The sequence below is a fragment of the Bufo bufo genome, chromosome 2 (assembly GCF_905171765.1).
Source record: "Bufo bufo chromosome 2, aBufBuf1.1, whole genome shotgun sequence".
Classification (NCBI taxonomy): domain Eukaryota; kingdom Metazoa; phylum Chordata; class Amphibia; order Anura; family Bufonidae; genus Bufo; species Bufo bufo.
Genome location: NC_053390.1, coordinates 517,287,528 through 517,571,164, shown reverse-complemented (window position 1 = coordinate 517,571,164; position 283,637 = coordinate 517,287,528). Strand labels below are relative to the sequence as shown.

Sequence of the window (283,637 nt, the reverse complement as noted above, 5' to 3'; positions counted from 1 at the left end):
AGGTAGTGTAAGGGTTACGCCCGCTTCACAGTGACAGACCAAACTCTGACAGACCAAACTCCCCGTTTAACGCACCGCAAACAACCGTAAAGGGTTGTCAATAGTTGACACACTCATGACATAAATTTTATTCCTCTATGCGTCAATCTTGGTGTAGTGATGCTCGTGCACACGTTCGGGAGTTTGCAGGCGATGGCGGTTTTTCAAAGCCTATAGTCGTGCTGAGGTAGTTCAGTGACAGTTAAGTGACCCAGAAAACAATGATTCTGCAGTGTGGGCCCATTGTTGGCCTAGTAGGCTTTTATGATCAACTTAGATGATCACAAAGAAAATGAATGTTTTTTGTATGAAAAATTATCCAGCCGATCGCTTTTGGTCTGTTCACAATGAAGCAACGACCTTATCATCTGGGGTGTGCCAATATTGCCAACACACTCATAGAGGTGATTGCTTCATTGTGATACGCAAGCCCCTTCACCACAACAAGGTAACGATCACAAAGGGGAATGGACACATGTATGTGCCTTTTTTTTGTTTTGTTTTTGCCACAGTGCAGCACCAGAGGCCAGAAAAATTAGGCATGTACACATGCCTGAAAAATTAGGTACTGTTGCAGCCGCTGCTGTAGCAGCAGACAGAAAAATTGATGTTTTCCAGGCAGAAAGTGTACTAAAACATTGCGGCTTGAACCCTAGTTGGTGGCGGAGAAGTCACGCAAGTCATCCGGCATGCAGAGATTAAATACAGCAGCGTGAGGACCCTTTTTAGCCCAAGGTATCTCATCAGGCCTTTTTTTAGTCAAATGCATCCCCCACTGTCAGTCCCTTCGGGATCCATGCCTCATTCATCTTAATAAAGGTGAGGTAATCTAGACTTTTTTGACCTAGGCGACTTCTCTTCTCAGTGACAATACCTCCTGCTGAACTGAAGGTCCTTTCTGACAGGACACTTGAAGCGGGGCAGGCCAGAAGTTCTATCGCAAATTGGGATAGCTCAGGCCACAGGTCAAGCCCGCACACCCAGTAGTTAAGGGATTCATCGCTCCTCAGAGTGTCGATATCTGCAGTTAAGGCGAGGTAGTCTGCTACCTGTCGGTCGAGTCGTTCTCTGAGGGTGGACCCCGAAGGGCTGTGGCGATGCGTAGGACTTAAAAAGCTCTGCATGTCCTCCATCAACAACAACGTCCTGTCCTTGCCGGCGTGGTCATGGTAGGAGAAGGATTACTTTCACCTCTACCCCTGTTAGATTCCCGTTGTGCTGTGACATCACCCTTATACGCTGTGTAAAGCATACTTTTTAACTTGTTTTGGAACTGCTGCATCCTTTCCGACTTCCAGTAATTCGGTAACATTTCAGCCACTTTCTGCTTATACTGGGGGTCTAGTAGCGTGGCCACCCAGTACAGGTCGGTCTCCTTCAACCTTTTTATACGAGGGTCCCTCAACAGGCATGACAGCATGAAAGACCCCATTTGCACAAAGTTGGATGCTGAGCTACTCATGTCCCGTTCCTCGTCCTCACTGATCTCATTGAAGGTCTGTTCTTGCCCCCAGCCACGTACAACACCACGGGTCCCAGATAGGTGACAACGAGCACCCTGGGATGCCTGCTGTGGTTGGTCTTCCTCCTCCTCAAAGCCACATTCCTCCTCTGACTCCTCTTCCTCAGACTTCTCTTCCAGCGTTGCCGCAGGTCCAGCAAGCGATGATGATAAGGCTGTTTCTGGTGTTGATGGTGACTACAACTCTTCCTCTTCACGCTCATCTGCGGCCTGATCCAGCACTCTTCGCAGGGCACGCTCCAGGAAGAAAACAAATGGGATGAGGTCGCTGATGGTGCCTTCGGTGCGACTGGCTAGGTTTGTCACCTCCTCAAAAGGACGCATGAGCCTACAGGCATTGCGCATTAGCGTCCAGTAACGTGGCAAAAAAATACCCAGCTCCGCAGAGGCTGTCCTAGCACCCCGGTCATACAAATACTCGTTGATGGCTTTTTCTTGTTGGAGCAGGTGGTCGAACATTAGGAGTGTTGTATTCCAACGTGTCGGGCTGTCGCAAATCAAGCACCTCACTGGCATGTTGTTTCGTCCCTGAATATCGGAAAAGTGCGCCATGGCCGTGTAGGAACGCCTGAAATGGCCACACACCTTCCTGGCCTGCTTGAGGACGTCATGTGAGCCTGGGTACTTATACACAAAGCGTTGTACGATCAGATTCAACACATGTGCCACGCACGGCACATGTGGCAACTTGCCCAAATTCAATGCCGCCAACAGATTGCTTCCGTTGTCACACACCACTTTGCCGATCTCCAGTTGGTGCGGGGTCTGCCACTGATCCACCTGTGCATTCAGGGCAGACAGGAGTACTGGTCCGGTGTGACTCTCTGCTTTCAGGCAAGTCAACCCCAAGACGGCGTGACACTGTCGTACCTGGGATGTGGAATAGCCCCTGGGGAGCTGGGGGGGTGCAGTTGATGTGGAGCAAGACGCAGCAGCAGAAGAGGACTCAGCTGAAGAGGTTAGCGAAGAGGATGGAGTAGGAGGAGTAGAAGAGGTGGCAGCAGGCCTGCCTGCAAGTCGTGGCGGTGTCACCAACTCTGCTGCAGAGCCACGCATTCCATGCTTGGCAGCCGTCAGCAGGTTTACCCAATGCGCAGTGTACGTGATATACCTGCCCTGACCGTGCTTTGCAGACCAGGTATCAGTGGTCAGATGGACCCTTGCCCCAACACTGTGTGCCAGACATGCCATGACTTCCTTTTCCACAATAGAGTACAGGTTGGGGATTGCCTTTTGTGAAAAAAAAATTCGGCCGGGTACCTTCCACTGCGGTGTCCCAATAGCTACAAATTTTTTGAAGGTCTCAGACTCCAGCAGCTTGTATGGTAAAAGCTGGTGGGCTAAGAGTTCCGACAAGCCAGCTGTCAGCCGCCGGGCAAGGGGGTGACTCTGTGACATTGGCTTCTTACACTCAAACATTTCCTTGACAGACACCTGACTGTGGGCAGATGAGCAGGAACTGCTGAAGGTGAGAGGCGGAGTGGCGGGTGGTTGAGAGGGGGCAAGGAGGACAGCAGTGGTTGACGTGGCTGAAGATGCTTGACCAGGAGGAGGATGGTGGCTTTGAGTTTGTGTGCTGCTTGTACTTGTGTTGATGCCATAGGCGTTTGTGATGTGAGATCATGTGCCTTCGCAAAGCAGTTGTACCTAAGTGGGTGTTGGACTTCCCACGACTCAGTTTTTATTTTGGCACAGGTTGCAAATGGCATCGCTGTTATCAGAGGCAGACACACAAAAAAAATGCCACACTGCTGAGCTTTGCAATGACGGCATTCTGGTGGTGGCAACAGCATGCGTTGATTGGCGTGCTGTCTGGCTGACCCCGGGTGCCGATACATGCTGTCTGACTGTGCCACTAGCTCCTTGCGACGACCTCTCCCTGCTTCCAACTCGTCTCCTCCTCCTCTCTGTCTCCCCATCTGAACTTTCCCCCTGTTCTTCTTCTCTTCGAGCGGGCACCCACGTGACATCCACGGATACATCGTCATCATCAACCGCTTCACTTGTATCTGACAACTCAGCAAAGGAAGCAGCAGCGGGTACAACATCATCATCATCATCACACCGTACGTTCATGTGTGTAATGCTGCCTGACTGAGACATATCCCTGTTATCTACATACTCTGGCACTAATAGTTGCGCATCACTCATTTCTTCCAACTGATGTGTAAATAACTCCTCTGACAGATCAAGTGAAGCGGCTGTGGTGCTAGTGTTGGTGGTGGCGGCGGGTGGGCGAGTAGTAACTTGAGAGGTGCCCGAAGCTGAGCTGGAGGAGGATGGTGCGTCAAGGTTCCCAGCGGAAGCTGTAGAAGATTGGGTGTCCTGTGTAAGCCAGTCAACTATGTCCTCAGAATTTTTCGAGTTCAGGGTACGTGGCCTCTGAACACTGGGCATTATTCTAGGGCCAAAGGAAATCACAGCACCACGACCACGACGGCCCCTGAGGGGTGGCCTGCCTCTGCCTGTCTTTTTTTTTTAGATTAGTGGTACTATGCGTGCAAGGTACTGTGCCACCCTATATGAGTGGTGGGCAGTGGCCACAGTACAGTCTGTGGGCCTGACACACACTGGCAGGCAACTGCAATTATATTACAAAGAAAAAATTTAATGACTTTTTTATCTGCAAGGTACTGTGCCACCCTATATGAGTGGTGGGCAGTGGGCACAGTACAGTCCGTGGGCCTGACACTCACTGGCAGGCAACTGCAATTATATTACAGAGGAAAAATTAAATGAATTTTTTAACAGCAAGGTACTGTGCCACCCTATATGAGTGGTGGGCAGTGGGCACAGTACAGTCTGTGGGCCTGACACTCACTGGCAGGCAACTGAAATTATATTACAGAGGAAAAATTTAATGACTTTGTTATCTGCAAGATACTGTGCCACCCTATATGAGTGGTGGGCAGTGGGCACAGTACAGTCTGAGGGCCTGATACTCACTGGCAGGCAACTGCAATTATATTACAGAGGAAAAATTTTATGAATTTTTTAACAGCAAGATGCTGTACCACCCTTTATGAGTGGTGGACAGTGGGCACAGTACAGTCTGTGGGCCTGACACTCACTGGCAGGCAACTGCAATTATATTACAGAGGAAAAATTAAATGACTTTTTTATCTGCAAGGTGCTGTGCCACCCTATATGAGTGTTGGGCAGTGGGCACAGTACAGTCTGTGGGCCTGACACTCACTGGCAGGCAACTGAAATTATATTACAGAGGGAAAATTAAATGAATTTTTTAACAGCAAGATGCTGTGCCACCCTATATGAGTGGTGGGCAGTGGGCACAGTACAGTCTATGGGCCTTACACTCACTGGCAGGCAACTGCAATTATATTACAGAGGAAAAATTTAATGACTTTGTTATCTGCAAGATACTGTGCCACCCTATATGAGTGGTGGGCAGTGGGCACAGTACAGTCTGAGGGCCTGATACTCACTGGCAGGCAACTGCAATTATATTACAGAGGAAAAATTTTATGAATTTTTTAACAGCAAGATGCTGTACCACCCTTTATGAGTGGTGGACAGTGGGCACAGTACATTCTGTGGGCCTGACACTCACTGGCAGGCAACTGCAATTATATTACAGAGGAAAAATTAAATGACTTTTTTATCTGCAAGGTGCTGTGCCACCCTATATGAGTGTTGGGCAGTGGGCACAGTACAGTCTGTGGGCCTGACGCTCATTGGCAGGCAACTGCAATTATATTACAGAGGAAACATTAAATGAATTTTTTAACAGCAAGGTGCTGTGCCACCCTATATGAGTGGTGGGCAGTGGGCACAGTACAGTCTGTGGGCCTGACACTCACTGGCAGGCAACTGCAATTATATTACATAGGAAAAATTTTATGAATTTTTTAACAGCAAGGTGCTGTGCCACCCTATATGAGTGGTGGGCAGTGGGCACAGTACAGTCTGTGGGCCTGACACTCACTGGCAGGCAACTGCAATTATATTACAGAGGAAAAATTAAACAACTTTTTTATCTGCAAGGTACTGTGCCACCCTATATGAGTGTTGGGCAGTGGGCACAGTACAGTCTGTGGGCCTGACACACACTGGCAGGCAACTGCAATTATATTACAGAGAAAAAATGTAATTACTTTTTTTATCTGCAAGGTACTGTGCCACCCTATATGAGTGGTGGGCAGTGGGCACAGTACAGTCTGTGGGCCTGACACTCACTGGCAGGAAACTGCAATTATATTACAGAGGAAAAATGTAATGACTTTTTTTGTCTGCCACCCTATATTAATTTAGCAGCAGCAGCACTCTCCCTGCTCTAACTAACACTGTAGCTTCAGAATGAATCTAAGAGGGCTGCCGTCCTTGCTTTTTTAGAGGAGGTGGGAGGGTCTGGGAGGGAGGGTATGCTGATTGGCTGGAATGTGTCTGCTAGGGTGACCACATTTCCAAACTGCCATTCAGGGACACCCGCCCCGGCCCCCCCGCACCCATGTCCACTCCCCAAAAAATATGATTTTTGATACTTTTTTAAAAAAATTAAGTCACTTAGTGACAGCGGCGTACTTTGTACTTACGCTGGCAAGTTCATTGCATCGAAGTTATGCTTGAGATTGCTATAAACATAACTGCCTGTGCATTGTTCAGTAATTTGTGATTGTGCCCTGCACACAATCACTGGCTACCTAAAACAGGTCATATTTTTAATGTGTTAGACATCTCTTAATCCCCTTTTATAGAGAGGGGGATCTGTGGATGACACTGCTATGGGGGGGATCTGTGGATGCCACATACCGTATATAGCATCTTATGCTATATGTGTCATCCCCAGATCCACCCCATGACAGTGTCATCCCCATTTCCCCCTCCATAACAGTGTCATCCACAGATCTCCCTCCCTATAACAGTGTCATCCACAGATCTCCCTCCCTATAACAGTGTCATCCACAGATCTCCCTCCCTATAACAGTGTCATCCACAGATCTCCCTCCCCGCCTCTCACAGGAGTGTACATATATAAAAAAAAGCATATTTCACATGAACACTTACAGTTACTTGGCTTGGCCCTTGGGGATCTCGGACGCCACTTCAACACTTTGGCCGGGGGCTCGGCGGAGCTGATGTTGTGTTTTATCCTAATGAGAAAGATTTCATAATAAGGATTTGGAGAAGGGGCAGAGGGATAGCAGAGCAGGGAGAGGCTGGTGCTGCTACTAGGGGGTCATACCATGGGGGAGTAATAAAACCCACCATAATGCCCCCCAGTAGAAAGAATTCTCTTTATAATGTGCAAAACATACCCCCTTGTAATGCCCCCAGTTGAGCTAATGTCCCCCATAATGTGCCAGTATAAAATACCCCTATATAGTGCCCCAGTAAATGGCTCCATAGTGCTCCTCTCCCCCCTTCCTGCTAGTGCCCCCCATAATGTACCAGTATAAAATGCCCCATATATCGTGCCCCAGTAGATGCCCTCAGTGTCCCCCATAATTTGCAAGTATAAAATACCCCTTCTTAGTGCCCCCCGTAGATGACTCCATAGTACTCCTGTCTCCCCTTCTCCATAGTACCCACCATAATGTGTCCCAGTATAAAATGCTACTGTACAGAGCCCCCCATATAAAACACCCCTTCTTTGTGGCCTCAGTAGATGCCCCTATAGTGCCCACCAATAATGTGCCAGTAATAAGTGCCCTCAATAACGTGCCACTGCCAGTAACAAGAGCCCCCCAATGTGCCAGTAACAAGAGCCCCATCACGTGCCAGTAATAAGCCCCCCATCACGTGCCAGTAATAAGCCCCCCATCACGTGCCAGTAATAAGCCCCCCATCACGTGCCAGTAATAAGCCCCTCATCACGTGCCAGTAATAAGCCCCCCATCACGTGCCAGTAATAAGCCCCCCATCACGTGCCAGTAATAAGCCCCCCATCACGTGCCAGTAATAGGCCCCCCCATTACGTGCCAGTAATAAGCCCCCCCATTACGTGCCAGTAATAAGCCCCCCATTACGTGCCAGTAATAAGCCCCCCATTACGTGTCAGTAATAAGCCCCCCCATTACGTGCCAGCAATAAGCCCCCCATTACGTGCTTGTAATAAGCCCCCCATTACGTGCCAGTATTAAGCCCCCCCATCACTTGCCAGTATTAAGCCCCCCATGATGTGCCAGTATTAAGTCCCCCCATCATCATGTGCCAGTATTAAGCCCCCCCATCATCATGTGCCAGTATTAAGCCCCCCCATCATGTGCCAGTATTAAGCCCCCCCATTGTAATAAGCCCCCCCATTGTAATAAGTCCCCCCATTGTAATAAGCCCCCCCAATGCCAGTAACACTATTGTAAAAAAAAAAAACAACAAAAAAAAAACACTTATACTTACCTCAGTGTCAGCGATGCGATGCAGACTCTTCCTGTGTCCCGCGCTGTAAGGCTCGGGCGGTGCGATGACGTCATCGCCCCGCCTTCGCCGGCCTCTGATAGGCTGCCGGCCTAGCGCCTGCAGCCTATCAGAGGAAGGGGAAGGGACACGCCTCTCCCTCCCCTGCACCTCCGCTGGCACAGGCAGATTACTAAGGAGATGAGCGCAATGGAAGCGCTCATCTCCCTGTGCCCGGCGGCGGCGGCTCACTTGGGGGGGCATTTTAGTTGGGGGGGCACATGGGGGGGCACAGCATGATGTAGGGGGGGCCGTGGCCCCCCCCTGGCGACGCCACTCAAATCCAGTCTGGCAGGCAGTTGATTCCGGGACTCTCTATTGTCCCGGTTTGAAGGCTCCCGGGACACGGGACAAAAACGTAAATTACGGGACGATCCCGGGCAAACCGGGACACGTGGTCACCCTAGTGTCTGCTGACTGTGAGGTACAGGGTCAAAGTTTGCTCAATGATGACGTATAGGGGGCGGACGCGAACAAGCGATGTTCGCTGGGAACTGTTCGCCGACGAATAGTTCGGTACATCTCTATTGAGGGCCTGCTGCTGAGCTGACCATCGAAAAAATTATGATTGAGGGCCTGCTGCTGAGCTGAGAAGGACGAGAAAAGGAATATTGAACCATATACCCTTTTTTGTGGTGGAAGGGGAGCATGGGAATACAGTGTATTCAATACACCATAAAAGCCACATTTAGAGTGCCTTTATGTTCAGCCGCATTCCTCAGGTGGAGTAGAGAAGTCAGGGGCAATCCAGGCCTTGTTGACAGCATTTTCAGTTGACAGTTGGATGCGCTTATCAGTTATGCCTGTCCCCAGCAGCACTAAATACCCGCTCTGACAAAACGCTGGCGGCAGGGCAGGCCAGAACCTCCAAGGCGTAGAGCACCAGTTCGTGCCATGTGTCCAGTTTGGACACCCAATAGTTGTAAGGCACAGAGGGATCATTGAGGATGCTGACACAGTCTGCTACGTACTCCTTCACCATCTTCTAAAACTTTTCTCTCCTTGTGACACTAGGCCGCGCATCAGGTTAAGTTTGCTGGCGGGGTGTCATGAAACTATCCCAGGCCTTGGAGAGTGTTGCCTTACCTCTGTTGGAACTGCTGTGTGTTCCCCTTCTTCTCCCCTCCTCGGTTGCCCAAGGAACTACATACTCTGCTGCCAGCGTTGTCAGCTGAAAATTTTTGGAGCAATTTTTCCACAAGGACCTTCTGATATTGCACCATTTTGCTATTCCTCTCCACCACAGGAATGAGAGATGAGAAGTTCTCTTTGAAGCGGGGGTCGACAAGGGTGAACAATCAGTAATCGGTGTTGGCCAAAATGCGTATAACGCGAGGGTCACGGGAAAGGCAGCATAACATAAGGTCAGCCATGTGTGCCAGAGTCCCAACAAACAAGACTTCGCTGTCCTCATCAGGAGGATGACTCTCAATCTCCTCATCCTCTTCCTCCTCTTCGGCCCATCCACGCTGAACATATGGAATAAACCTGCTATGGATACTACCCTCTGTAGCAGAGGCAACCGCATCCTGCTCCTCATCATCATCATCCAATTTACGCTGAGAAGACGAACGGAGGGTGGTCTGCAGGGCCGGCGCCACCAGTAAGGCGAACTAGGCAGTCGCCTAGGGCGCCATTTAGCAGGGGGCTGAGCCTGAGCGGCTGAGGCTGAGCGCTTTGCCGCTCTAAGAATCTCCGGCCGCCGGCGCCGCTCAGTGCTGACTGCTCTGCTGTCGTCTGACTGAGTGACTAACTGCGTCTGCTGCTGTGCTAGCTTACGTGGCTGGCTGTGGCTGCTGGGCTGCTGAGGGTGGAGCGGAGGCGGAGCTCTGCCGCCCTCCCTGAATGATCTTGATCTGGACTGAACCCCCTGACCCCTCCCACCCTTGAGCACGTCACGTGACGCAGAGAGAGGGGTGGAGCGATTCAGGCTGCACACTGAGCAGCAGCCGAGCAGCCAGCCAGCCACAGCCACGGTCCAGCAGTCCCACCACCAGCAGTTTGCCTCCCCCGACCCCCAGTGCGGCAGCAGCGGCGGCAGTGCCTAAATTGCCTTCTCCTAGTTCTGGGACAGAACAGAAGTGGGCTCCAGACCATCCTACCTGGATTGGAGTGCAGGACAGGTGCAGCTGCTTTCTTCTTCCCCAGGACGGACCCCAGGGCGACATTGGTCACGGTGAATGGTGTACTTACTACCGTGTGTTTATCTCCAGGACCAGTCCCCAGAGCCAGACTGCAGCCAGAGATGAGAGACCAGCTCATCTCATTGTCCTGGACTGGTAAGTAGTCAGTAGACAATGCAATATGTTTATTATTTACTGTATTTTTTGCCTTATAAGACGCACTTTTCCCCCCCTAAAAGTGGGGGGGAAATGGCCGTGCGTCTTATAAAGCGGATTGCGGATACTTCGCTGGCCAGCGAAGTATCAGTGTGGAGGGAGGAGGCGGGGACACTCATGGCGGGGCCCGGTGCAGTGACTCTACTCTAATACACCGGGCCCCGCAGCTGCTAAGTACATTCAATCCGAATGGGTCTGCAATTACTGTACTGTATTTACTGTAGTACCTTATGTATAGCATTAAGATGGCACTGACCGTCAGCTCCCTCGGTCATGCGCCGCCTGCCGCAGTTCCCTCCTCATGCGCCGCCTGCCCGTCTGCCTGTTCATTCATAAAGTGAGATAAGCAGGCAGGCGGCGCATAAGGAGGGAGCTGCCGGTCTGCTCCGTCTTAATGCTATACATAAGGTACTACAGTAAGTACAGTACAGTAATTGCCGACCCATTCGGATTGAATGTACTTAACAGCTGCGGATGGGGCCTGGTGTATTAGAGTAGAATCACTGCAACGGGCCCCACCATGAGTGTCTCCGCCTCCTCCCTTCACACTGATGCATCTGATGGGGGATCTGTAGATGACACTTATGGGGATCTGTGGATGACATAAGTGTCATCCACAGATCCTCCCATAACAGTGCGTCATCCACAGATCCTCCCATAACAGTGCGTCATCCACAGATCTCAGTGAAGCCGGGGGGGCGCGGCAATTTTTATCTTGCCTAGGGCGGCAAAAATCCTTGCACCGGCCCTGGTGGTCTGGCTATCACCCTGTGTACTGTCCCCCATTTCCACCTCATCCTCCGTTGTGAGCAGCGAGCGTTTCAGTAGACACAGAAGTGGGATGGTTACGCTGATAATAGTGGCATCGCCGCTCAGCATCTGTGTTGATTCCTCAAAGTTGCGTAAAACCTCACAGAGGTCAGACATCCATGCCCACTCGTCACTTGTGAAGAGCGGAAGCTGAATGGAAAGGCGGCGACCCTGTTGCAGCTGGTATTCCACTACTGCACTCTGCTGCTCACAAAGCCTGGCCAACATGTGTAACGTGGAGTTCCAGCGTGTGCTCACATCGCACAACAGTCGGTGACCTGGCAATTGCAAGCGTTGCTGCAGCATTGCCAGACCGGCGGCAGCTGTAGATGACTTTCGGAAATGGGCACACGCGGCGCACCTTTATCAGTAGCTCAAGCAAATTGGGTTAGGTTTTGACAAACCGCTGAACCACTAAGTTGAACACGTGGGCTAGTCATGGTATGTGTGTGAGCTTGCCGAGCTCCAAAGCTGCCACCAAGTTACGGCCATTATCAGACACAACCATGCCTGGTTGTAGGTTGAGTGGCGAGAGACACAGCTCAGTATGGCCTCTTACACTGCCACAGCTCTGCGGTGGTGTGCTGTTTGTCACCTAAACATATTAGTTTAAGCACGGCCTGTTGCCGCTTCCCTACTGCAGTGCTACACTGCTTCCAGCTACTGACTGATGGCTGACTGGTGCTGCAAGATGATATGTCAGAGGTGGAAGTGGAGGAGGAGGTGGAGGAGGAGAAGGGGGGGTTGCAGCCACTAATGTAGGTGTTGACGGAAATCCTGATGGAAGTAGGGCCACAATCCTTGGCGTCGGTAACACCTGTGCCATCCCAGGGTATGACTCGCTCACAGCCGCCACAACATTCACCCAGTGTGCCGTCATGGAAATGTAGCATCCCTGGCCACGAACACTTGTCCATGTGTCAGTCGTTAAGTGGACCTTCCCAATAACTGCGTTGGTCAGGGCACGGGTGATGTTACGGGACACATGCTGGTGTAAGGCGGGGACGGCACACCTGGAAAAATAGTGGCGGCTGGGGACTGAGTATCTAGCTACCGCCGCCGCCATCAGGCTGCAGAAAGCCTCAGTGTCTACAAGCCTAAATGGCAACATTTCCAGGGCCAGCAATTTGGAAAAGTGTGCATTTAGTGCTATGGCCTATGAGTGCGTGGCTGTGTATTTGCGCTTTCATTCAAAAGCCTGGGGTATGGACATCTGTACGCTGCGCTGGGACACATAAGTGGATGTGCTAGCTGATGGTGCTTGCAAAGGTCCAGTTGCAAGGCGGGAGGCATCCGGGCCTGCGTCTTGGACAGGGGATTGGCCAGCATGTAACACAGTGGAAGAGGAGGCAGTGGTGTGACCCACAGACACTGATTGTGGACCCAGGCATTCGGCCCACCTATTAGGGTGCTTTGATGCCATGTGGCGGATCATGCTGGTGGTGGTGAGGTTGCTAGTGTTCACGCCCCTGCTCATTTTGGTATGGCACAGGTTGCAAATGACAATTCTTTTATCGTGCAAGGGAGATTGCTGTAAGCGGGTGCTCTGGGGAACAGTTGCAGGCCTGTTTGGTGTGGCCCGCCTTCTCCCTTTTGCCACCCCACTGCCTCTTCCAGCCTGTTGCGGTGCTGCGGATCCCTCCCCATCTGTACTGCTGTCCTCGCTCGGCTTTCCAGGTTGGGTCAGTGATTTCATCGTCCACCACCTCCTCTTCCACTTCCTCACTCTTATCATCCTCCTGACTTGTTGACCTAACAACAACCTCACTTATTGACAACTGTCTCATCCTCATCATCAACGTCTTGAGACACTAATTGCCGTTGACTTATTGGCAACTGTGTCTCATCATCATCATCCACCTCGTGAAACACAGATTGTCGTTTCCCATCGTCATCTTGTGACGTGACTGTGTATGCTCAAGAGTTTGGGCATCAGTGCACACAATCTCCTCATGTTCCTCTTCAAGCGGGATTGGCGAGAGGCCCAAATCAAGGAATGGCGATGAAAAGAGCTCCTCGGAATATCCAAGTGTGGGATCACTTGTTTGGCAAGACTCTCCATGGTGGGAGGAAGGAGGATCAGGGTGAGGATTCTGCTGACCAGACTCTTGGCTACTGAGACTGGCCTTTGTGAAAGACAGGGTAGTGCTTAACCGACTGGGAGCATTATCTGCTGCAATCCAACCGACCACCTGGTCGCACTGGTGTGACTTCGAGAGTGGTGTCCTGCGCCACCCTGCAAACTGGGACATGAAGCTAGGTATCGTGGATGAGTGTGTTTTTTGTGCTCTGGCAGCAGGCACAGTTTCACCGCGCCCAGGGTCACGGCCTCTGCGTGCACCATCAGCAGCACGGCCACTTCCCAGTCCCTTACTGCTCGCCTTCTGCATATTATATGGTATATATGCTTGCAAGTATGTCACACGTACAGTAGCGCAGGTAATGTCGCTGCCACCAGCAGCAATAAAATTAGACTGAATGTCACTGATATTTTTGATGCGCAAACGTCATACAGGAGATGTAGCGCAGGTAATGTCGCTGTCACCAGCGGTGAAAAAATTGAACTGAATGTCACTGATATTTATGATGCGCAACCGTTATACAGGAGATGTAGCTCCGGTAATGTCGCTGCCACCAGCAGAGAAAAAATTTGACTGAATGTCACTGATATTTATGATGCGCAAACATTATACAGGAAATGTAGCGCAGGTAATGTCGCTGTCACCAGCGGCTAATAAAAAATTACAGGGAATATCACTGATATTTATGATGCGCAAATGTTATACAGGAGATGTAGCGCAAGTAATGTCGCTGTCACCAGTGGCGAAAAAAATGAAACTGAATGTCACTGATATTTATGATGCGCAAACGTTATACAGGAGATGTAGTGCAGGTAATGTCGCTGCCACGAGCAGTGAAAATTTTTTACTGAATGTCACTGATATTTATGATGCGCAAACGTTATACAGGAGATGTAGCGCAGGTAGTGTCGCTGTCACCAGCGGCGAAAAAGTTTAACTGAATGTCACTGATATTTATAATGTGCAAACGTTATTCAGGAGATGTAGCGCAGGTAATGTAACTGTCCGCAGTGGACACCTTCTACGGAAATAGTACACTGGATGTCACAGATATTTTTAGAATGCGCACACGTTAAACAGGAGATGCAGCGCAGATAATGTCGCTGTCCGCAGCGTCTACGGAAAAAGTACACTTAATGTCACAGATATTTTTTATATGCGCACACGTTAAACAGGAGATATAGCTCAGGTAATGTCACTGTCCGCAGCGTCTACGGAAAAAGTACACTGGATGTCACAGATATTTTTAGGATGCGCAAACGTTATACAGGAGATGTAGTGCAGGTAATGTAACTGTCCGCAGCGGACACCGTCTACGGAAAAAGTACACTGGATGTCACAGATATTTTTAGGCTGAACACACGTTACACAGAAGATGTAGCGCAGATAATGTCGCTGTCTGCAGCGGCCAAACAATTGCAAGGTTGCGCTAAAAATATATATTGTTGCCAGATACAATAGTCCTTAAAAGGACTTTTGGTTTCTAATCGCACGCAATTTAGTGCAGGTTGCACTTAAAGTATATATGGCTGACAGACACAACTGATGACTTTTGGGTCTCTAACACCAACCCTGCCTAACCAAAATATAAAATTCAATTCCCTACACTATCTGTCCCTTCTATAGCACAGCGCTCCCTGACTAAGAGTGGCCGAACAACGTGTCATCGGGTGCTTTATAGCACCCGATGATGCGTTCCAGCCAGCCAATCACCGTAATGCCAGTAACCAATATGGCTATGGCATTACAGTCATTGGCAGTACTTACCTGCACGTTTATTGGCTGTGTAGCAGCCAACAAACGCGCAGAGAGGAGACTCGAGCACGCGCGGTGTTCGGCCAAGCATGCTCGATCATCACTTAGTTAGAAGGTGACCTGCTCCATTTATTCCTTTTTCCAGGCCTAGTGGCATATCCCACCAACCTACATTGTACGGTGTGGAGTTTTCCCCCACTCCTCATCGTAACAGTATGTCCAACATGGCCTCTCTATTTCTGCGTGCGGACGTGGGTGCAGCTTGTATCACCTTACGTTTCTGGCATACTTGCTTGTCCGCCGGAGGGAGGGTGAAAGGGGAGTTACCGGTAACGGCGCGGTTCTTAGTAACAGGTGTTGCCATAGTTGTGAACCGTGGCTTGTGTTGGTACTTCCCCTCATCCTTTCTCAGTTGTTCCTATCTCTTGTGCTTGTTGCTGGCAGCATTTCTTTGGTGTACTGGCTGTGTGCTGGTTGGGGAATGTTTACTGGCATCAGTCTGGAGTGGCAACGGTGTCTGAGATGGATGCGGTGTTCGGTGAAGTTTCTCCTGACTGCTTGTTGGCTGGCTGCCAGGGGCCTAGTTGGTGGTAGTTTTTTCTCCCCTTTGTGGTGGGTCCTCCATCTTTTTTCCCGTTATGTTTTGGGGAGGGCTTTGAGGGGAGGGAGTGTCACGGCTGTCTTATAGTCTGGTGGTACTGGACCGTGACACTTTAGCCGTGCATTCTTGTTGTTACACACTTCCCTTTTAGGTTGTTGTCCCTTCCAATTCTGGTGGGTATGGGGTTAAAGTGTGAGCAAGGTCGAGCTGGGTGTGGGCTCTTATAGTACTTGGGCTTGGAGCCTGAGTTTATTGGGACTTCAGCTTCTTGTAGAGCTGGAGTTATGCTGCCATCCTGGACCTTACCATCTGTCTAGTTTAAAGGGCCACCTTGTTGGACATAGATTGTCATCCCTTATGTGTCCTCCATTTTCCCTACCTTACCTGTGTTAATGTTTGGTGTGGGTTTATGTTCAGGGTGTGGTGTATGTTTTGTTGTTGTTTCATGTCTGGTCTTTTGGTGTTGTTCGACCAGCATTTATGCAAGACGTTTCCCTGTGTGTTGTGCCTCTGGTGACGGGGCTCCTGGGTTCCTCGGAGGGGGAACTGCATTGACCACGTGCCTGAGGAAGTGGGCTCCAGAGTTTTCCAGAGGGGGAACCACTAGTCAGTAGCACTTGTTGTTTCATCCAGTTGTGGCAGGTAAGTGCTGTTGTTTGCGCTGGGTGCTTACCTACCAATCTGGATTATGCTACTGTCTGTCCCTTTCCTTGTTGCTAGGCCTGCTGAGACTCCGGTTCTTCCGTGTCATGGATGAACAGGTCGTCTCCTAGCCCTGACATTATTACCAGGGATCATCTAAGTTTAGTAGGGCCAGATGTTCCGGGTATGAGCCCTCCCACCATTAGGGTTCGCTCATACAGTTAGGAGGTCAGGGCTAGGATTTAGGGATGTGTTAGAAGGTGACCTGCTCCCTTTATACCTGTTTCCAGGCCTAGTGGCATATCCCGCCAACCTACATTGTACAGTGTGGAGTTCCCCCCCCCCACTCCCCACCGTGACACCTCTACTGCACCCGCCCTTTTAACAGTGACTTCCACGGTACCCTGCTCCCTTAACAGTGACCTCCACAGTACCCTGCTGCCTTAACAGTGGCCTCCACAGCAGCTACCCTTTTAATAGTGAACTCCACAGTCCCCTGCACCCTTAATAGTAACCTCCATAGTACCCTGCCCCCTTAAGAGTCATGTGACCGTGTGTATGGGATAAGAGTGAATATCTCAGGAACGGTACACCCTAGAGGGCTGAGACCCAGTCTAAAACCTTCCTGGACACCTGATGTACCTATGTGCCAAATGTGGTCAAAATCATATTAAATCACACATAAGCTGTCTTATACTAAGAATGTCTTGCATTGTCTATAGCAACCAATCAGCGCTTATATTAATTACCTGTAGCAAAATAGAAGCTGAGCTGTGATTGGTTGCTATATGCAACCTGATAAATATCCAGGTTAACTGCCAAAACAGCCAACAGACAATGGCTCCTGTATTTTTTGTCAAATAGTCTATGACATTCCCCGAGTCACAGGAGGTGGCTGTCCAAAATTTTGTGATTGTAAATGTGACAGTGCGGATTCCTTTAGCGGACATACATAGGTCAATACATACATTCAGCTTTATATATTAGATTATTATTATGAATTTCCTTTAAAAAGTTGTAAAAAATTCTTCACAAATCGATCAAAATGGCATCTACCATTTAACAAATCAGAATAGAAGGAAGATGAAAAAGAAGGTTCGCATGACCTCATCCCAGTCAGCTTTGCCCATAATGCCTTGCAGTCACGCTCAGCCAATCAGTGGACATGTCATAGGTAGAGTTGAGCGGACACCTGGATGTTCGGGTTCGGCAGGTTCGGCCGAACTTGAAAAAAAAAATCGGGTTCGGGACCCGAACTTGACCCCGAACCCCATTGAAGGAACTTTTGAGCACTAAAATGGCTGTAAAAATGTCATGGAAAGAGCTAGTGGGCTGCAAAAGGCAGCAAAATGTGCTTAAGAGCATGGCAAATGCTCTGCAAACAAATGTGGATAGGGAAATGAATTAAAAAAACATAAAAGACTTTAAAAAAATAAAAATTTGGAATGATGTAGGAGGAAGAGGTTGAGGAGGCGGTGAATGGGTGGATGTGGCCGTGCAGGCTCACTTGGCGGTCTAGGTGGAAGGCGGCGAAGGAGGAATAGGTAGCCAACACAGATGTGTGTTATTTAGCATTTTTACATAGGGGTATCCCCCAAAATATTGGGACATATAAAAAAAAAAAAGGAATAAGTGCACTTGAGTACAAGGATGAATGGCTGAGGCTGTTAGAACTGTCTATTCTGCACAAGGTATAGACAAGTCGTGAGGGATCCAAGCCTGGTTCATTTTAATGAACTTGAGCTTGTCCACGTTGGCTGTGGACAGGCGGCTGCGTCTGTCTGTAATGACGCCTCCTGCCGTGCTAAATACACGTTCAGAGAGTACACTGGCTGCAGGGCAGGCCAGCACCTCCAAGGCATACAGGGCAAGCTCTGGCCATGTGGACAATTTGGAGACCCAGAAGTTGAATGGGGCAGAACCATCAGTCAGTATGTGTAGGCGTGTGCACAGGTACTGTTTCACCATGTTGTTCAAATGCTGCCTCCTGCTAACACGCTCCATATCAGCAGTTGGGGCCGGTTGTTGCGGCGAGGTGACAAAGCTTTTCCACATGTCAGCCATGCTAACCCTGCCTTCTGAGGTGCTGGCGCTGATACAGCTGCGTTGGCGACCTCTTCCTCCTCCCCTGCCTTCGCCTTGTGCTTCCACTTGTCCCCCGGCGTCAGTCGGGAATGCTCTCAGAAGCGCGTCTACCAGCGTGCGCCTGTAATCGCGCATCTTCCGATCACGCTCCAGTGAGGGAATTAAGGACGGTACATTGTCTTTGTAACGGGGATCCAGCAGGGTGACCACCCAGTAGTCAGCACACGTTAAAATGTGGGCAACTCTGCTGTCGTTGCGCAGGCACTGCAGCATGTAGTCGCTCATGTGTGCCAGGATGCCCAGAGGTAAGGACAAGCTGTCCTCTGTGGGAGGCGTATTGTCTGCGTCCTCCGTATCCCCCCAGCCACGCACCAGTGATGGGCCCGAGCTGCGTTGGATGCCACCCCGCTGTGAACATGCTTCATCCCCATCCTCCTCCTCCTCCTCCAGTAGTGGGCCCTGGCTGGCCAAATTTGTACCTGGCCTCTGCTGTTGCAAAAATCCTCTTTCTGAGCCACTTCTAAAAGACTGGCCTGAAAGTGTTAGAGTTGACCCCTCTTCCTCCTCCTCGTCTTGGGCCACATCCTCTTCCATGATCGCCCTAAGTGTTTTCTCAATGAGACATAGAAGTGGTATTGTAACGCTGATAACGGCATCATCGCCACTGGCCATGTTGGTGGAGTACTCGAAACAGTGCAACAGGGCACACAGGTCTCGCATGGAGGCCCCGTCATTGGTGGTGAAGTGGTGCTGTTCTGCAGTGCGACTCACCCGTGCGTGCTGCAGTTGAAACTCCACTATGGGCTGCTGCTGCTCGCACAGTCTCTCCAGCATGTGCAAGGTGGAGTACCACCTGGTGGGCACATCGCATATGAGGCGGTGAGCGGGAAGGCTGAAGTTACGCTGTAGAGCAGACAGCCGAGCGGCGGCAGGATGAGAATGCCGGAAGCGCGCACAGACGGCCCGCACTTTATGCAGCAGCTCTGACATGTCGGGGTAGTTGTGAATGAATTTCTGCACCACCAAATTCAGCACATGCGCCAGGCAAGGGATGTGCGTCAAACCGGCTAGTCCCAGAGCTGCAACAAGATTTCGCCCATTATCGCACACCACCAGGCCGGGCTTGAGGCTCACTGGCAGCAACCACTCCTCAGTCTGTTGTTCTATACCCCGCCACAACTCCTGCGCGGTGTGGGGCCTGTCCCCCAAACACATCAGTTTCAGAACGGCCTGCTGACGTTTACCCCTGGCTGTGCTGAAGTTGGTGGTGAAGGTCTGTCACTGACCGGATGAGGAGGTGGTAGAAGATGAGGAGGAAGCCGAGGAGGGAACAGGAGGCAAAGAATGATGCCCTGCGATCCTTGGCGGCGGAAGGACGTGCGCCAAACAGCTCTCCGCCTGGGGCCCAGCCGCCACTACATTTACCCAGTGTGCAGTTAGGGAGATATAGCGTCCCTGGCCGTGCTTACTGGTCTACGTATCTGTGGTTAGGTGGACCTTGCCACAGATGGCGTTGCGCAGTGCACACTTTATTTTATCTGATACTTGGTTGTGCAGGGAGGGCACGGCTCTCCTGGAGAAGTAGTGGCGGCTGGGAAAAGACGAACTGTGGGACAGCAAGGGACATGAGCTGTTTGAAGCTGTCCGTCTCCACCAGCCTGAATGACAGCATTTCAAAGGCCAGTAGTTTAGAAATGCTGGCATTCAGGGCCAGGGATCGACGGTGGCTAGGTGGGAATTTACGCTTTCTCTCCAAGGTTTGTGAGATGGAGGGCTGAACGCTTCCGTGTGACATGGTGGAGATGCTTGGTGACGGAGGTGGTGGTGTTGGTGGCACATCCTCTGTATGCTGGGCGGCAGGTGCCAACGTTCCTCCAGAGGCAGAGGAAGAGGCCGAGGCAGCAGCAAAAGAGGGAGTTTCTTGGTTTTGAAGGTGCTTACTCCACTGCAGCCCGTGTCTCGCATGTAGATGCCTGGTCATGCAGGTTGTGCTAAGGTTCAGAACGTTAATGCCTCGCTTCAGGCTCTGATGGCACAGCGTGCACACCACTCGGGTCTTGTCGTCAGCACATTGTGTGAAGAAGTGCCATGCCAGGGAACTCCTTGAAGCTGCCTTTGGTGTCCTCGGTCCCTGGTGACGGTGGCGAGTAGCAGGCGAACTGTTTTGGCGATGGCTGCTCTGCTTTTGCACCCTGCTCCTACTTTTGCTACGCTGTTGGCTCAGTCTCACCACTGCCTCTTCCTACGAACTCTGAAAGTCAGTGGCACGACCTTCATTCCATGTGGGGTCTAGGACCTCATCGTCCCCTGCATCGTCTTCCACCCAGTCTTCCTCCCTGACCTCCTTTTTGATCTGCACACTGCAGAAAGACGCAGCAGTTACCACCTGTGTTTCGTCATCATCAGAGACATGCTGAGGTGGTATTCCCATGTCCTCATCAGGAAACATAAGTGGTTGTGCATTCTATGTCTTCCACCCCTGGGGAAGGGCTAGGTGGATGCCCTTGGGAAACCCTGCCAGCAGAGTCTTAAAACAGCATAAGAGACTGCTGCATGACTTGAGGCTCAGACAGGTTCCCCGATATGCACGGGGGTGATGTGACAGACTGATGGGCATGGGTTTCAGGTGCCACCTGTGCGCTTTCTGCAGAAGACTGGGTGGGAGATAATGTGAACGTGCTGGATCCACTGTCGGCCACCCAATTGACTAGCGCCTGTACTTGCTCAGGCCTTACCATCCTTAGAACGGCATTAGGCCCGACCAAATATCGCTGTCGATTCTGGCGGCTACTGGGACCTGAGGTAGTAGGTTCAGTAGGACGTGTAGCTGTGGCAGAACGGCCACGTCCTCTCCCTGCACCAGAGGCTCCACCATCACCACCACCACCACGACCATGACCGCGTCCCTTATTAGATGTTTGCCTCATAGTTAGCGTTCACAAAGCAAAGTAAAAAGTGGTTAAGTCTGTTAAAAATAATTAACTGCCAATAAAAATCCTGATGTAGGGTATTGCACTCAAATTTTTATTTTTTAACTCTATATGACAGCGGTATTTGTGGCCTAAATTTCACAGTAACTTATGCACGTCTAATCCCAGATGTGCAGTATATCAGAGGTTTTTTTCACCCCAGTAAGCACAAAGCCGTATTTATGGCCTAAATGTGACAGTCACTCATGCACGTCTAATCCCAGATGTGCAGTATATCAGAGGGTTTTTCCACCCCAGTAAGCACAAAGCCGTATTTCTGGCCTAAATTTGACACTCACTTATGCACGTCTAATCACAGATGTGCAGTATATGAAACAGATTTTTTTTTTCACCCCAGTAAGCGCAAAGCCGTATTTGTGGCCTAAATGTGACAGTCACTTATGCACGTCTAATCCCAGATGTGCAGTATATCAGAGGGTTTTTTCACCCCAGTAACCAAAAAGCCGTATTTCTGGCCTAAATGTGACACTTACACTTTATACATTTATATCTCTGCTTTTTGTGCAAAGAGCATCAACCACTTTAACCCCTTAAGGACTCAGCCCTATTTCACCTTAAGGACTTGGCCATTTTTTGCAAATCTGACCCAGTAACCAAAAAGCCATATTTCTGGCCTAAATGTGACACTCACTTATGCACGTCTAATCCCAGATGTGCAGTATATCAGAGGGTTTTTTCACCCCAGTAAGCACAAAGCCGTATTTATGGCCTAAATGTGACAGTCACTTATGCACGTCTAATCCCAGATGTGCAGTATATTAGAGGGTTTTTTCACCCCAGTAAGCACAAAGCCGTATTTCTGGCCTAAATGTGACACTCACTTATGCACGTCTAATCCCAGATGTGCAGTATATGAAACAGATGTTTTTTTTTCACTCCAGTATACCCCAGTATGAGAAAGCCGTATTTGTGGCCTAAATTTCACAGTCACTTATGCACGTCTAATCCCAGATGTGCAGTATATCAGAGGGTTTTTTCACCCCAGTAAGCAAAAAGCTGTATTTCTGGCCTAAATGTGACACTCACTTATGCACGTCTAATCCTAGATGTGCACTATATGAAACAGATGGTTTTTTTTCACCCCAGTATGCCCCAGTATGAGAAAGCCGTATTTGTGGCCTAAATTTCACAGTCACTTATGCACGTCTAATCCCAGATGCGCAGTATATCAGAGTGTTTTTTCACCCCAGTAAGCAAAAAGCTGTATTTCTGGCCTAAATGTGACACTTACACTTTATACATTTATATCTCTGCTTTTTGTGCAAAGAGCATCAACCACTTTAACCCCTTAAGGACTCAGCCCTATTTCACCTTAAGGACTTGGCCATTTTTTGCAAATCTGACCAGTGTCACTTTAAGTGCTGATAACTTTAAAACGCTTTGCCTTATCCAGGCCATTCTGAGATAGTTTTTTCGTCACATATTGTACTTCATGACACTGGTAAAATGAAGTAAAAAAAATTCATTTTTATTTATAAAAAAAATACCAAATTTACCAAAAATTTGTAAAATAAATTGCAAATTTCCAAGTTTCAATTTCTCTACTTCTATAATACATAGTAATACCTCCAAAAATAGTTATAACTTTACATTCTCCATATGTCTACTTCATGTTTGGATCATTTTGGGAATTACATTTTATTTTTTGGGGATGTTACAAGGCTTAGAAGTTTAGAAGCAAATCTTGAAATTTTTCTGAAATTTTCAAAAACCCAATTTTTAGGGACCAGTTCAGGTCTGAAGTCACTTTTAAGGCTTACATAATGGAAACCACCCAAAAATGACCCCATCTAAGAAACTACACCCTCAAGGTATTCAAAACTGAGTTTACAAACGTCGTTAACCCTTTAGGTGTTCCACAAGAATTTATGGAAAATAGAGATACAATTTAAAAATTTCACTTTTTGGGCAGATTTTCCATTTTAATAATTTTTTTCCAGTTACAAAGCAAAGGTTAACAGCCAAACCAAACTCAATATTTATGGCCCTGAATCTGTAGTTTACAGAAACACCCCATATGTGGTCGTAAACCGCTGTACAGGCACACGGCAGGGTGCAGAAGGAAAGGAATGCCATACGGTTTTTGGAAGGCAGGTTTTGCTGGACTGTTTTTTTTAACACCATGTCCCATTTGAAACCCCCCTGATGCACTCCTAGAGTAGAAACTCCCAAAAAAAGTGACCGCATCTAAGAAACTACACCCCTCAAGGTATTCAAAACAGATTTTACAAACATCGTTAACCCTTTAGGTGTTCCACAAGAGTTATTGGCAAATGGAGATGAAATTTCAGAATTTCAATTTTTTGGCAAATTTTCCATTTTAATCCATTTTTCCCAGTAACAAAGTAAGGGTTAACAGCCAAACAAAACTCAATATTTATGGCCCTGATTCTGTAGTTTACAGAAACACCCCATATGTGGTCGTAAACTGCTGTACGGGCACACGGCAGGGCGCAGAAGGAAAGGAATGCCATACTGTTTTTGGAAGGAAGATTTTGTTGGACTGTTTTTTTTTTACACCATGTCCCATTTGAATCCCCCCGATGCACCCCTAGAGTAGAAACTCCAAAAAATTGACCCCATTTTAGAAATTACAGTATTGTTGGTACTAGTTTAGGGTACATATGATTTTTGGTTGCTCTATATTACACTTTTTGTTAGGCAAGGTAACAAGAAATTTATCTGACAGGTTAGATCATGTGATATTTTATAGACCAGGTTGTCACGGATGCGGTAATACCTAATATGTATACTTTTTTTTTATTTATGTAAGTTTTACACAATGAAAAAATCATGTTTTAGTGTTTCCATAGTCTGAGAGCCATAATTTTTTCAGTTTTTGGGCGATTACCTTGGGTAGGGTATGATTTTTGCGGGATGAGATGACGGTTTTATTGGCACTATTTTGGGGTGTGTGTGACTTTTTGATCGCTTGCTATTACACTTTTTGTGATGTAAGGTGACAAAAAATTGCTTTTTTTTTACACCGTTTTTATTTTTATTTTTTTTACGGTATTCACCTGAGGGGTTAGGTCATGTGATATTTTTATAGAGCAAGTTATTACGGACGCTGCGATACCTAATATGTATACTTTTTTTTTAGATATGTAAGTTTTATATAATGATTTCATTTTTGAAGCAAAAAAAATCATGTTTTAGTGTTTCCATAGTCTGAGAGCCATAATTTTTTCAGTTTTTGGGAGATTACCTTGGGTAGGGTATGATTTTTGTGGGATGAGATGACGGTTTTATTGGCACTATTTTGGGGTGCATATGACTTTTTGATCGCTTGCTATTACACTTTTTGTGATGTAAGGTGACAAAAAATTATTTATTTAGCACAGGTTTTATTTTTTACGGTGTTCATCTGAGGGGTTAGGTCATGTGATATTTTTATAGAGCCGGTCGATACGGATGCGGTGATACCTAATATTTGTACTTTTTTTTTTATTTATGGAAGTTTTACACAATAATATCATTTTTAAAACAAAAAAAAAATCATGTTTTAGTATCTCCATATTCTGAGAGCCATAGTTTTTTCAGTTTTTGGGCGATTATCTTAGGTAGGGTCTCATTTTTTGCGGGATGAGATGACGGTTTGATTGGCACTATTTTGGGGTGCATATGACTTTTTGATCGCTTGCTATTACACTTTTTGTTATGTAAGGTGACAAAAAATGGTTTATTTAGCACAGTTTTCTTTTTTTACGGTGTTTATCTGAGGGGTTAGTTCATGTGATATTTTTATAGAGCCGATACGGACGTGGCGATACCTAATATGTATGCTTTTTTTATTTATGTAAGTTTTACACAATAATATCATTTCTGAAACAAAAAAAATTATGTTTTAGTGTCTCCATATTCTGAAACAAAATCACAGAAATATAGTGACAAATATGGGAGAACTGCTCAAACCCCAAACACTGTAGTGTGTTTCTCATTGAGGGAGCAGTCCCACCGCATGTGGACTGCAGCAAACGACCATCCCCAGCAAAAAATGCGTACAATGGAGGATGCCGGCGCGGTCCACATGCACCACAAAGGCATCCTACACAAAACGGAGCATTGTGCGGATGAAAATATAATTAGATAAATCACAGAAAAAATGCACCAAACGGATATGCCACTGACTATACTAGCTAGTCATACAAGCAGATATTAAAAGCTGAGACTTTTGCCAATATATTCCTGTCAGGAACACATCGGAGCCCATCATGCACCACATCACGGTCTCTCAGCATGGCAAGGGTCCTACCACTACGCTAACTATGGTGTGAACACGGTCTGAAGGTGATGAAATCCAGCTCACAGCCAAGCTTCCACACAACCGCATAGCAGGACAACTAATGCAATGTGAATAAAGCAAGACTGTAAGCCACACCCATATCAGACCGTGTGATGGAGGTCACCAGGTGCAAAAGAATGTTTAAATGCCAGGTAAAGGCACATACACTACATATAAAACAAAATCACAGAAATATAGTGGCAAATATCGGGGAACTGCTCAAACCCCAAACACTGTAGCGTGTTTCTCATTGGGGGAGCAGTCCCACCGCATGTGGACCACAGCAAACGACCATCCCCAGAAAAAAATGCGTACAGCACGGTCTGATATGGGTGTGGCTTACAGTCTGGCTTTATTCACATGGCATTAGTTGTCCTGCTATGCGGTTGTGTGGAAGCTTGGCTGTGAGCTGGATTTCATCATCTTCAGACCGTGTTCAAACCATAGTTAGCGTAGTGGTAGAACCCTTGCCATGCTGAGAGACCGTGACGTGGTGCATGATGGGCTCCGATGTGTTCCTGACAGGAATATATTGGCAAAAGTCTCAGCTTTTAATATCTGCTTGTATGACTAGCTAGTATAGTCAGTGGCATATCCGTTTGGTGCATTTTTTCTGTGATCTCCATATTCTGAGCCATAGTTTTTTTTATTTTTTGGGCGATTGTCTCAGGTAGGGGCTTATTTTTTGTAGGATGAGGTGACGGTTAGATTGGTACTATTTTTGGTGGGCAAACACCTTTTTGATCGCTTGCTGTTGTACTTTTTGTGATGTAAGGTGACAAAAAAATGGTTTATTTAGCACAGTTTTTTTTTTTATGGTGTTCATCTGAGGGGTTAGGTCATGTGATATGTTTATAGAGCCGGTCGATTCGGATGCGGCGATACCTAATATGTCAACTTTTTTTTTCCCCCTATTTTTTACCAATTTATTTTTTACTTTATTTGGGGAAAATTACGTTTTTGTTTTATTTTTACTTGAAACTTTTAATTTTTTTGGGGGGGAAACTTTTTTTTTTACTTTATTTTTTGTCCCACTTTGGGACTTCAACTTTTGGGGGTCTAATCCCTTTTACAATGCATTCCAATACTTCTGTATTGGAATGCATTGGCTGTATGAGTAATACAGTGAGTATTACTCATACAGCTTCCGGCCTGTGAGATCCAGGGGGCTGGATCTCACAGGCTCGTCACCGGAAGGCAGCGCAGATGCTTAAGGAAGGCATCGCGCTGATTTCCATCCCATCGGGTCCCCACTACAGCCGCATGGGGACCCGATGGCACCTCCGATCACCGCTGCCGCATAAGGTAAAAGCCGCAAACCGCAGGTCTGAATTGACCTGCGGTTTGCGGCGATCGCCGAAACGGGGGGGCACGGGACCCCCCCGGCGTTGTGACAGGATGCCCGCTGAATGATTTCAGCGGACATCCTGTTCCGATCACCGCCCGCAGCGCCGCAATCTAGTTTTAAACTTAGGACGTACCGGTACGCCCTGGTTCCTTAAGGACTCGGCAAACATGGCGCACCAGTACGTCCTACGTCCTTAAGGGGTTAAACTAGGCATATTGCCTGTTAGGGTTGATTATGCGGACTAAAATGATGCCTTTCTTTTGTTTGTAGCCTGAACGGCTGCGGATATTTCGACTTTTATATGTATGCAAATGTGGTAGTTTAAGCACCAGGGGGCTGGCAAGAGCACTTGGAGCACCTCTACAGTTAGGTTCCTCAGTACTCAGTACAGTCCCCTCTCCCTTTGATTAACACTGCAATCCCTGGTTTCTTTTGACTTTCTTTTGACTTATGCCTTTAGCACCAATATTATTCCTCCTTGTAAATATCCTTGGAAATCATTGGTGTCAGCATGTTCAAGCAAAATCATGCAGGTTTGAAAAGGTAAAAACAATCACGTCTCAAAGTGACATTTTAATAGTAATAGCAAAGAAGTGACAATTCTAATAGTAAAATGACACTTAAACAAACATATAACATGAATACATTATTTTAATAATGGAGAATAATTGTCTGTTTCACATTAAGCCCCTTTGGAATTCTTGTTTCTAAGGTAAAAATTCACAGGATTACTACACCAATATACACAATGCTTCTTCTGAGGTCATGAAATTGTTTAGAACGCAAGAAGGCTCTTATTAAAATGTTTTAGTATCTAAACAACAGTGCGTACAAAAATACAGTTATCACAAGGTAAAAATACAAGGACCTACAAATACAATGCAAAAATAACAGTTTGAAAATAAAAGGGCTAAAAGAAGGAGAACTTAATATGTTACGAGACAGTAGAAGTCCAGTTGCCTGGGGGTAGCAGGAAAGTCAGCCAGTTCATCAAACAGGTTGTCCCCCAAAGAAATGAAAACTTGCTACACTGACACATGCACCTCAAGAAGGTCTGCAGATGCCCACACAACCTCCCTGCCTGTGATGTCAAGACTGAGGTTAGTTTTATGAGGTCAGTTCTTGGCTCAGAATCTGTCCACTAAGATAACTTCTCCCGTTGGCATCATAGCAACGCCATACTACTTTCATCCAAACTGTCATAATATTATGCACACATGCATATGAAACATAAAGGGGTTAGAGATATTATGGGGTACATTCTTTAATTACCCCCACTTGCAGAGCCCTGATTGAGGTGATGTTCACAAAGGTGATGAAGGTGGATGGCCTGATTCCAATCCTGAGCAGCACACAGGCAAGTTATAAATTAGGTCTAGTATTTTGTTGATGAATCTTCATCTGTATGGGTTTTGATACATGACCCCCTACTGCAGGTCATGGTATCCTCTACCAAATGGCTGCACAACGACTAGGGGCTCTGAGGACATCTCAAAGGCTATGATAAGGCTTATTATGTGCAATCTCCTGTGTGTGAAGGTGTTCTGCTCCCCTGGATTTGTGTATACAGACCTAGTGTTCTGGTTTTGGGAATAAGGCATCAATGATTTTCTGGCCAGCCTCAAGAATGTCAGGGGGGAGGAGGGGGTTCTACTGCTCTGATATCTACAAATTATTTTGCTATCTATATCACCACAGTGTACATAGCAGGCAGAAGTCAAAAGGCAGAGACAGAAAGCAGTCCAGATTAAATCCATCGAGAAGTTGAACAGTTGGCATGTGCCTATCACTAAGGTTGGCCGCTATAGACAGCCTGGCAGTAGTGAGGCAAGGAGAGCAAACTTAGCCATAAGTAGGCACATTGGCCAAAGCCTCATTATAATAACCATATGCATAACTTGCTGTATAGATTATAAAAATATGCAAAATGTACCATGCTGTTCATTGTAGGTAAACATGCATTTTAATCAGTTCACGACCAGACACATTTTTTCATTTTTTTTGCTAGTACATGTGGCTTTGTTTGGTTATTTAAAACTTTTTTTGTTTTTTTCTTTTCTGTGGCATAGGTCATTTCTTTCATGTTATTTTATTTTAGTATTTCCTGGTTTGATTTTTTTTATACAAAATGTAAAAATAGTTTGTTTTTCACTTTTTTTTTTACAGTGTACCCATTTTCAAATGTATTTATTAATATAATAAAATGTTGCTTTGGATTTATTTGTCATGTTAAACATTGCGCCCACCAGTATAGTCTTTATGATTGCTTTGAATAAATCAGAATAGTGCATACTTCTCATGTCTGTCTATCCAACTCACATTCCACTACTGGCTGAGTCAATCACATGCAATCTAAGAAGCTGCTTCCAAGGTGACTATTGTGGGCTGCCTACCTACTACACAGGTTGCACATAGGGTATGTCTGTTCCTGAACAGTCCTCTAAAATGCGTTTGTCACTATTTGCATAGTAAGACGCATACAGTATAAGTCTGTCTGGTGCTGCCCTCTACTGTGCTCTTGTATATTAACAGAACATTATAATCTTACTTATGTTTTAAATTATAATTTATGTATAATATCTATGTATAATACAATATTCTGTAAAATATTACATATAATTACATCTACATAATCAGCCTGTTGTGAAAGATCACAAAACGGGCACTGGACATGGAGCAGAGTTGGCACAACCCACAGACTCTGCCGAACTATATACAGATTTCCAACCTGTGAATTTATTGTTTTCTTTCCATTACTAGGAACTCCTTACAATGACATCATGATTTAGATAACAAAGTGTTTTTTCTCTTACTTCACACTAATGACATTGGGTGTATCTGTACATCTGTCTATGGCAGTGGTTCTCAACCTTTCTAAAGCCGTGACCCCTTAATGTCATTTGTATTAAGGCCTGAGGGAGACTCCTGTTTGTCTTTCCTTTTGGAGGAACAGGTTGTCTCATTCCTGACATTAGTACCAGGTTCCTATAGGGTGAGTTAGGACACTAGGTATTCCTGTGTATAAACTCACCGACCTCTGGGGTCTGTTCATACTGGTAGTTAGTCAGGACTTTAATTAGGGTTTTACTAGGAGGTGTCCATCTCCTTTCCCTAGTTTTCAGGCCTTATTCCCTCACCCCTTTCCCTCCTATGTTTGGTGTGGTGTTTTCCTCCCACACCCAAACGGGACACAGGGTCACAGGCCGTTCGCTATGCTGTCACTCCTGCACAGCGCTTACATAGCGCTGTGCAGGATTCAGTACAGGCTTTACATAGAAGCCTGAACACTGCAGAGACTGACGGCCAGACAGCGGTCCCGTACATGCGCGCTAGCATTCAGCCTAGTACGCTTGTGAAGAGTTGTGACGATCTGTCTCCTGCTGCAGAAAGGAATAGAAGAAGACGGACTTCAGCCAGAAGACCAGAAAACCCAACAGGAGCGATCACATTGATGGGAGGCGGATCTCCAAATGGGATGCGCTGTGGAATGTAAGTATATGAGTGGCACATGGAATTTAATAGATTTGATGCATTTTGGGGCATGCTAGATACTTTCACATCTGTAGACTACCTCCTTACTTACTTATTTACTTTAGACCAGTATTTTGCACTAAAAACTGCCACTTGCCATTATTTAACCGTGTCCTGTTTTCTAGATAATTTTCAAAACTGTTTAACGAGGCTCCAAAAGTTTACTTCTATATGACCCCACATAGAATATTGGGACACATTTATAAAACTGTATGAACTAAAAAAACAGTCATTCTTGCCCATTGTTGCATGCTTGACCAATGAAAGTGCAGCTTTAATTTTTCAAATGCAGAACATGAAATAAAAGTTGAGACAGATTTTCTTCAACGGGAATCTGTCACCAATTTTATGGTGTCTTAACTAAGGACAGCAAAAACTAGTCACCCCCTTAACAACAAAAAAAAATAGTCACTTTCTTAGTAAAATCCTGTATTGAACATCTCTAGCGAAAGCCAATGAGTCCTGAATATTGATGAGCTCCCGACTCTGCCCCCCCTCTGCTGCTGATTTCACTTGGGAAAAAACTGTCAATCAGCAGCAGTGGAGACGGGACAGCCGCGAGCTCATGAATATAAGGACTCATTGGGTGTGCTGCAGCTGTTAGGATTTAAGAATTAGGGCAACATAAAACTGGAGACAGATTCCCTTTAAGGCAATTTCATACATCTTCTCCATTGGCCCACATTTAAAATACTAAAAATAATGCTACATGGCGAATGGTGAACCTGTTGTGCGACATGAAGATCATGATGTTGCATTGCAACATCACATCTAATGATTATTAATGGGTTTACGATACATGCAACAATTGCAAAAGATTCAACATTGTTTGATTTTTGGTCACAAGTTACATGTGCATCCTAGGCCACAATGCAAGTCGTGTATGATTGCTACTTGCCTGGGACTTTTCTGCAATTTGACTCTTTTCACAATCAAATCACAGATCTAGTATAGTTGTGCGACAGCGAGTTGCAGACAAGTTGCAGAAATGTTTTTGGTTGCGTGACTTTTCTGAGATTTGCTGCCATGAAACACATCACTGTGTAGCCCCAGCCTTAAACTGCACCAGATTTATCACAGTGGCTGATGTTGGATGATAAATCTGGGACAGCTTATAACTGTCTAATCTAATATTACACCACCTATTTGTTGGATTTTTTTGTACATGGCAGCACATTTAATCCACTTCCCATTACCCATAAAGTCGCTCCCCTTATGAGATGAGAAAAAGGATTGAGAAGTGTCTAAAACAATTTCAGGCTACTTTCACATCTGCGTTTTTGCTGGATCCGTCATGGATCAGCAAAAATGTTTCCGTAATGATAATTAACCCTTTCACGCATTTGGACGTTACTGTAAGTGACTTTCTGCATTTGGACGTGCAGTCACGTCCAATTTGCTTTCTGGGGCTGTGACACTATAAGGTGTCACAGCCCCGGAGTCTCCCCTCTCCAGGAGAGCAGACACACCGGAGAAGTCGGCAAGGGACCAATCAGAGTGGTCCCTTGCCGGCAAGCGCTCCGGATGGTCAGTCTCTTCAGACTATCCAATCGGAGCGCTTCATTGAGAAAAGTACCGATTTCAGACTGTGATCTCCACGCTGGAGATCGCAGGCTAAAATCAGACATGACTGCCACCGTGCCCCTGATAAATTCATGTGCCCCCCACTTGTGGACATTGTCCCCCATCGCCCCCCAGATGCCCCCTGCTGCAATGTCCTCTCTGCCGGCTGTGATGGCAGCGGCTCAGGAACGTAGCCGCTGCCATCAGCAGAGACTGTCTGCTGTAACTTACAGCTGTGATGGCAGCGGCTCAGGAACATAGCCGCTGCCATCAGCAGAGACTGTCTGCTGTAACTTACAGCTGACGCTCTGCTGCTACGGCCTAAATCGGTGCTGGCACCGATCTTGGCCGTTTATCCCCATAGATGCCGTAGTCAGCATCAATCCCCCATCCTACAAACTTCCCATTCCCACGAAACTCCTATAAGCGATCTAATCGAACGTAAGACCGAAACCGAGCCGATTCCCAACGCCCAATCCGCTTGATAACCTCTTCTCCCAGGCCCAACCTTGCCGCTTCCGTTGCCGCCCCAATCCTAAAGGAGTGGCTGGAGTACCCCTCCCTTTCCAACCCCACCCGGTTCAAACACTTATCAAATACCGCTGAAAACTGAAAACGGGATAACAAAGTGCCATCGGTGTGCACCAACAAAGGGGGCGACGCCCCAACAATCCCCGCCCCATAGTCCTGGAGACATTGAACAGGGCACATATCACAACCCCCAATCCTGAAAAGCACCACTCTCCGACCCCGACCCGCCACATCCGTCTTTGACCGACGGATCACAAACTCCACATCTTCCCTCAAAAGCCCCCCCACCCTGCTCACCGATGGACAAACCAGTTCACCCAACCGCATTGCTCCAAAAAACGCTAAAGAGAATGCCAAACGAAACAACCGGACTTCCCACTCTGAACTACAAACCCCCCGTAATTGACTCCCCAGCTGAACCAATAACACGAACGACACTGGCCTCCTACCATCCACCCCCGTCCCCATCCTTCACCACCCTTTCAGTGCCTGAACCACCAAAAACGACTTTGTAATATCAACCATTCGCCGTAACCTAAAACCAAACGCCAACGACTGCCCATTTCAAAAACGAGCTGAACGTTTCGAAGTAGGCACACGACAGCGAACACCCTATGGGTAAACAACGATCTACAAAAAACCCCACATCCCAAAAACACCCCAACAAATGTTGACACTCAGGATGAACCGGCAGCAACCTAAACGCCGCCTCGATGTCCGTTTTTGCCATCAGAGCACCGTTTCCAAAACGCTTTACCCAACCCACGGCCGCATCAAACGACGTATAAACCACTGAACAAACCGCAGGGTCAATACCGTCATTGACTGAGGAGCCCCTCACGACAGGTGATGGATAAGGCGAAACTTATTCGCCTCTTTTTTGGGTACAACTCCCAATGGTGACACCCGCAAATTAAAAATGGGCGGCTCCGGAAACGGGCCCGCCATCCGCCCCAGCGACACCTCCTTCCCCAGCTTCTCTCCCACCACTTCCGGATGCTCCCTAGCTGACTGCAAATTCCTCCTGAGCAACACAGACCCCTCCTGGCACAAACGGAATCCTAAAACCCTCCGAAAACCCTGACCCAAACAACACCGCTGCTTCTCTATCGGGGTACCTATCTAGATAAGGCTGCATCTTTACCAGCCACCCCGGTGTCACCCTCTTTTCCATTAACATCCGCCCCTCTTTGCTTCCCGCTTCTAAAACATCTCACCGCCCCATGATTTCCCTCACAACCCGAACATTTGTGTTTAAATTTACATTTAACCCCGAACCGACAATTTACATCATTAAAGGCGAAACACAAGCCCTTAGCTGAGGCTGCTGCTGTATTGAGCGTCTCCCCACTGCTCCCCTCCCCTCGAAAGGGCTGCCCAGACCGAACCGGAGCTGTAACTTTTAACCACAGTGCAATATCCTTGTGGTCCCACCGTATTTCCGGACGCACGGCTTTCCGCTGACGGAACTGCTCATCATATCTTAACCAAGCAACTCCCCCGTATACCCGGTAAGCCTCACCAATTGCGTCCAAATAACAAAAAAGGCCCGAACAAGCCTCCGGCGCCTTTTCCCCGATCACGCTAGCCAATATCGCGAACGCCTGCAACCAATTTGCAAACGTCTGTGGTATCAATCTAAAACTGCGTTTCTCCTCTTCCTCTTTTTTACCCTCGTCCCTGCGTACTCTGTCCAAATTGAAACGTTCCAAGGGAAGCAGGGAAAATATCTCAACATAGTCTCCCTTCCAAATCCGCTCCCTAACCTCGGGCTTCAAATGCGCCCCCAACGGACCCTCAAAACAGACGTAAACCTCCCCTTTTGCCTTATCGTCCACCCGCACATTATCTTCCTCCACATCCGCCCCCACCTGCGTCTGCACTGACACCCCTATGCCTGGTAACCCCCGCCGCTGCTCCCCTACCAACCCCCCGCTTCCCGCTAAGCCCTGCACACCCCAGGCCTGCAAAGGTGCCCCCCGCTCATCCCCCAACTAGCCACCAGCCCCGCCAATCCCCCCAAAAGTTGACCCAGGCCCTTGCTTAAATCTAACTGGGGGCCACTCCCCCCTTAGCCCCCATACCCTGCACTACCTGCGCAAGTGGTCCCCAAGCAATCTCACCTGGCTGCCTGGGTGCTGTGTGCCCATCAGCCTCAAGTCCTGAATCTGGATGACCTCTCCTCTGCGCTGCACCGTCCGATCCCGTGACACCGCCATCATCCTGCTGTCCCCTGGGCATGCTGGGACCAGGAACGTCATCTTCTGGCTGGCCGATGGAGCTGTAATTCAGGTCTTCACCTTGCCTCCTGGCAAGGCAGGAACCAAATCCGCAGCATGTCCCCACTGCTGGCCTTGCATCTGGACTCCTGCTGGATCCTGCTGTCTCGTGTCCCCTGGCCCCGAACAGACCAGGGATGCTGGGGTTAATCACTGCCTCGCACGTGCTCCTGGGGGCGGAGCTTCTCTCCCTACTTGGATCCTGGGGCCTGCTGCCACCGGCCACCATACTTGCAGCAGCCCCGCGAGGGGCCGCTTCCGTGCCCGGAGTTACAGAGGCGCCCGCTGTGCCAGGTCCCGCTCCCCCGATGTCACCGCTCAATGAAGGAGATGGCCGGGCCTGGCCACCCCCGGGGCTCCGCCTACAGGTAGGATTCCTCCCACGTCGGGGCCTGGATGAAGCTGGCACCAGAGGCACCCGACGTGGAGGGTCCCGCAAGGGGCTCTGGATACGGCACTGAGCCCGAGGGGGGGAAGAGGATGGGGAAAAGCGTGCCGGCGGCCGGGCCCGCCACGGCCGTACAACAGGTGGGTGAGGCTGCACTTGCTCCTGGGCCCATGCCGAGCCTCTCACCTCCGCTGCTGCCCGTAAGTCGCGAATTGCCGCCTCTAACTGCTCCATGATCTCCACAGGTATTGCCAGCTTCCTTCTCACCTAAAATGGCTCCCTGCTTCTTCCCTGCAGTATTTAACCCCTTAACTCCTCCCCCTTAGCTTAAACTGACCTATCCTAACCCTTTGCTCACCCTTTAGACCCCTCCCCCCTCTAACCTCGCCCTCCAATCCCACGAACTCTGGGGCTCCCTAACCAAACCCCCCGTCATGGGGGCCTCCCCTAAAGGGCTTCACCCCCCCCCCCCCCCCCAATCCGGCCATTGCTTTCTGGTGCGTTCCGTTCAGTTTTGTCCCCATTGACAATGAATGGATCTTAATACTGGAAAAGAAAAAGCGCAGATGTAAAGTAGCCTGATAAATGTGACACAAAGCATATACAGGCAGGTCCATAAATATTGGGACATCGACACAATTGTAACATTTTTGGCTCTATACACCACCACAATGGATTTGGAATGAAACAAACAAGATGTGCTTTAACTGCAGACTGTCAGCTTTAATTTGAAGGTATTTACATCCAAATCAGGTGAACGGTGTAGTAATTACAACAGTTTGCATATGTGCCTCCCACTTGTTCCATGGACAATTGGTTTTGCAGCTGTTCCATGGCCAGGTGTGTGTTATTCCCTCATTATCCCAATTACAATGAGCAGATAAAAGGTCCAGAGTTCATTTCAAGTGTGCTATTTGCATTTGGAATCTGGAATCTGTCAACTCTCAAGATGAGATCCAAAGAGCTGTCACTATCAGTGAAGCAAACTTTATTAGGCTGAAAAAACAAAACAAACCCATCAGAGAGATAGCAAAAACATTAGGCGTGGCCAAAACAACTGTTTGGAACATTCTTAAAAAGAAGGAACGCATCGGGGAGCTCAGCAACACCAAAAGACCTGGAAGACCACAGAAAACAACTGTGGTGGATGACCAAAGAATTCTTTCCCTGGTGAAGAAAGCACCCTTCACAACAGTTGGCTAGACCAAGAACACTCTCCAGGAGGTAGGTGCAGGGACGTGCACACATAGGGCTCAAAGGGGGCTTGAGCCCCTGCCCCCTTCTGCCCCTGGCCCCTTTTTTTCCCCCCCACTTACTCAAGTGCCGTGCGTGCGCCCGCCCAGTCCGCGCGTGTCGGGACCTTGCGGCGCTTTCAAGCTGCAGTGTTCAGTGCTGCAGTCAGCGAGGTCATTGGTCACGTGTGGCGGCGTGGCGAGCAGGGAGCCTGTCTGGAGCAGTGGAGCTGAGCTTACAGTCACCGGTCTGTGAGCAGAGTGAGCTTGTGTCTTGCGGTGCTTGTAAACTGTGAGTGCCACTGCCACTGGAGGGGGTTGGTTGGAAAAATGAACGGGGGGGGGGTGGAAGATGTCCTCCTGCCAGGCCCATGGGGAGGGGGAGAAATGTGCCATTGGGGGGAGAGCAGATGTCCTCCTGCCAGGCTCATGGGGAGGGGGAGAAATGTCCCATTGGGGGGAGGGGGGAAAGATGATGTCCCCCTGCCAGGCCCATGGGGAGGGCGATAAATGCGCCATTGGGGGCGATGAAAGATGTCCTCCTGCCGGGCCCATGGGGGGGAAATGTGCCATTGGGGGGGGGAGATGTCCTCCTGCCAGGCTCATGGGCAGGGGGAGAAATGTGCCATTGGCAGGAAGATGTCCTCCTGCCAGACCCATGGAGGGGGAGAAATGTGCCATTGGGGGGGTGGAAGTAAGATGTTCTGCTGCCAGGTCCAAGGAGGGGGATAAATGTGCCATTGGGGGGGAGTGCTTCCATGGAGGGGGCGAGAAATGTGACACGAAGGGGGTGATGTAAAAAGGAGGGGGTGATGTGACATGGAGGGGGAGAAATGTGACATTAAAGCCGGAGAGCATCATTGGGTCACTTTTTACTGGCTCATTATTAGGTGGCACTATGGGGGCACTTCTTGCTAGCACATTATTGGTGAGCACTATAGGGGCATTTACTGAGGGGTATGTTATATGGAGGGCTCTGTACAGTGGCATTTTATACTGGTGGACATTATGGTGGGTACTATGGGGAAGGAGGGAGAGGAGTACTATAGGGTCATCTCTGGGGGGCCCTAAGAAAGGGTATTTTATGCTTGCAAACTATGGGGGACACTGAGGGCATCTACTGGGGCACTATATATGGGGCATTTTTATACTGGTTCATTATGGGGGCACTAGGAGGAAGGGGGGAGAGGAGCACTATGGGGAATTTACTGGGGGCACTATATAGGGGTATTTTATACTGGCACATTATGGGGGACACTAATGGAACATTAGCTCAACTGGGGGCATTACAAGGGGGTATTTTTTGCACTATCTATTATAAGGAGAGTTATTTCTACTGGGGGGGGGGCATTATGGTGGGCTTTATTACTCCCCCATGGTATGACCCCCTAGTAGCAGCACCAGCCTCTCCCTGCTCTGCTATCCCTCTGCCCCTTCTACCAAATCCTTATTATGAAATCTTTCTCATTAGGATAAAACACATCAGCTCCACCGAGCCCCCGGCCAAAGTGTTGAAGTGGCGTCCGAGATCCCCAAGGGCCAAGCCAAGTAATTGTAAGTTTTAATGTGAAATATGTTTGTTATACACATATAGCATACACTGTGCCACACAATATACAGTATACCTCTACACAGTGTAGTCTGTTCTATAAGCACCACACTGTTTTCTGTCAGCCACCACAATTTTTTGAAATTATGACAAGCGCCCTTTTTTTTTTACTTAAGCCCCTGCCCTTCAAAATGTCTGTGCACGTCCCTGGGTAGGTGTATGTGTGTCAAAGTCAACAATCAAGAGAAGACTTCACCAGAGTTAATACAGAGGGTTCACCACAAGATGTAAACCATTGGTGAGCCTCAAAAACAGGAAGGCCAGATTAGAGTTTGCCAAACAACATCTAAAAAAGCCTTCACAGTTCTGGAACAACATCCTATAGTCAGATGAGACCAAGATCAACTTGTACCAGAGTGATGGGAAGAGAGGAGTATTGAGAGGGAAAGGAACTGCTCATGATCCTAAGCATACCACCTCATCAGTGAAGCATGGTGCTGGTAGTGTCATGGCATGGGCATGTATGGCTGCCAATGGAACTGGTTCTTTTGTATTTATTGATAATGTGACTGCTGACAAAAGCAGCAGGATGAATTCTGAAGTGTTTCGGGCAATATTATCTGCTCATATTCAGCCAAATGCTTCAGAACTCACTGGACGGCGCTTCACAGTGCAGATGGACAATGACCCAAAGCATACTGCAAAAGCAACCAAAGAGTTTTTTTAAGGGAAAGAAGTGAAATGTTATGCAATGGCCAAGTCAATCACCTGACCTGAATCCGATTGAGCATGCATTTCACTTGCTGAAGACAAAACTGAAGGGAAAATGCCCCAAGAACAAACAGGAACTGAAGACAGTTGCAGTAGAGGCCTGGCAGAGCATCACCAGGGATGAAACCCAGTGTCTGCTGATATCTATGCATTCCAGACTTCAGGCTGAAATTGACTGCAAAGGATTTGCAACCAAGTATTAAAATGTGAAAGTTTGATTTATGATTATTATTATGTCCCATTACTTTTGGTCCCTTAACAAGTGGGAGGCATATATGCAAACTGTTGTAATTCCTACACTGTTCACCTGATTTGGATGTAAATACCCTCAAATTAAAGTCTGCAGTTAAAGCACACCTTGTTCGTTTCATTTCAAATCCATTGTGATGGTGTATAGAGACAAAATGTTAGAATTGTGTCAATGTCCCAAAATGTATGGACCTGACTGTATTCCAGTTTTATTTGTGCAAATAGAGGCAGAATTCTGTCCCATGTTGATTAGTAAATCTCCCCCATTGTGTACAGCTTTGGATGCATTGTACTCTACATTACCCAGAAAGAGTATAAAAATTGAAAATAGATACAAATAACTATGTATAAATACTACTACTATTGGAAAATGAAAAAATAACTCCTTGAAAACTTAATTGGATTGAGATGAGATTTAGAAAGTGTAAACTGCTAGGGGTTTTTGGTCAATGATCACACTACCAAGGTGGTGCAGCCCTTTATTTTGAGTTCTGCAGAAGGGTATATGTTGAGGCAGGGTTACATTGATACTGGGTGGCATCTCAACTTACTGCTCAACAGGCTTCTACTCAGATGCTGGGTATCCTTTGTGACTGGATGGGGTGATAGATCTCTCATGCACAGAACAACCGCTTTGGCTGAACTAGGGGTCCAAGTTCAAAGAGCTTGGAATGACATACCACAGGAGGATATCCAGCATCTGGATAAGAGTACGCTTCCTTTGTGCCCCCACAAAGTTATGGTCCCTTTCTGCCCCCACACAGTAGTGCACTCTGCACAGTATTAATGTCCCCCAGTGTCTCCTTCACAGTAGTTATGTCCATTTCATCTCTAAAATGGTAGTTATGCCCCCAGTAGCCCCATTCACAGTAGTTATGCCCTCTTAGTGTCCCCACCTAGTACAAAGCCCGCTTTGTGCCTTTTTCAAAGTAGCACTGTGACTTGCTGCTCAGAAAATATGTGATGTAGATTTGCTATCCACAAGATGGCACTGCACACATTTATATATAAATATGTAGTTTGTTATTAACCGTGATATTGACTATTGTAGAAATCAGTATCTAAATATTAGATACTGCACCACCTTGGTAGTGTGACCAGCCTGCTGTAGATTGTAATACCGTCTGCCGCACGAATGGGAAGTTGAATCATACAGCGTAAGACTAACCATATGACCCGGAGTCTAGCTGCACGTGGCAAAAAAAACACCATTGTGGGAGAACGGAGACGAGAGACGCTCGTGAGTATTGGCCTGAAAAACACAGGACCACCGAGCCGAGCACCTTTGGGACATTTACTTACATGGTAAGACCGTCCTGATTCTTCCGGCAGGCTGTCACAAGGAGCATGAGAAAGTTTTCCCCAGTGGGATGCCGCTGGTGATAGCATATAGCGGGACGCCGCTAGCTCTCTGTGTGTATGTACACACTATTTGCATTTGACTTACAGGATACAGTTTGTGACACCACACCAGGAACACTTATTGATTTTTCCCAGGATATTTTGAAAGTATCAATTACGTCTGGGACTATATATCAAGTGTAACCCATCTACCTCATTGACAGTATTGTTGTATTTGTAGCAATATTTTGTTACTTTTGTTACTTGTGGCTACTTGTTTTTGATTTTATATCTATCCCCATATTTTAGGGTATTTTAGGATTTTTCTTGTTGGCATTTATATTCCTGTCTTTTAGGAGCATCGATTAGGACGTGTATGGGTAGCGGAGTTTGCATGAATTTGTATTTTATTAATTTGGATTTTATCTATTTCTGTAGTAATAAATTCTTTATGGTCTGATTATCTTGAGAGTGCCCAGATTTCTCTCTGCTATGATATTTAATTGATCATGTGTACCACTCAAAATTGGTCCTTTCTCTAGCATTACAAGCCATGTCCCTAGAGCAGGGGAAGCTAAAGGGATTGTCTGGGCTTTTTCTATTGATGACCTATCCTCAGGATAGGTCATCAATATCAGATCGGCGGGAGTCCGACACCCGGCACCGCTGCCGATCAGCTGTTTGAGGTGACGGCGTGCGCAGTGTGCTCGTGCCGTCTCCATTCTCTCTTTCTATTTAGCACTGAGAACCTCTTGGATCAATATTAAAAGCCCGGAGAACCTCTTTGATATTTTAAAATAGTCAAATATTGGGATTAGATCATCTCCAAAATCAGCTGTATAATGTGTGTGTCCTTAAATACTGACACTATGGATATAAGGATGTTGTTGCATGTGTTGGATCAGGGTTTCCATTGTAATTGCAAAGTATAAGTAAAAGCAATTTTACAATCTAGGGGATGCTCACCTATTACTCTGGAGCCTAGCCCACTGCCCATCCTTCAGTGTAAATACAGACCCAAATATTAATGAAAATGGCTGGCTCACAGTAATTTGCATTTACTTTCACTGATACATAATATAAAATCAAATGCATAGACTTCGCATTCACATAAAAATACCTATAAGACAAAGTTCATTTTATATAGACGGTCCCTTTAAATGCGGAGCTCACGTGAGTATTATGGGACATTGAATGTTGGTGAAATCAGTTGCGTTAGGTGCACATGTATTTTGTTAGTCAGACATTCGGTCAGTCCGCAACTGATTTCACCAACATTCAATGTCCCATAATACTCACGGTCGCGAACGGTCTGCCCTCTCCCTCTTTCTCTACGGCTTGTCTCCTGTGATGTTATTTCAATTATTCCGTTCCTTGCTGTGCGTCTCCCAGCACATGCGTGCTCGATCCGCTGGGATGCCGAGAGCTGGCCAAAGTCTTTCTTTGCCATGATACCAATGTGTCTCTGTCCACACCGCCCGTTCTGTAGCTGCCAACCAGACGCGTTTCAGAACTTTACAGTTCCTTCCTCAGTGGTATAGAAAAAATAATGCAAAACTGCATTACTTTTTTACATTTTTTCTATAGAGTGTGTCATAAGCTTACTATCGATTAAGAACACTGAATAACATAGCTAACAGAATATAACATCAATTGATACTATTAACCACACGCCCAGAACAAAGAAATTATAAGAAAGCTGCTATTTTGTATTTTTATATATTTTTTATTTTTTTACATGCGTGAGCTCCGCATTTAAAAGGACTGTGTATATAAAATGAACTTTGTCTTATAGGTATTTTTATGTGAATGCGGTCTATGTATTTGATTTTATATTATGTATTAGTAAAAGGTTGAAGGACCTTTTAGCATCTGTAGAGCGTAAAGTCAGCGGTAAGCGTCTAAACCAAGTATACTGGATTAGGTGCAAGATAGACTGCAGCAACTAAGGGATAAATCTTCCGGTGTTGGAGTTTTCACTGATGTCGGCCATTACAGCAGGGGTTTCACTGTAAAAAACAGCCAGACCCATGTACTGATCGAGTGAGCACAGCTCCTGTGCCTGATCAATGCACCGTACATGTATGGTGGAATGTGGGAACTCACTTCCCGCTGCTCCATACATGAATGTTGCAGGTGCGTAAGCTGTTAATAATATTTCCTTCTCTTATCCAAAATGGTTTTATTAGATCTCTTTCCCATCATATATTGGTCTATCAGCCTATTACATCTCCAACACTTATGCATCTTGAAGGGCCACACAGTAATTATAAATCTGTGAAATTTCATCTGTGGAGAGATTTCAACAGAGAACTCCCTCTCCAAGGCCACAGGGACTCTGTTGAAGGTTAAGGAGATCAAAAGCATATAGATTTTGGAGGTAATTTGAAAGGAAACCTGTTACCAGGAAAATGTAGTGCAATCTACCAGCTGCATATTAGAGCAGGAGAAGCTGAGCAGATTGTTATATATATATATATATATATATATATATAATTTCATGGACATTATTCAGTAAAAAACTGCAGTTTATTCATTACAATCTCTGGTTTTCTGAGCTCTCTAGCTGTGTGGGCGGTCTTATCAGTGACTTACAACGTTCCTTGTATGTGTGTTTATAGAGGTATTTCTCAATCCCTGATAGTACCACCCACTTGGCTCAGAAAGGCAGAGATTCAAATAAATAAATTACAAGTTTAGCTGAATCTTTTTTGCATAAAACTATATATCAATCTGCAATCAGCATCCCCTGTTCTATAACATGCTGCCTACAGAGTGCACTCCATTTCATAGTGACCGGTTCCCTTTAAAGAGAACCTGTTACCAAAAAAAGTGCAGAGCAATCTGCAGGCAACATGTTATAGAGCAGGGGTAGGCAACCTCCGGCACTTCAGCTGTTGTAAAACTACAACTCTCAGCATGCATACTTGCTCTGCTCTTCTAAGAACTCACATAGAAATGAATGGATCATGCTGGGAATTGTAGTTTCACAACAGCCGGAGTGCCGGAGGTTGCTGATCCTTGTTATAGAGCATGAGGAACTGAGCAGATTGATATATAGTTCTGTAAGAAAATATTCAATAAAACATGCAAATTTATACATTTAAATCTCAGCTTTTTCTGACTTCAGCTGTACACAGGGGCCGTCTCATTTGTGATTGATTGCATTGTGCATGTAAGTTTGTATACAAAGATAGCTGTCATCATCAGAATCAGATCTGCAGGGGTGCGGGCTGCGCTCTCCTGCACTTTGCAGGCTCCATTCTAAGGATAGGTGCGGGTCCCAGAGGTGGGACCTGCACCTATCAGCCATTGGGGGCATATCCTAGATGACCCTATGTCCAAAATGGGCCAACCCCTTTAATTAAGAGGGTATAGGTGAGGATATGTCAGAATAGTGTGAGTTTCTTCTCCTCTGTTGTAGCTTCCTTCCTTCTTTGGAACATGTACCTACCACTTTATGCATGATTGGCTTTAACAGCTTTCTCTGTATGTACTTCTGGACTGTGTTGTCGTTTCATAATCTCACCACCCAATGGACTGGGGTGCCTAGGGCCGACCAGTAAAATTCATTCTGGGAGCCCGCTCTAAAGCTATATGCAAATATCTGCTCACAGATGGTTGATTATGAGGGTCCCAATAAGTCATCACAGCCACTTGATACATTTATATTAATAAACTAGGTAGTTTGTTAAATAATTTACCCAGTTTCTTATATGCACATACTGTAGGTTGGCTGAGATGCTATATGTTGCCCATCTCTATGTAGTGCAGTCAGTCTACTTTGCCATGTGCCACTAACTCCAATAGTATTTTTTGAAAAATAATAAAAATAAATTTGAATGAAAAATACTTTAAGGCAGGATGGAATTTGAGTTTGTTTCCTTGCATGATAACGGGTTGAACTGGATTTGGTTGTCAAATTTTTTAACCTTACTATACAGTACTTCTGTCTTACATTGTGCAAGACCTTAAAAACCTTTATTAAATAATGATGGTCCACAGGGAAACAAAGTTTTCTTCTTGATATTGATGTACAGTTTTCAAAGTATGTTACACTATGATGTGGGCAATTTACAGTACCAGTAGTCAAGTTTGGACACACCTTTTCTTTCCAGGTTTTTATTTTATTTTATATATTATAGATTCATATTGAAGACATAAATATGATGTAGGAACACACATAGAATCAGTAAACAAAAAAGTGTAAAACAAACCAGAAGATGTTTTATATTTAAAATTCTTTAAAAAAAAGGGGGCTACTTTGAAGAATCTATCCATATATGTTCCTTCATTGTTTATATCTGCACTGTGAATCTCCAATGTACAAAATAAAAAAATAAAAAACAAGAAAAAACATGGATTGAGAAGGTGTGTCCAAGCTTTTGACTTGCATTGAGTATATCAAAGTTCAAGAAGTGGACTTCGACACGAATTTCAGGGAAAATTCTATTTGCCTCAAAGCCAAATTACCACCTAAAATGGTGGTAATAAGAAAAATTCATACTCCCCTCATTCAATTGCTCGTGAAGAGTCTGACGTGGACATCTTGATTGAAGATTCCACACGAAATCTCGTGAATGGTGACATGATGTCACCACAACGGCCAGTAATCAAGATGGCCGCGACATACTCTTTGTAATCTAATGGATAAGGTGAGTATTTCAATTTTTTTTAACAGATTAATGCCTCACAGCGCTCAATGGTCACCTCAGATGCTGTGATCAGCGATGAACGTGGAATCTGAAGGGTTAAATGACTGGGGCGGCACAATTGCCGTTTCCCGTCATTGCGCCCGCTACTCACAAAGTAAAGCACTTTGTGACAAAGTAATTGGTCACAAAGCGAATTTCTTTATGAAATTCGACAAAGCAACCAAATTGAATTTTTGAGAACTTCGCTCATCTCTACTTTTGACTATTACAGTGTATTGTATGTTCATGATATGACAGTATTATGCAAGAATGTCAGGAAATGTTCTGGGCAGGCTATGGTAATACTGATGCTTGAAGGTGTATTACCGTTTCAGAAATATTCTGCAGTATTGTATAATGAAAAGACGTCTGCAGACATTTAATGGAAATTTTCACTGTATAGTCCAATGGCATATAAAAAAAATCTGTCCTATTCATGTGAAAGACACATAGGTGCATGGCTTTAAAATACTGCTCTGATGCACATACTGTAATAGTCCATCTGCTTGTATGTCCATCATGCCTATCATACATTTGCATCCCCTGGAAGTACACAATGAGGGTTCTTATGAAATGACAACCAAATTACAGAAAAAAGACTTGTAAATTGTTCAAAACAGTTCATTATACAGTAGATAAGATTTATACTTCTTTAAACATAAAAACAAAGTCGACATACTGGTGATATTTAATAAAATGTTCAAAAACTCATTATGGTTTAGATTAGAGATGAGCAAATTTCATGTTATGAAATTTGTTCACGTTTAGTTTGGTGGTAAAAGCAGAATTGCGTTATGGATTCCGTTACCATGGACCATAACGCAATTCTATGAAGGAATGCATAACGGAATGCCTTTAGAGGCATTCCGTCATAATAGAAGTCTATGGCCTGCATAACGGATCCGTCCGTTTCCGTTAAGCAGGAGAGGACTCCCCTGCATAACGGAAATGGGACGGATGCGTTTTGCAGGCCATAGACTTCTACTATGACGGAATGAATTACGGAATGCTTCTAAAGGCATTCCGTTATGCATTCTGTCATAGAATTGCGTTATGGTCCGTGGTAACGAAATCCATAACGCAATTCTGCTTTTACCACTAGACGAAGCATGAACCAATTTCAAAATATGAAATTCGCTCATCTCTAGTTCATATTTAAAAAAAGCACAGTGGCTAACGTACACAATATACGACTCTGTAACTTTTAGTGTTAATTTTACCAAGCCTCAAGGACCTGTTGTAATAAAGTCTTCAAATTTTATGTACATATTTTTCAACCTCACTACAAATTGATTTTTCACATATTTCCCAGATGAGCTTCGGATTCCTTTTACAAGCACCATAATTTCGTGACCTGTTTCTGTACAAAGCTGTAGAGATGACAAGGTGCATAAATGAATTAATTTGTTCTAGGCAGTGAATCATTAGCGTAAAAGTCCAGCTCTTCACTCAATGAGGTCACTGTAATCACAACTGTTCTTCAGCTGGCCACAAGGGTACAGTAGAAGCTCCTTTCCCAGTGATGTTATAGGTTCTGTCTGTAGAAAAAGTAAATGAAGATAAAGATGTTGGTGATCTTTAGTGACACTGTACTTTCAGTAAACTTTTGATATGTCACATGTTATATTAAAAGTTTAAATCATTGGGGGTCTGGGGTGCTGATACCACCAGTGATCTCTAGAATGAGGGGAGAGAAACGCTCGCTTAAAGTTTTCTCTCTCCTCGCTGCAGGACAGGAAATAATACAGACTCAATAGAAAATCTATGGGCCTGTCTTGTTCCTGTTTCATGCAATGAGGAGAGAGTGAGTGCTAAGTGAGCGCTTCTCTCCCCTCGTTCTATAGATCAGTAGGGGCCTCAGCGCACAGACTCCACCTGAACTAAGCTTTTGATATGTCCTTATGATGTATCAAAAGTTTACTAAAGGTGTAATTACTGAAATAATGGACCACACACACACATAGAAATGGACCACACACATAGAAATGCTCTTTTTAACATCTCACATCATACACATTATATTGGGAGCATTGTAAAAGATGTGACAATGCTTTAATGTAAAACCTACATACTGTCAGTATAGCAGATGTGTGTATGGGAACAGTAAATGTACTGTATGTTAAGGCTCCTTCACTGCTTCGTATTTTAAGCATTTATTTATTTTAATGTTCATGATTATGGCTTACAGCTAATGAAAACCCAAAAGTTAGTATCTCAAAAAATTAGAGTATTGTAAAAAGTTCAATATTGTACACTCATGGCGTCACACTCTAATAAGCTGATCAACACAAAACACCTATGCATGTTTCCTAAGCCTTTAAATGGTCCATTAGTCTGGTTCATTAGGCTACACAATCATGGGGAAGACTGCTGACTTGACAGTTGCCCAGAAGAAGTCATTGACACCATTCACAAGAAGCTGGCTGTTCACACAGTGCTGTATCTAAGCATATTCATGGAAAGTTGAGTGGAATGAAAAAGTGTGGTAGAAAAAGGTGCACAAGCAACATGGATAACCGCAGTCTTGAAAGGATTGTCAAGAAAAAGTCGCTCAAAAATTTGGGGGAAACTCACAAGAAGTGGACTGTGCTTAAAGAGCAACCACACACAGACGTATCCAGGACATGGGCTACAACTGTTGCTTTCCTTGTGTCAAGCCACTTATGACCCAGAGGCAACATCAGAAGCATTTTACCTGGGCTATAGAGAAAAAGAACTGTACTGTTGCTCAGTGGTCCAAAGTCCTGTTTTCAGTTGAAAGTAAATTTAGTTTTTTATTTGGAAATCAAGGTCCCAGAGTCTGGTGGAAGAGTGGAGAGGCACACAGTCCAAGTTTCTTGAGGTCCAGTGTGAAGTTTTAACAGTCAGTGATGGTATGGGAAGCCATGTCATCTGCTGGTGTTGGTCCACTGTCTTATATCAAGTCCAAAGTAAGCAAATGGTATCACTGTGCCTCATTGGCCAGGAAACTCTCTTGACCTAAACCCCATAAAGAATCTATGGGATATTGTCAAGAAGAAGATAAGAGACACTAGAACCAGCAATGTAGATGAGCTGAAGGCTGCTATCAAAGCAACCCGGGCTTCCATAACACCTCAGCAGTGCCACAGGCTAATCGCCTCCATGCCACGCTGCACTGATGAAGTAATTAATGCAAAAGGAGCCCCAGCCAAGTATTAAGTGCAGATACTGCACATACTTTCAGTAGGACAGCATTTCTGTCTTAAAATCATTTTATTATAATATTCTAATTTTCTGATATATTGAGTCTTAGGTTTTTATTAGCTGTAAACTATAATCATCAACAGTAAAAGAAGTAAACTCTTGAAATAGATCACTCCATGTGTAATGAATCTATATAATATATGCGTAAAAAACAATCAGACTGGCTCACAGTATTTTTGCATTTATTAAAATTACTTTATTGACCCAATACAATGTTACACATATCCTAGTTAATTGTCAACATAACAGCATATATAAATAGGTACTTTAAATGCGGAGCTCTCGCATATACCTAAATGACAGGAGTACTCCAAATATGACCTCTGGTTTTGCTATGTGGTGTCCGTCTGCTACGTATTGAGATAGAATATCTCTAGTGTTCAGATAGTTTATCTGTTGATTTGCCTTGATCTAAACATAAATTGTTCAGCCACTATTCCGTTAGCGGTCGCTGATAGATAGTCTCAGCAACTATGTTGCTTAATATTGCGGTTAGTTTCCTACCTCCTGCCACGAGGTAGTCACTCTGCTCGTTCTTCGCGGCGTCTCACGTGATCCGACCAGAGAGTGGTTTGCTGGTCGGTGATGGTATCCACCTGCGCCGATCGAAGTAGCGGAAGTTGATGTAGCAGAGCCGCGCCGGTGTATTCGGCAAAGACGTCAATATTAGCACACCAATAAGTCAGTCCACTATAATGGTATTATACCGCTTGCACCGCTTGAGATTATGGCTGATATCGTGCTCACCCTTTTCAAACTGCATCCAGATGAGATGGTCAAGGCAAAAATCTTTTAAAAAAAAGATGAAAGCAGAAACAAAAATAACGCACCACTAGCTGGGTCAGGTTCACACTAGTTCGCACTAGACGCGTTTCGGAACCGTAGTTCCTTCCTCAGTAGGCAAATGTGTAATGCTGGATGTGGACAAACTAGACACGTCTTTATATCCCCTATTGGGTCAATTAGAAAATATGGTCTGGATTCCTGATTATGCAGCTGCCGGTCATTTGCAGACTGCATTCTCCTGAATCCCTCTTTAGACCAAAAGTGCTTATATAAATATATAATAGTTTAATAAATCATGAATATAAACAATATATAATACGAAGATATATATAAAAATACATATAAAATACAAAATCTATAAAAATGACAAAATCTATAAAAATGATGTTATACATATTATAAATGGATCTCAAGTTCATGAATCTGTATGTACTGATGGCGTGGATCTGTGAACATCAGCGGAATGGGGAGAGGGGGGGAGGGCCGCAGGGAAAGCCAGCGTGTCGCTGAATAGCCCAACACTGGCTATCCATGTGGACCTGCCCACCTCTCCTATAAGAAGCCGAAGATTTCAATCTCCGAGTTCAATCCTAGGGGCATTAGAGATCCAAATTCAAAAATCTTCTTGGATTCTTGTCTGGACATTTTTGCTAAAAAATCACCCCCTCTCCAGTCTTGTTTGACTGATTGGATGGCACAAAAACTCATCTTGCTGGGATCTCCTGTGTGGTGTAATTTAAAATGTTTTGACAGGGGATGTGTTTCTGACTGTTTTTTAATATTGTTGATATGTTCTGCGATCCTAGTTTTAAATACTCTTTTTGTACGCCCTATATATTGTTTTGGGCATGGGCATTGGATGACATAGATGACTGCTTTACTATTACATGACAGAATTTCTTTAATTTCCCACTTGAAATTATTGGACGTTGATGTTATAATTTTTGTATTTCTATCAAAATGTGTCTGTCTGCAATTTTGACAGCAGCCACATCTGAAAAAACCTTTCAGGTTGGACCATGGAGTTATCATTGGTTCCATGATCTTCTTTCGTATTGTCGGAGCTACCTGGAGTCCTAAATTAGGAGCGCGGGTATAGACTATTGGGGGATTAGCTGGAAGTGTGGGACCCAAAGTTTTATCACCTTTTAATAGATGCCAATGTTTATATATAATGTTATTCACCATCCGATAGTCTTTATTGAATGGTAGAATAATTTTGGCCATTATATCATCTTCTTGGGTGGTATTGGATGTTTCCTTGGATTTAAAAAAGGAAGTTCTATCCAATTGTCTCACTTTTCCTATTGCATCCTCCAATAGTCCATTGGAGTACTCTTTAGCCAGGAATTGCATTTTCATTTGTTCTGCCTCTACCTCAAACTGATCTTGTTCAGTACAATTGCGTTTTAGGCGTCTGAACTGAGAAAAAGGGACATTCAGAAGCCACCTAGGGAGGTGGCAGCTTGTACTTAAAATAAAACTATTTTTGGCTACATCTTTTTGGTACGTACTACAAACAAAAGTTTCCTGTTTTTTGTGTATATGTAGGTCCAAAAATTCAACTGTTTGAGGATTGATATTTGCTGTAAACTTCAGATTGAGCTCATTATCACTGATCTCTTGTATGAACTGTAATAATGTAGCGTGTGGACCTCTCCACACTAATAAAATGTCATCGATATAGCGCCGCCATAGGACCAGGTCCGCCCCGAGTCTGGGAGTGATGGTATCCTGTTCCCATGCTGCCATAAATAAATTGGCATAACTCGGGGCGAACCTGGTACCCATGGCGGTGCCAGTAGTTTGTAAATAATATCTGGACTCAAACTGGAAGTAATTGTGACTCAGCACAAAACTGATCCCATCCAGTATGAATTGCAATTGTTCTGTAGCTAGATTATCTTTCTGCGATAAGATTTTGGATATTGCTTGTATACCCTGACTGTGATTGATACATATTTTCCAAAAGAGCAACAACTGTTGACATATCCCCAAGATACGAAGGGGTGTCTCTGACATAGGGCTGGAGGAACCTGTCTAAATATTGAGACAAGTTCGATGTTAGTGATCCTATGCCAGAGACAATTGGTCTTCCAGGAGGGTTGACCGAATCCTTATGTATCTTGGGGATACAATAAAATATAGGCAATCTTTTCTGGGTGCCCAAAATGAAATTGTACTCTGTTTCATTCAAAATCCCTTGTTCCTTTGCTTTGTTACATAATAGTAATAGTTTTTTATTATATCCAACTAGAGGGTCCTCACATAATTGTGTATATGTTGTGGTGTCAGATAGCTGTCTCAAACATTCTTTGTTATACATTTCGGTGTCAAGGATCACAATTGCCCCTCCTTTATCGGCTGGGCGTATTGTTACCTCTAAATCTTTCTGTAGTTCCTTTATAGCCTTAATTTCTTGTTGGGAAAGGTTAGTATTAGCTTTTTGTTTTGGATTGAGTCTTCTCAAATCTGCCTCTACTGCCCCTCTAAATGTGATCATTTCATTACTCAATTCCTGTTTAGGATACATTTTGGATCTGAGTTTCACATCAACATGCTGATATTCTGGTGATATTTGGTTTAATTGATGGGAATCGTTCCTCATATAATACTTTCTACAGCATAGTTTTTTAATGTATTTTTCAATGCCGATGTAAGAATCTAATTTACTGAGCTTCGTGCTAGGGGCAAATTTTAAACCTTTTGATAATAGTGACTTTTGTGAATGGGTTAATTCTTTTGTGCTTAAATTGATTATATTATCTCCTGTGATTTGCCTATTTTTTGCTTCGGACCCTCGTTTATTTCTACTTCTTCGTGTTCTCTTTTTCGTGTAGTTGTGTTCTGTAGTGAAAAAACATTGTGTATTTGTGCTTGGGCTGTGAAAATTTTTGGACGCATATTCAGTGCTGGGTCTGACTTCTGTGTTTCTACTTCTAACTCCTTGTGTGGGACTGATGAAAGGTGTGTTTCCTTGGATAGGGAAAATGACCAAGGAATGATTGACTTGGGTGTGGTTGACTTGGGTGTGGTTGACTTGGGTGTGGCTGATGTTCACAGATCCACGCCATCAGTACATACAGATCCATGAACTTGAGATCCATTTATAATATGTATAACATCATTTTTATAGATTTTGTCATTTTTATAGATTTTGTATTTTATATGTATCTTCGTATTATATATTGTTTATATTCATGATTTATTAAACTATTATATATTTATATAAGCACTTTTGGTCTAAAGAGGGATTCAGGAGAATGCAGTCTGCAAATGACCGGCAGCTGCATAATCAGGAATCCAGACCATATTTTCTAATTGACCCAATAGGGGATATAAAGACGTGTCTAGTTTGTCCACATCCAGCATTACACATTTGCCTACTGAGGAAGGAACTACGGTTCCGAAACGCGTCTAGTGCGAACTAGTGTGAACCTGACCCAGCTAGTGGTGCGTTATTTTTGTTTCTGCTTTCATCTTTTTTTAAAAAGATTTTTGCCTTGACCATCTCATCTGGATGCAGTTTGAAAAGGGTGAGCACGATATCAGCCATAATCTCAAGCGGTGCAAGCGGTATAATACCATTATAGTGGACTGACTTATTGGTGTGCTAATATTGACGTCTTTGCCGAATACACCGGCGCGGCTCTGCTACATCAACTTCCGCTACTTCGATCGGCGCAGGTGGATACCATCACCGACCAGCAAAGCACTCTCTGGTTGGATCACGTGAGACGCCGCGAAGAACGAGCAGAGTGACTACCTCGTGGCAGGAGGTAGGAAACTAACCGCAATATTAAGCAACATAGTTGCTGAGACTATCTATCAGCGACCGCTAACGGAATAGTGGCTGAACAATTTATGTTTAGATCAAGGCAAATCAACAGATAAACTATCTGAACACTAGAGATATTCTATCTCAATACGTAGCAGACGGACACCACATAGCAAAACCAGAGGTCATATTTGGAGTACTCCTGTCATTTAGGTATATGCGAGAGCTCCGCATTTACAGTACCTATTTATATATGCTGTTATGTTGACAATTAACTAGGATATGTGTAACATTGTATTGGGTCATTAAAGTAATTTTAATAAATGCAAAAATACTGTGAGCCAGTCTGATTGTTTTTTACGGATTTACTTGGTTTTCAGTTGGTAACTGAAAGACTGGGCTCCAGTAGGTTGCTGGTGCAGCTTCTCTATATTGTTATATATAATATATGAGTTTCACTTTCTGAATTGAATGACTGAAATAAATAGACTTTTCGATGATATTCTAATTTATTGAGATGCACCTGTATTTTCATTTAAGAAAATATGATATTATAGCAGGATTTAAACTAGTTGCTATAGAAAGTACTTTGACTATGGGAAGGCAAAATTAATTTTCATAATTATGACCCAATTTTATTATTCTATGGCTTAAAAAAAAATAAAGTAGTTGTTAACATCCATGGGCCTTTCCGGCACAATAAATTATTGATTTCTTTCATTAAGATGAATATGTGTTTTCGCATTTGGAAAATATCATCCAATAAGTGTTCAATAAATAGTGTACATTTCCAGTGACAAGCTGAGTGTCACGGATGATATAGCAGATAGCTGGAAGTTATAGATAAACATCCGACTGGCTTGATCCCAAACTAAGGAGCATAAAGGTGACCCCTGTAAAACCCTAAGAGCTCACCCTGACTGCTAAGCACATACAAAAGGTCTCAGAGGTAGACGATTGCATGCCCTCGTACCTAGACTGTGTGACACCTGAAAACCCTATAATAGTGAGGGGACACGACCACCGGCTCCCTGCACTTAATACGGAGGGAGTCAGGTTCACCTAGAATCAAGCCAGCAAAGAAACACAATACAAGAAAGGACTTATCTGAACAAGCAGTAACAGAAGTCTCCAGCAGTGATCACTTCAATCCAGGAAGTAGTATAAACCGCAAAGTGAGGCAGTATGGGAGGGAATATAAAGGGAGGCAATTAGTGTAAATAGGTGACAGCTGGGAGAAGGAAAGGCGATGACAAAGTGAAACCAAAACAAAGAACATGCAAGAGGTACAGAAGAACGTCTGCCAGACCTTCTCAGAGAGCTGGCGGTGACACTGAGAGGGCGCAGGGGTGCTGTGTATTAATGAGATTTAAAGGGCTTCTGTCACCCCACTAAACTCTTTTTTTTTTCTGGGGTACTTATAATCCCTATACTGCGATTTATCCATACATAATGTAATTAATCATTTTGGTTCAGTAGATACTGCAAAAAACGCACTTTTATAATATGCAAATTACCTGTCTACCAGCAAGTAGGGCGGTTACTTGCTGGTAGCAGCCGCATCCTCCTCTCATAAAGACGCCCCCGCCTCATGTTGATTGACAGGGCCAGCGGACGCGCTCGTTCTCTGCTGGCCCTGTCTGCATTAAAAATCTGGCGCCGGCGCCGTACCTGTCTTCAGTCGGCGCAGGCGCACTGAGGGGAGGACGCTCGCTCGGCCGCTCCATTCTCAATGCGCCTGTGCCGGTGACGTCACATTTACACCCGGCGCAGGCGCACTGAGGAAGGAGCGGCCGACAGGGCCAGCAGAGAACGAGCGCGTCCGCTGGCCCTGTCAATCAACATGAGGAGGGGGCGTCTTTATGAGAAGAGGATGCGGCTGCTACCAGCAAGTAGCCGCCCTACTTGCTGGTAGACAGGTAATTTGCATATTATAAAAGTACGTTTTTTGCAGTATCTACTGAACCAAAATGATTAGTTACATTATGTATGGATAAATCGCAGTATAGGGATTATAAGTACCCCAAAAAAAAGTGGGGTGACAGAAGCCCTTTAAAGGGATTGTTCACCGCTGGGGGTCTTTCTGGTAGATCTCCTCAGCATGGCCAGACCTGCAGAGGGAATCATACTTAGCTGATCCCCATGGCTGGGTTTCAGTCTCTTTGCTTCCCCACTGCATCTGCAGATTGCTGGTCTCCCCATGTCAACATCCAGTTTGACGCAGGTCATGTGGCAACTGCAGCTAATGACTGCCCAGCTAGTGACGTGTCCCCCATGCATCAGTGACATGATGCATGGGAGACACGTCAACACTGTGACCAGTCATTGGTGCAGCGACCATGTGACCCATGCAAACTGTGACTGAGACAAGGAGACATCATCTACGTCTAGAGGAAAGAAGGTTTCTCCTTTAACATAGATGGGGATTCTTTGCTGTAAGAGCAGTGAGACTTTGAAACTCTCTGCCTGAGGAGGTGGTGATGGTGAGTACAATAAAGGAATTCAAGAGGGGCCTCAATGTATTTCTGGAGTGTAATAATATTACAGGTTATAGTTATTAGATTTCTGGAGATGGGTCGTTGATCCAGGGAGTTATTCTGATTGCACAACTTGAAAAAGCCTATAGAATAAAATTCATTCCTTTATTGCATAAACAGCATTAAAAATGCACATCCACAGTATCCTCTGACGACAAGCGGTTTTAATTATAGACCATACTTACCGTACCATAAACATTTTATTTGTGTTCATCATCATATTTCATTAATAGGGTCATGATTAAGACTGCTTGTGGGTCAAACCACATCAGAGGACACTGAGGATGTGCGTTTTTTTTAATGCTGTTTATGCAAGAAAGGATTGAATTTAATTCTACATGCGGGATTCTTCCCCCTTTTTCAAGTTGTCCATTACTAAGGACATGAACAAGCTGTTAATCCGTGCAGTGATCTCATTGATGATTTTTGAAAATATGGTGCTGGATTGCTTCTTCTGTATACTAAGTTATTCTGATTACCTGATTGGATTTGTGAAGGAATGTTTCTCCTAAAATGAGGAAAATCGGCTTCCAACTCATGGAGGTTTTTTTTGCCTTCCTCTGAATAAAATTTGCATGATAATAGGTTGAACTGGATAAACATATGTAATTTTTCAGCCTTTATAAATTATGTTACTATGTAAACTAGATGTTGATGCAGGGAGACCAGCAATCTGCAGAAGTAGTGGAGATGTGATGGAGCCCGAAACCCACGGGCGGGTATTAGGTAAGTATAATTCCACAGGTCTAAGGGTGGGAAAGGGTCTCCTAGAAAGGCCCCTAGAGGTGAACAACTTCTTTAAATCTCTCTGGTGAAATGCAAGTCTTTCATCATGACCCATCTGCACCCTCAGAGCTTGACACCGGAAACATACTCTATCTGTTGAACACTTATTGGATGATATTTTTTAAATGTGAAATAACTGTTCATCTTAATGAAAGAAATGAATAATTTATAGTCTGGAAACATTTTATATTAATTAACCTGATCTTCCCGCTATTAAAAGGAAAATTTTAAAGATTGTTTGTGTCACAAAACAGGACTTTTTGGGGTTTCTTGACCAAAGATTTTGTGACATTTGCATTTTTACTTTGCTCACTCCATTTTTGCAAAGCGTGTGGGAAAGTAGACGTGGTTAGAAGATTTAAGATAGATTCATCAACTGTGACTTTACATAGTTTATAAGGCTGAAAAAAAGACATCTACTTCAGACTTAAAAAAAAAAAAGTAAAAAAAAAGCTGCAGTCTTTCTCTAGTGAAGATAAAGAAGAAACTGGAGTGACATCTCCAATCAGAAGTATTAGGGTATTTTCACACTTGCGTTTTTCCTTTTCCGGCATAGAGTTCCGGTATAGAGCCCCTAGAACGGAAAAGAACTGATCAGGCATATCCCCATGCATTCTGAATAAAGAGTAATTCGTTCAGGATGCATCAGGATGTCTTCAGTTCAGTCTTTTTGACTGATCAGGACAGACATAAAAACGCAGCATGCTACGGGTTTATCTCCGGTCAAAAAGCTGAACAGTTGCCTGAATACCATAGAAATGTATTAGTGCCAGATCCGGCATTCAAAATACCGGAATGCAGAACCCGTCCTTCCGGTCTGCGCATGCGCAGACCAAAAAAAATGTGGAAAATAAATAAATGCCAGATCCGTTTTTCCAGATGACACCGGAAAGACGGATCCTGCATTTCAATGCATTTGTAAGACGGATCAGGATCCTGATCAGTCTTACTAATGCCATCAGTTTGTATACGTTTTTTTGACGGATCCGGCAGGCAGTTCCAGTGACGTAACTGCTTGCCGGATCACTCTTCTGCAAGTGTCAAAGTGCCCTTAGGGGGTCATTTACTAAAAACTGGTGTTTTGCATGCAACCAGTTTATTAGGAGGCGCAGGCCTCTAAATAAATTTGTCGTATCTGTGAGGTCTGTGTGCCAGAAACTGAAACCTACTCCAGCCAAGAGCTGGCATAGCTTTTAGTTTTAATTTACACTAGATTCCTGGCAGAAATTATATTAAAGGGGTTCTGCACTTTGTTTAAACTGATGATCTATCCTCTGGATATCCTTCCGCCGATCAGCTGTTTGAGAAGGCAGCGGCCCTCCAGCAGCGCCGCGGCCTTCTCACTGTTTACAGCATGCCCAGTGACTTCACGACTAGTATCACTGGCCTGGGCGCGGCTAAGCTCAGTTCCCTTAAATGGTGCTTAGCCCCGCCCAGGCCAGTTGATACAAGTGAAGTCACTCGGCCAGCGGTAAACAGTGAGAAGGCCGCTGCCTTCTCAAACAGCTGATCGGCGGGGTCCCGGGTGTTGGACCCCCGCCGATCAGAAGCTGATGATCTATCCAGAGGATAGATCATCAGTTTAAACAAAGTGCAGAACCCCTTTAAATGGGTCAGGATGAGGTGGCCCGCATCTTTCCACTAAGCTCTTCCCACAAGAGCAGCGTAAAACATTAAAAGTTTCCAACATTTTTGTAGAAAATTCAATCTTTGCCAAATGTTGCCCATTTTTATGCCAAAAACACCTTTGTATATAAACCTCTTAGACTTAAAAATGCTTAACATTTTTTCAAACATCCTGTGATATTTGATACATTTGGTGCAAATGATTGTAACGCGGAGTCGCAAAAATGACTTTAGAAATTTTCCTCATAATAAATCTCTATCTATGTTTGTAATACAATTGTCTTACCTTGTGGTACTCAACAAGGTCAGCCAGAGTGCCATACTGAATCTGATCTACTCCCAATAAAAAATATGATGTGCCAGAAGCATCTATGAGAAAGTGCATGTATCCGTCTTTAGAGCGGTAGGAGAGAACGTAGCCGTGGATCTTTTCACTTACGCGGAGCAGAAAGCTTCCTGGTACTTGGTTCTTTAATAAGTCCTCTGACTCAGCTCTAGATATAATACCTGTTATCAGTAAAGAAGAGCATTTTTTATTTTACAATGAAAAATAGATATATACATAGATAGATATAGATATAATATAGATTCCAGCATCTGTATACATTTGATAGAAATCCACTAGGTGTCACCATATTGTAACTGTATTGTGTGCCTACAGCTAAGACTACAACTCATCCCGCAAAAATCAAACCCTCACAAATTCACAATCTTCATTGATGGAAAAATAAAAATTGGTCTTTCTTTGCCCCTCGCCTAATTTCTTCTATTTTTGCTAATTTACCACATTTCAAAATGTTTCAGATCACCCAACAAATTTTAATATAAGACAACACAAGAAAAATAAGATTTCAGGTTTTAAATGATCATTCCATTTATTGACGATAAAGATTAAGTCAAAAACCTACAGTAACCGCCCATTTAAAACTAATAACTGGTTGTGCCAGTACATTTGCGATAACTTGTGAAGTCTTTTACGTTGCTGTGGGGGGATTGTGGCCCACTCTTTGCAGAATTGTTTTAACTTGGCGATATTGTACAGTTTTTGATCATGAACTGCCTGTTTAAGGTCTTACCACAGCATCTAAATGAGATTCACTTCAGGACTTTGACTTAGCCACAGCTGTGGTTTCTGACAGGTTTTAATTGCAGTTTTTTAATCAATGGCTGTTTACTTCAATGCAAAACTGTATTCTCGGCTCCTGGTTTTGGCGTGGAAGTTTTTGCGGTCATCTAGATGATTCTTGGCAAATGTGAAGCAAGCCTTTGAGTTCTTTTTGGTCAACAGTAGTTCTTTGCAACTCTCCTATGCATGTCATTTTTGCTGAGTGTCTTTCTTAGGCCTCCTGCACACGAACGTATTTTTTTGCGGTCCGCAAAAACGGGTCCCGTTTTCCCGTGATCCGTGACCGTTTTTTCGTCCGTGGGTCTTCCTTGATTTTTGGAGGATCCACGGACATGAAAAAAAAGTCGTTTTGGTGTCCGCCTGGCCGTGCGGAGCCAAACGGATCCGTCCTGAATTACAATGCAAGTCAATGGGGACGGATCCGTTTGACGTTGACACAATATGGTGCAATTTCAAACGGATCCGTCCCCATTGACTTTCAATGTAAAGTCTGGAGTCCCTTTTATACCATCAGATCGGAGTTTTCTCCAATCCGATGGTATATTTTAACTTGAAGCGTCCCCATCACCATGGGAACGCCTCTATGTTAGAATATACTGTCGGATATGAGTTAGATCGTGAAACCTCATTTCCGACAGTATATTCTAACACAGAGGCGTTCCCATGGTGATGGGGACGCTTCTAGTTAGAATATACTACAAACTGTGTACATGACTGCCCCCTGCTGCCTAGCAGCATCCGATCTCTTACAGGGGGCCGTGATCAGCACAATTAACCCCTCAGGTGCCGCACCTGAAGGGGTTAATTGTACTATCATATCCCCCTGTAAGAGATCAGGGCTGCCAGGCAGCAGGGGGCAGACCCCCCCCCCCCCCCCCAGTTTGAATATCATTGGTGGCCAGTGCGGCCCCCCCCCCCCCCTTCCTCCCTCTATTGTAATAATTCGTTGGTGGCACAGTGTGCGCCCCCCCCCCTTCCTCCCTCTATTGTAATAAATCGTTGGTGGCACAGTGTGCGCCCCCCATTGGCCCCCCCTCCCTCTATAGCATTAACAACATTGGTGGCCAGTGTGCGGCCTCCCATCTCCCCCCCCCCCTTCCCCCCAGATCATTGGTGGCAGCGGGTTACTAGCAATAGTACAATAGTAAAAGATTCATACTTACCTGCTGCTGGCTGCTGCTGCGATGTTCGTGTCCGGCCGGGAGCTCCTCCTACTAGTAAGTGACAGTTCATTTAGCAATGCGCCGCACAGACCCTGTCACTTACCAGTAGGTGGAGCTCCCGGCCGGACACGAACATCGCAGCAGCAGCCAGCAGCAGGTAAGTATGAATCTTCTACTATTGTACTATTGCTAAGTAACCATGGCAACCAGGACTGTAGTAGCGTCCCGGTTGCCATGGTTACCGATCGGAGCCCCAGCGATTAAACTGGGACTCCGATCGGAACTCCGCTGCCACCAATGATGGGGGGGGGGGGGGGAGATGGGAGGCCGCACACTGGCCACCAATGTTGTTAATGCTATAGAGGGAGGGGGGGCCGATGGGGGGCGCACACTGTGCCACCAACGAATTATTACAATAGAGGGAGGGGGGGGGGGCGCACACTGTGCCACCAAAAATTATTACAATGGAGGGAGGGGGGGGGGCCGCACTGGCCACCAATGATATTCAAACTGGGGAGGGGGGGAGGGTCTGCCCCCTGCTGCCTGGCAGCCCTGATCTCTTACAGGGGGCCGTGATCAGCACAATTAACCCCTTCAGGTGCCGCACCTGAAGGGGTTAATTGTGCTGATCACGGCCCCCTGTAAGAGATCGGGTGCTGCCAGGCAGCAGGGGGCAGTCTTGTACACAGTTTGTAGTGTATTCTAACTAGAAGCGTCCACATCACCATGGGAACGCTTCTGTGTTAGAATATACTGTCGGTTCTGAGTTTTCACGAAGTGAAAACTCAGCTTTGAAAAAGCTTTTATGCAGACGGATCTTCGGATCCGTCTGTATAAAAACTAACCTACGGCCACGGATCACGGACACGGATGCCAATCTTGTGTGCATCCGTGTTCTTTCACGGACCCATTGACTTGAATGGGTCCGTGAACCGTTGGCCGTGAAAAAAATAGGACAGGTCATATTTTTTTCACGGCCAGGAAACGGATGCGGCTGCCAAACGGTGCACTCTCCGTTTTTTCCACGGACCCATTGAAAGTCAATGGGTCCGCGAAAAAAAACGGAAAACAGCACAACGGCCATGGATGCACACAACGGTCGTGTGCATGAGGCCTTAGGCCTCTTTCACATGACCGTTTTTTTTTTTCCGTTTACAGACGTTTTTTGCGTTCCGTATACAGTCCGTATACGGAACCATTCATTTAAATGGTTCCGCAAAAAAAACAGAATGTACTCCGTATGCATTCTGTTTCCATATTCCCGTTTTTCCGTTCTGTTGAAAGATAGAACATGTCCTATTATTGCCCGCAAATCACTTTTCGAGGCTCCATTCAAGTCAAAAAAAAGGAACACATACGGAAATGCATCCGTATGTCTTCCGTATCCGTTCCGTTTTTGCAGAACCATCTATTGAAAATGTTATGCCCATCCCAATTTTTTCTATGTGATTACTGTATACTGTATATGCCATACGGAAAAACGGAACAGAAACGAAAACACAACGGAAACAAAAAACGGAACAACGGTTGTGTGAAAGAGGCGTTATTGTGGAGTCATGCACATTGTCCTTAACTGAGGCATTTGAGGACTTTAGATGTTCGTCTGGGTTCTTTGTGATGTCCTGGATGAATCATTCATCTGCTTTTGGATAAATCTTGGTAGGCCAGCCTCTCTTGGGAAGGCTCACCACTGTTTCAAGTTTTGTACTTTTCTGGAAATGGCTCTCACTGTGGTTCAATGTAGTCCGAGAGCCTTAGGAATAACTAACCACTTTCAGACTGGTAAATTCCAATTACTTTGTTTCGCTTATGTGTTTGAATCTCTTTAGATTATGGAATTATGTCCTGCTTTTTGAGATCTTTTAGCCTGCTTCACGTTGCCAGACGAGTTCTATTTAAGTGACTTTTAGCAAGCCTGGAGGTAATTATGCCTGGGTGTGGCTAGTGAAACTGGTTGATTTAGCAGCTAAAAGGACAAGTTCTTGTTCACATAGGGCCAGGTAGGTCCAAACATCATTTTTCCTTCAGTAAATGAAGTCATCATTTAGAAACAGCATTTTGTTGATTACATGCATTTTGATCATCTGGAACATTCAAGTGTGTCAAATATGCAAAATAGAAGAAACTGGGAAGGGAAAAATACTTTCTCACAGCATTATATACAGCAGGCAGACAAGGTCCTTAATACTGCCCATTTAAGGCTGCTCACTAATTGATCAGGCATCTAAATGTCTTTTATTGCCGAGCATTCTGGAGAGAAGTCACTACTTCTGTCTTCTCTGTTCTCATGTACACATTGCTCTATGAGTGCTCTGTATGGAATAGCACTGCTACCACTTGAGCTGGGCTGATTTCCCCCGTAACTGGACTGCTGTGATGTACAGACTATAAAAAGTTAAAAAAAAAATATAAAAAAAAAAATAAATACACACAAAATGATCCTAATAATAATTGTCCCAGTGCTTGACCTGACAGAATTACCATTTACAGACATGTAGTACATCTAAACTAATGAAATATGATGAACGCAAATAAAACATATAGGGTAGGATAAGTAGGGTAACATGATTACTAGAAAAATTTATTAGAATGTAAATTATAAACCTAAATGTTCTTAAAGGAAAATGGAAATTGTTATAAAATTATAAAAAAGAAACCTGCAGTGACCACAAAAAAGATCATACAAAAAGTACATCGATAGCCCAATAACTATAAAAGTTATATCCATTAAGCTAATGTGTATTATAGATGGCTGCAGGAGCCAAGTGGCTTTAAAGGGGTTGTCCAAGTGTGTACAAGTGATAGCCTATACTCAGAATATGACCAACAGGAGGATGATACCTGCAGTAGCTCCAGTGCCGGAACTTGATGCTGGAACTACACAGCTTCGTCCATTGTGTGGTGGACAGAGCTGGTCACTGCAGAACTACTTCTATTCACAATGGACATAGCTGGTTAGTCCTGTCACTGAGTTCCACCACTGGAGCTACTGCAGAACAGCTGATCTGACAGTCATGGCCTATCCTGAGGATAAGCCATCAGGTGTAAAGGGTTAGACAACCCTTTAAAGACAGTATCTGTAACCACTGCTTACCATGAAACCAAGGTGCCATGCAGGTTCCACTTCTGTCCCATCCTGCCTGCAGAGGAAGCTGCTCTTCTTTAAACCATTTGATTATATTCTCACGAGTGCTGCTGGAGTTTACTCTTCTTATGCCCTGCCTCCTCTCTGATCTAAACGATATAAAAGTAGACATTACTAATACTTGACTGGATAACAGTCTACCCAAAGAATTATTTTTTAATTGACAAAGTGACCCATAGAATTACTGTACCATTGTCATTTCACCACTACTGTATTTCTTTGTCATACAGTCAAATGATTACAAATAACACAATACTAAAGGGGGCCAGTAATGTTCTTTTGTAATGACCCAGAGTGGGCATTACCACCTCCTTTGTACCCCCACTATCTTGGTTGGCGCATCCTGCGTCATTTCTGATATTTTATGTAATTTCCTGCAATGTGTGTATATGAATTTCCTTGCCAATGTTATGTTAACATGTAATGTGCCTGGTTCACCAGCAGGTGGCAGAAACATCGGCAGTGTTAGTTTCCCTGGAGAGGAACCTTCTAGTTTCCTTCCAGCCCTCTTTAGAGAGGGAAGAGTTAGTTAGTAAGTGTGCAGTCTAGCCTACCCCCTCCTGGGGAAAGGTTATGTGTTGGCTAGCAGAGCACTGTCTCAGCCTCTGAAGTCTACATGGTTTCTTGTCCCCTCCTGGGCTTGCATTGCCTTCATCCAAGCTGAAGCTAGAGCTTGAGGTACTCAAAGCCAGAACAAGAAGTTCCTAGGATTAAAGTAAGAGACAGATTACAGACAGCTAACCTAAGTTCCAGCAGAAGAGGAAAAGTTCCTATTTACTCCAGCTAGCATAGCAGAGCTGAGATTGTTGCAGAGAAGCGCTTGCCTGCCATTTAAGTCAATACCTGCTGATGACCAAGATAACAGTTGGAAACTGTTTGGATTACCGTTTATGCCAAGTAAAGCTGTGTTCAACGTTACTACAAGTCTGGACTCCATTTATTCTACTTATTTATCATCCAAGTTCAACTACCCTTTTTGCACTGCTTCGGACTACATCACATCTAGGATCCAAGGATATCTAGGTAGGAACACCGTGACACGTGTATACAACATCTACAGAGACATTGTAGGCTACTCTACACCACTCTGGCAATCCTACCCCGGGTACCAACATTACCATCTACAAAGGGGACTCCATGTCCTCATTGCTTAACTGCAACTGGCATCACATTTACTTGCTCTATAAGAGGGACATATTTCGTAGAAACCTCCTAAGGGGCAAGGGATACCCCAGACGCCCTTCACCGTCGGCCCTTTGCACTTTCAAAGAACGATCTTTCATCCCCGGACAATCTTTCTTTTAAAGGAAGCTTTTTTTGTCCAACTATCTCCCAATACCCAATACCCTAGCACTGGTCCCTTTAGTACAATGCCCTGGATACATGGTCAAGAGGCAGTTTTAACAATATCCATATCCTTAGGATGCTGATGCAGTTCAAGCCTATGATGGACCTTGCCCTATCGCTGCGTCTTTGGATGCCAACACCATGCAGGGGATGTCAGCATGTCATTATGCATTTTTCATGTACTCACTGTAGGGGTAATACTTGTTCCTAGTATAAGTGGTATACTTTGATATACTGTATACTGTTTGCATATTGTTTTAGGGGGAGGACATACTGTATGTTTTGTGGTCTGTGACCATAATCTTTTAACGCAGAAATTCTTAAAAATGTCAGACCACTATCCGACGCTGCAGGCATAGAAATCAGTCCTTGAGAGGAGTAAGATTCTTTTTATTATAGTTAACGCGTTTCAAGGGCAAAGGGCCCCCTTCGTCAGGACAATATACTGACGAAGGGGGCCCTTTGCCCTTGAAACGCATTGACTATAATAAAAAGAATCTTACTCATCTCAAGGACTGATTTCTATGCCTGCAGCGCCGGATAGTGGTCTGACATTTTTAAGAATTTCTGCATATCTATTTCCCTGGAACCATTTGGACAGGAAAAGACCCAGGCAGCAGCACGGCATCCCCTAATGCTGGTGGGGAAATATACCAGCTAAGGCACATCCAGCTGTTGTGACTTTTCACAACAGAATCCGGTAAGCGAAATACGCACCATAATTTTATATTTTCTATAAGGCGGTACCACACATGAGGCGCTGTGTTTTTTGTCTTTTCTCCTTTCCATAATCTTTTAACGCTCTGGCAAGAGCATTGTGATGTGACGAGATTTAGGCTGCACAAACCAGCGAGAAAGCAACTGCTGTACAGTTTATGGAGGCAACGGGGCCGATTTATGAAACCGTCTAAAAGAAAACCAATCACAGAGCAGCTTTCATTTTAACAGAACAGTTTAAGCAATGAAAACTGTGCTGTGATTGGTTGCTATGGGCAGCAGACACAGTTTTTCTCTTAGGCCTCTTTCACACGGGCGTTGCGAGAAAAGGTGTGGGTGCGTTGCGGGAACATGCGCGATTTTTCCGCGCAAGTGCAAAACATTGTAATGCGTTTTGTACGCGTGTGAGAAAAATCGGCATGTTTGGTACCCAAACCCGAACTTTTTCACAGAAGTTCGGGCTTGGGATCAGTGTTCTGTAGATTGTATTATTTTCCCTTCTAACATGGTTATAAGGGAAAATAATAGCATTCTGAATACAAAATGCATAGTACAATAGCGCTGGAGGGGTTAAAAATAAATAAATAATAATTTAACTCACCTTAATCCACTTGATCGCGCAGCCCGGCTTCTCTTCTGCCTTCTTCTTTGCTGTGTGCAGGAAAAGAACCTGTGGTGACGTCACTCCGGTCATCACATGGTCCGTCACATGATCTTTTACCATGGTGATGGATCATCTGATGACCGGAGTGACGTCACCACAGGTCCTTTTCCTGCACACAGCAAAGAAGAAGACAGAAGAGAAGCCGGGCTGCGCGATCAAGTGGATTAAGGTGAGTTAAAAAATTTTTTTAATTTTTTTTAACCCCTCCAGCCCTATTGTACTATGCATTCAGAATGCTATTATTTTCCCTTATAACCATGTTATAAGGGAAAATAATAATGATCAGGTCTCCATCCCGATCGTCTCCTAGCAACCGTGCGTGAAAATCGCACCGCATCCGCACTTGCTTGCGGATGCTTGCGATTTTCATGCAACCCCATTCATTTCTATGCGGCCTGCGTTACGTGAAAAACGCACAAAGAGGAGCATGCTGTGATTTTCACGCAACGCACAAGTGATGCGTGAAAATCACCGCTCGTGTGCACAGCCCCATAGAAATGAATGGGTCAGGATTCAGTGCGGGTGCAATGCGTTCAACTCACGCATCGCATCCGCGCGGAATACTCGCCCGTGTGAAAGGGGCCTTAGACAGTTTCCTAAATCTTCCATTGTGTTTACAGCATATGGTCAGATTATTAGTGTACACTATATAGTGCCATTATTTATATGTATAGTATATGGCTGCATTATTCATGTTGAATAAGCCCATGTCCCCACTCGTTTGATATATACACAGATTTGAAAAAGGAAGATATTATTTGTACCAGGACCTATAGGCATTTTGCTTTGCCTTTGGCAAAGTGGTCTTACTGCAGTTGAAGGGGTTGGTCCCTTTATGTTGCTAGTTGCACATGAGCTGGTAACAGTACATACATGCATTATTATACTATCAGCACTGGGACAGACTGCGCATGTGCCAGTTCCCCTCTCCATCCCCGGTATAACAGAATGGAGGCCGCTGATGGTGGGATCCTCAATCAGCGGCCATGTTCCCAGCACAGAGCCAGCTCGCAGGTCGGGAGGCTTGCCTGTAAACATTAACTTTTCTATTAACCCCTTAGTGACCAGTCTGTTTTGGGCCTTACTGACCAAGCGTTTTCTCCCTTTTTTCATTGTCACGTTCTAAGAGCTATAATTTTTTAATTTTTCCGTCTATATAGCTTTGTGAGGGATTGTTTTTTGCGGAACAAGTTGTAGTTTTAAATGGCGACATATTGGGGTACACATAACTTTCTGATTAACTTTTATTAACTCTTTCTGCGAGGGAGATAGGAAAAACGGCAATACTGCCACAGGGTTTTTACGTTATAAATTTTACGGCGTTCATTTTTCTATATAAATAACATAATATCTTTTTTCTCTGGGTCAGTACGATTACAGTGATACCAAATACATATAGTTATTTTTACATTTTACTACTTTTTTGCAAAAAAAACCTTTTTTTTTTTAAAGAAAAAAATGTTTTTGCATTGACGCTTCCCAAGATCCAAGAACTTTTTTATTATTCTTTTTATGGAGTTGTATGAGAGCTTGATTTATGCAGGACGACTTTTATTTTTCATTGGTGTCATGTTGGAGTAAATGGCACTTTTTGATTGCCTGTTATTACATTTTTCAGTGGCAATTAAGAATAAATGAGCAATTCTGACTTTTTATTAAATGTTTTTTTTTTTATGGCGTTCACCGTAGGGGATAATTTACGTGATATTTATGTAGTCTGGGTCATTACGAATGCAGCAAAACCAAACATATGATGGAATTTTTTTTTTATTGAAAAACGTATTATCAATGAGAAAAAAAGCTTAATTTTTTTAATGGGATTAGATTATTATTTTTTTTAAACTTTTTTTTACCACTTAGTAGTCCCACAAGGGGACTATAACATTCAGCTTTTTGATTGATTTTGAAATGCAATGCATTATTCCTGTAGTGCATTGCATTTTAATGTCAGTGCTATTCTGACATTGACCAGCAGGCTGCGCCAGAGAGGTGCAGCCTGCTGGAAATTACTAAAGGCTCATCTAGGGCCTACACGAGACCCCAGCCAGCCTTCACACACATCGGCACCCACGATCGCATTTGCGGGGTGCCAATGGGAGATAGAGGGAGTCCGCTCCTTCTGTCAACACTTTACCTGCGGCGGGCGCCATGTAAAGTGTTAAACAGCCCAGATCGGCACTCCTGCCGGTCCGGGCTGTTAGAGAAGAGCTGCGTCTCTCATGTGAGAGATGGGCCCCTGCTCCCTGCTGCATGGGGGACCAGTGCAGCGCTTAGACTGGGCCACCATAAAAAAGCAGAGGCCCAGCCTAAGGCCCCTTAGTGACGTAAAAAAGGCGTATGGGTGGTCACTAAGGGGTTAAAATTCCAGACATCAATGCTGATAGTTTAAAGGGGTATTCTGGTTACCATAAATACACTGCGTGCAGAATTATTAGGCAAATGAGTATTTTGACCACATCATCCTCTTTATGCATGTTGTCTTACTCCAAGCTGTATAGGCTCGAAAGCCTACTACCAATTAAGCATATTAGGTGATGTGCATCTCTGTAATGAGAAGGGGTGTGGTCTAATGACATCAACACCCTATATCAGGTGTGCATAATTATTAGGCAACTTCCTTTCCTTTGGCAAAATGGGTCAAAAGAAGGATTTGACAGGCTCAGAAAAGTCAAAAATAGTGAGATATCTTGCAGAGGGATGCAGCACTCTTAAAATTGCATAGCTTCTGAAGCGTGATCATCGAACAATCAAGCGTTTCATTCAAAATAGTCAACAGGGTCGCAAGAAGCGTGTGGAAAAACCAAGGCGCAAAATAACTGCCCATGAACTGAGAAAAGTCAAGCGTGCAGCTGCCAAGATGCCACTTGCCACCAGTTTGGCCATATTTCAGAGCTGCAACATCACTGGAGTGCCCAAAAGCACAAGGTGTGCAATACTCAGAGACATGGCCAAGGTAAGAAAGGCTGAAAGACGACCACCACTGAACAAGACACACAAGCTGAAACGTCAAGACTGGGCCAAGAAATATCTCAAGACTGATTTTTCTAAGGTTTTATGGACTGATGAAATGAGAGTGAGTCTTGATGGGCCAGATGGATGGGCCCGTGGCTGGATTGGTAAAGGGCAGACAGCTCCAGTCCGACTCAGACGCCAGCAAGGTGGAGGTGGAGTACTGGTTTGGGCTGGTATCATCAAAGATGAGCTTGTGGGGCCTTTTCGGGTTGAGGATGGAGTCAAGCTCAACTCCCAGTCCTACTGCCAGTTTCTGGAAGACACCTTCTTCAAGCAGTGGTACAGGAAGAAGTCTGCATCCTTCAAGAAAAACATGATTTTCATGCAGGACAATGCTCCATCACACGCGTCCAAGTACTCCACAGCGTGGCTGGCAAGAAAGGGTATAAAAGAAGAAAATCTAATGACATGGCCTCCTTGTTCACCTGATCTGAACCCCATTGAGAACCTGTGGTCCATCATCAAATTGGAGATTTACAAGGAGGGAAAACAGTACACCTCTCTGAACAGTGTCTGGGAGGCTGTGGTTGCTGCTGCACGCAATGTTGATGGTGAACAGATCAAAACACTGACAGAATCCATGGATGGCAGGCTTTTGAGTGTCCTTGCAAAGAAAGGTGGCTATATTGGTCACTGATTTGTTTTTGTTTTGTTTTTGAATGTCAGAAATGTATATTTGTGAATGTTGAGATGTTATATTGGTTTCACTGGTAAAAATAAATAATTGAAATGGGTATATATTTGTTTTTTGTTAAGTTGCCTAATAATTATGCACAGTAATAGTCACCTGCACACACAGATATCCCCCTAAAATAGCTAAAACTAAAAACAAACTAAAAACTACTTCCAAAAATATTCAGCTTTGATATTAATGAGTTTTTTGGGTTCATTGAGAACATGGTTGTTGTTCAATAATAAAATGAATCCTCAAAAATACAACTTGCCTAATAATTCTGCACTCCCTGTATAACTTGTGTTTTAGACTAATTCATCTTCAATAATTACCTAATATAATGAAAATTTCACATATTTACTGTTCAGTAGTTATAAAAGTAGTTTTCTTCCTTTGCTACCCACTGTGTTTCCTCTTATATTACCATGACATCGACCTGTAGTTCTCAGCCTTTGTCAGGTCGAGCATGCTCAGTGTGTTGCTATCAGTTCTCTAACTAAATGTCTTGTGAAACAAAGGGAGTGTTAGTGTGCTGGTGATTACTGAGTAGAGGTGGCGTGGCCGGACTGTATATCAGGCAGCCAATCAATGAACATCAACACTCACAGCAGGAAAGCTAGGGATTGTGGGGATTGTAGTTTTGTGAGGGAAGATCAGGCGCCATGATACTCTCAGTGTGTTGCAGGCTCACACAGGAGCTAGACAAATGGATTGAAGGTAAATTGAATCCATTGGTCATTGCAGCTCTGGTTATATGTATAGGAATAGGTTCTGGTTGGGTCACAGCTTGCAGCCATAATGCAGTTTTTCAAAAACTAAGTTACTTTACCGGAATACCCCTTTAATAATGAATAGCACTAACTGCATGTATGTGCTGTTCCCGGCACTGGCCAACCTCATTAAAGGGGTTGTTCAGAATTCTATAAATATGGTTGATTTTCTCAATAACCAAACCACACTTGTCTGGGGTTGTGTCTGATATTTCAGCACAGCTCCAGCCGAGTGACCAGGGCTGACCTTCAATACCATACACAACCTGTATACAGGTGTGGTGCTGTTTTCGAAAGAAAGCAGCCATGTTTTTCTAATCCTGGACAACCTTTTAATAGGACAGACATTAACTATTATCAGAGGTGGGAGAAAAAAATTAGCGCCCTTAGGGTGCACCTTGTCATCTTTTTGTTGCACTGTAATGACAATACATGAATAGTTATGATTATGAAGTGAATCCTGTCTATGTTTCTTGATTTCCTCTGGAAAATAAAAACTAGTCTGGTTGGTTTTTATGAGCCACAATGCCTGGTTTTGTTTCCATTTTTGATAAATCTAGTCTATCCTCGTTTTAGTCCATTCTCTGATTCTCATCATCACCACTTATTAAATGTTCAACAATATATCACTCATTACACAACATTGCAGATTAGTTATGAAAATGAGCACATACAATTAAACGTCGACCATAGAAACTAATAAGCAAGTGGCAGCGAAATCTGCATGACATTTGTGTCCCATTGTTTTCAACGGGAATCTGCCTTGCTGTTCATATGACAGATGATGTCCCTTCATGATGCTGATTCCACATGGGGACTGCGGCAGGTTAAACAAATGAGATAATACCTGTTAAATGGGGCTAATCTGCGATCTTTTAATCCCTTGTCCCATTCATTGTATAGATCTATTAGGGTGAATGAGATTCTGATGCACTCCCTGCTGAGCTGTACATTGTGCACAGTTTAGCAGGAAGCTTACCATGACAGACCTGGGAAGCTTCAGCAGCACCCAGGCTGTCATAGTAACTGATTGGAGCCCCACACTTTCACTGCAGGAACTGCGGGAGCCGCTTCCCTCTGCCTTACCTCACAGATGCCGCGATCGCTGTTGAATGTGGCATCTGTGGGGTTAAATGAATGGTTTTAGCATCATTCCCGATCCTGGTCATTGCAGCCTAACGCCTGCTGTATTATACAACCGGCACCCACTATTTATGGAGTGGGCTTACATCAGCAGCCCGCTTCATACAAGCCCTTAGCCACTATGACATACGGGTAGGTCACGGTGGCTGAAGGAGTTAATACTTGCCTCAATATAGTAATTGAAATAAAGATGTTCTTCACAACATAAGACTTTTTATGGAATACATACTTAAGACTTTAAGATGAATGTTACAATGGAATAAGTATTTATTTGGTATATATTACCTGTTTATTCCGGAGTTGCTATCTATTGTTTTAGCTGGTCTTGGTTTTGGTGGTAGAGGGGGGCGTTTTATTTCACCCCCAAAATTTTTGGCTTTTTCTGCAACAGTGCCTCTTTCAATGGCCTGCATTGACAATCTCTTGTAATCATCTCGAGCCTGCTTAGCCATAGATCGCCTCCTCTCGTCAGCTGCCTTTGACTTTCTCACTAAAAAGAAAGAAATAAAACAGCATAGGTGTTTACTACATGGTCGCGTTGTCACCACCAGTATGCTATATGTGAAAAATCATGAAACATAATTGTGTAGATTTTCTTGTATTGCAAGAATGAAACCAAAGCAAACATTTTACATTAATTTTCCAGTGAAGAATGGATCTCATAAACTATGTAGGTAGAGAATAACATCATATAACATGTCTCATGATTCCCTAAGAGGATAACGTGGTTTGGACACTAACTAAAGACATGTGCTTCCACCTTTCATATATCACATTACTATACTAGTTATGGCTGCAGACATCTTTTGATCCTAGTTCTAGCTTTTTTTGGTACAAGATGTTATCTGAAGGAGAACAAACAAGCAAATTGACCTACTGGGTGGAATCTGTGAACCCATTCTTCACACAGCACAAACACATGGCTGGCAGCACCCAAGAAAATGGTAACTATAGTAGTTGTCCTTCAGTCACCCTTGGCAGATAGAGGAACTATGAGAGAACATTGGCAACACTACAATGAATATTTGCAGATTGTTCTAAGTAGATATTTGAGGAAATAATTGTAGAAAGTATTGACTAGTCAGAAGTAGGAAGGACACCATTCATCCTTATAGCATGTCGGTCATCATACTGTCATATGTCTCTCCTGTTAAATTAGGGTTTCTCAGTTTTGCTTATACATTTTGGACCCCTAGTTTTATGACTGTGTTATCTCTATTAGTGCCCATAACACATCACGGCTATTGATTTATTGGTTTATTTTTTTATTGATAGAAAACCAAAACGGTTTAAACATTTACCATTCCATTCCAGTTATATGTCCAGTCTATGTGCCAAGAGGGAAAATATGATTATGGCTATATATGTGATTCCACATTGTGGTGCACAATCCATAATTGCATTGCTGTTCCAGCCTGGATGAGATACTTGGCATACAATATGCCACTTTTTGTTTATGACTTGAGATCTCCAAATAAATAAACACTGCCATACAGTGCCTTGGAAAAGTATTCACCCCCTTGACTTTTTTCGTATTTTGTTACATTACAGCCTTAAGTTCAATGTTTTGTTAATCTGAATTTTATATAATGGATCAGAACACAATCGTCTAAGTTGGTGAAGTGAAATGAGAAAGATATATAAATAAAACTATTGTTCAGAAATAGAAAACAGAAAACTGGCATGTGCGTATGTATTCACCCCTTTGTTAGGAAGCCCATAAAAAGCTCTGGTGCAACCAATTACCTTCAGAAGTCATATAATTAGTGAAATGATGTCCACCTGTGTGTAATCTAAGTGTCTCATGATCTGTCATTACATATACACACCTTTTTTGAAAGGCCCCAGAGGCTGCAACACCTAAGCAAGAGGCATCACTAACCAAACACTGCCATGAAGACCAAGGAACTCTCCAAACAAGTAAGGGACAATGTTGTTGAGAAGTACAAGTCAGGGTTAGGTTATAAAAAAATATCCAAATCTCTGATTATCCCCAAGAGCACCATCAAATCTATTATAACCAAATGGAAAGAACATGGCACAACAGCAAACCTGCCAATAGACGGTCGCCCACCAAAACTCACGGACCGGGTAAGGAGGGCATTAATCCGAGAGGCAGCACAGCGACCTAAGGTAACCCTGGAGGAACTGCAGAGTTCCACAGCAGAGACTGGGGTATCTGTACATAGGACGACAATAAGCCATACGTTCCATAGAGTTGGGCTTTATGGCAGAGTGGCCAGAAGAAAGCCATTACTTTCAGCTAAAAACAAAACTGCACATTGTGAGTTTGCGAAAAGGCATGTGGGAGACTCCCAAAATGTATGGAGGAAGGTGCTCTGGTCTGATGAGACTAAAATTTAACTTTTCATCCATCAAAGAAAACGCTATGTCTGGTGCAAACCCAACACATCACATAACCCAAAGACCATCATCCCCACATTGAAACATGGTGGTGGAAGCATCATGCTGTGGGGATGTTTTTCCAGCAGCCGGGACTGAGAAACTGGTCAGAGTTGAGGGAAAGATGGATGGTGATAAATACAGGGATATTCTTGAGCAAAATCTGTCCCACTCTGTGCGTGATCTGAGGCTAGGACGGAGGTTCCCCCTCCAGCAGGACAATGATCCCAAACACACTGCTAAAGCAACACTTGAGTGGTTTAAGGGGAAGCATGCAAATGTGTTGGAATGGCCTAGTCCAACCCCATATCTCAATCCAATAGAAAATCTGTGGTCAGACTTAAAGATTGCTGTTCACAAACACGAACCATCCAACTTGAATGAGCTGGACCAGTTTTGCAAGGAGAAATGGGCGAAAATCTCAGTTCTAAGATGTGGCAAGCTCAAAGAGACTTATCGAAAGTGAGTTGGAGCTCTAAATGCCGCAAAAGGTGGCTCTACAAAGTATTGACTTTAGGGGGTGAATAGTTATGCACATTGACTTTTTCTGTTATTTTGTCCTATTTGTTGTTTGCTTCACAAAAAAAAAAAAAAAACATCTTTAAAGTTGTGGGCATATTCTGTAAATTAAATTAAGCAAGTCCTCAAACAATCCATGTTAATTCCAGGTTGTGAGGCACCAAAACACAAAAAAAGTCAAGGGGGGTGAATACTTTTGCAAGGCACTGTATACTGCCATCGGAAAATATCGAAGTATGCATGTCCACACTGAAATGCATGTTGGCTGTATATTGTACAGGAATTGCATGAGGCCTAAGACTTACAGCATCACACACAAATGTGGGCCTTATTTATCTTATAATTTCACCAGTTTTCTGGTATGAAAAATTCACAAACTGAATGTTTGCAACTATTTCAACACCACGTGTGCAAAAATGTTTCCACCAGATGTGCTTATCTGCCGCCTTCTCTACTTTCCCTAAAATGTATCTTCTTTTACATGATCAGCCTATCCTGATGATAGGTGATCACCAGTTAAATCCTGAACAATCACTTTAAAGTGTAACTGTCATTCTTTTTTTTTTATTTGTGTAATGTGTAGGGGCAGTGATACTGACCATTTTTGCAATATACTTTATTTACTGAAATCGTACATTTCTATTAGAAAAATTGCTCTAAAGTGACCCATTTTGCGCCTTAGCAATGCTCCTCTGTCTTCTGTTTACATAACACAGTCAGTGTAGGTCTCCACTGTTATGTAAACAGAAGACAGAGGAGCGTTGCTAAGGCTCAAAATGGGCCACTTTAGAGTTATTTTTTTAATACAAAATTAATGATTTCAGCAATTAAAGTACATTACAAAAATCAAAAAATGAATGGCAGTTACACTTTGAGGACAATGCAATATCACAATATGATAGCAAAACCATTGACAGGCTGCAATCCACATCACAACCACTGGGTGGCCACACAGTGAAATATAGCAGACACATCTCTGACATAGTATGCCAAAATATTTTTGAAAGCTCATCATCTTCTGCCATTATCCATTTATGTCCGCAGTATATACCCTACATTCAGTCTTTATATTTTACTTTTTATATGCATTTTTTTTCTATTAAGTAATTTTGCAAATATCATCGATGGACAGTTATTTCAATTACATACAATTAAAAAATATATAATATAAACAAATCATACAAGTTTCTTGCCATTCAGAATCCTCCTTTTCCAGTTTTTGCTTGACTTCTTGAGCTTCTTTCCAATTCATGTAAATTTCCTGAGTCCTTTCTTCTAATTTTTCTTTTTCTTGAGGCCCCAATATAACAGTTTTTTTCTGAAATAAGGAATAATTAGAGGAACTATTAGACAGTGTAGAAGTAAAAGGAACATACATTTTAGCTTGATCCTACAGTGATGTTCTAAAAATTATAACAGGTCCTTTGCCTTCAGCAAATAGTACATATAAAATATAATGAACGTTAATGGGTGTCATATAGGCAAGAATTAGAGATGAGCAAATTTCTTGTAATTTGTTTTGGGTCTGACCTGAATTAATTGGTTGTCTGATTTGACTCAGGTAGTGTATGAATAAATTTGACTCAAAATGAAAGTGTGGATATGCCCCGAAAAGTCGTGTATGAAGCTACATTCACACGACCGCACGTGTTTTGCGGTCCGCAAATTGCGTATCCGCAAGAAAAAATGGATGACATCCGTATGCCATCCTTTTTTTTGCTGATCCATTGTAACAATGCCTAAGACATCGTTCACACAAACGTTTTGTGTTTTGGGGTCCGCAAATTGCGGATCCGCAAAACACGGATGGCGTCCGTGTGTGTTCCGCAATTTGCAGAACAGCGCGGACAGCCATTAATATAACTGCCTATTCTTGTCTGCAAAACGGACAAGAATAGGAAAGGTTATATTTTTTTTGCAGACCACGGAACGGAGCAACGGATCCGGAAAGCACACGGAGTGCTGTCCGCATCTTTTGCGGCAAATACTGCGGCTCGGATGCGGACCAAAACAACGGTCGTGTGCATGAGGCCTAAAATGGACAAGAATAGGATATGTTCTATTTTTTTTAAGGGGCTACGGAACGGACATACTGATGAATTTTTTGAAATGAATGGGTCCGCATCCTATCCGCAAAAAAAAGGAACGGACACGGAAACAAAATACGTTTGTGTGCATGTAGCCTGACACTGAGGTCTCATAGGACTGTATCCAACCTCTTTTAAGTTAACATGAAGACAACATTAGTAATGACAAAGTGACAGTGATACATATGACTACAGGCAAATAGATGGTATCAGGTGGCAACAAATAACCTGTTTAAAAACACACTGCACTTTGAGATTTTTTATACTGTAAAAAATAAAAACAGTCCAAAAATAAATCCTTTTGGAGGCAAATGCCTGACTGTGTCTATACAAGCAGTGGCATTGGAAGAACAAAACTTTAGTTCTAAGCAAAGTTTTGAATAAAAGGTCCAAAAATTATCCCCTTTTGGGGAGTAACAACATCTTTGCCATCACCTTAAATAATACACATCAGCAGGAGCAGCAATGCAGTATAGAACCTGAAGAACAAGCCAGTTGATGTGCAGCTGTGTAGGGGTAGTAGTAATGGCAGCAGGGACAGTAGTAGCTGCAGCAGCAGCAGTATATTATGGATCCTAATGAACAAGGCAGGAGAGGTGCTGCTATGTAGGGGTAGTAGTAATGGCAGCAGGGACAGTAGTAGCTGCAGCAGCAGCAGTATATTATGGATCCTAATGAACAAGGCAGGAAAGGTGCTGCTATGTAGGGGTAGTAGTAATGGCAGCAGGGACAGTAGTAGCTGCAGCAGCAGCAGTATATTATGGATCCTAATGAACAAGGCAGGAGAGGTGCTGCTATGTAGGGGTAGTAGTAATGGCAGCAGGGACAGTAGTAGCTGCAGCAGCAGCAGTATATTATGGATCCTAATGAACAAGGCAGGAGAGGTGCTGCTATGTAGGGGTAGTAGTAATGGCAGCAGGGACAGTAGTAGCTGCAGCAGCAGCAGTATATTATGGACCCTAATGAACAAGGCAGGAAAGGTGCTGCTATGTAGGGGTAGTAGTAATGGCAGCAGGGACAGTAGTAGCTGCAGCAGCAGCAGTATATTATGGACCCTAATGAACAAGGCAGGAAAGGTGCTGCTATGTAGGGGTAGTAGTAGTGACAGAATGAGCAGCAGCAGAAGTACAATATAGGACATGATGGACAGGCAGACAGCGGCATTGGCATTATAGAGTCGGTGATAAATAGCCAGTCCCCACTATCAACAATGGCAGATCTATTCATCGACCTCAGCCAGAGGTGTGTGAAAATCTTCAAAGATCCATACCCGATTAATTTTCACAAATGCAATGTTTTTCACACTCTTGGAGGACAATTTTACCTGCTTCGGTGTAACAATGCCTCCTGCCATGCTGATTACCCTCTCTGACTGTACCCTAGAGGCTGGACAAGACAGTACACTGATGGCAAACTGGGCTAGTTCCTGCCACTGCTCCAATCTCTTACTTATTATCTTCCCTAAAACTGTACCTCTCTGACGTTAAACTAGCTGTATTGTGTGTCTAACGATAAGCTTTCTTTGCCAGACCTCCTGTCATATCAAGGAACATGTTTAACCACCTCCGGACCGCCTAACGCAGGATCGCGTTCCGGAGGTGGCAGCGCTGCGCACAGTCACGCATATACGCGTCATCTCGCGAGACGCGAGATTTCCTGTGAACGCGCGCACACAGGCGCGCGCGCTCACAGGAACGGAAGGTAAGAGAGTTGATCTCCAGCCTGCCAGCGGCGATCGTTCGCTGGCAGGCTGGAGATGTGTTTTTTTTAACCCCTAACAGGTATATTAGACGCTGTTTTGATAACAGCGTCTAATATACCTGCTACCTGGTCCTCTGGTGGTCCCCTTTGTTTGGATCGACCACCAGAGGACACAGGTAGCTCAGTAAAGTAGCACCAAGCACCACTACACTACACTACACCCCCCCCCATCACTTATTAACCCCTTATTAGCCCCTGATCACCCCTAATCACCCCTGATCACCCCATATAGACTCCCTGATCACCCCCCTGTCATTGATTACCCCCCTGTCATTGATCAACCCCCTGTAAAGCTCCATTCAGACGTCCGCATGATTTTTACGGATCCACTGATAGATGGATCGGATCCGCAAAACGCATCCGGACGTCTGAATGAAGCCTTACAGGGGCATGATCAATGACTGTGGTGATCACCCCATATAGACTCCCTGATCACCCCCCTGTCATTGATTACCCCCCTGTCATTGATTACCCCCCTGTAAAGCTCCATTCAGATGTCCGCATGATTTTTACGGATGCACTGATACATGGATCGGATCCGCAAAACGCATCCGGTCGTCTGAATGAAGCCTTACAGGGGCATGATCAATGACTGTGGTGATCACCCCCCTGTCATTGATTACCCCCCTGTAAAGCTCCATTCAGATGTCCGCATGATTTTTACGGATGCACTGATAGATGGATCGGATCCGCAAAACGCATCCGGACGTCTGAATGAAGCCTTACAGGGGCATGATCAATGACTGTGGTGATCACCCCATATAGACTCCCTGATCACCCCCCTGTCATTGATTACCCCCCTGTCATTGATTACCCCCCTGTAAAGCTCCATTCAGATGTCCGCATGATTTTTACGGATGCACTGATAGATGGATCCGATCCGCAAAACGCATCCGGACGTCTGAATGAAGCCTTACAGGGGCATGATCAATGACTGTGGTGATCACCCCATATAGACTCCCTGATCACCCCCCTGTAAAGCTCCATTCAGATGTCCGCATGATTTTTACGGATGCACTGATACATGGATCGGATCCGCAAAACGCATCCGGTCGTCTGAATGAAGCCTTACAGGGGCATGATCAATGACTGTGGTGATCACCCCCCTGTCATTGATTACCCCCCTGTAAAGCTCCATTCAGATGTCCGCATGATTTTTACGGATGCACTGATAGATGGATCCGATCCGCAAAACGCATCCGGACGTCTGAATGAAGCCTTACAGGGGCATGATCAATGACTGTGGTGATCACCCCATATAGACTCCCTGATCACCCCCCTGTCATTGATCACCCCCCTGTCATTGATTACCCCCCTGTAAAGCTCCATTCAGATGTCCGCATGATTTTTACGGATGCACTGATAGATGGATCGGATCCGCAAAACGCATCCGGACGTCTGAATGAAGCCTTACAGGGGCATGATCAATGACTGTGGTGATCACCCCATATAGACTCCCTGATCACCCCCCTGTCATTGATCACCCCCCTGTCATTGATTACCCCCCTGTAAAGCTCCATTCAGATGTCCGCATGATTTTTACGGATGCACTGATAGATGGATCGGATCCGCAAAACGCATCCGGACGTCTGAATGAAGCCTTACACGGGCGTGATCAATGACTGTGGTTATCACCCCATATAGACTCCCTGATCACCCCCCTGTCATTGATCACCCCCCTGTCATTGATCACCCCCCTGTCATTTATCACCCCCCTGTCATTTAGCACCCCTCTGTAAGGCTCCATTCAGATATTTTTTTGGCCCAAGTTAGCAGAATTTTTTTTTTTTTTTCTTACAAAGTCTCATATTCCACTAACTTGTGTCAAAAAATAAAATCTCACATGAACTCACCATACCCCTCACGGAATCCAAATGCGTAAAATTTTTTAGACATTTATATTCCAGACTTCTTCTCACGCTTTAGGGCCCCTAGAATGCCAGGGCAGTATAAATACCCCACATGTGACCCCATTTCGGAAAGAAGACACCCCCAGGTATTCCGTGAGGGGCATATTGAGTCCATGAAAGATTGAAATTTTTGTCCCAAGTTAGCGGAACGGGAGACTTTGTGAGAAAAAAATTAAAAATATCAATTTCCGCTAACTTGTGCCAAAAAAAAAAAATTTCTATGAACTCGCCATGCCCCTCATTGAATACCTTGGGGTGTCTTCTTTCCAAAATGGGGTCACATGTGGGGTATTTATACTGCCCTGGCATTCTAGGGGCCCCAAAGCGTGAGAAGAAGTCTGGTATCCAAATGTCTAAAAATGCCCTCCTAAAAGGAATTTGGGCACCTTTGCGCATCTAGGCTGCAAAAAAGTGTCACACATCTGGTATCGCCGTACTCAGGAGAAGTTGGGGAATGTGTTTTGGGGTGTCATTTTACATATACCCATGCTGGGTGAGAGAAATATCTTGGTCAAATGCCAACTTTGTATAAAAAAATGGGAAAAGTTGTCTTTTGCCAAGATATTTCTCTCACCCAGCATGGGTATATGTAAAATGACACCCCAAAACACATTCCCCAACTTCTCCTGAATACGGCGATACCACATGTGTGACACTTTTTTGCAGCCTAGGTGGGCAAAGGGGCCCATATTCCAAAGAGCACCTTTAGGATTTCACAGGTCATTTACCTACTTACCACACATTAGGGCCCCTGGAAAATGCCAGGGCAGTATAACTACCCCACAAGTGACCCCATTTTGGAAAGAAGACACCCCAAGGTATTCCGTGAGGGGCATGGCGAGTTCCTAGAATTTTTTATTTTTTGTCACAAGTTAGTGGAAAATGCTTATTTTTTTTTTTTTTTTTTTTTTCATACAAAGTCTCATATTCCACTAACTTGTGACAAAAAATAAAAACTTCCATGAACTCACTTTGCCCATCAGCGAATACCTTGGGGTCTCTTCTTTCCAAAATGGGGTCACTTGTGGGGTAGTTATACTGCCCTGGCATTCTAGGGGCCCAAATGTGTGGTAAGGAGTTTGAAATCAAATTCTGTAAAAAATGACCTGTGAAATCCGAAAGGTGCTCTTTTGAATATGGGCCCCTTTGCCCACCTCGGCTGCAAAAAAGTGTCACACATCTGGTATCTCCGTAATCGGGAGAAGTTGGGGAATGTGTTTTGGGGTGTCATTTTACATATACCCATGCTGGGTGAGAGAAATATCTTGGCAAAAGACAACTTTTCCCATTTTTTTATACAAAGTTGGCATTTGACCAAGATATTTATCTCACCCAGCATGGGTATATGTAAAAAGACACCCCAAAACACATTCCTCAACTTCTCCTGAATACAGAGATACCAGATGTGTGACACTTTTTTGCAGCCTAGGTGGGCAAAGGGGCCCACATTCCAAAGAGCACCTTTCGGATTTCACAGGTCATTTACCTACTTACCACACATTTGGGCCCCTAGAATGCCAGGGCAGTATAACTACCCCACAAGTGACCCCATTTTGGAAAGAAGAGACCCCAAGGTATTCGCTGATGGGCATAGTGAGTTCATGGAAGTTTTTATTTTTTGTCACAAGTTTGTGGAATATGAGACTTTGTATGAAAAAAAAAAAAAAAAAAAAAATCATCATTTTCCACTAACTTGTGACAAAAAATAAAAAATTCTAGGAACTCGCCATGCCCCTCACGGAATACCTTGGGGTGTCTTCTTTCCAAAATGGGGTCACTTGTGGGGTAGTTATACTGCCCTGGTATTCTAGGGGCCCAAATGTGTGGTAAGGAGTTTGAAATCAAATTCAGGAAAAAATGAGGAGTGAAATCCGAAAGGTGCTCTTTGGAATATGGGCCCCTTTGCCCACCTAGGCTGCAAAAAAGTGTCACACATCTGGTATCCCCGTACTCAGGAGAAGTTGAGGAATGTGTTTTGGGGTGTCTTTTTACATATACCCATGCTGGGTGAGATAAATATCTTGGTCAAATGACAACTTTGTATAAAAAAATGGGAAAAGTTGTCTTTTGCCAAGATATTTCTCTCACCCAGCATGGGTATATATAAAATGACACCCCAAAACACATTCCCCACCTTCTCCTGAGTACGGAGATACCAGATGTGTGACACTTTTTTGCAGCCTAGGTGGGCAAAGGGGCCCATATTCCAAAGAGCACCTTTCGGATTTCACAGGTCATTTTTTACAGAATTTGATTTCAAACTCCTTACCACACATTTGGGCCCCTAGAATGCCAGGGCAGTATAACTACCCCACAAGTGACCCCATTTTGGAAAGAAGAGACCCCAAGGTATTCGCTGATGGGCATAGTGAGTTCATAGAAGTTTTTATTTTTTGTCACAAGTTAGTGGAATATGAGACTTTGTAAGGAAAAAAAAAAAAAAAAAAAATCATCATTTTCCGCTAACTTGTGACAAAAAATAAAAAGTTCTATGAACTCACTATGCCCATCAGCGAATACCTTAGGGTGTGTACTTTCAGAAATGGGGTCATTTGTGGGGTGTTTGTACTGTCTGGGCATTGTAGAACCTCAGGAAACATGACAGGTGCTCAGAAAGTCAGAGCTGCTTCAAAAAGCGGAAATTCACATTTTTGTACCATAGTTTGTAAACGCTATAACTTTTACCCAAACCATTTTTTTTTTACCCAAACATTTTTTTTTTATCAAAGACATGTAGAACTATAAATTTAGAGCAAAATTTCTATATGGATGTCGTTTTTTTTGCAAAATTTTACAACTGAAAGTGAAAAATGTCATTTTTTTGCAAAAAAATCGTTAAATTTCGATTAATAACAAAAAAAGTAAAAATGTCAGCAGCAATGAAATACCACCAAATGAAAGCTCTATTAGTGAGAAGAAAAGGAGGTAAAATTCATTTGGGTGGTAAGTTGCATGACCGAGCAATAAACGGTGAAAGTAGTGTAGGTCAGAAGTGTAAAAAGTGGCCTGGTCTTTCAGGGTGTTTAAGCACTGGGGGCTGAGGTGGTTAAAATACACATGGCTTCCCTGGCCATCCCTCCTGATTAGCTGGAGCTGACTGCAAGGCATTATCGGCCAGCATGCCAGTTAGGGCGCCACCTGGAGTCATGTTATCCTCTTAATTTATCTGCCCTTCTATGCTGCTTTCTGATCTGTAAAATGGGCGATGCCATTTTGAACGACTTGTCCAAATCGAATTGCATAATTTTCGGTTTCACTGGAACTCAGAAGTTTCAGGAAATTGATGACAAATTTGATTAGTTTAGAATTGGTTCCCTCATCTCTTATAATAATTGAAAACAGACAGTCTAATATCTTATCAACCTTGTAAGTACACAGCCTAAGTATGTCTATTACACAGAGATTAATGGTTTATTCAACTCCTATAATGACTCCCCTAATACCCGGGCCCCTCATATAGGCTATATGACACGGTTGCTGGGGAGCGGGGTAAGTATAATCTATATGAGGGGCCCCGGAACTGGGGGGGTCATTATAGGGGTTGGAGAATGACCTATAGCTGCGCATCTCTTTCATTCACAATCACATACAGAATAGAGACATGATCAAGAGGCCAGCATGGCATGGTCCTGTAACATGTTGGTAATTCTTGCATCTAATAAAGTTATTGGAACTTATATATATTTATAAATACCAGTGGAAATGTGGATATCAGACATAACTGTATACCCCTCCACACTTCATACTTTCATATTTTGATAAGTATTTTGCATCTGTACTGTATTTTTAAGCCAGAACAGGGAATGGAGAATAAATAGAGAAAATATGCTGAAGAAAAATTAGCACATTTTACATATTATGGAACTATTCCTGGCATATACAGATATAAACAGGGTTGGAGTGGCCCACCAGAGTACCCGAGGATTCTCTGGTGGGCCTAAGCTCTGACAGTGATAGACCTGTAGTAAAACAGGGCCCTTATAGTCCTCCTATATACACAGAGGGTGGGCTCTCAGAATCAGATGACTATGAGGAACTTAGAGGCAGGCTTCTCAGCCTGCCTCTTAGCTCACTATCCCAGCCCCTAACTCCCTATGTACCTTCTCTGCCTGTGTCCGTGTTTATCTTACTTGCTACCAGCACTGACAAATGTCAGCTATGTACATTTCTCTCTTCCCTCGGTTTTCTGGCAGTCCTGTTCTATGTTATTTCTACTCTGTTCCTGTAAACCTATTGTCAGCCCCAAATGCTGTCAGTCTGGTTTTCCCTCTCTCTTCTCTGATATTGAGCATATGGAAGAGAGAGAAGAGCAGGACTGCCAGTACTTAGCACTGACAGTAGGTATACAGAAACAAGGTAGACTTACTGTCAGCGCTAAGTGCTGGCAGTTCCATACTTTTCTCTACTATGCACTCAGTAACTAACAGAATTGCCAGAAGTCAGTACTGGCGGCAAGTCAGATAAGCAGGGACACAAGCAGAGTGGGTACATATAAGAAGCCAGGTGCTAGGGTAGTGAGCTAAGAGGCAGGCTGAGAAGCCAGTCTCTGTATGTTCCACATAGTTATCTTCAGCATTCAGTAGAAAACCAAAGATGGACTGTTGACACCCTGTCGTCTAGCAAAAACAAGTACCTTTTCCTAATAAAGTATATTACAAAAATGCTTCATGTCCCTGTCCCTACACAATATTAAAACTAAACTGAAATCCTGTTTACCTATAAACTGTATTGGATGAGCTGAAGTTCTGGCCATGGGAACAACAAGAACAAAAAATAAATCCAATATAAAGTCATACAATTCAAAGGCTTTATTTCAAAATCTTAAAATCCATCTTTACAACTGTTATATTGGATGCAGGATACATCGTTCATAAAGGGAATCTGTCACCAGTTTTATGCTACCCTAACTCCTAATGGTTCCAGTGTATGCCAGTGAGTCCTCATATTCATAAGCTTCCAGCTCTCCCCACCCCCTGCCATTTCCGTTCTGCAAAAAAATAGAACATATTCTTGTCCGCAATTGCATCTTTTATGAGAGTGCCGGCGATGTGCGGTCCGCAGAATGCGAAACGCACATTGCCGGCAGTGATGGCCAGTTCGCATTGTTCACCCGCGGTTTGCCATCTTTTCTCACAGGTCCGGGGAGGCACAGGTAAGCCCTTACCTGTGGCTGCACCGCGAGCCAGTCTGAAAACAAGTGCGGTCAGCGGGAGCAGGCAGTTCCGAGAACAGCCACCGGGGGCCTTCATCGGGCTGTTCTCAGAACTGCCTGCTCCCGCTGACCGCACTTGTTTTCAGACCGGCTCGCGCACAGGCACAGGTAAGGGCTTACCTGTGCCTCGCCGGACTTGTGAAAAAAGATGGCAGCCCGCATATGTTCGCGGGCGAACAATGCGAACTGGCCATCACTGATTGCCGGTGTCCGTGTTTTGCGGAATCTTCAATTTGCGGATCTGCAAAACGCATATGGATGTGTGAATGAACCCTTAATGGAAGTTTTTCCATACTGCAATTAGCATCAGGTGTGTGTCAAGTGGAGGGTGCTCATGAATATGACGACTCATTGGCATGCACTAGAGCTGCTAGGATTTAGGAATTAGGGCAGCATAAAACTTGGTAAATAAAACAATGTTATTTATAAGCTTATTTATTATGTTTTATAAGCTTTTTATCTATTTTTTTCCTACACATTTCAGAATATCTCCTAAGAGTGAGGGCACATTATATAAATGAATAAAAGTAAAATTAAATTCTAATATACATTGTATAAGATCTATAACAGAAACTAGGGGTCCTTAAGTGGGACATTTTCTAAAAACATAGGGGGAAGGAGGAAATTTATACAAATACTGTCTAATAGACATTGTAAGCTTAGGCAGGCAGTCTTAAAGAGCATCTGTCGATAAGATGAAGTTTATTAAACCAGGCATATAGCCTTGTAGGGTTTATCATGCTGAGTAAAATGATATATTTATTTTCTTTCTAGGTTGATTAATTGGGGAGATATATAAATTTTTAGACATATTTCTGCAAATTCACTAGTTGGAGCAACAAGGGGCACAACACTCCTCTGCTTTGGTCACTCCCTCCTCTCCTTTGATTGACAGAGCTAGACATGCGTATTCTAGAGCCTGCATTCTGGCTGATGGAGTCAGCACTTGCGTTGGTCACATAGTGGTATGACTGAAGCCACCAGTGCTTCTACTCCCAGGGGGGCTGATGAAGTCACAGTGGAGGAACGCTGGGAGGATCGTGAGGGGAGTATGTTCTCCTCCCACTACAGTCCTCTCTCCCCTGTATCCATACTCTGCTGGGAAAAATGTGACGGGACTCACATGTTTGTGACTGGATATTAGCAAAATCATGCATTTCCAATGGAATGAATGATTTTGCTAACACACACTGACACCAATTACTCAGTATCCCTCTGGACCACAAATTACCATTTTATTAAAATAGTTATACCACTATGTCACCAATGCAACAACTTCATCATCCACAGCGCATGCTCTAGAACACAGGGCCAGACAAGATGTCTAGCCCTGTCAATCAATTGGGAGAGAGGCATGACCAGAGCACAGGGATGTTGTGCTAGCGACACCCATAGCAATACAGTACGCCCCTTGTTGCTCCAACTAGTTAATTTGCAGAAATATGAATAAAAATTAATATAGCTCTGCAACTATTCAGTCTAGAAAGAAAGGAAATCTATCATTTTACTCGGGATGATCAACCCTACCTTGTTGCTCCAACTAGTTAATTTGCATACATTTAAAAATGTATATATGTTTGTGACTATTCAGCTTAGAGACTAAATAAATATAGAGTTTTATTCAGTATGATCAACCCTACCAGGCAATATGTCTGGTTTAATAGGATTGATCAGGCTGACAGATGCTCTTTAAAGTACACCAGATTTATCACTGTGATATTGGCTGATATATCTACTGTCTAGTCTAAATCTATACCACCTACGGTATTTGTTGGATTAGTGTACGCAAGAAAAATGCAACTAATTATTAGTTAATTTGTGGTGAATTTAATACAATATATTGTGTATTAAATATGCCATATTTAATGCAGAATCAGGAAATGTAGGTTTCCTACTGATTGAAAAACACAGATTGTATGTATTTAGCTGATATACTACAATCTGAATCCCTGTATAAACTAGAAAATACACAAATCTGTGCAACATATCTACTGGGTCAGATCTGCAATTTAACCCTTTCAGGACACAGCTGTTAAATCCTTCCAACAGGCAGGACTTAACAGGTGTTTTGCTATGGCCCAGACCCCTGGATCTCACACCTGTAACTCCAGAATGTGCCCCTTTTGTCCCTTTTGCTGAAGCAGCTGTCTAAGATAGGAATATCCATTTAAAAAGAATCACAAAATCTTGCAGAACAAATATTTATTGTGTTGCTATGCTATTTTATGTACTGTAAGGAAAACCTAAAATCTAAGTGGGTCATTTATTAAACAGAAATATGCCTATATTAGGTGGATTTCTGGTGCAGATTGTGGCGCAAAGGTCCTTTGCTCCTCAATCTGCAACTTTTCCCCGCTCACGCAAGGTCTAAAAAAGTGGGTGTGGGATGGGCTGGGAAAGGGGACGGCCAGCAGGCCCACCTCATTTACCATTTTCTATACCTGTTTTAGGCATAGAAAATAGTCTAAATGTAAGACAGCATGGAAGCTGTCTTAAATTTAGAAGGGGTGGTGGATCTGCGTCACCTTTACATAACTGTAGGGGATCCACCGCCAGTGCCTAAAAACGCCGGTCTTAATAAATGTACCCCTAAGTGTATGGCACAGAGGCAGCCCATGAGAATCAGGGCCTAGCTCAGGATAGCCCTATCTCTTTCTCTATGAACTCGCATAGGGCTCCCTCAGTATACAATCATTAGAAATAAAGTTAGGGCGGAAACAGCCAGTGGGCATTGCTGCACTTATCTCCCAATTTGGAAGGCATAGGGAATGACAACAATGCTGCTCTATGTCCCGGGAGGGTTTGATGGCATGAACTAGTAACACCTCTGCCACAACTCATCCTGTTTTGCCTTTAGACACCTGAAGTTTCCCACTTCCGCATGTGAGATCTTTGGCCTAAGTGTAAAACTAAATGACATGGCTTTGAATTTCATATTTGTGCACTTTTCTTAATAACATTCAGTGTTTTCCTGCAGTTGTATGTCAGATTCCCGAAATCAGTCCTGAATACATATTTTTAGCAGCAATTAAATAGAAATTAAGGCTTTCTCTTGCCAAAAAGAATACTTGTTTCCTTGACGGAAATATGGTTAAAACACAATTAGTAACACAATTATAAGTACAATCCTATATGAATTTAAGGAGGATGGTTGGAAATACAGGTACACGTACATGTCCAATGTATTCTCTCATTTTTGCAAATTTTATATATTTACAGTAGGTATGATCCCATAACAACTTTAAACGGCTTTGCAAAAGTTCAAACTCATTTGATTGACTGCTAATGGAGACACCATTCTATGTTTTCATACAATGATCCCTATACTATATATAGCATATGGTTGAATAATGAGCAGTAGGTGAACTTGAACATGTCTAACTAAGAGATACGGTAAGTAAAAAGGAAATACTATAAGGGCGGAAAAGATGAACCATGTGGTCTTTTTCTGCTAACAGTCTTCTATGTTTCCAGTGTGAAAGCAAGAATAAATTGCACTTTAAGAAGATTAGTATTTCTTGAAAAGTAGTAACAGGAAATCCTTATCCTCCACTTATTTATTTCCTAGAATCTGCATGGATGGATAATGATGATGCAATATTGGGGAGATTATGAATTTCAGAAGTCTTAAAGGGGGAGTGAGGTAGGACAGGCCCCATGGGATTAGAATTACATAACCATTTTTTTTTAGGATTATAATCTGGTTTTCCCCACTATTAAAAGGGATAACCTATCCACAGGATATGGGCTAAATGTCGAGTTGGCAACCTCAGTCATATGCACAGACATCACTCCATATAACTCCTTCACAATGAAGTTGTCTATGTTAAGAGGAATGGGTTCATTTCCAGTGATTGGTGGCGGTCCATGTAGTTTGGTGCTACCACTTGAAAATGTACAATTTATCCTAGAAAATAAATATTAATAGTTGAACATCCATTTAGGCAGAATGTACAGTACAGACCAAAAGTTTGGACACACCTTCTCATTCAAAGAGTTTTCTTTATTTTCATGACTATGAAGGCATCAAAACTATGAATTAACACATGTGGAATTATATACATAACAAACAAGTGTGAAACAACTGAAAATATGTCATATTCTACGTTCTTCAAAGTAGCCACCTTTTGCTTTGATTACTGCTTTGCCCACTCTTGGCATTCTCTTGATGAGCTTCAAGAGGTAGTCCCCTGAAATGGTCTTCCAACAGTCTTGAAGGAGTTCCCAGAGATGCTTAGCACTTGTTGGCCCTTTTGCCTTCACTCTTCGGTCCAGCTCACCCCAAACCATCTCGATTGGGTTCAGGTCCGGTGACTGTAGAGGCCAGGTCATCTGGCGCAGCACCCCATCACTCTCCTTCATGGTCAAATAGCCCTTACTTTCAAAGTTTTCCCAATTTTTCGGCTGACTGACTGACCTTCATTTCTTAAAGTAATGATGGCCACTCGTTTTTCTTTACTTAGCTGCTTTTTTCTTGCCATAATACAAATTCGAACAGTCTATTCAGTAGGACTATCAGCTGTGTATCCACCTGACTTCTCCTCAACGCAACTGATGGTCCCAACCCCATTTATAAGGCAATAAATCCCACTTATTAAACCTGACAGGGCACACCTGTGAAGTGAAAACCATTTCAGGGGGACTACCTCTTGAAGCTCATCAAGAGAATGCCAAGAGTGTGCAAAGCAGTAATCCAAGCAAAAGGTGGCTACTTTGAAGAACCTAGAATATGACATATTTTCAGTTGTTTCACACTTGTTTGTTATGTATATAATTCCACATGTGTTAATTCATAGTTTTGATGCCTTCAGTGTGAATCTACAATTTTCATAGTCATGAAAATAAAGAAAACTCTTTGAATGAGAAGGTGTGTCCAAACTTTTGGTCTGTACTGTATATGAGCCAAAAAAAATTAGATTTTCCATAGCATTTGGAAAATGGTAAATTTATTGCTACTGCATTATGACCACTTGTTAAATACTGTATATTCAACATATACCAATTATCAGCATTCAATCTTTTACATGGCTACATTTTATGTTGACATGAATTTCATAAGGCTTGACAGGGAAAATGGTCTTACCTGCTGCACCCCACACTTTTTAGAGTGTCTTGTATTAGATTCTAGCAGTATATCTTGAATAGTTCTTGTTTTTGGTGTTTCTGTGATGGACTAGAAATGTAATCAAAATCCATATATTACTTACCTTGGTATTCATCACCACACCAAACAACACATGCAGACAAAGTAACCCGCAACCAGTGAGAGAGACCAGAAAAAGCAACCCAAGAGTCCCAGATGCCACACTCCAAGTTATTAAAGTAATACCAGTTAAATTAATAATGTAATCAGACTGCGTAATGAAATTCATAATTCTTTCAGTCCATACTTTTCTAAGTAAACTTTATTCTCTACTACCTTATGCAAAGCACAATTCTAGGATGTTAAAAAGGTTAAAAAGGTTTTTAAGAAACTGTTTGCAATAATATATTATTATGTAATTTGAAATAGCTGTTTATTCAAGTATTTGATATTTTTGTTTAGGTTCAACCTTTCTGAAATCAAGGACAAAGCTGGAAGCAGAGGTTGCTATAAAGGGAGACATTCTTATGTGATATAATGGCAATAGAACACTGTTTACAAAGACATGGACTATCGTAACACTGTTACAATAAAACACAGCCCATTACTGAATATATTGTCTATTGGAACATCTTCAAAATAGAATATAGCTTAAAATGAAGACACAGGCCATTGTGACATCATCTTAATACAACATAGCTTATAAATGAGGATATAGAACATTGTAACCTCATCACAGTAAAACATGGCTATAAATGAAGATCCAGACTTTTTTAACACACTACAACACATATATACATAGAGGAAGATTGTCTTATGGTGCATTTATACCAACAGATTACCTGACCAATTTCTGTCCAATCAGACCAATAGCTGGTGTGTATAACAAAAGATCTGTGTGTGTAATTGGCCATCTGACTAATGATTGGTCAGAAAATCTGTCAGATAGTCTGTTGGTAAATGCACCCTAAAAGACAAGCTGTCTTTGTTACCCATGGAAACCAACTTAGACAATATCATAAATCTTCTGTGACATCATCAAAATTATAAATATAGTATAAATCTAGGTCAAGCTTATTGTGACATCATCAACTTAGAACAGCATAATAACAAAGACAACCACCTTTATGGATGGCACCATCAACATTCAATACAGCTCTGCATGAAGACACAAGCCATTATGGCATAGTACAAATATGACTACCTCATAGGAATAAACATATACACTAATGGTATATCTCTGCAATAGAATAAAACATCGGGACAAAGACAAAGACCATTGTAACTAGATCACCATAGAACACAGCCTAAAAATGAATAGACCGTCTGTTATTAAACCATCAAGCCTGCCCTGCTCCTCTTGAGTGACGTCCGAGTTAGCAGCATCGCTGACGAAAATCCCGCGCCTGCGCTGTCCACTTCTGTATTCGGCGCAGGCGCAGTGAGTGAAGGACGCACTCCTGGAGAGCGTCATACAATCACTGCGCCTGCGCCGAATTCAGAAGTAGACGGCACAGGCGCAGGATTTCGTCAGCGATGCTGCGAACTTGGATGTCACTCAAGAGGAGCGGGGCGGGCTAGACAGAGGACCTGGGCGGGATAAAGGGTGAGTGGACCCAGCCTCTAGGTGCTGAATCAACGCCCACATAGCAACTAGAGGCTCATTAGCATATTGTAAAAGTGTGTATTTTAGGAGAACGGCCGCAGGGACAAATGTAAAAAACACACTGTTATGTACTGCTGACATTAGCACATCGCTAATGTCAGTCAGCTACATAACAGAAATTCTGATGGTAGAAACCCTTTAACACAAAGACAGCAATAATAAATAACATGACACTGACACATAGCTATGGTTAAAGGCATGGTTGACATTGTTAAAAACAGCCTGTTTGAAAACACTGTGCCATCAAATTTATACTTTTTTTTAACCACTTGATTACCGGAATGTTTATTCCCCTTCCTTACCAGGCTAATTTTTCAGGCGTCTAACTGCAAATAACTGATTTATTTGGTATTATTTTTTCACGGGTCACCTTAGACCTTTGTACCATTAGAATCAGATAATAGATATAATATTTTAAAAAAATACTGCCAAAATTATGAAAAATTTTTTTTTTCCTTTCTTATCAATTTTTTTCTAACTATTACCAAAAATTTCAAGACAAAGTATTTCTAAAACCACTATCATACACTTGTACCCTGAAAATGGACACTATTTATGTAATTTACCTACTGGCTGGGCCTGCTGCATGACTTCAAAAGACTGGAGCGCATTTTGGATTTTGGCGGCCTATTTTTCTATTGCTGGTTCTATGGCACCATACTGCCAGAAAAATCTTGTACAGCGCCAAAACGCCCCTTCAAACTGACTTTTTTATGTTATTCCCCAAAGGTATTCTTCTTGGGGAAAAATTGACATTTTAAAGAGGGCCTTTCACCACTCCAGTTGGGGGTGTATACCTGCACATACTCACTCTATCCAGTGCTGCCATTTTCAGACTGTGCAGGTACATCCCCCCTCCCCCAACTGGTTACCACGTGCTGTACCCTTACTGCATACTGCTAGCAATTCATTCATAACTTCTAGTACAAATAATAAAGGAACGGCACAACATAGAGTCATAAGAATTGATGTTCCAGAATTGTTATTATATGGGGAATGCAAGTAGTGTTTGGTCCTCTTTTGAGGTTTTTTTAATTATTTTTTTTTATAAATGAAAAAAAATATATACGTGCGTTTATATATTTTATGCAGAAAAGAAACCTTCTATACAAAATATTAGCTAAAACAAATACCTAGATTTTCAAAATAAAACTAATTATGTATGTTTGCATATTTTACACTTGTGTATATTTTTACATATGCAATTATATTATTGCTAAAGCTAATAAATATATATACCGTATTTTTCGCCCTATAAGACGCACCGGCCCATAAGACGCACCTAGGTTTTTAAGGAGGAAAATAAGAAAAAAAATATTTTAAAACCAAAAGGTGTGCTTTTGGTGGGCTCTAAACTAATGGTAGCCTGTGGATGGCACTGTTATGGGGGTCTGTGGCTGACACTGTTATGGGGGTCTGTGGCTGACACTGTTATGAGCGTCTGTGGATGGCACTGTTATGGGGGTCTGTGGATGGCACTGTTATGGGGGTCTGTGGCTGACACTGTTATGGGGGTCTGTGGATGGCACTGTTATGGGGGTCTGTGGCTGACACTGTTATGGGGGTCTGTGGCTGACACTGTTATGGGGGTCTGTGGCTGACACTGTTATGGGGGCGTCTGTGGATGGTACTGTTATGGGGGCATTTGTGGATGGCATGACACTGCTATGGGGGGGATCTGTGGATGACAGATAACTAGCATCTTATGCTATTTGTCATCCACAGATCCCCCCCATAACAGTGTCAGCCACTGTGAATGACCCCCAATACAGGGGGTGGGGGCTGGCATCTACACTAGTTTTTTAATGGCAGCGGGGGGCCAGTGCAGTCATTGTATTCTATTGCACCGGGCCCCGCTCACTATACTAATCCTATCTACGGTAACTGCAGGCAATGTTTAATTATAGAATATGTTCGATCCAGCAGCCTGTACTTACGACGGCAGGAGGCTGGGCGGGCGGGCACTGGCAGCGTAACTCACTACGTCTCACCTGCTTCATTCATAAAGTGGGCGGAGCAGGCACTTGACGTAGGAAGTTACGCTGCCAGTGCCCGCCCACCCGCCCAGCCTCCTGCCGTCATAAGTACAGGCTGCTGGATCGAACATATTCTATAGTTAAATATTGCCTGTAGTTACCGTAGATACGATTAGTCCAATGAGCGGGGCCTGGTGCAATAGAATACAGTGACTGCACCGGGTCCCACTGCCATTACAAAACTAGATGCCGGCCCCCAGCCCCTCCTCCCTCCCCACTGATACACCGCCGGCCGCGCTGTGCAGCATGCGGTCGGCGGTGTATCAGTGTAAACAGCAGCATTTGCCCCATAAGGCGCACTGCCATTTTCCTCCCACTTTTTTTTTTTTGGGGGGGGGGGGGGTGCGTCTTATAGGGCAAAAAATACAGGTAAATATAATAAAATAAAAAAATTATTTTATGAATGATAAAGGGGTGGGATGTTTGTAGCATGCTATATTATTGCTAATACTAGTTACTATTGCTATAGCTTTTTAATTTTAAATTTTCTGTATTCCTTTTTTAAATTTATTTTTTATTAATTTATTTTTTTACTTTTTTTTTTTTTAAGTGAATTAACCCCTTCCTGCCACAGTCAAGGCAGGAAGATGTTAATATACATGTGTTCGATGTGCAGTAGCACAGGCTGCTTGCAGATCACAATGTAATCGTACGATTTTATATGTCGGGTTACAGATAGGAGCCTACAGCCACGATGTATAAAGTCGTGCTGCAGTGGGCAAGTGGTTAAATAAAAAAAAAGTTCCAAAAATGTTACTTCATTGGGTGCACATGGTTGTGTCTGAGAAAACAGTGGTTTGTTATGGCTTCTTATAAACAAGCAGTCCAAAAATTATGCCTTAACAAGGGGAAGGTGCACACATGACCATATCATAAGAAGCAGTGGCTTGTTCTGAACACAGGAACAATAGGATGCCCCCTGGGTAGTACCTAAATATACACACTATTGATGCAGTAAAATATACTTATTTAAGTTTTTTGCACATATAAATGGTAAAAAAAATTGTAACAGGTTTTTCAGAAAAAAACTAACAAAAAACAAAAAAAACAATAGGGCACAATAGGACATCTCCTGGGTGAAACCAAACTATATACAGTACACTGTTTACAACATAGGTCTGCAGACTGACTCAAACTGTCCCCTGTGCTTCCTTGCTACATATGTTCTGGGAGTGCCCTGAACTGGGTGCCGACTGGGGGGAGTACTGGGGATCATTTCTAAAATAACCCAGATACAAATACCAACAGACCCTAGGGTCTGTATATTAGGTCTCTTAAATTTACCGGGTATAGATGATAAACTATCCCTGTCTATTCAAAGATTGCTTTTAGGCCTCTTTCACAAGGGCGTTACGGATTGGGGCCGAATAGGATGCGGGTGCGTGGCGGGGAAATCGTGCGAATGAGCACACAATTTCAGTCAGTTTTGACTGCGATTGCGTTGCGTGGTTCAGTTTTTTCTGCGCGAGTGCAATGCGTTTTGCACGAGCGTGAGAAAAAACTGATGTGGTACCCAGACCCGAACTTCTTCAATGAAGTTCGTGTTTGGGTTAGTTGTAGTGTAGATTTTATTATTTTCCCTTATAACATGGTTATAAGGGAAAATAATAGCATTCTTTAATACAGAATGCTTAGTAGAAGGTCAATTGAGGGTTAAAAAATAAAAAAAATATTAACTCACCTCCTCCATAGCTGCTGGTCTCTGCTCTTTCTTCAGGACCTGTGGTGATGTCACTGAGCTCATCACATGGTCCAATCACATGTGATTGGACCATGTGATGTGACATCACCACAGGTCTTTTAGCCGGCAGCTCATGATTAAAGAAGTAAGAAGAGATCGGCAACTACGCGATCAAGAGGAGGAGGTGAGTTAGTTTTAGTTGGTTGGTTTTATTTTTAATCCCTCAATCCACATTTTACTAAGCATGCTGTATTCAGAATGCTATTATTTTCCCTTATAACAATGTTATAAGGGAAAATAATAAAGATCGGGTCCGCATCCCGATCATCTCCTAGCAACCATGCTTAAAAATCGCACCGCATCCGCACTTGCTTGCGGATGCTTGCGATTTTCACGCAGCCCCATTTACTTCTATGGGGCCTGCGTTACGTGAAAAACGCACAAAATAGAGCATGCTGCGATTTTCACGCAATGCACAAGTGATGCGTGAAATCACCACTCATGTGCACAGCCCCATAGAAATGAATGGGTCCAGATTCAGTGCGGGTGCAATGCGTTCACCTCACGGAAATCTCGCCCATGTGAAAGAGTGTTGATAGCCAAACATTGGACACAGAGAAACCCGTCTGAACAGTGTACTAAGATTTGAAAGAGGGATCTACCTGAAAAGAAGGTGCCCTGCTAAATTTATGGCAATATGGCAGGGATGGTTTACGATCCCTGGATTGGTGTCTGCTGAGCTGATGAGGGATTGTGTGAGGGGAGAGATGTCCATGTTGGGGCAAGTGACCTGATTCCTTGGTGCTCCTCCATTGATCTTGGCCTGATGCAATTGACACACCTGATTGCATATTTCTTCTACGTCCTAGCATAAAGCTTACTCTTGCAGTGCAATGTTCCATGACAAGCATGTTGTGAGTGTCTTTGTCTATTTTTGAACAAGATATGACATAGTCGTCTCTCTGCAGAATTAATATTATTGTTTGGGGGGGGGGGAGGTGGTTTTGTTTTTGTATTTGCACTGACTTATGTAACCTACTCCTTATTACTGTAAAAAAAAAATGTATATGAAAAATATGTTTGATTAAATATACAGTACACACTGTATGCATTGAAATATACAGTATCTCACAAAAATGAGTACACCCCTCAAATTTTTGTAAATATTTTATTATATCTTTTCAGGGGACACCACTGAAGATATGACACTTTGAAACAATGTAAAGTAGTCAGTGTCCATTTTGTACAACAGTGTAAATTTGGTGTGCCCTTAAAATAACTCAATACAAAGCCATTAATGTCTAAACTGCTGGCAAAAACAAAACAAAAGTGAGTACAACCCTAAGTGAAAATGGCCAAATTGTGCCCAATTAGTCATTTTCTCTCCCTGGTGTCATGTGACTCGTTAGTGTTAAAAGGTCTCAGGTGTCAATAGGGAGCAGGTGTGTTAAATTTGGTGTTATCGATCTCACACTCTCTTATACTGGTCATTGGAAGTTCAACATGGCTCCTCATGGCAAAGAACTCTAAGGATCTGAAAAAAAAGAATTGTTTCTCTACATAAAGATGGCCTAGGGCAGGCTATAAGAAGATTGCCAACACCCAAAAACTGAGCTGCAGCATGGTGGCCAAGGCCATAAAGTGGTTTAACGAGACAGGTTCCACTCAGAACACGCCTCACCATGGTCAACCAAAGAAGTTGAGTGCATATGCTCAGCGTCATATCTAGAGGTTGTCTTTTCAAAATAGACGTATGGGTGCTGCCAGCATTGCTGCAGAGGTTAAAGGGGTGGGGGGGTCAGTGTGTCAGTGCTTAGACTATACACCGCACACTGCATCAAACTGGTCTGCATGGCTGTCGTCCCAGATGGAAACCTCTTCTAAAGATGATGCACAAGAAAGCCTGCAAACAGTTTGCTAAGGACAAGCAGACTAAGGACATGGATTACTGGAACCATGTCCTGTGGTCTGATGAGCCATGGGTAGATCGAAAGATAGGACGGCACTGCTCTGGCTCTCCTCCACAGACCTCAAGGGAACATTCCCTGTGGTGGTGACCCGCGGCTTACAACAGACTTCAGCGGTGCTCAGTCTCAATTAGATCCAAAATGTGAAGATAGAAGATGGCACTCACCAAGGATAGTCCAATTCTTACTTTATTGCTCCATAGCGGCATAAAAACAAGTACACAGGCGGCAGGGGTGCAGGACGCCACACAGGCACCATGAGTCAAGAAGACACTTAGGTCATTGCGGTCATTTAGACCTAAAGGACCCATAGCATGGGCTTTAATAATCCAACTAGCCTATTTTCTATTGCCCCCTGTTTGCAAGATGGGTACTATTTCCAGACCTAAAAATGTTAAGACCCTGGGGTCGCCTCCATGTATCTCTCTAACATGTTTGATCAACCGTGGACATCCTTTACCAGATGGAAAAAGAAAGGTGTTCAGGAGCAGCACAGCAAGCGGCTAGTGTAGAGCAATGGTGGAGGTCATGCAGCAGCTGGGCAGGAGATCACAGATCCAAAGCAATCCATAGGTATGTAGAAAAAGTAGAGGGCCACAGCAGCATATCCAGCAATTCTTCTTTATTTAAGTCGATCACCGCACAACACAGCATAAAAACAGCAGCAACGTTTCGGCTAGGAATAGCCTTTGTCAAAGGCTATTCCTAGCCGAAACGTTGCTGCTGTTTTTATGCTGTGTTGTGCGGTGATCGACTTAAATAAAGAAGAATTGCTGGATATGCTGCTGTGGCCCTCTACTTTTTCTACATCCTTTACCAGATGTCACAGAGTGAAAATGTTCTCTTATTCTTTCAAATAACGGTCTAATAGTTTTGCCAATTTAAAAGCAACCACAGGGACACATTATCAAGTACACCAAGAACCTGCTTCTGCATGTAATGAGATGGTTGACCCTATGCTGCAAACTTCCAAAACATACTGTCCTGTGCTGGGGATTATATCTGCAAAATGAACAATTCCTGCATTTGCGCTTGCCCTTAGGTACATATTCTTTCAGCCTGCTTTCTGAATATCTACTCCTAACCAACCTATCTTTCAAGGTATGGCTCATCCCTACTCAATATATCCCAATTATGGTATATAGTCTTATGATATTCAGAAAGCAGGCCAGATACATGGCTGAAAGAATATGTACCTAAGGGCAACCGCAAATGCGGGAATTGTTCATTTTGCAGATATAATCCGCAGCACAGGACAGTATGTTTTAGAAGTTTGCAGCATAGGGTCAACCATCTCATTACATGCAGAAGCAGGTTCTTGGTGTACTTGATAATGTGTCCCTGTGGTTGCTTCTAAATTAGCAAAACTATTAGGCCGTTATTTGAAAGAATAAGAGAACATTTTCACTCTGTGACATCTGGTAAAGGATGTCCACGGTTGATCAAACATGTTAGAGAGATACATGGAGGCGACCCCAGGGTCTTAACATTTTCAGGTCTGGAAATAGTACCCTTCTTGCCAACAGGGGGCGATAGACATACACAGTTATTGCGAAAAGAGGCTAGTTGGATTATTAAAGCCCATGCTATGGGTCCTTTAGGTCTAAATGACCGCAATGACCTAAGTCTCTTCTTGCCTCACGGTGCCTGTGTGGCATCCTGCACCCCTACCGCCTGTGTACTTGTTTTTATGCCACTATGGAGCAATAAAGTAAGAATTGGACTATCCTTGGTGAGTGCTGTCTTCTATCTTCACATGTGTATACTGTGGTCTGATAAGACCAAGATAAACTTATTGGTTCACATGGTGTCAAGCGTGTGTGGAAGCAACCAGGTAAGATATACAAAGACAAGTGCGTCTTACCTACAGTCAAGCATGGTGGTGGGAGTGTCATGGTGTGGGTCTGCATGCGGTGGGGAGCTACAGTTCATTGAGGGAACCATGAATGCCAACATGTACTGTGACATACTGAAGCAGAGCATGATTCCCTCCCTTCGGAAACTGGGCCGCAAGGCAGTATTCCAACATGATAACAACCCTAAACACACCTCCAAGATGACTTCTGCCTTGCTAAAGAAACTGAGGGTAAAGGTGCTGGACTGGCCAAGCATGTCTCCAGACCTAAACCATATTGAGCATCTGTGGGGCATCTTCAAACGGAAGGTGGAGGAGACAAGGTCTCTAACATCCACCAGCTCCATGATGTCGTCATGTTGGAGTGGAAGAGGATATCAATTGGCAACCTGTCAAGCTCTAGTGAACTCCATGCCCAAGAGAGTTAAAGGGTAACTGTCATGTTTTCAAAAAAATAAAAATAAATCTATTTTAGCATATGTTACTGCTGTAGCAGCATTATGCATAAAGCAATCTTTAGTTTCTTCACTTACCACTGTTTTCCTTGAGTTTTTCCCTTAGTTACGGCTGTTTAAACATTTACAATATGAGGACCTTCTCAAGATGGCTCCTCTGCCAGTTCTCTAAGGCCAAAACTGCTTTCCCTCACTTCCCATACACACTTGCTGTAGCCAGCAGCTCCCTGCCAGCCAATCAGATTGGATTACTGACAGACACGCCTCCTCACTCTGAAGCCTAATGCAGGTATGCAGTGTGAAGGACCGCCCCTCTGTCTTCTGTTTATACTAAAAGGAAGACAACAGTCTTTTAAGGAAGCAGTGGAAAGGGACAGAGGACATTAATGAAAGCTATTATTATAAGGTAATTACAGATCTTTTGACAATCATTGACAGACTAACTCAGGTATACATGCCTAGCTCTAATAAACTAGGAAATAAAAAAAATATGACAGTTGCCCTTTAATGAAGTGCTGGAAAATAATGGTGGACACACAAAATATTGACACTTTAGGCACACTTTGGCCATTTTCACTTAGGGGTGTACTCACTTTTGTTGCCAGCAGCTTAGACATTAATGGCTATGTGTTCAGTTATTTTGAGCGCACGCCAAATTTAGGCTACTTTCACACTCACATTTTGTGCGGATCCCTCAGAACGGATCCGTTTGTATTATATTTAACATAGTCAAGACGGATCCGTCTTGAACACCATTGAAAGTCAATAGAGGAAGGATCTGTTTTCTACTGTGCCAGATTGTGTCAGGGAAAACAGATCTGTCCCCATTGACTTACATTGTGTGCCAGGACGGATCTGTTTGGCTCAGTTTCATCAGACGGAAACCAAAACGCTGCAGGCAGTGTTTTGGTGTCCGCCTCCAAAGAGGAATGGAGACTGATCGGAGGCAAACTGATGCATTCTGAGCGGATCCTTTTCCATTCTGAATGCATTAGGGCAAAACTGATCCGTTTTGCCCTGAACGGATCTCACAAACGGAAATCCAAAACGCGAGTGTGAAAGTAAACTTACAATGTTATACAAGCTGTACACTGACTACTTTACATTGTATCAAAGTGTCATATCTTCAATGTTGTCCCATGAAAAGATATAATAAAATATTTACAAAAATGTGAGGGGTGTACTCACTTTTGTGAGATACTGTAATTATCACAATGCTCACTTAGAAATGGTAGAAAATTTTAAACAGACTTTTTTGTGGAAAAAAACACATGTGCAGTAGAATATCCCCTTGGTGCGACCAAAACATACACTGCTGTTGACAAAGTGAAATACGCTTATTTAAGTTCTTTGTACAATTCTATATGGTAGAAAAATTGCAATAGGACGTCTCCTGGTTGTGACCCACACCTACCTCCAGAACAGATGTCCCCCACCCCATCTCATGGCTGCCATAAGCAGAGAGGTGGCCGTGCATGCATAGCTCTCTCTATTTATTTGTACTGGAGATGCAACCATCTCTCCATCCACAATGAATGGCCATTGGGGACCCCCATTCTGGTGAAAGCTGTCGGTCCCATATGTGGGAATCACATCGTAAGACTTTTATGATATATCCTGTGCTTAATTTTAGTTATTTATAGTTACCTGTAGAAATGCAGTTTAATTCTCCAAAGTAGATTTAAAGAGTCGCTGTACTGTCACACAATTTGATTTAATGTGAATAGAGAATGGTGTAATTAACAAATTTCTAAATCTGCCTGCATCCACCTGAAAAAAAAAGTTAAGTAATGGCAACTAGGGGTCTCACGTCCACCTAAAATGCAATCCACTGCCTGGTAGAATAGATCTGTCTCTAGTAACACAGATGCAGAATATAGTTCACAGGAAATGGAGGCATGTCAGAGCTAGCTGAGCTCCTTCCTGATAGAGCAACTGCTTTTACACAGCTCCTGTGAAAAACATGCCCTGCTTGTGAGAGAAATGCATCTATCTGTGCAGCTTGAACAGGGAATAATACGGCTAAAGAAGACATTAGGTAAGCCCAAACAAACCTGCTCCTTCATAGTTATGATTCTACAATGAAGCACAGCCATTATGCAAACTTTTTTTGAAAGCTCAGGTGTGCTTTAAATTAGTTGTTCCTAGCCTATGTCCTAAGGTGCAGCCTGCAATCTGGGGAACTCTGACTTTCAAATACTAAGGGGGAGATTTATCAAAGACCATCATTTTACGTCGCTATATGATATCCCCTGCTCTGCTGGAGGATGTGCCTAATTTATGACAAGGTGCACAAAGTAGCAGTAGATTTCTATGCGTTTTGAGGGACCGCGCATTCTGCAGCGTCCCACTACGTGTGTGTGGGCACTGTGTAAAAGCACTTTTTACATTATTAAAAGCACTAGGTTGTAATGTATAATTTTGCATGTATGTATCTGCAAAATCCCTGTTAACAGGACTCTTAGGTGTAATTTATACATCCCACCACTAGATGGGGATAAAGTTCAGGTCCTATATATATCTAGGTTAGGCCTAGTGAGAGAGATTAGTTCTGAGTCCAGATCCGTGGAGTAAAGATGTAGTTCAGAAGAGAGCAGATCTGAGGTAGTCAGATCAAATTAGTGGGAAGAAAATGTAGAGTGAAGACTTCGCAACACAGATTAGTGAGTGGAGCCAACTTTGCTAGTAGGTGATACTCAGATGTGAGGCACAGAAGAGCATTTTCCTTCTGTGGCCGGACTATAGACTTGCATCCCTGACCAGTAGGAGAAGAGTTTGCCTCCCTGGAAAAGAAACAAGCATTCCTAGGAATTCATCGGTGATAAGAGCCATTATTGAGGGCCACAGACACCTTTGCATGGTGGAGGTTTTATAGCTTCAGGCAGCCACACCAAACTTCTGAGAGACAGTTGAGTTTTCCTGTCTAAAATATTCAGCTTGTAGGGAAAGTCAAAAAATAGGATCCCACACATCTAAAGTAACCAGGTACACCTAACCCACTGCTCCAAAGTCAAGAAACCTAAACAGCCTAAAACAGTGGATTTGCAGAATTAACTCTGTACCATCTAGAGACTGCATAATTGTACTGCTGCAACCAAGAGACATCCAAAGTAAAAGTTGTGAGTTGCATCTTACCACTGTCTACCTCATTATTACTACCTATGGTTGTACCACCATTAACGGTACTGGCGTCACAACAAAAATCATCAAGGGACTCAGCCGCAACAAGCACCCTAAGCACCCTTAACATCAAGGGCACCTCACCCACCATCTTGGCTGATGCTTCCTACCATAGAGCGTGCCCCGGAGGATTTTGTGCTCTCCACCTCAACACTGTGCTGCCAGCCCAGGGAGGCTATCTGCAAACCGTGAGTAAACTGATGAACTGTGTGTTATATTATTTGGCACCTCATCGGTCCACCGTGCACCTCACGTGTTGCCCCTGCGACTGGCTGGCTGGCTGCAATTCCCTATTCAGGAGGTCAGACCTCTTCAATCTTGAGGCATCCGAAGTTTCTGACACAGGCAAATAAATCAGGTCCCCACTATCAGTACACTAAGGCACCTGTGGGATAACAGAAAGTTCGCATATAGTGAAGCACTGTAGGTCACCAGGAAATTCCTTGTGTGTATATACTCACAAGCGCAGCTTGATATATAGGCACATAATATAGCTCCACGGCTCTCCTCTATCCACGTCTCTTCACCACCACTAAAACAAGGATTCCTCTAATAGAGAAGTACCGCTAGCAAATGGTTATATAAAAAGTATTTATTATACTCACAAACATATGGTAAAACAAAGCAGTCAAGGCTGTCTTTGTCAAAACTGCCCGTATATATATCAAGCTGCGCTTGTGAGTATTTACACACAAGGAATTTCCTGGTGACCTGCAGTGCTTCACTATATGCGAACTTTCTGTTATCCCACAGGTGCCTTAGTGTACTGATAGTGGGGACCTGATTTTTTTGCCTGTGTCAGAAACTTCGGATGCCTCAAGATTGAAGAGATCTGACCTCCTGAATAGGGAACACGCAGTCCCTCAAAAACGCATGGTCTGAACTGTGATCTTTACCCACTTCACAATTAGGAACCGCTGCGGAAATTTTTGTAATACGGATTGGGACTTTTTTCTATAATTTTCATAGCAGTAGATTTCTGTCTTCATTTGCTCCAGAATACTAGTGCAAATGAAGATAAATATGTCAGGCCTAGGGATGAGCGAACCCGAACTGTATAGTTCGGGTTCGTACCGAATTTTGGGGTGTCCGTGACACGGACCCGAACCCGAACATTTTCGTAAAAGTCCGGGTTCGGGTTCGGTGTTCGGCGCTTTCTTGGCGCTTTTTGAAAGGCTGCAAAGCAGCTAATCAACAAGCGTCATACTACTTGCCCCAAAAGGCCATCACAGCCTTGCCTACTATTGGCATGGCTGTGATTGGCCAGTGCAGCATGTGACCCAGCCTCTATATAAGCTTGGGTCACGTAGCGCTGCACGTCACTCTGCTGATACAAGCGTAGGGAGAGGTTGCTGCTGCGACGTTAGGGCGAGATTAGGCAGATTAACTCCTCCAAAAGACTTAATTCAGTGATCGATCTCCAGCTGTGGATCATTGAAGTGCTGATATTGAATTGCTCACTTTTTTTAGGCTGCCCAGAGCGTTTTTATATCACTTTTTTCTGGGGTGATCGACGGCCATTTTGTGACTTGTGGTGCGCCAGCACAAGCTACCACCAAGTGCATTTAACCATCAATAGTGTGGTTATTTTTTGCTATATCCTACATCAGGTGCAGGCTGAGCCTGTGTCACCCAAGTGCATTTAACCATCAATAGTGTGGTTATTTTTTGGCCATATACTACATCAGGTGCAGGCTGAGCCTGTGTCACCGAAGTGCATTTAACCATCAATAGTGTGGTTATTTTTTGCTATATCCTACATCAGGGTCAAGCTTTCATCAAGTGCATTTAACCATCAATAGTGTGGTTATTTTTTGGCCATATACTACATCAGGTGCAGGCTGAGCCTGTGTCACCCAAGTGCATTTAACCATCAATAGTGTGTTTATTTTTTGGCGATATACTACATCAGGGGCAAGTTGAGCCTGTCACTCAGCGCCTAAAAAATAGGCCTGACATTTCTATTCCTCCAAATCAGTACTGTTTTAGCTGGTCAAATTATTTGTAGTGACCGTAAAAGCACAGTTTTTGTTCTGGGTTGAAAAACTATTCCAAAATTTGCCATTCTCAAAATGAGTAGTTTCTGCTATATCAGGCCTACTTTAAATCTATCCCAAAAAGGGTATATTAGATTCAAGGTGCTGATAGTGTCATTCTGAAAAACTTAACACACACGCTACAGTGCAGATACAAGTCTAATTCTGTGATTAAACGTATACCTGTCACACAGCGCCTAAAAAATAGGCCTGACATTTATATTCAGCTAAATCTGTCATTACTGGTGTGCCTGTATTAGTGTAATACAGTACCTAAATAGATAGCCAGACAGTGTTAGGTGTCTGTAAAAAAAGGCCTGAATTTTAATTCAATACATTGGCCCGAATAATATTTTTCTTATTGTGGTGAACGGTAACAATGAGGAAAACATCTAGTAAGGGACGCGGACATGGACATGGTCGTGGTGGTGTTAGTGGACCCTCTGGTGCTGGGAGAGGACGTGGCCGTTCTGCCACAGCCACACGTCCTAGTGTACCAACTACCTCAGGTCCCAGTAGCCGCCAGAATTTACAGGGATATTTGGTGGGGCCCAATGCCGTTCTAAGGATGGTAAGGCCTGAGCAGGTACAGGCATTAGTCAATTGGGTGGCCGACAGTGCATCCAGCACGTTCACATTATCTCCCACCCAGTCTTCTGCAGAAAGCGCACAGATGGCGCATGAAAACCAAGCCCATCAGTCTGTCACATCACCCCCATGCATATCAGGGAAACTGTCTGAGCCTCAAGTTATGCAGCAGTCTCTTATGCTGTTTGAAGACTCTGCTGCCAGGGTTTCCCAAGGGCATCCACCTAGCCCTTCCGCAGTGGTGGAAGAGATAGAATGCACTAACGCACTAACCACTTATGTTTTCTGATGATGAGGACATGGGAATACCACCTCAGCACGTCTCTGATGATGACGAAACACAGGTGCCAACTGCTGCGTCTTTCTGCAGTGTGCAGACTGAACAGGAGGTCAGGGATCAAGACTGGGTGGAAGACGATGCAGGGGACGATGAGGTCCTAGACCCCACATGGAATGAAGGTCGTGCCACTGACTTTCACAGTTCAGAGGAAGAGGCAGTGGTGAGACCGAGCCAACAGCGTAGCAAAAGAGGGAGCAGTGGGCAAAATCAGAACACCCGCCGCCAAGAGACTCCGCCTGCTACTGACCGCCGCCATCTGGGACCGAGCACCCCAAAGGCAGCTTCAAGGAGTTCCCTGGCATGGCACTTCTTCAAACAATGTGCTGACGACAAGACCCGAGTGGTTTGCACGCTGTGCCATCAGAGCCTGAAGCGAGGTATTAACGTTCTGAACCTTAGCACAACCTGCATGACCAGGCACCTGCATACAAAGCATGAACTGCAGTGGAGTAAGCACCTTAAAAACAAGGAAGTCACTCAGGCTCCCCCTGCTACCTCTTTTGCTGCTGCCGCCTCGGCCTCTTCTGCTGCTGCCGCCGCCTCGGCCTCTTCCTCCGCCTCTGGAGGGACGTTGGCACTTGCCGCCCAGCAAACATGGGATGTACCACCAACACCACCACCTGCGTCACCAAGCATCTCAACCATGTCACGCGGCAGCGTTCAGCTCTCCATCTCACAAACATTTGAGAGAAAGCGCAAATTCCCACCTAGCCACCCTCGATCCCTGGCCCTGAATGCCAGCATTTCTAAACTACTGGCCTATGAAATGCTGTCATTTAGGCTGGTGGACACACACAGCTTCAAACAGCTCATGTCGCTTGCTGTCCCACAGTATGTTTTTCCCAGCCGCCACTACTTCTCCAAGAGAGCCGTGCCTTCCCTGCACAACCAAGTATCCGATAAAATCAAGTGTGCACTGCGCAACGCCATCTGTGGCAAGGTCCACCTAACCACAGATACGTGGACCAGTAAGCACGTCCAGGGACGCTATATCTCCCTAACTGCACACTGGGTAAATGTGGCGGCTGGGCCCCAGGAGGAGAGCTGTTTGGCGCACGTCCTTCCGCCGCCAAGGATCGCAGGGCAACATTCTTTGCCTCCTGTCTCCTCCTCCTCCTACTCAGCTTCCTCCTCCTCTTCTTCCACCTGCTCATCCAGTCAGCCACACACCTTCACCACCAACTTCAGCACAGCCCGGGGTAAACGTCAGCAGGCCGTTCTGAAACTCATATGTTTGGGGGACAGGCCCCACACCGCACATGAGTTGTGGCGGGGTATAGAACAACAGACCGACGAGTGGTTGCTGCTGGTGAGCCTCAAGCCCGGCATGGTGGTGTGCGATAATGGACGAAATCTCGTTGCAGCTCTGGGACTAGCCGGTTTGACGCACATCCCTTGCCTGGCGCATGTGCTGAATTTGGTGGTGCAGAAGTTCATTCGCAACTACCCCGACATGTCAGAGCTGCTGCATAAAGTGCGGGCCGTCTGTTCGCGCTTCCGGCGTTCACACCCTGCCGCTGCTCGCCAGTCTGCGCTACAGCGTAACTTCGGCCTTCCCGCTCACCGCCTCATATGCGACGTGCCCACCAGGTGGAACTCCACCTTGCACATGCTGGACAGACTGTGCGAGCAGCAGCAGGCCATAGTGGAGTTTCAGCTGCAGCACGCACGGGTCAGTCGCACTGCGGAACAGCACCACTTCACCACCAATGACTGGGCCTCCATGCGAGACCTGTGTGCCCTGTTGCGCTGTTTCGAGTACTCCACCAACATGGCCAGTGGCGATGACGCCGTTATCAGCGTTACAATACCACTTCTATGTCTCCTTGAGAAAACACTTAGGGCGATGATGGAAGAGGAGGTGGCCAGGGAGGAAGAGGGGTCATTTTTAGCACTTTCAGGCCAGTCTCTTCGAAGTGACTCAGAGGGAGGTTTTTTGCAATAGCAGAGGCCAGGTACAAATGTGGCCAGACAGGGCCCACTACTGGAGGATGAGGAGGACGAGGATGAGGAGGAGGAGGTGGAGGAGGATGAGGATGAAGCATGTTCACAGCGGGGTGGCACCCAAAGCAGCTCGGGCCCATCACTGGTGCGTGGCTGGGGGGAAACACAGGACGATGACGATACGCCTCCCACAGAGGACAGCTTGTCCTTACCTCTGGGCAGCCTGGCACACATGAGCGACTACATGCTGCAGTGCCTGCGCAACGACAGCAGAGTTGCCCACATTTTAACGTGTGCGGACTACAGGGTTGCCACCCTGCTGGATCCCTGGTACAAAGACAATGTGCCCACCTTACTTCCTACACTGGAGCGTGATAGGAAGATGCGCGAGTACAAGCGCACGTTGGTAGACGCGGTACTGAGAGCATTCCCAAATGTCACAGGGGAACCAGTGGAAGCCCAAGGCGAAGGCAGAGGAGGAGCAAGAGGTCGCCAACGCAGCTGTGTCACGGCCAGCTCCTCTGAGGGCAGGGTTAGCATGGCAGACTATAACATGAAGACTGATTCTGTGCTGACATGAAGCCAGATTCTCTGTTACGGGACCTCTCTCCTCTGTCTGGGTGCCAGGGCCTAAATGTGTGACAGTGGCCTGTTCCAGTGGTGGGTGACGTGAAGCCTGATTCTCTGCTATGACATGAAGACTGATTCTGTGCTGACATGAAGCCAGATTCTCTGTTACGGGACCTCTCTCCTCTGTCTGGGTGCCAGGGCCTAAATGTGTGACAGTGGCCTGTTCCAGTGGTGGCTGACGTAAAGCCTGATTTTCTGCTATGACATGAAGACTGATTCTGTGCTGACATGAAGCCACATTCTCTGTTACGGGACCTCTCTCCTCTGTCTGGGTGCTGGGGCCTAAATATGTGACAGTGGCCTGTTCCAGTGGTGGGTGACGTGAAGCCTGATTCTCTGCTATAACATGAAGACTGATTCTGTGCTGACATGAAGCCAGATTCTCTGTTACGGGACCTCTCTCCTCTGTCTGGGTGCCAGGGCCTAAATGTGTGACAGTGGCCTGTTCCAGTGGTGGCTGACGTGAAGCCTGATTCTCTGCTATGACATGAAGACTGATTCTGTGCTAAAATGAAGCCAGATTCTCTGTTACGGGACCTCTCTCCTCTGTCTGGGTGCCGGGGCCTAAATATGTGACAGTGGCCTGTTCCAGTGGTGGGTGACGTGAAGCCTGATTCTCTGCTATGACATGAAGACTGATTCTGTGCTGACATGAAGCCAGATTCTCTGTTACGGGACCTCTCTCCTCTGTCTGGGTGCCGGGGCCTAAATATGTGACAGTGGCCTGTTCCAGTGGTGGGTGACGTGAAGCCTGATTCTCTGCTATGACATGAAGACTGATTCTGTGCTGACATGAAGCCAGATTCTCTGTTACGGGACCTCTCTCCTCTGTCTGGGTGCCAGGGCCTAAATGTGTGACAGTGGCCTCTTCCAGTGGTGGGTGACGTGAAGCCTGATTCTCTGCTATGACATGAAGAATGATTCTGTGCTGACATGAAGCCAGATTCTCTGTTACGGGACCTCTCTCCTCTGTCTGGGTGCCAGGGCCTAAATGTGTGACAGTGGCCTGTTCCAGTGGTGGCTGACGTGAAGCCTGATTCTCTGCTATGACATGAAGACTGATTCTGTGCTGACATGAAGCCAGATTCTCTGTTACGGGACCTCTCTCCTCTGTCTGGGTGCCAGGGCCTAAATGTGTGACAGTGGCCTGTTCCAGTGGTGGGTGACGTGAAGCCTGATTCTCTGCTATGACATGAAGACTGATTCTGTGCTGACATGAAGCCAGATTCTCTGTTACGGGACCTCTCTCCTCTGTCTGGGTGCCAGGGCCTAAATGTGTGACAGTGGCCTGTTCCAGTGGTGGGTGACGTGAAGCCTGATTCTCTGCTATGACATGAAGCCAGATTCTCTGCTGACATGAAGCCAGATTCTCTGCTATGGCATGAAGAGACTGATTCTCTGCTGACATGAAGCCAGATTCTCTGCTATGGCATGAAGAGACTGATTCTCTGCTGACGTGAAGCCAGATTCTCTGCTATGGGACCTCTGTCCAATTGATATTGGTTAATTTTTATTTTTTAAATTTTTATTTTAATTCATTTTCCTATCCACATTTGTTTGCAGGGGATTTACCTACATGTTGCTGCCTTTTGCAGCACTCTAGCTCTTTCCTGGGCTGTTTTACAGCCTTTTTAGTGCCGAAAAGTTCGGGTCCCCATTGACTTCAATGGGGTTCGGGTTCGGGACGAAGTTCGGGTCGGGTTCGGATCCCGAACCCGAACATTTCCGGGAAGTTCGGCCGAACTTCTCGAACCCGAACATCCAGGTGTTCGCTCAACTCTAGTCAGGCCCCCTTTTTGGAAAAGTGGTGAGGGTAAAAGCACCACTAAAAAGCATTCAAAAAGTTGTCTAACAAATATCAAGCCATCACACAGCTCCATAGAAAGAAAATAAAAGAAATAGAAATTATGGGTCTTACTCTTGGGATGTGCAATGCAACATTTGATTCTTATTTTTTTTTTAAAGGGGTTTTATTGTGCAAAAGTATTAGGCTACTTTCACATTAGCGTTTTTTGCGGATCCGTCATGGATCTGCAAAAACGCCTCCGTTACAATAATACAACTGCATGCATCCGTCATGAACGGATCCGGTTGTATTATGTCTTCTATAACCATGACGGATCCGTCATGAACACCATTGAAAGTCAAAGGGGGACGGATCCGTTTTCTATTGTGTCAGAGAAAACGGATCCGTCCCCATTGACTTTCATTGTGTGCAAGGACAGATCCGTCTTTCTCCGCATCACATCGTGGACAGAAAAATGCTGCTTGCAGAGTTATTCTGTCCGCAATGGGAGCGCAACCAAACGGAACAGAATGCATTTTGGAGCACTCCGTTTCGTTCAGTTCAGTTTTGTCCCCATTGACAATGAATTGTCATTTTCTTCTGCTATTGAGATCCTATGACGGATCTCAATGGTGGAATTGAAAACTCTAGTGTGAAAGTAGCCTTAAACATAAAGAAACTTAGTGTATCTGGTATCACTGTAATCATACTGACTCAATGTATAAAGTTATCATGTTATTTATGCTGCAAAGTGAATGTAAAAACTCAATGGTGGTATTGTTTTTTCCCATCCCCCAAAGAAAGAGTTGTGACAAATCAGTGACTTATATGTACCCCAAAATGGTGCCATTAAAAACTACAACTTGCAAAAAACAAGCTGCCGCAATGGAAAAACAAAAAAGTTATAGCTCTTAGAATGCGACGATAAAAAAAGCAAAAAATAAAAATTGGTGGTTAAGTCCCAAAACAGGCTGGTCATTGAAGGGTTAAATCAGTTTTCCAGTCTCATAATGAAATTTGTATCTGTTCAAAATACCCCCATATACCTGTTTTTCATGTCAGCACTTTCCTTCCCCTGTTCTCGGCATCATTTCATCTGGACAGGATGCTTCCATGCAGACCTTCAATTTTTTTTCAGTTTCCTGTTGGGTTTTCTGACCAAACCCAGCATGCCTGGTTCTGTAATGTTTCACAGGACTCCGCAGCAGTCACAACCCCTACACCTCCCTTCTCCATGTTAGCTAGACAGAGCAAGCCTCGGGAAACATTACAAAGTGAAAGGGAAAGAAAATTGGTGATGTGAAAAACAGGTATATGGGGAAAAATAACCATTGTTTGGGGTACTCTGGGCAGATAAAAAAAATATATGATGAATCTGGAGAAATCATTAAATATGTTAGGGGTTTGTATAAGATTACGTTTTCTAAAGGAGGGTGAACAATGGGTAGAATGTATTCTATTAAAAGTCATCTCTAAATCATGGTAAGCCACTTATTTTCTTCTGCACAATGTGCATTTGTGTATGTATGCTTCCCTGTAGACTGCAAGTTCCTAGTGGCCTTCTGAACTTGGCCCCACAGAATATTACCTAAGCTGGTGAATCACTGAAAATAAATGTTTACCCAGCAGACCTGTAAGCATTTCCTCATGTGTCCCTGGGAATTTCCAGTGATGTGAGGACAATATACAGTTTCTACATGAGTTCATTAGTGTTTCTCTGCGTACGTACGAATTTTCAAAGTGGCAACATAGAACAGCAGAATAACTACAGAACAGGACAATGGATGGGCAGTGAAAATACAGGTCTAAGCAATTTAATAGCCATGCCTGAAAGAACCCTATAGACCAGCTAATTAATTTCATTTTCACCTCTCTGCAATTCAGCAGCCATGTATATATTTTTTTCCCCACTGGCCTCTATAACCTTTGTTTTATTTGGAAGAAATTGCATTGCTTCTCTTCGCTATTTTGGGTACATTTAACATAGAACAATTATTTTGCCATTTTGTGATTTATTTGTGTGAAATAAAATGAATTTTGTGCTAAATAATTGCTTCTTTTGAAATTCTTACACTACATTTTTTAATAATTTTTTTATTTAATCCATTAAGGGATTACTATTTCAAAGTTTTTTTTACTACTCATAATGTTTCATACTTATAATGTATTAGCATACTCCTGTGCCTCTATGACACTGACTGCTGTTAGGACAACACCAGTGTTCTGTAAAAGTAGGATTACTGAACAAACAGCCCTTGGGAAATTTTCTAGCTTCACATGACAGACTGCAGAGGAGTTACCCATACTCCCATCAGATCACCGGGTAGCTGAGCAACTTGATCAAAGGGGGAGTTCCCTTGGATCAGGCTATGGCTATGAACTGCTGCAGGCAAAGGGTTAACAGCCAGAAATGGAGGTTGCTCTGATCCCAGGTGTAGGCCGCTCTAAGAACCAGAGCTTGATTTTGGAGCAGGAACACTCACTGTAGAGCAGATCTTTGCTTTCTACTATAGCAATGCCAAAAGATGTCACTGTGCTGAGGATCTGCTCCACCCACCATCCAAAAAACTGCTGGAATTCATTAAAGTGGAGGTCCACTCCTTTACTATTGGTAGTCTAGTCTCAGTATAGGTCATTAATATCTGATCCAACACCCGTACCCCTGACAATCAGTTGTTTCACTGTAGGTCTGGTGCCAGAAGTCAGCACCGGATCTATCCAACTTCCATTGTGCTTTGGATGGGGATTGTAACTACAGTGTTGCTCCAGTTCACTTCACTGGGGGCAGGGCTGCAGTAACCAGCTCCACCCAGTACTCAATGCACGATGCATAGTTCCGATGCCAACTTCCAGTGCTGGAGCTACTGTGAAAGCCGATTATCAGGGTGCAGTGTGTCTGGTCCTATCCAATTAGATATTGGAGGTCTAGACTGAGAATAGTCCATAAATATTAAAGGAGTGGACAGCCCCTTTAGAGGAAGGAAAAGCAGAGTAGTAGCGCATTGCCAAAAATCAGGTTGCTGTTTATGTTTTTCAAAGGGCCTCTGAAAAATAAAGAAGGCATCTTCCTGGCTGCCTCACTTTTCCAGTTTTGGTATATCTTACTTTACGAGTTGTTTATTCAGCCCTTGCTGACAGTATTATCCAACTTTCAACAGACCCTAACTTAAATTTGAATGCGCATTTCTTAATTGTATTTCCAGTTTTGCCAGCTCAGGGATACATAAGATGTTGGGCTAATCTTGCTTTCGTGGTAACAATTTTCCTCAGGATAGGTAATCAATATCTGATCTGTGGGGGTGTCCAGCACCTGGCACCCGCGCCAATCAGCTGTTTGAAGAGGAGGTGATGCTCCATGTGAAAGCTGCTTCCTCTTCATTACATTATGCGTTGTCTTCCTTGCAGCGGCAGAGTGGTGTAATTACAAGTACTCGCTCCATTCAAGTGAATGGAGTGAGTACTTGTAATTAAACTCGCTTTACAAGACGACAGGCAGAGTAATGAAGAAGGAGCGAGCATGGAGCGCCGCCACCTCTACAAACAGCTGATTATTGGAGTTGCTGGGTGTCGGACCACCTGCCTATCAGATTTGATGACCTATCATAAGGATAGATCATTAATATAAACAGGCTGCACAACCCCTTTAAATTGTGCAGTAATGACTTTGCTGGACTTTAAAATGGATTGTATACATCTGTTATATACTATCATAGTGAAGTGGTTTATAGAAAGATATCCCACAATTAGATTTAATGGTAAATAAAATAATTGAATTCATAGTTTGTTCAGATAGAAAACACAGACACCTTTGTATAGATGTTATTATTGGCCTATGTCAAATACTGTATTTCTTCTCATCAGTACACCTTTAAAGTATTGCACTTTCCCATAACTGTACATGGGGGTGATAGCATTGCATGACACGTTAGTGCCTCCTTTCACCATGAAACACATAGGCAAAGGAAAAGAAGATTGGTAGATACATCACTGAAATCTTTTCTTGTACAATGATTTTATTTTGCAGCTGCTTTTATGGTCTTCTACATAACTAACAAATGGTGGTCAATCACTGCTGGCCTCCATTCAGGGCTGTTTTAACACATTGAAGTCCAGTGCAAACATTTGATAAGTAGCTCTTATTTTAAGAAGATGGGTTTCTCTTTGTTCTAGATTAAAGAATCTTGTTTCCCTGTACAGCCTTTTGTGCATCACTTATCTTAGAAACTGCTATTGCCTGGCTCTTGACTGTAACCCTGGCCTCCAAAGGTGAGATATTCTTCTCACCCTCACTACCTGGCCAGTTCACAATGCCCAACACTTAGGCTATTTTCACAATGGCGTTTTGGCTTTCCGTTTGTGAGATCCATTCAGGGCTCTTACAAACGGTCCAAAACGGGTCAGTTTTGCCCTAATGCATTCTGAATGGAAAAGGATCCGCTCAGAATGCATCAGTTAGCCTCCGATCAGTCTCCATTCCGCTCTGGAGGCAAACACCAAAACACTGCTTGCAGCGTTTTGCTGTCCGCTTGATGAAACTGAGCCAAACAGATCCGTCCTGGCACACAATGTAAGTCAATGGGGATGGTGCTCAGCGGTAATTGCGGTAATTGTATAGTGGAAATGACCACGACACTCGTTTTATAGTTGAATTAATAACAGCCTTAGTATTGAGGGCATCTTGTTTTCTGGATGGCTTTCATCCAGCAAACAATATGCCCTCAGTACTAAGGCCGTGAACAAGGTCTTGTGATAAGACCGAAACATTGGCAAGTATTTATTATTACTTCCTGGATGGATAATAAAGAAGCATTATTAATTCAACTATAAAACGAGTGCGGTGGTCATTTCCACTATACAATAGCTCCATGCTAACCTGAGCTGTCATTGTGGAACCACTGATTGGCTTCAGTATACGTAGTGATCCCACACAGATGGCTAAATACATGAGTAATAGATAGTAAACATTAGTTGCACCAGTTTTCTAGGGATTAACACAATATCCTGTGTAAAAAAAAGCCACACAAGATGACATTTCAGGGACTTACCAGTATATCTCAATTACAGGTATTGTTTTTCTTTTCGAGGAATGTGCTTTACCCATAAGAAGTGAAACTTGACATGAGTTCAAAACCCACCATCATTTTTCTAATACAAAACTTTTTAGAGCCTAGTTCTTGCTTGTGATAAAGTGTTCCATTAAAGAGAAAACTTTAATTGACTGCCCCTATTTAAAACGCCCTAATAGTTAAAAAATAAAAAAACACTATCATTTATTCTTAGGAGTCACCTTGTATGTGCGACTGTTTACCATATCATCATCACAATTGGCTTTAGTGTGTTATTTTATTATTTTTCATACTACATACAAAATCCCAACTACATCATCTTTAGTACTAAAGCAGGATTTAAAGGGCTTCTGTCACCCCCAAAACCCTTTTTTTTTTGGGCTTGTTAAAATCATTATTTAACGACTATTCCCTATATAGGGATCTTACCTTTGTCTGTGGCTTCTTTTCATAAAAAAAAAACGATCTTTTAAAATATGCAAATCACTTCACTACCAGCAAGTAGGGCGTCTACTTGTTGGTAGCCGCCGCAAAAAACCGCCCCCTCCTCCTGTTCATTGACAGGGCCAGCAGTGCTCTCCTCCTCCGGCTGGCCCTGTCATCATTTCAAAAACCCTGCGCCTGTCTTCATTCGGCGCAGGTGCTCTGAGAGAAGGAGGCTCACCTCCTCAGCACTCCCTCAGTGCGCCTGCGCCGATGACATCACCGAAAGAGAAGACGTCATCGGCGCAGGCGCACTGAGGGAGTGCTGAGGAGGCAAGCCCTCTTCTCTCAGAGCGCCTGCGCCAAATGAAGACAGGCGCAGGATTTTTGAAATGATGACAGGGCCCGCCGGAGGAGAGCACTTCTGGCCCTGTCAATCAACAAGAGGAGGGGGCGGTTTTTTGCGGCGGCTACCAGCAAGTAGACGCCCTACTTGCTGGTAGTGAAGTGATTTGCATATTTTAAAAGATAAACATGAATTAGATTTTAAGAGCACATTTTGATACAGTTATACATAAACATCTGTGATCTCCATGGAAAATTATATGATTAGATTATAGATGACTATATGGGCAGGAGAAGCAGCTATAGAAATGTACTTGAAGACGATATGCACATACCGCCTGGTGTCAAGTGATCATCCCTCATCATCTTTTTTATTTTCTGATCTGAAAAATGGCTGGTGCCATTTGACAAATTCACCTGACTCACCTGACCTGAATTGTCACAAATTCGTAATTGACACAAATCTTTGGAAAATTTGTGTTGCATTTGATTTGTTTGGAATCAATACGGTCATCTGTAAGATTTTGTATATAACTATCAATATTCTTGAATAATAAATTGTAGGCTTTGGTTTTTAAAACCATAAAACCTTCAACAGAAGATTCACCATCAGGTTCACCGCAGCCTGGATGATACATGTTTACTCTTTACCTGATGTGCCTCATCATTTATTATCTTTTGCTCTGTGGTTGTGGTTTCTTCTTTGGCAGTTTTCTTGTTTTCAACATTTTGCTTCCATGTCTCCACTGTTTCCCTCTGTGCGAGCTTCAGGGCCTCAGACAGTTTGGATAACTCTTCCTCTTGTACTTTCCTGGGGGACCAAAAGTTATTTATAAGCATTAATTCACAACAGAAGATAACATATAAAAAGAACATATCAAAATATGCAAGTCATGTGTAAGGTTCACACAGATATGCCAATCTGTAGAAGAATAGGGTACTTGTTATGTAATGTTATATGGTGTTATTTAATGTACCCAGTATAGTTTTGTATAGATCTGTCAGAGTTAATAATCCTGACTCAGCCCCCGCAGGAAGCTGGTGTTGGCTCAGGTCTGCACCTAGCTCATTCTAGTGTTTTCTACAGCTTGGCATGTTCACACAGATACGTTTGGGATTCCTCTATGAACTGTTTACATTCTACAATTCATGGTAAAGCTTTAGTTGGGTTTAGAAAGCTATTAAGAAATAAGCTAGGCGAAGTCCAGCAATTTTATTCCCCACCCTATAATCATTGGTAGTGACACAGAAGCAATTTTTTTTCTCTAGTATAAGCTATTTACTGTCTAATGGTAGAATACACCCATAATTTCCTATCCAGTAAATAGCCCTCATTCACTTTGACAATTATGTAAAATGTCTATTTTCATAGTATGTAGAAAAGTCCTGTAGTTCTTTCTATATAGTCATCATCAGTTTGCTATAACTCAGCATAATATTCCAAGACAAAATAAATATAAACTTCAACAATACCCCATCCAAATAATAGACGCATTTCAAATAGTAATAGTCAGATTTTTTTTAGTTCTAAGAACTTCGAGCATTTACATGGCATACAGTATCTTACAGTGCCATTTGCTTTGTAAATATTATGCAGTGTTTACTTTGATGTAATAACTTCTGCAAACTTAAGAAGGCTATTGGTGCCTCTCGACCTTTGGCCAGGTAATGATAAAGCACAGAAATCACAGTTGAGTCACATAACTACAAGGTTTTGTAATATCAAAAATAGAGAAATGTGGGCAGCACCACTGTCAATATAGTACAAACGGAGTGCCAGCGGCTGAGTAGGCGATCCACCTCCAAATTGTGTAGAAAAAATGAACTCCGCAGCACATCCAAATAATGAAAAAGTAAACAGAAGCTTTATTCACCAAGCATGCGACGTTTCAATCCTCTCAATGGGATTTTTCTCAAGCAGTGTCACTGCTTGAGAAAAATCCCATTGAGAGGATTGAAACGTCGCATGCTTGGTGAATAAAGCTTCTGTTTACTTTTTCATTATTTGGATGTGCTGCGGAGTTCATTTTTTCTACAAGGTTTTGTAGGCAGACCTCAACCAATAATTGAGTGAAGATAAAGGGCCTAGCCTTTTTAACCCCTTAAAACTACACAGTTTTCCAGACATAGACAGGTACACTTGCACTTTTTAAAAGCTCATCCTGTGTAATTTACAATGGCAAGCAAAATACAGTTTGTTCAAAGGTCAATTAATTGAGCCTTAAGGGCGTATGAGACTGGACAATTTTCAGGGTAGTTATCGGGAACTAGGGCTCATAGGAATGTTCGCTCCTGATAACTGCTCGTTTTTGGATGACTTGCATCTTTCATCAAAGAAACACGATTATTGGCAGCATAGAGTTTAATTCAAAAGGGCACATGAGGCTGCTGGTCAGGTGCATGGGAACCTGATGCTCCTAGCGTTTATTAATCCTTAGGATACCAGCGCCATACAGAGCTGTGTACACCCGGTCCCTGAGTGAAATCGCTTGGTGACCAGGGTACAATGGCTGCTCTGTACTGAAGGCAGCCATGTTTCCTATCGCAGCTCCGGCTGCGATATTGAGGGGCAGGGGGTGTCATGTGGAGGTGACACCTGTCTCCTCCTAGGTCAGGCAGGGGACACCAGTGTTTTGGGTCCCCTTCCAGCGCTGCTATAGCTGCACAGGAAGAGGCAGAACTTCCCTGCATGCAGCCCTTCTAGCTGGTGACTGCGTGCAGAGTTCTGTGTCTTTCTTTGCTTCTGTTGGCTTGCTGGGACTTGTGGTGCACCACCACTGCAATTTAACCCTTTCCTTGAATAGCTGCACTGTTTTTTATTTTTTTATTTGCAGCTGTTCCAGATCCCTAAACCACCCTCTGTCCCTGTCCCTGGGGATAAGGAAAGACACCATTTACCTGGTCTATGCATCAAAGATTGTTTCAGAATCTATCATTCATCCATGGAGCATTAATTTTATTTCATCCTTGATGTACCCTGTAGTTTTACCACCTTATATTTCTAATTTAGTCCGCATAACTTACATTTCCACTTTTCACCAACCACTACATATTCATTTTCTGTAAAACACCTGTTAGGTCAAACGTGCCCTATCCACCACTTAAAATGTTCGTACGGGGGTGCTCTTTCCTAAATGGGGTCACTTCTTGGGGTTTTTCATTTCTGGGGACCTCAGGAAATGTATTTAATGCGACATGGCACCTAAAATACATGTCTCTTTAATCAGGCCTGCAAAAACCATTATTTGCTCTTTGCCTTTAGAGACCTCCTGTGCGCCAATACAACAGGCTACAAGCACATATGGGGTGTTTGCAAAAAGGGGAGAAAATGGGGAACATATACTGGAGTGCATTTTCTTCTTTAACCCCTTGTGAAAGTGAAAAATTGGGGGCTGCTAGTAATTTTTCATTTTTACAAATGTGTGCTTTGAAATGCTTTCTCTAGTATTTCTGCCTTTTGTGAGTCACCTCTTTGCTGAAAAGTACCCTTTCCACCACTTAAAATGTTCGTACAGGGGAGCTCTTTCCGAAATGGGGTCACTTCTTGGGGTTTTTCATTTCTGGGGACCTCAGGAAATGTAGTTAATGCGACATGGCACCTAAAATACATGTCTGTTTATTCAGGCCTGCAAAAACAATTTTTTGCACTTTGCCTCTAGAGACTTGCTGTGCACCAACACAACAGGCTACAAGCACATATGGGGTGTTTTCAAAATGGGGAACATATTCTGGGGTGCATTTTCTCCTTTAACCCCTTGTGAAAGTGAAAAATTGGGGTCTGCTAATAATTTTTTATTTTTACAAATGTGTGCTTTGAAATGCTTTCTCTAGTATTTCTGCCTTCTTTGAGTCACCTGTTTGCTGAAAAATACCCTTTCCACCACTTAAAATGTTCATACGGGGTGCTCTTTCCGAAATGGGGTCATTTCTTGGGGTTTTTCATTTCTGCGGACCTCAGGAATTTATTGAATGCGACATGGCACCTAAAATAAATGTCTGACAATTTAGGTTAGCAAAATCCATATTTAGCTGTTTGACTCTAGAGCCCTGCTGTGCATCCATACATAATTTTTGAGCACATATGGGGTGTTGGCGTATTCGGGGGGAAATGGGGAACAAAATGTGGGGTGCATTTTGTCCGTGACCCCTTGTGAAAGTGAAAAATGTGGGTGTAAAGCAACTTTTTCTGGAAAAAATAGTAAATCTTATTTTCACAGCCAATCGTTTCTTAATTCTGTGAAACGCCTGATTGGTCAAAGTGCTCACTACACACCTTGAAATATTCCTTGAGGGGTGTAGTTTACAGAATGGAGTCAGTTTGGGGGTTTCCACACGCCATCTCTGGGTGTCTGCATATACTACATTACCATTCCAGCTAAATCCACTCTCCAAAAGCCATATGGTGCTCCTTCCACTCTGAAGCATGCTGTGATACATCAGTTTTTGAGCACACATGGGGTGTTTCTGTAAACTCCAGATTAAGGGTAATAGATTTTGGGTTTTGTTTGGCTGTTAACTTTTGATGTGTTAAAAAATAGATTAAAATTTAAAATCTGTAAAAAAAGTGAAATTTTCAAATTTTATTCCCATTTTCAATTAATTCTCGTGGGACACCTAAAGCCATTGATGGGTGAGAGCATTCCTTATTTATTACATACTGGCACCATTCAGTGTATGATCGTATAGGCCCACCCTGGGCTGTTTTATTGATTGATTTTGAAGGTTCCACCCGTGTTTCAGCCCGGATATTTTATAATCATTATTATTAAATGTTAAGTTTTACCCCCTTTGTCCCCTAGGGGATCAGTACTTTTGTATTTGCATTTTGGGAGGAACTGGCCGAGTCATTTTCTGTATGCTCGGCTTTCTAGCTTCTGTTGTATTGAATCTGTTCCAGAGCATGGCAGGCTTTTTGGCAACTGGCTTTAATGCAGATAACTGGTTGGCGGAAGCCAAAGATGTGTTTTCTGATAAGGTATTTTCCCCAAAAAAGTACACTCCTTCCTTCCATGCAGCATTCAAGGAATTAACTGATATCTACAAGGACCAAATCCTTTCTTGGTGGGAGGTGCAAAGCCTGGAGAACTATCTCAAACATAACATTGTCCCAAGGGGCCTCCGGATCTCGCTTCTGCCCACGGCGAGATTTAGAAGTCCACACTTGAGCCAATCCAATCTCCCCCAAGCTTATCCATTGCGCAATCGGACCCAACCTCCTCCAAACCCCTAGGACCCCAAGTCGTCAATCTCTCCTCCCGCCCCCTGAGTACTGCTGAGACTCAACTTCAACTTGGTCTCTCCTTCGTACCGACTCCGAACTTCAATAGATTTGATATCATTAAGGACCTTAACCTGTTTGTTCGCAAGCTTCGCTGGCACAAATTCTATAAACTGCAGGAGAAAAAACTGTGTCGCAAACTAGGTATTCCCTTAGATATCCTTTCAGACGTTCGTCTGCTTTATGATCTCGAAAGGTAATCTGAGCAACATGAAGGTGTGGGTCTGTTTACCAATTTAAAACTCAATAGCAATAAAATGCCACCGATCTCTGCTGAATTATCCTGTGTGGATGCTTTTCTCAATACTGTCTCACAACAGATCGAGGACCTACGTCCCCCTCATTTCTCTAATCTTGACGAGGTCCATGCCACTGTTATCTCAGATCTTGAGAGCGATCGTTCCATAGTCATCAAACCCTCAGACAAGGAGCGCGGGGGGTCGGGGGGGGGGGATACAGTGGTTATGGACCATGGTCAATACAGAGAAATGTGTGAATCTCTTTTACATGATTCCTCTACATACAAAGTGCTAGCCCGGGACCCCTCTGATGATTTCAGAGTGGAACTCAAAGCTATTCTAGATGATGCCAAATTATCACAAATCATTACCGATGATGAGTACAGATTTTTGTTACCTGTTTGCCCCCGCATGTCTACATTTTACTGCTTCCCCAAATTACACAAGGGGACGCACCCACTGAAAGGGCGACCCATTATGTCAGGGGTGGGGAACCTTTGCCAACATGTAGGGATTTATGTCGATCAGATTCTGGCCCCCTTTGTGACTGCACTTCCCTCCTATACCCGTGACACCACTGATTTTTTAAAACAGCTAGAGGGGATTCACATTGAGGAAGGTAGTTTACTAGCCAGCATTGATGTCGAGGCGCTGTACTCTAGCATTCCTCACTCCCTGGGCATCAAGGCGGTCGAGTATTTTCTGAGCACTCGAGGTTGTCAGTACCGCGCCCACAGTCTCTTCGCCCGTTTATTGGAATTCACGTTGACCCGAAACGTGTTCTCCTTTAGTGATAGGGTCTACCACCAGCTCAGGGGCACAGCGATGGGGTGTCCCTGTGCCCTATCGTACGCCAACTTGTTCCTGGGCTGGTGGGGGGAGACCCTGGTCTTTACGGAGGAAGGATCTGTCCTAATGGACCCTGTGGGACTGTGGGCGCGGTACATAAACGAGATTTTCATCATCTGGAATGGTAGTGACGCTTCATTTTGGTCCTTGGTGGAGACGCTCAATGATAACACAATTGGGGTAAGAATCACGTGTGAGTCTGACAGCAAACGTCTGCCTTTCCTGGATGTCCTTATCTCAAAAACTCAGGGAGGTGAGCTTATTACGTCTGTATACAGAAAACCCACATCAACTAACACCTTGCTTAGGTGGGAGAGCAGTCATTCTCTCCCACTCAAGAGGGGTATTCCCAAGGGACAATACCTCCGGTTAAGGAGGAATTGCTTGACTAAACATGAATTTATAAGGCAGGCTGATTACCTACGTATGAGGTTTCGGCAGTAAGGATACCCAGAGAGCTTTTAGGTCAGCGTTACAAGAAAACAGAACTAATCTCCTTACTCCAAGATTCCATCATGCACAGACCCAGAAGCTAATCCGCCTAATAACCACATACGATAGGGCAGCGCCTGAGATCCGTGAGGTCATTTGTAGGAACTGGTGTACTCTTCTGATGGACCCTGATCTGAGGGAGGTTGTGGGTGAATACCCACACCTCACCTATCGCAGTGGACGTAGTCTCTGTGACAGACTACTTTCCAGCGAATACATACCCCCTTCCCATCCTGGCTGCTCTTGGCTAAAAACAAATGTCAAGGGTTGTTACAGGTGCAGTGGCTGCATTGCTTGCATCCACTTGCAAACTGGTAAAATGTTCCGAAGCAACATCACTGGTAAAGAATATGCCATTCATTACTATATCAACTACCGTAGATAGGAAACGGGAGAATACGTCCCTAATACACCCTATATCTTGACTTGTGAATGTGGCAAGGAATATGTGGGTAAGACCATCCGTGAGTTCCGCAGAAGAATTGGTGAACATTTAAATGATTTTTCCAAGGGTCCTTCCCCCACGGCGTGGGGGGGAATTGAGATCAGGCCATTCTCCAGCATGAGACCCGCTGGATTTATTATCTTAAAACCATGGCCCCATTAGGTCTGAATGAGCAGCTTAATTTTAGCTGCTTTATTTAAAAACCTTTCCCTTGGTTTAATAGTAGCTGCATTGTCTGAAAACCATCCCTTTGACCTTTGACCTTATTCTGCCCCTGTTCCTCTGACTTAATTATTAGCCAGTTGCTGTTTATATGGGGCCGTTTGCTTTTTGGCCTGCATTAGTAGCTCTATATAAGTATTACTGTATTGGTAACTAGAGGCTCACGCCACTGTGAGTCTCCTTACTACCCAGGACGCCCAGATACTCTCCTGAGGCGTCCTGGTTGCTAGGCACCTCGCCTGCCTCCAGATTGTATACTTACTCGCCCTCTTTGTGGGCCGTTTGCATTGGAGCGCGGCGTCATCCGGCGCTGCGCTCCACGGCCTGGCAGGTTTCACCACGTGACATTGTCACGTGATCTGCGGCTCCTTCCTGTTGCCGCCCCCTGTCTGGGCCTGTGGAGCGCGGTGCCGACGTGCGCTGCGTCCGCCGCCTGCATTCCACCAGTCGCGTGACCGTGATAGGGCGGTCCTAGACTAGCAGCGCGATGTTTGAATGCCTTTAAAAGCGCTGGTAGGTAGACACTCCGTGCTGACAGCCTGACTATTTTGACTCTGTACTCTGGGTCGCAACTTACAGTTGCCTAAGCCATCACCACCCACTGGTGTGCCGGCATACTGGCGATTAGTGGCATTTGGGTGGCCTGGGTCCCACTGGCCTGGCTTTTCCCTAGGAGTTTTTAGTTTCCCGCTTTTTAGGTGAAACCTCCAACCACTGCCTACTCATTATTCATGTTCACCCCCTTTTTCTAGCAAGGTCTTTTTGTGTTTGCTACCATTGTTGTACATCTCCCTTGATAAGTTCATGTGGAACGAAACGTGACACGTCGGGAGTTTACCTCCAGTAGGGTGTACTAGGGATACTGCCCGGGATTAGGGAAAGGTATCTGGACGGGGTCGCCCCTTGCGGTGCAAGTACTTCATATAGATAGGCAGGGTGATATTAGTCCCTTTCTCCTGGATAGGGTGTATTAGGGACGTATTCTCCCGTTTCCTATCTACACTGAAGTTCACTATTAGCATTTTTTCCTGAATGGTACTACAGTCTTTTTCATCTCCATCAAATTGGGAAATCCATCTCTTTGAAGCTCATCTCACTGGAAGAGATTCGACCATCAACCTGCACAGCCATTGATGGTGAGAGCATTCCTTATTTATTACATACTGGCACCATTCAGTGTATGATTGTATAGGCCCACCCTGGGCTGTTTTATTGATTGATTTTGAAGGTTCCACCCGTGTTTCAGCGCAGATATTTTATAATCATTATTATTAAATGTTAAATTTTACCCCCTTTGTCCCCTAGGGGATCAGTACTTTTGTATTTGCATTTTGGGAGGAACTGGCCGAGCCATTTTCTGTATGCTCGGCCTTCTAGCTTCTGTTGTATTGCACCTAAAGGGTTAACAACGTTTGTAAAATCAGTTTTTAATAGCTTGAGGGGTGTAGTTTCTAAAATGGTGATTTATGGGTGGTTTCTAATATGTAAGCCCCAGAAAGTGACTTCATAACTGAACTGGTCCTGAAAAAATTGGGGTTTGGAAATGTTCTTAAAAATTTTAAGATTAGCTTCTAAACTTCCAAGCCTTCTAACGTCCGAAAAAAATAAAATAAAATTTTCAAAATGATCCAGACATGAAGTAGACATATGGGGAATGTAAAGTAATAACTATATTTGGAGTTATTACTATTATAAAAGAAGAGAAATTAAAATTTGGAAGTCATAAAGTACAATATGTGACGAGAAAACGTCTCAGAATGGTAAAAGCATTTTAAAGTTATTACTACATAAAGTGACACATGTCAGATTTGCAAAAACCGGCCTGGGATTTAAGGTGAAAAGTGGCTCGGTAGTGAAGAGGTTAAGGCTGAGAGCATCAGCTGGTTATGTACCTGGCCAACATCCAAAAGGAGGGCTCGGGCGGCCCACTGGGAAGTTTATATGGCCCCTGTAGCAATCATTCCTCTCCATTCACTTTGGATCATAATAGGCTCATCATCTATTGGCACTTGTCCTTCTTGAATATTAGGCAGTGTAATAGGGCCCTAAAATATTGTAAATGTTGTAAATGTTACAACTGTTAAAAAATGCAATTAGGGCCCAACAGAGCTCCTATGTACATTCATTTCTGATAATTACCCATTCATCAGCACCTATCTGGGATGCATGGGGATGAATGATTACTATGATCATTCATTCCCATGTGGTTTCTATTTTGTGAGCAGCAGTTCCTTGATTATTTAGATGTGGGAGATATGCTGCCAATGAATGAGGATTTTATGTGCCGCATCAAAGATGAGATCGCCCAGTGAACAAGCATTTACTTGTTCAGCAGGTGTTCACGGTACCTTTACATGGGGCAATTATTGGGAATGTGCATTTGTATCAATGCTTATCCCCAATAATTTTTCCTATCCTCAGAACAGGTAAAAGGCTCTTAAAAGTTTGTCGACTCTTGTATAAATTGGATTGATAAGGCAGTAAGAGATTGTAAAAAGGTAAGCTGACTGGAGCCCAGACACCATACTGCTTTTCTGCCATCATTATTAGGTCACCCTACAGCTATAGATCTGAGTACTGTGATATAGCTGTCGGCCAAGCTGACCCCCACATATGGATGGCCAAGTGTGTCTATGCTCTCAATAAGGAGGGGGAATAGGTGGCTGAGCTAAGGAACTACGGATTGTGCAAGCTGAAATCGAATGCCCCTACCCCTAGATACAACAAAGGAGATGTGCCGTTCACCATCCCAGAGTGTAATCATGTTTCTTGAGCTGTAGAACTTCTGAGAACGTTAATAGAAATGGTAGCAATGTGCAATGAAACGTAAAATAAATATATGGAAGCATTACATTGGATCTCAGAACAAACACTCAGTGAGCTTTCACACGGCAGGGTTTTGGTCAGTTTTTGAATTGGTAACACTCGGTTCACATCTGCATCATGGTATCTATTATAATAACCTTGGAAACCTCAATGCAGTGCTGAATCCTTCTCACGAAGGGGTTCGGTGAGGATTTGATGGGAAGAATAATTCTACATCCAGCACAGTTCTTAATGTGAAATATGAAATAATTTGCCAGAGCCTCTGATGTTACTATATTTTAAAGTTAAAACCAGGTTTGGAATCTATTTTACATAGAGAAATACTATAAGGAAGAAAAAAAAATACTGACCAAAGTACTGCTGTTTGAAAATGGCCATTGAAGGCAACTTCCACATAGATAAGGATTTTGTGTCCATGTTTTTAAGCCAAAATCCGTGTGAAAAAAAACCCCATCAGTCTTCCCATTGCATACTTTGTGTTATCTCTTTGAATAATAATTAGACACAGAGCATTAATGGAGCTGACGCAATAGACATTTCTTTTACAGCTCTATTACTTTGTACAGTATGTCACATGAGTAGTGGAGATGTGGAACCTCGCGACAGTATAACACCTGAATCATGTATACTGTCTTCCATTACATCACAGCATTCTGAATCATAAGAGTGAGTTCACCCGGAGTTTTTTCTGTGCTGAAAAGAAAAACAATATTGGCATGTTCTTTGTGGTTTTATATGGTTTTGAGCTTACCCATTTTAATGGAAAATTTGGACACGGATTTTTAAAACTATGAGAGGAAAAATGCATGCTGTGTAAACTACCGCACAGCTTTCTTATTGAAACCAATGGAACCTGTGATCTCACTTTTACACATATGTGCTTGTTGATCTTAATGGCTTATTACACTGTAACGGGTCAGTTTTTGTAATTATGCTGTAGAAGACATTTATGTGTATTTTTTTTTATTTCATTTAAGGGACCATACTTTAATTATTTCTTTGTTTGATTGTCTGAAATCTAATTCAGAAGAATCACAGACTGTGAGGGATGATCAGTTTTAATTAATTAGGTTTTTGAGGAGGAAAATAAGAAATAAAAGCAGTTTTCATCAGACCTCAGATCAGATCCCCAATGTTAATCAGACCTCAGATCAGACCCCCAGCATTAATCAGACCTCAGCTCATACCCCCAATGTTAAATAAACCTCAGCTCAGACCCCCAATGTTAATCAGACCTCAGCTCAAAACCCCAATGTTAAATAGACCTCAGATCAGACCCCCAATCAGTCCCCCACTGTTAATCGGACCTCACCTCAGACCCCTAGTGTTAATGAGCTCTCAGCTCAGAATTCCAATATTAGGCTACTTTCACACGAGCGTTCGGGTGTCCGCTTGTGAGCTCCGTTTGAAGGGGCTCACGAGCGGCCCTGAACGCATCCGTCTGGCCCTAATGCATTCTCAGTGGAGGCGGATCCACTGAGAATGCATCCGCCTGCCAGCGCTCAGCCTCCGCTCCGCTCAGTGAGCGGACACCTGAACGCTGCTTGCAGCGTTCGGGTGTCCGCCTGGCCGTGCGGAGGCGAGCGGATCCGTCCAGACTTATAATGGAAGTCAATGGGGACGGATCCGCTTGAAGATGACACTATATGGCTCAATCTTCAAGCGGATCCGTTCCCCATTGACTTTCAATGTAAAGTCTGAACGGATCCGCTCAGGCTACTTTCTGACTTAGAAAATTTTCTAAGTTATAATGCAGACGGATACGTTCTGAACGGATGCAAACGTCTGCATTATCGGAATGGATCCGTCTGATGAAACATCAGACGAATCCGCTCCGAACGCTAGTGTGAAAGTAGCCTTAACTAGACCACCAAACAGACCTCCGATCAGACCTCTAATCAGACCGCAGATCAGACCCCCAATGTTAATCAGCCCTCAGATCGGACAAAAACAATAAATCAATTCACCCCTCCTGTTCTGGACGACGCTACTCCTGAGATCCAGCGCTCTTCCTGCTGTGCTGTGACCTGACATCGCACAGTATGAGGTCACAGAGCGTGCCTACGTCCTCACACTGTGTGTAGGTCACAGCATAGCATGCAGGAGCCGGCAGACAAAGACCAGGGAGCGTTGAATACAGAGCCAAGCTAAGGATTCACTGCTCTCCAGTCCTACTGTACTAATGAGTGCTTCCATAATGGAAGGTTCTATTTAAGGGGATAAGAAATAAAGTTGAGCTGTGTTTGGCTACTTCTAGACCCTACGGGAGATGGCCTACTTTATTTTATCTTTTTGAAAGATAATTTTCTATAGAGTAGCACTTCGACTTTTACACCTTACTTTCCTAGCAGCAGAACTATACAACCATCCTCTTTCCATTCATCTACAGATTGGCTTTTTCCGTCTGAATGTTTTATGGAGATAAGCTACTAGAGATTACCACTGAAGACATTTACTTTATCTACATGTATATAATGCATTTAGCAGCTCTCAGATTATTCTTATCTGCATCCAGATAATTTGTTGGTTCCTGAACATTTTTAATGATATGATAACATGTAGTGCAAAGTCGTAATACGTGTTATGTCAAATATTGTGTACTTTATTGGTCGTACTATTTCTAGCATTTTTTGTTGGCTATGACAAAAAACAATACACCAAAAAAATATTTTTAAAGAAAAACAACTAAAAACAATTCTTGCCAATAAAAAATAAATAAATTAAAGTAATTGTACCTTCTTTCCTCAGCTTCTCTCTCTGCTTGCTTTCGTGCACGTTCTTCGATAATTTCATCACAGATGATATCATACGGTTTGTCTTTTGAATGTTCGCCCATTACCCAGACCCAGACTTCCTGGTCTGAGCCAAATTTCCAATGTACAGTTTTCTGAGAATCTGGAAATTATAGAAAAACAAGTAATGGGACCAATGACACAAAACAAATGAAAACTATTAATATACACTATAGAATAAATCCGGAAATATCTGATCCTGCTACAGAGATTATCCAACACAAAATATTTGTCCATTTTTTCATCTTGCAGTGATGTGCCATTCTTGCACAAGTGACCACTAAGACCATTTATTGACTGAAACGGTCACGTGACCAAGAACAGGCCTCTGTCACTTATAGTATACGGGGAACCCAGAGAGCACTGGCACTAGAAAAGAGAGCATGCCACCAGTGTTTTGATTCAAATGATCAACCCTTTAAATACAATGTTGCAGCAACCTTTCAAATGGCACAGCACAACTAAAATCATTGAAAAGGTTATCTTAAGGTTTGCTAAGTCTGTGTCATTATGTTTTAAAAGGGTTGTGCTGTGTCATAATATTGATGATCTACCATCAGAATTGGTTATCAATATCAGATCGGAGGGGGTCCAACTCCTGACACCCTGTCAATCAGCTGTTTGAAGAGGCTGGGGCGCTCACTCATTCAAACAGCTGATCATTGTGGATGCCAGGAGTTAAACCCCCGCTGATCGAATATTGATGACCTATCCTAATTTTTTTTATATTAATGCATTAGGCTGGTCATACACATTAGGGTACTTTCACACTAGCAATTTTCTTTTCCGGTGCTGAGTTCCATCCTAGGGGCTCAAATCCGGAAAAGAACTGATCAGTTTTATCCTAATGCATTCTGAATGGAGAGTAATCCGTTCAGGATGCATCAAGATGTCTTCAGTTCCGTCTTTTTGACTGAACAGGCTTTTCAGAAAACCGTAGCATGTTGTATTTTTACCTCCGGCCAAAAATCCTGAACACTTTGACTGAACGCCGGATCCGGTCTTTTTCCCATTGACTTGCATTAACGCCGGATCCGGCGCCATGTGTTCAGTCAAACCGGATCCGGCTTTTGCATGTTAAACCCGAAAAATGTGAAAAAAAGTAAGTCCATTAATGGCGGATTCGTTTTTTCCAATGCATTTTTTAATTGTGATCAAAATCCTGATCAGGATTCAAATGTAATCCATTTTCACACGTTTTTCCGGATCCGGCGGGCAGTTCCGGTGTCGGAATTGAACGCCGGATTTAAACAACGCTAGTGTGAAAGTAGCCTTAGATAGTTGTTCAAACTACAGCTACTCTTCCGCACTTCTCCATACACATGCATGATGAGCTGAGCATGTGCTGTATGTGTTCTGAATGGTAAGATGGAAGTAACCCACTAGAAGACACCTCTGGTAGTGGCTTATCTCTCTTTGAGAACAAAAGGATGGAGCAGGTTATAATCTATACATGGTGTATTGCTGGCCGAACCCAGCTAGAACGGCGGGTTCCACCAACAGTGTAAAGATTCTTTCACATTTGCATCCTGCTCTCCGGCAGAGAACAGCCTGCTGGAGCTCTCTCTGGCTGTTATCCCAAGGTCTTCCAGTTCCATTGACTATATTGGGATCTGGAGGAGATCTGGCTGCCGGACAAAAACCACTGCACGCAACGGTTTTTGGATGGCTGAATCCAGGAATATTTACCATGTGGTGGCCAGATCTCTGCTGGATCCCATGAAAGTCAATGGGGCCGGTGGGCATTGCGAAAAGATTTGTATGGGGGTGTTGGAAGCTATAGCTTTCGACTTACCTACTAAAATTTGATCTTTATCTCCCTCAACATCTGCCATTGGGGAATAGACGGGAAATTCCCATACAGATTAGATATTTGACCCACTGAAATCAGGTTCAACCAACATTAACATATATAGAGGCATAAAGGTGAATTTATATGGGCCTAGTTAAAGCCGATTGTCAGAAGGAAGCATTTCTTCCCAACAGTCTTCCCATTTACTTGCAGCGATCACCTCCACAGTATGAGTACGAGCGATTGCTATTATTATCGCTTGTCCTCATACAGCTGCATTATTTCCGGGCAGCAGATCGCAGTTTAGACAGGATCTTCTTCCCAGAAATGATAATTTAGGTGCCTGCACAAACTACAGTGTTACCCGATGAATGAACGACTGCACTTTTAGATGGGTAGATTGTCAGGACCAAATGTTTTCAGGAACGTTCGTTCCCGATAATCTGCCTGATTATCTGGCCGTCCAAATCCAACTTTAGTTTCAGTCAAGTAAAGTGGACAAACAAAATTTTTATATATAAACATACTGTAAATTCTTCAAGGTTGCACACAGACTCAATAAAGTGCCTCCTTAGGAACTGAGAACAGAGAAACTAAACATTTACCAGTATAGTTTGCTTGTTTACTTTACTTATCAGTAAGTATGCAGTAACACACCAAGTGATTACACCGTGTAAGGTCATAAGTTCCTGTTGTAAAACAGGACATTTTTCACTCCTGAATAAAATAATGGATTGAATGATTTTTTTTAGCATATTTAAGTTATATTGTGAATATTCTGTATAATTTGTTTTTTTTTATGTAAAAACAGGTGGATGGTTTTCTGGATATCCTTTTTTAAAGTCACTCCATCTTTTCTACTTCTTGTCCTGGCTCCTTAAAGTCTTCCTTTGTTTGGTTTTTTAACACAACAGTCTCCCTTGACCTTCTCAGTCGACCATTTACTATGACCATAGAGGGGAGGAGATAAGTGAATCAATTAGAGCATCATGTATTACACTAAAGGTGGATTAACATGGTCCGAATATCGGGCAGATTATTGTGAACGAACATTCCTGCGAATGCTTGTTCCCGTCAATCTGCCCATCTAAATGTGCTGCAGCAAAATGCTCGTCGGGTGATCCTGTCGTTCGTTCAGGCACACCAATTATCGTTTCTGGGCAGCAGTTCGTGCTGTCTAAACAGTGATCTGCTGCCCAGAAACAGTGCAGCTGTATGCACTGCAGTAGCAATCCCTCGTTCTCATACTGTGAAGGAGATCATTGCATGCAAATGCAGCGATCTCCTACACTGCACAAGCAGCAGTAAACCCACCTTACAGTACACTGCAGCTTGTAAACCCAGCTTAAGTGCAATGCAATCTTCTGTGGACATCTTTATCTTGGGCTATTAAGTAAAATAGAGCTGCCATACTGTTATCCAAATTGGTCTACAATTGTATCGACAGATAAAATCTTTCTCTCACAGCAGCAGTAAACCAACAATGGGCTCCCTATTCAAATATAAGTTTTATTTGTCTTTGCTGCCACAGACTAATACTATTTTGTATTAAATTTTTTGTAGTATATTACTGCAGACATGAAAAAGAAAAGCAAGAAAGAATGGTCTTCTATGAATATTGAACTTAAAAAAAAATAACCTTTTTTCATGGAAGTGTCCCTTTAAAAAGTCCAGCTCCATAAAATGAAATAAGTACATATTATACGTTACGTGGTAGAAGATTAATTCAAAACTATTCAAACATTTTTTGATTGTTACAAAAACTGCACATGATACCCTAGCTAAATACCAATCCAAATACCAAAGAAGTCTTAAAACCCCTTTACACAGGCTGGCAATCAGAGCAATCATCCGGAAGGAGTTGTTGGGAGCCCAACATTTTATTGACTCCTGAATTCAGGCCTTTACATTAGAGTGGAATTGGTGCATAAATACCTAAGCAACTCTCCCACAAAGCAATAGCTGTCTTATCTGCTCAATAGACAATAGACACTGCTGTTTTATCTGGGAAATCAAGAATCACCATGCCTGGGAAACAATACATGACCTTGCCCCCTGAGGCGCGCACCTGTGAACATGTGATTTATGATGCTTCCAGATGCCTGCTGTGACCTGTTCTGCAAGTCTGCTTGACCTTTAGAGGAAGGATAACTCTGGACTCAAGGATGCCACCTACAAGAAGGTGTTAATCTCTACAAGCATGTCTACAAACGGGCTTTGCTGATTGGCTAAGACAGTATCTGGGAGGTGTTTCAGATATGGGCACTGTATGGACTATGTGTATGAGTATGTATGTGTAAGATAATTACATGGAACGTTAAGGGCCTACGTTCCCCGCAGAAACGCATGCTAGTACTATGTCATCTTAAACGCTTGGGGGCAGACATTGCGTTTTTGCAGGAAACCCATCTGTCAGAAGATGATTTCCAGAGAATGTTAAAGCTGTGGGTGGGGGAGGTTTATGGTTCTCCGGCGATACATGGCAAAGCTGGGGTAATCACTCTGGTTCATAAAAAGCTAGTACACAAGATACTAGGGCAAACCGCAGACAAGGAAGGAAGGGTGTTGGTGCTGACAATGAGAGAAGCAGATAGGAACCTCAGCTTATACAATATATATGCACCTAATGTAGCACAGAAACACTTTTTTGCATCTTTAAGGGATAGAATCTTACAGGACGCAACGGTAGATAAGATTGTGGGAGGTGACATGAACGCCACAGTGTTTGAAAGGGAAGATCGCAAACAGTTAAATAGACCGGAGGCAAATGTTAATGGGAGAAGGGGGTTCTTATCTTCCTTTATGGACGACACGGCACTAGTTGACATATGGAGAGTTTCTCATCCTGACGAACGGGAGTTCACCCACTTCTCTCATGCGCAAAATTCCTGGTCCCGAATTGATTATTGGTTGACAAAGGCGGAACTTTTAGCTAGAGTTAGAGAGGTATCCATAGAGAACTTGGTGATTTCAGACCACTCACCGGTGGTCCTGATGCTGGAAGATACGGAACCGAGAGGATCGGAATACATTTGGAAGTTCCGGTCCTTCCTAGTACAGGATGAGACCTTTGTAGAATTACTGAAAGGGATGGTGCTTGGAACACAGGCCAAACCCTATACTATACTGGGAGGCAGGCAAAGCAGTGCTACGAGGTAGGATGATCGCATATGTTACAGGACTTAAAAAAGCCACTAAAGCTCAGTATCTTAAAAGTAGCTTGGAGGTTCAAAATCGGTATAGAGACTTTTTACAGAATCAGACAACTGGGAAAAAACAAAAATGGATGGAGGCTAAGAGGGAGTTTGAAATATGGGCAATGAGAAGGGAGAGTTTCTATAAAGCCCAATGGGAGCTAGATCTGCACAAATTCGGAAACAAAGCGGGTAGACTAATGGCTAATTTGGCTAAAGGCCGACGTCTAACAACCCCAATAAGTCATCTACGGGGACAGGGAGGAAGTGTAGTGACACAACCGGCAGAAATCCTGAACATATTTAAAAATTACTATTCCAATCTGTACTGTAAGCTCTTAGATAATAGAGAGGAGGAAGCAAAGTTCCTAGAGGAGGCAAATCTTCCGAGTATCACGGCTGAGGACATAGCTTTACTTAATGCTCCTATTACGGAAATAGAAATGCAATACACAATCTCCCAGCTGCCCGGTAACAAAGCCCCAGGGCCAGATGGATATTCAGGCGATTTCTACAAGGCGTTAGAAATACAACTGTCGCCTCTGTTAACAGACATAGGAAATGCACTATTGAAAGGGGAGCATTTAATGCCACAAATGAATGTGGCACATATACGTTTGATCCTAAAAGAAGGGAAACCGGCCGATGATCCTGCATCAAACCGTCCGATATCCCTCATAAACCAGGATTTGAAAATCCTCTCCAAATTAATGGCAAACAGGTTGGCTCGCATTTTTCCAAAACTAATTAGTCCTATGCAAGTAGGTTTCATAAAGGAGCGCTCTGCGGTTACGAATATACGCAGATTGTTATCGGTCCTAGATGAGGTTGGTAGGAGAAAAGAAGGAAAAACGGCACCCTCCCTGGCCACTCTAGATGCTGAAAAAGCGTTTGACAACATACACTGGGAATGGCTGGGGAGGGTTCTAGATCAAATTGGAATAAAAGGCTCCTTTAGGTTTTACCTAAAACAATTGTACACAAACCCGATAGCCAGGATAGGCACACAGGGGTTCTTATCAGATACTTTCACCCTACATAGGGGAACAAGGCAAGGCTGTCCCCTGTCCCCGCTCTTGTTCAATCTGGCTTTAGAGCCCCTAGTTCGCTTCTTGAACTCCAGGGGACAGTTTGGGGGAATTAGAGTAGGGAACGTAGAATTGAGAGCAATCTTTTTTGCTGAGGATATCCTATTATTTATGGAAAAACCAAAAGAAGAACTTCAAGGGGTTATGAATAGGATAGCAGATTTTGGTAAAGTGTCTGGCTTCCAGATCAATATAGCCAAATGTGCACTTTTGCAGTTGCAAAAGGGTCTGGAATACCTGAATTCTGAACAGGCCTTCTGTAACATACCGGTATCGAAAGATCCTATAACCTATTTTGGAATCAAAATAGGAAGGAAGAATGATTCTATGTACCGTTTAAACTATACTCCTTTACTGAATAGAGTGACACAAGAATTGCGTAAATGGCAGAACTTGCCATTATCTCTCCTAGGCAGAATACATTTGATAAAAATGATGAGCTTCTCCAGACTATTGTATCCCCTCAAAACGCTACCTTTACTTATTAAACACAGAGATATCACTAGGCTATGAAGTGAGATGTCACACTTCATTTGGAAGGGCAGAAGACCCAGAATAAGTTTGATGAAACTCATGACTCTTAAAGTCAAAGGAGGAATGAACATACCTAATATAAGAGTGTATAATCTAACGTGTTTATTCAGACACATTATAGACTGGATAAGACACACGAGCTTTCATTCAGAATTTGTTTTGGAAAGTAGTTTATGCGCCCCTTGGGACCTTTGCACCTTACTACACTCAATATTGTTCTGGCACACCTGGGCAGCTTGGAGAGCTCTCAGAAACAACTTTCACCTATGTCATAGAGTGTCAAAATATTTGCCCTTATGGGGACACCCAGAATTTGAACAGGGTAGAGACAGTGCTCTTTTTAAGGAATGGAGACGTAAGGGAATTGTAACAGGCCAACAAATGATGCATGAAACTGAACATAGATGGCAAACATGTCAGGAAGTGAGGGACGCGCATCATCTTGACTCTTTCCAAACCATACAATACGCGCAGGTCAAGAAATTCCTGATGGAATGACTGGGTCAGAACTAAATGACAGGTTATATGGGGTGTTCCCAGTATGTAGTGGTTAGTATCTACTACACGTGCTCCAAGAAAGGACCACTGGTAAACTAGCATAGACTTTTGGGGTTTAGATGTCTCTTCCAATCCTCCCATGCACATGCATGTTCGGCTCAACTGAGTATACATATTGTGACACAGTAAGGGGTTGTGTCTGGCAAGGCAGGTATTTTCCTCCCAGCATGTGCGGCTGTACTGGTTTCCAGCCAGGTGAGGTCAAATACCGAACCGGAGTTTAAGTGCCAGTCCGGGTTTTGGCAGCACCTGGCTGTCCTTAAATAGGCAGCTGGGCTCAGCAGAGATGTCTCTGTTTTTGGGATCTGAGGCTTTGTACCATGCTGAAGGGCTGAGAGCTGCATGCTGGGAAAACAGGCCCCCTAATGCCTGCTGTGGACTACTTGTGTTATATGAACTTTACATTGTGTGTGAATCAACACCAAGACTGCAAAGTTACGTGCTGTTTTGTGCAATTGCCTCAAGTTTGAATAAACACTGACGTTTTGAGTTAAGAACTAGTATTTTGCCTCTCTACTGTGCCCACTTACCCTATCTACCAGAGCAAAACCCCACAATAAGTAGGAGAGGGGAGAAAGCCACTGCCAGACTCCTCTGTCAGATCCAATCTGCCAGAAGAGTTACTGCAGTGCAAATTCTGGAAAAAGTTAATGCTGGTTTTGATAGATGTCCAAAAACAAAGTTCATTACAGCATGCTGTGTGTGTGGAGTTGCATAGCCACAAACAGGTCAGAGTGTACATGCCCTTCAAGAGTGCCTACAGTGGGTACCTGAGCCTCAAAACTAGACCATGGAGCAATAGAAAAAGGTGGCCTGATCAGATGAATAACATTTTCTTTTACATCAAGTGGTCTGTCCTCTGAGTTTGTGGGTGTCTTTTATTATGGCAATAGATGGCACCACAATGCACTATTGGAAAGAGGCAAGCCTGCAGGGGTAGTGGGATAATGTGGGCAATGTACTGCTGAGAAACACTGAGTCCTGATATTCCTGTGGATGCTACTCTGTACCACTTACATAAATGTGGTTGCAGAACAAGTACACCCCTGGCAGTCTATAATGGCAGATAACGTGCCCTGTCACAGTACAAAATATTGTGCAGGAATGGTTTCAGGAACATGACAAAAGAGTTCAATGTGGTGACTTATTAATAAACTAATTAATTTATTTTATGCCTTTATATAGCAGTGTTATATTCTGCAGCACTTTACAGACATTAGCATCAAACTGTCCCCAATGGGGCTCACAATCTAAGTTCCCTATCAGTATGTCTTTGGAGTGTGGGAGGAAAACGGAGTACCCGGAGGAAACCCATGCAAACACGGGGAGAACATGCAAACTCCATGCAAAGTTCGAACCTAGGACCTGTGGGGATTTCCTGTGGTAGACAGGCTAGCGGACACAGTACAGAGGCAACCACAAAGATTTTAACAAACAGTTCAGTGTTATATTCACACATAGGTTCACACCATAAAAAGTCCACAGAACAAAAGCCTTCACCTGGTCAGCAGTTTTTCCACCCGCAGTCCACAGCAGGCTTTAGGGCCAGTTTCCCAGCATGAGCCTCTCAGCCCTTTAGCACTGCACAAGATCTCAGTTCCAAAACACACAGAGACTGACAGCGCTCCACTGTCAGATGGAGGATAATCCACACCCAGCTGAGACTGCTGGCTGGGTTTTATATAGGCCAATAAAGACCCGGCCTGGAGCGTGGGGAGAAGCCACCCACCCAGCACTTTGGCTACTCCCAGTAAGAGCCGGAGCGGATCGGCTTTATGGCCACACTAACAACAAACAGTGTCCACCAGCACTAGCTGCTGCTGACACTTAAAACCACCGGCTCTTACCTCACCGAGGCCAGGAATCTCGGTGACACTTACCTTCCATCAATGACAACCCCTTGCGACTTCCTACAGACCCCAGCGCTGCAAGGCACCAGTGCTAATCACTGAGCCACCGTGCTGCCCACGGTGTTAATTGATCAAGCATCAGTGCTCGTAAAACAAGTCCGCTCCACCTTGCAATTTATAGAAGCATGTCTTTTTCAGAAAAATAACTTTTTAGTCACCTGCTGATTTTGGGGCAAGTTTGCTGCTGTATGGTCATCTTCCCTGCATGACCAAATTTGTTCATGTACTGATCATATGTTGTCACAACAAATCATCTTTCTGTGCAATGGCAGTAAATACTTTAGTTAAGAGATAACTGATAAAAAGACTGATAAAACAGTTCAGTAATTAAAGAAGATTCGTGTTTCATTCCAGCAATACTAGGAGCTATTTTTCTGATATGTCCTTAAATACTGTATAGCAGCAGAAGCTTTATTATGTGAACTTCTGACCATCTGGTTTAGCTCTGTAAGACGGTTGCTTACTGGAAACTATGAGTTAGTCATTCCCATTGACTTGTATTGAAGCACAGCACAAGCCAAAGGCAGCCATATTGTTTCTGTTAGGCTGTGCTTCTCCAGCTTCACCCCCTCCCACTATAAGGTTCTGGATTTGTTATAAACTGTATATAAGTAGAGCAAGCAGTCTGAGCCCCTAGAGGTCTACAGAAAGGGGACAGTCTTTAGTAGAAGAAAGTCTGCCAGACTGCAAGAGTAACTAAAAGAAGACTCTGAGACGGGGTTACTCTGCCCAATGACTGGGCCGCAGACTCTGGGCTTCCAGCCATTTGGCCAGGGTTTCAGCCTTCTGAGAAAGAGATGGACAGCTAGCGAAGGCCTTCCCTCAGCACAGAACGATCTTCTGCAAGGAAGGAGACCGGTGAAGCCAGCTCAGTGCCTTGTCTGTTTTGTTTTGGACTTGAATTCCTCCAGTAAAGAAGCACACTGGTTTACTGCAAACCCTGACTTTCTGGATGTATTTCCCATTGGGGTGCACCACGCCTTATTATCCCCTTTTAGAGAGCAGCAACACAAGGGTGTCTGGGGGATCCAGCATAGTGTTGGGGCCACCTCAAATCCAGTCTCAAAAATGTTTTGGCTTCTTAATTTTTTTAAGATTTTTCATTATTTTGATGACAGCGTGTACCATATTGTCATCTGAAACGTACACCCGAACTCATCATGATGAGGGTAGAGGAACATACCTAATCTGGCAGGAAATTCCAACATTGTTATTCACAGACCGCCACCATTAAGACTTAGCCTTTATTAGATACCTTAAACCATACCATAAAGTGCCTTCTAAAATAGGGGTCAGAGTATAGGGAAGAGGGAATGAAATCTGACCCTGATGTTTCCCTAATCTTTATACCCTACCTACAAAAGGAATAGCCGCCCCGATAGGGGCGATCCCGTATCAGGAACCTCCTATATACCCTAAGAAGGCCCTGAAATCATGATAGAACCCATCACCGCTTATACAGGTGAATATGTGATTACAAAAAATAATAAACACGGAGACAAAGTCCCACAATTTGCCAATACCAATAGAGTAAGGATATACAGAATGAAAATAGATCCACAAAGTTAGGACTTTAGACTATCCCAGGTAGTTACCCGAGGTATCAACAATTAACCTCATATAATGTAGTCATCCTAATGTGTTTTGCCTTCAAAATCTGTAATGGCTCATCAGGGGACTTTTATAATCTTACATAGATCAATGCTAAAACAGGTGTACCAATGTATCAACTTTATCCTACTCACACCATATCTCTTAAATACATATCATAAACAGTGACACCTATAGATGCTTAATACAGGCCATAATCAAATCACCAGTATTGGTAATAGCCCTCCAATTAACTGTAGATAGTTGTAAATGATCCCCAATAGATATTCAGTAATGAGGGGTAAATCCTAAATAACATGGAACTTGCATGCCCCACTCATGTTACTCAGCTCGGTCCGCAGCATTGTCCCGTAACAGAGTGGAGAGAAAAGGAGTAGAGGATCCTCCGGTGCCGGTATTGGGATCCGGTATCCAGGTATAGCTCTCGCTCTTTTTAAATGCATACTGGCGCAGCCTAGTGACATCATAGGTTCCACAGGCGGTCAAGTGATCGGCCAGTCCCTCCCAGACACAGTATTTCCTGTAGAATATTGATGAGTGCTTTGGTAGATAGTAATGCGTGTTATGCGCGGCACGTGATTCGTGACGCAAACAGGAACATGTGTCTTGATCTACCCAATAGATATGGAGGGGTGGTGCCAGGATCGTTTGGCTATTGCCATGGTGATGGTATATTCAAACATCTATGGCAGAGGTATGGATATAGATATGATGGTACACAAACCATATAAGCATAGTATTAATCAATAATTATCAATTATAAACAAAAAATGCCATATGGTGTTACTCGGGGGTGCTAATGAGAGGCAACTAAGTTTCTCATTTGCCACAGTCGATTCATTAAGTGATATATAGATATAAAATTCACCCCCAGATAGCTTGCTGGCCCATTTAAATAAAGCAAGCAAATTCAATACATTCATTTAGACCTAAAGGAGTCACGGTTTTCAGTACATAAATCCACCGTGACTCCTTTTGTCTAAGAAGTCTGTCCAAATCACCCCCTCTAAAGGAAACTAAGATGACTTCAATCATAGAAAAGCCAATTATTTTGGTATCTCCCGAATGATGTGCCCACACATGTCTGGCCAGCGGTTTATCACGTCTATTGCAGATATCCCCAATGCAGGTTTTACCCACATATTTAAGTCCGCAATGACATTGGGCTAGATAAATTACTCCCCTAGTGTTGCAATTGCCAAAATGATGCCATGTATAGATTCTATTCCCTAAACTATTTGAAAAGGTGTTCCAAACTTTTATGAAGGGACACGCTTTACATCTTCCACATTTCTAGGTGCCTGTTCTCCTATTTTGCAGCCACGTTTCCCTAGTTGGGGTATCAAAGTGGCTGTAAACAAGGGCATCCCCTATGCTTCTTCCACGTCTGTAGGTTATACTTGGAGTCTCAGACAGTACCCCCTCCAGATCTGGGTCCCCTTTCAATAGGGATCAATAGCATTCAAGTATGTCTCGGACCTGATGGGATCCTGAGTCCCTAGGTCCCTATTACTCTAATAATTTCCTGTGGGTCACACTTTTTCAGGCAGAATAATGAGGATCGATCACGAGATCTAGCATAACTCCACGCCTCCCATAGATGTGAATCAGGATATTCACTCTGTTTGAAACAGTTATAGGGTTTATATGCTTCTACTTCAAACTCACTCTGGTCTGAGCAATTCCTACGAACCCTAAGGAATTGGCCCTTGGGTATACCCCTCTTGAGGGGTTTAGGGTGAAAGCTATCCCATCTTAGAAGACTATTTGTAGATGTTTCTTTACGGTACAGGGTTGTATTAATGGAATGGTCTTCACCCCTTTTGATCTAAATATCCAAGAAGGCAATCGAGTCCCTTTTTAGCTCGTAGGTAAAATGCAGGCCTATGTGATTAGAGTTTAATTCCCCCATAAATTGTATGAAGTCCGTTTCAGTACCTGACCAGAATAGTAAAATGTCATCTATATAGTGTGCCCACAGCGAAATGTATCAAGTCCAGGAGGAGAAATTTTCTGAGAAAACCACAGTATCCTCCCACCAGCCCAGGAGCAGATTAGCGTAAGTCAGTGCACAAGGGCTACCCATCGCTGTGCCCCTGAGCTGGTGGAAGAATCGGGATTCAAAAACAAAATAATTGTGTGTAAGTATATAATTCAGGAGTTGGATAATAAAGCAATTGTGGTCTCTGAATTCATTCGATCTAGTATTAAGATAATATTTGGCTGCTGCCAACCCTGAGGTATGGAGGTATATAACGCCTCAACATTAATGGAGGCTAGCCATGTGTCAGGTTCAATCGTGACACCATCCAATCTCTTAAATAAATCAGTGGTGTCACGCAAATATGATGGTAAACCCAATACAAGCGGGTGTAAAATGCGGTCCACATATGTCCCCGCATGTTGGGTTAGACTGTCTATCCCGGACACTATAGATCAACATTTTAAAGGGTTTAATCCTTTATGGACCTTAGGAAGCCCATAGAATGTTGCAATTTTCAGATGTGGAGGTAGAAGGTATTCAAACTCCTTCTGATCAATAAGTCGATTATCCAGAGCTTCCCGTAACAATCGAGAAAGTTCATGTGAGAACTCAGGGTCAGATTTCTTTCCCTCTTCCCTATACTCTGACCCCTATTTTAGAAGGCACTTTATGGTATGTTTTAAGGTATCTACTAAAGGCTAAGTCTTAATGGTGGCGGTCTGTGAATAATTACGGTAGCTTGCTCTTCACCACTATTATTATTTGGACACCCTGATGGGAATTTGTCAGAACTGTGAGATCCAATATTGGAAAGACGATGATGACCATAAGCCCAAGGACAAAGAAGGTCACATACTGTCTCTTTATTCTCTTAGTCGTTCTAATAGACTTTTTTTATGTTTCCATTACTAATTACCAATTTACACAGCTAACCATTTTTGAGTTTTACCTCAACTGTGGATGAATCAATTAACAAAGCATTGCATTATTTTATGTAGGGCTATATGTAACATTAGTGTGTTGCTACAACTGTTTTTTGGCAGTCCTTTATTTGGATACCACTTTTTGGAAACATTCTGTTATGTAGCACCAATATTCATCCATTAGAAACAGTCATCTTTTTATGGGTAAGTGGTCTCAGATGGTAAAGGGGTATGCTTCATGTCAATGTTGTAATGGAGACCAAAACTGTTTATCTGAATGAATGAAATGTTGGCCTACAATAGTACAAAAACAGCAACACAGCACATATTATACTATACTATATTCCAGAGGTAACGTCACTAAGGTGCACAATAAAATGGCATTCATAAATACTATGTACTTGGAGAGGCTCTGTAAAGGCACATAGTAAACTTTTAATAGGAGGATTATGTAATATGTCACATTTTATGAGACATGTTAAAAACATACCTGATGCAATATTTCATCTACAGTACATCCCAAGAATAAAACAGGATTGTACATTCATAATAAAGCTTTCTTGCTACTAATGTCTAGCAAATGTTTTAAAGGTATACAATATATAATTGTGGAATGTGCAGTAATCGTGGTATGTGATATCATTAACATGCTTTCCAAAGAACGCACGTTTTTATGGCTATGTCTTTAATTGGTGTCCTTATGGGGTTGTCCACCTTTTGGAGGTTTTTTGGCAGACCTCCCCTCCTTTTGGCCAGAACTGCAAAAGGATGCATACTTACCTGCTCCCTACTGCTGGGTCCTAGCTCCTTCTATTACCAAGGTGGGGGTTCTGCCAAAAAAAACACTTTAATAGACACTTTGGAAAAAGTTTGGGAAATATTTGCACTAATTTCATTGTTTTCAGATTCATTACCTTGTGATATCAGAGCTACTGCCTCCTGGCCTCTGCAGAGGCCACAGGGCATGTCTACAAAAATCTCTGGAAATGTCATTGGGGCTCTCCTTCTATCTATTTTAAATATGGACCATGTGACTGTTTTAAAAGATTTTAGAATTGTTAAAAAAATCACCCAAAAAAATGTTTAACATAAAAACTTTATTTAGAGAGGACCTTTCATGGGTCAAGACATTATGAAATAACTAGCAGGTTATGTAGGGCATAGTTCAGGGATGTAATATCGCTTACTAGTTTGTCTGGGCACCGCTCCATTCGCCCGCTGTGCCCCCCTGTTCACTTTTCCCGCCTGGTATGCTAATGAATAGCATCGGTACAGGGAGGAGGAGACTGCCCTGTTTCTCAATGGCTGTAGCGCGGTCTAATCACAGTGGAGAGCATCACAGCCAGGGAGAAAAAAAATACTCACCTTCTCCCTCGCTGTGACACTCTCCGCTGTGATTGGACCGCTGAGGCAGGAAAAGTGAACGGGGGGCACAGTGGGCGAATGGAGTGGCTCCCAGACAAACTAGTAAGCGATATTACATCACTGCACTATGCCCTACATAACCTGCTAGTTTTTTCATAATGTCTGGACCCATGAAAGGTCCCCTGATCATTTTCAGATTACACACTCCATTTAACATTAGATATTAGGGTCAGCATTAAGAGAAATTACCTATTATACATCAGTGATGATCTCCACACACATTAAATTGGTTATTGCTTTTTTACCTATAAAAATACCAGAATTAAAGCGAGGTGGAATCTAATTGGTTGCTTTTAGCAATTAAAGGGGTTATGCCATGATTCATGTAAAAAATGAAAATCAGACATCATATAGTACATGACAATACCTTTCTAACAAAGCTAGAACCAGCCCTGTACCGCACATGGGTCCAGAGATCTCTACATTCACTGCTCCAATTGCTTTGCTAGATTATCTTCAGCTTGGTAGCTCAGGGGACATGTCCTTTCTGCTGCAGCTCTCCCCCCGCCCTGTAACTACCACAGCTTCTAACAGAACATATGGCTGTTGCAATTGAAGATTTAAACTGAGTGTGTTCAACCAAGAGATTGACAAAAAAAAGTTGGAAAAGAACAAACAGCAGGTGGCGCTATACAGATACATTTTATTGAATAACTCAGTGGCTATGCTACATTTTCAATTACATGCAATTACATTAGTATTCAGATTCACATGCTGGTTTGAAAAAAATAGAATATGTTTCATGACACAACCTCTTTAAGCAAGTTTTCCTTTAAAACAGTTTTGGTAAACCTTCTCCATTGTGTCTTACCCCACAGAATCAAAATGATACTTGTGTATCCTGTGCTTCAATAATCAGCACAGGATACAGTCACAGTCACTTATAATGTTTTACATAATCAATTCTTTGGTAAATTGTCTTTTTTGTAAATAATCTTTGATTTTCTTTGAGTCTTCTTTAAAGGGGTTTTCCCATCTTAGACAATGGGGGCATATCGCTAGGATATGCCCCCATTGTCTGATAGGTGCGGGTCCCACTGCTGGGACCCGCACCTACAATGAAAACGGAGCCGGGAAAAGAACGGAGGGCGCACTGCGCATGCGCAACCGCCCTCTATTCATTTCTATGGGGCCGCCAAAAATAGCTGAGCGCTGGCTTCGTTCTCGTTGTAGGTGCGGGACCCGCAGCTATCAGACAATGGGGGCATATCCTAGCGATATGCCCCCATTGTCTGAGATGGGAATACTCCTTTAAGGTATACATAATTTATATTTTGTAGTGGATGTCTGAACAGCACATTGCAGTAGGTTCCTTGGCAATAGCACCTAAACATTTTTGGTGTCAAGCAACCAATCAGATTTCACCTTTCATTTTTGACAGCTCCTGTGGAAAATGAAAGCTGAAATCTGATTGGATGACCCCATTTATCTACAGCCTTTGTAACTACCATACTGTTGGAACGGGTTTTCTTTTAAACCCTTAGGGACCACTAATACACCTTTTTACTGACGGGGGTTTTAGCTAAACAGCTGGCTTCAATCAATCATTACCTGTACCCAAAACTATAACTTGTCCTGCAAAAAATAAGACCTCATACAAGTACATTGATGAAAAAACAAAAAAGTTATAGCTCTTGGAATGCGATTTAAAAAAAAGTGCATGGTCACTAATCTAAAACATCTTGTTTGTAACGTGTACCTATCTTTTTGCGTTGTCTGTGTACAAATATATATTACCCAACCACATTGAGAGTCACTAATCCAGGAATCGCATATGGACTAGCATGGAAGCTGCACTCATGTGGCCATCAGGCCCCCCGCTAAATGGCATGTAATCAGGGTTGGTGCTACCATAAGGCAGACCAAGCGGCCGCCTTAAGGCGCAGAGAAGGGGAGGGCGGAAAAATGAACTTTCTTTTTATTTATTTATTTCTAAATCACTTACTTGTGAGTTTTCGCCGCCGCCTGCCTGCCCCAGCCTGCGTGTGCTGTGCGGCCCCGGCCCTCACTCACAGAGCGGAACGGGCCCAGCAGTACGGCAACACGGTCACGGGGTCAGGCCAGGGGGGTGTGACTGGCGAGTGGCGCCGGGCGGCAACATGGACTGGAGCTGACAGTGTCTGTGAGTCTCACTCACACACAGCCAGATTGCCGTAGCAGCAGGACAGGTGGGTAGATGATCACTGATGAGGCACTAGCGCCAGAGCGCACGGCATAAATGTGTTTAAAAAAAATATTACACAAACAACAATCATAAATAGAGGGCGGGTGACCGTGACATGATGGGAGGGGGGACAATGTCTGTAGTCTGTGACATGGGGATGATGTGCCATGGGGGGGGGGGGAATGTGACACAATAGGGGGTAATGATGTGATCATGATGTGACACGAAGGGATTGATGTAAACTAAAAAGGAGGGGGTGATGTGACATGGTTTGGAGGGGGATAAATGTGACATTAAGGGGGTGAAATGTGACATGAAGGGCTGATGTGACATAGGTGATTTGACATGGAGGCGAGAGATGTGACATGGGGGGCTAATGGTTGACATGGGGGCATGATGGCTGACATGGGGGCATGATGGCTGACATGGGGGAGCTGATCTGAGGCATTGTGGGTCTGATCTGAGGTCTGATTAACATTGGTGGCCTGACTGCTGGTCTGACCTGAGGTGTAATGGAAAATATTTTTTTCTTATTATCCTCCTCTAAAACCTAGGTGCATTTTAGAGGGCGAAAAATACGGTCCTCAAACCAGCGATTGTCTGAAGCAGAGGGGGGGCGCCAAAATGTAGCTTCGCTTGTGTTGGCAAGAATCCTTGCCCTGCATGTAATCATATTTTTTAAAACACGTCAGCAATGCAAGCCTATACTCAAGCGTCCTACTTTTTATTTCCTCAATTTTCATATGTAGATGAGACTGAGACGTACTGCTATTGTGTTTGAGATTTTATCGGTATAAACAATGAGAAGTGTAAAATCAACAAGGAAGTTAAAGCCAAAAACTAATGTGAACAATAAAGCAGGAGAGCTGACATATGAAAACAAGTTGGATATACAGCGACAGTATGACAAGATGAACGAGCAAGTGGATTATTTTATTATTTTCACAAAAGATGCTGAAAGTGGTCCCCGTTCACATCTATACTTTGGGCACGCTGGGTTATGTTGGCTGATACTGCTTGTGATGCTGCGGATAGCGTTTGTGATGTTTTCCTTCAGTTCATCCAGGGGATGTGGATTGTTAGCGGACACTTCCTATTTTACTTTTCCCCACAGATAAAAATCGCATATGGACCAGTCTGGGGAACGTGGTGGTCATAACCCCTTGTTCACAGTTCATGAACCCTTGCCAGTGAGTTCTGTGGCCCACTATTCGTGTTCCTGACACTGCGCACCAAACGCTAATTTTCTGGTTGTGAAGTGGTGTTTCGTGAGTCAAATGATGATTTTCAGCGGACCAGTACCTCGTATTCTGGGAAATGAAACCAAGCTTCACCCCTCATGAAGTACAGCAATGGGTCCAAATGTTTGTCAGCAATCATAGTCAGCAACCAAGTCCAGTAATTTTCAGTTCCTGCACACACGTTATACGGTACGGTTTCAGGTTCAGAGATGTCAGTACTCGCTGACCCCTCGTTTGTGATTCACCAACTTTCTGAGACAGTCTTCGAGTTGATTTTTGGGGGCTACTAGCAATCCACTGCTGAATTTCAGCCATCCTGATCACTGGAGGTCTCGGTTTCTTCATGTTTGCAGCAGAGCCAGTTTGATGCCATTTCTGAACCAGACTCTGAATACAACCTTTAGCTGGTGGTTTTTTTTCCTGGGTACTTGTCACCAAAGGTCCCTTGCGTTTCCTTAATCGATCTGCTTCGCACATAGCCTTCCACAATCACTATTCGCTGTTCCACGGAGAACACCATCTTTCTGACACAATGGGCCACTTTTATCAAACTGAATAATAAATCAGTCTTAGTTGCCCATAGCAACCAATCAGAGCTCAGCTTTCAGTTCCTACAGGGCTCTGAAAAAATGAAAGCTGAGCTCTGATTGGTTGTTATAGACAACTTTACAGACAGATTTACTATTAGGCATTTTGATTTGGAGATATTGGAGGCGGGCTACTTTTTCATGAGCCACCGTGTATAACCTTTGTTTCCTAAACAGTAAGTTTTAATTTTGTAGCACAGGTCTTTGCTCCAATGATATATACAATATTCAGGGGTGGATTGACTATAGACCCTACGGGGAAATAACCCAGTGGGTAAACGCCCAGGGGGCCACCTGAGCTTTCATCACTGATGCTGTCCAGGTACATAATGGTCTGATGCTCTCATTAGTAATTAACGCTGGGTGCACTGGGTACTTATGTACCTGGCCGGCGTCCCCAGATGCCCTCCTGAATTCAATTGAATCACTGTCCTCAGGATGGTGATACAGTTGAATACTACAGAATGGCAAGGCACTCTATGAGACAGTGTACAAATTGTGCAAGGACAAGGCCTCTCGGGGCATGGCTGGAAATGGATGTGGCCTGTGGCCTAGACGGCGACTTGGAACGACACTCAGGTATTTTATTATTTTTTTCTTCTTTCTTTGGCTATTTGGGGAGCATACAATTGAGGCACTATATGGGCCATTACTACGGGAAGTTCAGTCAGCATACTGAAGGAAGGGCTGGCTTGGTGCTGTTGCCCACATCTTTTCTCCTAAGCCCCCTGCCCCATATCTTATGTGGAAGTTTATTGTGCTGAACTGTGGTATTTGATTTTGCTGAGATGGTTTTGCTGACCCTGTCTACTTGTGTTGCCCTGCCTTCTGTCAGTTGGACCAGCCTACAACATGGGGCCACTTTAAATTCCCAGTCTGCCCGTGACAATGTTCAGGGTTATATATTATAACCTTGATAAGGAGTGTTATATATAGTGCCTAACCCATTTATAGAAAATACTAGAAAGTCCTGTCACTGGTGTCTTGACCCTATCCTATGAACAGCTTTAAAGTGTCTCATGGTCAATACCTAAATATATGAGACTGCCCAGTCTGAAATATTCTGCCTATTTCTAAGTGGCATAACTTGATTCCTTAAGCGTAAGCTGGGTTAGTGATAACACCCATGATGAATCTTTGCAGTACAGTGTGGCTGTAGAATCCACAAAACACAATATGGTAGCACAATAACGTCTCTTTTGGGCTTCGAACCCAGTAGTAAGGCCACAGAGGATATGTATCATGTTCATGATACCAGAATATTAGGCAAGCCCTTGAGTGGAGAGGAGGATGGGAGTGGTAGTGGCACTGGCTGCAATAATTATTCACAGTAGCAATCCTCACACTCATTCTCCCTAGGGCCAGGGCATTGATAGGAGGGTGCACCCTATCGTCCCTTGGGACATACCTTGATGTTGGGGCACCAACCTGATGGTTGTTAAGGTGCCCTTGGTGTTATGAGGCAGCCAGGCAGGGGATGTAGTTTGCTGTGGCCGATGTATGTTGCTGGAGTCATTAACCAGGCCAGTTGTAGAAGATAAACGTCTCTACTTAACTGTAGAATGGGAGTTGTAGTATATCAAACAATATCAAAACAGAGACATATCCAAACAATTGACAGTGCAAATCTTCCCAGATTGCGATGTATGGGTATAGGCCAGGATGGGAATTGTAGTAATCCTTGCCTCTGTATCTTTCCAAAGTCTCTCTCTGCAGAATCTAAGGCTGGCAATATTACTCTTGCAATGGTGACTGTAATTCCCAGCTGAGGGGTACAGGATTAAGATACAGTGGGACCAACCGTGCCCAAGAGTCAATGGTGTTTTAGCAATGTCCCACTCACTGCAGTAAAGTATCTATCAGCCATAAACAGCAAATACCGTACTGACTGACTCCAGTGCTCTGTCTTGCAGATTCTGAACTTTCTTAGTTCTTTAGCAGAGATGGTTTACTTTATGTAGATCGCTCAGAGATGAAAATGTAGACCTAGTGCTCTGAGGAGTGAGCACATGTAGCTCCCTCTCACTTCTTCAGCTAGAAAAACTGACTGAGCTAGGGGAGGATCTAAGTCCATCTTCTAGATTCCTACAGGGGTAGAGTCAGGGTAAGTAACCCTGACTAAGGCCCCATTCCCACGTATTTTTGGTCCACATCCGATCTGCATTTTTTGCTGATCACACACAGATCCATTAGTTTTTATGGGTCCACGTGCCTATTCGTATGTCTGTTCCGCAGCTCCACAAAGAAGATAGAACATATCCTATTCTTGTCCATTTTGCAGATAAGAATAGGCATTGCTACAATGGGTCAGCAAAAAAATGCATGTCACACAGATGGACCACAAAATACATACCGTCACGTGAATGCACCCTAATCCATACAGAGATATACTGGTACGTTACAAGACATTAACATATTACATAACAAGAACAATTTGCAGTACCCTATTGTCAGGCATGGTGAGGGGGCCATCTGCAGTAATAGGAAACATATACACACGACTCAGGACTGAGTTGGCTCATTTCTCTTGACTTGGTTGCAAAAGAATGGTTAAGGCATATGCAAAATACAATACTATTTAATCTCAGCACAAACTACCTACAGTAGATGGATAATGTGCACAACTAGTACACAATAGTCCATAGGCAGGGATATCTAACAAATTAAAAGCTATGGAGGAGCATTATAGAATGTAAGTCCTTTCCTGAGCATAGCGATATAGAAGAGGGGGCTTACTTGCATTAAAGTCCTTGCCCTGGCATAAAGTTTAAATAAACAAAATGGTAGCTTTGTGGCTAATTGTTTGAGAAATCTGGGAGATTTCCAGAATCAAAAAGATGCAGCGTATGAAGCCAACAGTGACCAGCGAGCCACAGTGTATTAGACCCTGCTGCAGATGAAGGACTACGGATCAGACACCCATCACCTAGATCACATCCAGGCCAGACTAACTCCAACCCTTTAGTACACAGTGGACAGCTATAGCCACAAGTGCCTACAAGTGCTATTTAATTGCCACATAACCAGACATCATACCTCATCATCTGGTGACAAAGACTGCACCTTGTACCGGTTATATTTTGCACTAGGTAAAGATAGAATTTTATACTTTTACTTCTGGCCTGCTTCTTCAAACCACCTTTCTACTGTACTGAACCCCAGGGAGCAATGGTCTGAGGGAGTACACCAAGGCCATTTCCACTCCCATCCTTAGCACCAGCTACTCAGGGGCTCGCTGCACATACCATAAAACTATTTCTTGTGCATTCCATATGAACACGTGAGAAAAATCCTTCATATTCAGACCCATACAGTAAGGAACCATAATATGGCAGCATGCCCTTACACTGGGGATACGGCAGTAAACAGCCCAGTAATGATTGGTATTTATTCACTAGTACCCAGACAGGTTTAGTAGTAAAGAATTTGGAAGTTCCTTCAAGTTATTTTTAGAATGCTTCTTATGTGTAAAAGATATTTATGCAGTTTCTTATGTCACCTTTAAGCTACAGATTTATTGTAAGGAAAATACTTGACAGCATTCAGGTATGCCACTAACAATATGGGAAATTATCGCCCTTTAGTTGTCCTTTAATAACAGTTTTTCTCAAAATCAACAAGTTAAAGAGGTTTTTATGTCACTCACTCATATGGCATATCAATTACAGATCCTGGCTGCTTTTGCATTACACATTCATTTCAATGGAGGGTGCAAAAATAAAGAAACAAAATCAAAACATAACGTAAGTTAAATCAAAGAAACCAATGGCAGAAGACAGATGATGAATTGGAATGTAACCAAAAGGAGAACTATAGGAAGGAAGCAGTAAATATCTGCACAAACACAGATTTAAAGAGGATATTCGATATCCTGTATAAACGGAATGGGAACAATTACACAGGCTTGTCCTATGACCTTCATAAGCCTCTGTACTTATGGCTACCTCTACCTGTTCTAATAACAGTAAGGCTACTTTCACACTAGCGTTTTTGCTGGATCCGGTAGGGTTCAGCAAAAACGCTTCCGTTACTGATAATACAACCATCTGCATCCGTTATGAACGGATCCGGTTGTATTATCTTTAACATGGCCAAGACGGATCCGTCAGGAACTCCATTGAAAGTCAATGGAGGAGCATTATAGCATGTAAGTCTTTTCCTGAGCATAGCGATATAGAAGAAGGGGCTTACTTGCATTAAGGTCCATGCTCTGGCATAAAGTTTAAAAAAACAAAATGGTAGCTTTGTGGCTCAGCTTCATTAGAATCCTTGACAATGGGTTCTCTGTGCAGCAATACAAGGTAGCTCCTTGGTCTGGTTATCCAGGAAAATATATTTATAACTTATCTTCAGGATAGGTTATCAGTATCAGATCTGTGGGGGTTCGATACCCGGGACCCCTGCCGATCAGCTGTTAATAGGCCAGTGACATCACTGTTCATTGGTCACATGACCTACAATACCAAGTACTGCTACCATACGATGTACAGGGCTGTCTTTGGAAAGTTGCTGGTAGCCTGCATTACTCACCAGAGAGCTCTGGTGAACACAGCGGCTCTCTGAAACAGGTGATAGGTATATTTGGCTGTGGTACCCTGCTGTCTGACTCCAGTGCACGGCCATGCAGATTCTGAGCCTTCTTGATTCTTTCCTTTCTCTCTCTTCCTGGAGTACTGGGTATAGATGGTTTTCTTTCTGTGGATCTCTCAGATACAGAGATGGATTTCTTTCTGTGGATCTCTCAGATACAGAGATGGATTTCTTTCTGTGGATCTCTCAGATACAGAGATGGTTTTCTTTCTGTGGATCTCTCAGATACAGAGATGGTTTTCCTTCTGTGGATCTCTCAGATACAGAGATGGTTTTCTTTCTGTGGATCTCTCAGATACAGAGATGGTTTTCCTTCTGTGGATCTCTCAGATACAGAGATGGTTTTCTTTCTGTGGATCTCTCAGATACAGAGATGGTTTTCTTTCTGTGGATCTCTCAGATACAGAGATGGTTTTCTTTCTGTGGATCTCTCAGATACAGAGATGGTTTTCCTTCTGTGGATCTCTCAGATACAGAGATGGTTTTCTTTCTGTGGATCTCTCAGATACAGAGATGGTTTTCTTTCTGTGGATCTCTCAGATACAGAGATGGTTTTCCTTCTGTGGATCTCTCAGATACAGAGATGGTTTTCTTTCTGTGGATCTCTCAGATACAGAGATGGTTTTCTTTCTGTGGATCTCTCAGATACAGAGATGGTTTTCTTTCTGTGGATCTCTCAGATACAGAGATGGTTTTCCTTCTGTGGATCTCTCAGATACAGAGATGGTTTTCTTTCTGTGGATCTCTCAGGATACATAGATAGTTTTCTTTCTGTGGATCTCTCAGGATACATAGTTTTCTTTCTGTGGATCTCTCAGATACAGAGATGGTTTTCTTTCTGTGGATCTCTCAGATACAGAGATGGTTTTCTTTCTGTGGATCTCTCAGATACAGAGATGGTTTTCTTTCTGTGGATCTCTCAGATACAGAGATGGTTTTCTTTCTGTGGATCTCTCAGATACAGAGATGGTTTTCTTTCTGTGGATCTCTCAGATACAGAGAAGGTTTTCCTTCTGTGGATCTCTCAGATACAGAGATGGATTTCTTTCTGTGGATCTCTCAGATACAGAGATGGTTTTCTTTCTGTGGATCTCTCAGATACAGTGATTCTCTTGGATGTAGACCTAGTTCTCTGAGGAATGGGCACATATAGCTTCCTCTCACTTCCTCAGCTAACTATAGACAGCTAGGCTTGGGGTCAGATCCAAGTCCATCTCCTAGCTTCCTGCAGGGGCAGAGTGAGGGTAATTAGGGCTACATTCACACGTCCGTGGTGTGTTGCGGACCCGCAAATTGCGGGTCCGCAACACACCAGCCCGTCACCCCCATAGAAATGCCTATTCTTGTCCGCAAGCTGCGGACAAGAATAGTACATGATCTATCTTTTTGCGGAGCTGCGGACCCAAAATCGGGGCCGCGCTCCGCAATTGCGGCTGCAGACAGCACACTGTGTGCTGTCCGCATCCATTCCGTCCCCATAGAGAATGAATGGGTCCGCACCCGTTCCGCAAAATTGCGGAACGGATGCGGACACATTTTGCGGACGTGTGAATGGAGCCTAACCCCAAATAATCCATACAGAGATATACTGGTACATTACAAGGCATTAACATATTAAAGAACATTAAATAACAAGAGCAATTTGCAAGTACCCTATTCTGGAATACTGCAAATGTTTTGTGAATTGTGAGATAGATAGAGTAGAAGAGAAAAGTATGTGTGGCACTTCTGTTAGAAGGGTTAACTAGGCCCACATTCCACTGCAAGAGAATGAAGCATAACAGGAATCAGATTTCTCAAACAATTAGTCACAAAGCTTTTTTCAGTGACTCATGGCTAACAATTAACTTCTGTGATAAGAGTAGAGACAAGGACACCACAATTTTCTTAGTACATGGCACAATGATATGTAAAGCACTGCCATCTACAACTCTGTTATGTGCCTACTTATATAAAACTTTTTAAAACTTTTGGCAGTGCAGCAAACTTTAAGATCAGGGTTATTTATTTCTAGTTTTTGGCACATTGTATACTGCAGTGTTTTATTATACCTTTGAAGAATATTAGCTGACTCCTTAATGGCCTGAGTTGCATTTGCAGTAGCCTAGAATAGAGTACTTGCAAACTGGATTAGTCGGGGTTAATGATCCTACTCTGCCCCACTAGAGGTCATTGTACACAGAAAGAATAGATAAGATTTGACAATCACCCATTGTGAATGGTGGATCCTGTCTTGTCTATACACATAGGTGATATAATTACATAATTACTCATATGTCATATCAATTACAGATCCTGGCTGCTTTTGCATTACACATTCTTTTCAATGGAGGGTGCAAAAATAAAGAAAAAAAAATCAAAACATAACGTAAGTTAAATCAAAGAAACCAAGTGCAGAAGGCAGATGATGGATTGGAATGTAACCAAAAGGAGAACTATAGGAAGGAAGCAGTAAATATCTGCACAAACACAGAATTAAAGAGGATATTCGATATCCTGTATAAACGGAATGGGAACAATTACACAGGCTTGTCCAATGACCTTCATAAGCCTCTGTACTTATGGCTACCTCTACCTGTTCTAATAACAGTAAGGCTACTTTCACAATAGCATTTTTACTGGATCCGGCAGGGTTTAGCAAAAACGCTTCCGTTACTGATAATACAACCATCTGCATCCATTATAAACTGATACGGTTGTATTATTGCGGTACGCAGCCCTGCAGGGTATTGCGATGGTGAGGTCATGGTTAATAGGCAAATGAGGGTTGCTCTTAGTTACTCACAGTTTATGGGAGACCCTGGGCAGGCGTATAGCAGTGATGGAGAGGCTGGCACTTGGATCCTCTGGGGCACTCTCTGTATATAGGGACCAGGCCCATGGTAGGTGAGGTGCCCTGGGTGTTGCAGGTTTAATGTGCCGGTGGCAAGATCCCTTTAAGTTTGTGACGCCAGTGCCGGTAACGGTGGCACACCGATTTATAATAGGAATAATTGAGGAACACGATGTTGTGGTGAACCAGAACTTCCTTTTACTAGAAACAATTAACTATTTACAATCTTAGGTTCAGTTCCATATGACAGCAGCAGTCACAAGCAGGCTTTCACAATAATGCAGGCACAATGTTCTTGCAAGATACTCAGAGGGTTAACACACTTACAGATCAGGCCGTACTTTTCCTCAGAAATCCTGTCTGTCTTTATCCCAAGGCCCGTATGCCCTATTGTCGGCTTTATCCTTGGTTAGGGAAACTTCCTCAGGTATATATCCTTGCTTTCCTATAAATCCTTCTGCCCTTCAGCTCTCTTGTCTGGCTGGAATACTGGCTCTGCTCTGTTATGGGAACTTGTTTCTCAGGAGGTAAACCCTTCTCCTGGTGGCAACTAGAAGCCTGGGCTATCTAGCTGCATATCAGAGGCTGGATCCCAGCTACCCTCTGCCTAGGGTGCCCACTCAGGAATCCACAACTCTGACTGAACTCCCCTCTCTGGTCTAGGCCTGGCTATATATACTAGGGGCCCCCTAGCTCCCTCTAATGTCTAGGAGGAGGAATTACACCCCTAATAGGCCTGGTAACCAGGAAATACACATAAATAACATGAATAAAATGGCATTATACATTAAAATGCCATATCAAATACAATGGCCCTGTTCCACAGGAGGTGGAGAACAACGTGGCCCAATTGACCCTTGTGTAGTGCCCACAATTACCTAGTGGGACACTACATTATCTTTAACATTGCCAAGACGGATCTGTCAGGAACGCCATTGAAAGTCAATGGGGGACGGATCCATTTTCTATTGTGGCAGATTGTGGCAGAGAAAACAGATCTGTCCCTATTGACTTGCATTGGGGGTAATGCCGGATCCGTCTTGCTCCGCATCCCAGGACGGAAAGCAAAATACAACATGTTGCGGTTTGTTCTCCGGTATGAGAATGCAACTAAATGGAACGGAATGCATTTTGGAGCATTCCGTTCTGTTCAGTTCAGTTTTGTCCCCATTGACAATGAATGGGGACAAAACTGAAGCGTTTTTTTCCGGTATTGAGCCCCTATGACGGACCTCAATACCGTAAAACTAAAACGATGGTGTGGAACTAGCCTTACTATGTCCATCTGATTAATGGACAGCATAAAACGACGACAGGTTCCTTTCCTTTTGCCCTGCTCGTTTTAGGACAATGTGAGATGTAGCAGCATTGTAAAATAGAGGGTACCTGTGCTCATGATGTAATGGTTAGGGCAGCAATAAACTGACGACAGGATTTGTGTAAGTGCCTTGTGGGACAGAAGGGTGAGATTTTTTAATTTTTTTGCAGGCTAGACATGTCTCCTTTTTAGATCAGACACAGCCCTGGACACACCATTCCAGCTCCACACACAGTTAGGGCTGGTTTTCAGGAGGTGATGGGAGGTTTCCACAGCGCTCGGGAGATTTGCCAACTCTCTGGAAGGTCCAGGAGCTCCCTGGGTGTTCCAGGAGAGTAGGCACGTATTGGATACATCAGTTTACTCCATTAACTGGTAAATAAAAAGTTATGTATTATGTCCATATCCTAATCAACAGTGTAAAAAATCCTTGAAATTCTGTAAATGACAATTATTAAAATACTTTCTGAGCAATTTTAGATAACTGTATCTTTCCAAACACCATTATATACCAACGGCTTCTCTACCTCACCTTACACCTCTAGTAAAACCAGTTACTCTAAAATAACTTTCGTACCTTCCTTCCAGCAATGTACTTTCACCAACAATGCAACACAGGATCATCCTCCCTTGGTCAGATGCCAAAAGTGTCTCAATATCAGCCTGATATAGTTAGGGCATGTCAGAAAAATCAGCAATTGAAATCTGAGGCTGATTTGAAGTTTGACATGCCGTGGATCTGAAAACCAGAAGCGGGTCCAAAATACAAAAGAGGCTCAAATCTTTCCATTATAATTTTTCTCTGTAGGTTCCACTCCTGGCTTTGGCTTACAAATATACTGAAGTAGACTAACACCAATATCGATGATCTAGTAGACGTTCCAAATAGTACTAGAAATCTCAGCCTGAACAGAACGTTAAAATAATAAAAAATAAATGCTTTATTGATAAATACTAATCTAAAAGCAGGGCCTCCAGACCCACATATATAGTACAGGAACAGGCTCTCAGGGTGCTACTGGTGGTCAGAGGTGTTGAGATACACAATTCCCCCACACACCTTGCACCCAGAAATTGCACCTCCAAAAAGTGGTCAGTAATTAAAACTGACACACCAGCTGTGCCTAATCTCACTCACCAAGTTGTAGGACTGCTGCTGCTCAGACCGGCTATAACTATATATATAGCGGTACAGGCTGCTGAGTGAGTAGGCTATGCTAAATAGCCGTCTGGTGCTCGTAAATCGAATGTTGCTAATAAGCCCCCAGCCGATCTATCTAAAACTCACTAGATGTATTATGTATGGTCACCTGCTCTAGTGTATGCATCTAGTTATTTCCCCATGCTATCAATTATGGACACAACTGTCAGCTCTGGTGTCCACTAACGTCTATGCCCATTCTCTCTCCTTTTTGTTATTTTAGGTGGCTATACTTAGCCCCCTTTATGATATGTGGGTTTATTTTCTTCTTTATCTGCCCTCTTTAGGAGTCGCAGTGTTTAATTCTGAGCCGATATAGACACAATGGATACTATGTGGTTTTACTGCCGATAAATGATTCCCCATTACCTGCAGCGCTGCAGTGCTTCCCGGGGGCAGTCAATCCTATATCCCGTAGGGGGCGGGGTTGGCTGACACGCCCAGTTACCTGATTGGTGCATTGGCCGGAGGTGCATGCCAATTGGGTGCGGGGGTTTATGTATTTAGGCCCGCATCTGGAGCGGCCGTTCCCGGCCATCCTAGTGCCAGTTCACACGTAATCAGTTGTGGACTGCAACCTCTGATTAAGGCATCATGCACACGATCGTATGTATTTTGGAGTCCACAAAAAATGCATCGGCAGAAAATACGGATGGCGTCCGTGTGCATTCCGTATTTTGTGGAACGGAACAGCTGGCCCCTAATAGAACAGTACTATCCTTGTCCGTAATGTGGACATTAATAGGACATGTTCTATTTTTTTGCGGAACGGAAATACAGACATACAGAAACGGAATGCACACAGAGTACCTTCTGTTTTTTTTGCGGACCTATTAAAAATGAATGGTCCCGTATATGTTCTGCAAATAAACCGGAACGGACATGGAAAGAAAATACGTTCGTGTGCATGAGCCCTAACCATTGAGCTCCTGACTCCGGATGACATGTGGGGATATACCCCCCACGCAGAAACGCATTAAGTTTTGGTAGTTTTCACAGCTGGAGGAATTTTAGATAGATCGGCTGGGGGCTTATTAGCATCATTCGATTTACAAGCACCAGACGGCTATTTAGCATAGCCTACTCACTCAGCAGACTGTACCGCTATATATTTAGTTATAGCCGGTCTGAGCAGCAGCAGTCCTACAACTTGGTGAGTGAGATTAGGCACAGCTGGTGTGTCAGTTTTATTTACTGACCACTTTTTGGAGGTGCAATTTCTGGGTGCAAGGTGTGTGGGGGAATTGTGTATCTCAACACCTCTGACCACCATTAGCACCCTGAGAGCCTGTTCCTGTACTATATATGTGGGTCTGGAGACCCTGCTTTTAGTTTGGTATTTATCCTCTTACAAATATACTGACTAAATACTGAGCACATGAAAAGTGGCCATTGATGGATATCCTAATGAATATATAAAACTGGATTTTTGGATTAATGAACATGTACCAGTAATGACACTGACTGTCATTCTAGCTAATTATCTCTTTAAAGGGAATCTGTCACCACAATTTTGGATTATTATCGGCTGTAATAAATGAACAGTACTGCAGATAAGGAGTCCAGATCACTATGTTTTATTTAACTTATGCCACCTATTCTCCCACTTTCAGAGTTTAAAGCTGCATTAAAATACACAATCCGGACTGCTGTGCAATGCTAACATAATGGAGAGGACTCGTGTGTGAAATGTATTTTAGCACAGCTTTAAATGCTGAAAATGGGGGAATAGGGGGAAGAGGTTAAATAAAAAATAGTGATCTGGACTCCTCATCTGCAGTACTAGTCAGTTATTGCAGCATATAATAGTCCAAAATCGTGGTGACAGATTCCTTTAAATACCTTTGAACAACCCATTACTAAATACATTTACTTTTATCTATCTTCCTGTTTTTAGAGAGTCATAATAGGTCCTTTATGAGTCACTTCCACAAATAGGACACTTTTGTTTGTAGTAATAGTTTTTTTTCTAGACAATATCTGTTTAGGGTTACATTTGGATTACATTTTATATCTAAAGAGTAGACAGGTGATAAAAATCCGCAGTACATATAATAGGAGGGTCATGTATTACTGGAATCAAATATTTGAGGGTTATACTTTAAGAACACCTATACAGACAAGGGGACCGGGTGCTCAGTCTCCCTGTTAGTTCATCCCAAAGGTATTGGATTCGTGGTTATGTGTGGGCCAGTCAAGTTTTTCCACACCAAACTCATCCAACCATGCCTTTATGGACCTTGCGTTGTGCACTGGGGCACAGTCATGCTGAAATAAAAAAGTGCCTTCACTAAACTGTTCCCACAAAGTTCGAAGGCATACAGTTGTCCAAAATATCTAGGTATGCTGAAGCATTAAGAATTCCCATCACTGGAACTTAGGGGTCTAGGCAGGGCTGGTGCAAGGATTTTTGCCAACACAAGCAAAGCTACACTTTGGCGCCCCCCCCCCCCCCCCAGAACTCCCACTAACACCAGCATCCCATGGATATATATAAACAGGGCAAAATGGAATATATACAGAGGGGGCAAAATGGATATATATACAGGGGCAAAATGGAATGTATACAGATTGGGCATATGGATATATATACAGGGGCAAAATGGAATATATACATAGGGGCAAATAGATATATATATATATACAGGGGGCAAAATGGAATATATACAGAGGGGCAAATTGATATATATACAGGGGGCAAAATGGAAAATACACAGAGGGGGCAAATGGATATATATACAGGGGGCAAGTGGAATATATACAGAGAGGGGGGAAATGGATATATATACAGGGGCCCTGTATATATCCATTTTGCCCCCTTTGTATATATTCCATAATAATTTGTCCCCTGTGTATATATTCCATGTTTTTCATTTTTTGCTTAGCTTACTTATTGCCAGTGACATATATATATATATATGCCCCCGGAGCCGGGGCCCCTGTGAAGGATTTTCTGGTGCATGCCATATAGTGCCATGCCAGGTGCGGTGCCCCCCTGTGTGAGTTATGAAGCCAGGCAGCAGTGTGCACATTTAAAAAAAAAAATACTTACCTCGCTCTGAGAGTGAGACTGCTCTGCTCCCGCCGTATTGCTCTCGCACGCAGCCTCCCACAATCCCCTTTTCCAGTGTGCGTCGCGTGATCCGAGACCTGGCGCGAGATCACAGCAAGAAATCAGCGCCGGGCCCAGATGGGTGGAGGCGGGGCTAGGGGTGGTAAGGCGGCGTAACTGCTCACAGAGGCCGGGCGGCCGGCGGCGCAAGTGATTTATAAAAAAAAAAGTTTCATTTTTCCTCCCCCCTGTCTCTGCGCCCTAAGGCAGCCACTTGGTCTGCCTTATTATGGCGCCGTGTTTGAGTGACTGTGGTTCAGAAATGCTTCCACTTTGCAATAATACCACTTTAATGTGGAAGAAATGTCATCCTATTACAGTACCACACTCGAATTCCGTGAGCTGTTTAGAACGACCCTTTCTTTCACAAATGTTTACAAAGGCAGACTGCATGACTAGGTGATGGATTTTATACACCTGTGGCAATGAGACTGAAGGAAACACCTGAATTCAATGATTAGGAGGTGTGTCCAAATTTGTCTATATAGTGTATAACTCAAGGCTATATATGTGGTATACACTCACCTAAAGCATTATTAGGAACACCTGTTCTATTTCTCATTAATGCAATTATCTAGTCAACCAATCACATGGCAGTTGCTTCAATGCATTTAGGGGTGTGGTCCTGGTCAAGACAATCTCCTGAACTCCAAACTGAATGTCAGAATGGGAAAGAAAGGTGATTTAAGCAATTTTGAGCGTGGCATGGTTGTTGGTGCCAGACGGGCCGGTCCGAGTATTTCACAATCTGCTCAGTTACTGGGATTTTCACGCACAACCATTTCTAGGGTTTACAAAGAATGGTGTGAAAAGGGAAAAACATCCAGTATGCGGCAGTCCTGTGGGCAAAAATGCCTTGTGGATGCTAGAGGTCAGAGGAGAATGGGCCGACTGATTCAAGCTGATAGAAGAGCAACGTTGACTGAAATAACCACTCGTTACAACCGAGGTATGCAGCAAAGCATTTGTGAAGCCACAACACGCACAACCTTGAGGCGGATGGGCTACAACAGCAGAAGACCCCACCGGTTACCACTCATCTCCACTACAAATAGGAAAAAGAGGCTACAATTTGCACAAGCTCACCAAAATTGGACTGTTGAAGACTGGAAAAATGTTGCCTGGTCTGATGAGTCTCGATTTCTGTTGAGACATTCAAATGGTAGAGTCCGAATTTTGGCGTAAACAGAATGAGAACATGTATCCATCCTCTGATGGCTACTTCCAGCAGGATAATGCACCATGTCACAAAGCTCGAATCATTTCAAATTGGTTTCTTGAACATGACAATGAGTTCACTGTACTAAAATGGCCCCCACTGTCACCAGATCTCAACCCAATAGAGCATCTTTGGAATGTGGTGGAACGGGAGCTTTGTGCCCTGGATGTGCATCCCTCAAATCTCCATCAACTGCAAGATGCTATCCTATCAATATGGGCCAATATTTCTAAAGAATGCTATCAGCACCTTGTTGAATCAATGCCACGTAGAATTAAGGCAGTTCTGAAGGCAAAAGGGGGTCCAATACCGTATTAGTATGGTGTTCCTAATAATTCTTTAGGTGAGTGTACATCAGAGGTCATCTCTGTACTGAAGAGGAGGAAAAAATGGTTCAACCCTGCCACTTACATAGATAAGCCTCCTAGTGTTTGTGGAACACACCTGGATTCCCCTCTGTTTCGGGATATGATGACTGAAGCTGAAGCTATAAGTGAGTGCTTGATTTCCACTCACATGTGATAAATAGCTACAGGGGGTGAAAAAGCAAGCAGCTGGTGCCCTATGGGGGCGCTGAGACAGGCTATAGTGTCACTTAGGCAGGCATTGTGGCAGTGGAGGCACTAATGCAGACAAAAGGGCACTGCAGTTTGCAATAACGTGTCTGGAGCTGGCACTGATGAGGGGTATTGACTATCACTTCTATTAGAATACTGGAAAAGCAATATTAGGGCTCATGCACACGAATGTATTTTGTTTCCGTGTCCATTCCGTTTTTTTGCAGCCTGTATGCCGAACCATTCACTTCAAAGGGCCGCAAAAAACCCGAAATGATTCTGTGTGCATTCCATTTCCGTATGTCCGTTCAGCAAAAAAATAGAACATGTCCCATTATTGTCCGCATTACGGACAAGGATAGGACTGTTCTATTAGGGGCCAGCTATTCTGTTCTCCAAAATATGGAATGCACTCGGACGTCATCCGTATTTTTTGCGGATCCGTGTTTTGCGGACCGCAAAATAAATACAGTTGTGTGCATGAGCCCTTATATGGACACCTACGTCCTGTGTATAAACCAACCAGAAGTTTTGCAAATGTCGTTGGCCAAAGGAGAAGAGAAAGGAATTTGTATGGCTCAGGTTATTATCCTATAATAAATATGTATTCCACCATATTTTACAAATCATGAATTCAATTCAAAACCTAAAATATATACAATCAGACTTTACATATAATCCACGGCAGGTTGGACAACTAAAGCAACTAGTTACTAAATTGGTTAACTCAACAATAGTATTGCTCTGCTGTACTTTAAAATTTAGACAACTTTATCTAATATCAAAAATACACTTATCCAACCTAATGTAAAAAGAACTGTGGGTTACATATTGTTAACAGCCCACTATGTACGTCTAGCATTGTAATTGTTTTATAACTTACTTTTTTTTGGCTTGTGACTTTGATATAATTTTGTATTTTGTTCGCATGTTGCTTCTTTTTCTTTCCATCTTCTTACTTGTTCTTCCCTCATCTTAAAGAACAAGATCTGTTTCTGTTCTTCACTGAGTTCTGCCAGGAGGTCTGGATCAATGTACATATCAGCTAATATTTGTTTGAGCATGGCTGCTGTCACGTGTAATCACTTCTTAAATAAGAAATTGGGCTCCAAGTTTTGCTTCAAATAGTCCAGTAGATTCGATTATCAATGGAAAAGCATCGTTGCACATCAAAATATCAAAATTTAAGTGGATAATATAGAATCCATGTCGTCACAGTATCAATATAATATATGCATCCCTAAAAGAACAAAAAATTTTAATCATTACATGATTAATCATTACATTAAATTTCCAATTTAAAAAAAAGCTGCTTAAATGTAACAAGCAAATTATAGGGCATGTTTATATTTTTCAATTCTCCACTGTGCCTCAATCTTCAGGTATGCAGTTCAGACCCAGGTTCCAGCAACTCCACTTGCTGCGTGTGGTACAGTGTTTTCTGCATTGGCAGTGAAGGGGGCTGACTGACTGGCTGATTTTCATAGCAATGTCAGCCCCTTTGTATGTCTGTGCATCATCTGTGAGAGAGAAGGGAAGTGCCAATGTAGGAAACACTGTCCAGTGTGGAGCACAAGCATGAAGTGTAGGTGCTGGGACTGGGATTGGATACCATGCCTGAAGAACAGTGGAGAGTTTTCTAACATTTTTGTTACATTTAGGCTGGGTTCACACGGGCATCACGTTTTGGCTCAGGATGCGTCCCGGGTGCATTGCGGCAAACCCGTGCGAGTAGGTACGCAATTGCAGTCAGTTTTGATTGCGTTCCGTTGTTCAGTTTTTATCACAAGAGTGCAATGCGTTTTCACGCACGTGATAAAAGACTGAATGTGGTCGCCAGACCCGAATTTCTTCACTGAAGTTCAGGTTTGGGTTCGGTGTTGTGTAGATATAATTATTTTCCCTTATAACATGGTTATAAAGGAAAATAATAGCATTCTTTAATACAGAATGCTTAGTACAAGGTCAATTGAGGGTTAAAAAAATAAAATAATTAACTCACCTCCTCCAATTGATCGCGTAGCTGCCGGTCTCCTGTCCTTTCTTCAGGACCTGTCAAAGGACCTGTGGTGACGTCATTGAGCTCATCACATTGAAGAGTTTTCTAACGTTTGCACTTTTGGCAGATGAGGGGGATGTCAGTCCAGGGAAGGCACTGCTGCAGCCGGACACTTCCTCTGCCAGTCAGGGGAATGTCAGCTCCAGTAAGCAGGGAACCAGGAGAGCAGGGCAGGCCAGACAGGTGCTGGTAGTGGGAGACTCCATTATTAGGGGAACAGATAGGGAAATCTGTCACAAAGACCGTGATTGCCGAACAGTGTGCTGTCTTCCTGGCGGTAGAGTTCGACACATCGCGGATCGGGTTGACAGATTACTGGGAGGGGCTGGAGAAGATCCAGCGGTCATGGTCCATATCTGAACCAATGACAAAGTTAGAGGTAGGTGGAGCGTCCTTAAAAATGATTTCAGGGATTTAGGTCAAAAGCTTAGGGCAAGGACCTAAAAGGTAGTATTTTCCGAAATACTGCCTGTACCACGAGCCACACAAGAAAGGCAGTGGGAGATTAGGGAGATTAACAAGTGGCTCAAGAACTGGTGTAGGAAGGAGGGGTTTGGGTTCCTGGAGAACTGGGCCGACTTCTCTATCGGCTACAAGCTCTATCGTAGGGACGGGCTGCACCTCAATGGGGAAGGGGCAGCTGTGCTGGGGAGAAAGATGGCTAGGAGGTTGGAGGAGTGTTTAAACTAGGGACTGGGGGGAGGGAAATTACACTATAGGAGGGGAAGATAGTGCAGATGGAGACCGGGGGCAAGGTAGTGGGACTGTGGGAGGAATGGAAGGAGGGACTAGAACAGTTCAGAAGGAAAGGTGTAGGGTAAAAAATATACATAAACCTCTCAAATGTATGTACAGTACAGACCAAAAGTTTGGACACACCTTCTCATTCAAAGAGTTTTCTTTATTTTCATGACTATGAAAATTGTAGATTCACATTGAAGGCATCAAAACTATGAATTAACACATGTGGAATTATATACATAACAAACAAGTGTGAAACAACTGAAAATATGTCATATTCTAGGTTCTTCAAAGTAGCCACCTTTTGCTTTGATTACTGCTTTGCACACTCTTGGCATTCTCTTGATGAGCTTCAAGAGGTAGTCCCCTGAAATGGTTTTCACTTCACAGGTGTGCCCTGTCAGGTTTAATAAGTGGGATTTCTTGCCTTATAAATGGGGTTGGGACCATCAGTTGCGTTGAGGAGAAGTCAGGTGGATACACAGCTGATAGTCCTACTGAATAGACTGTTAGAATTTATATTATGGCAAGAAAAAAGCAGCTAAGTAAAGAAAAACGAGTGGCCATCATTACTTTAAGAAATGAAGGTCAGTCAGTCAGCCGGAAAATTGGGAAAACTTTGAAAGTAAGGGCTATTTGACCATGAAGGAGAGTGATGGGGTGCTGCGCCAGATGACCTGGCCTCCACAGTCACCAGACCTGAACCCAATCGAGATGGTTTGGGGTGAGCTGGACCGCAGAGTGAAGGCAAAAGGGCCAACAAGTGCTAAGCATCTCTGGGAACTCCTTCAAGACTGTTGGAAGACCATTTCAGATGACTACCTCTTGAAGCTCATCAAGAGAATGCCAAGAGTGTGCAAAGCAGTAATCAAAGCAAAAGGTGGCTACTTTGAAGAACCTAGAATATGACATATTTTCAGTTGTTTCACACTTGTTTGTTATGTATATAATTCCACATGTGTTAATTCATAGTTTTGATGCCTTCATAGTCATGAAAATAAAGAAAACTCTTTGAATGAGAAGGTGTGTCCAAACTTTTGGTCTGTACTGTATACTAATGCCAGAAGCCTGACTAATAAAACTGGGGAGCTGGAATTAGTGATGTGTGAGGAGGACTATGACATAGTGGGAATAACTGAGACATGGCTGGATGATAGCTATGACTGGGCAGTTAATGTACAAGGTTACAGTCTGTTTAGAAAGGATCGTCAAAACCGGAGAGGGGGAGGGGTTTGCCTTTATGTAAAGTCCTGTCTAAAGCCCACACTCCGGGAATATATAAGTGAGGGACATGAACATGTGGAGTCACTGTGGGTAGAGATACATGGAGCTAAAAACAACAATAAATTACTAATAGGAGTTTACTATAAACCACCTAATATACCAGAGTCCACAGAAAATCTACTACTAAACGAGATAGATGAGGCGGAAAATCATAATGAGGTGGTTATTATGGGGGACTTCAACTACCCAGATATAGACTGGGAAACTGAAACTTGTATATTTCATAAGGGAAACAGGTTCTTGGCAATAACCAAAGACAATTACCTCTCCCAACTGGTTCAGGACCCGACTAGAGGGATGGCCATACTGGACTTAGTATTAACCAATAGGCCTGACAGAACAACAGACGTGCAGGTTGGTGGACACCTGGGAAATAGTGACCATAAAGTAATAACCTTCCAATTATCATTCAAAAGAGCGTTTCTACAGGGAGGAACAAAAATACCAAACTTCAAAAAAGCTAAATTTAGCCAACTAAGAGAGGCCATAGGCCTAACTAACTGGGACAAAGTCCTCAAAAATAAAAATACAGCCACAAAATGGGATATCTTTAAAAACATCCTAAAATCTCATTGTGAGAGGTACATACCGTATGGGAATAAAAGGTTAAGGAACAAAAAGAAACCAATGTGGATAAATAGAACTGTAAAGAAAGCAATAAATGACAAAAAGAAAGCATATAAATCACTAAAACAGGAGGGTAGCACGGAAGCACTGAAAAACTATAAGGAAAAAAATAGAACATGTAAAAAACAAAAAAAAGCGGCCAAACTAGAGACGAGAGATTAATTGCCAAAGAGAGTAAAACTAACCCTAAAATGTTCTTCAATTATATAAATGTTAAAAAGTATAAATCTGTAGGTGTCGGCCCTTTAAAGAGTAATGAGGGGGGAGTCGCAGAGAGCGACGAGGAGAAAGCAAAGCTGTTAAAAAATTTGTTTCTCCAATGTATTCACTGAGGAAAATAAACTGTCAGATGACATGCAGAATGTAAAAATAAATTCCCCATTAAAAGTGTCCTGTCTGACCCAGGAAGAAGTACATCAGCTACTTAAAAAGATTAAAATAGACAAATCGCCAGGACCGGATGGCATACACCCCTGTATCCTAAGGGAATTAAGTAATGTCATAGCCAGACCCTTATTTCTGATATTTGCGGACTCTATACTGACAGGGAATGTCCCACAGAATTGGCGCATGGCAAATGTGGTGCCAATATTCAAAAAGGGTCCAAAAACAGAGCCTGGAAACTATAGGCCGGTAAGTTTAACATCTGTTGTGGGTAAACTGTTTGAAGGTTTTCTGAGAGATGCTATCTTAGAGCATCTCAACGGAAATAAGCAAATAACGCCATATCAGCATGGCTTCATGAGGGATCGGTCATGCCAAACTAATTTAATCAGTTTCTATGAGGAGGTAAGTTCTAGACTTGACAGCGGTAAATCAATGGATGTCGTATATCTGGACTTCTCCAAAGCATTTGACACTGTACCACATAAAAGGTTAGTATATAAAATGAGAATGCTCGGACTGGGAGAAAACGTCTGTATGTGGGTAAGTAACTGACTCAATAATAGAAAACAGAGGGTGGTTATTAACGGTACACACTCAGATTTGGCCACTGTCACTAGTGGGGTACCTCAGGGGTCAGTATTGGGCCCTATTCTCTTCAATATATTTATTAATGATCTTGTAGAAGGCTTGCATAGTAAAGTATCAATTTTTGCAGATGACACTAAACTGTGTAAAGTAATTTACACTGAAGAGGACAGTATACTACTACAGAGGGATCTGGATAGATTGGAGGCTTGGGCAGATAATTGGCAGATGAGGTTTAACACTGACAAATGTAAAGTTATGCACATGGGAAGGAATAATGCAAGTCACCCGTACATACTAAATGATAAAACACTCGGTAACACTGACATGGAAAAGGATCTAGGAATTTTAATAAACAGCAAACTAAGCTGCAAAAACCAGTCTCAGGCAGCTGCCAAGGCCAATAAGATAATGGGTTGCATCAGAAGGGGCATAGATGCCCGTGATAAGAACATAGTCCTACCACTTTACAAATCGCTAGTCAGACCACACATGGAGTACTGTGTACAGTTCTGGGCTCCTGTAAACAAGGCAGACATAGCAGAGCTGGAGAAGGTCCAGAGGAGGGCAACTAAAGTAATAACTGGAATGCGGCAACTACAGTACCCTGAAAGATTATCAAAATTTGGGTTATTCACTTTAGAAAAAAGACGACTGAGGGGAGATCTAATTAATATGTATAAATATATCAGAGGTCAGTACAGAGATCTATCCCATCATCTATTTATCCCCAGGACTGTGACTGTAACGAGGGGACATCCTCTACGTCTGGAGGAAAGAAGGTTTGTACACAAACATAGAAAAGGATTCTTTACGGTAAGAGCAGTGAGACTATGGAACTCTCTGCCTGAGGAGGTGGTGATGGTGAGTACAATAAAGGAATTCAAGAGGGGCCTGGATGTATTTCTGGAGCGTAATAATATTACAGGCTATAGCTACTAGAAAGGGGTCATTGATCCAGGGAGTTATTCTGATTGCCTGATTGGAGTCGGGAAGGAATTTTTTATTCCCCTAAAGTGGGGAAAATTGGCTTCTACCTCACAGTTTTTTTTTGTTTTTTTTTTGCCTTCCTCTGGATCAACTTGCAGGATAACAGGCCGAACTGGATGGACAAATGTCTTTTTTCGGCCTTATGTACTATGTTACTATGTTACTATGTTACATGGTCAAATCACATGGCCCATCACCACGGTGATGGACCATGTGATTGGACCATGTGATGTGACGTCACCACAGGTCCTTTAGCCGGCAGCTCATGATTAAAGAAGTAAGAAGAGATCGGCAACTACGCGATTAAGAGGACGAGGTGAGTTAATTATATATATTTTTTTAACCCTCAATTGACCTTCTACTAAGCATTCTGTATTAAAGAATGCTATTATAATACAGTGAATAGACTGTCATCTTATCAACCATGCGTGAAAATCGTACCGCATCCGCACTGCGTTGGGTGATAAACGCACAATTTAGAGCATGTTGCGATTTTCACGCAAATCACCGCTCATGTGCACAGCCCCATAGAAGTGAATGGGTCCGGATTCTGTGTGGGTGCAATGTGTTCACCTCACGCATTGCACCCGTGTGGAAATCTCGCCCGTGTGAATCCAGCCTTAGGGTCCATTCACACGTCCGTGTGTGTTTTGCGGATCCACGGATCGTTGGATCCGCAAAATACGGACATTGGCGATGTGCGTACCGCATTTTGCGTACTGCACATCGCCGGCACTTATTAGAAAATGCCTATTCTTGTCCGCAATTGCAGACAAGAATAGGACATGTTCTATTTTTTTCGGGAACGGAATTGCGGACCCGGAAGTGCGGATCCGCAATTCTGGATCTGGGCAGCACATCGTGCTGCCCCATAGAAATGAAAATGAATGGGTCCGCAATTTGCAAAACGAAATTGCGGACGTGTGAATGGGGCCTAAAATTGTTTTTTTTTTTAAACTGGAAAACATAAGGCATCATCTACAGTGATATCATGTTTAGTTACATGTGTTTTTTATTTGACTTTTAGACATAAATATATCATGTGCCAGATCATGTTAGAAGACAATTTCTGGAAAGCCGGCCCAACCGAGCCACTCTTTTCTAGTGTACAGTATTTGCCAGTAGTGGGAATGAAAGGTTAAAATTGAAGGCAGCATTCACGAACATATCATCTTTAAACCTGCTATTTGCAAGTGCTTTTACTCTGGATTATGGGTTGTTCATATATAATTAGTGACCATTACAGATAAATATATCACAAGATAGTTCAAAAAGTACTGCATTTTTACCCATGAATAAACCCTGCCTTTTGCTAGTTATTGCTCCACCAGAGCAAAATAACTTTAATTATTGGGCAAAGAAAATCGGATATACCAACTCATATAACGTCACCATGCTAAGTTTAGACTGTGATTTTCACTTCATTCATTCTCTAATTGTTTATAGGAAGAACAAAAATCAAAGTATGACTCATATGAGTGATTAATATGATTTATAATATACTGTACAACCATGAGCAATATTTTACAGCCTATACATGTAGTTTGTGACACCTGGCATACAAGCATGCAGCCTTATTAATGCGATATATTTTCCTACCCGTGCCTGTACCTAAAAAGACTGTTTCCGCTAGCCTGTGGACATTTGAGCAGTACTTACCCTTCCATCGCTTTACTGTTTCTGCAGTCCTCACATGACCATATGACTGGCTTCCGACTCTTCCTCTGATGTTGTGACCGAATGTTCTCCTCTTACTTCTTGTTCAGCTGCATAATGTAGCAGAACAGGGAGAAAGTGGAGCATATCCAGTTGCAACATCAGAGGAAGAGTTCGCAGCCAGTTGGGCACTCATGTGAACCCAGTAGAAATAAATGGAAGGGTAGGGTATTACTGCTCAAAGTTTCTTATGTTCGCAGACATTTAAGGTACAGACCCAAAGAAGCCCTTTAATCCCAAAAGAGATATGAAGACTTGAGCACTGTGATAAATGTTATTTGTTTTCGGACAACTCTGTCTATTGGACTTCTCTAAACATGCATGTGCCTTTAATGGGGAATGGGGAGTAAGCCACTGCCTAGTACCTCTGATGGAGGCTAATTTCCCCCAAAACAACTAAAGGAATGGAAGAGTGGAATTTAAACTGCCCTATTCATCTCTCCCGCAACATTTGTCATCAGGGAAGAATTGGGGCATCCTATACATGTTAGATGGTTAGCTGGTCCCACTGAAATCGCCAGATTCTGCCACCATTAATCTAAAGTACATGGCTAGCATAAGAACAGATTTATGTCTGTTTTTTTCTTCTAAATTAATTCACTAAATATCTTATTGTAATCTTAATGTAACCATTCTTGACATGTATTTTTGGAGGATATAGAAACATTTTAGATGGTCTGGTATAAAGAGATTTTCTGAAAAGATAGCCCCTTTAAACTATCATAGCCCCTGGAGCATGTAGTAACGTAATGAAAAAAATCATACTAACCTACTCCCGGACACTGATGGGGTCATTTATCAAACTGGTGTAAAGTAGAACTGGTATAGTAACCAATCAAATTCCACCTTTCATTTTCGAAAGGAGCTGATACAAATGAAAGGTGGAATCTGATTGGTTTCTATGGGCAACTAAGTAGTTCTACTTTACACCAGTTTGATAAATGACCCCATAAGTTTGTCAAACTTCCATATCCTGGCTTATTTAATTCCAGTCTGGTCACAGGTGCTGCTGCAGCCAATGAATGGCCTCAGTTGTACCATGTCCCAAGGCAATATGTCACTGCTGGGTCACCTGAAGGACGTTATTGCTGAGGCCAGTCATTGGCTGCAGTGGTAAACGGGAATCTATCTGGAAGCAAACAGGTCAAGGACAGGAAAATTGCCAAACAGAGCCAGGGCACCAGAGAGGAGTGTCAAGAAGCAGGTGAATATGATTTTTTTTAACAGGTATCACACGCTCTGGGGGCTACTTAAAAGTGGGCTCTTAGAAAACGTCTTTAGACTAATTTAACGCAACTGTAAAATATCCAACCTTTGGTCAGTCTTACAATTAGATTTTTTCCCCAAAATAGGTTACAATAACATAATATGGTTACACTATATGAAAGAGACAAGAATCATAGACTAAACACCACAATCTTACACTGTAAACCAAGCCAAACATTTTGTGTGTGCAAAAGACAGTATGACATTGGTGCATGATTATGGGGATCATTTATTAAGACCGGCGTTTTATACGGCGGTCTTAATAAAGCTCTATAGCTGGCGGTGGATTGGCCTCTTCGTAACTCTGGCGGATCCTCCGCCACTTCTAAATGTGAGACAGCTTCCTAGCTGTCTTACATTTAGACCTTTTTCTATGCCTGAAAAGTCGTAGAAAATGATAAATGAGATGGCCCGTCCCCTTCCTCGCCCACTCCATGCCCACTAATTTAGATCTGGCGTGAGAAAAGTCAGATTGTGGTGCAACTAACCGCTGCGCTGCAATCTGCACCTGAACTACGGCTAATTTAGGCATATTTCAGCTTAATAAATGTCCACCTATGTGCTCAAATACTGTATAACCCAGACATAAAAGAGATTAAAGAATTTGCTTAAAAATCTATGAGAAGGACAACAGATTCTGGAGAAATACTAAACACAACACATGGAATGCAACAAGATCCAAATGAACAAAAGCAGCTTGTTCTCATTGATTGCATCAAGTTCTGTGACCTTTCTGAGACGTATTTACTCCAATTTAGACCCATGTTCTAGCCCTAGATTAAGGGCCTCATAAGACATAACTTAATGATAGCATCTGAATGTTGTAATATCATGCACTACTGAAAAGCCATGACTACATTTAAATGCACTGTACTTATCAAATTTGTCACGTAGGATATGCAAAAAAGCACTGAAAATGTTGTCATTTTTTGATGTACATACGTTTCCAATTATTTATTTTTTCTTTAAGAAGGTCTGTATTTCCCTCTAAGTCAGGGGTGGGGAACCTCCTAGCCAGGGACCGCTTACGGCCCCCGGGACAAATTCATGTGGCCCCCGGCCAGAACATATAGTGAAAATTCTAATGACCGCTTCCATTATGGAAGCGGTCATTAGCATGCAGGAGGCAAAGGAGGTGAGAACAGCGCTGCACTGGCTGTCCTCATCTTCCCTGGTCCTCTTTCGGCCCCGCTCTGTGTCCTGACACCTACAGCATCCAGACATACTGCACATAGATGCGCACTATGACCTGACGCTGTGCGCTGTCAGGTCACGGTACAGCGCGGTGGGAAGAAGACCAGGGAGGGTAAGTGACTCTGCCGAGTGGCAGCGCCGTATGCAGATGGAGAGGTAAGTTTATTTTTATTTTTTATCGTTTGATTTGAGGTCTGATTGGATGCTGGGGGGTCTGATAGGGGCTGATCTGAGGCTAATTTAGGGTGGGGAAGGTCTGATCTGAGGCTGGGGGGTCTGATCCGAGGTTTGGTGGTCTGATGCGGGCTGATCTGAGGCTGGAAGTTGTGATGGGGTGTGATCTGAGGCTGGGGGGTCTGATCTAAGGCTGGGGAGGGTCTGATCTGAGGCTAGTTGTCTGATCTGAGGCTGGGGGGTCTAATCTGAAGCTGGGGGGGTCTGATCTGAGGCTGATCATAGGCTAGGGAGGGTCTGATGGGGGTCTGATCTGAGGCTGAGAGGTCTGATGGGAGTCTGATCTGAGGCTGATGTAGGCTGAGAATTTTGTATGGCCCCCGAACAATGTTACAAATATCCAAATGGCCCTCAGCAGAAAAAAAGGTTCCCCACCCCTGCTCTAAGTGCTACACGTGAACGAAGATCCACATCTCTACTGAGTATGGCATACTTACCCAAATTCCTGAGATTCCAAGACAAATATGTTTTATGTGTCCCAATAGAATACAGCCAAACCTTCAAGCAGAAGAAAGAATGAGCTGCATTATGGACTTTATACCTAAATTGTAACAAATACTATTACTGCTGTCTGAATGCTATATTCAGTATAATATTAATAGACTTTGGTATATTTCTATTATAACCGGCAACATTTTATGTGTACAGTGATTAAAAATTATCTATTATCTTCCAGGTTTATACAGTGGGATGCGAAAGTTTGGGCAACCTTGTTAATCGTCATGATTTTCCTGTATAAATCGTTGGTTGTTATGATAAAAAATGTCAGTTAAATATATCATATAGGAGACACACACAGTGATATTTGAGAAGTGAAATGAAGTTTATTGGATTTACAGAAAATGTGCTATAATTGTTTAAACAAAATTAGGCAGGTGCATAAATTTGGGCACCACAAAAAAGAAATGAAATCAATATTTAGTAGATCCTCCTTTTGCAGAAATTACAGCCTTTAAACACTTCCTGTAGGTTCCAATGAGAGTCTGGATTCTGGTTGAAGGTATTTTGGACCATTCCTCTTTACAAAACATCTTTAGTTCATTTAGGTTTGATGGCTTCCAAGCATGGACAGCTCTCTTTAAGTCACACCACAGATTTTCAATTATATTCAGGTCTGGGGACTGAGATGGCCATTCCAGAACGTTGTACTTGTTCCTCTGCATAAATGCCTTAGTGGATTTTGAGCAGTGTTTAGGGTCATTGTCTTGTTGAAAGATCCAGCCCCCGCGCAGCTTCAGCTTTGTCACCGATTCCTGGACATTGGTCTCCAGAATCTGCTGATACTGAGTGGAATCCATGCGTCCCTCAACTTTGACAAGATTCCCAGTCCCTGCACTGGCCACACAGCCCCACAGCATGATGGAACCACCACCATATTTTACTGTAGGTAGCAGGTGTTTTTCTTGGAATGCTGTGTTCTTTTTCCTCCATGCATAACGCCCCTTGTTATGGCCAAATAACTCAATTTTAGTTTCATCAGTCCACAGCACCTTATCCCAAAATGAAGCTGGCTTGTCCAAATGTGCTTTAGCCCACCTCAAGCGGCACTTTTTGTGCTGTGGGCGGAGAAAAGGCTTTCTCTGCATCACTCTCGCATACAGCATCTCCTTGTGTAAAGTGCGCCGAATGGTTGAACGATGCACAGTGACTCCATCTGCAGCAAGATGATGTTGTAGGTCTTTGGTGCTGGTCTGTGGGTTGACTCTGACTGTTCTCACCATTCGTCGCTTCTGTCTATCCGAGATTTTTCTTGGTCTGCCACTTTGAGCCTTAACTTGAACTGAGCCTGTGGTCTTCCATTTCCTCAATATGTTCCTAACTGTGGAAACAGACAGCTGAAATCTCTAAAACAGCTTTCTGTATCCTTCCCCTAAACCATGATGGTGAACAATCTTTGTCTTCAGGTCATTTGAGAGTTGTTTTGAGACCCAAATGTTGCTACTCTTCAGAGAAAATTAAAAGAGGAGGGAAACTTACAATAGACCCCCTTAAATACTCTTTCTCATAATTGGATTCACCTGTGTATGTAGGTCAGGGGTCACTGAGCTTACCAAGCCAATTTGAGTTCCAATAATTAGTTCTAAAGGTTTTGGAATCAATAAAATGACAACAGTGCCCAAATTTATGTACCTGCCTAATTTTGTTTAAACAATTATAGCACACTTTCTGTAAATCCAATAAACTTCATTTCACTTCTCAAATATCACTGTGTGTGTCTCCTATATGATATATTTAACTGACATTTTTTATCGTAACAACCAACGATTTATACAGGAAAATCATGCCGATTAACAAGGTTGCCCAAACTTTCGCATCCCACTGTATTAGATATCTTCTAAATGATAGTTTTAGGGAATTGCATAATTCGATAATATAATGTTTTACATGTTTAACTGTAGGTTGCTATACACTGCAGACTGAAAGCCAGTTTCCCATGGTACACTATGTGACTAGTCTGTTAGGCTTTTCAATAAAAAATATATACCACATGGCAGGTGCCACTGTATGCCAGCCATCTGATACCTAAGCACCAGTAAGGCTGCTTTCACTTCGCCACTATGTATTTCTGTTCTTCTTCTTCTATAACGGAAGTGTCGGCACATAACTGATAGGTATAAAGCCTAACAGATCCCTGGGAGAATTTTTTTAACAGAGGAAAAAAGTTCTGCATTCAGTTGTGTTGAGCGAGCACCAAAGTGCTCATGTGCAACACTTCACAATGCTCGGGTGTTCTACTGAGCACCCAAGCACAATGGAAGAACCCCAGGCACCCCCTGCTCTGAAGAGGGGAGGGTGTCAGGACTCTAGTTCAGCTTAGGAGTCCCTGCTCTGACTCCATATATAGCTATATCCATGTATGGAGTCAGTGCTTGGGGACACTCCAGTGTATTTAAATCTAATTTCTATTAGATTTAGATAGCTTCTGCCAGGATTTGAACTCCCAACATTGCACATTAGAGGCAAGGACCTAATCCACTTAGCTATAAAGCTGAATGCTAAAACTGTGTCAGAAAAACCTCATAGTAGTTTCTGATTTAGTGAGTATTCCTATTAAGCAGAAGATTTATTTTATATTTCTGTTCAGGTTAACAAACATGAAGCTGTTTAGTGTAGTGGTTAACATCCTTGCCTCTAATATACAAGCTTTGGGTGTTTGAATCCTGGCAGAAATAGAGGTTAAATTAAAAAAAAAAATTAAAAAAAAAAATTAATAATAATAATAAAAGAAATAAATAAAAAAATAATATATATATTATAGCTTGAGGAAGGCTCTTGTGAGCCGAAACGTCGCAAGTTTGCCATACTATGGGTGATTAAACTTTTTTATTTCACTATCATTTTGGAGTGCAGTCCGACTTCTTCCGTCTCTACAATACTAGGGTATTGCCGCTACCCCGTGCTGGACGTTGCACCCACACCTTGGCTGGTGCTCCCGCTGGATTCTCTCCTCTTTCCATATATATATATATATATATATATATATATATATATACAGTCCTGATCAAAAGTTTAAGACCACTTGAAAAATGGCAAAAAATCATATTTTAGATTGCTGGATCTTAACAAGGTTCCAAATAGAGCTTCAACATGCAACAAGAAGAAATGAGAGTGAGACAAAACATTTTTTGAGCATTCAATTAATTGAAAATAACGATTAAACTGAAACAGGCTGTTTTTCAGCTGATCAAAATTTTAGGACCACATGCCTTTAAAAAGCCAAATCTGTGCAAAGATGTGGATTCATTGTCATTTTCTGTCAGGTAGTCACACGTTGTGATGGCAAAGGCAAAAAAACTCTCCCTTTTTGAACGTGGTGGGGTTGTTGAACTGCATAAGCAGGGTCTCTCACAGCGCGCCATCGCTGCTGAGGTGGGACGCAGTAAGACAGTCATTTGGAATTTCTTAAAGGGTTTCTGTCACCCCATTAAACCGTTTTTTTTTTTTTTCTTTAATAATAATCCCTATAGTGCGATCTCATGATACATAATCAAATTAATAATTTTGGTTCAGTAGATTTTGCTAAAAAACGATTTTTAAAATATGCTAATTACCTTGCTACCAGCAAGTAGGGCGGCTACTTGCTGGTAGCAGCCGCATCCTCCGATGGTAATGACGCCCCCTCGGCATGCTGATTGACAGGGCCAGGGAAGGTAATCCTTCTCTGCTGGCGCTGTTAGAATTTGAAATCTCGCGCCTGCGCCGTACCTGGCTTCAATTGGCGCAGGCGCACTGAGAGGCGGCCGCTCTGCTCGACCGCTCCATCCTCAATGCGCCTGCGTCGATGACGTCATCGCATACACCCGGAAGAGAAGACGCCGCTACCAGCAAGTAGCCGCCCTACTTGCTGGTAGCAAGGTAATTAGCATATTTTAAAAATCGTTTTTTAGCAAAATCTACTGAACCAAAATTATTAATTTGATTATGTATCATGAGATCTCACTATAGGGATTATTATTAAAGAAAAAAAAAAAAAACGGTTTAATGGGGTGACAGAAACCCTTTAAATGATCCTGAGGGTTATGGAACAAAAATGTCAAGTGGAAGACCCAAAAGAATTTCATCAGCACTGAGCTGGAGGATCCAATTGGCTGTCCGTCAAGACACTGGACGATCCTCGACCCAAATTAAGGCCCTTACGGGTGCTGACTGCAGCCCCATAACCATCAGACGGCATCTGAGACTGAAGGGCTTCGAAAACAAAAAACGTCTTCAAAGACCTCGTCTCCTTGAACGCCACAGAATTGCTCGTTTGGACTTTGCAAAAGAGCACCAAACATGAGACATTCAAAGGTGGAAGAAAGTTTTATTCTCTGATGAGAAAAAATTTAACCTTGATGGTCCTGATGGTTTCCAACGTTACTGGCATGACAAGCAGATCCCACCTGAGATGTTTTCTACACGCCACAGTGGAGGGGGCGCCACAATGGTCTCGGGTGCTTTTTCCTTCAGTGGAACAATGGAGCTTCAGGAAGTGCAGGGGCGTCAAACGGCCGCTGGCTATGTCCAGATGTTGCAGAGAGCATTCCTCATGACTGAGGCCCCTCGTCTGTGTGGTAACGACTTGGTTTTTCAACAGGACAACGCTACAGTACACAATGCCCGCAGGCCAAGGGACTTCTTCCAGGAGAATAACATCACTCTTTTGGCCCATCCTGCGTGTTCCCCTGATCTAAATCCAATTGAGAACCTTTGGGGATGGATAGCAAGGGAAGTTTACAAAAATGGACAACAGTTCCAGACAGTAGATGGCCTTCGTGCGGCCGTCTTCACCACTTGGAGAAATGTTTTCACTCACCTAATGGAAACGCTTGCATCATGCCGAAACAAATTTTGGAAGTGATAAACAATAACGGCGGAGCTACTCATTACTGAGTTCATGTTTGGAAGTTGGATTTCTGTTTTGGGGGGGTTTAGGTTTTTTTGGAGGTGTGGTCCTAAACTTTTGATCAGCTGAAAAACAGCCTGTTTCAGTTTATTCGTTGTTTTCATTAAATTGAATGCTCAAAAAATGTTTTGTCTCACTCCCATTTCTTCTTGTTGCATGTTAAAGCTCTACTTGGAACCTTGTTAAGATCCAGCCATGCTAAATATGATTTTTTGCAATTTTTCAAGTGGTCTTAAACTTTTGATCAGGACTGTATATATATATATATATATATATATATATATATATAAAATCATACTTTTGATATAAATGAATAAATAATATGTGGGAAACTACTACTGATGTTTTTAGCCATAATGTATTTACATATATTAAAATATATTATATATTCTAAATATATAATAATATATGTAAAAATATTGTGGCTAAAAACGTATATATGTATAATAAAAAAAATTGAAATGTTTCTGCCGGGATTCAAACTCCCAAGATTGTACATTAGAGGAAAGGACATTAGAGGAAAGGATGTTAACCGCTACACTATACACAGAAATATAAAATAAGTCTTCTGCTGAATAGGAATACTCACTAAATCAGAAACTTCCATGAGGTTTTTCTGACACAGTTTAGCATTCAGCTTTATAGCGAAGTGGATAAAGTTATGGCAGATGTGACTGTAGCCTGTGATACACTTAGACTTGCCAAAACTTTTCTTTCTGTACTGATTTTAACATATCTTAACAATATAGAAAACTCACCTTTCATTCATAAGCCCCGATATCTTAATGTACCTCTAAAAGAAAGGTGTTCACATATAGATCACATACACAATTCAGTCGGTGCTGTATTTACTTTTGTCCATATCGGAAAGACATTTGCAATAAAAACAAAAAAATCAGGATCTGGAAAACTTTTAAGCCAATAATTATCTTGGTGCCTAATGCCTCACTAAACTTTGGTCCACATTTACTATGTTAAGTGCTCCACTTTCAAGGCATTGTTTGCACCAAAATTGTGGCTCACCTCGTTTTAGACACATTTACTATTATTAAAATGATTACTTTTTCTGACATCCTCAATATTTCCTGGTTTTAAACAAGAATATGGATGTGGCAAGCTCTAGTCTACCGTCAAGATACATGTATGAAGCTGCAATCCATGATTCTGATGTATAAAAGCGGTGCTAATTGGTCTAACGTTTATGGTAGATGGAATTTTGGTCGGGAGACAATCTCCAATAAAAAAGCATAGATAGAACCCAGACATGGTCACAAGTTTATAAAAGTTTATAAAATTAAAAAAGTTTATAAAATTAAACCTTTCCATAGTCCTGCCACTTTACAAATCACTGGTCAGACCACACATGGAGTACTGTGTACAGTTCTGGGCTCCAGTGAACAAGGCAGACAATAGCAGAGCTGTAGAGGGTTCACAGGAGGGCAACTAAAGTAAAAACTGGAATGGGTGGACTACAGTACCCAGAAAGATTATCAAAATTAGGGTTATTTAGTTTAGAAAAAAGACGACTAAGGGGAGATCTAATTACTATGTATAAATATATCAGGGGTCAGTACAGAGATCTCTCCCATCATTTATTCATCCCCAGGACTGTGTCGAGGGGACATCCTCTGTGTCTGGGGGAAAGAAGGTTTGTACACAAACATAGAAAAGGATTCTTTACGGTAAGAGCCGTGAGACTATGGAACTCTCTGCCTGAGGAGGTGGTGATGGTGAGTACAATAAAGGAATTCAAGAGGGGCCTGGATGTATTTCTGGAGTGTAATAATATTACAGGCTATAGCTACTAGAGATGGGTCGTTGATCCAGGGAGTTATTCTGATTGGAGTCGGGAAGGAAATTTTTTTACCCTAAAATGATGAAAATTGGCTTGCAGGATAACAGGCTGAACTGGATGGACAGATGTCTTTTTTTCAGCCTTACAAAGTATGTTACTATACTGTTATAAATGGAAAAGTTCTACATTACGCATATCTATTACAGATATTCCTTAAACTATGAGCACACATAGGGTTGATTGTAAAATCTGTATCTTGCAAAGATATCCATGGACGTTATAACTAATAGTTGGGCTAAAATGAATTTAAAAGGCTAAATTTGGCCCATGAATCCAGGACTCAGGGGCGTAACGATCGCGGTCGCAGGGAGTGCGACTGCGACCGGGCCCGGCGGGGGGAGGGGGCCCGCTGTACTAACATGTAATGAAGCGCTGTGAAGGGGCCCGGCATGAAGTACAGTGACAATGCCGGGCCCCGTCAGGGCGCTCCATTCAGAGGCGTAGCGTGGGGGGGGGGGCCGTCGCCCCGGGCGCCACTCTGCAGGGGGCGCCGTCTGCGGGGCTGGCACAAGTTAAATCGCCGACGCTGTGTTTTTTTTTCTTCACACAGCGTTCGGCTGCAGAGCAGAGTGAGGAGGCGATAGGGGGCGGGGCATGCACGGCAGTTCCCGATAGGCTCCGCCCACCTTCCAGGCGGGAAGTACAGTGCAGACTGCAGAGCCAGGAGCCGGAGGCAGCAAGAAGAAGCAGAAGATTATGGCTGCAGCTGAATCAGTAGGAGACTGTAGTCCAGCCATGAGCCTAGAAACAGTGATTCAACTTGAATTACTTAGTGGGGGCATTGTGCACTGTCTGTGGGGACAGTATTACTTTGTTGGGGCCCTGGGGCGCAAATTACGTAATGGGCAGTGCCCATTACGTAATTTGCCCCCCAGTGCCCCCACTAAGTAATACTAACTGCCCCCACAGACAGTGCACAACTCACTGCACACTGCCCATTACGTAATTTGCCCCCCAGTGCCCCCACTAAGTAATACTAACTGCCCCCACAGACAGTGCACAACTCACTGCATACTGCCCATTACGTAATTTGCCCCCCAGTGCCCCCAGTAAGTAATAGTGCCCCACAGACAGTGCACAGTTGTGGCAGTATTACTTAGTGGGCCACTGGGGGGCAAATTACGTAATGGGCAGTGCGCAGTGAGTTGTGCACTGTCTGTGGGGGCAGTATTACTTTGTTGGGGCACTGGGGGGCAAATTACTTAATGGGCAGTGCCCATTACGTAATTTTCCCCCCAGTGCCCCCACTAAGTAATACTAAGTGGCTGAACAAATGCATGCCCTCGCAGGGGCAGCAGTGCAGCACAATCCACCATTATCCGGCCGGCCAGCAAGTACAGGAACAGCCAAACAGGAGGAGTCAGATCGATGACAGCCAGGTAGGAATCAGGAGAAGATGTTAGAACTTAGATGGATGGATCACAAGTAGGGGGAGTGGAGCGGGCGGCGGCTAGTCGGGATTCGGACTCGAGAGTGCCGGCGCCCCCAGGCAGAGTGCGCTCTACGCGGTGGCCTACTCTGCTTATAGGTGGCGCCGGCCCTGGATTCAAGCGACCCTGAGACAGAGTGAGTGACAGTCAGTGTCACTGTCCCAGAGTCCCAAAGTCCCACCCTGAGTGTGTAATTAGGTCAGTAGTTTACTTTGTTGGCATTGGCTGAGGGCAGGCAGGCTTTAGGGGTAATATATGATTATATGAGTTAAGTGCCAGTAAGTGTCATGAGAGCCAGGCCAAGGCTGCCAAGCAGATGGCACCATGGCACTGCAGTCAGAGTGCTGGTGAAGGATGACCAGGGACACTGAGACAGTACTGCCTCTCTGGGATGCCATCTGCCCATCTCTGCTGTCCATATACCAGGCCTACCCTGGTATATGGACAGCAGAGATGGGCAGATGGCATCCTCTGGGCAGTACTGTCTCTCTGGTCATCCTTCACCAGCACCCTGACTGCCACGGTCCTGCTTGGCCTGGCTCTCATGGCACTTCACTGCCTCATGCTTGGCTATCAGCGCTGAGTGACTCAGTGCTGATAGCCGAGCACCAAGCAGTGAAGTGACATGAGAGCCAGGCCAAGCAGGACCGTGGCAGTCAGGGTGCTGGTGAAGGATGACCAGAGAGACAGTACTGCCCAGAGGATGCCATCTGCCCATCTCTGCTGTCCATATACCAGGTCTACCAGCATTAGCCATTGATATACCACCTGCCTGCCTGGTCACCCCACCTAACACTCACGGAGACAAGTGACTCAGACTGTTAGGTGTGGGGGGACCAGGCGGTATATGAAGGGGTAATACTGGTAGGCCTGGTATATGGACAGGAGAGATGGGCAGATAGCATCCTCTGGGGGTTGTATCTTACATGGGACTGTATGCTGGAGGAGCTGAAGGGAGAGTGATGTGTTTTACATGGGACTGTTTGCAAGAAGGACTAAAGGCAGGGGGAGTGTTGTATCTTACACAGGACTGTATGCTGGAGGGGCTGAAGGGGGCCATAATTATTACTATAATACTACAGAGGTGGTCATTATAATAATAATACAGAGGGGGCCATTATATATTATAATTATACAGAGAGCATTATACTTATGGGCACTACAGGGGAAGGGGACTTCTGTTATCTGAGGATGATAGTAAAGTGAGGAATCTAAAACATTTTCTGCAAAACTTTGCAGAGACGAGACATGGCTGAAAGAAGGTGTCATGATGGTCCTATCTCCGAATGAGGACGTTGATGAAAGTCTACATCACAGGAGATGTCACTGGATGTAACAGGTATGGTGCGGTATTCTCCTGTATATTTCATAGCAATGTATGTTATGTCCATCCAAATATCTGTTTCACGGTAGGGGGGAGGGGGTATATAGAATTTGTCCCACACTGCCTCAGCCTGGCCCCAGACTTGAGGTCACACTGTGTGTGTTCTGAATTCTGGGGCCTCACACCCATCTACTACATTATCTGTACTCAGAGTTATCACCGTGTTATCTGTGGTGTTACATAGGACTGCAGGTGACATCTATTACATTATTTGTTTAAAAAAGGGGCGTGGTCACAGGTTGGGGGGGGGGGGGGCGCAATACTTGGCTTGCCCCGGGTGCTTGTTACCCACGCTACGCCACTGGCTCCATTACATGTTTAATATGAGGCAAGGTGGGGGAGGTTTGCGCAGAGGGGGTGGGAGGAAGAGGGAGGACGCGCGCACTCACTCACATACACTCGGCCCGGCAGTTCTTGTCACTGCCGGGCTGTCTCCAGATCATCAGTGAAGCAGGAGCTCTAGTGCTCCCTCTGCTGGCCGCACATCGGGCTGCTGGCTGTGGGAGGAGCTCTGAAGGCCCGGGAAACTGCCTTTAGTACAGCCAGCAGTGCGATGTCAGTGTGGCAGCGCAACATCAGGGAAGAGGGTAAGTATGTGTTTTTTTTTTATTTTCCTAACACTGCAGACTGGGGGCAAAGGGGAAGGGGGGGGGTTGATAGGCACAACTAGAGTGAGGGGGCACAAAAGTGGGCATCTCTACTGAGGGGGCACCTAATCTGCCATAACTACTGTGAGGGGGGCACATAATCTGGCATAACCACTGTGAGGGGCACATATGTGGGCATATCTAATGTGAGGGGCACATAATCTGGCATAACCACTGTAGGGGGGCACATATCTGGCATAACTACTGTGAGGGGGGCACATATAAAGGCATAACTATGAGATGGCACATATAAAGGCATAACTACTGTGAGGGGGGCACATAATCTGGCATAACCACTGTGAGGGGCACATATGTGGGCATATTTAATGTGAGGGGCACATAATATGGCATAACCACTGTAGGGGGCACATATCTGGTCATAACTACTGTGAGGGGCACATAGTCTGGCATAACTACTGTGAGGGGGAACATATCTGGCCATATCCACTGTGAGGGGCACATATCTGGGCATAACTACTGTGAGTGGGCACATATCTGGGCATAACCACTGTGAGCGGGCACATATCTGGGCATATCCACTGTGAGGGGCACATATCTGGGCATATCCACTGTGAGGGGCACATATCTGGCATAAATACCGTGAGGGGGCATATATTTGGCATAACTACTGTTAGGGGGCACATATTTGGCATAACTACTGTGAGGGGCACATATCTGGGCATAACTACTGTGACAGGAACAAAGGTGGGCATAACTGCTGTGAGGGGCCACAAGAAGGACATAACTTTTGTGAAGGGACCACAAGGTGGGCTTAATTACTGTGAAAGGCCACAAGATGGGCATTACTACTGTGAGGGGCCACAATGTGGACATTAGTACTGTGTGGTAGCACTTAGGGGAAATGTCCTAAATTACCCTGCTATACATTGGCATAGCTCAGTCTACCAGGCCAGCAGAGCGCCCCCAGCTGGTAGTTTCACAGGGGTAGTCACCATCCCTTCCTTATGTGATTATTCTTTTTTTTTCTATCACCACAGGGACCTTGTTCTGGATCCAGCGGACATCACACCGACGCCAGCGACACCCTGGATGAGGTAGGACCAGATTTTATTAGGATTGGGTGAGTGTAGCCATGCATTGGGCTCTTTCACACGAGCGGATCCCGTGTGGCTAATCTGCTGTGTGAAAGAGAGCCAAGCCCCGCTCCGGACAGCAGAGACACCGAGCAGTAACATGATTGATAATGCTCCATGCCTCTCTATGATCGTTTTGCTACAAAATCACGGTGACCACTTTATCTCCCTGTGATTTTTTAGTAAAAAGGTCACAGAGAGGCACGGAGCATTATCAATCGTGTTACTGCTCCGTGTCTCTGCTGTCCGGAATGGGGCTTGGCCCTCATTCACGCAGCGGACTAGCCACACGGGAAAGCCATTAGTAAGAAAATCTGCCGCTTCTTTATAAAAATCGGGGGGTAGGGGGGCCCCGATACAAAGTTTGCACTGGGGCCCATAACACTCTAGTTACGCCACTGCCAGGACTGGTCTATGCACTGTAAATTAGTTTAACACTTTGGTTACTCTATTGATCAATACATGTGCCCATTGACTAGAAGGGGGCTATCAAGCTTCTTCTCACAGTTTACAGCGGAAGATCTATGTTGACAATTTGTTTGAGGTTCCTTCAGTTCTACAATTGAAAAAAACATGGCCATCTGACCTACACAGGTTCTTGATAACACACTGGGACAATACTCGGGTGCATGTTTTGGAGCACAGATGTGCATTTAGGCCACATTCCTTTCCAGTGAAGCCATGCTGCTAAACCTTGTTGGGTGAGGCTTAAAAAAGTTATAAAAGTGTCCATAACAGTTGATAAATGTAGTGCAAACAATTTACACCAGTTTTGTTTGGCAGAAACTGCACCAAAACATTGGGACATTTTCAGCAGTAAATCAGCACCATTATGTCTTAGTTATTTTCCTGGAGAGCTACTGTATGTAATGCTATGTACTGTAAGTGGCTTTTATGTGCTTGCTCTATCTGCTACCACTAGACATCCCCTCCACTACGTACTTTGTATAAAAAATGGACTCAGTCATAGACCTTACACCTGCTCAAGATCAAAACCTCTACAGGGCTGTATAGGGGCACAGTACTGAGAGAGTGCCCATCATCACCGAAATGTTTTTCTCCTCAATGCCAATTTAACTCTTGCCAGCATATACATTTTTTGAACTGATCTATGAATTGTCTTGTGGCTCTTGTGTCTTACAGCCAACATTTTATAAGTACTGCTGCACAACAAAATTGTGCCTATGTATGTTTCTAAGGAGACTTTTGATGTCTTATAGTATTTGCACAAGGGAGAGAATTTAGAGAACTTGAATCCCTTGTTGAAGTCACCTACTTTTCTGTTTGTTACGCCTCTCATTAACCTGAATCTCTAACACAAACAGAAGAATTCCAGTGTTACACTGGCAAAAGTTCAGAACATTATTTATCAAAAGAAAGGGCGAGGCGATTAGGTTTGCCTTTCACAGAATCGCAGAGACTTACCATAGAAGCCAAGATAACAAAATGCTCAAATACAAGTAAAAAGGAACAGAGCTAAACAACATTAACATTACAAGGCGTTTACTGAGCGGAAACAGGTTATGTAGAAGATACAGACATGCATTGATAGATGACATACATCAGGTAGTAGCTAACTTATCTGTGCAGTTTTAAGTAAAGAATAAAACTTTATGGACAATGCAGGAAGAGTTGCTGCATATGTCTTAGATTTAGGCATAAGTTCTTAGGTAAACCGAGAACATAAAGATAATTGACATGTTGTACGTACCAGACCTTTCTTTGTTGTTTGAGGAAATGGTGTAACTGACAATCCAATCTCTGTACTGAAGGAAGTGCACATGAATCTTGTCATTAGACTTGCTGGGCTGGGCATGAATACCTTGAATTTACATATCTCCACCCTAATACCAGGCTAGAACTGGCTAACAATACAATAGAATTCTTATGCTTTACTTTTAGTAATATGCACCACCTAGTGTATGGCCATGGTAATACAATGCTTTCTAAAGCATGGCGTCTACTCTAAATTGCATGCAAATTATATAATGCAGTAATACATTACGTAAAAGAAAATTCACACTTCTAGTGCATTAACTTTGTACACCTCTAGTAGCATCAAAATTATAAACAGCACATACAAATTTGAATTAGAGAACAAAAAATCATATAAACCACAGATTCTGTTGTGAAAGCAGACAGTAGAAGAAAAACAGGCAATGAACCCTTAAAAAGCAATTGTACTCTCAAACCCTATATATATATGGTGGAGTCACATTATTATGACTCATTCCTACTTTCGATGTCGACAGCGCGTAGCTCATGAAGGAAGTCACGTGTCGTGAGCTGGTTTGGTGGGTATATAATGTGTGCGGTAGGCTCTCTGCACACATATCCCTTGTTGCTGTCATGAGTAAAAGACAATTTATCAGAGTTGCTAAAAGGGATGATTATTGGCTTCCAGGACAAGGGTGATAGTATGTCTGAAACTATGCAGTTTGTGAACTGTTCGCATGTAGAGATGTCGCAAACATAAAATTTTCCGTTCGTGAACGCCGAACGCAAATTTTTGCAAATGTTCGCGAACGGGCGAACCGCCATAGACTTCAATAGGCAGGCGAATTTTAAAACCCACAGGGACTCTTTCTAGCCACAGTAGTGATGGAAAAATTGTTTCAAGGGGACTAACACCTGGACTGTGGCATGCCAGAGGGGGATCCATATCAGGGTGGGATTGCCTTTTGTGAAAAAAAATTTAGGCCGGGTACCTTCGACTGCCTTCACAGTGACAGACCAAGCTCTGATACACCAAACTGAATTGATTTTAGGAACCGGGAGATGGAAAAAGCAGCTTGGTCGGTCCTCTTACTCCCAAGTTGGGGCACTGCGCGTGCACGGAGCAATGTGCTGTGACACCCTATATGAGTGGTGTCTTAACTAGTACTATTCCTATCAGTTTAATCCCTGTTACGTCCCCTATCTGGGGACGTGTGTCGAATTGATTAACCATTGTCGAATTAACAAACCATTACGACATCCTGGAATAATTTAGTTCTGAGCTTTGTACTTGCTTTGTATTGGAATTGATGGGGATTTTTAAAATTGTCTGCATTATTTCTAATAAACTATTAAGAGACTTTATTATGATTTTTTTATTTTATGTATTAAAAACCCACCCATACAACTTAAAAAAAAAAAAAAAATTAAAGTTTTTTCTATGAAAAATTATCCAGCCAATCGCTTTTGGTCTGATCATAATGAAGCAACGGCCTTATCATCTGGGGTGTGGCAACATTGCCAACACACTCATAGAGGTGATGATCGCTTCATTGTGATACGCAAGCCCCTTCACCACAACAAGGTAACGATCACGAAGGGGAATTGACACTTGTATGTGCCTTTTTTTTTGTTTTGTTTTTGCAGCCACAGTGCAGCACCAGAGGCCAGAAAAATTAGGCATGTACACATGCCTGAAAAATAATGTTATTGTTGCAGCCGCTGTTGTAGCAGCGGCCGGAAAAATTGATGTTTTCAAGGCAGAAAGGTGACTAAAACATTGCGGCTTGAACCCTAGTTGGTGGCGGAGAATTCACGAAAGTCATTTGGTATGCAGACATTAAATACAGCAGCGTGGGGACCATTTTGAGGCCAAGGCATGTCATCAGGCCTTTTGTTAGTCAAACGTATCCCCCACTGTCAGTCCCTTCGGGATCCATGCCTCATTCATCTTAATGAAGGTGAGGTAATCAACACTTTTTTGACCGAGGCGATTTCTTTTGTCAGTGACAATGCCTCCTGCTGCACTGAAGGTCCTTTCTGACAGGACACTTGAAGCGGGGCAGGCCAGAAGTTCTATCGCAAACTGGGATAGCTCAGGCCACGGGTCAAGCCTGCACACCCAGTAGTCAAGGGGTTCATCGCTGCTCAGAGTGTCGATATCTGCAGTTAAGGCGAGGTAGTCTGCTACCTGTCGGTTGAGTCGTTCTCTAAGGCTGGATCCCGAAGGGCTGTGGCCATGTGTAGGACTGAAAAAGCTCTGCATGTCCTCCATCAACAACACATCTGTAAAGCGTCCTGTCCTTGCCGGCGTGGTCGTGGTAGGAGGAGGATTACTTTCACCTCTTCCCCTGTTAGATTCCCGTTGTGCTGTGACCGTGGCCACCCAGTACAGGTCGTTCTCCTTCATCCTTTTTATACGAGGGTCCCTCAACAGACATGACAGCATGAAAGACCCCATTTGCACAAGGTTGGATGCCGAGCTACTCATTTCCCGTTCCTCATCCTCACTGATGTCATTGACAATCTGTTCTTCACCCCAGCCACGTACAACACCACGGGTCCCAGATAGGTGACAACAACGAGCACCCTGGGATGCCTGCTGTGGTTGGTCTTCCTCCTCCTCAAAGCCACATTCCTCCTCTGACTCCTCTTCCTCATACTCCTCTTGCAGCGTTGCCGCAGGTCCGGCAAGCGATGATGACAAGGCTGTTTCTGGTGGTGATGGTGACCACAACTCTTCCTCTTCCTCTTCACGCTCATCTACAGCCTGATCCAGCACTCTTCGCAGGGCACGCTCCAGGAAGAAAACAAATGGGATGAGGTCGCTGATGGTATCTTCGGTGCAAGTGACTAGGTTTGTCACCTTCTCAAAAGGACGCATGAGCCTACAGGCATTGCGCATGAGCGTCCAGTAACGTTACAAAAAAATTCCCAGCTTCGCAGAGGCTGTCCTAGCACCCCGGTCATACAAATACTCGTTGACGGCTTTTTCTTGTTGGAGCAGGCGGTCGAACATTAGGAGTGTTGAATTCCAACGTGTCGGGCTGTCGCAAATCAAGCGCCTCACTGGCATGTTGTTTCGGCGCTGAATGTCTGAAAAGTGCGCCATGGCCGTGTAGGAACGCCTGAAATGGCCACACACCTTCCTGGCCTGCTTGAGGACATCCTGTAAGCCTGGGTACTTAGACACAAAGCGTTGTACGATGAGATTCAACACATGTGCCATGCACGGCACATGTGACAACTTGCCCAAATTCAATGCCGCCAACAAATTGCTTCCATTGTCACACACCACTTTGCCGATCTCCAGTTGGTGCGGGGTCAGCCACTGATCCACCTGTGCGTTCAGGGCGGACAGGAGTGCTGGTCCGGTGTGGCTCTCTGCTTTCAGGCAAGTCAACCCCAAGACAGCGTGACACTGTCGTATCCTGGATGTGGAATAGCCCCTGGGGAGCTGGGGGGATTCAGTTGATGTGCAGCCAGACACCGCAGCAGAAGAGGACTCAGCCGAAGAGGTTATGGAAGAGGATGGAGTAGGAGTAGTAGAGGAGGTGGCAGTAGGCCTGCCTGCAACTCATGGCGGTGTCACCAACTCCGCTGCAGAGCCACGCATTCCATGCTTGTCAGCCGTCATCAGGTTGACCCAATGCGCAGTGTAGGTGATATACCTGCCCTGACCATGCTTTGCAGACCAGGTATCAGTGGTCAGATGGACCCTTGCCCCATCACTGTATGCCAGAGATGCCATGACTTCCTTTTCAATCACTGAGTAGAGGTTTGGGATTGCCTTTTTTGAAAAAAAAAATTGTACGGGTACCTTCCACTGTGGTGTCCCAATAGCGACAAATTTTTTGAAAGCCTCAGACTCCACCAGCTGGTATGGTAAAAGCTGGCGGGCTAAGAGTTCCGTCAAGCCAGCTGTCAGACGCTGGGCAAGGGGGAGACTCTGTGACATTGGCTTCCTACGCTCAAACATTTCCTTTACAGACACCTGACTGTGGGCAGATGAGATGGAACTGCTGAAGGTGAGAGGCTGAGTGGCGGGTGGTTGAGAGGGGGCAAGGAGGATTGACATGGCTGAAGATGCTGGACCAGGAGGAGGATGGTGGCTTTGAGCTTGTGTGCTGCTTCTACTCTTCATCATGTGTTGATCCCATAGGCGTTTGTGATGTGCGATCATGTGCCTTCGCAAAGCAGTTGTATCTAGGTGGGTGTTGGATTTCCCACGACTCAGTTTCTTTTGGCACAGTTTGCAAATGGCATCGCTGTTGTCAGAGGCAGATACACAAAAAAAATGCCACACTGCTGAGCTTTGCAATGACGGCATTCTGGTGGTGGCAACAGCATGTGTTCATTGGCGTGCTGTCTGGCTGACCCTGGGTGCCGATACATGCTGTCTGACTGTGCCACTAGCTCCTTGCGACGACCTCCCCCTGCTTCCAACTCCTCTCCTCCTTTTCTCTGTCTCCCCTTCTGAACTTTCCCCCTCTTCTTCTTCTCTTCGAGCAGGCACCCATGTGGCATCCACGGACACATCGTCATCATCAACCACTTCACTTGTATCTGACACCTCAGCAAAGGAAGCAGCAGCGGGTACAACATCATCATCATCACACTGTACGTCCATGTGTGTAATGCTGCCTGACTGAGACATATCCCTGTTATCTCCATCCTCTGGCAATAATGGTTGCGCATCACTAATTTCATCCAACTGATGTGTAAATAACTCCTCTGAGGGATCAAGTGAAGCGGCTGTGGTGGCTATGGTGGTAGTGGTGGTGGCGGGCGGGAGAGTAGTAACTTGAGAGCAGGTGACCAAAGCTGAGCTGGAGGAGGATGGTGCGTCAAGGTTCTTAGCGGAAGCTGTTGAAGCTTGGGTGTCCTGTGTAAGCCAGTCAACTATTTTCTCCGAATTTTTTGGGTTCAGGGTACGTGGCCTCTGAACACTGGGCATTATTCCAGGGCCAGTGGAAATCACAGCACCATGAACACGACGGCCCCTGCGGCGTGGCCTGCCTCTGCCTGTCATTTTTTATTAGATAACTGTTACTATGCGTGCAAGGTACCGTGCCACCCTATATAAGTGGTGGGCAGTGGGCACAGTACAGTCTGTGTGGGCCTGACACACACTGGCTTGCAACTGTGATTATATCACAGAAAAATATTAAATATAATTTTTTTTTATCTGCGAGGTATTTGTGAGTGAGTGACACCCTGTAACAGTATAAGTGGAGGCCTAGCCAGTAGCCAGTGGCCACAATACAGTCTGTGTGGGCCTGATAAACACGGGCTTGCAACTGTGATTAGATCACAGAAAAATATTAAATAGAATTTTTTTTTATCTGAAAGGTATTTGTGAGTGACACCCTGTAACGGTATAAGTGAAGGCCTAGCCACTAGCCAGTGGCCACAATACAGTCTGTGTGGGCCTGATAAACACGGGCTTGCAAATGTGATTAGATCACAGATAAATATTAAATATAATTTTTTTTTATCTGAAAGGTATTTAAGTGAGTGACACCCTGTAACGGTATGAGTAGAGGCCTAGCCACTAGCCAGTGGCCACAATACAGTCTGTGTGGGCCTGACACACACGGGATTGCAAATGTGATTAGATCACAGAAAAATATTAAATAGAATTTTTTTTTATCTGCGAGGTATTTGTGAGTGAGTGACACCCTGTAACGGTATAAGTGGAGGCCTAGCCACTAGCCAGTGGCCACAATACAGTCTGTGTGGGCCTGACACACACTGGCTTGCAACTGTGATTAGATCACAGAAAAATATTAAATATAATTTTTTTTTATCTGCGAGGTATTTTCTGTCGCACCCTGTATGAATGGTGTGCACACAGTACTGTCTGTGACTGAGCCTGCAGCCTCTCACACACGGGCAGGCAACTGCAATATATATATATATATATATATATATAAAAAAAGCAGACTCATGTACCAGCCCTGAAAAGGGCTTTTTGGGGTGCTGTCAGGACGCTGTCCTTACAGCAGATGAGTCTGTGGACACAGAAAACTGCCCTAGCTAACGCTTTCCCTATTGAATCAGCAGCAGCAGCAGCAGCACTGTCCCTCCTCTCACTGAGAATGCAGATTCCGAATGAATCTAAGATGGATGCTGTCCAGGAGGTGGGAGGGTCTGGGAGGGAGGGTCTGCTGTTGATTGGCTGGAATGTGTCTGCTGACTGTGAGGTACAGGGTCAAAGTTTACTCAATGATGATGTATAGGGGCGGACCGAACATCGCATATGTTCGCCCGCTGCGGCGAACGCGAACAAGCTATGTTCGCCGGGAACTAGTAGTGCCAAGACCAGCGTGAGAGCAATGTGTGGCTCCACTCGGACTGGTTGCTACCCTTGTTACCATTGTATAAATTGTAAACTCATGATAAAAGGAAATAGATTTCTTAATCCGGTCACCAACAAGATGATTAAGATTGCACAATATTTGACCTGTGACTCATCCTACGTGGTCTACCAACTATCATGCCCATGTGGGCTGTGGTATGTGGGGGAGACCACGTGGGATGTTAAGACACGGTTAAATCAGCACCGCTACTCTATCGGGAAAGAGAAATTGGACTTGCCTGTGTCCAAACATTTCAAAGAGGCAGGACACACACAGAATGATTTAAAATTTCGCATATTGGAGCAGATTGAATTGGGTAGACGGGGGGGGGGGGGGGGGGGGGAGATAGACAAGCTCTCCTGAAGAAGCGTGAATTATTTTGGATTTATACTTTGAAAACGTTAAGACCCAATAGGTTAAATGTTGATTTTAGGGTGGACTAGTGCTGTCTCACCCCATGCACTGCCTGGTCCGTATTTCCTGCTGTGGGTTGATTGCACATGTATATAATATATTCAAGTGATTCAACTATTACTTTTATATGATAGCTTTTTTCTAAAAAATTCTCTTTGTTTTTAGATTCACCACTTTGTCGGGGTCAGGATTGAGGCACTGTGTGACGTGAAGAACACCACTGATCTGGCTGGCTACCCATGGTCTTTTTTATCCACAAATAGGATGAGTAGACTGCTGTTTCAGCGGAGATGTGCGACGTAACCTGTGCTGGTTGGGGAGCCTACCCATACAGATTTCGCATACATATTTATTTCTTTGGTTTAATGAGTGATGTTTTCTAGCATTATTGTTTTATGTAATTCTGGCTTTGACACACAGTACATGGGTGGGTGATCGAAGTGGTCCTGTGGGGTATGATTGACGGTTCGTGGGGAGTCCCCTGGCGACGTCACCATCCCACCACATTTGACACTGATGGGGACGCTAACGCGACTCATCACTGTCATAGGACACCCACTTCCCATTTCATATGTATGCCAAGGTGTCGCTTTATGGCCAGTATATTGAGGTTGACTAGACGCAAAATCCAGTGTGCCCACACTTAGACATAGTGGGCCTCCCGGGATTGCCGCAGTCTAAACCCTCATATTAATATAATACTCTTTTAAACCCATTATCCCTAATAAAGCAATTGGCTTAATGTCATCCGATCACATGATAGTGTTCATGTGATGATTGATGGGAGACCCCTACCTCAGCCTGGACATGCGCACACTGGCTGTGAGGCAGTCTCGGCCATCTTTGATGTGGTTACTAGTTAGTCTCCAAACGCTTGAGGGATCGCGATACTCATTCCTCTCGCACATGCGCAGTTACTAAATGGGAACGCCGAGATGATAGTGGTGCCGGCTTCATACAGTCTCTCACCTGACTTGTGAGTTTTAATTTCACATTAATCGGATAATGCACCTGTACTGATTAACACTTGTTATTGAATTTTTAACATATTTAAAATGTTATGGAATCGCTATTAGATTCTTTATATGTACTGTATTCGGCAGTTTTTTATGACTTTATACATGAATTTGGTTTTTGATAGGGATGATTGTATTTATGAAATTTTGAACATTGTATGTATTAATTGATATCAATTTTCACCTGATTGATGTACCTTTATAATGTCTGAATGTATCACATGTGCACTGGGCTTGAAAAAGACAGCAATAAGCTGTTGAAACGTCGCTGCTGACTTTGGGTCAATAAACTACACGCTTTCTTGATATATTTGGAGTGCTGCCGGCCTTCTTTATATATATATATATAAAAAGCAGACTGATGTACCAGCCCTGAAAAGGGCTTTTTGGGGTGCTGTCAGGACGCTGTCCTTACAGCAGATGAGTCTGTGGACACAGAACACTGCCCTAGCTAACGCTTTCCCTATTGAATCAGCAGCAGCAGCACTGTCCCTCCTCTCACTGAGAATGCAGATTCCGAATGAATCTAAAATGGATGCTGTCCAGGAGGTGGGAGGGTCTGGGAGAGAGGGTCTGCTGCTGATTGGCTGGAATGTGTTTGCTGACTGTGAGGTACAGGGTCAAAGTTTACTCAATGATAATGTATAGGGGCGGACCGAACATCGCATATGTTCGCCCGCCGCGGCGAACGCGAACAAGCTATGTTCGCCGGGAACTATTCGCCAGCGAACTATTCGGGCCATCTCTATTCGCATGCTGGCGTGATGAAAGTGTATAGTGAGTAGACAAATGGCACCACTGCAAATAAGCGACATGGAAACTGCAGAGCACCACATGTCGATGAGAGAGGTGAACGATGGCTACAAAGGTGCACAAGGGCAGACAGACACTAGACAGTTGGGCACGTCACCACTAAAATGAACCAGGGGGCTATGAGACGTGTGTCTATGTCTAAAGCAACAGTTCCGTGAACTCTACTGGGTATGGGGTCTGCAGCAGACGGATGGTCACTGCACCTCTGCTAACAAAGTTACATTGGCAGACAAGGATTTCATTTTTGTAGCAGTATCGGAATTGGACCTCAACTGATTGACAAAGAGTGGCCTTCTCTGATGAGTCACATTTTCTGCTTTATCGAACGGATGGACGTTGGTGTGTCAGGTGAGAAATATCAGAGAACAAACACCCTGCAGCCAATGCTGGAAGAACACAAGCTGGTGGTGGCAGCATTATAGTTTGGAGAATGTTTTCGTGGCATTGCCCTGTGCCCACTCATCCATGTGGAAGACACTCTCAACCTATTTGGGTATGAGTCTATCCTTGCATATCACATACATCCATACATGCTGATTGTCTTCCCTGGGGCGGATAGGATCTTCCAGCAAGACAATGCGACATGTCTGACGGCTAGAAATGTCCAATATTAGTTGGAAGGGCATGACCAAGACTTCCAAGTGCTACCCTGGGCCCTCAATTCCCCAGACGTGAACCCAATTAATCTGTGGACCACCTCAATTGTCGTGTTTGATCCTACCTACGCACCCTTCAGCAGCTGTGGGATGCGTTGCAGTCAGCAGCCTACCAGAACCTTATTTAACCTACCAGTACCTACCTCACCCAGCCCAGCTCAGTATACACTCACCTCAGGAAGGGGTTAACTGGTCAACAGATTTATTTGCAGAACGGTGAACAATTGGGAAGAACATAAAGATAATGCAATAAAAGGAACAAAGCATAGATTGCAATTATGTATAAAGGGTGTATTAGATTTCCAGATTTTCTGGCAGATGATCACTAATAAGCTTTCCTATGAATGCTCGTTAGCAATCATCTGGCAGTTTAAAACTGCTTCCAAATGCCTGATGAACAAGCAAATGTTTGTTCATCAGGCAATTGTGATTTTTAAGCATGCTTAAAAATCACAATGGTATTGCTATTGCTATTACACAGTGCAATCTGCCACCAGCACACTGCTGCCCTGCATGGGAGAGCCATGGCATAGCGATCAACCACTTGGGGGCTGCAGCATTCAGAAGTTTGGATGGCAGTGGAGTTGGGGTCAAGAGCCTCTGGGAGGCTTGGCTGTAGGGGTAATGCAGCAGCTGAGCTTTCCCTTCTTACACTGGAAACAGAGGAGCTGTCTGGACTGTACGGTTCATCTATCTCCTGCCCATGCTGTTGTCTCTAAGATGGCTGCTGTTCCTTTCTTAGCCTTTCCCCCTGGTCCCCCTGCTATTGGCTGCAGGGAGGAACAAGTGCTCATGGGATTTATAGTCCACTTCACCTCAGAATCAGCACTAATGCCTGCTGTTGTGAGTCCCTGCTTGTAATTGACAGCCACAGCATCCACTAGACCCACTGCTTTCTCGGCACGAGTTACAATTGCATAGAAGTGTTTAACCAAAGGATGACCTAAGCAGACCATACTTTAACTCTATTCCAAAACTCTAATATTTGCAGAACACACAAACCTACTGACCATAATAGTAAAGTTGTTCATGGCAATTACAAACTGTATGATTGTTTTTAACTACAGGCTGCAACAAAATAACATACAATTCTCTTCTTTTTTTTTTTTTTTACATTTAATAACAGTATTAACAGTATTTTTTTTTAATATAAAGGTCCTATGCGGACCTATGTGTTGCCATGGGTACAAACTAGAGTGAAGTTCTTGAAATTCATTTATGGTCCAATTCTAAAGAATCTGTCAAAAAATTAGTTTCAAGTCTGAATCGATTCTACCTGAATCAGATGTTTTCTGATTGGCCTGTAAATTTATGTATGACACTCTGAGGTCTCCTAGGTCTCCACACAAACGGCAGTATCAGAATGACATGGTGCATTATCCTGCTGGATGTAGCCATCAAAGGATGGATACATGTTCTCATTCTGTTTACTCCAAATTCGGACTCTACCATTTAAATGTCTCAACAGAAATCGAGACTCATCAGACCAGGCAACATTTTTCCAGTCTTCAACAGTCCAATTTTGGTGAGCTCGTGCAAATTGTAGCCTCTTTTTCCTATTTGTAGTGGAGATGAGTGGTACCCGGTGGGGTCTTCTGCTGTTGTAGTCCATCCGCCTCAAGGTTGTGCGTGTTGTGGCTTCACAAATGCTTTGCTGCATACTTCGGTTGTAACAAGTGGTTATTTCAGTCAACGTTGCTCTTCTATCAGCTTGAATCAGTCGGCCCATTCTCCTCTGACCTCTAGCATCCACAAGGCATTTTGCCCGCAGGACTGCCGCATACTGGATGTTTTTCCCTTTTCACACCATTCTTTGTAAACCCTAGAAATGGTTGTGCGTGAAAATCCCAGTAACTGAGCAGATTGTGAAATACTCAGACTGGCCCGTCTGGCACCAACAACCATGCCACGCTCAAAATTGCTTAAATCACCTTTCTTTCCCATTCTGACATTCAGTTTGGAGTTCAGGAGATTGTCTTGACCAGGGCCACACCCCTAAATGCATTGAAGCAACTGCCATGTGATTGGTTGACTAGATAATTGCATTAATGAGGAATAGAACAGGTGTTCCTAATAATTCTTTAGGTGAGTGTATATATGTATATGTAGAGGGTAGGGGGAGATTTAGATATATGTATATATGTCTCCATTAAAATATGCATATATACATATATATTAGCCCTGAATGGCCAGTAGGGATATATGTTACATTATATATACATATATCCCCTGTGTATATATTTGTATGGGCCCAGATGCATTACAAATATAGGGGAACAAAGGGCTCCCCTGCCTTTGTATGCCGCAGACCTCCGGCGCTGTAATTACAGTGCCGGAAATTCGCATTCACTTCACAGGCAGGAGGATCAAAGCATTCCCCTGCCTGGAAGCATGCCTGGAAGCATGCCTGCAGCGCGGGCCACTCGGGAACGAGCGCCGCCGGATTTAAATAGTCCGGCGGCTCTGCGCTCTGCACTTCAGGCAAGCAGCCCCAATTGAGAATCATCCCCTGCAAGACGAGCATCTACAAGCGAGGATCATCCCCAATAACGAGCAATTAACCCCTGAAGAACCCCTGGACTGGCTGAGTAACCCTTTACCCCCTAGACCAACGAGCATTAACCCCTACATTTCACTGGTAACCCCTGAACCACCAATCCCTGCATTAACCCCTGCACCACCAATCCATACCCTATACCACAACCCCTTCACTGCTTCCATACCCAGCCCACTACCACACATTAACCCCTACAATTCCCAGCATTGCTTTAACCCCTGCAATATTAATGCATTGCCCTGATCATTAACAACCAACGCATTTGCCACCAACCCTGGGTTAACCCTTTTCACCAACCATGAATTAACCCTTGCAGGACCACTCCTGCAACCCCTGATTGCATTTAACCCCTTGTTTTCTGTAGGGACACTGTGTAGCCAGGTGGGTGGGAGCTGCTAAATAATAGTGTGTGTGTAAGTGTTATTTAGATAGTTTGTGGGGTGGAATTGTAGTTGGGTGTGTGTTGTGTTAGCGTAGTTTAGGTGTATTGTAGTGTTGTTACTGTATAGCGGTGTATGTCTATATGTATATATATTTATAACCATTGATATAAATATATATAGATATAGTAGAATTTATAGACTGTAGACGTGTATTTGTTAAACAAATTCCTGTATTAATTAAAATACAGTTTTTTAGTCTTTTGTAGTCGCCGCCATAACATAGCGTACGTAGTTTAGAAAGGTAGAGCAACAAGCAAGATAGTTATTAGTATTTAATGTATGAATTGGCGGAGTTATCAATAGTTACATAGTTAATACGGTTGAAAAAATACATACGTCCATCAAGTTTAACCAAGGGATAGGTGGGGACGCGAATCCCAGAAGGAAGTGAGACTCCGATTTCTACACGTTTTCATAAGCATTAATGTTTTTTACTTTTAAGAATTCATCAAAACCCTTTTTGAAACTGTCCACTGTTCCTGCTGTGACTTAGTCCTGAGGAAGTCTATTCCACAGATTCACAGTTCTTACAGTAAAGAAGCTTTGACGCTTCTGGAGACTGAACTTTTTTTTCTTCAATCGGAGGCAGTGCCCCCTGGCATTCACAAAATGATCCAAACATGAAGTAGACATATGGGGAATGTAAAATAATAACTATGTTTGGAGTTATTACTATCTGTTATAAAAGTAGAGAAATTTAAATTTGCAAATTTTTCCACATTATTGGTAAAAAAAAAAAAAATTTAATAAATAAAAATGTCATTTTTTGACTCAATATTACCACTGTCATGACGTACAATATGTGACGGGAAAGCAATCTCAGAATGGCTTGGATAAGTAAAAGCATTTCAAAGTCATTACCACATAAAGTGACACGTCAGATTTGCTAAAAATAGCCTGCGCAGAAAGGTGAAAAATGGCTTAGTCCTGCAAGAGTTAAAGGGCCAGCAATACAAAAGTCATCATTGGCTGTAAACAATAGATGACTTACTCTTATTTATAAATATCAATTAATAATATTAACACAAAATATTAATAATTAATATTTCCTTTTACATTGACGAGCCAGGCCCACTGCTAGAAATTTGTGTTTGGCTTTGGTGAAGAAAATCGCTTACTCTGTGAACTAGTCAGGCAAGAGTGACGCAGTCAGTGGTGTCTGCGCGTCCAGGGCCTGATAGTTCAGACAGATAACTTTTTTTTTTTTCAATCAGAGCTTAACACAAGGCAAGATCTACAGCAGAGAACCTAAATCTTTAGATTTTTTTTGTGTATAATATACATTTTTTTGGGCTTTTCATGAACCGTTAACACGTGCAGAAGATGTCTCATACAGTCCCTTGGAAAGAACCATCGCCGTTGGAGCTGTTCAGAAGAAGTCCGGTTGGGAGAGAGAAGACGTTCTGGGTACTAGAGGACCTCCTCCAAGCAGCGAACAAAGGACAGGAAAGGACAGCTCCAAAGAAGATGGCATCTCAGCAAAAAGTAAGTATGGACTTCTCCACACTGAAACACCTAGCAAAACACAGCACATTCAACCCCATCCTCCCCACCACTTACAAATCTACAGAGCTACTATCGTCCGCTTTGTTGGACCAGGCATACGCTCACGATAAAGTATGTATCCACAAAAGTGTCTTCAATAAAACTAACAAATGGCTCCAAATGTTAGCTAAATTGGTGCACACCTTTGAGGATACCATTTGGAAGCCAGAACATACAGAGACACTCACCAACACAAGAAAGGCAGAGGAAGTTTCCAACACGGCAAACGTTCACTGCAATTGTTGTGTTGAAAACATCAAACAAGTACACTCGTTAGAATCTCGACTTCAAGAAAAGGCCCAGTGTACAGTCGAGAGGGGCAGAGAAATTTGTGTGTTAGAGTCTAGACTCTCGGAAAAGGAGAGTTTCTACTCTGACATGGACAAAGACCTGCTCAGACTGTACACTGAGATAAATCAGTACAAGAACAGTGCGGCGTCAACTGATGCACTCATTGTTCAACTTTGAGAGGACCTCGCTGCAAAAACGCAGACCATTGCGGATTTGCAACAGGTAATCTCAAATTTGTCATGGCCTGGTGCTAACGGCATGTTGCCCACGAAACAGGTTTGCGTTTCCGGAACGGCACAGGGGGAGAGAGCGGCAACGGCGCCGATGTCTCCCACGGATCAAACATCTGGTGCTCTAGACACTAGGGGACAGGAGGAACGGACGCTACAGTTCTCCCCAACACCCAGGGAGAACAGATATAGCAGCCGTATCCAGAATCAGGATAGCACCTGGGGATGTGGTGTCACGGCTGTATGTGAGCAACAATAGTATACACAGTAAAAGAGCTACTGACCGGACCCAAACTAGGGAGGATAAAGGGTGACCCCTGTCAGACCCTCAAAGCTCTCCCTATGCTGCTAAAGCACATGCCCGGATCCAAATGGCGGAACGAGGCATGCCCACGTGCCTAAGACTGATGACCACTCTAACCCCTACAATAGTGGAAGGGGCACGGCCACCGGTGCCCTACTCAGTATATGGAGGGAACCGTGGCCACCTCAGATCCAGTCAGAAAATAATCAGGTACACAACAAAGTCTGTACACTTAGCTGAAGGTGTTGCAGCCGCGGAGAAGACGGATTCAAGGACAGCTGGCAATATCCGGAGTGCTTGCTGCAGCAGAACACAGGTCCAGTGAACTGATAGCTACAAGTGAAGATACTAAAGCAAGAGCTACAACTAAAATGAGAACTATAATCCACGCCCTACAATAGGAGGAGGGGTGATATAAAGAGAGGGAAATCAAACGCATGAGGAACAGCTGGGAGGAAGGAAACCAAAAGTAAACAGAGCAGTGTGAACTCCTCCCAGCTCTAGTAGTGACATCATCACAGGGGTGGAGAAACAGAGCTGTGAGAACGTCCCAAAGCTCTGATAGTGACAGTAACCCCCCCCTCTACGGGTGGACTCCGGACACCCAGGACCCACCTTCTCAGGATGAGCCCTATGAAATGCCCTGATGAGGCGAGTGGCTTTAATGTCCGACACCGGAACCCACATCCTCTCCTCAGGACCATAACCCTTCCAATGAACGAGGTACTGAAGAGAACCGCGGACAATGCGAGAGTCCACAATTCTGGAAACCTCAAACTCCAGATTGCCATCAACCAAAATCGGAGGAGGAGGCAAAGAGGAGGGTACCGTGGGCTGGACATATGGTTTTAAGAGAGATCTGTGAAATACATTATGTATCTTCCAAACCTGTGGAAGATCAAGACGGAAGGCAACAGGATTGATGACTGACAAGATTTTATAAGGCCCAATAAACTTGGGACCCAATTTCCAGGAGGGAACCTTCAGTTTAATATTTCTTGTAGACAACCACACCAGATCACCCACATTCAGGTCCGGACCAGGCACACGTCTCTTATCAGCCACACGCCTATACCTCTCACTCATCTTTTTAAGATTACTCTGAATCTTTTGCCAAATGGTAGACAAAGACGAGGAAAATCTCTCCTCCTCAGGTAAACCAGAAAGAGCCCCTCCCGAGAATGTCCCAAACTGCGGATGGAACCCATATGCACCAAAGAATGAACACCAATCCTCCTGGTTCTCTGCCACAAAACAGCGCAAATATGTCTCCAGATTCTGATTGAGGCGCTCAGTCTGACCATTCGACTGCGGGTGAAAAGCAGAAGAGAAGCACAGCCGAACCCCCAGGCGAGAACAGAAAGCCTTCCAGAACCTGGACACAAACTGCGTGCCTCTATCGGAAACAATATCAGAGGGAATGCCGTGCAATTTAACAATATGGTCGACAAAAGCTTGCGCCAACGTTTTAGCATTGGGTAAACCAGGGAAAGGTACGAAATGAGCCATCTTGCTAAAACGGTCCACCACCACCAGGATCACCGACTTCCCCGAGGAACGAGGAAGATCCGTGATAAAGTCCATGGACAGGTGTGTCCAAGGACGGGAAGGTATGGGTAACGGGAGAAGGGAACCTGAAGGCCGTGAACGAGGGACCTTAGCGCGAGCGCACGTCTCACAAGCAGCCACAAAACCCTCCACCGACTTACGAAGAGCCGGCCACCAAAATCTCAGAGCAATGAGATCTACCGTGGCTCTACTCCCGGGGTGACCAGCAAGAACCGTATCATGATGCTCCTTAAAGAGTTTGTGACGTAGCTCAGGAGGCACGAACAACTTCCCAGAAGGACAACGGGCAGGTGTCTCAGTCTGGGCAGCCTGGACCTCGGCCTCCAAATCGGAATATAGAGCAGAAACAACTACCCCCTCCGCCAAAATGGGACCCGGGTCCTCGGAGTTTCCTCCTCCCGGAAAACAGCGAGAGAGAGCATCAGCCTTCACATTTTTTATCCCAGGTCGGAATGTAACAACAAAATTGAATCTGGAGAAGAACAGAGACCATCTGGCCTGTCTCGGATTCATACGCCTGGCCGACTCCAAGTATGCCAGATTCTTATGGTCAGTAAAAACGGTGATAGGGTGCCTGGCCCCCTCCAACCAATGGCGCCATTCCTCGAAAGCCAACTTGATGGCCAACAACTCCCTATCTCCCACATCATAGTTTCTCTCTGCCGGGGAGAGTTTTTTAGAGAAAAAGGCACAGGGTCGCCATTTGGCAGGAGAAGGGCCCTGGGACAAAACCGCACCCACACCCACCTCGGAAGCATCCACCTCAACAATAAAAGGTAAGGAAACATCGGGATGCACCAAGAAGGGAGCAGACGCAAAACTCTCTTTAATCTTAGAAAAGGCTGCAAGCGCCTCCTCCGACCAAGAGGAAAAATCCGCCCCCTTTTTTGTCATGTCAGTAAGGGGTTTGACAACAGAGGAATAATTCAAAATGAACTTTCTGTAATAGTTCGCAAAACCCAGAAAGCGCATCAATGCCTTCTGATTCTCAGGAAGCTCCCACTCAAGTACAGCACGGACCTTCTCCGGATCCATGCGAAAACCAGAAGCAGAGAGGAGAAAACCCAGAAATTGAATCTCCGATACCATAAAAAGACATTTCTCCAGCTTGGCGTACAATTTATTTTCCCGCAGAATCTGCAGAACCTGAAAAAGATGATCCTGATGGGTCTGAACATCAGGGGAAAAAATCTAAATATCATCAAGATACACCAATACAAATTTCCCCATTAAATGGTAGAAAATACTGTTAACAAAATGCTGAAAGACGGCCGGAGCATTCATCAGGCCGAAAGGCATAACGAGATTCTCGAAATGCCCGTTAGGGGTATTAAAGACCGTTTTCCATTCATCCCCCTCTCTGACCCTGACCAGGTTGTACGCGCCTATCAAATCCAATTTGGAAAACACCTTGGCCCCAACAATTTGGTTGAAGAGGTCCGGGATCAGAGGAAGGGGATAGGGATCGCGAATCGTGATACGGTTCAGCTCCCTAAAATCTAGGCAAGGTCTCAGAGAGCCATCTTTTTTTTAACAAAAAAAAAACCCGCGGCCACAGGTGACTTTGAGGGACGAATATGCCCCTTCTCGAGACTCTCGGAGATATAAGTTCGCATTGCGATTCTTTCCGGTTGTGAGAGATTGTAGAGGCGTGCTTTTGGTAGCTTGGCGCCGGGAATGAGGTTAATGGGACAGTCAAACTCCCGGTGAGGAGGTAGCTCCTGAACACCGCTCTCGGAAAACACGTCCGAGAAATCAGAGAGAAATGATGGCACAGTTTTAGTAGACACCTCTGCAAAAGTCGCTGTGAGACAATTCTCTCTACAAAAATCACTCCACTCATTTATTTGCCTTCCTTGCCAATCAATAGTGGGGTTATGTCTAGTGAGCCAGGGTAACCCCAAAACTAGAGGAGAAGGCGATCCGTTAAGGACAAAACAAGATATATCCTCCACATGAGTGTCACCTACAGCTAGCCGGATATTGTGAACAATGCCCTTCAGAGATCTGTGTGAGAGTGGAGCAGAGTCAATAGCAAAAACAGGTATATCCTTTTCTAATGTGCAAACCTGAAAACCATGCATGGCTACAAATTGAGTGTCAATAAGATTGACGGCCGCTCCACTATCGACAAAATCTCACAAGAAATGACTTTGCTCTCTAGCGCCACCCTGGCAGACAGGAGAAAACGGGAACTGCAGGTCAGAGGAAAAGCATCAATTCCTACATCAACTTTGCCTAAAGTAGCAGATGAAGCAGAATTTGATGATTTACCTTTTGAGGTTTTTCTCTTATTATCGCTCTTAGTACAGTTCAAGAATCTCCTAGACGGACAAACTTTTGCCAAATGACCTATGCCCCCACAACAAAAACACACCATACTCTGAGGACTAAATCCTCTTTTATCAGGGGCAAGTCGACCTAGCTGCATGGGCTCCTCCTCAGAGGGGAGCGAGACAGGATGAGGCCCCTGCACACTGAATGAGTCCGCACCACTGCCCCTAGACTGACAATGGCAGGACAGAGAGGTCTCGTTTCTTTCTCTTAGACGCCTGTCAAGGCGTACCGCCAATGACATGGCAGACTCTAAGGACGTTGGTCTCTCATGGAAAGCAAACGCATCTTTCAATCTCTCTGAGAGACCATGACAGAACTGACTCCGGAGTGCAGCATCATTCCAACCCGAATCAGCTGCCCATCTCCGAAATTCAGAACAATAAAGCTCCGCAGACAGTTTGTTCTGGCATAAAACACGTAAGTTAGATTCGGCCAGAGCAACACGATCCGGGTCATCATAAATCTGCCCCAGGGCCACAAAAAATCTTTCCACGGATCGAAGGGCGGGATCCCCTGATGGCAGCGAAAAAGCCCAAGTCTGAGCATTACCCCTGAGCAGGGAGATGACAATCCCCACCCTCTGCTCCTCCTTACCAGAGGAGTTGGGACACAAGCAAAAATGGAGTTTGCATGCCTCTCTGAAGCGAACAAAATTCTCACTGCCCCCGGAGAACGTCTCCGGAAGTGAGACCTGTGGCTCGCAACAGACTCCATGAGCCGGAGCAGAGCCCAATGCTTGAAGCTGAGTCATAGATTGACGGAGATCCGCTACTTCCAAAGAAAGACCCTGCATGCGGTCAACCAGGCCAGATAGCGGATCCATGTCAAAAAAGGACGGTTTTGGTGGATTATAATGTCACGGCTGTATGTGAGCAACAATAGTATACACAGTAAAAGAGCTACTGACCGGACCCAAACTAGGGAGGATAAAGGGTGACCCCTGTCAGACCCTCAAAGCTCTCCCTATGCTGCTAAAGCACATGCCCGGATCCAAATGCCGGAACGAGGATTGCCCACGTGCCTACTACTGATGACCACTGTAATCCCTACAATAGTGGAAGGGGCACGGCCACCGGTGCCCTACTCAGTATATGGAGGGAACCGTGGCCACCTCAGATCCAGTCAGAAAATAATCAGGTACACAACAAAGTCTGTACACTTAGCTGAAGGTGTTGCAGCTGCGGAGAAGACGGATCCAAGGACAGCTGGCAATATCCGGAGTGCTTGCTGCAGCAGAACACAGGTCCAGTGAACTGATAGCAACAAGTGAAGATACTAAAGCAAGAGCTACAACTGAAATGAGAACTATAATCCACGCCCTACAATAGGAGGAGGGGTGATATAAAGAGAGGGAAATCAAACGCATGAGGAACAGCTGGGAGGAAGGAAACCAAAAGTAAACAGAGCAGTGAGAACTCCTCCCAGCTCTAGTAGTGACATCATCACAGGGGTGGAGAAACAGAGCTGTGAGAACGTCCCAAAGCTCTGGTAGTGACATGTGGAAGTCGTTGGCAATATACCACTTCCAATCCGCCAACGCGTCCGGAAAGACAGGAGGACGTTTATCCTAACCACACCAGTATGGAAAGGATAAATTTCCTGTTACAAATCTGCAAGGAGATCCAAAAATACGATCCCAATGTAGATCTGTTCACTTCATGCGATATCTTTGAGGGTCATTGTAACAAATATTCAGTGGCTCCCGAATATCATATGGAGTTATTCAAATTATGGTTACCCACACACGTGAATCAAAGCTATGAGGTAACAGGGAGGACGCAACCCAAAAATGGACAGTTTCATGATAAGGAGAAACGTCTCTCCATACTCATGAGACTGTCAACGGACCTTACTCTGGTTATTCTAACTACATTCAAACCCACTATACATGATGAGCCCTTGTCTCTGTGTAGTCGGTTTGAAGCTATGTACAGGAAGGTTATGAAGGATCAAGGTATCGGAATTCCACAGGGTATGATCCGTATGTTTGTGGAAAAGTTCCCATACCTTGATACTGCAATCCTGCTGAGTGCAGCTAGGGAGCCATTCCTCACGGTTGCAGCCATGATTATTGAGCAGTGTAGACAGGATACACTTCACAATAAAAAATCTGTCAAAGTGAGGGAGCGTGTGCCTGTACACGTTAGATCTCAAGATGAACGTGTACAGCACACCAAATCTAATTTAACTGTTCGCCCCACGGCCCCACTATTGGAAAAGACAGGAAGCATTAGATGCTTTCTGTGTTTACAATACGGGCACATAAAGAGGGATTGTCCACAATGGCCATGAAATAATCGTGCTAATCCGGAAAAAAATTGCAATAATAATGGTTTCAAGATAAAACCCAATTATGCCAAATCAGTGGGGGAATAGGTTGAGAAAAATCTGGGACATTCACAAGGGCAGGCACCAAAGCGTGTGGCCATTGTAAATACCCCAGCCAAGACAGTAGAGGGTGTGGAATCCGTGAATTTCACACCAAGTGTTCAGGGCAAAAACCCACAAGTGGCAGTATGTACCTCACAGGTACCTACTGGGAGTCTGATACAAATTGATATCACTTGACAGAACACAAGATGGAGACTCACCATGGAACCAAATTGCCAGAAAAGACATGGGGATCCTCTGAACAGGGCACATCTCCAGCTTGTGACACTGGTGGTAAGCATGATTATGGCAGGCTCAGGCTCTTTGGGGGAGGGTCTGGTAACTAATTATGGTATGGCCAACATTTCACTTAGTAAACCTGGTCTTTTAATAGTGGAATGTTTGATTAGCAAAATCCTGGAACCATACGAGAACTTCATCTTTACACCAGGACAGTGGTATCTGTATGGTTTCCAGAGAGAGGGTTTTTCCAAAGGTGTAATTCAACATTATACCCCAGTGGAGAATGTGTCTGCCATACAACATGACTTACATGCCCTTTGCCTCAAGGAATTTAGGCATTTTCTAAACTCAGACCCTACACTTATCAAATCTATAACCCCTTAAGGACTCAGCCCTATTTCACCTTAAGGACCAGGCCATTTTTTTGCAAATCTGACCACTGTCACTTTAAGTGCTGATAACTTTAAAACGCTTTGACTTATCCAGGCCATTCTGAGATAGTTTTTTCATCACATATTGTACTTCATGACACTAGTAAAATGAAGTAAAAAAAAAAATCATTTTTATTTATAAAAAAAATACCAAATTTACCAAAAATGTGTAAAAAATTGCAAATTTCCAAGTTTCAATTTCTCTACTTCTATAATACATAGTAATACCTCCAAAAATAGTTATTACTTTACATTCCCCATATGTCTACTTCATGTTTGGATCATTTTAGGAATGATATTTTATTTTTTGGGGATGTTACAAGGCTTAGAAGTTTAGAAGCAAATCTTGAAATTTTTCTGAAATTTTCAAAAACCCAATTTTTAGGGACCAGTTCAGGTCTGAAGTCACTTTGCGAGGCTTACATAATAGAAACCACCCAAAAATGACCCCATTCTATAAACTACACCCGTCAAGGTATTCAAAACTGATTTTATAAACTTTGTTAACCCTTTAGGTGTTCCACAAGAATTAATGGAAAATATAGATACAATTTCAAAATTTCACTTTTTTGGCAGATTTTCCATTTTAATAATTTTTTTCCAGTTACAAAGCAAGGGTTAACAGCCAAACCAAACTCAATATTTATGGCCCTGATTCTGTAGTTTACAGAAACACCCCATATGTGGTCGGAAACTGCTGTACGGACACACGGCAGGGCGCAGAAGGAAAGGAATGCCATGCGGATTTTGGAAGGCAGGTTTTGCTGGACTGTTTTTTTTGACACCATGTCCCATTTGAAGCCCCCTGATGCACCGCTAGAGTAGAAACTCCATAAAAGTCACCCCATCTAAGAAACTACAGCCCTCAAGGTATTCAAAACTGATTTTACAAACATCATTAACCCTTTAGGTGTTCCACAAGAATTAATGGAAAATAGAGATAAATTTCAAAATTTCACTTTTTTGGCAGATTTTCCATTTTAATAATTTTTTTCCAGTTACAAAGCAAGGGTTAACAGCCAAACCAAACTCAATATTTAAGGCCCTGATTCTGTAGTTTACAAAAATACCCCATATGTGGTCGTAAACCGCTGTACAGGCACACGGCAGGGCGCAGAAGGAAAGGAATGCCATATGGTTTTTGGAAGGCAGGTTTTGCTGGACTGTTTTTTTTGACACCCATGTCCTATTTGAAGCCCCCTGATGCACCCCTAGAGTAGAAACTCCATAAAAGTGACCCCATGTAAGAAACTACACCCCTCAAGGTATTCAAAACTGATTTTACAAACGTTGTTAACCCTTTAGGTGTTCCACAAGAATTAATGGAACATAGAGATACAATTTCAAAATTTCACTTTTTTGGCAGATTTTCCATTTTAATAATTTTTTTCCGGTTACAAAGCAAGGGTTAACAGCCAAACCAAACTCAATATTTAGGGCCCTGATTCTGTAGTTTACAGAAACACCCCATATGTGGTCGTAAACCGCTGTACGGGCACACGGCAGGGCGCAGAAGGAAAGGAGTGCCATACAGTTTTTGGAAGGCAGGTTTTGCTGGACTGGTTTTTTTGACACCATGTCCCATTTGAAGCCCCCCTGATGCAACCCTAGAGTAGAAACTCCATAAAAGTGACCCCATCTAAGAAACTACACCCCTCAAGGTATTCAAAACAGATTTTACAAAAGTCGTTAAACCTTTAGGTGTTCCACAAGAGTTATTGGCAAATGGTGATGAAATTTCAGAATTTCAATTTTTGGGCAAATTTTCCATTTGAATCCATTTTTCCCAGTAACAAAGCAAGGGTTAACAGCCAAACAAAACTCAATATTTATGGCCCTGATTCTGTAGTTTACAGAAACACCCTATATGTGGTCACAAACACCTGTATGGGCACACGGCAGGGCGCAGAAGGAAAAGAATGCCATATGGATTTTGGAAGGCAGATTTTGCTGGACTGGTTTTTTTGACACCATGTCCCATTTGAAGCCCCCCTGATGCACCCCTAGAGTAGAAACTCCAAAAAGTGGCCCCATTTTAGAAACTATGGGATAGGGTGGCAGTATTGTTGGTACTAGTTTAGGGTACATATGATTTTTGGTTGCTCTATATTACACTTTTTGTAAGGCAAGATAACAAGAAATAGCTGTTTTGGCACCGTTTTTATTTTTTGTTATTTACAACATTCATCTGACAGGTTAGATCATGTGATATTTTTATAGACCAGGTTTTTACGGATGCAGCGATACCTAATATGTATACTTTTTTTTTATTTATGTAAGTTTTACACAATGATTTCATTTTTGAAGCAAAAAAAATCATGTTTTAGTGTTTCCATAGTCTGAGAGCCATAATTTTTTCAGTTTTTGGGCGATTACCTTGGGTAGGGTATGATTTTTGCTGGATGAGATGACGACTTTATTGGCACTATTTTGGGGTGTGTGTAACTTTTTGATCGCTTGCTATTACACTTTTTGTGATGTAAGGTGACAAAAAATGGTTTATTTAGCACAGTTTTTATTTTAAATTTTTTACGGTGTTCATCTGAGGGGTTAGGTCATGTGATATTTTTATAGAGCCGGTCGAAACGGATGCGGCGATACCTAATATGTATACTTTTTATTTTATTTATGTAAGTTTTACACCATAACAGCTTTTAAAAAAAAAAAATGATGTTTTAGTGTCTCCATATTCTGAGACATATATTTTTTTATTTTTTGGGCGATTGTCTCAGGTAGGGGCTCATTTTTTGCGGGATGAGGTGACAGCTAGGGCCCTTTCACACTTGCGTTGTCCGGATCTGGCGTGTACTCCATTTGCCGGAATTACACGCCGGATCCGGAAAAACGCAAGTGAACTGAAAGCATTTGAAGACGGATCTGTTACTATGGCAGCCAGGACGCTATTAAAGTCCTGGTTGCCATAGTAGTAGTGGGGAGCGGGGGAGCAGTATACTTACCGTCCGTGCGGCTCCCCGGGCGCTCCAGAATGACGTCAGAGCGCCCCATGCGCATGGATGACATGTCCATGCGATCACGTCATCCATGCGCGTGGGGCGCCCTGACGTCACTCTGAAGCGCATGGGAGCCGCACGGACGGTAAGTATACTGCTCCCCCGCTCCCCACTACACTTTACCATGGCTGCCAGGACTTTAACGTCTTGGCAGCCATGGTAACCATTCAGAAAAAGCTAAACGTCGGATCCGGCAATGCGCCGAAACGACGTTTAGCTTAAGGCCGGATCCGGATCAATGCCTTTCAATGGGCATTAATTCCGGAGCCGGCCTTGCGGCAAGTGTTCAGGATTTTTGGCCGGAGCAAAAAGCGCAGCATGCTGCGGTATTTTCTCCGGCCAAAAAACGTTCCGGTCCGGAACTGAAGACATCCTGATGCATCCTGAACGGATTTCTCTCCATTCAGAATGCATTAGGATAAAACTGATCAGGATTCTTCCGGCATAGAGCCCGACGACGGAACTCTATGCCGGAAGAAAAGAACGCAAGTGTGAAAGAGCCCTTAGATTGGTACTATTTTGGTGGGCAAACGCCTTTTTGATCGCTTGCTGTTGTACTTTTTGTGATGTAAGGGGACAAAAAAATGGTTTATTTAGCACAGTTTTTTTTTATTTATTTTTTTACGGTGTTAATCTGAGGGGTTAGGTCATGTGATATGTTTATAGAGCCGGTCAATACGGACGCGGCGATACCTAATATGTATACTTTTTTTTTTTTTCTATTTTTTACCAATTTTTTTTTTACTTTATTTGGGGAAAATGACATTTTTATTTATTTTTACTTGAAACTTTTAATTTTTTGGGGGGAAAACGTTATTTTTTCAACTTTTTTTTTCACTTTATTTTTTCAACTTTATTTTTTTCACTTTATTTTTTCAACTTTTTTTTTCACTGTATTTTTTGTCCCACTTTGGGACTTGAACTTTGGGGGGTATATTCCTTTACAATGCATTCCAATACTCCTGTATTGGAATGCATTGGCTGTATGAGCAATACTGTGGGGTCACATGACCCCCCCCCCGGCGTTGTGACAGGATGCCCGCTGAATGATTTCAGCGGGCATCCTGTTCCGATTAACCCCCGCCGCGCCGCAATCGCGTTTTAAACCCATGACGTACCAGTACATCATGGGTCCTTATAGACTCGGGAAACATGCCGTACCGGTACGTCATGCGTTCCTAAGGGTTTAAGATGGGTGTCTAGGGACCCTCACTTGCACCCTTACAAGCAAGTGGAAGCCAACACTACAACAGTGTTATGTACTAAGGAAGGAGTTCTGAGTCCTGAAGATGTCACTGGGCAGAGTATAGTGGCTGGTATATCCTCAAAGCTGTCTTCATAAGGAGGGATAGCCATGATGGTTTGAGGGTAAGGACATAGTTTGAAAGACCCATTCCGGTAAAGGGAACCCTAAAAGCTTATTGCATGTTGAGGGATTCCCAGATGATTATCACTAGGAAATCCAGTTATGTTCAGGGACATGTGTCCACAGATTACTTTCGAACCAGTGTAATGATATTAAAGTTAAACTGCAGTGAATCTGGTCAGGCCCTATAGAATGACCAGAGTGGTCCGGTAAAACTGGAAGGCTTGTATCGAGCAACAGTTTTAAAGGTATGGACTGATGCCAAGGATCTTAGGTATACTCAGTTAGAGGGATCTCCATCCATACGGTCTTTCATGATCACTATCATGAGAGACAACCGGAGGTGAAGGGGTACTATTTCGTCACCTATGCCCACTGGGAGCAGGATATCCAGATGGTGATGTTGGACACTAATCCCTGGAGATGGGATTTAGTGTGCAATGGGGTGGATACCCCTACAGTGGATGCATGGATGGACGGTACCCCTATGACTGAGGAATACCGGGATAGGTATGTGTCTTCTGATTGGAAAGACCCCAGAGGCAGGGATATTAACTTTGACATCAATAAAGATGGGTCGTTTAAGTGGCCTTTTTGCGAGGCAGTAGACGAAGGGTGCTGGACATTTACACAGTGGGTCTATCTGTCCAAAAACTAGTGTTACAGGCTGGAGAGAGTGATCAGTGGTATCAGTTCAGAGGTAGAGGGCAAGTATGTGTAACGGTGGTGAGGATCCCCTATGAAACGGAAGGTCTCCAACCTGTGAAACCACACCTGGACTCTTGCAACGTCCCTATCCATCAATTGGCCGATTCTATAATTCCTCAACTGTCATCCCCATGGAAAGACATCACGGGAACAAAATTCGCCCTATACACCTGGAGAATTTCCGTGGATGACTTCAGAGTTGACCATTGGGATCACAGATGTGAGGAGTTTGTGAGGAACCAAATTGACATGAGACAAGAGGTTGGATAGAGGCGGGGCAAGAGCTAAGAAAAGATGACCCCCGACACAGGAAGTACAGGGGAAGGAGAGATCTGGTAGCCATGGGACAAGGCGGAGGTGCATTGGGAGTGGGTGTCCTGAGAAGTAAACTTGGGGATGTTGTGTGACACGCCGGGGAAGGATTCAAGACCCAGCTTGATGTAAACCACGTCCTTGAGGGTTTGCAGCATTCGCACATAGATGCCACTACCTCTCTATCTCCTGCTCTACGAGAGAAGTTTAAAAGGTTAGTTGTGGGTCTCTTGGAGGAGCAGGACAGAACTCAGCTTGCCCTGGCGTGTACTCAAGTTCAGAGTGAACTTTCGGACAACCTTAAACATATTGTATCATCCTTGTACAGCGGCCACTACCCATTCAACCTCCGTCAACGGGTAAGTCCCCTGACCTCTCCTTTTGCAGCCAATCACCTGTATCTGGCCATCCTAGATAGGGATACAGTGCCATTAACCTGGGAATTGTCAATAACCGGACGGAACTCATCCACATCTCCCCTCGGACGTTCTAACCTATGAGGGAGGCCATCCTTATCTGTTTGACACAGAGAAGAAAGAGGATGCCATCCTCTGTCATGGTAGTCAGAATCGGGTGCTTAGACCCCAGTGTTGGAACACCGAGGGGTCATGTGAGATGAAGGCCAGCCCAATACCCTCCTCCCAACTAAAATACTTGGGACAGGGGTATTGGTGTTGGTACCAAGGGCAAAATATGTCATATACAATTTTTGGAACTAACTGCACTGAAAGAGGAAAACTCCTCCCAGGAGCGTATTGCACCCTTAGTCCTGTCCTAAGTTTAGACGTCGCAGAACAACAGGGAAGGATACCGATCACCCCAGAGAAGAGACTCGATATCCGCCCTGACACTCCCGTGAGACTTCAAAAGATTCCTCTTGGCTTTGGTAAAGAACTCAAGCATCTCCTGCTAAACTTCAGCCAAGAAGACAAGAAACTTCTGAATCTTCGAAAGGCTGACAAAGAAAGGCTGAGAATCGGGCCACCATCCAACTAACCCATGACAAGACCAAGATAACCGTGATTGCAACCGCATTAGAAAAGGACTCAAATGTGTCATAGTGGGAGAGTCCATTCGGCTACAGTCCAAAGGCTACTTCATATTTCAATCTGTTGATACACCCAATGATAGTTCTTCTGGTTCTGGTTATCATCATGTACGTGGGGCTGTGCCTAATTTACCAGAGTGTCAAAGGACTTGCGGACCAACTAAACCAGAACCAGACAGAACTTCACGAAGTTAATCGGAGGAGGCTCAGGACATAACTCCAACAAAGTCCTGAAGCCAGGGATCTCATGGACATGCATTGTTTCCTATGAGGGTTCAGGATGTAAATCCAATGCAATCCTGAAACCCCATAGTATATATCATTTGTAGGTTTTTCTATGGATTAGAATTGTTGGGTGGGGGTGTGAAAACATGGGATTTGTGTGAATGGGGACAAGAATAGGGCACTATAGGGACAGGCCCCCTCCTTTACTGCGATATTTGCCACTTTAACCCCAATAACGGTGACGTTCGTAAGGGACGGACTGAATGTTAGTAAGTGCAGTGTTCTTTCCCGCAGTTAGAATTTATTTACTATGACATCACCTCTTACTCAAGAAATTCTGACCTGCCTTGTAAAGACCTACGTATCTGTCCATGGGAGAACCTCAACTCTTCAATTAAGATAAAAGTAGAAGTGTCGGATTGAAAGTCATGCCGTTACTGACAGGAGGCCATTCCACGGATGACCGTACCCCAGAACCCCAGAAAGAAGGAGGTGCTACGTGGATCGACCTAGAGACTGCGAGGGTGAAGCCATCCCAGAGTCTGACCAACAAAAGATGACAGTGGGAGCGGCTGATACCTGAAGATCGACACTGACAGCAGAAATGAAAGAGCTTCATTCTGGAGTCAAGAAAGTTCCAGAGCAAGATCCAAAGAGAAGACCAGTGGGGATATATGTTACATTATATATACATATGTGTATATATTTGTATGGGCCCATTATTTGCCCAGTGATATATGTATATATATATATATATATATATATATATATATATAGATAGATATGCATATGTATTATATGTATATATACACTCACCTAAAGAATTATTAGGAACACCTGTTCTATTTCTCATTAATGCAATTATCTAGTCAACCAATCACATGGCAGTTGCTTCAATGCATTTAGGGATGTGGTCCTGGTCAAGACAATCTCCTGAACTCCAAACTGAATGTCAGAATGGGAAAGAAAGGTGATTTAAGCAATTTTGAGCGTGGCATGGTTGTTGGTGCCAGACGGGCCGGTCTGAGTATTTCACAATCTGCTCAGTTACTGGGATTTTCACGCACAACCATTTCTAGGGTTTACAAAAAATGGTGTGAAAAGGGAAAAACATCCAGTATGCGGCAGTCCTGTGGGCAAAAATGCCTTGTGGATGCTAGAGGTCAGAGGAGAATGGGCCAACTGATTCAAGCAACGTTGACTGAAATAACTACTCGTTACAACCGAGGTATGCAGCAAAGCATTTGTGAAGCCACAACACGCACAACCTTGAGGCGGATGGGCTACAACAGCAGAAGACCCCACCACTTATCTCCACTACAAATAGGAAAAAGAGGCTACAATTTGCACCAGCTCACCAAAATTGGACTGTTGAAGACTGGAAAAATGTTGCCTGGTCTGATGAGTCTCGATTTGTGTTGAGACATTCAAATGGTAGAGTCCGAATTTGGCGTAAACAGAATGAGAACATGTATCCATCCTCTGCTGGCTACTTCCAGCAGGATAATGCACCATGTCACAAAGCTCGAATCATTTCAAATTGGTTTCTTGAACATGACAATGAGTTCACTGTACTAAAATGGCCCCCACAGTCACCAGATCTCAACCCAATAGAGCATCTTTGGGATGTGGTGGAACGGGAGCTTCGTGCCCTGGATGTGCATCCCTCAAATCTCCATCAACTGCAAGATGCTATCCTATCAATATGGGCCAACATTTCTAAAGAATGCTATCAGCACCTTGTTGAATCAATGCCACGTAGAATTAAGGCAGTTCTGAAGGCAAAAGGGGGTCCAACACCGTATTAGTATGGTGTTCCTAATAATTCTTTAGGTGAGTGTATATATTGTGCTGTCCCTGTATGCCCCAGATATATATATATATATATAATATATATATATATATATATATATATATGAGATGTATGTATGCCCCAGTTAATGTATATATATATATATATATATATATATATATATATACACACACACCTATACTCTGGTGGCCAAAATAATGTCCCCCAAGCATGGGTGCCCCCCCTTCCCCAGCTGATGCCGCCTAGATGACTGGACAATTATGTCCAGTGGCAGTCACTTCAAAAGACAGAGGATCAATAGAGATCATCTGCCTTTTGATAACATCTCCGGCAGGTCCGGAGATGTTTAGCATTACAAAGATAGGGGAACAAAGGGCTCCCCTGCCTTTGTATGCCGCGGACATCCGGCGCTGTAATTACCGCATTCACTTCACAGGCTGGAAGCGTGCACCAGGACGCGCGGGCTATTTTGGTGATGTCATATCACTGCGTCAGCCCACGTAGACTTGCCACTCGGGAGCGAGCGCCGCTGGATTTAAATAGTCCAGCGGCTCTGCGCTCTGCAGTTGAGCCAAGCAGCCCCAATTGAGAATCAACCCCTGCAATATGAGCATTTACAAGCAAGGATCATCCCCTACAATGAGCAATTAACCCCTGGAGAACCCATGGACTGGCTGAGTAACCCTTTACCCCCTAGACCAACGAGCATTAACCCCTACATTTCACTGGTATACCCTGAACCACCAATCCCTGCATTAACCTCTGAACCACCAAACTATACCCTATACCACAACCGCTTCACTGCTTCCATACCCTGCCCACTACATTAACCCCTACAATTCCCGGCATTGCATTAACCCCTGCAATATTAATACATTGCCCTGATCATTAACCACCAATGCATTGGCCACCAACCCTGTGTTAACCCTTTTCACGAACCCTGCATTAACCCTGGCAGGACCACTCCTGCAACCCCTGATTGCATTTAACCCCTTGTTTTCCGTAGGGACACTGTGTAGCCAGGTGGGTGGGAGCTGCTAAATAATAGTGTGTGTGTAAGTGTTATTTAGATAGTTTGTGGGGTGGAATTGTAGTTGGGTGTGTGTTGTGTTAGCGTAGTTTAGGTGTATTGTAGTGTTGTTACTGTATAGCGGTGTATGTCTATATGTATATATATTTATAAGCATTGATATAAATATATATAGATATAGTAGAATTTATAGACTGTAGACGTGTATTTGTTAAACAAATTGCTGTATTGATTAAAATACAGTTTTTTAGTCTTTTGTAGTCGCCGCCATAACCAGGGCTGGCCTTAGGTGTTCAGGCGCCCTGTGCGAGCTAATCTCGTGCCCCCCCCCCCCCCCCCCCCCCCCCCCCGTTCACCTAAACATACACAAAGAGGAAAACAATCTTTGTAACAAACAGTTTTCTTTAATTACAGATAATTTAAGTGCAAGTGCAAACAAGTACAATCATACCCAGTGTCACCCAAAGCCAGTCTCCTGCCTCCTTAATCATACCCTGTCACCTTTGCCCAGTCCCCTGCCCCCCTTAATCATACCCAGTGTCACCCAGAGCCAGTCCCCTGCCCCCCTTAATTATACCCTGTCACCTTTACCCAGTCCCCTGCCCTTCTTAATCATACCCAGTGTCACCCTTACCCAGTCCCCTGCCCCCTTAATTAGACCCTTCCCCCCTTAAATTAAGGGTGACAGACACTGGGTATGATTAAGGGGGAAGGGCACTGGATAAGGGTGACACTGGGTATGACAAAGGGGCAGGGGACTGGCTTTAGTTGACACTGTGTATGATTAAGGGGGGCAGGGGACTGGGTAAAGGTGAAAGGGTATGATTAAGGGGGGCAGGGGACTGGCTATGGGTGACACTGGGTATGATTAAGGGGGGCAGGGTCTAATTGAGGGGGCAGGAGACTGGGCAAAGGTGACACTGGGTGTGATTAAGAAGGGCAGGGGACTGTGTAAAGGTGACAGGGTATGATTAAGGGGGGCAGGGGACTGGGTAAGGGTGACAGGGTATGATTAAGGGGGGCAGTGGACCGGCTCTGGGTGACACTGGGTATGATTAAGGGCCTTAATCATACCTAGTGTCACCCATAGCCAGTCCCCTGCCCCCCTTAATCATACCCTGTCACCTTTACCCAGTCCCCTGCCCTTCTTAATCATACCCAGTGTCACCCTTACCCAGTCCGCTGCCCCCCTTAATCATACCCAGTGACTGTCACGGTGTCACCCACCTTATCCAGTCCTCTGCCCCCTTAATCATACCCAGTGTCTGTCACCCTTATCCTTATCCAGTCCCCTGCCCCCAGGCCCCATTTAAAGAAAGATATTTGGTAAAAAAAAAAAAAGGAGTACCGCACCATACCTGTTACATCCAGTGACATCTCCTGTGATGTAGACTTTCCTCAGCATCTTCATTCGGAGATAGGACCGTCATGATAACTTCTTTCAGCCGCGTCTCATCTCTGTAGAGTTTCACTGAAAATTTTGGGGATTTCTCACTTTACTATCATCCTCAGATAACAGACCTCCCCTCCCCCGTAGTGCCCGCAACTATAATGCCCTCTGTATAATTATAATATATACTATGCCCTCTGTATAATTATAATATATACTGGCCCCTCTATATTATTATTATTATTATTATTATTTCCTCCTCTGTATTATTATTATTATTATTATTAATATTATAATGGCCCCCTCTGTAGTATTATAGTAATAATTATGCCCCCCCCAGCATACAGTCCCATGTAAGATACAACCTTCCTCCTGCCTTCAGCCCCTCTAGCATACAGTCCCATGTAAGACACATTACTTCCCTGCCTACAGTCCCATGTAAGGTAGATCACTCTCCTGCCTTCAGCCCCTTCAGCATACAGTCCCAAGTAAGGTACATCACTCTCCTGCCTTCAGCCCCTCCAGCATACAGTCTCATGTAAAATACATCACTCCCCGCCTTCAGCCCCTCCAACATACAGTCCTATGTAAATAATATCACACTCCCTCTCTTTGCCGCCTGCCTTCAGCCCCTCCAGCATACAGTCCCATGTAAGATACATCACACCCCTGCCTTCCAGTCCTTCTTGCACAGTACCATGTAAAATGCATCACTCATCCTGCCTTCAGCCCCTCCAGCATACAGTCTCATGTAAAATACATCACTCCCCGCCTTCAGCCCCATACAACAAACAGTCCTATGTAAATAATATCACACTCCCTCTCTTTGCCGCCTGCCTTCAGCCCCTCGAGCATACAGTCCCATGTAAGATACATCACACCCCTGCCTTCCAGTCCTTCTTGCACAGTACCATGTAAAATGCATCACTCATCCTGCCTTCAGCCCCTCCAGCATACAGTCCTATGTAAAATACATCACTCCCCCTGCCTTCAGCCCCTCCAGCATACAGTCCAATGTAAAATATATCACTCCCCCTGCCTTCAGCTCCTCCAGCATACAGTCCCATGTAAGATACAACGCCCCTCCAGCATACAGTCCCATGTAAGACACATCACTTCCCTGCCTTAGCCCCTCCAGCATACAGCCCTATGTAAAATAATATCACCCCCTTGCCTTCAGCCTCTCCAGCATACAGTCCCATGTAAATAATATCACCCCAACTACCCTCTCTTCAGACCCCTCTAACATACAGTCTCCAGTACAAAGATGATTCCTTCTCCCTTCAGCCCCTGCAAAAAGCCCCCCAAGTAAAAATAACAGTCACTATTCTCCTCCACATACTTACTGCAGACTTTGCTCCTGCTCTGTAGAATCTCCTGCACATCGTTAGGCCCCGCCCCCTGGATGACGAGACTCCTCCTCTTTCCCTGACATCATACCTCCTAGGATCAACTACATTCTAGACACTACGCTCGCTCTACTGCCTTATAGGCTTCAGGCGCTGAAGCCTATGAGGAAGAACGGAGGGGACTGGAGCCATAGGCTCCCATGATCCTCATTTTAGTGTTTGCTGCCTGGCGCCCCCTGCAATTTTGCGCCCAATCTCGGCTCAGGTCGGGCCGGCTGCTGTAGCCTGTAGAGACCAACTGCGAGCTGTGTCGGCCGCCGGGCGCCCCTGTTGCCATGGCGCCCTGTGCGGCCGCACAGCTCGCACACCCCAAAGGCCGGCCCTGGCCATAACATAGCGCACGAGGTTTAGAAAGGTAGAGCAAGAAGGAAGATAGTTATTAGTATTTATTGTATAAATAGGCGGAGTTATCAATAGACGACTTACTCCTATTTATGAATATTAATTATTAATATTGACACAAAATATTAATAATTAATATTACCCTTTTACACAAGGCAGGAGATGTGTGGCTGTGTAGGGGTAGTTTAAGTGGCAAGACAGTAGATTTGTGGTTGTGTATGGGTAGCAGTAGTGGCAGTAGGGGGAATAGCAGCAATACAGTATGGAACATGATGGACAGGCAGTGTCATGGTTTGGCCAGTGATAATAGCCACTGTCAGCAATGTTAGATCTATTTATTGGCCTCGGTCGGAGGTATGTAAAAATCCTTAGGGATCCATGCCACATTAATTTTTTACAAATGTGATGATTTCTACACGTGCAAGGGACAATTTTGTCTACCTGTGTGTGATGATACCACCAGCCGCAGTGAATACCCTCTCTGATGGTACTGGAGGCTGGACAAATCAGTACACCGATAGCAAACTGGGCCAGTTCCAGCCACTGTTCCATGGGCTGAGGGGACAGTGTATGTGCCCGGGAAATGGCACAGTCCAGGTAGGAATAAACCTGGTTGTTCACGCAGTGCGTATCTATTTGTTAATGTGTATCAACTTGTCACGGCTCTTGAAAAAAATTCTTTATCATGTTTATCAAACTGAATTGGCTGCTGCTGGTGCTGTTTCAGCTTCCACCCTGACCATACTAACACACCCCTCACCTCAATACATCTGCCTGAAGAAAAATGTCACACCAACACCAGCTACTGCAATACAAAACTACTTAACGTCGCCTCTACCTTAGAAGAAAACAACCTCCTACTAGACACCTCAATCACAAATATAACTGTCCATGAGACATCACTATACAACATCACAAATCCAGTCGGCCACACCATCATTGACAACACTATCCCAGGAGCTACCGCATTGGTTCCTTTTTTAGGCTCTACCAGAATCCCACCTCCTACACACATAATAACCAACAAACAATCGCCAAGGAAATCCCCCCCAAAAAAACACGCCATCTCTCATCACCCAGTATTACAAACCCAACCCGGGAAAAAGAAAATTAGAACACGAGGATGTAGGGGAGGCAAACAAAAAAGGGAAATCCTTCTAGACAAAATAAGACCGAACATACTCCCGCCCGAGGAAAAAGAAACACCCCCCAAAAAAACAGCAACCACTGTGAAAATATTCAACCTTTCATCACACACCCTTTCCACATCCGAGAACATATTATTATAGAAAGGTCTTTCTTTCTGTCCACACAAACCGGTGGACTCATTCGAACTATATCTAGATATACAAAAATTCAGAAAAAATCTCACAATCAAAAGGCATTTCGAATCAATAAGTATAAAAAATAAAGAAACCCCAGCGCAAAACTCTGCAACCGCCCACGAACCCTCACCGTATATACATCAGGAGGTACACCCAAAGTCAAACTTTTTCCCTCTACAAAGCCAGGGACATTTTATACCTTTTTTGATTTAATATCAACAGATATAAAAAAGATGACAGCAAAAACCAAAAAAAGATCTATAGACACAGAAAATCTAAACAGACAAGAAAAAACTGCACTGAAAAAACTGAAAGATAATAAGGAAATCATAATTCGTCCTGCTGATAAGGGAGGAGGCATCGTCCTACAAAATTATAGGGACTATGAGGACGAGGCACAAAACATCCTAAAAGACCCAACCTATTACCAAACAGTCCAAGATAACCCATTTCCAGCCCTTAACAAAGAGCTGATCAACCGAATTAAAAAGGCACACGAACAACACCTTATAAATAGTGTTGAGCGAACAGTTCGAGCATAGTTCGGGTCCGTACCGAATTTTGAGGTGTTCGTGACACGGACCCGAACCCAAACTTTTTCGTAAAAGTTCGGGTTCGGGTTCGTCGTTCGGCATGTATTTTGGCGCATTTTGAAAGGCTGCAAAGCAGCCAATCAACATGCATCATACTACTTGCCCTAAGATGCCATCGCAGCCATGCCTACTATTGGCAAGGCTGTGATTGGCCAAGTGCAGCATGTGACTCAGCCTCTTTATAAGCTTGTGCGCACGTCGGGACGTGCTCACTCCCGATGTGAATAGAACAGGGATAGACGCAGCTGATGCTAGGGCGAGAATAGGCAGGGATAATTGAATAACTGGAAGCAAATTTCTCTCCTCCACCTGTGATTCATCTGAACAACTGCAGCTGAGCTGCTTTTTTGATAGGGATTGGCTATTTTTAGAGTGGCCAGAGTGATTTTTCCATCCACATGTACCTGGGCTGACCGCCGGCCGCCATTTTGCGACTTGTAGTGCTGCAGCAGAAGCTGCCACAGTGTGCATTCCAAAGCTCCAAACAAGTCAGACATCTACACCTGGGATTCAGACCAATAGCGATTTAGCAGCACAGTCCAAGGCTATTTTTTTAAAGGTTGTGCAGACCATTTTGTGGCACATGTTACTGGGCTGATAGGCGGCGGCCATCTTGGGACTAGTGCTGCAGCACAATCTCTCCCAACGTCCATTAATCACTTGTAATAGTGGTCTGTGCCATAGAAATCCTACATCAGGGACTTGGGTGTGCTTGTGTCACCCCTACTAATACCAGTCCACCTGTAATCCATACAGTGAAAAGCCATAAAGTATTCCAGTGAGGGAATTTTTTTTTTATTTAAAAAAGGCCAAGTTAGTTTATCTGGCGTTCAATATACTAGATACAGTTAGGCCTGCGTTTCATACATCTGGAATTAGCAAACTAATGTGCTGGGGTTGGGAAAACATATATGTACCCATACTAGAATCTGTCAAAGAAAGCGGTACTCACATATAACAGTCATTCCATCTGTAATCCATACAGTCAAAAGACTGAAAGTATTCCAGTGAGGGGATTTTTTTTATTTAAAAAAGGCCAAGTTAGTTTATCTGGCGTTCAATATACTAGATACAGTTAGGCCTGCGTTTCATACATCTGGAATTAGCAAACTAATGTGCTGGGGTTGGGAAAACATATATGTACCCATACTAGAATCTGTCAAAGAAAGCGGTACTCACATATAACAGTCATTCCATCTGTAATCCATACAGTCAAAAGACTGAAAGTATTCCAGTGAGGGAATTTTTTTTATTTAAAAAAGGCCAAGTTAGTTTATCTGGCGTTCAATATACTAGATACAGTTAGGCCTGCGTTTCATACATCTGGAATTAGCAAACTAATGTGCTGGGGTTGGGAAAACATATATGTACCCATACTAGAATCTGTCAAAGAAAGCGGTACTCACATATAACAGTCATTCCATCTGTAATCCATACAGTCAAAAGACTGAAAGTATTCCAGTGAGGGGATTTTTTTTATTTAAAAAAGGCCAAGTTAGTTTATCTGGCGTTCAATATACTAGATACAGTTAGGCCTGCGTTTCATACATCTGGAATTAGCAAACTAATGTGCTGGGGTTGGGAAAACATATATGTACCCATACTAGAATCTGTCAAAGAAAGCGGTACTCACATATAACAGTCATTCCATCTGTAATCCATACAGTCAAAAGACTGAAAGTATTCCAGTGAGGGAATTTTTTTTTTATTTAAAAAAGGCCAAGTTAGTTTATCTGGCGTTCAATATACTAGATACAGTTAGGCCTGCGTTTCATACATCTGGAATTAGCAAACTAATGTGCTGGGGTTGGGAAAACATATATGTACCCATACTAGAATCTGTCAAAGAAAGCGGTACTCACATATAACAGTCATTCCATCTGTAATCCATACAGTCAAAAGACTGAAAGTATTCCAGTGAGGGGATTTTTTTTATTTAAAAAAGGCCAAGTTAGTTTATCTGGCGTTCAATATACTAGATACAGTTAGGCCTGCGTTTCATACATCTGGAATTAGCAAACTAATGTGCTGGGGTTGGGAAAACATATATGTACCCATACTAGAATCTGTCAAAGAAAGCGGTACTCACATATAACAGTCATTCCATCTGTAATCCATACAGTCAAAAGACTGAAAGTATTCCAGTGAGGGGATTTTTTTTATTTAAAAAAGGCCAAGTTAGTTTATCTGGCGTTCAATATACTAGATACAGTTAGGCCTGCGTTTCATACATCTGGAATTAGCAAACTAATGTGCTGGGGTTGGGAAAACATATATGTACCCATACTAGAATCTGTCAAAGAAAGCGGTACTCACATATAACAGTCATTCCATCTGTAATCCATACAGTCAAAAGACTGAAAGTATTCCAGTGAGGGGATTTTTTTTATTTAAAAAAGGCCAAGTTAGTTTATCTGGCGTTCAATATACTAGATACAGTTAGGCCTGCGTTTCATACATCTGGAATTAGCAAACTAATGTGCTGGGGTTGGGAAAACATATATGTACCCATACTAGAATCTGTCAAAGAAAGCGGTACTCACATATAACAGTCATTCCATCTGTAATCCATACAGTCAAAAGACTGAAAGTATTCCAGTGAGGGAATTTTTTTTATTTAAAAAAGGCCAAGTTAGTTTATCTGGCGTTCAATATACTAGATACAGTTAGGCCTGCGTTTCATACATCTGGAATTAGCAAACTAATGTGCTGGGGTTGGGAAAACATATATGTACCCATACTAGAATCTGTCAAAGAAAGCGGTACTCACATATAACAGTCATTCCATCTGTAATCCATACAGTCAAAAGACTGAAAGTATTCCAGTGAGGGAATTTTTTTTTTATTTAAAAAAGGCCAAGTTAGTTTATCTGGCGTTCAATATACTAGATACAGTTAGGCCTGCGTTTCATACATCTGGAATTAGCAAACTAATGTGCTGGGGTTGGGAAAACATATATGTACCCATACTAGAATCTGTCAAAGAAAGCGGTACTCACATATAACAGTCATTCCATCTGTAATCCATACAGTCAAAAGACTGAAAGTATTCCAGTGAGGGGATTTTTTTTATTTAAAAAAGGCCAAGTTAGTTTATCTGGCGTTCAATATACTAGATACAGTTAGGCCTGCGTTTCATACATCTGGAATTAGCAAACTAATGTGCTGGGGTTGGGAAAACATATATGTACCCATACTAGAATCTGTCAAAGAAAGCGGTACTCACATATAACAGTCATTCCATCTGTAATCCATACAGTCAAAAGACTGAAAGTATTCCAGTGAGGGGATTTTTTTTATTTAAAAAAGGCCAAGTTAGTTTATCTGGCGTTCAATATACTAGATACAGTTAGGCCTGCGTTTCATACATCTGGAATTAGCAAACTAATGTGCTGGGGTTGGGAAAACATATATGTACCCATACTAGAATCTGTCAAAGAAAGCGGTACTCACATATAACAGTCATTCCATCTGTAATCCATACAGTCAAAAGACTGAAAGTATTCCAGTGAGGGAATTTTTTTTATTTAAAAAAGGCCAAGTTAGTTTATCTGGCGTTCAATATACTAGATACAGTTAGGCCTGCGTTTCATACATCTGGAATTAGCAAACTAATGTGCTGGGGTTGGGAAAACATATATGTACCCATACTAGAATCTGTCAAAGAAAGCGGTACTCACATATAACAGTCATTCCATCTGTAATCCATACAGTCAAAAGACTGAAAGTATTCCAGTGAGGGAATTTTTTTTTTATTTAAAAAAGGCCAAGTTAGTTTATCTGGCGTTCAATATACTAGATACAGTTAGGCCTGCGTTTCATACATCTGGAATTAGCAAACTAATGTGCTGGGGTTGGGAAAACATATATGTACCCATACTAGAATCTGTCAAAGAAAGCGGTACTCACATATAACAGTCATTCCATCTGTAATCCATACAGTCAAAAGACTGAAAGTATTCCAGTGAGGGGATTTTTTTTATTTAAAAAAGGCCAAGTTAGTTTATCTGGCGTTCAATATACTAGATACAGTTAGGCCTGCGTTTCATACATCTGGAATTAGCAAACTAATGTGCTGGGGTTGGGAAAACATATATGTACCCATACTAGAATCTGTCAAAGAAAGCGGTACTCACATATAACAGTCATTCCATCTGTAATCCACACAGTCAAAAGACTGAAAGTATTCCAGTGAGGGGATTTTTTTTATTTAAAAAAGGCCAAGTTAGTTTATCTGGCGTTCAATATACTAGATACAGTTAGGCCTGCGTTTCATACATCTGGAATTAGCAAACTAATGTGCTGGGGTTGGGAAAACATATATGTACCCATACTAGAATCTGTTAAAGAAAGCGGTACTCACATATAACAGTCATTCCATCTGTAATCCATACAGTCAAAAGACTGAAAGTATTCCAGTGAGGGAATTTTTTTTTTATTTAAAAAAGGCCAAGTTAGTTTATCTGGCGTTCAATATACTAGATACAGTTAGGCCTGCGTTTCATACATCTGGAATTAGCAAACTAATGTGCTGGGGTTGGGAAAACATATATGTACCCATACTAGAATCTGTCAAAGAAAGCGGTACTCACATATAACAGTCATTCCATCTGTAATCCATACAGTCAAAAGACTGAAAGTATTCCAGTGAGGGGATTTTTTTTATTTAAAAAAGGCCAAGTTAGTTTATCTGGCGTTCAATATACTAGATACAGTTAGGCCTGCGTTTCATACATCTGGAATTAGCAAACTAATGTGCTGGGGTTGGGAAAACATATATGTACCCATACTAGAATCTGTCAAAGAAAGCGGTACTCACATATAACAGTCATTCCATCTGTAATCCATACAGTCAAAAGACTGAAAGTATTCCAGTGAGGGGATTTTTTTTATTTAAAAAAGGCCAAGTTAGTTTATCTGGCGTTCAATATACTAGATACAGTTAGGCCTGCGTTTCATACATCTGGAATTAGCAAACTAATGTGCTGGGGTTGGGAAAACATATATGTACCCATACTAGAATCTGTCAAAGAAAGCGGTACTCACATATAACAGTCATTCCATCTGTAATCCATACAGTCAAAAGACTGAAAGTATTCCAGTGAGGGAATTTTTTTTTTATTTAAAAAAGGCCAAGTTAGTTTATCTGGCGTTCAATATACTAGATACAGTTAGGCCTGCGTTTCATACATCTGGAATTAGCAAACTAATGTGCTGGGGTTGGGAAAACATATATGTACCCATACTAGAATCTGTCAAAGAAAGCGGTACTCACATATAACAGTCATTCCATCTGTAATCCATACAGTCAAAAGACTGAAAGTATTCCAGTGAGGGGATTTTTTTTATTTAAAAAAGGCCAAGTTAGTTTATCTGGCGTTCAATATACTAGATACAGTTAGGCCTGCGTTTCATACATCTGGAATTAGCAAACTAATGTGCTGGGGTTAGGAAAACATATATGTACCCATACTAGAATCTGTCAAAGAAAGCGGTACTCACATATAACAGTCATTCCATCTGTAATCCATACAGTCAAAAGACTGAAAGTATTCCAGTGAGGGGATTTTTTTTATTTAAAAAAGGCCAAGTTAGTTTATCTGGCGTTCAATATACTAGATACAGTTAGGCCTGCGTTTCATACATCTGGAATTAGCAAACTAATGTGCTGGGGTTGGGAAAACATATATGTACCCATACTAGAATCTGTCAAAGAAAGCGGTACTCACATATAACAGTCATTCCATCTGTAATCCATACAGTCAAAAGACTGAAAGTATTCCAGTGAGGGAATTTTTTTTTAATTTAAAAAAGGCCAAGTTAGTTTATCTGGCGTTCAATATACTAGATACAGTTAGGCCTGCGTTTCATACATCTGGAATTAGCAAACTAATGTGCTGGGGTTGGGAAAACATATATGTACCCATACTAGAATCTGTCAAAGAAAGCGGTACTCACATATAACAGTCATTCCATCTGTAATCCATACAGTCAAAAGACTGAAAGTATTCCAGTGAGGGGATTTTTTTTATTTAAAAAAGGCCAAGTTAGTTTATCTGGCGTTCAATATACTAGATACAGTTAGGCCTGCGTTTCATACATCTGGAATTAGCAAACTAATGTGCTGGGGTTGGGAAAACATATATGTACCCATACTAGAATCTGTCAAAGAAAGCGGTACTCACATATAACAGTCATTCCATCTGTAATCCATACAGTCAAAAGACTGAAAGTATTCCAGTGAGGGGATTTTTTTTATTTAAAAAAGGCCAAGTTAGTTTATCTGGCGTTCAATATACTAGATACAGTTAGGCCTGCGTTTCATACATCTGGAATTAGCAAACTAATGTGCTGGGGTTGGGAAAACATATATGTACCCATACTAGAATCTGTCAAAGAAAGCGGTACTCACATATAACAGTCATTCCATCTGTAATCCATACAGTCAAAAGACTGAAAGTATTCCAGTGAGGGGATTTTTTTTATTTAAAAAAGGCCAAGTTAGTTTATCTGGCGTTCAATATACTAGATACAGTTAGGCCTGCGTTTCATACATCTGGAATTAGCAAACTAATGTGCTGGGGTTGGGAAAACATATATGTACCCATACTAGAATCTGTCAAAGAAAGCGGTACTCACATATAACAGTCATTCCATCTGTAATCCATACAGTCAAAAGACTGAAAGTATTCCAGTGAGGGGATTTTTTTTATTTAAAAAAGGCCAAGTTAGTTTATCTGGCGTTCAATATACTAGATACAGTTAGGCCTGCGTTTCATACATCTGGAATTAGCAAACTAATGTGCTGGGGTTGGGAAAACATATATGTACCCATACTAGAATCTGTCAAAGAAAGCGGTACTCACATATAACAGTCATTCCATCTGTAATCCATACAGTCAAAAGACTGAAAGTATTCCAGTGAGGGGATTTTTTTTATTTAAAAAAGGCCAAGTTAGTTTATCTGGCGTTCAATATACTAGATACAGTTAGTCCTGCGTTTCATACATCTGGAATTAGCAAACTAATGTGCTGGGGTTGGGAAAACATATATGTACCCATACTAGAATCTGTCAAAGAAAGCGGTACTCACATATAACAGTCATTCCATCTGTAATCCATACAGTCAAAAGACTGAAAGTATTCCAGTGAGGGAATTTTTTTTTTATTTAAAAAAGGCCAAGTTAGTTAATCTGGTGTTCAATATACTAGATACAGTTAGGCCTGCGTTTCATACATCTGGAATTAGCAAACTAATGTGCTGGGGTTGGGAAAACATATATGTACCCATACTAGAATCTGTCAAAGAAAGCGGTACTCACATATAACAGTCATTCCATCTGTAATCCATACAGTCAAAAGACTGAAAGTATTCCAGTGAGGGGATTTTTTTTATTTAAAAAAGGCCAAGTTAGTTTATCTGGCGTTCAATATACTAGATACAGTTAGGCCTGCGTTTCATACATCTGGAATTAGCAAACTAATGTGCTGGGGTTGGGAAAACATATATGTACCCATACTAGAATCTGTCAAAGAAAGCGGTACTCACATATAACAGTCATTCCATCTGTAATCCATACAGTCAAAAGACTGAAAGTATTCCAGTGAGGGAATTTTTTTTTTATTTAAAAAAGGCCAAGTTAGTTTATCTGGCGTTCAATATACTAGATACAGTTAGGCCTGCGTTTCATACATCTGGAATTAGCAAACTAATGTGCTGGGGTTGGGAAAACATATATGTACCCATACTAGAATCTGTCAAAGAAAGCGGTACTCACATATAACAGTCATTCCATCTGTAATCCATACAGTCAAAAGACTGAAAGTATTCCAGTGAGGGGATTTTTTTTATTTAAAAAAGGCCAAGTTAGTTTATCTGGCGTTCAATATACTAGATACAGTTAGGCCTGCGTTTCATACATCTGGAATTAGCAAACTAATGTGCTGGGGTTGGGAAAACATATATGTACCCATACTAGAATCTGTCAAAGAAAGCGGTACTCACATATAACAGTCATTCCATCTGTAATCCATACAGTCAAAAGACTGAAAGTATTCCAGTGAGGGGATTTTTTTTATTTAAAAAAGGCCAAGTTAGTTTATCTGGCGTTCAATATACTAGATACAGTTAGGCCTGCGTTTCATACATCTGGAATTAGCAAACTAATGTGCTGGGGTTGGGAAAACATATATGTACCCATACTAGAATCTGTCAAAGAAAGCGGTACTCACATATAACAGTCATTCCATCTGTAATCCATACAGTCAAAAGACTGAAAGTATTCCAGTGAGGGAATTTTTTTTTTATTTAAAAAAGGCCAAGTTAGTTTATCTGGCGTTCAATATACTAGATACAGTTAGGCCTGCGTTTCATACATCTGGAATTAGCAAACTAATGTGCTGGGGTTGGGAAAACATATATGTACCCATACTAGAATCTGTCAAAGAAAGCGGTACTCACATATAACAGTCATTCCATCTGTAATCCATACAGTCAAAAGACTGAAAGTATTCCAGTGAGGGAATTTTTTTTTTATTTAAAAAAGGCCAAGTTAGTTTATCTGGCGTTCAATATACTAGATACAGTTAGGCCTGCGTTTCATACATCTGGAATTAGCAAACTAATGTGCTGGGGTTGGGAAAACATATATGTACCCATACTAGAATCTGTCAAAGAAAGCGGTACTCACATATAACAGTCATTCCATCTGTAATCCATACAGTCAAAAGACTGAAAGTATTCCAGTGAGGGGATTTTGCTTATAAAAAATAATATATTTCATTGTGGTGCGAGTTGAATCGCAACAATGAAGAAAAATACTATTAAGGGACGAGGACGCGGTCGTGGTGGTGTCCGTGGAGCCTCTGTTGCTGGTAGAGGACGTGGCCGTTCGGCCCCAGGCGCACACAGTAGGGAACGAACTCCCTCAACTAGCCGGCAGAATGTACCGCAATATCTCGTGGGGCCCAATGCCGCTCTTAGGATGGTAAGGCCTGAGCAGGTACAGGCATTAATCGATTGGGTGGCGACAGTGCTTCCAGCACGTTCACCACATGGTCTTCCACCCAGTCTTCTGCGGAAAGCGCACAGGTGGCACCTGAAAACCAAGCCCATCAGTCTGTCACATCACCCCCAAGCATATCAGGGAAACGGTCTGAGCCACAAGTTATGCAGCAGTCTCTTGTTCTGTTTGAAGACTCTGCTTCCAGGGTTTCCCAGGGGCGTCCACCTAGCCCTTCCCCAGTGGAGGAAGACATACCATGCACTGACGCACAACCACTTATGTCTCCAGATGAAGAGGACATGGGAATACCACCACAGCAGAGTCACCGACTCTCTGATGATGACGAAACACAGGTGCCCACTGCCGAGTCTTTTTGCAGTGTGCAGACTGAACAGGAGGAGGTCAGGGAGGGAGACTGGGTGGAAGACGATGCAGAGGACGATGAGGTCTTAGACCCCACATGGACTGAAGGTCGTGGCGATGACTTTCACAGTTCAGAGGAAGAGGTAGTGGTGAGACCGAGACAACAGCGAAGCCAAAGAGGGAGCAGGGGGCCAAAGCAGACGAGCCGCCGCCCCCAGAGTTCGCCTGCTACTGGACATCGCCAACAGGGACCCAGCCCCACAAAGGCAGCTTCAAAGAGTTCCCTGGCATGGCACTTCTTTAAACAATGTCCTACCGACAAGACCCGAGTGACTTGCACGCTCTGCCATCAGAGCCTGAGGCGAGGCATTAACGTTCTGAACCTCAGCACAACCTGCATGACCAGGCATCTACATGCAAAGCATGAACTGCAGTGGGGTACACACCTTAAAAACCAGGCACTCGCTGAGGCTCCCCCTGCTCCCTCTACCGCTGCTGCCTCGGCTTCCGCCTCGAGAGGAATGTTGCCACCTGCCGAGCAGCAAACAGAGGATGTGCCACCGACACCACCACCACCGCCACCGTCAACTAGCGTCTCCACTATATCACACAGCAGCGTTCAGCTCTCAATATCTCAAACCTTAGAGAGGAAGCGCAAATTCCCCCCGAGTCACCCTCGAGCCCTTGGCCTGAACGCCAGCATTTCTAAACTGCTGGCCTTTGAAATGCTGTCATTCCGGCTGGTGGACACAGACAGCTTCAAACAGCTGATGGCCATGGCTGTCCCGCAGTATGTGGTTCCCAGCCGCCACTACTTCTCCAAGACAGCCGTGCCTTCCCTGCACATGCAAGTGTCCGATAAAATCAAGTGTGCACTGCGCAACGCCATTTGTGGCAAGGTCCACCTAACCACAGATACGTGGACCAGTAAGCACGGCCAGGGACGCTATATCTCACTAACTGCACACTGGATGAATGTAGTGGCGGCTGGGCCCCCGGCGGACAGTTCCTTGGCGCACGTCCTTCCGCCCCCTAGGATCGCAGGGCATCATTCTCTGCCTCCTGTAGCCTCCTCCTCCTACTCGGCTTCCTCCTCCACTGCTTCCACCAGCTCATCCGGTCAGCCACACACCTTCACCACCAACTTCAGCACAGCCCGGGGTAAACGTCAGCAGGCCATTCTGAAACTCATATGTTTTGGGGACAGGCTCCACAGCGCAAAGGAGTTGTGGCGGGGTATTGAACAACAGACCGACGAGTGGTTTCTGCCGGTGGGCCTCAAGCCAGGCCTGGTGGTATGCGATAATGGGCGAAATCTCGTGGCAGCTCTGGGACTAGCCGGTTTGACGCACATCCCTTGCCTGGTGCATGTGCTGAACTTGGTGGTGCAGAGGTTCATTCACCACTACCCCAACATGTCAGAGCTGCTGCATAAAGTGCGGGCCGTCTGTGCGCGCTTCCGCCGTTCACATCCTGCCGCTGCTCGCCTGTCTGCGCTACAGCGGAACTTCGGCCTTCCCGCTCACCGCCTCATATGCGACGTGCCCACCCGATGGAACTCCACCTTGCACATGCTGGAGAGACTGTGCGAGCAGCAGCAGGCCATAGTGGAGTTTCAGCTGCAGCACGCTCGCGTCAGTCGTACTGCCGAACAGCACCACTTCACCACCAATGATTGGGCCTCCATGCGAGACCTGTGTGCCCTGCTGCGCTGTTTCGAGTACTCCACCAACATGGCCAGTGGCGATGACACTGTTATCAGCGTTACAATACCACTTCTATGTCTCCTTGAGAAAACACTTAGGGCAATGATGTTAGAGGAGGTGGCCCAGGTGGAGGAGGAGGAGGAGGATGAGGGCTCGTTTCTAACACTTTCGGGCCAGTCTGTTCGAAGTGGCTCAGAGGGAGGTTTGTTTAAGCAGCAGAGGACAGGTTCACAAGTCGCCAGCCAAGGCACTGTACTGGAGGACGAGGAGGATGAGGAGGAGGAGGTGGAGGGGGACGAGGATGACGCAAGTTCACAGCGGGGTGGCAGCCCAGGCCCATCACTGGTGCGTGGCTGGGGGGATACGGTGGACGATGACGATACGCCTCCCACAGAGGACAGCTTGTCCTTACCCATGGGTAGCCTGGCCCACATGAGCGAATATATGCTCCAATGCCTGCGCAACGACAGCAGAGTTGCCCACGTTTTAACGTGTGCAGACTACTGGGTGGCCACCCTGCTGGATCCCCGGTATAAAGACAATGTGCCCACTTTAATTCCTGAACTGGAGCGCGACCGTAAGATGCGCGAGTACAAGCGCACGCTGATAGAGGCGCTCTTGAGAGCATTCCCACATGTCACAGGGGAACAGGTGGAAGGTGAAGGCAGAGGAGTGGCAAGAGGTCGCCAACGCAGCTGTGTCACGGCCAGCTCATCTGAGGGCAGGGTTAGCATGGCAGAAATGTGGAAAAGTTTTGTCTCCACGCCACAGCTATCTGCACCGACACCTGATACGGAACGTGTTAGCAGGAGGCAGCATTTCACTAACATGGTTGAACAGTATGTCTGCACACCCCTCCACATCCTGACGGATGGTTCGGCCCCATTCAACTACTGGGTTTCGAAATTGTCCACGTGGCCAGAGTTAGCATGTTATGCCTTGGAGGTGCTTTCCTGCCCGGCGGCCAGCGTTTTATCTGAACGCGTATTCAGCACGGCAGGGGGCGTCATTACTGACAAGCGCAGCCGCCTGTCCACAGCCAACGTGGACAAGCTGACCTTCATAAAGATGAACCAGGCATGGATCCCACAGGACCTGTCCCTCCCTTGTGCAGAGTAGTCCTTATTAACTGCCTAAAACATGTCTTGTTGTGCTACGGGCCACTTCTTTATTTGATACAAATTTTATGAAACCCACAGTTGAATGAAACTCTTCTCTGTCTGGGCGCCGGGGCCTAACCAGATGAAAGTGGCCGGTTAAACTAACGGGTGACATGAAGCCATAACCTCTGCCATGCTACCTCTGTCTTCTGTCTGGGTGCTGAGGCCTAAGTCAAATAAAGCGGTCTTCTGCTGTGCTGGGGGATATGAAGCTAATCTCTGACCTCTCTCCTCTGTCTGGGTCCAAAGGCCTAAATCACTGAAAGAGGCCTTCTCCTGTGGTGTGTGATATGATGCCAGAATATGTGCTGTGGGGCCTCTCTCCTCTTCCTGGGTGCAGGGGTCAAATAAACTAAATTGTGGCCTACTCCTGTGGTGGTTGATATGATGCCTGATTCTCTGATGTGGAACCTCTCTCCTCTGTTTGGGTGAAGGGGTCAAAGTAACTAAATGGTGGCTTCTCCTGTGGTGGCTGATATGATGCCAGAATATGTGCTGTGGTGCCTCTCTCCTCTTCCTGGGTGCAGGGGTCAAAGTAACTAAATGGTGGCTTCTCCTGTGGTGGCTGATATGATGCCAGAATATGTGCTGTGGGGCCTCTCTCCTCTTCCTGGGTGCAGGGGTCAAAGTAACTCAATGGTGGCTTCTCCTGTGGTGGCTGATATGATGCCAGAATATGTGCTGTGGTGCCTCTCTCCTCTGTCTGGGTCCAAAGGCCTAAATCACTGAAAGAGGCCTTCTCCTGTGGTGTGTGATATGATGCCTGAATATGTGCTGTGGTGCCTCTCTCCTCTTCCTGGGTGCGGGGGTCAAAGTAACTCAATGGTGGCTTCTCCTGTGGTGGCTGATATGATGCCAGAATATGTGCTGTGGTGCCTCTCTCCTCTTCCTGGGTGCGGGGGTCAAAGTAACTCAATGGTGGCTTCTCCTGTGGTGGCTGATATGATGCCAGAATATGTGCTGTGGGGCCTCTCTCCTCTTCCTGGGTGCAGGGGTCAAAGTAACTCAATGGTGGCTTCTCCTGTGGTGGTTAGTATGATGCCAGAATATGTGCTGTGGGGCCTCTCTCCTCTTCCTGGGTGCAGGGGTCAAAGTAACTCAATGGTGGCTTCTCCTGTGGTGGCTGATATGATGCCAGAATATGTGCTGTGGTGCCTCTCTCCTCTTCCTGGGTGCGGGGGTCAAAGTAACTCAATGGTGGCTTCTCCTGTGGTGGCTGATATGATGCCAGAATATGTGCTGTGGGGCCTCTCTCCTCTTCCTGGGTGCAGGGGTCAAAGTAACTCAATGGTGGCTTCTCCTGTGGTGGTTAGTATGATGCCAGAATATGTGCTGTGGGGCCTCTCTCCTCTTCCTGGGTGCAGGGGTCAAAGTAACTCAATGGTGGCTTCTCCTGTGGTGGCTGATATGATGCCAGAATATGTGCTGTGGTGCCTCTCTCCTCTTCCTGGGTGCGGGGGTCAAAGTAACTCAATGGTGGCTTCTCCTGTGGTGGCTGATATGATGCCAGAATATGTGCTGTGGGGCCTCTCTCCTCTTCCTGGGTGCAGGGGTCAAAGTAACTCAATGGTGGCTTCTCCTGTGCTGATTGATATAAAGCTGATGGTTGTGCCATCTGACATGGTTGCCAGGGTCTGATTCAATGGGGGCCTACTCCTGTGGTGGGTGATCTAAATGCCTGATTCTCTGCTGTGAAACCTCTCTCCTCCGTCTGGGTGTAGGGGTCAAAGTCTTTCAAAGTCGCCTTCTCCTGTGCTGATTGATATGAAGCTGATGGTTGTGCCATCTGACATGGTTGCCGGGGTCCCATTAAATTGTGGCCTACTCCTGTGGTGGTTGATATGATGCCTGATTCTCTGATGTGGAACCTCTCTCCTCTGTTTGGGTGAAGGGGTCAAAGTAACTAAATGGTGGCTTCTCCTGTGGTGGCTGATATGATGCCAGAATATGTGCTGAGGGGCCTCTCTCCTCTTCCTGGGTGCAGGGGTCAAAGTAACTCAATGGTGGCTTCTCCTGTGGTGGCTGATATGATGCCAGAATATGTGCTGTGGTGCCTCTCTCCTCTTCCTGGGTGCGGGGGTCAAAGTAACTCAATGGTGGCTTCTCCTGTGGTGGCTGATATGATGCCAGAATATGTGCTGTGGTGCCTCTCTCCTCTTCCTGGGTGCGGGGGTCAAAGTAACTCAATGGTGGCTTCTCCTGTGGTGGCTGATATGATGCCAGAATATGTGCTGTGGTGCCTCTCTCCTCTTCCTGGGTGCAGGGGTCAAAGTAACTAAATGGTGGCTTCTCCTGTGGTGGTTGATATGATGCCTGATTCTCTGCTGTGAAACCTCTCTCCTCCGTCTGGGTGTAGGGGTCAAAGTCTTTCAAAGTCGCCTTCTCCTGTGCTGATTGATATAAAGCTGATGGTTGTGCCATCTGACATGGTTGCCAGGGTCTGATTCAATGGGGGCCTACTCCTGTGGTGGGTGATCTAAATGCCTGATTCTCTGCTGTGAAACCTCTCTCCTCCGTCTGGGTGTAGGGGTCAAAGTCTTTCAAAGTCGCCTTCTCCTGTGCTGATTGATATGAAGCTGATGGTTGTGCCATCTGACATGGTTGCCGGGGTCCCATTAAATTGGGGCCTACTCCTGTGGTGGGTGATCTAAATGCCTGATTCTCTGCTTTGAAACCTCTCTCCTCCGTCCGGGTGTAGGGGTCAAAGTCTGTCAAAGTCGCCTTCTCCTGTGCTGATTGATATAAAGCTTATGCTTGTGCCATCTGACATGGTTGCCGGGGTCTGATTCAATGGTGGCCTACTCCTGTGGTGGGTGATCTAAATGCCTGATTCTCTGCTGTGTAACCTCTCTCCTCCGTCTGGGTGTAGGGGTCAAAGTAACTAAATGGTGGCCTACTCCTGTGGTGGGTGATATGATGCCTGGTTCTCTGCTGTGGGACCTCTCTCCTTTGTCTGGGTGCTGTGGTCAAAATAATAGTAAGTGACCTTCTCCATTGGTGGGTGACTTGAAGCCTGATTCTGTGCTATGGGACCTCACTCCAATTAATATTGTTTAATTTTTATTTATTTTATGTTAACTCATCATTTCCCTATCTACATTTGTTTGCAGGGGATTTAACTACATTTTGCTGCCTTTTGCAGCCCTCTAGCCCTTTCCGGGTGTGTTTTACAGCCTTTTTAGTGCCCAAAAGTTCGGGTCCCCATTGACTTCTATGGGGTTCGGGTTCGGGATGAAGTTCGGGTCGAGTTCGGATCCCGAACCCGAACATTTTTCGAAAGTTCGGCCGAACTCGTCGAACCCGAACATCCAGGTGTTCGCTCAACTCTACTTATAAACAAAAAAGAAAAAAACTTTTTAACACCTAAATCACCATGCATTCCATATTTCTACCATCTCCCAAAAATCCACAAAAATTCTGACAAACCTCCGGGGAGACCAATCGTATCCAACACCAAATCAGCCACCAGTAACCTGTCTCATTACCTAGACCTATTTTTGCAACCATATGTCCGCTCACTTCCCAGCTATTTACATGATTCCTGCCAACTGATCCGAGAATTGAGCGAAATTCCATATAAAGACACTTACGCCTTGTTCACCATGGATGTCACTGCACTGTATTCCAATATACAACACAACTTAGGAATAAAATGCATAAACACAGTACTATCCAATGATGCAAAACTAAAACCACCACAGGTAACCTTCCTCCTAGAAAGTCTAAGCTTTATCTTAGAAAATAACTTCTTCATTTATAACAACACCACGTATCATCAATGCAGGGGGACCGCGATGGGGACGAAAGTGGCACCATGTTTCGCTAATCTATTTATGGGCGAATTCGAAAAGAAATACATCACAAACACAGAAAAACCCAACAAAAACATTATATACTATAAAAGATATATAGACGACCTGTTCATCACCTGGGATGGGAATGAAGAGCAGGCCAAAAACTTCTGCTCTCAGCTAAACGCCACAGACTGGGGAATCTCCTTTACCCCAAATTTTAATAAAAAACAGATAGACTTTCTAGACATCACAATCACCAACATAGACAACCAGCTCATATTTCAAAACAGTGGACACAAACATACACTTACAAGCTTCCACCACAAAAAATGGCTACAGAATATCCCGTACAGCCAATACAAACGAATCAGACGAAACTGCACATAGAGGGATGATTTTATTCTACAGGCCAAAATAATACAAAAAAGATTCAGTGATAAAGGATACCCAAAGAAATTAATAAAAGATGCATATGAAAAAACCACACAAATATCACAAAAGACTTGCCTGAAAAAAGCAAATAAGAATGAACAAAAATCTGAAATGCATCTAAGCCTAATCACCCAATACAACACATCTAAAAAACCATCCGTTCAATATTAGCCAAACATTGGCATATCTTACAACAAGACCCCTACCTTGACAAATTTTTACCAAAACAACCAAGAATAATCTACAGAAGAGCCCCCACTATAAAAAACATGCTAGCCCCCAGCAAACCAAAACAACATGAAAAAATCCCAGAAAGTGACAAACTAGCCCGTAAAGGCAGTTTCAAATGCGGAACAAATACCTGTCTATGTTGTAAGGTCATTACACATAGCCGCACACATGTTTCTTCAAACAGAAATGGGTCCACCTTCACGATTAAGCATCACATGACCTGCAAAACGTGCTATGTGATATATCTCATTGAGTGTAAATGTGGCCTCCAGTACGTGGGACGTACGACCCAGCCCCTACACAACCGTGTAAATCAACATAGATATAATGAACGGAGACAATACCTCAAACACAGCCTCTCTAGACACTGTGCAGCCACAATAGAAAAAGAAAAACATCCCCTAACCATAACCCCAATTGAATTTATAGCAGAAAATCCTTTCAATAGATTCAATACCCTACAGAAAAGAGAGGTATACTGGATATATCAGCTGGACACCCTTGCACCATATGGGCTCAATGTAATTTTAGAAACAATACTATAAACAAAACCTATCAAAAAGCACCCACTATTATCAATTACCCAATTGCTTTCAATAAAATTATACCTAATTGCCTTCAATAAAATTATACACACCACCCCTGCCCATCACAACAATTGTGTATAAATATATATATATATATATATATATGGATCCGCCTGTGCCCCCCCCGTCCTTGTTTTCTATATGTATATATGCATATGTATATAGATCTGACCATCTTCCAATATACATATAATCTTCCAGATGAGTATTTTTAAACACTCACTAATATCCACACTTCTCTCCAAATATAAGCATAAACATGAACAAAGGGATATATAAATAATAATAATAAAAACTTTTATTCTACCACTATTTACCATTAATATCCATTGTCATTTTTAAACAAGTTAATTTTACACATATTTTATCTATATACATTTTTATCCCCATGTATTATTTCTTATATTATTTTTATTGATTTTTACTCCAATTTTACTATTTCCCCACTATTAATCATCATTTTCTATTAATAATAATAATAATAATATATATACATTTTTACTATCATCATTCTTCTTCGATCCCTTCACCTTTTAATTCTCACGATCAAGACAGGTCCAACATGGTATCTCGTTCAACATAAATATACAAACATGCTGTAACAAATTTGTTGCCATCCTCCTAATATCAAAACATATAATCATGCTGTTACAAAAGCTGTTGCCACATCGGTATACACTGACAGTGTAAAACCCTCCTGCCCAGGAGCAACAAAATAAGGCAAAACCAAAATAAAATAACACCGCCTTCAGACCACAGGCCAATTACCTGCCGGTCCCAAGCCAAAATGGTGGTGATAGAGTCGTCGTCCCGTGGATCCCTCCGATATTATGTCTTTCAGTGCCGCTGCGACATCGTCACGTCTATGCCCAGCGCTGCGCTTCCCCTGGCTGCCAGTCATCACCGGACCTTTACAAATGAGGGTAATAGTAGAGGGGTTCATTGCCAGACAAATGGTGTGGGACCCCCAGCGCCAGGACCTATCAAAAGAAAAAGTATACGGGCCGACACTGTACTACAGAGCAGAATAATAAAATCCCTACCCAAATTTAACCACCGCAACCGCTGCTCTAATCAAACAGTAGCTTCTACAAACCATCACAAAGGTTTGCGGCACTGTGACCTGTGATGCCCCCCGCCCCCTTCTCCCCCTGCCAGTAACTGACCTGTAAAGAAATAACAAGAAGATCGATATCTAGAACGCGGCCAGCAGATCACAGCGTACTATCTGCAGCATCCTTCAGTGATACCAAAGCCTGACCCAACCCCACTGCTTTACCGTGCTGGCAGCAGTAAAATACACAAAAACAAGATAATAATACAAAAATAGGACAGCCACAAAAATTCTCTCTGATACCCAGTACATATAAATAAAGCCCTGCTAATAGATAAATTAGATATATAACAATTAGTCATCACAAAACAAGCAGAGCTGTATTCCCGGTGACAGCCAAATAGATAGGGGGTGTGTCGACCTGACATCACGGGTAGCGTCATAGCTACTAGATCCCCGCCCCCCCAAAAACCACTGGCCTGCGCGCCAAAATACTGTTTAAAAGACGATGTTCTGTTATCTCTCAGCATATACTTTTTATTGTCCTGATGAAGAGGGCTGTACGCCTTTGAAACACGTTGACAAAAATAAAAACACAACTTTCTTTCTAAAAAAGAAGCATCTACGCCTCCTGTGTTCAGCGCCAGAAAAAGGTTCAGAAAAATTTCCATTTTATCTTTAATATTTTACCTCTCTTGCCACAACTGGGGCAGAGAAAAGGAACCTTGGCAGCAGTACAGGAACCCGCATGCTGGACGGGAGAATACCGGCACAAGCTTTATAAAGTTGTTGTGGCTCCACACAACATCACATGGTAAGCGCATCTTGTATGAAGTGCATTCAGACTGTAATACAGCCACACACACGAGGCGCGGCCTCCTGTCTCCTTTTGTCTTTTTTCCTTTAAGCTTCTGTTACTTGCCAGTGACTCAGTGGGTTGCAGAGAGGGGTTTTCGGGTTAGACATGCAAACATCTGTTCAGTAAAAACTGTGTACAGGGCTTATCCTGATAATACTCCAATTTTGCCTACCTTTTGGTATAAGGAAAACATTCCCCATATTGCTTTCATAGCGAGGGTTTAAAGCATGGCTACCCAGTAATCATCATTTTGCTTGATACCAATGATATGCTTGTCAGCACATAAGTTTGCTACCATTCCCCGGGACCCAGTTCTTTCAGGCTCCAACCCCCACTATGATGATGGTTCATGGCCAATATTGTCGTTATCATCATCAGCCTTGTCCTCCTCCACCACCAATTCTTCCACCTGCTCCTTCATCTTCTTCAGTGGTAGTTCATCCTCCTCCACTTCCTCGTCCATATGGATCCCCAACAGCTACAGGGTGACCAGCAAGATGTGAAAGCTACTCTTCTTCCTCCATCCCTTGCTGAATCAGCATAAGTGGGGAATGACATAGTTGATTCCACTTTTGTCCGTGGTGGCCTCTTCGAAGGGCCTGATTATGCCACACTCATCCCTGATGAACTGCCTCACCTCAAAACAACACATGTTCCCTGCAGAGGTGGTCTGGTGCATGATGAAATCATTCACTGCTTTACGCAGTTCGTACAGACACTCCAGCATATGCAAGGTGGAATTCCAGCAAGTTGGAACGTCACGGATCAAGTGGTGCAAAGGAAGGCCGTTCTGTTGCTGCAAGTTCAGGGGGACCTTCTTAGTCACATTGGAAGGGTTGAAATGCACAAATATTCTTCTGGACATTGCCAGCACCTTCAGCAAGCCACAATACTTTTTAAAAAGCATTGCATCACTAAATTGATCATGTTAGCCTTGAAGTGAACATGTTATCTCTCCAAAATGCAGCAAAGCTACAATGTTCCTGCCATTGTCAATGACCACCTTGCCCAATTGCAAGGTGATGGACCATGTGATTAGACCATGTGATCTGACGTCACCACAGGTCCTTTAGCCGGCAGCTCATGATTAAAGAAGTAAGAAGAGACCGGCAGCTACGCGATCAAGAGGAGAAGGTGAGTTAATTATTTTTTATTTTTTAACCCTCAATTGACCACCTACTAAGCATTCTGTATTAAAGAATGCTATTATTTTCCCTTATAACCATGTTATAAGGGAAAATATTAACATCTACACAGCACCGAACCCAAACCTGAACTTCAGTGAAGAAGTTCGGGTCTGGGTACCACAGTCAGTTTTTTATCACGCGCGAGCAAAACGCATTGCACCCACGCGATAAAAACTGAACAACGGAATGCAATCGCAGTCAAAACTGACTGCAATTGGGTACCTACTCACGCGGGTTTGCCGCAACGCATCCGGACCTTATCCGGACACGCTCGTGTGAACTCAGCCTTATACATATGGAAGGAGGGAGGGGAAGTAAAAGCAACAATCCACCCTGTTTCTGATGGGGACAGGAAAATGTCCATTGAGGAGGATGTGAAGGAGATGGATAAGTGGTTGGTGTTGAGGTGTCAATAGGACCTGGCCTCATTGCTGTGGTGCTGCACCACTACTGCCACACAAAACATTGACCTAGTGGGCTGTAGAATATATGTACTGTCCCTTGCTATAATTGTTGCTCCAAGTTTCGAATGTGGTGTGCACCTTGGCATACAGGAACACATTCATTGGCAATTCCAAGGAGCGCGATGTTCTCTGCCACATGAGAGTGGCTTTTTTTGACCACTACAGCCACCCACGTTCTCACTCACGAATGATAAGGCATGGGTTTTTCATTTTCCACTCTCTCATTTTTTTCATAAAGCCTATTTAAACACTGATTATTAAAAGAGGAAAAATTGTTTTTGGAAAAAATGACACAGGTGCAATAGTACACCCTCTGAATGTAACAAAAACGTACAGTACACTTGATGCACTAAAATATACCTACTTAAAGGGTTTTCTGAGGATAGGTCATCAGTATCTGATCGGTGGGGTCCGATGCCCGGGACCCCCTTGGATCACCTGTTTTAAGAAAGCAGCGGCGCTCCTGTGAACTTGAATGGGGCTGAGCTGCTCCTATCCCTGTGAACAATGAACGTGACATCACTAGCCTAGGAAAAATCAGCGCGAAGGCTGAGGCGTTCACGGGTGCGCCGTTGCCTTTTCAAACAGCTGAACAGAGGGGGTCCTGTTTGTCAGACCCCCAACAATCAGAAAATGATGACCTACTGTATCCTGAGGATAGGTCATCAGTAAAAATAAACCTCGGAAAACCCCTTTAAGTTCTTTGCATGCTTATAAACTGTAGAAAAATTGCAACAAGTTTTTGGGAAAAAAATACATGTACAATAGGACATCCTCTGGGTGTGACAAAAATATACACTGCTATTGACACAGAAAAATACGCTTATTTAAGTTCTTTGTACAGTTATGAACAGTAGAAAAATTGCAACAGGTTTTTGGGGAAAAACACAAGTGCAATCAGACACCTCCTAGGTGCAACCAAAATATAGAGTATACTGTTGTTGATGTAGTAAAATACGATTATTATAATGCTCACTTATGAATGGTAGGAAATTGTAAAATGTTTTTGGGAAAAAAAACGCGCAAGAGGGCATCCACTGGGTGCAATCAAAATATGCACTGCTGTATATATACAGCATACCAACATAAAGCCACTCCATAAAGGCAGTTGGTAGGACATCATTGTAATACAATTGTACAAATGTATGCAGTTTTCAGCTTAGTGTAACAAATAATCAAAACACTTCTCTGATTGAAGTGGCCCACTTTTCCTGTTTTCTGCATCTGGTATTGAATGCTTCTTCCGGATACAGTTTGCAAAGTTTGCTGCATGGACATCTATGACTTCTTACTTTTCTATAACCAGTTACAGCATATCCCTTTGTCCATAACCACCCCACACTGCTAACGTGAGCAGCGCTGGCCGATCCAAGAGCAGGGCTGAACAAGCAACAAGTGTCTTGGACTACCAAATGCATAGTCTGTAAAAGGTAGTCTGAGAAACAGTGCTGTCATCTTGGATGACAGAAGTCTGGGAATCAGTGGATCTGCAGCCGAAAAGCTAAAAAGGAGGTCATCATGTAAGCATTCTGCTCATTCCTCAGCTTATGTGATTTATTTTTTCCTGAACCAATTGGTCACTTTAAAGTGGTTTTCCCAGACATAGGCTAGGTTATGTGATGTAACGTCCATCAGTCATATGGCCTAGTCACATGCAAGCACAGCCGCTGTACAATTTATGGAGCTGTGCACTACTAAGAGCTCTGATTAGTGAGGGTCCTGGGTGTCGGACCTCCACGATCAGATGCTGATGACTTATCCGGAGGACAGGTCATCAGTATGAGTCTTGGAAGACCTTTTTAAGAATATAATATGTACAGGGGGTTATAGCATTCTGTCTTGATGCACTTTGAAAAGGACACGTGGGTCTTGAGGAAGAGAACCCTGTTAATCACAACTCTTTTGTCATTTGTGGAATGCAGTGAGCCCACCATATTTACTCATTGTGGGCTTATTAAAGATGCCTATACTTAAATGGGTTTTCAGGGCTACTATAAGCATAGGTCAATCATTTTAATATATATATATATACACTGCTCAAAAAAATAATGGGAACACTTAAACAACACAATGTAACTCCAAGTCAATCACACTTCTGTGAAATCAAACTGTCCACTTAGGAAGCAACACTGAGTGACAATCAATTTCACATGCTGTTGTGCAAATGGGATAGACAACAGGTGGAAATTATAGGCAATTAGCAAGACACCCCCAATAAAGGAGTGGTTCTGCAGGTGGTGACCACAGACCTCTTCTCAGTTCCTATGCTTCCTGGCTGATGTTTTGGTCACTTTTGAATGCTGGCGGTGCTTTCACTCTAGTGGTAGCATGAGACGGAGTCTACAACCCACACAAGTGGCTCAGGTAGTGCAGCTTATCCAGGATGGCACATCAATGCGAGCTGTGGCAAGAAGGTTTGCTGTGTCTGTCAGCGTAGTGTCCAGAGCATGGAGGCGCTACCAGGAGACAGGCCAGTACATCAGGAGACGTGGAGGAGGCCGTAGGAGGGCAACAACCCAGCAGCAGGACCGCTACCTCCGCCTTTGTGCAAGGAGAAACAGGAGGAGCACTGTCAGAGCCCTGCAAAATGACCTCCAGCAGGCCACAAATGTGCATGTGTCTGCTCAAACGGTCAGAAACAGACTCCATGAGGGTGATATGAGGGCCCGACGTCCACAGGTGGGGGTTGTGCTTACAGCCCAACACCGTGCAGGACGTTTGGCATTTGCCAGAGAACACCAAGATTGGCAAATTCGCCACTGGCACCCTGTGCTCTTCACAGATGAAAGCAGGTTCACACTGGGCACATGTGACAGACGTGACAGAGTCTGGAGACGCCGTGGAGAACGTTCTGCTGCCTGCAACATCCTCCAGCATGACCGGTTTGGCATTGGGTCAGTAATGGTGTGGGGTGGCATTTCTTTGGAGGGCCGCACAGCCCTCCATGTGCTCGCCAGAGGTATCCTGACTGCCATTAGGTACCGAGATGAGATCCTCAGAACCCTTTTGAGACCATATGCTGGTGCGGTTGGCCCTGGGTTCCTCCTAATGCAAGGCAATGCTAGACCTCATGTGGCTGGAGTGTGTCAGCAGTTCCTGCAAGACGAAGGCATTGATGCTATGGACTGGCCTGCCCGTTCCCCAGACCTGAATCCAATTGAGCACATCTGGGACATCATGTCTCGCTCTATCCACCAACGTCACGTTGCACCACAGACTGTCAAGGAGTTGGCAGATGCTTTAGTCCAGGTCTGGGAGGAGATCCCTCAGGAGACCGTCCGCCACCTCATCAGGAGCATGCACAGGCGTTGTAGGGAGGTCATACAGGCACGTGGAGGCCACACACACTACTGAGCCTCATTTTGACTTGTTTTAAGGACATTACATCAAAGTTGGATCAGCCAGTAGTGTGTTTTTCTACTTTAATTTTGAGTGTGACTCCAAATCCAGACCTCCATGGGTTGAAAAATTTGAATTCCATTTTTTTATTTTTGTGTGATTTTGTTGTCAGCACATTCAACTATGTAAAGAACAAAGTATTTCAGAAGAATATTTAATTAATTCAGATCTAGGATGTGTTATTTTTGTGTTCCCTTTATTTTTTTGAGCAGTGTATATATATATATATATATATATATATATATAATGTGCAAAAAAGAGCAGCACTCCAACGCAGGATATATATGTCTTTAATATATATATATATATATATATATATACAGTACAGACCAAAAGTTTGGACACACCTTCCCATTCAAAGAGTTTTCTTTATTTTCATGACTATGTAAATTGTAGATTCACACTGAAGGCATCAAAACTATGAATTAACACATGTGGAATTATATACATAACAAAAAAGTGTGAAACAACTGAAAATATGTCATATTCTAGGTTCTTCAAAGTAGCCACCTTTTGCTTTGATTACTGCTTTGCACACTCTTGGCATTCTCTTGATGAGCTTCAAGAGGTATTCCCCTGAAATGGTTTTCACTTCACAGGTGTGCCCTGTCAGGTTTAATAAGTGGGATTTCTTGCCTTATAAATGGGGTTGGGACCATCAGTTGCGTTGAGGAGAAGTCAGGTGGATACACAGCTGATAGTCCTACTGAATAGACTGTTAGAATTTATATTATGGCAAGAAAAAAGCAGCTAAGTAAAGAAAAACGAGTGGCCATCATTACTTTAAGAAATGAAGGTCAGTCAGTCAGCCGAAAAATTGGGAAAACTTTGAAAGTAAGGGCTATTTGACCATGAAGGAGAGTGATGGGGTGCTGCGCCAGATGACCTGGCCTCCACAGTCACCGGACCTGAACCCAATCGAGATGGTTTGGGGTGAGCTGGACCGCAGAGTGAAGGCAAAAGGGCCAACAAGTGCTAAGCATCTCTGAGAACTCCTTCAAGACTGTTGGTAGACCATTTCAGGTGACTACCTCTTGAAGCTCATCAAGAGAATGCCAAGAGTGTGCGAAGCAGTAATCAAAGCAAAAGGTGGCTACTTTGAAGAACCTAGAATATGACATATTTTCAGTTGTTTCACACTTGTTTGTTATGTATATAATTCCACAATTGTTAATTCATAGTTTTGATGCCTTCATAGTCATGAAAATAAAGAAAACTCTTTGAATGAGAAGGTGTGTCCAAACTTTTGGTCTGTACTGTATATATATACAGTAACTGTCAGTTTGTAATATACTGTACTTTACTTATCTGTTTGGTCTGTATTTTGAAATGGGAACTCCAATCACATGAATCCACCCACAAAACAAAATTGTCCTTCCGGCAAGATCATGTCTTCTTCTCTGTCTCCCGCTCCAGAGTATATCAATAGTTGTTGGAATCCTTCCCCCAGTCATGGCTATGTACTTTCTGTAAAAAGTGCATATGCTATAACTGGGAGAAGGATTCTGGTACCACCTACTGATTGCTTATGGTTGTGACGCACTCTGGATCTGAAAGAAAAGAAGTGGATGTGATCTTGGTGAATTTACCATTTAGTGGATGGGGTCATGTACCTGAAGTTCCAATCTTGAGATACAGAGAACACAGATAAGTAAACTATATTACAAACTGACCGTTTTATTGTTTTACACTGCACCATAATCTTGATGATTAGAAATTACTGTACAAGATAAAGCCTGAATGGTCCCTCACTCTGTTAGCGGAATATTACAGTGTTTTATAAGCAGATGAAGTAATAGCAACTTGCCGCCTCATTTATTTCATTCACATGTAGCCCTATGAAAGCAGACTAAAATAAATTACCAGACCATGCATAATCATCCTGACAGCTTCCTCCCCACTAAAGCCCTGCACTATTATATTTGTATCTACCAGCCACCAAACTTCCTGCACTGTGTTTTATTGGCTTTTCATCGTACTATCTGACCAATTGATCTGTGACTATTTTCATTATTTAATTTTCCTTTAACAAGTGACATCCCCAAAAAATATAGGTTTAAAACCTAATAGGCATACAGTATAGCAGAAGCCTGGTATAGTCTCAGTTCTGTTAGGTAGGACAAGGAATAATGTCTGCCATCTAGTGGGAAAGAAGTGGGATAACCGACAGGCTCAGGGTGAGCACATTTCCTATAAATGTACTGTTCTGAATGATGGATAATTGAAGGTGTTATAATACATAATATTAGGTAATGATTTGAACAAAAACTACAAAAACTTAAAAATGCTATATTTATGATGAAGATGATTTCTTGAATATACAAGACAGCTGAGGTTCAAAAACTATTTTATTCCAATTTTTTTTGCTTTTTTTTCTTGTTTCATCAGTACAATGTGAACTTATGTCAAAAGAAGCTGGTAAAAGGGAGAAAAGGGCAAAAGTTTTCTTTGCTAGTTTGCTACCATATCACAATCCCTGCAATCTACTACAGTTAGTTGCAAACCATTATTTTAGACGGAAGAAAAGGTACTTTTTCTTTTGTCTACAATAACGGATCTCAGGTGGAAATGGTTAAAACGGATGCAAAATGAGCCTAACAGATGCTCAAAATAAAGCATCCTTTTTTTTTGTTTTCTGTTCCTCGGATGGATCAGAAGAATGGAAAACGAAATGGTGATTTGAATTTACTCTTAGGACTCACGCACATGAACATATTTATTTTCTGTGTCTGTTCCATTTTGGTATATGCGGAACCATTCACTTCAATGTGGCTGAAAAAAAATTGAAATGTGCATTCTGTGTCTGTATGTCCGCATGTCTATTCCACAAAAAGATAGAACATGTCCTATTATTGTCTGCATTACAGACAAGGATAGGACTGTTCTATTAGGGGCTGGCAGTTCCCTTCTGCAAAATGCGGAATGCACACGGACGGTATCCGTATTTTGCAGATACGCAATTTGCGGACTGCAAAACCTCCAACGGTCATGTACATTAGCCCTTCGAGGGTGTGACAAGCATGCAGCTGATTAACCCAGGTGAGGCAGAGCTGCAGTCAAACAGACAAAGTATATTTTTGTTCCTGTGGAATAACTTGTCTCTTTCATGAGATACATGTGAAATAGATAGTATGCTTCTCTTTATTGAAATAGTTATTATGGTTTAATTGTAATATTTATGTTTTATAGTGTGTGTTTTAAGACTACGTGATCCTGGGTTTCGTGTACTTAAAGGGGTTTTCTGGGATTTTGATAGTGATGACCTATCCTCAGGATAGATCATCAGTATCTGATCAGCTAATTGCTACCAAATACTCCAGTTACCTGTGAAACATTGTTTATTTATTTTTTGTTGCTTAACAATAAGTAAGAGCTTTTGTTTTGCCTAAAACTGAGTAAAGACTTTTTATAATGGCACATGCACCCACATCTCAACATGTTATGGCTATGAATATTAGATTGGCCAGCGAGGGGGAAAGCCACATGGTTTGTCCTGGTATGGCGCTCTTAAATTCCTGATGCCAGCCCTGCATGCAAGTACGGGGTGGCCCACGAAAAAGTAGCCCGCCTCCAGCGATAGTATGACAAAATGAACGAGCAAGTGGATTTATTTATTTATTTTTTAATTACCCTCGAGTCACAAAGGATGCTGAAAGTAGTCCCGGTTCACCTCTATGGATCTTTGGGCCCGTCGGATTAGGTTTGCTGGTACTGCCTGCAGTGATACTGTGGATAGTGTTTTTTGATGTTCATCCACGGTATATGGATTGTTAGCGGACACTTTCAGTTTTAAATTTCCTCACAGATAAAAACTGCATGTGGACAAGTCTGCGGAACCTGGTGCCCATAACCCCTTTCTTCATAAACAGTTCATGAACCCGTGCCAGTGCATTCCGTGAGGTGCGGCATGTTGTTCCATCTTGTTGGAAAAAACAGGATATTTTTTCTTCTGGTGTTTGTTGTAAAACTATTCAGAGATGTCCAACAATGGGTCCAAACGTCTAGCAGAAATCATAGTCAGCAACCAGTAATTTACGCCTTTAGCGTTGTCAGACTCTTTCAGTTCCTGCACACACGTTATACGGTACGGTTTCAGGTTCAGAGATGTCAGTACTCGCTGACATGTCGTTCCTGATACACCAACTTGTTGAGACAATCTTTGAGTTGATATTTGGGGGCTACTTGCAATCCGCGCCTGAAATTCACGCACAACTTTAGCCGTCCTAATAGATGGAGGCCTCGGTTTCTTCATGTTTGCAACAGAGTCATTTTGATGCCATTTCTGAACCAGACTCTGAATACAACGTTTAGCTGGTGGTTTTTTTCCTGGGTACTTGTCGGCAAAGGTCTCTTGCATTTTCTTAATCAATCTGCTTCGCACATAGCCTTCCACAATCACTATTCGCTAAACACCATCTTTCTGACACAATAGGGCACCTTTATCAAACCGAATAATAAATCAGTCTTAGTCACCCATAGCAACCAATCAGAGCTCGGCTTTCAGTTCCTACAGGGCTCTGAAAAAATGAAAGCAGAGCTCTAATTGGTTGCTATGGACAACTAAGAAAGATTTACTATTATGCAGTTTGATTTGGAGATATTAGAGGTGGGCTACTTTTTCGTGGGCAACCCTGTATAACGCACATATAATGTCACAGTACAGGAATAATATAGTGATGATAGAGCTATAAAAAAATGTGTAAAAAGCAATGGTTAATAGAAGAGAAAATGAAAACAGCAGAAATAACCATGAAAGCAGTGAGGAGATCAGAGATAAGTGCTACAGAGTCAGCAGTCAGAGAACTCGTCCAACAAGAGTTTACTCCCAATAGGACTGAGCTGCCTGAAATGTATGTGCAAACATGCAGGCTACAGAAGACAAATGACTGATGATTTTTAATCAAAAGCGAATTACAATAATTATGTTTATTGTGTAATAGATGGAATTCAGTGAACAAAAGTTTATGCAATGAAGCCCATAACCTTTAACTAATAGATCTAATTTTCTTTACGTATTAAAAACTCCCAACATTTACTATCAATTCTCTTTTATGCAATCAGACTAAACATAGTGAGGCCACTGTGTACTATGAAATACTTTGCTTTTAGGTCCCAGCTGGACACTGTCTAAAATAAATCATAGCTCTGAGCTTATCTGCCTTGTGCAGTCCTTGAATCTTGGAAAGTACCCAAGAACTGCAGAAAGTCATATGAATGCAACCCTTGTAAATGTTCGAGGTGATGAAGAAGCTGAGATTCAGTCTTCTTTTCCTGTGCACACTTACACATTTTAATGCAGCTCATATTAGTGATAACACAGTGTGAAAATGTTAGCTGAAGAGTCGACCTGTTACCACTAGAGATGAGCAAATCGATTTTAAACTAATGTAAAGAAAAATTGTAAGAGATGAGAGAGAAAAAAATATCAGTCCACGGAGGCTTCAGAGAAATTTTCAGGCCAATTGGAACACATTCGATTCAGGTAGAATCGAATCTGGAATCAATTTTTGAGTGATTCACTCATCTCTAGTTACCACCATTTCTCCCTATGCAATAAACACGAGAGTGTATACAGCGCTAGTTGTTGGTAGATAGCCAGTCCTCTTGAGCCCTGAAATCTTACTTGCTGCCAATATTTAGCCACTGCCTCATGCAGAGGGTCCCACTATGTTTAACATGCACAGATTTGTCGGCAATCACTTTATCATGCTTCTTATAGGAGTTATTCAAAAACTAAAAGCCAGGAATTGTGTTTAAATAAAATAAAACATTCCTGGTGAGGGCCATACAGAGTTCAGCCAAGGAGGCTGGTAAGTGTCCCAAACTTTATTTGCCATTCTTTGATGTAATGGTGAGTAATATCAAGCTGCAATAGACCTTTAAGCTGAACACTCTTCAGTAGAGTAACCGTGCCCATACACATCCAATGTGCATGGGGATGTCTCAACTCTCCCCCAACAGCACATGTTGGGGGAATGGTGTTGCTGGACTTTGTAAGGAACATGCTCAGTCATTTCTTACTGTGGGACATATGCCACTGCCAGAGGAGCGACTTATTTCCCTCTCCTCACTGAAAACACAAGCCGGTTTGGCTAAATCAAAAGTGCACATATATAGGGAAATAGGAAGGGTATGTCACAAAGAATGCTTAAAGTCATTATCCGACACTGTCAAATTTGCAGGCTTTATAAAACAACGAAAGAAGTTGAACTCACTAAAGGTCTAGCTGCGGGCCTGGTCCACATGGCTTTTGGTTCCTGTTGGACCTGAAAAGATGACCTTACATCTATTGTTTAGTGTAGCCAATCACTAGCCTCGGTGGTCACTAGTGCATGAACGGCATGTGAACGGCATGTGACTCCTGAGGATGGTAAATGACTCAGCGGTCGCATAATGGCCACAATGGGCATGTCAGCATCACTTCCAATATGATAGGGGCTGGGGGCCCAGGGAGTAGACCCGCAATCAGGGCTGGTTTTAGGTGCTGCACTACAGCTACAATGAAAAGTTACATGTTAATTCAATCCGTTTTGAATGGCTATCCTCTTATTTTGTTACTAAAGAATTATTAAGGCTCCAATGTAACTGAATGTTACATTATACTGTACTCACAAAATACAATACCTAGCCAAAATTCACTACATATTGTACCTAAATAATTAGGCATACTGTGCCAAAATATTAACCCGTTATTGACATGGACCTTAAAGGGGTTCTTGGGGTATGATTAAAAATAGCTTCAAGGAACCCATCATAAAATGTCATTAGGACAAGTTGCCTGTACTTGCAGAGCTGTTATGGGGGTGAGGGGGATGGGTCCTCGCTAGAGATGAGCGAATTTTAAAAAAATTAGATTCGCCGGTTCAACAAATTTTTGGGGAAAAATTCTGTACGATCCAAATAAATTTGCGGCAAACTACGTTAAAAAACTGCTATTTCCTGGCTGCAGAGAGCCTTTATAGCGGTGTAGAACACTGTGTCTTGCTGTAACACGCATAGAGAGTCTGCTGTGGTAGTAAAATAATACTGTGGGTCAGTATGACATGCAGATGACAGGGGTCGCTCTTAGAATCACTGCATACTTCACTTATTTGAGCAGTCACGGGGCCAAAACTGACCAAATAACTGAAGTATCAACTTAGCCTTACAGGTTGATGTTAGCGCCAAGAAGAAGCGCAGTCCTTTTACACCGTCGTCAGCTGATTCCACATAGATGTCTACAGAACCTGTTCTATAAAACGCCTATACAAGTAGAACCCCCTCCCCCGACAGAGTGGAGAGGGTGTCAGCAGTAAGTTTGTGTTGAAGTCACTGATTAATTTGCCCTTCCTCTGATCCGTCAGAACAATAACCCACAAAAAACGGATCCTGTCTGTGGAGCATACGCCTTCACTCGGTCAGCATTTGCTCAATAATCCATCAGTATTGCTAATGCCCAAAAAAAAACGGAGTGGATTTAAAACAGAGATGACACGTGAATGGAATATTTGCATGTCTTCTGTGTTTTGTACCCACTCATGCTTTTGGCTACCAAATCATTAGCCAATTCTGAAGGGACCATACAGGCCTTGCAGCTGCTACACAGACAGGAGCCGTTGTGCATCTCATTTTATCTTCCTTCTGACAGATCAGAAGAAAGCTCAAATAAATGATGATGTCAGCAAGGCCGAAAGCCAAAATAGTGGACCAGTCATGAAGTGGGGAGGGTGGGAACAGCATGAGAAGTCCACAGAGTGGACCTATGACATAGTGGTGAGGTGGAAGCAGCATGAGGAGACCACACAATGGCCCAATGACAGGGTCCGGAGGTGGAAGCAGTATGAGGAGGATACCGAGTGGCACAATGACAGAGTCTGGAGTTGGCAGCAGTATGAGGAGGCCACCGAGTGGCACAATGTCAGAAACTTGAGGTAGCAGAAGTATGAGGAGGCCACTGAGTGGCACAATGACAGAGTCTGGAGGTGGCAGCAGTATGAAGAGGCCACGAGTGGCACAATGACAGAGCCTGGAGGTGGCGGTGGCAGCAGCATCAGGAGAAGGCCATAGAGTGGCACAATGACAGAGTCTAGAGTTGGCAGCAGTATGAGGAGGCCACCGAGTGGCACAATAATAGAGTCTGGAGGTGGTAGCAGTATGAGGATGCCACAGAGTGGCACAATGACAGAGTCTGGAGGTGGCGGCAGTATGAGGAGACCACCGAGTGGCACAATGACCGAGTCTGGAGGTGGCGGCAGCATGAGGAGACCACAGAGTGGCCCAATGACTGAGTGTGGAGGTGGCAGCAGCAGCATCAGGAGGAGGCCACAGAGTGGCACAATGACAGAGTCTGGAGGTGGCGACAGCAGCAGCATCAAGAGGATACCACAAAGTGGCAAGGTGACATAGTGTGGAGATGGCAGCAGCAGCATCAGGATACCACAGAGTGGCAAGGTGACATAATGTGGATATGGCTGCAGCAGCAGCATCAGGATACCACAGAGCGGCAAGGTGACATAGTGTGGCGACGGCAGCAGCAGCATCAGGATACCACAGAGTGGCAAGGTGACACAGTGTGGAGATGGCAGCAGGATACCACAGAGTGGCAAGGTGGCATAGAGTGGAGATGTACAGAAATAAAAAAGGAAAAAACGAGGGTCAGTCAGATCCTAAGACAGACTAGGAGGCACCAGTGGAAATGGAGTATTAGCTGTGGGGTGGCCCTTAAGACAGTGACAATCTAGGAGAACAGATAAGTGAAGAGAAAACCACTTGATGGTGAGAAGGGGAGGCAGATGTAGGGAAAAAAGAAGCTACACCGAATAGCTATCTGCGTGTGAGACTAGATATATGAGAACCAGTTGATGAGATGTGGGCCCATCAATCATAGATGGACACCTAACAAGCCAGCCAGATTCATGACCCAACAAAAAAGCGCCAAGAACCCCTAAAGTGGACCATACAGAAAGAATAATCACACCAATGTTAGTAAGTGGTTAAAAATAACTAGTGCAGAGCTAGTTGAATATTGGTGGGATGTAACCATGGAAAGAAATCAGAGCAGCATAGACGCTCAATGGTACATAAAATCGAAAGTTGTAAAAGACTCTCATAAAAGAATCATATTTAAACAATTGTATTAAAACCAGATAGGTGAAAACCCTACCGATAAAATCCAATATTAATCAAATTCAATATCGATAACATGTTTACTCACTTCACTGGGGGGTGGTTTTCCAGATAAGCACGTAACACCAGCAAAACCTATACCCCTCTAGCCAGAATCGCATGTAGAGTGGCAGGAAAAGATGGCAGCCCAGTCACAGTGAACTTCAGACCAATTCCTTTAATGTGGTAATTCTGCTCAACGCATTTCGGGGTGAACATATAGCGACCCCTTATGAAGGGGACGATGCAAGAGGATGGACGATGGCGCAGATAGGCAGCGGCCAACTGACTACATAGGATGTCTTTGTAGTAGTTCAGTTTGTCCTCCCTGTCAATGGGTGTAAAAAAGGCCCCCATTTTGGACCAGTAGCAAGGGTCCAACAAGGTGGAGAGCCAGAAGTCATCCCTCTGCCGAATGGTGACAGTTCGGCTGTCACTATGCAAGCAAGTGAGCATGCATCGGGCCATTTGTGCAAGTGACTCGGAGGGACCGCCCTGTAGCTCCTGTGGCTGCTCCTGCTCCTCCTCTCCTGTCAGCTGAGTAGAAGAACCACCCATTTGACTACACATTGCCTGTGCTCCAATGTCCTCCTCTCCCTCCTCCTCCTTCTCCAGTTCAGCCCCCACAGGGCTCATGTAGCCGTGAGATCTAGGCGCCATGTCTCCTGTTCCCTGACCAGCCATTGTTACCACCATCTGTTCCAAGACATGAAGCATTGGAATGACGTTGTTCATCCCGTACTCACAAATAACGTGGCGTCCTCAAAGGGCCTGAGCAAACGGCAGGTGTCACTCATGAGCTGCCACTGGCTGACATCAAAGTTACACAGGGGAGTACTCCTATCCTATCATCAAGAAATCTCTGTTCGTATAGTCGGTCCAACATATGGAGGGTGGAATTCCAATGGGTGGAAACATCGCATATCAGTCTATGTTGGGGGATGCCGTTTTGCCGCTGCAGCTCAAGGAGGGTGTGCTTTGCGGTGCACAAGTGGCTGAAGTGCATGCAAAGTTTCCTGCCCATTTTTAGGATGTCTTGCAGATGGGTGCATGGCTCAGCACTCCTTGACGCAGCGCCGACACAATGTTCTTCCCGTTGTCGGTCATTATGGTTCCGACTTTGAGTTGTCACAGAGAAAGCCAGGATTCGATTTCTTGATGAAGGACATGTAGCAGTTCATCCCCTATGTGACTCCGTTCTCCCAGGCAAACGAGGTGCAGAACAGCGTGACACCGCCGTGCCCTGCGCATGTGTTGTGCTGGAGGGGCACTGTGACTTGTCCCTGCAGTGGAGGCTAAGGACACAGTGGAGGATGAGGAGGCAAAGGCGGACATTGTTGCAGGACCAACGGCGTGACAACGTGGAGGCGGAAGCGGCGTCACCTGGCCAAGTTGCTGGTGTGGCTGTGCAGGAACCACATTCACCCAGTGGGCCGTAAAGGACATGTATTGTCCCTGACCGTAGTTACAGCTCCACACGTCGGCACTGCCGTGCACTTTGGCAGACACTGACAGGCTCAAGGACTGGCCCACCTTCTGTTCTACATGTGTGTGCAGGGCTGGTACTGCCTTTGTGGCAAAGAATTGATGGCTTGGGACTGTCCACCTCGGCTCGGCACAAGCCATGTTCTCTGAAAGGTGCAGGGTCCACCACTTAGAAAGGAAGGGACTGCAGCACCAGCAACTTGGCCAGGAGCACATTCAGCTTCTGCGCCGTTGGATGAGTGCACACATACTGCTGTCTCTTGGCTTCGGTGATCGATTGCTGACGGAATGACTGACGAAGAGTAGAAGGAGAACGAGCATCTGGACCAGCAGAAGATAGGAATGACAGACAGCTCCCTTCGGCTGAGCTGGTGGAGCCTTAACTGGCTGAAACCGGGTGCGTGCCACTGGGTGATGCAGCGGTTGCTGCGGCAGGCTGGACCACCAAATTGGAGCCACGGTTCTCCCAGGCCAATTTATGGTGATGCTGCATATATTGACACAGGGCCGTGGTGACAACATTGGCACCCTGGTCACGCTTCACCTTCTTCTTGCTGCGACTCCAGCTGCTACGCCCCCTTACTCTGCTGCCTGCGCCAGAAACATTTAGGTCTCTGCCAGGGGCGTAGCTATAGGCTCATTGGCCCTGGTGCAAGAATTCAGTTTGGGCCCACCCCTACCCTCAATACCATTTCCTAACACCACCAGACCCCTGCACGCCCACCGTGCCCATGCCCATATTGATGATGATATAGCTGCCGCTTGTGCTGGAATCAGTCTATGGCCGAATGCACACGGCCGTGAACGGTCTGTGGTATCCCGGCCTGGATTCCTGCTGACAGCAGGAGCGCACTGACGCCGTGCACTACATGCCGCCACTGTACTACAGTAATACACTCGTATAGATCATACGAGTGTATTACTGTAGTACAGTGGCAGCATGAAGCGCACGGCGTCATAGCAACCAATGACGCAGTGCGCTCCTGCTGTCAGCAGGAATCCAGGCCGGGATACCACGGACCGTTCACTCGGCCTATATGTGTCATTCTGCAGCATGGGGGGTACATAGTTCATAATTTTCCTTCACTTATAGTTTCAGTTTCGCTGGCTGAGCCTGCGCCTGCACAGCTGCACGCACAGCTCTGCCTCTGCCGCCCCTGTGAAGTTAGCCGCCGGCAAGTACTATAGTCTGTAAATAAGGGGCCAGGGCTTCACTTAGTCTCTCCTGACTTAGGGGCCCTGTCGCAATTACGACCGCTGCGACCCCTATAGCTACTCCACTGGTCTCTGCCATTCCTCTGTGCATGGCCTGGCACTTCTCTGTCTGACATCACATTCATAGCACAAGCGGCAGCTATAATATCATCATCAATGCTTCATCATATGCCAGCAGGGCTATTAACATCGCCTCCAAGCCCGCCAATATTGCTCACACAGGGCTGATCAGCACTGGAAATATGGGATTGCAACTGCAACCCCTATGGATGCAGTGACTGTCACCATATTGCTGTGAGTGACTGATGATTATAGCTGCCGCCTGTGCTGGAATCAGTCATTAACGGCAATATGGTGACAGTCACTGCTCCCATAGGTGTTGCACTTGCAATACCATATTTCCAGTGCTGACCAGCCCTGTGTGAGCAATAATGGCGGGCTTGGCGGCGATGTTAATAACCCTGCTGGCATATGATGAAGCATTGATGATGATGATATAGCTGCCGCTTGTGCTATGAATGTGATGTTCTATGGGCCATAGACCATCACATGATTTATAGGACTCTGCTGTGACATCTACCAGTACTTGTAGGATAGCAGTAGTGGGTCCTCTTACTTGCAGAGCTCATTTGCAGCTGCACATGTGGCTAGAACGGTACTAGTAAGAGGACCCACTACTGCTATCCTATGTGATGCTAGTGTACTCTAGCTACTAGAAAGCACCCAACTGCCAGAGCAGAGACTGTCTCCGAGTCTCTGCTAGTCACGTCTCCACAGCCGCCCTCACCTCACTCACTCGGGCGGCAAGCATCTTCTCCTCCGCCGCTCCACTTCCGGCCAGTACTTCCAGATGGGACCACTCCCTCTCCTGGCTGAGCCTGCGCCTGCACAGCTGCACTCACGGCTCTGCCTCCGCCCCCCCTGTGAAGTTAGCCGCTGGCAAGTACTGTAGTCTGTAAATCAGGGGCCAGGGCTTAACTTCGTCTCTCCTGGGGGGCCCCGTGGGCCCCCCTGACTTAGGGGCCCAGTCGCAATTGCGACCGCTGCGACCCCTATAGCTATGCCACTGGTCTCTGCCATTCCTCTGTGCATGGCCTGGCACTTCTCTGTCTGACATACTTATAGCTGAACTAAATAAATTAAAAACAAATTAAAACACCCCTAAAAGCGACAAATATATTTTTCTTTTTGTACTGAAATAGGCCACTAACCACAAATAACTGCAACAGTGAGGTGCGTATATATTTTTATTTCTGTACTGAAATAGGCCACTAAATGCTTTTAACACATATAACTGCAGAAGTGAACTGATAATATATTTTTCCTTTTGTACTGAAATAGATCACTAAATGCTTTCACCACAAAAAACTGCAACAGTGAAGTGCATATATATTTTTCTTTCTGTACTGAAATAGGCCACTAAACACTTTCATCACAAATACCTGCAACAGTGAAGTGTGTATATATTTTTCTTTCTGTACTCAAATAGGCCACTAAACGCTTTCACCACAAATAACTAGAACAGTGAAGTGCGTATATATTTTTCTTTCTGTACTGCTGTACTGAAATAGGCCACTAAATTCTTTTAACATATACCGTATTTTTCGCTTTATAAGACGCACTTTTTCCCCCCCAAAAGTGGGGGGAAAATGGCAGTGCGTCTTATAAAGCGAACACTGCCATGTTTACTTTGGTCACGCTGATACATCGCAAGCCGCAATGTATCAGAGGGGTGGGAGGAGGGGACGGAGGCTGGCAACACTCGCGGCGGGGCCCGATGCAGTCACTGTACTGTAATACATCGGGCCCCGCTCACGGTAATTATCACATGTAAAGTCTATAATCTTCAAGCAGTGTCTCTGCTTTAAACTAGGGCAATCCTCTGTAGTGCAACTCACTATGAAAGCGGCAGGCAGGGCGGCAGCGTAACCTCGCCATTCTCACTCATTCATGGGAAGGAAGTGGGAGGAGCATTAATGAGTGAGTATCGCGAGGTTACGCTGCGGCTCTGCCTGCCGCTTTCATAGTGAGTTGCACTACAGAGGATTGCCCTAGTTTAAAGCAGAGACACTGCTTGAAGATTATAGACTTTACATATGAAAACGGCTTCATTACACTCTGCTTTCTTCTATACCAGTACTCACTATGAAAGCAGCGGTCCTGCCGGCGCGTGACGTCACTCACTCGGTCATGCTCCTCCCACTTCATTAATGAAGATGGCAGGAGCGTGACTGACTGAGTGAGTGACGTCACGTGCTGGCCGGACTGCTGCTTTCATAATGAGTACTGGTATAGAAGAAAGCAGAGCCATTAAAAGATTTTACATATAAAGTCTACTGTGTGCCCGGTGGTGTAATGGGGGTCACTATTCACACAGGGACAATATACTGTGACACATGATACTGTGACCAGCATAAGATCATCTTATGCTGGTCACAGTATCATATGTGTCACAGTATATTGTCCCTGTGTGAATAGTGACCCACATTACATAAGATGCTATATATGATGCTACATCCCCCGTAGTAGTGCGTCACCCACAGGTCCCCCCATAACAGTGCGTCACCCACAGGTCCCCCCATAACAGTGCGTCACCCACAGGTCCCCCCATAACAGTGCGTCACCCACAGGTCCCCCCATAACAGTGCGTCACCCACAGGTCCCCCCATAACAGTGCGTCATCCACAGACCATCATTAGTTCAAAACCCCTCCAAAAGCACACCATTAGTTCAAAACCCCTCCAAAAGCACACCATTAGTTCAAAACCCCTCCAAAAGCACACCTTTTGGTTCAAATTTTTTTTTTCTTATTTTTCTCCTCAAAAATCTAGGTGCGTCTTATCATCAGGTGCGTCTTATAAAGCGAAAAATACGGTAACTGCAGAAGTGAACTGAGAATATATTTTTCCTTTTGTACTGAAATAGATCACTAAATGCTTTCACCACAAAAAACTGCAACAGTGAAGTGCGTATACATTTTTCTTTCTGTACTGAAATAGGCCACTAAACGCTTTCACCACAAATAACTGCAACAGTGAAGTGCGTATATATTTTTCTTTCTGTACTGAAATAGGCCACTAAACGCTTTCACCACAAATAACTGCAAAAGTGAAGTGCGTATATATTTTTCTTTCTGTACTGAAATTGGCCACTAAATGCTTTCACAAGAAATAACTGCAACAGTGAAGTGCGTATATATTTTTCTTTCTGTACTCAGATAGGCCACTAAACGCTTCACCACAAATAACTGCAACAGTGAAGTGCGTATATATTTTTCTTTCTGTACTGAAATTGGCCACTAAACGCTTTCACCACAAATAACTGCAACAGTGAAGTGCGTATATATTTTTCTTTCTGTACTGAAATAGGCCACTAAATGCTTTTAACACATATAACTGCACAAGTGAACTGAGAATATATTTTTCTTTCTGTACTGAAATAGGCAACTAAACGGTTTCACCACAAATAACTGCAACAGTTAAGTGTGTTTATATTTTTATTTTTGTACTGAAATAGGCCACTAAATGCTTTCAGCACAAATAACTGCAACAGTGAAGTGCGTATACATATATATATATGTACTAAAATAGGCCACTAAAGGCTTTTCGACATAGCACTTGCACCCCGATAACAAGAACAAATTGCTGGAATGACAGAGCTGTATAATGGCTATTTGGCTCCCCAAATAATCTTTCCCTGTACTTGTAAATCGCTTTTCTAGCACTGTCCCTAACACCTTCTGATGTCTCTCCCTGCACTAAGATGCTGTGAAATGATTCCTCCCTATCCTTTCCCTGCACTTATAAATAATTTTTTTATTTTTTTTATCACAATGATTTTTTTCCTATTGCTGTCCCTAGCGCCTTCTCACGTCTGTCCCTGCACTCAGAACACTGGAAAATGTCTGAATCCAAGATGTCCGCTGTATTTATAGGGCTGTGACATCACAGGGCTGGCCGGCTGCTGGGTGATCCCGCCTTCCCAGAGTTCCTTGCCCCATGTCCTCACATGTGTTGCCGCCATTTTAGGAAAAATTGTGATTCGTTACCATGAAGCGCGAGGAAATTCGTATTCGTTGCGAATCAAATTTTTCCTGAAATTCGGATTGAATTCCACTTTGTCAGACTCGATTCGCTCATCTCTAGTCCTCGTCACACAGTGACTCCACCCCACTATTCCATATTGGTGAGAGTTCCAGTTCCTGTCAGGCTGCCTAACCATGACAGTATGCAGCCACCTGCAGCGGCAGAGTCAGGAGGAGGGGAATGGTAGTTGTTGCACTGATAACTCCAACACTCCCTGGTGCCATACAGTGAGTGGAGGGCGCACCCTTTTTTCCCTAGTGACACATTCTGTTATTAACCTATGAGGAAAGAAGCAATGAATTATTTCAGAAGGTTGAGGACCATTTAAGGGCTGTTCTTGGACAAAGTCAGTAAAGGTAACATATGCATACAGCTTTAGACTTTACTGCATGTAAAGTCTAAAGAGACGGACTGGTCATTATATCTAGGACTGCCCCCCGTTGGGTATTGTAGAGAAGTATTGAGGAATTGCACACCTTTGGTCATTTTGGGAAGATTGCATAAACCTATAAAGAGATACTCAGTAAGGACCACCTATAGACAGCCTTTGGGAGAAACCTACTCTGTGAAATACTTGAGAACTGTGATATTTGTACTGTGAACCCTATCATCGGTTCAGTAGAGGAGAGACTTTATTTCATTGTAACCAAGCTGGCCTGGTCATTGGTCTCCATGCCCGAATGGAATCACCATCCCCATCTCCTGTACTTCTGTCTTGCATGCCGCTGCTCACCTAACATCTAGGGCACACCAGGCAGGAGACCCCAATATAAAGGGTGTGCCCCAAAAGGAAGAAAGGTTGTGCCCCCTCTCATCACTGCATGGGCAGCCTGGGAGAGTGCTGGAACAAGGAATAGCCACTGTGAGGACTTTGACCACCCTCACTTCCAGCGCCACCCAGGGCAAGGAGAAGGGTTAAGTGGGGATAGGCGGCAGCCTAGGGAGCCATCCCTCAGCAACCAATTGAGGCCCAATTTAATAAATATAATAAAAAATACAAACTTATGAATGTGCTTATGGTCAGTAAAACAAGAAAAGAACCATGGTGTTCTGTATGAAATATTCTGAAGGCAACAACCCCTTCCCTCACATCATTTAGTAGTCACTACCGCTAAGTAAGGGGAACACCATGTGGCGATAAAATGGCTTCACAAAGGCTGAACGGCAGAGAGAGAGAGAGGGCAGTGTTTAGCAATGCTTCTCCCTCTCTACGCTAGTGCCAAGCAAAGGGTGACTGATGGAGCAGCTGAATTCACCCTGCCCTATACATAGACAGTGTTAGTAGTACAGAGGAAGTACTGTAAGTGCTACCTTTCCTGGCCCAGCTGAGAGCTGTCTGACTGTTTGCAAGTTGTACATGACAATTGCCATTTCTTTTCTTTAGTATATGTTACTTTATTCAGTTTATCATCATGTGCTGCCAATTCCTCAGGAAGGGGGTCGTTGGGAGGAGAGGGCACTGGGCCACTCGGTTTGATGTATACAAATGTGCATAGAAACATAGAAACATAGAATGTGTCGGCAGATAAGAACCATTTGGCCCATCTAGTCTGCCCAATATACTGAATACTATGAATAGCCCCCGGCCCTTATCTTATATGAAGGATGGCCTTATGCCTATCCCATGCATGCTTAAACCCCTTCACTGTATTTGCAGCTACCACTTCTGCAGGAAGGCTATTCCATGCATCCACTACTCTCTCAGTAAAGTAATACTTCCTTATATTACTTTTAAACCTTTGCCCCTCTAATTTAAAACTGTGTCCTCTTGTGGTAGTTTTTCTTCTTTTAAATATGCTCTCTTCCTTTACCGAGTTGATTCCCTTTATGTATTTAAAAGTTTCTATCATATCCCCTCTGTCTCTTCTTTCTTCCAAGCTATACATATTAAGGTCCTTTAACCTTTCCTGGTAAGTTTTATCCTGCAATCCATGTACTAGTTTAGTAGCTCTTCTCTGAACTCTCTCTAGAGTATCTATATCCTTCTGGAGATATGGCCTCCAGTACTGCGCACAATACTCCAAGTGAGGTCTCACCAGTGTTCTGTACAGCGGCATAAGCACTTCACTCTTTCTACTGCTTATACCTCTCCCTATACATCCAAGCATTCTGCTGGCATTTCGTGCTGCTCTATTACATTGTCTTCCCACCTTTAAGTCTTCTGAAATAATTACTCCTAAATCCCTTTCCTCAGATACTGAGGTCAGGACTGTGTCAAATATTCTATATTCTGCCCTTGGGTTTTTACGCCCCAGGTGCATTATCTTGCACTTATCCACATTAAATTTCAGTTTCCAGAGTTCTGACCATTCTTCTAGTTTTCCTAAATCCTTTTCCATTTGGCGTTTCCCTCCAGGAACATCAACCCTGTTACATATCTTTGTGTCATCAGCAAAAAGACAAACCTTACCAGCGAGGCCTTTTGCAATATCACTTATGAAGATATTAAACAAAATCGGTCCCAGTACAGATCCCTGTGGAACCCCACTGGTAACATTACCTTGTTTTGAATGTTCTCCATTGACTACAACCCTCTGTTGTCTGTCACTCAGCCACTGCCTAATCCACTCAACAATATGGGAGTCCATGCTCAATGACTGCAGTTTATTGATAAGTCTTCTATGTGGGACAGTGTCAAAAGCCTTACTAAAATCTAGATATGCGATGTCTACTGCACCTCCACCGTCTATTATTTTATTCACCCAGTCAAAAAAATCTATAAGATTTGTTTGACATGATCTCCCTGAAGTAAACCCATGTTGTTTTTCATCTTGCAATCCATGGGATTTTAGATGTTCCACAATCCTATCCTTTAATAGGGTTTCCATTAATTTGCCTACTATTGATGTCAGACTCACTGGTCTATAGTTGCTCGATTCCTCCCTACTACCTTTCTTGTGAATGGGCACGACATTTGCCAATTTCCAATCTTCCGGGATGACTCCTGTTACTAATGATTGGTTAAATAAATCTGTTAACGGTTTTGCCAGCTCACCACTAAGCTCTTTTAATAATTTTGGGTGTATCTCATCAGGCCCCTGTGACTTATCTGTCTTCACCTTAGACAGCAAACTTAGAACATCTTCCTCTGTAAAGATACATGCATCAAACGATTTAATAGTCATTCTTTCTAGTGGAGGTCCTTCTCCTTTTTCTTTTGTAAAAACTGAACAGAAGTATTCATTAAGGCAGTGCAGCACTCCACGTTTTTGTATCCTGCAGAGTCCAGTAAAAAATGCATACGTTAGCGTATATGTTTTTTTTACTGTATTTTAATGTATACCAAAAATGTATACAATAACAGATACCTCAGACTGATGCCGTACAGTGGCATCTGTTCACCATACAGTTCCATTAACTGTATGGTGAACAGATGCCACTGTACGGCATCAGTCTGAGGCATCTGTTAATGTATACATTTTTGGTATACATTAAATGGATGGCACAAATGGGATGTGAACCCAGCCTTAGTGTCAGAATAAGCACCAGTAAACAGCAGAGCAGCGTGGCAGGGAGGGGAGGCTGTCATGTACTGACAGAGCGCTACCTGGTCCTGGTGGTCAGGGATGAGGACTGTGTTTCCCAAGGATCATTTATCTAATGGGAAATACAGGGCACAGTATAATACACTAGAATCTATATACTATAAAGATATTAGCCCTACCCCCGAATAATAATAAAATTAGGGGGTCATTTAGTATATAGAAATACGTCTATATTAGATGTATTTATGACACAGATGTGGCGCAAAGGTCCGTAGCGGCGCAAAGGTCCGTAGCACCGCAATCTGTATCTTTTCCTGCTCATGCTAGGTCTAAAAAAAGTGGCGTGGGCAGGGAAAGGGATAAAGTTATGGCCATACAGTTATTGGATACCACCGCCATACAGTGATAACACCGCCATACAATGATAAAATCACCATACAGTGACCGGATAAAAGGGTGTAAGAGGGCACAGTACAGGGAATGACTAGGGGCACTGTACAGGGTGTGGTAAGAGGGCACAATGCAGGGTATAAAGGGGCACAGTACAGGGTGAGGGGCAAAGTACTGGGTGGGGGGCACAGTACAGGGTGGGGGGCACAGTCACATGACCCTGTGACGTTAGTAGGTTCTTATGGTGAATGCGGTTCAGATGCCACCATAATGAGAGGCAGAGGAGTGGCAGGAGGTCTGTGCAGGGCAGCAATAGGAGATAGGAGGGTGGAACAGGTGCTCTGGATAAATGAGGGAGGAAAGGAGACAGCAGGGGCGCCATGAGGATGAGATAGGACAGGATATGGGCGGGACAGGTGTCATGGAGGCAAAATGCTTAATGAAACAGTAAAACAACTAAATAGAATGAAGCAGCATCCCCCCTCTCCTGTCCCACAGAGAAGAGACAGTCACAGTGCAGACTCACTGACAACCTGTGTTCACACTTCTTCTCCAGCCCTGCCGGTCTCTCTCCTCAGGCAGCATGTCCTGTGTAGAAGGGGGCGAGTCTGAGTCTCTGCAGCAGCTGGCCTCATGTGACTCAGAGGGCCCACCAAAGTGGTACTGCTTAAGTGAAATGACAGCAATGAGAGCTTCCATCTGTATTGATGGAAGTGCTCATAGCAGCTCAGTGGGCCCCCCCAGGAGCATTTGCACTTGCCCGGGTTTGCCAGGTTATGACGCTGGCCCTGGTGGGCCCCCCCAGGAGCATTGGGCCCCAGCACTTGCCCGGGTTTGCTGGGTTATGATGCCGGCTCTGCACAACAGGACCCCTGGAGTAACAGAAGACTTCACTGGATTGCCTGTATATTGGCAGTACACATGTAGCTGTGAGTGTTTCTGCAGCTATAATTAGGGGGTAAGCGAATCGAGCTTTGGATCCAAGATCTGAAATCGATTCGTTCCAGGTACAGCATTAAAATGTATGTGCTTCAGTGAGGCAAAATTCATTAAAGGGAACCTGTCATCAACTTTATGCTGACCTCACTGAGGGCAGCATAAAATAGTGACAGAAACGCTGATTTCAGCAGTGTGTCACTCATCAGCTAAAAGTAAGTGGTTGCCGAGAACCAGCATCATAATGACTGCAAAACAGGCCTTGAAAAGAGTCAAATCTACATGAGAAGAGTCCTGGTTATTCATAATCTCCTGCTCTCCTGCCCATCTGCTGATGATTGGCAGTTCTCTACTAGAGAGAAAGGGAGAAAACCTGGTAGAAGACTGTCAGTCATCAGCAGGTGGGCAGGAGAGCAGGACTTCATGAATAACCAGGACTTCTCAGGTGGCCGGGACTCTTTTCCAGGCCCAGTCTGCAATGATTGTGATGTTGGTTCTCGGCAACCACTTATTTTTAACTTATAAATGACAGACAGCGGAAATCAACTCACCTGTCTCTACTTTATTCTGCCGTTAGTATGGGCAGCATAACGTTGATGACAGGTTCCCTTTAAGTCCAAAGATGCGTGAGACTTCGGTGAATAACATCGTACTTCAATTCTACGACTTTAAAAACATGAATCCGAAGTCAGCTTCGGTACCGTCTCAATTCGATCACCCATAGCTATAATACTCACTACTGTGTTATGCTGTAGTAGGGGACACTTCATCTCTATCTGGGTGTAACCACCACTTTACAGCTTCTAACCTGTTCCTGAACAATCGCTGGCATTAGATTTGGTACCTGATATGCTAAGAAGATTATGTACTGTCCCTTCATTATGTGAGTAAAGTACAATAGATCTACCATCAGACAACTGACTGCATCATAAAACACTAATATACAGTCAGTTAGGGTCAGGGGAGCCGCAGTCAGCCCAGGAGATGTGGCTGACACACAGAACATGTTTCCCAGGCTGATCGTGGTTGTGTGAATCAGCCCTAACATTGCCTAGTTAGGAAATGCTTGGGGTGGGGGGAGTTATGAGTTTTTCATAGTTTATTTGTTTTATTACAATTATTTATAAATCTTATTTTTTTGTTTTCTGTTATATTTTTTCAGAACTTGTCTCCCCAAAGCTTAAAACCTTAGGAAGGCATTATAATTATAATTCTTATTTTTTTTCTTTACACTACTTATTTACTTTGTAAAGGTATATTAACCACCTCCGGACCGCCTAACGCAGGATCGCGTTCCGGAGGTGGCAGCCCTGCGCACAGTCACGCATATACGCGTCATCTCGCGAGACGCGAGACTTCCTGTGAACGCGCGCACACAGGCGCGCGCGCTCACAGGATCGGAAGGTAAGAGAGTTGATCTCCAGCCTGCCAGCGGCGATCGTTCGCTGGCAGGCTGGAGATGTGTTTTTTTTAACCCCTAACAGGTATATTAGACGCTGTTTTGATAACAGCGTCTAATATACCTGCTACCTGGTCCTCTGGTGGTCCCCTTTGTTTGGATCGACCACCAGAGGACACAGGTAGCTCAGTAAAGTAGCACCAAGCACCACTACACTACACTACACCCCCCCCCCCCGTCACTTATTAACCCCTTATTAGCCCCTGATCACCCCTAATCACCCCTGATCACCCCATATAGACTCCCTGATCACCCCCCTGTCATTAATTACCCCCCTGTCATTGATCAACCCCCTGTAAAGCTCCATTCAGACGTCCGCATGATTTTTACGGATCCACTGATAGATGGATCGGATCCGCAAAACGCATCCGGACGTCTGAATGAAGCCTTACAGGGGCGTGATCAATGACTGTGGTGATCACCCCATATAGACTCCCTGATCACCCCCCTGTCATTGATTACCCCCCTGTCATTGATTACCCCCCTGTAAAGCTCCATTCAGACGTCCGCATGATTTTTACGGATCCACTGATAGATGGATCGGATCCGCAAAACGCATCCGGACGTCTGAATGAAGCCTTACAGGGGCATGATCAATGACTGTGGTGATCACCCCATATAGACTCCCTGATCACCCCCCTGTAAAGCTCCATTCAGATGTCCGCATGATTTTTACGGATGCACTGATACATGGATCGGATCCGCAAAACGCATCCGGTCGTCTGAATGAAGCCTTACAGGGGCATGATCAATGACTGTGGTGATCACCCCCCTGTCATTGATTACCCCCCTGTAAAGCTCCATTCAGATGTCCGCATGATTTTTACGGATGCACTGATAGATGGATCGGATCCGCAAAACGCATCCGGACGTCTGAATGAAGCCTTACAGGGGCATGATCAATGACTGTGGTGATCACCCCATATAGACTCCCTGATCACCCCCCTGTCATTGATTACCCCCCTGTCATTGATTACCCCCCTGTAAAGCTCCATTCAGACGTCCGCATGATTTTTACGGATGCACTGATAGATGGATCGGATCCGCAAAACACATCCGGACGTCTGAATGAAGCCTTACAGGGGCGTGATCAATGACTGTGGTGATCACCCCATATAGACTCCCTGATCACCCCCCTGTCATTGATTACCCCCCTGTAAAGCTCCATTCAGACGTCCGCATGATTTTTACGGATGCACTGATAGATGGATCGGATCCGCAAAACGCATCCGGACGTCTGAATGAAGCCTTACAGGGGCATGATCAATGACTGTGGTGATCACCCCATATAGACTCCCTGATCACCCCCCTGTCATTGATTACCCCCCTGTCATTGATTACCCCCCTGTAAAGCTCCATTCAGATGTCCGCATGATTTTTACGGATGCACTGATAGATGGATCGGATCCGCAAAACGCATCCGGACGTCTGAATGAAGCCTTACACGGGCGTGATCAATGACTGTGGTTATCACCCCATATAGACTCCCTGATCACCCCCCTGTCATTGATCAACCCCCCTGTCATTGATCAACCCCCCTGTCATTGATCAACCCCCCTGTCATTGATCACCCCCCTGTCATTGATCACCCCCCTGTCATTGATCACCCCTCTGTAAGGCTCCATTCAGATATTTTTTTGGCCCAAGTTAGCGGAATTTTTTTTTTTTTTTCTTACAAAGTCTCATATTCCACTAACTTGTGTCAAAAAATAAAATCTCACATGAACTCACCATACCCCTCACGGAATCCAAATGCGTAAAATTTTTTAGACATTTATATTCCAGACTTCTTCTCACGCTTTAGGGCCCCTAGAATGCCAGGGCAGTATAAATACCCCACATGTGACCCCATTTCGGAAAGAAGACACCCCCAGGTATTCCGTGAGGGGCATATTGAGTCCATGAAAGATTGAAATTTTTGTCCCAAGTTAGCGGAACGGGAGACTTTGTGAGAAAAAAATTAAAAATATCAATTTCCGCTAACTTGTGCCAAAAAAAAAAAAATTCTATGAACTCGCCATGCCCCTCATTGAATACCTTGGGGTGTCTTCTTTCCAAAATGGGGTCACATGTGGGGTATTTATACTGCCCTGGCATTCTAGGGGCCCCAAAGCGTGAGAAGAAGTCTGGTATCCAAATGTCTAAAAATGCCCTCCTAAAAGGAATTTGGGCACCTTTGCGCATCTAGGCTGCAAAAAAGTGTCACACATCTGGTATCGCCGTACTCAGGAGAAGTTGGGGAATGTGTTTTGGGGTGTCATTTTACATATACCCATGCTGGGTGAGAGAAATATCTTGGTCAAATGCCAACTTTGTATAAAAAAATGGGAAAAGTTGTCTTTTGCCAAGATATTTCTCTCACCCAGCATGGGTATATGTAAAATGACACCCCAAAACACATTCCCCAACTTCTCCTGAATACGGCGATACCACATGTGTGACACTTTTTTGCAGCCTAGGTGGGCAAAGGGGCCCATATTCCAAAGAGCACCTTTAGGATTTCACAGGTCATTTACCTACTTACCACACATTAGGGCCCCTGGAAAATGCCAGGGCAGTATAACTACCCCACAAGTGACCCCATTTTGGAAAGAAGACACCCCAAGGTATTCCGTGAGGGGCATGGCGAGTTCCTAGAATTTTTTATTTTTTGTCACAAGTTAGTGGAAAATGCTTATTTTTTTTTTTATTTTTTTTTTCATACAAAGTCTCATATTCCACTAACTTGTGACAAAAAAATAAAAAGTTCCATGAACTCACTATGCCCATCAGCGAATACCTTGGGGTCTCTTCTTTCCAAAATGGGGTCACTTGTGGGGTAGTTATACTGCCCTGGCATTCTAGGGGCCCAAATGTGTGGTAAGGAGTTTGAAATCAAATTCTGTAAAAAATGACCTGTGAAATCCGAAAGGTGCTCTTTTGAATATGGGCCCCTTTGCCCACCTAGGCTGCAAAAAAGTGTCACACATCTGGTATCTCCGTAATCGGGAGAAGTTGGGGAATGTGTTTTGGGGTGTCATTTTACATATACCCATGCTGGGTAAGAGAAATATCTTGGCAAAAGACAACTTTTCCCATTTTTTTATACAAAGTTGGCATTTGACCAAGATATTTATCTCACCCAGCATGGGTATATGTAAAAAGACACCCCAAAACACATTCCTCAACTTCTCCTGAATACAGAGATACCAGATGTGTGACACTTTTTTGCAGCCTAGGTGGGCAAAGGGGCCCACATTCCAAAGAGCACCTTTCGGATTTCACAGGTCATTTACCTACTTACCACACATTTGGGCCCCTAGAATGCCAGGGCAGTATAACTACCCCACAAGTGACCCCATTTTGGAAAGAAGAGACCCCAAGGTATTCGCTGATGGGCATAGTGAGTTCATGGAAGTTTTTATTTTTTGTCACAAGTTTGTGGAATATGAGACTTTGTATGAAAAAAAAAAAAAAGTCATCATTTTCCACTAACTTGTGACAAAAAATAAAAAATTCTAGGAACTCGCCATGCCCCTCACGGAATACCTTGGGGTGTCTTCTTTCCAAAATGGGGTCACTTGTGGGGTAGTTATACTGCCCTGGTATTCTAGGGGCCCAAATGTGTGGTAAGGAGTTTGAAATCAAATTCAGGAAAAAATGAGGAGTGAAATCCGAAAGGTGCTCTTTGGAATATGGGCCCCTTTGCCCACCTAGGCTGCAAAAAAGTGTCACACATCTGGTATCCCCGTACTCAGGAGAAGTTGAGGAATGTGTTTTGGGGTGTCTTTTTACATATACCCATGCTGGGTGAGATAAATATCTTGGTCAAATGACAACTTTGTATAAAAAAATGGGAAAAGTTGTCTTTTGCCAAGATATTTCTCTCACCCAGCATGGGTATATATAAAATGACACCCCAAAACACATTCCTCACCTTCTCCTGAGTACGGAGATACCAGATGTGTGACACTTTTTTGCAGCCTAGGTGGGCAAAGGGGCCCATATTCCAAAGAGCACCTTTCGGATTTCACAGGTCATTTTTTACAGAATTTGATTTCAAACTCCTTACCACACATTTGGGCCCCTAGAATGCCAGGGCAGTATAACTACCCCACAAGTGACCCCATTTTGGAAAGAAGAGACCCCAAGGTATTCGCTGATGGGCATAGTGAGTTCATAGAACTTTTTATTTTTTGTCACAAGTTAGTGGAATATGAGACTTTGTAAGAAAAAAAAAAAAAAAAAATCATCATTTTCCGCTAACTTGTGACAAAAAATAAAAAGTTCTATGAACTCACTATGCCCATCAGCGAATACCTTAGGGTGTGTACTTTCAGAAATGGGGTCATTTGTGGGGTGTTTGTACTGTCTGGGCATTGTAGAACCTCAGGAAACATGACAGGTGCTCAGAAAGTCAGAGCTGCTTCAAAAAGCGGAAATTCACATTTTTGTACCATAGTTTGTAAACGCTATAACTTTTACCCAAACCATTTTTTTTTTACCCAAACATTTTTTTTTTATCAAAGACATGTAGAACTATAAATTTAGAGCAAAATTTCTATATGGATGTCGTTTTTTTTGCAAAATTTTACAACTGAAAGTGAAAAATGTCATTTTTTTGCAAAAAAATCGTTAAATTTCGATTAATAACAAAAAAAGTAAAAATGTCAGCAGCAATGAAATACCACCAAATGAAAGCTCTATTAGTGAGAAGAAAAGGAGGTAAAATTCATTTGGGTGGTAAGTTGCATGACCGAGCAATAAACGGTGAAAGTAGTGTAGGTCAGAAGTGTAAAAAGTGGCCTGGTCTTTCAGGGTGTTTAAGCACTGGGGGCTGAGGTGGTTAAGAAGCAACAGATTTGTTGCACACACATATTAGGCTGAAAATCAGTTTAACTTATTTGTATAACATCATTGTTTTGGTGGCGAGCACATGGATTTCTTCAAGCACCATTCAGATGGATAGTACACAAAATTTTCTGCAATAAATCAGCAGCCATAGTAACAGCTGCCTCACTCTGATCTATGTTGGGACTAGTTAAACCCAGTGCAACGTCCCACTAAGGGTCATGCCTGGGGTATCCCTTGCCCCTTAGGAGGTTTCTACGAAATATGTCCTGCAGCCAGCCAGTAGCGCAGGGGCAACACGTGAGGTGCACGGTGGGCCGATGAGGGGCCAAATAATAACACACAGTTCATCAGTTTACTCACGGTTAGCAGAAAGCCTCCCTGGGCTGGCAGCACAGTGTTGAGGTGAAATCCTCCGGGGCGCGCTCTGTGGTAGGGAAGCATCAGCCAAGATGGTGGTTGAGGTGCCCTTGATGTTAGGGGTGCTTAGGGTGCTTGTTGCGGCTGAGTCCCTTGATTGTATTTGTCGTGACGCCAGTACCGTAAATGGTGGTACAACCAATAGTGGTAATAATGAGGTAGGCAGTGGTAAGATACAACTCACAACGTTTACTGATGTTGGTTTTGGTTGCAGTAGGTACATCAATCAAAATGCAGCTTTTGGTTAGCAGTAGAGTTATTCTGTGAATCCACTGTTTATAGGCTTTCTTAGGCTGGATTTAAGCTTAGCCGGAATTTTCTGTATCAGTGTAATTTGGTGAGGTTGCCGGAGGCTATGGTATCCTTCACCTCAATATCCAAAGGTCTTTAATGCCTGGTTGGTGGCTTTTATCCTTTGGTTGTTAATCCTTTCCTTTGTCCCTTTCTGGACTAAACTTTCATCTGAGCAGAAATGCTGGATCTGCACTCTCTCACTCTCAGCATCAGACTACAAATCACTGATCTCTGGTCTGTCTCACTAGGCCTGACCTAGGTATTTAAAGAACCTAAGTTTTATCCCCATCTAGTGGTGGGATGTATAAATTACACCAGACCAGCCTATGAACAGGGATACCACAGATGTTGCAGTATGAAAATACAGCTTTAAACTATTTTGCAGTTCCCACGTGTTCCTTAGTGGGACGCTGCATATCCCTCTTATAGAGCAAGTAAACGTGATGCGAGCTGCGATTAAGCAGTGGAAGCACAAGGCTCCCTTTGTATATGTTAATGTTGGTACCCAGAGGGAGAATAGCTAGAGTGGTGCAGGGTGGCCTACAGTCTCTGTAGATGTTATGTACATGTGTCACAGTGTTACTACCTGGATATCCCAGACTTGATGTGGTCCAAAGCAGTGCAAAAGGGGTAGGTGAACTTGGATGGTGGATGAGTAGAATAAATGGAGTCCAGACTTTGTAGTAACGTTGAACAGTTGCTTTTACTTGGCATAAATTGGTAATCCAAACAGCTTCCAAATGATATATTAGTCATCAGCAGGTATTGGCTTAACTTTGGCAGGCAAATACTTGTCTGCAAAAATCTCAGTTCTGTTATGTGGTAGCTATCTCAGCTCTGCTATGCTTGGATGGATAGATAGGAAACTCTTCCTCTTCTGCTGGAGCTTAATTTAGCTGTAGTTTGTAGTCATCTGTCTCTTACTTATAGTCCTGAGGAACTTCTTGTCCTGGATTTAGAGTACCTCAAGCTTTGGCTCAGCTTGGAAGGAGGCAATGCAAGCCCAGGAGGGGTCAAGCAACCATGTAGAGTTCAGAGGCAGGACCTCTGGGCCTAGCAGAGCAGGCAGTGCTCTGCTAGCCAGCACACAACCTCTCGCTAAGGAGGGTAGACTAGAACTCCTCACTAAACTTACTGACTAAACTATTCCCTCTAGCTACAGAGGGCTGTAAGGAAACAGAAGGTTTCAGGGAAGCTAATACTGCCAATGTTGCTGCCGCCATCTGCTGGTGGACCAGGTTATTACACTTGAACATAACAGTTTCAGGAATAAATATGCACGTTATTAGGCGATTACAAAATACATAGGAAATGGTAGCAAGGTGTCAAAAGAAGTAGTAATGGCACTCCAGGTCATTACACCATTAGTAAGTTGTCCCTGCAGCAGCTCCTCTACTGTATATACAGCACTCACTGATCACTGTGAATACAGAGACTGAGAAGGCAGAAATAGTACAAAACTTTATAGGGCATGTATACTAAGGCTTGTGTTACATATGCCAGTCTTAGTATAAAATCCAGTAGCGTAAATTTATTAAAGTGAAAGACCTCCTAATAAATTTGGTGCATTTTTTGGCAGTTCATGCAAATTCAAATCTACGCCATCGATGAGCTGGCAAAGATTTAAGCTATCATTTTTTGGAGTAAGTTATAGTTTTCTTGCCACTTTTGATAAGTGGTGAGTAAGAGGAAAAATTTCCAAACTATAGAACAATTATGGCATGTGCCACAAAGTGCAACTTTTTGCACAACTTTTCCAGCATAAAGCATAATATAAATCTTACCCCCTGTGTCTTATTTACTGAGTTTCAGACATTTAGGCAACCTGCAGCTGCACAGTTCTCCATGTAACTGCTATTCTGTACAATCTTGTTCTTATGGAGCTGCAGAGGACCTACCTGCTCTCCTAACTTGTCTCTTTTCATTAATACTTGCATTTAGAATAAAATAGCAGTTTGGGGGCATATGTTTTGATAACTCTGCATTGTGTTATTCCTCTTAGACCTTTATGCATAAATTTACAACTGGACGTGTTAGCAATTGAGGGTGTGACTCTGACACCGATCAAACAACAAGGAATCCATAAACCAGTTCAGTATGAGTGTGGCAATCCCCTACCACCCTGTTTGCTGTGGCAATGTAACAGAAATGCCACAAAACCCAAAGTATCAAGAAAGATTAAAAGAAAACTAAAAATACACCATTGATTTAATCATAAGTAAATGTGTGTTGCTACAAGAGCCATGGGCACTTTTCGGAACAGAGTTAAAAGTTCTACGTAGTAGTAAAGGCTGATATTTCTTAGTTCTTCCAGTAAGCAGGACAAGTCGTGTTTCTCAATACACATATACATATACATTTTGAGGTTCATATAATGTACTGATCAGCTTCTATTTCAAGGGGTTTTGCGCTGTAATGATGCTCTTCATGCACATTTTCCCTAGTTCTATTGTTTGCATTTGAAGAAACCACCTTGATGCCGGTATTCAGTATATTGGGCAGACTAGATGGGCCAAATGGTTCTGATCTGCCGACCCATTCTATGTTTCATAGATGAGCCGACACAAGTTTGATCAAAAATGTGCGCAAAGGGCATTCATTTTTCATGTATAGTAGGTATAATACCACTGTAATCCAAAATAATCCCTAGTTCTATTGTTTGCATGTATAACTGTGCTCTGCTATACGTATTCTCAGGATAGGTCATTAATATCATATCGGCGTGAGTCTGACTCCTGACACCCCTGCCGATCATCTATACGAATTGGTTGTAGCACTCACACAGTTGTAGTTGCAGTGCACTCTGGCTACAAGATAGATGACAAGACGGTAAACTTTGATGAAGATGCCCTTGCCGGTAGTCATATCCCTGCTGATCATATATATATATATATATATATATATATATATATATATACACTCACCTAAAGAATTATTAGGAACACCTGTTCTATTTCTCATTAATGCAATTATCTAGTCAACCAATCACATGGCAGTTGCTTCAATGCATTTAGGGGGGTGGTCCTGGTCAAGACAATCTCCTGAACTCCAAACTGAATGTCAGAATGGGAAAGAAAGGTGATTTAAGCAATTTTGAGCGTGGCATGGTTGTTGGTGCCAGACGGGCCGGTCTGAGTATTTCACAATCTGCTCAGTTACTGGGATTTTCACGCACAACCATTTCTAGGGTTTACAAAGAATGGTGTGAAAAGGGAAAAACATCCAGTATGCGGCAGTCCTGTGGGCAAAAATGCCTTGTGGATGCTAGAGGTCAGAGGAGAATGGGCCGACTGATTCAAGCTGATAGAAGAGCAACGTTGACTGAAATAACCACTCGTTACAACCGAGGTATGCAGCAAAGCATTTGTGAAGCCACAACACGCACAACCTTGAGGTGGATGGGCTACAACAGCAGAAGACCCTACCGGGTACCACTCATCTCCACTACAAATAGGAAAAAGAGGCTACAATTTGCACGAGCTCACCAAAATTGGACTTTTGAAGACTGGAAAAATGTTGCCTGGTCTGATGAGTCTCGATTTCTGTTGAGACATTCAAATGGTAGAGTCCGAATTTGGCGTAAACAGAATGAGAACATGTATCCATCCTCTGATGGCTACTTCAAGTAGGATAATGCACCATGTCACAAAGCTCGAATCATTTCAAATTGGTTTCTTGAACATGACAATGAGTTCACTGTACTAAAATGGCCCCCACAGTCACCAGATCTCAACCCAATAGAGCATATTTGGGATGTGGTGGAACGGGAGCTTCGTGCCCTGGATGTGCATCCCTCAAATCTCCATCAACTGCAAGATGCTATCCTATCAATATGGGCCAACATTTCTAAAGAATGCTATCAGCACCTTGTTGAATCAATGCCACGTAGAATTAAGGCAGTTCTGAAGGCAAAAGGGGGTCCAACACCGTATTAGTATGGTGTTCCTAATAATTCTTTAGGTGAGTGTATATATATTATATATATATACACTGCTCAAAAAAATAAAGGGAACACTTAAACAACACAATGTAACTCCAAGTCAATTACACTTCTGTGAAATCAAACTGTCCACTTAGGAAGCAACACTGAGTGACAATCAATTTCACATGCTGTTGTGCAAATGGGATAGACAACAGGTGGAAATTATAGGCAATTAGCAAGACACCCCCAATAAAGGAGTGGTTCTGCAGGTGGTGACTACAGACCACTTCTCAGTTCCTATGCTTCCTGGCTGATGTTTTGGTCACTTTTGAATGCTGGCGTGCTTTCACTCTAGTGGTAGCATGAGACGGAGTCTACAACCCACACAAGTGGCTCAGGTAGTGCAGCTTATCCAGGATGGCACATCAATGCGAGCTGTGGCAAGAAGGTTTGCTGTGTCTGTCAGCGTAGTGTCCAGAGCATGGAGGCGCTACCAGGAGACAGGCCAGTACATCAGGAGATATGGAGGAGGCCGTAGGAGGGCAACAACCCAGCAGCAGGACCGCTACCTCCGCCTTTGTGCAAGGAGGAACAGGAGGAGCACTGCCAGAGCCCTGCAAAATGACCTCCAGCAGGCCACAAATGTGTATGTGTCTGCTCAAACGGTCAGAAACAGACTCCATGAGGGTGATATGAGGGCCCGACGTCCACAGGTGGGGGTTGTGCTTACAGCCCAACACCGTGCAGGACGTTTGGCATTTGCCAGAGAACACCAAGATTGGCAAATTCGCCACTGGCGCCCTGTGCTCTTCACAGATGAAAGCAGGTTCACACTGAGCACATGTGACAGACGTGACAGAGTCTTGAGACGCCGTGGAGAACGTTCTGCTGCCTGCATTTCTTTGGAGGGCCGCACAGCCCTCCATGTGCTCGCCAGACGTAGCCTGACTGCCATTAGGTACCGAGATGAGATCCTCAGACCCCTTGTGAGACCATATGCTGGTGCGGTTGGCCCTGGGTTCCTCCTAATGCAAGACAATGCTAGACCTCATGTGGCTGGAGTGTGTCAGCAGTTCCTGCAAGATGAAGGCATTGATGCTATGGACTGGCCCACCCGTTCCCCAGACCTGAATCCAATTGAGCACATCTGGGACATCATGTCTCGCTCTATCCACCAACGTCACGTTGCACCACAGACTGTCCAGGAGTTGGCAGATGCTTTAGTCCAGGTCTGGGAGGAGATCCCTCAGGAGACCGTCTGCCACCTCATCAGGAGCATGCACAGGCGTTGTAGGGAGGTCATACAGGCACGTGGAGGCCACACACACTACTGAGCCTCATTTTGACTTGTTTTAAGGACATTACATCAAAGTTGGATCAGCATGTAGTGTGTTTTTCCACTTTAATTTTGAGTGTGACTCCAAATCCAGACCTCCATGGGTTGAAAAATTTGATTTCCATTTTTTTATTTTTGTGTGATTTTGTTGTCAGCACATTCAACTATGTAAAGAACAAAGTATTTCAGAAGAATATTTAATTAATTCAGATCTAGGATGTGTTATTCTTGTGTTCCCTTTATTTTTTTGAGCAGTGTATATAACCCTCCAGCCTTTGGAAGTGAATGGGTCCGCATCCTGTTTGGGGGCCTCAATACGGGCACAGTCGGGGAACGGCCATGTGCAGAGCTCTATCAGTGTGTCAGAGGATACTCCCAATCCTCACAATCTACTCTATATACAGGGCACAACAACAACTTCATTTAAAGTGCGTTTACTTCTTCAGATAAAGTGCATAATCACAGTTTCACAGCACAAATTCATATGCATTATCTATAGCAATTGAAAAAATGCAGCATCTGAAAACAGTCCAAGACACAGGAAGGGGTGCATGACTCCCGAAACATTGCATGACTGCGTGTGTGAACTGCCTCTCCACCTGAATTGAACTGGCTCCTTGAATGGATAAGTACCAATCTTAGGCCTCATGCACACGACCGTATTTTTTTGCGGTCCGCAAAAGGGGGTTCCGTTTTTCCGTGATCCGTGACCGTTTTTTCGTCCGTGGGTCTTCCTTGATTTTTGGAGGATCCACGGACATGAAAAAAAAGTCGTTTTGGTGTCCGCCTGGCCGTGCGGAGCCAAACGGATCCGTCCTGAATTACAATGCAAGTCAATGGGGACGGATCCGTTTGACGTTGACACAATATGGTGCAATTTCAAACGGATCCGTCCCCCATTGACTTTCAATGTAAAGTCAGGAGTTAATATACCATCGGATCAGAGTTTTCTCCAATCCGATGGTATATTTTAACTTGAAACGTCCCCATCACCATGGGAACGCCTCTATGTTAGAATATACCGTCGGATTTGAGTTACATCGTGAAACTCAAATCCGACAGTATATTCTAACACAGAGGCGTTCCCATGGTGATGGGGACGCTTCAGGCTAGAATATACTAAAAGAACTGTGTACATGACTGCCCCCTGCTGCCTGGCAGGTGCTGCCAGGCAGCAGGGGGCAGCCCCCCCCCTGTAGTTAACACATTGGTGGCCAGTGTGGCCGGCCCCCCCCTCCCTCCCCTGTAGTTAACTCATTGGTGGCCAGTGCGGCCGGCCCCCCCCCCCCCTCCCCTGTAGTTAAGTCATTGGTGGCCAGTGGGCCCCCCCTCCCCTGTAGTTAACTCATTGGTGGCCAGTGGGCCCCCCTCCCTCCCCTGTAGTTAACTCATTGGTGACCAGTGCGGCCGGCCCCCCCGCTCCCCTGTAGTTAACTCATTGGTGGCCAGTGGGCCCCCCCTCCCCTCTAGTTAACTCATTGGTGGCCAGTGTGGCCGGCCCCCCTCCCTCCCCTGTAGTTAACTCGTTGGTGGCCGGTGGGCCCCCCCCTCCCTCCCCCTCCTAATTAAAATCTCCCCCCTATCATTGGTGGCAGCGGAGTGTACCGATCAGAGTCCCAGTTTAATTGCTGGGGCTCCGATCGGTAACCATGGCAACCAGGACGCTACTGCAGTCCCGGTTGCCATGGTTACTTAGCAATTTGTAGAACCATTATACTTACCTGCGAGCTGCGATGGTCTGCGTCCGGTCGGGAGCTCCTCCTACTGGTAAGTGACAGGTCCGGCCGGGAGCTCCTCCTACTGGTAAGTGACATGACCAGTAGCGTCCTGGTTGCCATGGTTACCGATCGGAGCCCCAGTGATTAAACTGGGACTCCGATCGGTACACTCCGCTGCCACCAATGATAGGGGGGAGATTTTAATTAGGAGGGGGAGGGAGGGGAGAAGGCCCACTGGCCACCAACGAGTTAACTACAGGGGAGGGAGGGGGGCCCACTGGCCACCAACGAGTTAACTACAGGGGAGGGAGGGGGGGCCCACTGGCCACCAACGAGTTAACTACAGGGGAGGGAGGGGGGCCGGCCGCACTGGCCACCAATGAGTTAACTACAGGGCAGGGGGGGGGCCCACTAGCCACCAATGAGTTAACTACA

The 283,637-nt window shown here is 43.9% G+C and overlaps 1 protein-coding gene across 3 annotated transcripts; it reads right to left on the bottom strand.

Annotated features, from left to right (window-relative positions):
* Window positions 1–46,161: 46,161 nt before the first annotated feature.
* Window positions 46,162–188,145, bottom strand: SH2D4A (SH2 domain containing 4A). 3 transcript variants are annotated; one of them, XM_040417900.1, is made up of 11 exons: window positions 188,085–188,104; window positions 175,015–175,075; window positions 164,378–164,734; window positions 129,597–129,756; window positions 117,162–117,321; window positions 90,513–90,602; window positions 75,642–75,777; window positions 71,823–72,027; window positions 63,161–63,300; window positions 58,064–58,284; window positions 46,162–46,577 (listed from the first exon to the last, which is right to left on the bottom strand). In XM_040417900.1, the coding sequence occupies exons 3-11, from the start codon at window positions 164,556–164,558 to the stop codon at window positions 46,485–46,487; spliced, it is 1,386 nt and encodes a 461-aa protein (XP_040273834.1). In that variant the 5' UTR covers window positions 164,559–164,734; window positions 175,015–175,075; window positions 188,085–188,104; the 3' UTR covers window positions 46,162–46,484. The 3 variants fall into 3 exon arrangements, with proteins under 3 accessions (XP_040273834.1, XP_040273835.1, XP_040273836.1); XM_040417901.1 differs by lacking the exon at window positions 175,015–175,075 and having other exon boundaries at window positions 117,186–117,321; window positions 188,085–188,145; XM_040417902.1 differs by lacking the exons at window positions 90,513–90,602; window positions 175,015–175,075 and having other exon boundaries at window positions 117,186–117,321; window positions 188,085–188,145.
* Between the last annotated feature and the right edge of the window lie 95,492 nt (window positions 188,146–283,637).

What these genes read in the sequence shown, in the direction of transcription:
- SH2D4A (XM_040417900.1), bottom strand. Translation starts at nt 164,558, where the DNA reads ATGCTCAAACAAATATTAGCTGATATGTACATTGATCCAGACCTCCTG. An exon ending in TTCTGAATGGCAAGAAACTT is followed by an intron (nt 72,028 to 75,641) that starts GTATGATTTGTT and finishes CTTTCTTTTTAG; the next exon opens with TGAGAAAGTCAAAGGCAGCT. An exon ending in CATGGCACCTTGGTTTCATG is followed by an intron (nt 58,285 to 63,160) that starts GTAAGCAGTGGT and finishes TACTGATAACAG; the next exon opens with GTATTATATCTAGAGCTGAG.